Below are 219,386 nucleotides of genomic sequence, written 5' to 3'. Positions count from 1 at the left end.
ACTTCAGCGGTGTCGAGACTCACTGTCCCGTGGTTTATGTGAGGTTGTCACCTCACACGAGCCCTGCGCCAAATCAGCGGCAGCTTCACTGTTCCCGCCTTCGGACGTATTGAACATCATCAGGAAGCCGGGGCCGCGGCTGCTCTCTGACTGCCTCATGATGCTCGATTTGTCCGAAAGTAGGGACAGTGACGCCAGCGCTGATTGGGCACAAGGCTCACAAGACGTAACAACCTCAAAAAGCCCTAAGAATGCAAATGCCGACACTGCTGAAATGGCGCCAGCATGGGAGGTTTATATAAGTACTTTTATTTTAACAGGACTAAACATGAGGAATGAGAAGGGATTGCCCAAGTAGTCGACAACCTTTTTTAAACATCAAAAATCCCACACAAAGAAAACTCATTATCATTAGAGTTGAGCGACTTTTGGTTTTTTAGGGTCGCGTTTCGTTTCGTGAAACCCGACTTTTCCAAAAGTCGGGTCGAGCAAGATCGTCCGATTATAGGGAAAAGTCGGGGTCGTCCCGAAACACGAAACCCAATGTAAGTCAATGGGGAATAAAAGTCGGCAGTGAGAGGAGGACAGGAAACACACCTACAGTGCCCATTTGAATGCCAAAAGCATCAATTCTTCTTACTTAAGCTTGTCAACCTTAATTAACTTCATAATACAAGTTACGCACTGAAAAATGGGGGTTATTTGGCTAAAGATGTGGGGGGGGGGGAGGGCTGGCTGCAGGTTTTCAGGTGCCATGGGAGAAAGAGCGCCCCTTTAAAACATACCACAACTCATCATGCTCCGATACGGCAGATAAATAGCGGTATAGTACAATGAAAAATACCTCACTTTTTACATCTCATGACGAGGCCCATCTATTTCTCCATACAGAATCATTGGTCCCATATAATGTTTGAAACAGTATATGATGAGCTCCACATTATGCTACAGTATATGTTGGTCCCCATGGATGAAGCTCCACTGTCTTATGGGCCCAAATAATGCGCCAAACATAATGGGCCCCATTTCTAATGCTCTAGTGTATAATGGGCCCTGTAAATGCTGCTCCAGTGTCTGATGTCCACCTTTGGAATGTTCCAGTGTATGGTGGGCCCCATCTATCATTCTCCAGAGTATAGTGCTCCCCAAAAATTGCTGTCCCAACATTGAAAACAATCAAATAAGTCTCCTCGCTAGGGAATCCCTGTACTTGTCTGGACAAGTGCTGTAGCTTGCTTAACAGCTCGCCAGCCGTTCTCACGCCCAGTATGGATTGCACGTGATTGCACAAAGGTTAGAAAGGGTACCATATCCCTGGATAACATGTATGGATAGCGTACACATTCAAAATATATGTCTCAGGAGGCAGGCTCAGACGGTGTTAGGCCCAGTATGGATTGCACGTGATTGCACAAAGGTTAGAAAGGGTACCGTATCCCTGGATAACATGTATGGATAGCGTACACATTCAAAATATATGTCTATACAGCATGAGGCAGGCTCAGACGGTGTTAGGCCCAGTATGGATTGCACGTGATTGCACAAAGGTTAGAAAGGGTACCGTATCCCTGGATAACATGTATGGATAGCGTACACATTCAAAATATATGTCTATAAAGCATGAGGCAGGCTCAGACGGTGTTAGGCCCAGTATGGATTGCACGTGATTGCACAAAGGTTAGAAAGGGTACCGTATCCCTGGATAACATGTATGGATAGCGTACACATTCAAAATATATGTCTATACAGCATGAGGCAGGCTCAGACGGTGTTAGGCCCAGTATGGATTGCACGTGATTGCACAAAGGTTAGAAAGGGTACCGTATCCCTGGATAACATGTATGGATAGCGTACACATTCAAAATATATGTCTCAGGAGGCAGGCTCAGGCGGTGTTAGGCCCAGTATGGATTTGACGGCCCAGATTACACAGCGGAGGAGCAGGGAGAGGTAAAGATTGCAAATGCTGGGGCCCTGCCCAAGCAAGGGGGGCCCACTCGTGGGTGTCGGTACTGGCACTGGGCCCCTCATAGTACAGCGGTGTGTCTGACGGCGGGTGTCCACCACCACCGTCAGAGACACTTGATTGCACTATGAGGGACCCTGTGCCAGTGCCCGCGCCCAAGAGTCGGCCTACCCACCTGTCCAGGGCAACGGCACTCGCACGGTGTCGTGCGCTAGGTGTTGACCCCGGCCATGGGGGGGGAGGCAGCACAGTTAGGGAGTTTTAGAAAGTGGCATATGTTGATGTTGGACATTCAGCTGATGCAAAAGGCGAAATAAGTGAAGTACCAGGAAGAGGTGGACCAAAGCAAGCCATTTTTCTGTCACCCTATGTGTCATCAGGGGATGGTGGGACAAAATCCTTGGAAACCCATGCGTGGTTCATTTTAATGAAGGTTAGATCATCCACATCTTGGGTTGACAGACGGGTCCTTTTTTCTGTCAGAATTGATCCAGCTGCACTGAAGACTCTTTCCGATAGCACACTTGCAGCTGGGCAAGCGAGCTCCTGTAAGGCATATTGGGCCAATTCAGGCCAGGTGTCCAGTTTAGCGGCCCAATAGTCAAAGGGGAATGACCTGTGTGGGAGAACATCGATATGGGAGGAAAAGTAGTTTGTAACCATAGTTGACAACTGCTGTCTCCTGTCACTTTCCATCGATGCAGTATTACCAGTTGTGTGAGCGGTATTTGAAAAATCAGTCCACAACATTGTCATGAAACCCCTGTCTCCAACACCACTTCTGCTGTGTGCACCACGAACACCTCTGCCAAGCTGCCCCCGGCCCGTATGGCTCGTGTGAGAACCATCACCGCTGCTGTGTGCTGGGAATGTCTCAAGCAACCGATTTACCAGAGTTGCTTGTTTATTAGCCAATATTAGGTCAAGGTTCTCCTGTGGCATGATGTTTTGTAATTTGCCTTTATAGCGTGGATCCAGGATGCTGGCCAACCAGTAGTCGTCATCGTTCATGATTTTGGCAATGCGGGGGTCCCTTTTTAGCATCCGCAAGGCATAATCTGACATGTGGGCCAATGTTCCCGGTGTCAATGATGCACTGCGAGTGCTGGGTGGAGGAGCACTTTCTGGCAAATCCACATCCCTCCAGTCACGCACAAACCCTGTACCAGACCTTGCCACGCCAACATTTTCACTTGCCCCACGAGATGCATCCTCCTCCCCTAAGTAATCATCCCCATCATCCTCCTCCTCCTCCTCTTCTTCCTCCACCTCGTCCAGGAGAGGTCCCTGAGCAGACAATGGCTGAATGTCATCAAGGATTCCCTCCTCCTCTTCCTCCTCATCAACATTGGCTGCAGACGCCTGCTCCTTAAGGTGCGTCAAAGTTTGCATGAGCAGACGCATAAGTGGGATGCTCATGCTTAGGATGGCGTCGTCTGCGCTTACCAGCCGTGTGCATTCCTCAAAACACTGAAGGACTTTACAAAGGTCTTTCAGCTTCGACCACTGCACGCCTGTCAACTCCATGTCTGCTCTCAAAGTGCCTGGCCGTGTATCCTCCCACAAATGCATTATGGCCTGCCACTGCTCGCACAGCCGCTCCACCATGTGCAGGGTGGAGTTCCACCTTGTTGCAATGTCGATAATGAGGCGGTGGTTGGGAAGGTGGAGCAATCGCTGCAGGTTCTGCATACGAACGGAGTGTACAGGCGACCGGCGGATGTGCGCGCACAGTCTTCGCACCTTCTGGAGCAGGGCTGTTAACTCCGGATAATTTTTGAGGAAGCACTGCACCACCAGGTTCAAGGTGTGAGCCAAGCAAGGTATGTGGCTGAGTTTTGAAAGGGCTATGGCTGCCACAAAATTACGGCCGTTATCACTAACTACCTTGCCTGCCTCAAGATGTACACTGCCCAGCCATGACTCAGTTTGTCGCTTCAAGTACTCGGCCAGCACCTCGGCGGTGTGTCTGTCGCCCAAACACATCATCTGCAACACAGCCTGCTGACGCTTTCCACTAGCTGCTCGATAGGGGGACACATCGTGTGCAACAGTGGCAGCTGCAGATGGAGTGCTCGTACGACTGCGCTCTGTGGACGAGCTTTCGCTTCTGGAGGAGAAGGAGGAGGAGGAGGGTCGAACGCCTACAGCCAACTGTTTCCTATACCGTGGGCTAGGCAGCACTGTCCCACCACCGCTGTCCCCTGTGGACCCTGCATCCACCACATTAACCCAGTGCGCAGTGATGGACACGTAACGGCCGACTGGACCATGCATCAGTTGTGAGGTGCACCTTTCCGCTCACTGCTTGAGTGCATGGACAATGCGGTCTTTCACATGATGGTGGAGGGCTGGGATGGCTTTACGAGAGAAGAAGTGGTGACTGGGTAGGTCATAGCGTGGTACTGCATAGGCCATGAGTTCGCGGAAAGCTGTGCTTTCCACCAACCGAAAGGGCATCATCTCAAACGAGATTAGTTTGGCAATGTGGGCGTTCAAACCCAGTGTACGCGGATGAGAGACTGAGTACTTTCTTGACCTACTCATAGTGTCTGGGAGGGTGAGCTGGACTTGAGAGCTGCATATGGTGGAAGTAGCAGTGGACAGGGCGGACTGAGAGAGGGATGATGATGGTGATGGAGTTGGTGTTCTTTCTGATGGCCTAGAATCAGTCTTTCGTTGATATAACAGTGGGATTCCCTGACTGCTGTGGTCTTGCAACGACACCTCAACATTTGCTGCTGTGCTAACCGGTGGGCTTACAGTGGGGGAAACAATGTAGCATTGCTGACTACCTTCGTTGTGATCAGTTGCACATGTGGCACTTGAGGTTTGGTGTTGTGTCCACGCTTGCAAGTGCATGCTGGTTAAATGTCTGAGCATGCAACTGGTAGTCAAATTTTTCAGATTTTTCCCTCGGCTAAAGGTCTTTGCGCACTTCTTACAGATAACCTTGGCCTGATCATGAGGATTTTGTTCAAAAAAGTGCCACACTGCACTCTTCCTACTTTGGCAGACATTTTGCGGCCTAGCACGCTGTGATCTTTTGACCCTCTGGACAAGCTGTCCAGCAACTCTTTTGATGTTTGGAACCTGTCTTTGGAGTGCTCCGGGCCTGCCAGATAACAGCTGTTGCGATGTCGTTGTCTGCTGTGGATGCTCCTCATCTGAGCTATTGGAAGCAGCACCCTCTTCCCCCAATAGATGCCAATCTGGGTCAACAACTGGGTCATCCATCACCTCCTCTTCTATGTCATGTGCACCTTCCTCTGTGTCACCGTGTATGGTGGTATAGTGTGCGGGAAGGGGCACCTGAGTCTCATCAGGGTCAGAATCTGGCTCTGTACACTGCGAGGACAATGTAGTGCTCTGAGTGAATGTACCAGCAGAATCATCCATCAGCGGCTGTGCATCAGTGCACTCCATGTCAGATTCATCTTGGCCTGGGTAATTCACCATTTCACTTGATAATCCAGGCATGGTATGTGAAAACAGCTCCATGGAGTAATCAGTAGTATGGCCTGCGTCATCCTTCAATCTTGGTTGGGGTGAAGGACACAAGGAAAGGTGTGGTTCATGAACATGAGCCTCCAATGACGACTCAGTGCTTTTACTTTTTACAACTGAAGAAGAGGAGGCGATAGAGCTGGAGGCTGAGTCAGCAATGTAAGACAAAACTTTTTCCTGATGCTCTGGCTTTAAAAGCGGTTTGCCAACTCCTAGAAAACTAAGCGTTCGAGGCCTTATGTAGCCAGACGATGACGCAGGGTCAGCACCTCCTGCATTCGGTCCTATTTTGCTCTTGCCACAACCATCAGATCCACCACCAACACCATCATTACCAGCTGCCAACCCCCGCCCAATTCCACGGCCTCTTCCACCAGCCTTCCTCATTTTTGGTAGAAATGTAGACAAAATCCAACAAACTATATAGTAATGTAAAACAAGGTACAAGGTGTCTATAGGACAGGGGAGATTTAGAATTTCTGCACACACTTGTGGACAGTGGACACTTTTGGATTGTGTGAGGCCCACTGATATCTGAGCGCTATGTGACAGGCTCGATGGCACAGCTGTGACCAAAGTGACGAGAGGATAAGGGAGATTTTGAATCTCTGCGCACACTTTTGGACACTGGACACTTGTGGATTGTGTGAGGCCCACTGATATCTGAGCGCTATGTGACAGGCTCGATGGCACAGCTGCCTGTGACAAAAGTGACGAGAGGATAATGGAGATTTTGAATCTCTGCGCACACTTTTGGACACTGGACACTTGTGGATTGTGTGAGGCCCACTGATATCTGAGCGCTATGTGACAGGCTCGATGGCACAGCTGCCTGTGACAAAAGTGACGAGAGGATAATGGAGATTTTGAATCTCTGCGCACACTTTTGGACACTGGACACTTGTGGATTGTGTGAGGCCCACTGATATCTGAGCGCTATGTGGCAGGCTCGATGGCACAGCTGCCTGTGACAAAAGTGACGAGAGGATAATGGAGATTTTGAATCTCTGCGCACACTTTTGGACACTGGACACTTGTGGATTGTGTGAGGCCCACTGATATCTGAGCTCTATGTGACAGGCTCGATGGCACAGCTGCCTGTGACAAAAGTGACGAGAGGATAATGGAGATTTTGAATCTCTGCGCACACTTTTCGACACTGGACACTTGTGGATTGTGTGAGGCCCACTGATATCTGAGCGCTATGTGACAGGCTCGATGGCACAGCTGCCTGTGACAAAAGTGACGAGAGGATAATGGAGATTTTGAATCTCTGCGCACACTTTTGGACACTTGTGGATTGTGTGAGGCCCACTGATATCTGAGCGCTATGTGACAGGCTCGATGGCACAGCTGCCTGTGACAAAAGTGATGAGAGGATAATGGAGATTTTGAATCTCTGCGCACACTTTTGGACACTGGACACTTGTGGATTGTGTGAGGCCCACTGATACAGTGGGGAAAAAAAGTATTTAGTCAGTCAGCAATAGTGCAAGTTCCACCACTTAAAAAGATGAGAGGCGTCTGTAATTTACATCATAGGTAGACCTCAACTATGGGAGACAAACTGAGAAAAAAAAATCCAGAAAATCACATTGTCTGTTTTTTTTTCATTTTATTTGCATATTATGGTGGAAAATAAGTATTTGGTCAGAAACAAGCAATCAAGATTTCTGGCTCTCACAGACCTGTAACTTCTTCTTTAAGAGTCTCCTCTTTCCTCCACTCATTACCTGTAGTAATGGCACCTGTTTAAACTTGTTATCAGTATAAAAAGACACCTGTGCACACCCTCAAACAGTCTGACTCCAAACTCCACTATGGTGAAGACCAAAGAGCTGTCAAAGGACACCAGAAACAAAATTGTAGCCCTGCACCAGGCTGGGAAGACTGAATCTGCAATAGCCAACCAGCTTGGAGTGAAGAAATCAACTGTGGGAGCAATAATTAGAAAATGGAAGACATACAAGACCACTGATAATCTCCCTCGATCTGGTGCTCCACGCAAAATCCCACCCCGTGGGGTCAGAATGATCACAAGAACGGTGAGCAAAAATCCCAGAACCACGCGGGGGGACCTAGTGAATGAACTGCAGAGAGCTGGGACCAATGTAACAAGGCCTACCATAAGTAACACACTACGCCACCATGGACTCAGATCCTGCAGTGCCAGACGTGTCCCACTGCTTAAGTCTGTACATGTCCGGGCCCATCTGAAGTTTGCTAGAGAGCATTTGGATGATCCAGAGGAGTTTTGGGAGAATGTCCTATGGTCTGATGAAACCAAACTGGAACTGTTTGGTAGAAACACAACTTGTCGTGTTTGGAGGAAAAAGAATACTGAGTTGCATCCATCAAACACCATACCTACTGTAAAGCATGGTGGTGGAAACATCATGCTTTGGGGCTGTTTCTCTGCAAAGGGGCCAGGACGACTGATCCGGGTACATGAAAGAATGAATGGGGCCATGTATCGTGAGATTTTGAGTGCAAACCTCCTTCCATCAGCAAGGGCATTGAAGATGAAACGTGGCTGGGTCTTTCAACATGACAATGATCCAAAGCACACCGCCAGGGCAACGAAGGAGTGGCTTCGTAAGAAGCATTTCAAGGTCCTGGAGTGGCCTAGCCAGTCTCCAGATCTCAACCCTATAGAAAACCTTTGGAGGGAGTTGAAAGTCCGTGTTGCCAAGCGAAAAGCCAAAAACATCACTGCTCTAGAGGAGATCTGCATGGAGGAATGGGCTAACATACCAACAACAGTGTGTGGCAACCTTGTGAAGACTTACAGAAAATGTTTGACCTCTGTCACTTGCCAACAAAGGATATATCACAAAGTATTGAGATGAAATTTTGTTTCTGACCAAATACTTATTTTCCACCATAATATGCAAATAAAATGAAAAAAAAAACAGACAATGTGATTTTCTGGATTTTTTTTTCTCAGTTTGTCTCCCATAGTTGAGGTCTACCTATGATGTAAATTACAGACGCCTCTCATCTTTTTAAGTGTTGGAACTTGCACTATTGCTGACTGACTAAATACTTTTTTTCCCCACTGTATCTGAGCGCTATGTGACAGGCTCGATGGCACAGCTGCCTGTGACAAAAGTGACGAGAGGATAATGGAGATTTTGAATCTCTGCGCACACTTTTGGACACTGGACACTTGTGGATTGTGTGAGGCCCACTGATATCTGAGAGCTATGTGACAGGCTCGATGGCACAGCTGCCTGTGACAAAAGTGACGAGAGGATAATGGAGATTTTGAATCTCTGCGCACACTTTTGGACACTGGACACTTGTGGATTGTGTGAGGCCCACTGATATCTGAGCGCTATGTGACAGGCTCGATGGCACAGCTGCCTGTGACAAAAGTGACGAGAGGATAATGGAGATTTTGAATCTCTGCGCACACTTTTGGACACTGGACACTTGTGGATTGTGTGAGGCCCACTGATATCTGAGCGCTATGTGACAGGCTCGATGGCACAGCTGTGACAAAAGTGACTAGAGGATAAGGGAGATTGGACTGCTTTTAAAAAAGCAGTTTGCGGAGCATTGGGTAAACAGCAATGCCAGCCTGTCAGGAAGCCTTAAAAGGCAGCCCAACAACCAACACCACTGATACACCACTATATAGCCTCCCCTTGCACTGCACACACAGTGACTGGTGTGTTGTGCAGGCCAAATCGCTAGCAGCAGAAGCAGTTTTTTTGTATTCTTCCCTGCCTAATGCTCTCCCTACAGAATCAGCAGCAACCTCTCCCTATACTAAGATCGGCAGAAGTAAGATGGCGGTCGGCGTGCACGCCCTTTTATACCCCCTGTGACGCCCACCAAAGCAAGCCAATCACTTGCATGCCCTTCTGAAAGATGGTGGTGACCCGTGCCTAGGTCATCACGTTGCCCACAGTGTCCGTGGATCCTGATTGGCTGAAAAAGAGCGCAAAACAAACTTTTGAAACGCGACTTTGGCGCGTAAGTCGCCGACCTCGTGGCCGACCTCATCCTAGGGTCGGGTTTCGTTTCATGAACCTCGCGCTGGTTCCGCCTCCTCCTCCTCTCTCCCGTCCTCCTGGCGCCGACGGGCCATGTGCACTCGCTCTAGGGCGTGGGCGTACGCCCTGAGGGTTCCTTAACCCTGCAGCGCCCGCCCAGAGCTGTGAGGCCACCAATGAGAGCTGTGCACAGGCTATATCAGGCGTCTCCAAGATGGTGGAGACGCCTGATTATCGTGTGCCTTTCCTGCGGTGCTCTGGCCGGGTTGCAGGAGCCTTCCTGTAACCTTCCTCCTATTCCTGCCTTGTTCCCGTCTGGTACTCTGTATCTCCGTCCTGTACCTCAGTGCCCAGTTCTGTGTTTCATATCCCCGTCCTGTACTCCAGTGCCCCGTCCTGTACTCGGTGTCCTGTCCTGTACTCTGTTTCTCCGTCCTGAACCCCAGTGCCCAGTTCTGTGCTCCGTATCCCCGTCCTGTACTCCAGTGCTCTGTCCTGTACTCAGTGTCTTCACTCGGTACTCCAGTGCCCAGTCCTGTACTCCGTATCTCTGTTCAGTACTCCAGCACCCAGTCCTGTACTCCGTGTCTCCGTTCTATACCTTGACCTGCAATTCCTACCCCGTTCTGCATTCTATCCTCAGTCCTGTACCTTTCACTCATCCGTACCTCCTGTGAGCCGTCCCTCTTGGTACCGGCTGTCGCGGTTCTGACCTCTGCGGTCCTGCCCCTAACGATCCCTGTATAGGGGTCGGCTATCACCTGGCGTGCTCGGCCCAGGGGCTCCAGATCCGCGACCCAGAGGGTCAACTCTTGGACGTTGTCTGCTCCTGAATGTCACAGTATAATCAGGCCATGGACCCTGCTAGTGCCTCGGCGGCCACACAAAAAGAGTTGCTCTTTTTACGTGAGAACCAGACTAGAATAATGTCCTTCATGAAATCCATGGATACTCGTCTCTCCGCCTTACAAACTGCTGACCCAGGGAACGCCCCGTTGCTAGTTGGGCTCCAGCAGGAGCTCGCGCAGCAGCGTGACGCCCAGTCCCATATTCTGAGCTATATGGCATCCGTGGATGATCGCCTTCTGTCCCTGCAGTCTGCTGCAGCCGCTTCAGCTCAACCACAGGATCCAGTATCTCACCAGCCACCCCGCTTGGGAAAACCTCCCAGATTCAGAGGAGACCCCAAGTTGTGTCGGGGGTTCTTGAATCAGTGTCGGTTGCACTTTGAGCTCCTGCCTCAGCAATACCCCTCTGATCGAGCCAAAGTGGCATTTATTGTGTCCCATCTTGAAGGGGAGGCCTTGGCTTGGGTCAATCCCTTATGGGAGAGAGATGAGACACCTTCTGCAAGGTATTTGATGAGCCTGGACGCGTGACCACCACCACCGAGGCTCTTTTCAATCTCCGTCAGGGTCCTCTCACCGTAGGACAGTATGCCATTCGCTTCCGCATGCTGTCCTCGGAGCTGGGGTGGAATATTGAGGCTTTGGTTGGGGCCTTTTGGAGGGGACTCTCAGGCAAAATAAAAGATGAGCTTGCCGTGCGAGATACTCCTACCACCCTGGAGGATCTCATATCTCTAGCCACCCGTATTGACTTACGGTTTCAAGAACGCTCTCGGGAGTCAGTTAGGGAGAGGAGACCCTTTAGGCTATACCAAGCGCCTATTCCCTACTCTCCGGCCTCTCCTAGTAGCTCCGTCCCGGAGCCCATGCAGGTGGACCGTGTAAGGTTGACCGAGCAGCAACGCCGGGAGAGAAGGACGCAAGGGTTGTGCCTTTACTGTGGCGGGGCCAATCATTTTGTGCGTACTTGCCCAGTGAAGCCGGGAAACGCTTCCACCTAGGCCAGGTAGGAGAGGCCTCCCTAGGTGATACCGATTCCTCTCTGCCCCTTACCATTTCTGTTCTAATTGTTGCAGGTCGGGAGCGTAGATCTGTGGAGGCGTATGTGGACTCGGGTGCGGCAGGTAATTTCATCCGGCTTAGGGAAGTGGACCAGTTCCGAATTCCGGTGGTGACTCTGGAAAATCCTCCGTGGATGGCAAACCGCTACCAGAACCCATCACCATGGCCACTGTCGAAGTGAAACTACAAGTTGGAGCTCTTCACCGGGAAAAGATCGCTTTTTATGTCCTGCCTAATCTGTCCCATGTCGTGCTTCTCAGCCTACCATGGTTACGTTCTCATGAGCCTGTTCTGGACTGGCGTTCCGGGGAGATTCTACGCTGGGGACACTCCTGTCAGGAGAATTGTTTACTATCGGTACCTCGTCCTGGACCTCGGCATGCTCCTCTCGACCTCCCGGGGCTTCCCTCGGCTTACCATTCTTTCGCCGATGTCTTCAGTAAGAAGGAGGCAGAGACCCTACCGCCGCACCGATCCTTTGATTGCCCAATTGAGCTGATTTCAGGAGCTAATCCCCCCAGGGGGAGAACTTATCCATTATCTCCAGCAGAGACCACGGCCATGTCAGACTACATTCGGGAGAACTTGGCTCGAGGGTTCATTCGGAAGTCATCATCCCCTGCCGGAGCAGGGTTCTTTTTTGTCCGGAAGAAAGACGGATCCCTTCGACCATGTATTGATTACCGAGGTCTTAACAGCATTATGGTCAAAAATAGGTATCCTCTTCCACTGATCCCTGAGCTCTTTGACCGTCTGAGAGGAGCCCGGGTCTTCACCAAGTTGGATCTGCGAGGAGCCTATAACTTGATCCGAATCCGTGCCGGGGACGAGTGGAAGACGGCGTTCAATACTCAGGACGGCCATTACGAGTATTTGGTTATGCCTTTCGGTCTCTGCAATGCCCCGGCGGTTTTCCAGGAGTTCGTTAACGAAATCTTCCGAGACCTACTATACTCCTGTGTCGTCGTGTATCTTGATGACATCCTCGTTTTCTCACCTGATTTATCCACCCACCGGAGGAGTGTTCGACTGGTTCTGCAACGCCTACGGGAGAACCAACTCTATGCTAAATTGGAGAAGTGCTGGTTCGAGCAAACCTCATTACCCTTCTTAGGGTACATTATTTCGGACTCCGGGGTAAAGATGGACCCTGAGAAACTATCGGCAGTACTCAAATGGTCACGTCCGGTCGGAGTAAAAGCTATCCAACGGTTCTTGGGTTTTGCAAATTATTACAGGCAGTTCATTCCCCACTTTTCTTCTGTGACCAAGCCCATCTCTGCCCTGACCCGAAAAGGGTCCAAAGCAAATGCCTGGCCACCAGAGGCCGAAGAGGCCTTCCTTGCCTTGAAGCGATCCTTTGCCTCCGCCCCGATTTTACATCGGCCGACAGCTAATAGGCCCTTCACCTTGGAGGTGGATGCATCCTCCGTTGGAGCCGGGGCGGTCCTCTCTCAGCGGTCATCTTCTGGTCACTTGGTGCCTTGCGGTTTCTTTTCTAAATCCTTTTCCCCCACAGAATGCAACTATTCTATCGGAGATTGGGAATTACTGGTCATTAAGATGGCATTGGAAGAGTGGCGATATCTTCTGGAAGGGGCAGTCCATCCATTCACAATCTTCACGGACCACAAGAATTTGGCGTACCTTCAGTCCGCACAAAGACTCAACTCCAGGCAAGCCAGGTGGTCGCTGTATTTTTCCCGCTTTGACTTCGAACTCCGTTTTCGGTCTGGGGATAGGAATACCAAGGCGGACGCCCTATCCAGGTCCTTACAATCAACAGAGTCTGAGGAGGCTCCTTCATATATCATTGAGCCTGCCAAAGTGATCACCGTGGCACCCGTGACGCTCTCCCACGCTCCACCAGGCAAGACCTTCGTTCCATTGAGTAAGAGGTCGGAAATCCTAGACTGGGGGCACTCCTCCAAGATTGCGGGCCACGTTGGGGTCAAGAAATCTCTCTGCCTTCTCTCTCGCTACTACTGGTGGCCTTCTCTTCATCAGGATGTGACAGATTTCGTAGCCTCCTGCACGACTTGTGCCCAGAACAAAGTACCAAGAGGTCTGCCATCCGGCCTGCTTCATCCTCTGCCTCCTCCTGACGCCCCCTGGCAACAGATTGGTATGGACTTCATTACCGATTTACCTCGCTCCTCTGGATGTACCACTATCTTGGTGGTGGTCGACCGCTTCTCCAAGATGGCCCATTTTATCCCGTTGGCTGGTTTACCCACGGCATCCGAGTTAGCCAAGGTCTTTATCCACCAGATCTTCAGGCTGCATGGACTCCCTCGACGTATTGTCTCCGATCGAGGGGTCCAATTTACCTCCCGGTTCTGGAGGGCACTCAGCAAGCTCATGGGGATATCTCTGGACTTCTCTTCTGCCTATCATCCTCAGTCCAACGGGCAAGTGGAGCGGATCAATCAGGTACTAGCAGCTTACCTGCGCCATTTTTCCAACGCCCATCAGGACAACTGGGTGTCCCTTCTGCCATGGGCAGAGTTCGCCCATAACAACCACCCCAACGAGTCTACCACCAAAACACCGTTCTTCGTAGTTTCTGGCCAGAACCCTGGTGTTTCGCTACCGCTTTCCTCGCCTTCTGGTGTTCCCGCTGCGGATGCCCTTTTTTCTGAGTTTTCTCAAGTCTGGAGGGAGACCAGAGAAGCACTGGAAAAATCCAGCATCCGGATTAAAAAACATGCAGACAAGAGACGCAGGGACCTTCCGCCATATCAACCTGGTGACAAAGTCTGGTTGTCAACTAAGCATATCCGCCTGAGGATGCCTTCTTACAAACTGGGTCCCCGGTACATTGGTCCATTCGAGGTTCTTGGACGCATTAACAACGTGTCTTACAAATTGAGGTTGCCGGCTTCACTCCGGGTTCCTAACGCCTTCCATGTCTCGCTCCTTAAGCCTGTTGTTCTTAATCGGTATCGCCCGTTCCACCTCCTGTTCCTCAACCTGTAGGGGCCGATGATATCTTTGAAGTAAAAGATATTTTGGCCATGAAAAGAGTTCGGGGGCGAACCTTCTTCCTTGTCGATTGGAAGGGTTTTGGTCCTGAGGAGAGGTCTTGGGAACCCAAAGAGAATGTTAATGCTCCTCTTCTTTTAAAGAAGTTTTTGTCCAACCTCAGGAGGGGGAGACGTAAAGGGGGGGGTACTGTCATGGCTGCGGTGGTAGCCGCTGCCGCTCCAGCAGCGGCGGGGCCCGCCGCTGCCAGCACTCACCCGTCCTCCCCTCGCGCTGGTTCCGCCTCCTCTTCTCTCCCATCCTCCTGGCGCCGACGGGCCATGTGCACTCGCTCTAGGGCGCGGGCGCGCGCCCTGAGGGTTCCTTAACCCTGCAGCGCCCGCCCAGAGCTGTGAGGCCATCAATGAGAGCTGTGCACAGGCTATATCAGGCGTCTCCAAGATGGTGGAGACGCCTGATTATCGTGTGCCTTTCCTGCGGTGCTCTGGCCGGGTTGCAGGAGCCTTCCTGTAACCTTCCTCCTATTCCTGCCTTGTTCCCGTCTGGTACTCTGTATCTCCGTCCTGTACCTCAGTGCCCAGTTCTGTGTTTCATATCCCCGTCCTGTACTCCAGTGCCCCGTCCTGTACTCGGTGTCCTGTCCTGTACTCTGTTTCTCCGTCCTGAACCCCAGTGCCCAGTTCTGTGCTCCGTATCCCCGTCCTGTACTCCAGTGCTCTGTCCTGTACTCAGTGTCTTCACTCGGTACTCCAGTGCCCAGTCCTGTACTCCGTATCTCTGTTCAGTACTCCAGCACCCAGTCCTGTACTCCGTGTCTCCGTTCTATACCTTGACCTGCATTTCCTACCCCGTTCTGCATTCTATCCTCAGTCCTGTACCTTTCACTCATCCGTACCTCCTGTGAGCCGTCCCTCTTGGTACCGGCTGTCGCGGTTCTGACCTCTGCGGTCCTGCCCATAACGATCCCTGTATAGGGGTCGGCTATCACCTGGCGTGCTCGGCCCAGGGGCTCCAGATCCGCGACCCAGAGGGTCCACTCTTGGACGTTGTCTGCTCCTGAACGTCACAAACAGAAAATAAAGGACCCAAAACAAACATCGGTAAAAATAAGTCCTCTTTATTAGGTATTGTATAAAAGAACACACAATTAAAACCAGAGTTTAACCTCTTAACGACCAGAGGTATTTTTAGTTTTGCATTTTAATTTTTTGCTCCCTTTCTTCCCAGAGCAATAACTTTTTTTATTTTTTGGTGAAAATGGCCATGTGAGGGCTTTTTTTTTTTTTTTTTGTGGGACCTGTTGTATTTTTGAACCACACCATTGGTTTTAACGTGTCGTGTACTGGAAAACGGGGAAAAAAATTCCAAGTGCCGTGAAAATGCAAAATAAAAGTGCAACCCCACAATTATTCTTTGAGGTTTTTTTTTTACCATGTTCACTAAATGCTAAAACTGCCCTGCCATTATGATTCTCCAGGTCATTACGAGTTCATAGACACCAAACATGTGTAGGTTCTTTTTTACTGAAGTGGTGAAAAAAATTCCAAAGTTTATTAAAAAAAATGAGCCATTTTCTGATACCCGTAGCGTCTCCATTTTTCATGATCTCAGGTTGGGTGAGGGCTTATTGTATGCATGTCGAGCTGATGTTTTTAATGATACCATTCTGGTGCAGATACGATCTTTTGATCGGCCTTTATTGCATTTTAATACAATGTTGTGGCGAACAAAAAACGTAATTCTGGCGTTTTCACTTTTTGTCTCATTATGTCGTTTAGTGATCGGGTTGTTCATTTTTTTATATTGATAGATTGGGCGATTATGATCACGGCAATACCAAATATGTGTACGTTTGATTTTTATTTTTAATTGTTTTATTTTGAATGGGGTTAAAGGGGGGTGATTTGAACTTTTTATATTTAAATTTTTTTTTAAAAACTTTTTTTTTTACTTATTGTGAAGGAATATAGCATTGTATCTTAATTAACCAGACGACTATTTTTAGCAAATATAGAGTAATAAAATATGTAAAAATATTTTTGGCATTCAGTGGTCAAGGGAGTTTTTTTTATTATTGTGCATCCAGACAAAAATAGACTTATGTCATATGAACTTTTTCAGTCCTACACTGGACCTTCATCAGAAATGTCTTGGGGGGGGGGCTGGCTGAGCTTAAGACAAGACGTGTCTACCAGGTGCTCCTGCTGAAGCTAGAGGATTATAAAGAGGGAAGTGACCCCTTGGCTATAAATTGAATGCCAATAGTGTCCAGAACCCATCCTGCTCCTCCAGAAGCTTAAAATTGTACAAGAGGGAAAGGCGGCTGCCTGGATTTGAGAGCTGGCCAAGTCCCAGGTGCCATTGAAAAGAGGACAGACGCCATCTTCATACAGTGAGCTGCTGTGGAGGAAAGACATCCAGCGTCACAGAGGTACCGTTTGAGGAGACAGTTGGACACTGTCCATCCCATCCCCATCCCCGTTGAGCGGCCGCACTTCTCCCTCACTAGTTGTCTGAGAGGCCCGGGCACCAGAGACTCCACAGCCTGACTCTGTCACCTCGCACTCCTCCCCCGCCTCCTCACATTTGCTGACAGCTGCTGGCCGGCAGCGCTCATTACATACCTCTGCTGGGGAGCGTGGTGAATTCTCCTGCTCCTGACTTCCCTGGCTGCAGGCCTGCCTGTCACCGGGATCTGAAATTTTTAAATGTGTTTTGTGCACTTTTTATTCAGGGTGCAGTTGGGCCCATTTGGTCTTGTAAACTGCGGTGTCTGTTCACTTGGCATGCATTTTGATAGCGCTGGGCAGCCCGCCTGAGCTAATAGAAGGGTGTCACTACTAGGCTGGCCTGGATGCTGTGCATGGCCATAGTGTGAACAGCGCCGCATACAAGTTTTTCTTTGTGCATTAACATACCAGACAACCGCCCCCTCCATGTACTGGTAGGCTGCGAGCGGTTGTTTCATCGGTATTCTTGCACCTATGTTGCCATCTTAATTATATGGGTCCACTGCGTCCTGATAGTGCATTTGTCTGGAGGCCTGGACGGGTAAACCTTTTTGCTCTTTTGCTGTTTTCCATCTTAAAGCCCAGCAAGCAAAATGAATTCAATTTCATCTGACAGAACCCCAGGGGAGAATGAAGTTTGTGATCTCACAGAAGTTAGGGGGAAAAAAGCCCTGTCCGGCATTAATAGATTCCTTTAAAATTAAGAAGGGGAATGATCTCAGAATAGAGGAAGACAAATGGGTTGCAGCTTGGTATGGTGTGTTTGATAAGACCTTAGATATTATGGACCAGGGTGACAAATTTGCTATGATGGAACAATTTGTGAAAAAGGTGCCCTGGGAAGGAGTTTTTAAATCGGGAGTTTTGCAAAATGCTGAATCTATTGAAGATGTTGTGGAGGCTATGTTAACCAATGTTAGGACAATGCAGTCCGAGGTGAAGGGTGATGAGTCCAATGTTTTTGTGTACCATTCATCTCGGGGTGTATCTGCTGATTCAGGGAGGCCAGGAATTCTGGGGGGTATGCGCAGCTGCCGAGAATGGGCAGGTCCCATTCGGCAGATCCCCCACAGGATCCCATGAGAGGTCCTCCCCTGTGTTTCTTTTGAGGACAGCTGGGACATGTTAGACAGTTTTGTCCCAACCTTGTGCCAGGGACTGTACCCCGAGAACCCCGGGCGCCTTTTAGCTCCCAACAGCCCCGGTAGTTCTCTAGACCACCTTTCGGAGTTAGACCTCCGTATCCAGCAGTGAATGACCCTAGGCAGTATCAGCAGTATAACTGTCTCCAAATGGTTAACCCAGTCTCTCAGGAGCCTTCTGCTCCTTCCCCAATAGCTCCCACTCATCCACGCCCAGAGTTCCATGCTATTCAGGGAGGGGTCACTCCTCCTCGTCCCTATTCTCCTCTGATCAGGGAGCTACTGGAACATGAGGACCGGACCCTGACTAAGGATCTCTTTGGGGCGGAGGTGGCAGCTGTTGGGCAGAAGCAATGTCCAGATGAGGATGATGTATTTTTCGGGCTTCCCGCCGCAGGTAACACTGATGGGATGCTCCCCCTGTTTCCCTTGCCCTCCTTGCCCCCCTTTCGTGGGCAAGGAAGGAAGACCTTATGTCAGAGGGAGAATAGAGGGGCTGCCGTGGGAAGACATCCTCATCGATACTGCAGCCTCCGTTTCAGTAACAAGACACAAATTGCAGTCACCCCCTGGACTGCCTGAGACCACCACATTGGTGGGATTCGAGGGTTCCTGTATTCAAGCCGTAAAAAGTCGTCCAGTAAACCTGAGATTTCAGGACACGGGGGATTGAAGCAAAGGGGTCTTCAATGCGTTTTCTGGGTAAACCCACAGTTACGGTCCACTATTTTGGGTACTGATGTTTTGGGAGCAATGGGAATTGCTGTTGACTTATGTAGTAAAGTCCTGTGGTGGAACAAAGAAGCCACTATCTGTTCTGTAATTGTACCTGTGGAGGAAGATGGAGGGGAGTCACAAATTACCCATTGCTAGCTTCGGATTAGGTGCTGATGAAAATGTTGAAAATACTGACAATGATGCTCTGAAAAATGAATTGAAGCAAAGGTTCCCTGAATTGTGGATCTCAACGAAAACTGATTGTGGGTTAATGCAAACTTAGGTTAAAATTGATGGTGAAAAACTGCCTCCTTTCCAGCGTCAGTATCGCATTCCCGAGGACGCAATCCCTTACACAAGGGTTGCGCTCAGTGAATTGGAAAAACAAGGTGTTGTTGTGAAAGGTAATTCTCCATGTAACAGTCCCATTTTACCGGTAAAAAAGGAAGATGGCAGCTTTAGAATGGTGGTAGACCTGAGACTTGCAAATAAGTACACTCCCTCAGCAGCCCACCTTGTTGGATCTGTCTCTGAAGTTATGTCACAGCTGAGGAGTGATTGTAATGTGTTTTCTTGTTTGGACATTGCAAATGGCTTTTTCTCAGAACCCCTAACACCTGAATCTGCCCTCCGCCTCGCATTCACTTTTGAGAATGTGCCATACTAGTTCACGTGGTTGCCCATGGGATTTCACAGTTCTCCTGTGTATTTCCATCAGGCATTGGCTCAAGTGTTAGAACCCCTCGGCTACGGAGACAAAGTCTTACAGTATGTGGATGATTTATTGAATCAAACTGTCGATGAATGTGTGTGACATCGGCGGCCGTGCCCGCCGATGCCCCTTCAGCGGCGGTGCCCGCCGCAGCGTTTCCTCACCTGCGCGGTCCTGTCCTCGCGCACTTCCGCTCTGCCCTCCGCCCTGCTGCGGGTACCCGCGCCGGCCTTAGGTCGCGGGCGCGCGTTCCCCCGCTCTCTTCCGCTAGTGGGGGGTGTCTCTGAGGGGCGGGGCTGCAGGACGTACTTCCTGGCTCAGGATATATCAGGCGTCCTCCCTATATGGAGGGCGCCTGGTGAATGTGTGGCTACCCTGCACACTCCGGCCGCATATCTTCTCTATAGTAACCCAGCCTGCCCTTTTGTCTAGTGCTACTTTCCTCTGCCTGCCTTCTGTCCTGCCCTGTTTCCCTCGGCCAGCCTTGTGTCCTGCTCCGCTCCCTTCTGCCTGTCTCTGCCTTGTCCCTTCCGCTCCGATTCTCCCTCCTGTGGTCTTCTGCCTATTGCCCTCCGTTATTCCCTCCTGGTACTCTGGTTCCGTCCTGCCTTGTCCTTCGAGCCGTCCCTCTTGGTACCGGCTGTCGCAGTTCTGCCCCCTGCGGTCCTGCCCCTAACGATCCCTGTATAGGGGTCGGTCTCCACCTGGTGTGCTCGGCCCAGGGGCTCCAGATCCACGGCCCAGAGGGTCCACTCTTGGACGTATTTAACCTGAAACGTCACAGTATCACCAGGCCATGGATCCCGCCGGTGCCGCGGCCGCTACACAGAAGGAACTGCTTTTCCTACGAGAAAATCAGACCCGGATAATGTCCTTCATGAAGTCAATGGACACCCGGCTATCCGCCCTGCAGACCTCAGACCCCAGTCACGCTCCCCTCCTGGCCAGCCTCCAGCAGGAGCTCGCGCAGCAGCGCGACGCTCAATCCCACATCTTAGGTTACATGGCGTCCGTGGATGATCGATTGCTTGCCCTGCAATCCTCTGCGGCCGCTCCAACTCCTTTCCGGGATGTAGTTTCAGCCCCGTCTCCCCGTCTGGGTAAACCCCCCAGGTACAGCGGAGACCCTAAGTTATGTCGGGGTTTTCTAAATCAGTGCAGACTGCACTTTGAGCTGGCACCCCTGCAGTATCCTACTGACCGCGCCAAGGTGGCGTTCATTGTGTCCCATCTCGAGGGTGAGGCCCTGTCCTGGGTGAATCTGTTGTGGGAGAGGGATGACCCCGTAGTGTCCAGCATCCAGAATTTCTTGGAAACCTTTCGCAAGGTATTCGATGAACCGGGTCGTTTAGCGTCCACTACGGAGGCTCTTTTTAACCTCCGCCAGGGTTCCCTTACCGTGGGGCAGTACGCCATCCGCTTTCGGACCCTGTCTTCTGAGCTGGGATGGAACAATGAGGCTCTTGTGGGTGCCTTTTGGAGAGGCCTCTCCAGTAAGATCAAGGATGAGCTTGCCGGGCGAGACACTCCCACCACCCTGGAGGATCTCATTTCTCTGGCCACTCGTATTGATCTGCGGTTTCAAGAACGCGCTCGAGAGGCGGCCAGGGAGAGAAGGCCCTTTAGGCTGTACCAGGCTCCTGTCCCTCGTTTCCCTGCATCTCCTGTTAGCACCGCTCCTGAGCCCATGCAGATTGATCGTGTCAGACTGTCCGAGCAGTGGCGCAGGGAGAGGATGACCAATGGACTCTGCCTGTACTGCGGAGGGGCCAACCATTTTGTGCGCACTTGTCCAGAGAGGCCAGAGAGACCGGGAAATGCCTCCACCTAGGTCAGGTAAGAGAGGACTCCCTAGGTGATCATGATTCCTCTCTCCCCCTTACCCTTTCAGCTTTGATAATTGCAGGTCGGGAGCGTGGATCTGTGGAGGCGTATGTGGACTCGGGTGCAGCTGGTAATTTCATCCGCCAGGAGGAGGTTGATAAACTCCGGATCCCGGTAAATGTACTGAGGAACCCTCATGTAATTTCCTCCGTCGATGGTAAACCTCTACCCGGACTCATCACCACAGTTACCGTCGAAGTAGTTCTTCAAATCAGAGCACTCCACCTCGAGAGAATAGCCTTTTATGTCCTGCCGCAATTAGCCCACGCTGTTCTTCTTGGGTTACCCTGGCTCAGACTGCACGAGCCGGTGATCGACTGGCGCTCTGGGGAAGTTCTCCATTGGGGGCACTCCTGCCAGGAGCACTGTCTGCGGGCTCTCATTCGTCCCCGTCCGTGGTCGAAGCCAGCCGATCTTCCGGGCCTTCCCGCACCGTATCACGCGTACGCCGATGTATTCAGCAAAAGGGAGGCGGACTCTTCGCCACCACATCGCTCCTATGACTGCCCTATCGACCTGATCCCCGGAGCCACCCCTCCCAGAGGGAGAACGTATCCTCTATCCCCAGCAGAGACCACGGCTATGACGGAATACATACAGGAGAATCTGGCCAAGGGGTTCATCCGGAAATCCTCGTCCCCTGCGGGCGCGGGTTTCTTCTTCGTTCGGAAGAAAGATGGATCCCTGCGACCCTGTATTGACTACCGGGGCCTGAACAACATCACTGTTAAAAACCGGTACCCACTTCCACTGATTCCAGAGCTCTTCGATCGGCTGAGGGGGGCCAGGATCTTCACGAAGTTGGATCTGCGGGGAGCTTACAACTTAATCCGAATCCGCGCAGGGGACGAGTGGAAGACGGCCTTCAATACCCGGGATGGCCATTATGAATACTTAGTCATGCCGTTCGGTCTCTGCAATGCTCCGGCGGTGTTTCAGGAATTCGTAAACGAGGTATTCCGGGACCTACTCTATTCCAGCGTGGTGGTATACTTAGATGATATTCTCATTTTCTCGGCCGATCTGTCCTCCCATCGGAGAAGTGTACGCATGGTCCTGCAGCGCCTTCGAGAGAATCATCTTTACGCCAAGATTGAGAAATGCCTCTTCGAGCAAACAGCGTTATCTTTCTTGGGATATATCATCACAGATTCCAGCCTAAAGATGGATCCGGAGAAGCTTTCCGCGGTACTCCAGTGGCCCCGTTCAGTTGGCATAAAGGCCATCCAGCGTTTCCTCGGTTTCTCTAACTATTACCGACAGTTCGTACCCCACTTTTCTACAGTTACCAAGCCCATCACGCTCCTGACCCATAAAGGGACGAAGTCTAACAGCTGGTCTTCCGAAGCCGAGGACGCCTTTCTTGCCCTGAAACGCTCTTTTGCCTCTGCTCCGATCCTACACCGTCCAGTGGCCAGTAGGCCCTTCATCCTAGAAGTAGATGCCTCCTCCACTGGAGCTGGGGCAGTCCTCTCCCAACAGGCTCCATCCGGACATCTAGTTCCCTGCAGGTTCTTCTCCAAATCTTTTTCCCCTGCGGAGTGCAACTACTCCATTGGGGACCGGGAGTTGTTAGCCATTAAGATGGCGCTGGAAGAATGGCGATACCTGCTCGAAGGGGCAGTGCATCCCTTTACTATCTTCACGGACCATAAAAATTTGGCATACCTGCAATCCGCCCAGAGACTCAACTCCAGACAAGCCAGGTGGGCCCTGTATTTTTCCCGTTTTGAGTTTAAGCTCCACTTTCGGCCCGGCAGTAAGAACATCAAGGCTGATGCACTTTCCAGGTCCTTGCAGTCTCCTGAGAAGGAGGAGGATCCATCATATATTATCGAGCCGGCTAAAGTTATCTCCGTGGCTCCTGTAAGATTCTCTACTCCTCCGCCAGGCAAGACCTTCATCCCTCAGAACAAGCGTCTGGAGGTGCTGCGCTGGGGGCATTCCTCCAAGGTTGCTGGGCACGTTGGAATTAAGAAGACCCTTTTGCTTCTCTCCCGGTATTATTGGTGGCCCTCCCTCCACCAAGACATAAGGGAACAAGGAACAAGGTTCCGAGGACTCTGCCCTCCGGTCTCCTTCACCCGTTGCCTGTGCCAGAGGCTCCTTGGCAGCAAATCGCAATGGATTTCGTGACTGATCTGCCTCAATCTGCTGGATGTACTACCATCTTAGTCGTAGCAGACCGCTTCTCCAAGATGGCCCACTTCATTCCCTTGTCCGGACTGCCATCAGCTCCGAAGTTGGCCGAGATCTTTATCCACCAGATCTTCAGACTGCATGGTCTTCCTCAACGAGTTGTGTCTGATCGGGGGGTCCAGTTTACCTCCCGATTCTGGAGGGCTCTCTGTTGGCTTCTGGTCACGTCTCTCGACTTCTCCTCGGCGTACCATCCGCAAACCAATGGCCAAGTGGAACGAATTAATCAAATCTTGACTACCTACTTACGCCACTTTTCCAACGCCCATCAGGATAATTGGGTCTCTCTCCTACCTTGGGCAGAATTCACTCATAATAATTATCCCAGCGAATCAACCGCCAAGTCGCCGTTCTTTGTAGTAACTGGGCAAAATCCTGGTGTTCCGCTGCCCTTTTCCGCATCGTCTGGAGTTCCTGCAGCAGATACTCTCACCAAGGAATTTTCGCAGATCTGGAGGGAGACCAGGGAGGCGCTCAAGGAGGCCAGCATCCGAATTAAGAGACACGCAGACAAGAGACGAAGGGATCTACCCCCGTACCATCCCGGGGACAAAGTCTGGCTTTCGACCAAACATATCCGCCTAAAAGTCCCTGCTTACAAGCTAAGTCCTCGATACATCAGGCCTTTTGAAGTACTTGGGCGCATTAATGAGGTAGCCTACAAATTGAGGTTGCCGGCATCACTCCGAGTCCCTAACGCCTTCCATGTCTCGCTCCTTAAACCTGTGGTTCTGAATCAGTTCCAACCAACTTCCATTTCCCCTCCTTCTCCAATTGGTTCAGACGATGTCTTCGAAGTAAAGGACAGTTTGGCCAAAAAAGGGTCAAGGGAAAGACTCTTTTTCTTATCGACTGGAAGGGTTTTGGTCCTGAAGAGAGGTCCTGGGAGCCTCGAGAGAATGTAGATGCCCCCCTTATCATGAAAAGATTTCTGGCCAACCTCAGAAGGGGAGGACATAAGGGGGGGGTACTGTGACATCGGCGGCCGTGCCCGCCGATGCCCCTTCAGCGGCGGTGCCCGCCGCAGCGTTTCCTCACCTGCACGCTCCTGTCCTCGCGCACTTCCGCTCTGCCCTCCGCCCTGCTGCGGGTACCCGCGCCGGCCTTAGGTCGCGGGCGCGCGTTCCCCCGCTCTCTTCCGCTAGTGGGGGGTGTCGCTGAGGGGCGGGGCTGCAGGACGTACTTCCTGGCTCAGGATATATCAGGCGTCCTCCCTATATGGAGGGCGCCTGGTGATTGTGTGGCTACCCTGCACACTCCGGCCGCATATCTTCTCTATAGTAACCCAGCCTGCCCTTTTGTCTAGTGCTACTTTCCTCTGCCTTCTGTCCTGCCCTGTTTCCCTCGGCCAGCCTTGTGTCCTGCTCCGCTCCCTTCTGCCTGTCTCTGCCTTGTCCCTTCCGCTCCGATTCTCCCTCCTGTGGTCTTCTGCCTAGTGCCCTCCGTTATTCCCTCCTGGTACTCTGGTTCCGTCCTGCCTTGTCCTTCGAGCTGTCCCTCTTGGTACCGGCTGTCGCGGTTCTGCCCCCTGCGGTCCTGCCCCTAACGATCCCTGTATAGGGGTCGGTCTCCACCTGGTGTGCACGGCCCAGGGGCTCCAGATCCATGGCCCAGAGGGTCCACTCTTGGACGTATTTAGCCTGAAACGTCACAATGTGAACACAAAGAGACCCTTGAAAATGTTTGTCAGGCTTGATAAGATGCGGGACTCAAAATGAGTTTAGACAAAGTACAATTGATGAAATCAGAGGTTAAATTTCTGGGTGTGTCTGTCTCAGCAGAAGGAAAGAAACCCAGGCATGATAGGGTTAAAGCTATTCAAGCTGTCCCCATACCAACTATTATTACTGAGCTCAGAAAATTTTATCAATTTTTCCAGAGAATTTATTGAAGATTTTGCTCCTTTGGCTAAACCACTGTATAATTTACTAAAAGATGTTGATAATGATTTTGGCCCTGTCAATGTAGAGGGAGCCGCCTTACAGGCTTTTGAAGGTTTGTAGCGTGCCCTTACGGCGGCTACTGCATTGGTTAGCCCTGATACTTCCCAGCCTTTTTACATTCAGGCTCACACCGATGAGGTCTCTATTTCTTCGGTGCTGTTACAAAAATGGCCCAAAGAAAGCCCCAAAGTGTTTAGTCAGCTGTATGCCCTAGGTTACTACTCTAGGTTGCTCACCCCCGTGGAGAAAGGATTCACTTTGTGCATGAAGCACCTACTGGGCGTGCACTGCAATCAAGTTAAATATATAGTGGGATTTGATTCCTTAATTTTCCGGAACCCACTGGCAAGTCTACATTTGTTAAAGAAGCTTAGGTTAGTGATAAAAGTTTCAGAAAAATAGGACCCTGGGAAGCTAATTGAAAAGGTACCTTTGTTATTACTCATAAGAATTTGCCCCACAGTTTTAGGAGTGCACAGGGTTAACAAATCAAGCTACCAAGGTGTTAAAATTGTTCGTATCGATCAGTGTAGACTTCTTAATTATCTTACTGAGATTTCTGGTAAGGACTGATACTCCACTTTTTTTTTCTATTTTCTCCAGGTCAGCCGAAGATTTTCATATTTGACTCCTGGGACCATGAACCTATTGGATGATCAGGAGAAGATGTTCCACGCTATACAGTGGGACTCTGATAGTGTGAGAGGGGGAGAAGATCAGGAAAATCCAGAAGCCAAAGAATGAGAAGAAAAAGACCAAAAGACTTAACTATTGTGCAACTTATTTTTTTGGGGGGAACTAATATTTGAATTCTCTTTTTTTATAATGTGTTTGTGCTATTTATAGGGACTCTTGCCCTTACACACACACACACACACACACACACACACACACACACACACGTGCATAAAGCGCTGAATTACCTCAATATTCTTATTTTCAATAATTCACCCATGAATATTACAGCACTGTATGTTGTACTCTGGATAGGGTACAAGAGGGGGACTTGTAAGAGAATGGTCAGCCATAATATATACCAGAGAGCCATGTTGGCTCTAGCAGCCATCTTGGACAAACTCTAGTCAACTAAGTTTGCTAAAATAGCTGATGCTCTCCCCAGAATAAAGGTATAAAATGACCTCAGTGCCATTAGTAAGTATGGATGGAGCCCAGGGAGACTAATTGGAACAGCTGTAGGGCACTGATAGGAAATAAGTGGTATTATATGGTAGTGAATAGTATATATATTGAGTTAAGATAGAAACCAGAATCAAGAGCTGAAGAGTTATAGCAGCACACTAAAAGCATGATGTGAATAATGGGGTTAGCTAAGAGGGACATTGAGATTTATTATTTTTAATGTAGTTTGGGGAAACATTAATTAATGTCATATTATGTCATTATATTCTTCGTTCTAAAACACATGTTTCTCTCTGCAATATGATGTAACCATATACGCCCTTTTGCTATAATATGTATACAGCTTTCTTTGTCCGCAATACAGTATGTATAAAAAGCCCCTTTTACTGTTGCTCGGGGCCATTCCATCGCCTTTATGCCGCCATGCCTTTTCATCGCCAGACTTCCCAGCGACTCTTTGCCCATTGGACCCGTTTTGTGCCCGCATGCTTCAGCTCCACTGACTCTCTGTACCTGTTCTGCCGTGTATCTCTCAATAAACTTCAACCTCAGCTTGATAACAGGATTCTCTACATCTTTTTCCCGGCTCTTCCAGCTCTCTGTAAGGACTTTTCCTTACAGTGGCAACATCATGCCATGGGGGTGTTTTTCAGCTGCAGGGACAGGATGACTAGTTGCCATTGAAGGAAACATGAATACGGCCAAGTACAGAGATATCCTGGATGAAAACCTCTTCCAGAGTGCTTTGGATGTCAGATTTGGCTGAAGGTTCACCTTCCAACAAGACAATGACCCTAAGCACACAGCTAAAATAACAAAGGAGTGGCTTCAGAACAACTCTCTGACCAGTCTTGACTGGCCCAGCCAGAACCCTGACCTAAACCCAATTAAGCATCTCTGGAGAGACCAGAAAATGGCTCTCCACCAAAGTTCACCATCCAACCTGATGGAACTGGAGGATCTGCAAGGAAGAATAGTAGAGGATCCCACCCAAAAAAACTTGTGGCATCATTCTCAAGAAGATTCATGGCTGTACTAGCTCAAAGGGATGCTTATACTCAATACTGAGCAAAGGGTCTGAATACTTATGACTATGTGATAATTCAGTTTTTCTTTTTTAATAAATTTCAAAAAATTTCTAAATTTCTGTTTTTTTCAGTCAAGATGGGGTGCACAGTGAACATTAACCCCTTAACCCCCAAGGGTGGTTTGCACGTTCATGACCGGGCCAATTTATACAATTCTGACCACTGTCCCTTTATGAGGTAATAACTCTGAAACGCTTCCATGGATCCCAGTGATTCTGACATGGTTTTCTCATGACATATTGTACTTCATGTTAGTGGTAAAATTTCATTCAAATAACTTGCGTTTATTTGTGAAAAAAACGGAAATGTGGCAAAAATTTTGAAAATTTCGCAATTTTCCAACTTTGAATTTTTATGCCCTTAAATCACAGAGATACGGCACACAAAAACTTAATAAGTAACATTTCCCACATGATTGCTTTACATCAGCACAATTTTGGAACCAGAATTTTTGTTTGTTAGGAAGTTATAAGGGTTAAAAGTTGACCAGCGATTTCTCATTTTTACAACACCATTTTATTTTTATGAACCACATCACATTTGAAGCCACTTTGAGGGGTCTATATGATAGAAAATACCCAAAAGTGACACCATTCTAAAAACTGCACCCCTCAAGGTGCTCAAAACCACACACAAGAAGTTTATTAACCCTTCAGGTGCTTCACAGGAATTTTTTGAATATTTAAAAAAAAATGAACATTTCACTTTTTTTCACAAAAAAAATACTTCAGGTTCAATTTTTTTATTTTACCAAGGGTAACAGAGAAATTGGACTGCAAAAATTATTGTGCAACTTGTCCTGAGTACGCTGATACCTGATATGTGGGGGGGAGCCACTGTTTCGGCGCATGGCAGAGCTCAGAAGGGAAGGAGCGCCGTTTGACTTTTTCAATGCAAAATTTGCTGGAATTCAGATCGAACGCCATGTCACGTTTGGAGAACCCCTGATGTACCAAAACAGTGGAAACCCCCACAAATGGCCCCATTTTGGAAACTAGACCCCCCCAAGGAACTTATCTAGATGTGTGGTGAGAACTTTGAACCCCCAAGGGCTTCACAGAAGTTTATAACGTACAGCCGTACAATTAAAAAATCATATTTTTTCCACAAAAATGATCTTTTCACCCTCAATTCTTATTTTTCCAAGGGTAACAGGACCCTAAAAGTTATTGTGCAATTTGTCCTGAGTACGCTGATACCCCATATGTGGGTGTAAACGACTATTTGGGCGCATGGCAGAGCTCGGAAGGGAAGCAGCACCATTTGACGTTTTTGGCTGGAATTGAGATCGGACACCATGTCGAGTTTGGAAAGCCCCTGATGTACCAAAACAGTGGAAACCCCCACAAATTACACCATTTTGGAAACTAGACCCCCAAGGAACTTATCTAGATGTGTGGTGAGCACTTTGAATCTCCCAATGCTTCACAGAAGTTTATAATGCCCGGGCGTGAAAATATAAAAATCATATTTTTTCCACAAAAATGATCTTTTAGTCCCCAATTTTTTTATTTTCCCAAGGGTACCAGGAGAAATTGGACCCCAAAAGTTGTTGTCCAATTTGTCCTGAGTACGCTGATACCTCATATGTGGGAGAAAACTACTGTATGGGCACACGTCAGGGTTCAGAAGGGAAGTAGTGATGTTTTGGAATGCAGACTTTGATGGAATGGTCTGCGGGTGTCATGTGCGTTTGGAGAGCCCCTGATGTACCTAACTATTTAAACTCCCCACAAGTGACCACATTTTGGAAACTAGACCCCCCACGGAACTTATCTAGATATGTGGTGAGCACTTTGAACCCCCAAGTGCTTCACAGAAGTTTGTAACGCCCAGGCGTGAAAATAAAAAAATCATATTTTTTTCCACAAAAATGATATTTTTGCCCCCAATTTTTTATTTTCCTAAGGGTAACAGTGAAATTGGACCCCAAAAGTTGTTTTGCAATTTGTCCTGAGTAGGCTGATACCCCATATGTGGGGGTAAAACACTGTTTGGGGGCATGGCAGAGCTTGGAAGGGAAGGCGCACCGTTTAACTTTTTCATCGCAGAATTGGCTGGAATTGAGATCAGACGCCATGTTGCGTTTGGAGAGCACCTGATTTGCCCAAACAGTGGAAACCCCCAATTCTAACTCCAACCCTAACACCAACACACCCCTCACCCTAATCTCAGCCCTAACCCTAGCCCTAACCCTAGTCCTAGCCCTAACCCTAATGGGAAATAAATACATTTTTTTAATTTTATTTTTTCTCCCTAACTAAGGGGGTGATAACGGGGGTTTGATTTACTATTTATGGCGGTTTTTATGTTTGGCAGCTGTCGCACGCTAAAAGACGCTTTTTATTGTAAAAATAGTTTTTGCATCACCACATTTTGAGAGCTATAATTTTTCGTATTTTGACCCACCGAGTCATGTGAGGTCTTATTTTTTGCGGGACGAGTTGACGTTTTTATTGGTATCATTTTCGGGCATGTGACATCTTTTGATCGCTTTTTATTCCAATTTTTGGGACTCAGAATGAACAAAAACCAGCGTTTCATTAATTTCTTTTGGGGGGTGCGTTTACACCGTTCCGCGTGCGGTAAAATTGATAAAGCTGTTTTATTCTTTGGGTCAGTACGGTTACAGCGATACCTCATTTAGGTCGTTTTTTTATGTTTTGACACTTTTATGCAATGAAAACAATTTTATATAAAAAATAATTATTTTTGCATCGCTTTATTCTGCGAGCTATAACTTTTTTATTTTTTCACTGATGATGCTGTGTGGCGGCTCGTTTTTTGCGGGACAAGCTGGCGTTTTCAGCGGTACCATGGATATTTATATGCGTCTTTTTGATTGCGCGTTATTGCACTTTTTGTTCGGCGGTATGATAAAGCATTTTTTGCTTCGTTTTTAATTTTTATTTTTTAAGGGGTTTGCTAAAGGGTAATAACGTACTCATAATTATGAACAGACCAAAAAAGTCCAGTTAGATGAAGACTTAAAAATATTTTTATTTAATTGCACAATAAAAGGGAAACCAAACAAATGGACATAGTACAATACCATAATTAATAATAGTAAGGAGATAATAACATAATTAGCACATGGGCCATAAGTAATTGTGATCATAAAAAATCCATGAACAATATAAAGTGCATATAGTGGACAGACTTAAAGTCTGTATACCCAAATAAAGTGCATAGAAAATGTAATAGGATCAGAAATACCCGTGATAAGTGGCTCAGTGTGTCTCCAGCTCCCTCCTAAAAGGGTTAACTAATGGAAAATTTTTATAGGGCGGGTCGTTACGGATGCGGCGATACCAAATATGTGTACTTTTATTGTTATTTTTCTTTTATTTCCAAAAAATGAATTTATTAGGGAGTATTTTTCTTTGTTTAATTTATTTAGCGATTTTTTAAAAAAAAATTATTTTTACACTTTTTTTTTACTTTATTATAATGTCCCAGGGGGGACATCACCGTCCTGTGACAGATCGCTGATCTGTCACCTCACAGATCGCTGTGACAGATCAGCGATCTGTCACAGGCATTGAAGCAGACTTCCTCATGCCTGCGCTTTGCAGGCACTGAGGAAGCCAGCTCCCTGCAGGCCCCCGAAGGTCCCTGTCGCCATACTGGATCCGGGAACCTGCAGGGAGGGAGGCCCCCGCAGCAGCGCTGCACATTGCGCTGCTGTGGGGGGCTCAGGGAAGCACGGAGGGAGCCCCCTCCCTGCCTATGCTTCCCTTTAACCCCCGGTACACCGCGATCGTGTTTGATCGCGGTGTGCCTGGGGTTAACGTGTCAGGGGCGGGCCGTGACCGCCCCTGACACATAGTGCCGGGTGTCAGCTGTGATAATCCGCTGACACCCGGCCGCAATCAGCAGCACTGACTCTGTGAGCGCCACTGATCACTGTGACGTACTATCCCGTCCCTGGGAATTAAGTCCCAGGGCACATGGACGGGATAGTACGTCACATGACAGAAAGGGGTTAATGGCAAAAAAATGAACTTTTTTGAATTTACCAAATGGCTGCAATAAAACAAAGAGTGAAAAATTTAAAGGGGTCTGAATACTTTCCGTATCCACTGTATGTATAGAGATAAACATGAAAAAGGAAGCATTATACATATAGAGGGTGGAGTGGTGAAGAGAGTGTTTCCTTTATGAGCAACCTATTAATGTGTGTGAATATTAGCGGTGAGCTGTAAAATGTTAAAGTGTGGATAAACACTTAAGAAAAATGAAAATAAAGGACTAGTGCATGCAATATTACTGTGTAAAAATGGAAATATAAAAGTGTGGATGTGCTGCTAAGTACGAAACTGAAAATGATCCCAATTGTAAAAGATGTTTTTTGCTGTTAATGTGAACAGTTAAGCAAGTTAAAGATTAAGAGATGTCTAAAAGGCCTAAAGTTACAGATGACACATTTCCTTTGTATTTTAGGCAAATAAAGTATATACACAGTGTAGTGGCATTTTTTTATTTTAAAAAGTACAAAAAGGAAAAGGGGGTGATGAAAAAGTTTGGGCACGCTTGTAGATTTGTGTGCCCAGATAACTGAGGCTAGTTTCACACTTGCTTTTTTTTGCAGCGCGTTTTTCCCGCAAAAAAACGCATTAAAAAAACGCATACAACTGCTGCGTTTTTTTCAAGCATTTTTATGAGCATGCATGAAAAAAACGCAGCGTTTTTATGCGTTTGTATGCGTTTTTAGTGCGTTTTTACCGCGTTTGCGTTTTTTTCCAACATTAGGTGGCCCCTCACACTAACCCAAACCATGACTTTACTAACCCTAACCCTGACCCTAACCCTAACTAACCCTAACCCTGACCCTAACCCTAACCCTAACCCTAACCCTAACCAAGTTAAAGATTAAGAGATGTCTAAAAGGCCTAAAGTTACAGATGACACATTTCCTTTGTATTTTAGGCAAATAAAGTATATACACAGTGTAGTGGCATTTTTTTATTTTAAAAAGTACAAAAAGGAAAAGGGGGTGATGAAAAAGTTTGGGCACGCTTGTAGATTTGTGTGCCCAGATAACTGAGGCTAGTTTCACACTTGCTTTTTTTTGCAGCGCGTTTTTCCCGCAAAAAACGCATTAAAAAAACGCATACAAAAGCATACAACTGCTGCGTTTTTTTCAAGCATTTTTATGAGCATGCATGAAAAAAACGCAGCGTTTTTATGCGTTTGTATGCGTTTTTAGTGCGTTTTTACCGCGTTTGCGTTTTTTTCCAACATTAGGTGGCCCCTCACACTAACCCAAACCATGACTTTACTAACCCTAACCCTGACCCTAACCCTAACTAACCCTAACCCTAACCCTGACCCTAACCCTTAACCAAACCATACTTAACCCTAACCCAAACCCTAAACCCTAACTAACCCTAACCCTAACCCTGACCCTAACCCTAACCCTAACTAACCCTAACCCTAACCCTAACCCTGACCCTAACTAACCCTAACCCTAACCCTGACCCTAACCCTTAACCAAACCATACTTAAGCCTAACCCAAACCCTAAACCCTAACTAACCCTAACCCTAACCCTGACCCTAACCCTTAACCAAACCATACTTAACCCTAACCCTGACCCTAACCCTAACCCTGACCCTAACCCTTAACCAAACCATACTTAACCCTAACCCTGACCCTAACCCCAACCCTAACCCTGACCCTGACCCTAACCCTAAACCCCTTTAACTAACCCTAACTCTAACCCAAACCCCTAAATTCCATGGTTAAAAAAAAAAAGCATGTGCAAAAAAACGCATACATAAGCATGCCAATGCGCACATATGCGCACCCATAGGCTATAATGGCCATTTTTAGCGCAAAACGTGCGCATACGTGCGCATGCGCTTTTTTGCAGGGCCAAAAAATGCAACATGCTGCGTCTGGAAAATACCAACGCACACCCCAAAAAAACGCAGCGCATGAAAATCGCATACGTGCGCATGCCAGCGCGCAGGTATGCGCACCCATGTTAAATATAGGGGAAAAAACGCATGCGCACGTATGTGTTTTTTTCCAGCGCAAAAAAACGCAAATGTGAAACCAGCCTCAGACCCAGGTTTCACACCTTAATTAGCCTGTTAGAGTTATGGCTTGTTCACTATCATTGTTATTCAGGTGATGCAAATTTCCCAGCTTTGTAAAAAACCCAGCCTCCTCTAGCCTTGTGCCAAAAAATAGCAGCCATGGGTTCTAAGCAGCTACCTAGCACTCTGAAAATGGTGGAGGCCCACAAAGCAGGAGAAGGATATAAGAAGATAGCAAAGAGTTTTCTTCCAAGTTGCCCTTTCCTCAGTTCTAAATGTAATTAAGACATGGCAGTTATCAGGAACAGTAGAGGTCAAGATAAGGTCTGGAAGATCAAGCAATATTTTTCTAAGAATAATGCGCCAGTAATGGAGAATCTCCACATACCTTCACCCACAGAGCCGCATACATTTATGGCTGTTCTGTACACACAGGACCTGTGATGAGGTCACACGAGAGGAAGAGCCAGGGGTCACTTGATCAGGGGCCTCAATATATGCAGGACTCTTCTGTGCTGGTTGTCATGGTGCTGGATGAGAAGTTTATGTGCGGGGTCAGGAGGGATTTACAGTGTGAATATAGCAGAGCCGCGTGTGTATACGAGGTGTACGGAGAGGAGCCGCATGTGTACAAGGTTTACGGAGCAGAGCTGTGTGTGTGTATGAGGTGTATGGAGCAGAACCGTGTGTGTACGAGGTGTACAGATCAGAGCCACGTGTGTACGGAGCGGAGTCATAGTAACATACATAGTTTTGAAGGCTGAAGGAAGACCTTATGTCCATCTAGTTCAGCCTATTTTTAGTGCAGCTGTTCTGCATTGTTGATCCTGGGGAAGGCAAAAAACCCAGAGTAGAAGCCAATTTTCTCCATAGGGAAAAATTTCCTTCCCCTAAGCTGGGTCAACCATCTACCTATAATATTCTGTTATCCGTAACCTTCTATACTGTTACTCACAAGAAAAGCATCCATTCCTTTCTTAAATTCATTCAGTGAGTTGGCCATCACCACTTCCTCAGGAAGAGAATTCCAGAGCCTCACTGCTCTTACCGTGATGAACCCTCTTCTATGCTGGTGCAGAAATTGTCTTTCCTCCAAGCGAAGAGAATGCCCCCTTTTTCTTGTCACAGTCCTTGGTACAAACAGTTCATTGGAGAGATCTCTGTATTGCCCTCTGATATACTTGTACATATATATTAAGTCTCCCCTAAGTCTTCTCTTTTCTAGAGTAAATAGACCTAATTTTGATAACCTTTCTGGGTATTGTAGTGAACCAACTCCATTTATCATTTTAGTAGCCCGCCTTTGAACCCTTTCAAGTTCAGTAATGTCTTTCTTGAGCACCGGCATCCAAAATTGCACACAATTCTCCAAGTGTGGTCTGACGAGTGATTTGTACAGAGGGAGAATTATGTTTTCATCTCGTGTCCCCAGACCTCTTCTAATGCATCCCATGACCCTATTTGCTTTGGTGGCAGCTGACTGACACTGGGCACTCCAATTTAGCTTCTTATTGACTAAGATGCCTAAGTCTTTTTCCATGTCTGATTTCCCCAGCAGTTTCCCATTTAGTAAGTAATTGTAGCATCTGTTTCTCCTTCCCATGTGCATAACCTTACACTTATCTGTGTTAAACCTCATTTGCCATTTTTCAGCCCAATTCTCCAATTTACTCAAATCTGTCTGTAGTTGCAAACTGTCCTCCTTTGTGTTAACTACCTTACATAGTTTTGTATCATCTGCAAATACTGATATTTTACTGTGTAAGCCATCCACTAGATCATTAATAAATATATTAAACAGTAGGGGACCCAATACAGAACCCTGTGGTACCCCACTAGTAACCCTGGCCCAATCTGAGTATGCCCCATTAATAACCACTCTCCGTTTTCTATCACTAAGCCAGCTACCTACCCATCTACACACATTTTCCCCTAGCCCAAGCTTTCTCATCTTACTTACCAATCTTTTATGTGGGACAGTGTCAAATGCTTTAGAGAAGTCGAGATAAATGACATCCAAAGATTCTCCTTGGTCCATTTGAGAGCTTACATCCTCATAGAAGCTGATCAGGTTAGTGTGACAGGAGCGATCCTTCATAAATCCATGTTGATATGGAGTTAAACATTTATTAACATTTAGATATTCCATAATGGTATCCCTTAGAAACCCTTCAAAAATTTTACCCACAACAGATGTTACGCTTACCGGCCTATAGTTTCCAGATTCCCTTTTACGCCCCTTTTTGAATATTGGTGCCACATTTGCTTGCCGCCAATCAAAAGGAGCAGACCCTGTTTCTATAGAGTCTTTAAATATAAGGAATAGAGGCCTGTCTATCACATTACTTAACTCCCTTAATACCCGAGGGTGAATGCCATCCGGGTCCTGGTGACTTGTCAATTTTAATCTTACTAAGGCTGTTCTGCACTTCTTCCTGGGTTAGGCAGGTAATACTTAATGGGGAGTTTACATTATCACTATGCATTTCTCCTGGCAAATCCTTTTCCTGTGTGAACACTGTTGAGAAGAAAGTATTTAAAACATTTGCTTTTCCCACATCGCTCTCAATGATTTCACACTCATTGTTCTTTAAAGGGCCGACACCATCAATTTTAATCATTTTACTGTTTATATAATTAAAGAATAGTTTGGGTCATGTATAGTTTGAGTTGTGTATGTATGGGGTGTACAGAGCGGAGCTGCGTGTGTACGAGATCTATGGAGTGAAGCCGCCTGTGTACAGGATGTATGGAGTGGAGCTGCGTATGCACGGGATCAATGGAGTGAAGCTGCCTGTGTACAGGGTGTATGGAGTATAGCTGCGTGTGTACGGAGTGTACAGTGCTGAGCTGTGCATGTACAATATGTATGGAGCAGAGTTGCTTGTGTAAGGATAGGAGCCATGTGTACATGACATGTGGAGCGCCCGCCAGGGCAAGTGGGGTACTCGGTACCGGTACGCTTCTTAAAGGGGCAGTGTCACAGCGGCGGTGACCCGGTCCATGGACCTAGGCGTCCAATAAAAGGGGTGTTTTTACAAGGGATTGAAAAATAAAGAGTTTTTGTAATGAGTTTGTGACGCCACCCGTGGTATCTGATCTATAGTGACCAACGCTGCAGTGCAGATCCTCTGGGACAGATGGTGTGATGCAGCAGAGTTGGTAGTGCTCCCCACAGGTAGAGCTTTGTCCCAGGGCAGATGAAAGATGTTGAGGAATAGATGGTGATGTACTGTGGAGCAAGGGATGTAGCAGTGCTGAGAAGGTGACGCAGGAAGAATTCAAGGGACACAACAGAGTGCAGTTTCCTTTACCTTTTTTGGAGCATTGTAGGTACAGTCCAGGTTTCAAGTTGCAGTTGGTACAGTTTTTGGAATCTCTCTATACAGAGCGGTTGTGATGTCTCCTTTCTAGTGCTATTCTGAAGTACTTGCGGTTGTGAACGCCACTCAAGTTCCTCTTTATGTCTGTTACTTAGAACTCCACTCATATGACAGGCAGCTGTAGCCTACTTTCTGGCTCACACACGTGCTGCTGTGTTGTCGAGTCTCAGTTGGGAACAGGGGATTTGCAGCCTCTATTCCTCCGGTTTCTGCTGTGGGATCTTAAGCATCTACACAGCCTCGGATTCCGGCACCCGGTTTCTGGCGTTTAAGCTTGGAAATGAGCTCTGCTATAGCTCCAATATCCAGCTTCTCTCTCCCACATCCTCTCTCTTCCCTGTCCGCACTTCAACTGCTCTATCTTCCTATTCCTGACCACAGAGAGCAGCTCCTCTGCAGTTAGGTTCAGAGCTCCCTCTGCTGGCCTGGAATAGGAACTGTGTTGTGTGCTGGAACTACCTGATAAAGAGATCCTTTCACTGCTTCCAGGCATGACATCACTCTCCCTTAGAGGGAGGTAAGGTCACTGTGGCAGCCATACTCCTGGGGGTGCCACATTCCCCCCTAGTGCAATTCAGTACTCCCGGACTGAGGAAACATAAACAAACATATTAACACATGAACACTTATACTATTACAAGATTTCAAACAATGAAAAATTACAAAAACCATAGCTCAAAATTAGTCCTTGTGACGAATAGTCCATGTGTCATTGTCCATGGTCCACTCCTGAGCAAGTTGATAACTATATACAAGTAAAGTCTTGAAATGGGGTGTCCTTTTTCACCCTATCAAAGCACAATATGAGGTAACCCATCTCAAACCCTCAACGTAGGCCTTGGGCGGGCAACAAGGCATGGCTGGTCTCTGTTTTGGACCACATCTTCAGCCACGGCAAATGATTTTTGTTCTGTGGTCGTTAGTGCCAACTATTTACATGCATTGTCCTGGTCACTATGAGTCCAGTGACCCAGTCGTTCATCAAAATAAAATAAGATTGCTTAAAAGTTCTTACATAGTCTCTGCACGCACATAATCTTGAAAGTTACCGTATTTTTTGCTTTATAAGACTCTCCGGATTATAAGACGCACCCCAAATTTTGAGGAGAAAAATAGGAAAAAACGTTTTTTTAATAAAATGGTTGTGCTTCTTATAATCCAGTCGTCTTATTGCTTACCGCTGTGTCCCCGGGGTGCTGTCGCCCACTCTGTCCCCGGGGTGCTGTCGCCCACTCTGTCCCCAGGGTGCTGTCGCCCACTCTTTACCTGGTGCTGCAGCCCGCTCTATCCCTCGGTGCTGCCGGGTGCTGCCGCCGCACTGGGTCCCCCGGGTGCTGCCGCTGTTGCGCTGGGTCCACCGGTGCTTGCTGCCGCCAGGCTCTGCCCCGTGCTGCGTCGAGGGCTCTGCCGTTCCATCCATGCCTGGGCGGTGGATTGCTTCCTGGAAAATGGCCGCCGCGCAAGCGCAGATGGAGATCTCGGCACTGAAATCACGGGAGATGAGATTTCAGATCTGAAATCTCATCTCCCGAGATTTCAATGCCGAGATCTCCATCTGCGCTTGTGCGGCGGCCATTTTCCAGGAAGCGATCCACCGCCCAGGCATGGATGGAATGGCAGATCCCCCGACGCAGCACGAGACAGAGCCCGACGGCGGCGGCAAGCACCGGGGGACCCAGTGCGGTGGCGGCAGCACCCGGGGGACCCAGCGCGGTGGCGGCAATTAACGGACACCCGCAGCGACAGCACAAAAAAAGGTATGTTCGCATTGTAAGACGCACCCCTATTTTCCCCCCAAATTTGGGGGAAAAAAGTGCGTCTTACAAAGCAAAAAATACAGTACGTATTTACATTACATATTTACATTTACCATTTACATAGCTTACTTATATACGGAACCTCATGGGTGGTTTGCCTTGTGTACTACGGGAAGACTTTCGTAGCACTGGCATTGCTGGTGACTAGAGTTGAGCGATACCAGCCGATACTTGAAAATATCGGATCGGAATGGATCGGCCGATCTTAAAAAAAAGTATCGGTATCGCCGATTCCAATACCGGGAACCAATGCAAGTCAATGGGGCCAAAATATCGGAATTAAAAAAAAACCTTTCTTTCCTTGTAGGTTAATTCTACATGAAGAAAAACAACTAAGAATAATGTAGAATGTATTGTGGGAGGTGGAGGAGACATTAAAGCCATAGAGGTTTAGCCCAATCAAATGGAATAGCAGGAATTAAACTTTTTTTTTAAAGATGTTAGGAGTTACAAAGATATTGACTATGTTAGCCTCATTTATATTTTGCCAGACATGTATGTCTTCTTCTTCTTTCTTCTTTCTTCTTCTTCTTCTTCTTCTTCTACTTCCTTTTTTTACATTCTTCTTCTTCTTCTTCTACTTCCTTTTTTTACATTCTTCTTCTTCTTCTTCTACTTCCTTTTTTTACATTCTTCTTCTTCTTCTTCTACTTCCTTTTTTTACATTCTTCTTCTTATTCCTTTTTTTACATTCTTCTTCTTCTTCTACTTCCTTTTTTTACATTCTTCTTCTTCTTCTTCTTCTTCTTCTTCTTCTTCTTCTTCTTCTTCTTCTTCTTCCTTTTCTTACATTCTTCATATTCTTCTTATTCAATAATTATTATTCTACATATTCAGCTTCTTCATCTTCTTCCTATTCTTCTTCATCATATTCTTGTTTGTGTCAGGCATTCCTGTAGTTGTTATCTAGAAAAGTTAGAAGTTTACACCTTCCGTTCTGCCTGTCACAAAAGATTTACAACAGGATTTGTCCGCGTTCAGTTTGGCCTGCAGCAGCAGGCCTTTTCCAGGGGCACCACGAGGAGGAACGGACTCACCCCCATACACTGCTTAGTCTTCTTCTGCTTATAAATAAGATAATATCATTTGCTCAGAGTATTAGTCTTATGCTTAATGTTCTTCTGCTTTGTTTTTTTTATGCTTCTTTGTCTTCTCTCTCTTGTTGTTCTGCATCTTGGTGGTTGTCTTCCTGTTCTTTGTCCTCTTGAACCAGCTGACGGTACTGGCACCCGGAGGGGCAGCAGAAGGAACAAGAGCCAATGGCACTACCGAGGACCAGCTGACGGTGCTGGAACCCGGTTACTAAGCAGGAGGTACCTGTGCTACAAAGCACTACCAAGGACCAGCAGACGTTGCCAGAACTCGGATACCGAGATGGAGGCACCTAGGCCAAAGGCTCTGACGAGAACCAGCTGACGGTGCTGGAACCCGGAGGGGTAGCATAAGCTGCAAGAGCAAATGGAAATAGCGAGGACCAGCTGACAGTGCTGGCACCCGGAGGGGCAGCAGAAGGAATAAGAGCCAATGGCACAACCGAGGACCAGCTGACGGTGCTGGAACCCGGTTACTAAGCAGGAGGTACCTGTGCTACAAAGCACTACCAAGGACCAGCAGACGTTGCCGGAACTCGGATACCGAGATGGAGGCACCTAGGCCAAAGGCTCTGACGAGAACCAGCTGACGGTGCTGGAACCCGGAGGGGTAGCATAAGCTGCAAGAGCAAATGGAAATAGCGAGGACCAGCTGACAGTGCTGGCACCCGGAGGGGCAGCAGAAGGAATAAGAGCCAATGGCACAACCGAGGACCAGCTGACGGTGCTGGAACCCGGTTACTAAGCAGGAGGTACCTGTGCTACAAAGCACTACCAAGGACCAGCAGACGTTGCCGGAACTCGGATACCGAGATGGAGGCACCTAGGCCAAAGGCTCTGATGAGAACCAGCTGACGGTGCTGGAACCCGGAGGGGTATCAGAAGTTACCCCTGAAAAGCAAAGTTGGCATGCCGCAAGCTGGCCGCAGTTACCGAATCACACAGTCCTACAGGGGGTGCTTGTCCTACTGGCACTATGGAACAAACCTTTCTTACCAGAACCCGCAGTCCACATAGGAAGCACCTAAACTGCTGGCACCCTAGCCTCGGCTAACCCAACCGCAACACGACATGGCAACTTGGGGTGGCAAACTGACATTGACACTTCCCGGAAACAGCAGGCAGGGCTGGAACCAAGGTGGGCAGGAGGGAGTACCCGTGCCAAAGTCAGTTATGAGCAGCAACTGGCGATGTTGGAGCCCAGGACAAGCACTTAGCAGGCTGAGGCCTGATGTGCTGTCAATTGGGAGGCAGCAGGACAGATTGCCATCAAAACAGCAGGGGAACAGCTGACGTTACTGAACCCCACAAACACAGGAGCTAGTGTTTTACTCTGTGAAGACGGCACTTCCGAGCAACAACTGGCTGTGTTGAAGCCCAGGGACAAGCACGGAGCAGGCTGAGGCTGCATTGAAAAAATTTTAAGATCGGTTGTAGACTACTAATTTGAACCAAGCTCCACTTAGGCCTGTGGCTTCACTGATTTTCGTATTTCCCCTGTCCTCCAACCCCGCCAGTTACAGCTCCGAAGTGGCGTCTGCACAATCCACACTTGTTCCTGTGTTACAGGTGTTCAGTCCGGTCAGTTAATCCCCTGATGTGTGTCCGGCAATGTCGCCTGCTCTGTCCACATTCCCATAATGGGAATGTGGACAGAGCAGGCGACATTGCCGGACACACATCAGGGGATTAACTGACCGGACTGAACACCTGTAACACAGGAACAAGTGTGGATTGTGCAGACGCCACTTCGGAGCTGTAACTGGCAGGGTTGGAGGACAGGGGAAATACGAGAGACAGTGGAGCCACAGGCCTAATTGGAGCACGGTTAAAAATCAGTAGTGGTACGACTGTGTAGGCAGCAGGAGACTTTGCCATCCACACAGCAGGGGATCAGCTGACATTACTGAACCCCACTGAGACACGGGAGCAAGTATCTCTTTCCGTGTGGACGGCACTTCCGAACTACAACTGGCTGTGTTGAAGCCCAGGAAATAGGAGGGTGTAGGCAGAGGCCTACTGTATTTTGAATGAGGTGACAGCAGGAGAGACTGCCATCCACACAGCAGGGGATCAGCTGACATTACTGAACCCCACTGAGACACGGGAGCAAGTATCTCTTTCCGTGTGGACGGCACTTCCGAACTACAACTGGCTGTGTTGAAGCCCAGGAAATAGGAGGGTGTAGGCAGAGGCCTACTGTATTTTGAATGAGGTGACAGCAGGAGAGACTGCCATCCACACAGCAGGGGATCAGCTGACATTACTGAACCCCACTGAGACACGGGAGCAAGTATCTCTTTCCGTGTGGACGGCACTTCCGAACTACAACTGGCTGTGTTGAAGCCCAGGAAATAGGAGGGTGTAGGCAGAGGCCTACTGTATTTTGAATGAGGTGACAGCAGGAGAGACTGCCATCCACACAGCAGGGGATCAGCTGACATTACTGAACCCCACTGAGACACGGGAGCAAGTATCTCTTTCCGTGTGGACGGCACTTCCGAACTACAACTGGCTGTGTTGAAGCCCAGGAAATAGGAGGGTGTAGGCAGAGGCCTACTGTATTTTGAATGAGTTTACAGCAGGAGAGACTGCCATCCACACAGCAGGGGATCAGCTGACGTTACTGAACCCCACTGAGACACGGGAGCAAGTATCTCTTTCCGTGTGGACGGCACTTCCGAACTACAACTGGCTGTGTTGAAGCCCAAGAAATAGGAGGGTGTAGGCAGAGGCCTACTGTATTTTGAATGAGGTGACAGCAGGAGAGACTGCCATCCACACAGCAGGGGATCAGCTGACATTACTGAACCCCACTGAGACACGGGAGCAAGTATCTCTTTCCGTGTGGACGGCACTTCCGAACTACAACTGGCTGTGTTGAAGCCCAGGAAATAGGAGGGTGTAGGCAGAGGCCTACTGTATTTTGAATGAGGTGACAGCAGGAGAGACTGCCATCCACACAGCAGGGGATCAGCTGACGTTACTGAACCCCACTGAGACACGGGAGCAAGTATCTCTTTCCGTGTGGACGGCAGTTCCGAACTACAACTGGCTGTGTTGAAGCCCAGGAAATAGGAGGGTGTAGGCAGAGGCCTACTGTATTTTGAATGAGGTGACAGCAGGAGAGACTGCCATCCACACAGCAGGGGATCAGCTGACGTTACTGAACCCCACTGAGACACGGGAGCAAGTATCTCTTTCCGTGTGGACGGCACTTCCGAACTACAACTGGCTGTGTTGAAGCCCAGGAAATAGGAGGGTGTAGGCAGAGGCCTACTGTATTTTGAATGAGGTGACAGCAGGAGAGACTGCCATCCACACAGCAGGGGATCAGCTGACGTTACTGAACCCCACTGAGACAGGGGAGCAAGTATCTCTTTCCGTGTGGACGGCACTTCCGAACTACAACTGGCTGTGTTGAAGCCCAGGAAATAGGAGGGTGTAGGCAGAGGCCTACTGTATTTTGAATGAGTTTACAGCAGGAGAGACTGCCATCCACACAGCAGGGGATCAGCTGACGTTACTGAACCCCACTGAGACACGGGAGCAAGTATCTCTTTCCGTGTGGACGGCACTTCCGAACTACAACTGGCTGTGTTGAAGCCCAGGAAATAGGAGGGTGTAGGCAGAGGCCTACTGTATTTTGAATGAGTTTACAGCAGGAGAGACTGCCATCCACACAGCAGGGGATCAGCTGAAGTTACTGAACCCCACTGAGACACGGGAGCAAGTATCTCTTTCCGTGTGGACGGCACTTCCGAACTACAACTGGCTGTGTTGAAGCCCAGGAAATAGGAGGGTGTAGGCAGAGGCCTACTGTCTTTGTAATGCGGAGACAGCAGGAGAGACTGCCATCTCCACAGCAGGGGATCAGCTGGCAATGATGAACCCCACTAACACTTGAACGAATGTGTTTGACTCTGTGGAGACGACACTTCTGAACACCAACTGACGCTGTTGGAGCCCAGGATTAGGCGAGGAGCAGGCTGGGGCCTACTGGATTTTGTCAGGTGAAGGCAGCAGGAGACTTGCCATCTCCACAGCAGGGGAACAGCTGGCAGTGCTGAACCCCACTAACACTCTAACGAAGGTGTTTGGCTCTGTGGAGACGACACTTCTGAACACCAACTGACGCTGTTGGAGCCCAGGAATAGGCGAGGAGCAGGCTGTGGCCTACTGGATTTTGGCAGGTGAAGGCAGCAGGAGACTTGCCATCTCCACAGCAGGGGAACAGCTGGCAGTGCTGAACCCCACTAACACTCTAACGAAGGTGTTTGGCTCTGTGGAGACGACACTTCTGAACACCAACTGACGCTGTTGGAGCCCAGGAATAGGCGAGGAGCAGGCTGTGGCCTACTGGATTTTGGCAGGTGAAGGCAGCAGGAGACTTGCCATCTCCACAGCAGGGGAACAGCTGGCAGTGCTGAACCCCACTAACACTCTAACGAAGGTGTTTGGCTCTGTGGAGACGACACTTCTGAACACCAACTGACGCTGTTGGAGCCCAGGATTAGGCGAGGAGCAGGCTGGGGCCTACTGGATTTTGGCAGGTGAAGGCAGCAGGAGACTTGCCATCTCCACAGCAGGGGAACAGCTGGCAGTGCTGAACCCCACTAACACTCTAACGAATGTGTTTGGCTCTGTGGAGACGACACTTCTGAACACCAACTGACGCTGTTGGAGCCCAGGATTAGGCGAGGAGCAGGCTGTGGCCTACTGGATTTTGGCAGGTGAAGGCAGCAGGAGACTTGCCATCTCCACAGCAGGGGAACAGCTGGCAGTGCTGAACCCCACTAACACTCTGACGAAGGTGTTTGGCTCTGTGGAGACGACACTTCTGAACACCAACTGACGCTGTTGGAGCCCAGGAATAGGCGAGGAGCAGGCTGTGGCCTACTGGATTTTGGCAGGTGAAGGCAGCAGGAGACTTGCCATCTCCACAGCAGGGGAACAGCTGGCAGTGCTGAACCCCACTAACACTCTAACGAAGGTGTTTGGCTCTGTGGAGACGACACTTCTGAACACCAACTGACGCTGTTGGAGCCCAGGATTAGGCGAGGAGCAGGCTGTGGCCTACTGGATTTTGGCAGGTGAAGGCAGCAGGAGACTTGCCATCTCCACAGCAGGGGAACAGCTGGCAGTGCTGAACCCCACTAACACTCTAACGAAGGTGTTTGGCTCTGTGGAGACGACACTTCTGAACACCAACTGACGCTGTTGGAGCCCAGGATTAGGCGAGGAGCAGGCTGGGGCCTACTGGATTTTGGCAGGTGAAGGCAGCAGGAGACTTCCCATCTCCACAGCAGGGGAACAGCTGGCAGTGCTGAACCCCACTAACACTCTAACGAATGTGTTTGGCTCTGTGGAGACGACACTTCTGAACACCAACTGACGCTGTTGGAGCCCAGGATTAGGCGAGGAGCAGGCTGGGGCCTACTGGATTTTGGCAGGTGAAGGCAGCAGGAGACTTGCCATCTCCACAGCAGGGGAACAGCTGTCAGTGCTGAACCCCACTAACACTCTAACGAAGGTGTTTGGCTCTGTGGAGACGACACTTCTGAACACCAAATGACGCTGTTGGAGCCCAGGATTAGGCGAGGAGCAGGCTGGGGCCTACTGGATTTTGGCAGGTGAAGGCAGCAGGAGACTTGCCATCTCCACAGCAGGGGAACAGCTGGCAGTGCTGAACCCCACTAACACTCTAACGAAGGTGTTTGGCTCTGTGGAGACGACACTTCTGAACACCAACTGAAGCTGTTGGAGCCCAGGATTACGCATGCCGCATGCAGAGGCCAATGGGCAGCGGTTTTTATGGAGGTTGTGGACTACTACTGATTCTAACCATGCTCCACTTAGGCCTCTGGCTCCACTGTCTCTACTATTTACCCTGGCCTCCAACCCCGCCAGCTACATCTCTGAAGTGGCGTCAGCACAATCTACACTTGTTCCTGTGTTACTGGTGCTCAGTCCCGTCAGTTGATCCCCTGATGTTTGTCCGGCAAGTTCGCCAGCTCTGTCCTCATTCCCACTACTGGTTATGGGAATGTGGACAGAGGAGGAGACCTTGCCGGACACACATCAGGGGATAAACTGATGGGACTGAGCCACAGGAACACAGGAACAAGTGTAGATTGTGCTGACGCCACTTCAGAGATGTAGATGGCGGGGTTGGAGGTCAGGGGAAATAGTAGAGACAGTGGAGCCAGAGACCTAAGTTGGGCACGGTTAAAAATCAGTAGTGGTTTGAATGTTGATGGAGCTGGTGACTTTGCCATCCACACAGCAGGGGATCAGCTGGCATTACTGAACCCCACTAACACAGGAGCTAGTGTGTTTCTCTGTGCAGACGACACATCTGAGCGACAACTGGCTGTGTTGAAGCAAAGGGATTATAGTTCAGGTGGTAGAAAAATGAACACACCAGCAGACCTGGATACAGTTGCCAACCACTAATTTAGTCTGTAAGAGGAATGGCAAAGTCTTTGGAGATCCAGGCCTTGTTCATTTTCAGAAAAGTCAGCCGGTCAACATTATCGGAAGATAGTCGCGTGCGACGGTCTGTTAGTACACCACCTGCGGCACTAAAGACACGTTCCGATAATACACTGGCAGCAGGGCAAGCCAGCACCTCCAATGCATACTGGCTAAGCTCTGGCCATGTATCCAGCTTAGAGACCCAAAACTTGAAGGGGGAAGAGCCATCTGGGAGTACAGCGACAGGGCAAGACATGTAGTCTGACACCATCTGACGGAAGCGTTGCCTCCTGCTGACTCGAGGCGTCGCTGATGGTGTAGACAATTGTGGTGGACACACAAAACTTTGCCACATTTGGGCCATAGTGGTCTTGCCTTGTGCTGCGGCGCTGCCTCTGCTCCCTCTTTGTGCAGAGTTTCCTCCACTGCCTCGACGCACAGAGCTGCTTTGTAAAGCACTAGCAACAATGCTGTCGGGTGGAATGGAAAACATTATGGACTGCACCAGTGACTCTTCGTACTCCCGCATTTTACGCTCCCGGTTCAACGTTGGTATGAGCCTTTGTACGCTGTCCCGGTAGCGAGGATCTAGGAGGGTGTACACCCAATAATCAGCCGAGACGAGAATGTGGGCGATGCGGCGGTCGTTTCTCAGGCACTGCAGCATGAAATCAACCATGTGCTGCAGACTCCCAACTGCCAAAGAACCGCTGTCCCCTGTTTGAGGCGTGACCTCGGCCTGCTCTGCATCACCCCACCCTCGCTGTACATACTGAGTAGAGGTTTGTGTACCTCCCTCCTCTGGAGAGATGTCTTCCTCCTCCATCGACTCCTCCTCATCCTCCTCACAAAGTGTCCCCTGCCTAGGCCTTTGTGAGGAAACACGTAGCGCAGACTGTCCAGAAGCAGATGGCATTTGGGACTCCTCATCCTCCACCTCTTCTGAAACCTCATCCCTTAGTGCTTGCAGTGTTTGTTGAAGCAGGCAGATAAGGGGGACAGTCATGCTGACTAGTGCATCATCTGCACTCGCCATCCGCGTGGATTCATCGAAGGCACGCAAAACGAGGCAGATGTCCTTCAAAGAGGCCCACTCAATGGTGCTGAAGTGTGAACGGCGCACAGTGCGACTTGTTTGCGCCTGATGCAGCTGGTACTCCATGACTGCTGCCTGCTGCTCACACAACCGCTCCAACATATGTAACGTTGAATTCCACCGGGTGGGTAGGTCACATATGATGCGATGTTCCGGAAGGCCAAATCGTCGCTGCAGAGCAGCGAGGCGCGATCTTGCCGTGCTGGAACGTCGCAAGTGAGCGCACTCTATGCGGACCTTGTGCAACAGTGCAGCAAGATCCGGATAGTCCCTCAGAAAGCTCTGCACGACCAAGTTAAGAACATGTGCCAGACATGGGATGTGTGTGAGGTTGCCTAGGCCAAGAGCTGCCACCAGATTTCGGCCATTGTCACACACTACCAAGCCCGGCTGGAGATTCGCTGGCCCAAACCACACATCGCTCTCCAGCTTGATAGCATTCCAGAGCTCCTGCGCTGTGTGGCTTCGATTCCCCAAAGAAATTAATTTGAGTACAGCCTGTTGACGTTTGGCCACGGCTGTGCTCATATCGGTCGTAACAGGCTCCTGCTCTGCTGTTTCTGAGGAACTTGAGTAGGAGGAGGAGTCTATGTGTACAGACTGGAGTCCTGCAATCCGTGGCGTTGGAAGAACACGTACAGCGCCACTCTCCAGATCCGTACCCGGCTCCACAACATTGACCCAGTGGGCAGTGAGGGAAAGGTATCGTCCCTGTCCATGGTTACTGGTCCACGCATCGGTGGTCAGGTGGACCTTGCTACTAACGGCGTTTAGTAGCGCATGTTTTATTTTGCCCTCAACATGTTTCTGCAGGGCAGGGACGGCTCGCCTGCTGAAATAAAAGCGGCTGGGCACGTTGTATTGGGGGACTGCCAATGCCATTAAGTCCCGGAAGGTGTCAGTGTCCACCAGCCTGAATGACAGCATTTCAACTGCCAGAAGTTTGGCAATGCCAGCATTCAGAGACTGTGCTCGGGGATGGTTTGCCGAGTAAGGGCGCCTTTTATCCCATGCCTGTGCTACCGATGGCTGTGATGGATGGGAACGTGCTGCTATGGGTGTAATCTGACAGGGTCTCCGGACAACAGTGGCAGAGGTTCTTCCTTGGCGATCCTGTGAGGAAGCCGAACCAGCAGTGTGTGAGCTGGAGGAAGAGGGCCCAACACGAACTGAAGAGGTGGTAGGTGGTGCTGTACGTTGGCCTACGTCTTCAGGGTGTCTCTGCAACTCCAACTCGTGCTTGGTGCGCACATGTTTCCACATATTTGTGGTATTGAGGTTGCTGACATTTCTCCCTCTTTTGACTCTCTGATGACACAGCTTGCATTTGACAAAGCAAATGTCATCTGCAACTGTGTCAAAAAAGGACCACGCACTGCAACTCTTGTGAGCGCCCGGTTTGCCTTTGGAAGGAGGAATGCTCCTAACGGGTGCCGAAGTGGAGGGTACAGGCAACCAAGTCTTCCCCCTCCCTCTGCCTCCTGTTTTGGCCGGTAGGGGAATCTCTTCCTCCGAGCTGCTCCCACCACCTTCCTGCTGCTCACGCCATGATGGGTCAAGGACCTCATCATCTTCCCTCCCCTCTTCAAACAGCTGCTTCTCCGGGGTTGTCTCGCCAGCACCGTACGCACCAGAAAGTGGCAACTGAGTCTCGTCATCATCTGATGCGTACTGAGGTGTGCTGACCATAGGCACTGGCCCACTCGCCTCTTCAGATTCAGAGGGACAAAGAAGTTGCGCATCACTGCATACTCCCTCTTCTTCACATTCAGGAATGCTGCTTGGCTGGCCCCGTCTTTCCAAGCCAACAGATTCCGAGAACAGAAGTAGAGACTGTGATGGCTCCTGTCCATGTCTCTCTGACTGCCTGGGCACTTTGGCAGGTGGTGAAGAGACAGATGGTTGCTCTTCGGTGCTCTGACCCTGAGAGGATGCGGAAGTAATTGAAGTCGATGCGTTAGCTGCCATCCATCCGACAACGGCTTCAATTTGTTCCTCCCGCAGCAGTGGGGTACGTTGAGGTCCTACAAAGCTGCGCATAAAGGACTGTTGCCTGCTAAAACTGGGGGATGCTGATCCACTGGTGCCCGCAGCAGGCCCAGAATCCCCACGTCCTCTACCTGTAGAATCCCCACGTCCTCTCCCTGCAGAATCCCCACGTCCTCTCCCTGCTGAAACTCCACGCCCACGCCCACGCCCACGCGCCTTACTCCCTGCCTTCTTCATCTTGCAAGACTGCTTAAGATAGGCAAAAAAGTACAAAGGGGGGCCTTAGTGTGCTTATTCCTGAACAGCTGGTTACAGGTACAAGAAACACTAATTTTATGAAGTGTGTGTGTGTGTGGACTAGACTTTAATAGGAGCTGATGTGGCCTACACAAGTTCAAAATGTAGTGTTTGGTGAACTTTTTTTGTGGTTTCTTTGTTGGAAACAAACTCAAAGTATGTGAACAAAGAATTGAAACTGATAGTATCACCAACTTTTTGGAGCTATTACAATGCAGGCAGGTAACCTACAATGCAAAAGATGAGGCTCCAAAAAAATTGGGTAATACTAATCTGGCTGCGCCGGCAGGGCACAAGCCAGAAAAAAAGGCTCCTCTATCTACTCCTATATAGTGTTTGCAACCAACCAATGTTGATGGATACGGATGGATGCACACTAATAGGAGAAGAAAAAATGAGCTGCACTCAAAGACAAATATGTGTGAGGCAGTGACGCACGTTGAGCGTCCTACAACCAGACGTAGCTGCAGGACACTCTACTCAGCGTGAGCTGCACTCACACACAGTCAGAGGCCTCTCAGACAGCCGTCAACAGTGCAGCTAAGTGGGCACTGGCACTGACAGGCTGCAGAAAGGCTCCGCTGTGTACTCCTTTATAGTGTTTGCAACCACCGTAGATGGAGACGGATGGATGCACACTAATAGAAGAAAAAATGAGCTGCACTCAAATAAAAATATGTGTGAGGCACTGACGCACGCTGAGCGTCCTACAGCCAGACGTAGCTGCAGGACACACTACTCAGCGTGAGCTGCACTCACACACAGTCAGAGACCTCTCAGACAGCCGTGAACAGTGCAGCAAAGTGGACACTAGCACTGAAAGGCTGCAGAAAGGCTCCGCTGTCTACTACTAGTGTTTGCAACCAACGTATATGGATACGGATGGAAGCACACTAGATTGAAATTATGTAAAAAATGCAGCTCAAAAAATAAAAGATGTATGAGGCAGCAGTGATCACACTGGGTGGCCTACAGCCTGACGTGGCTGCAGGACCCACTCCACAGCGTGAGCTGCACTCACACAGCCCTTGCAGACAGCTGTGAACACTGCTGCTAGGGCAAAGAAGGCTACAGTGGTGGTTTATGTAGCCTGGGTAAAGCACTAGATGTTTGGTGGAATCGCTATTTCTAACTGTCCCTCACAGTCTTCTACAGCAGCCTGTCCCTAACTGAATTCACAGCAGAGTGACCAGAAATGGCGGCTGCGGTGGCTTTTATAGTGCATCATGACATCATTTCGGCAGCCAATCACAGCCATGCCAATAGTTAACATGCCTACATGCCTAACAGGATGTGCCCACACTTCGGAGGATTCCCATTGGCTTAATCAAAGCAAGCAGGCTCATAGCATGATGGGAACTTCCTATTCCGATTCCGAATCCGGAATCCGATATGACAAAAGTATCGGAACTAAGTATCGGAATTCCGATACCGCTAATATCGGCCGATACCCGATACTTGCGGTATCGGAATGCTCAACACTACTGGTGACCTTACTGAATTCACTATGCTAACTACCACTGGTGTAGTGCACTCTTTACTGGCTACGCTACGGGTTAATCTACGTAGCACGGGGATATCTGATTTCCTAGGACCACTTCTACTCACTGTGGGCACGGCAGATTCACCACTGGCAGGTCGATGATTCTCTTGCTCTATTGCTGGTGCAGCATCTGCTGCCTGTACTTGCTGATTTTCAGGGTCATCTTGAGTCACATCTTCTTCTGGCACTACCAGTTGGGGAAAGGTCAAAACGGGCACTACTATAGCCTGATGTCATTATCTCCAATCTTTTCCTTCAGTTGGCATGATTTTAGGTGATCCCTTGACACTGCTGCTGAGGTTTCTCCTCCATCCTTGCTGATAAGGCACACCTTGGTATTGTCAAAGTTTCAAGGCATGATGGTATATGGTTCAGCTTCCCACTGATCATCAAGTTTATGTACTCATCTCTTCCTTTTGAGTACCTGTTCTCCAGGCGACAAGGGAACTGCAGGTGCGTGCTGATTGTACTTCCTTTCCTGCTTCAGTCTTGCTTGAGCTAGACTCTTCTCTACGCATTCTTGCACTTTGCGATACTGCTGTGTTGTGAGTTCATTTTCCCCTTCATCAATGGGGTCTGGTGAACTCCCTATTCTGGTAAAGGAAGGTAATGAGCCTGATTATCAGGCACCTGAGTCTAATGAGGATGACTGGCTGAGTGGAGTCACGGACTGGATATAAGGCTGCCGGCGCCCTTCTGCCCTGCGGGTGATTTCTCTGTGGACTTCTAGGACACCAGTCTGATTCCTGCTCCTCTAAAGCTAAGTTTCTGTTTTGCCTGTTAGCTTTTTGTTTTGTTTTTTGTTTTCCTTGCTTTTCAGTATTCTGCCATTCCCTGCTGGGGTGAGCTGAATCTCCTTTTGCCTGTAGCTCTGTCTTCAGTATATTCCTGAGTACTGACATAGCTTTTTTGAAGCCTAGCGTCTTCAGGGCCTTTTTCACTGTCAGTCTGTTGGCTCTGATTTTCATAGGGTTTTTCACGGATTGCAGACAGCAGCCTTCCTGTCCTTTTCTATTTAGTTAGCTTGGGCCCCACTTTGCTCAGTCTATCTTTCTGTCTGTGTTTGTATTTTCATCTTGCTTCACCGTCATTATATGTTGGGGGCTGCCTATTGCTTTGGGGTCTGCTCTGGGGCAGTTTAGATTTCCCCTTTCTTTCTTTAGGCCTATTTAATTCTCCGGCTGTGATCGAGGGGTCTAGGGCATCGTAGGAACCCCCCACGGCTACTGCTAGTTGTGTTGATAGGTTCAGGGGTCTGCAATCTGATAGCTGCCAACTTCTCTGGTTTTCTGGACTTAGCTAGCATTTCTGTTTTTGCCTCCTATGGTGACTCAATCATAACAGAATCACCCGCCCTACCGCAGATCCTAGGGTACTCAATAGCAGGAAAGAATTGTGTTTAAAAGAAAAAAAAAAAAAGGTGTGTGTATATTCTTTCCTCTATATCTCTGAGGCCATAGGGGGAATTTTTTTTTCTCTCTCAATGGAGATAAAGCAATTGTCTGATCGTGTGGAGCAGCTCGCTGCGGAAGTGCGGGGAATTTCCACCTACCTTGCTCGTTCGCATGCTGTTGAACCAAAGATCCCTACACCTGATGTATTTTTGGGGATTGATCTAAATTTTTGAGTTTCAAAAATAATTGTAAATTATTTTTTGCCTTGAAGCCTAACTTGTCAGGGAGCTCCGCGCAGCAGGTTAAAATTGTCATCTCTTTGCTGCGTGGCGATCCCCAGGATTGGGTGTTTTCTTTGAAACCAGATGATCCTATTCTGACTAATGTGAACGCATTCTTTCAAGCTTTGGGGTTGTTGTATGACGAACCTAATGCTATTGATCAGGCTGAAAAGACCCTGTTGGCATTGAACCAGGGTCGAGATTCTGCAGAGTTGTACTGTCAAAAGTTCCGAAAGTGGGCGGTCCTTACTACCTGGAATGATAATGCCTTGGCTGCTCTCTTTCAGAAGGGTTTGTCAGAAGCCGTAAAAGATACTATGGTGGGATTTCCTGTTTCCTCTGGTCTGGACGATTCTATGTCATTAGCCATTCAGGTTGATCGGTGTTTACGTGAACGCAGGATTGCACGAGAGGTGTTGCCACCGGTTGAACAGACGTCTGAACCTATGCAATGTGATAGAGTTTTGTCTAAGGCGCAACGTCAGGAGTTCAGAAGGCGTAATAAGCTGTGTTTTTTCTGTGGAGATGCCTCGCATATTATTTCTGTTTGTCCTAAACGAGAGAAACGCTTTGCACACACGTTTTCTGTTGGTGGTGTTCAACCTAAGTTTCTTCTGGCAATTACTCTGATCTGCTCCCTGTCCACATTTTCCGCCAAGGCTTTTGTGGATTCGGGAGCAGCGCTAAACCTAATGGACTTGGATTTTGCTAAACATTGTGGATTTCCGATGACACCTCTGCAGACGCCTATCCCTTTGAGGGGGATTGATGCTACTCCTTTGGCTAAAAATAAACCTCAGTTTTGGACCCAGGTGGTCATGCGGGTCACCCCAGACCATCAAGAAAATTGCAGATTTTTGGTATTGCATGGTCTGCATGATGCCGTTGTTCTGGGGTTTCCCTGGTTGCAAATTCATAATCCAGTTTTGGATTGGAAATCTGTGTCTGTGGTGAGTTGGGGTTGTCGGTGTGCCTTTAGTGAGGCTCCGGTTTTTTCCACCTCTCCTCAGTCGCATGATGTTCCTGACTATTTGGCGGACTTTTATGATGTATTTAGTGAGAATGAGTCTGCGTCCTTGCCTCCTCATAGGAGTTATGACTGTGCAATTGAACTAAGCTCGGGGTGTAAATTTCCAAAGGGTCGGCTCTTCAATTTATCTGTACCCAAGCACGAGGCTATGTGGTCCAATATTAAGGAGGCGTTGGAGAAGGGTCATATTAGACCATCCTCTTCACCCTTAGGTGCCGGTTTTTTTTTTTGTGGCCAAAAAGGATGGTTCTTTAAGGCCTTGTATTGATTATCGTGCCCTCAATAAAATTACTATTAAATATCAGTATCTGTTACCCCTGATTTCGGATCTATTCTCTAGAGTTAGAGGTGCTTGCTGGTTTACCAAGCTTGACCTCAGGGGGGCGTATAATCTTATCCGCATTAAGCAGGGGGAAGAATGGAAGACGGCGTTTAATACTCCGGAGGGACATTTTGAGTACCTGGTGATGTCTTTTGGGCTCACTAATGCCCCTTCTGTCTTCCAGTGCTTCATGAACGATATTTTCCGAGACTTTGTCGATACATTTTTGATTATCTTTCTGGATGATATTTTGATCTTCTCCAAGGATTGGGATTCTCATGTGGAACATATTCGGACTGTGTTCCGGATCTTGAGGGAGAATTCCCTGTATGTCAAAGGATCGAAATGCCTTTTTGGAGTACAGAGGAATTAATTTTTGGGATTTATTTTGTCTCCGTCAACTATTGAAATGGACCCGGCCAAGGTACAGGCCATTTATGATTGGGTTCAGCCCACTTCTTTGAAGGCCCTCCAGAAGTTTTTGGGTTTTGCTAATTTTTATCGGAAATTTATAGCAAAATTTTCTAGTATTGCCAAGCCATTGACTGATCTGACTAAGAAGGGTGCTGATGTGTTGAATTGGTCTCCTGAGGCTGTTGCTTCCTTTCAGGAGCTGAAGCGAAGATTTACCTCCGCCTCGGTTTTACAGCAACCTGATGTCTCACTCCCGTTCCAGGTAGAGGTGGATGCTTCTGAGATTGGTGCAGGAGCTGTTTTGTCCCAAAAGGATCCTGTAACATCTAAAATGAATCCCTGTGCTTTCTTTTCCCCGAAGTTCTCTCCATCTGAACGTAACTATGATGTGGGGAATCGGGAACTGTTGGCCATGAAATGGGCATTTGAGGAGTGGAGACATTGGTTGGAGGGAGCTAAACATCAAGTTGTGGTCCTCACTGACCACAAGAATTTGATTTACCTAGAGTCGGCTAAATGCTTGAACCCTAGACAGGCTAGGTGGGCCTTGTTTTTTACACGTTTTGATTTTGTGGTCACTTTTCTTCCTGGAACTAAGAATGTCAAGGCAGACGCCCTCTCTAGGAGTTTCTTTGCTGATTCTCCTGTGGTGACCAAGCCTGCTACCATCTTAGGCGAAGGGGTAGTTCTTTCTGCCATCTCGCCCGATTTGAGACTTGCTCTGCAAGAGTTCCAGGAGGACAAACCTGAGCATTGTCCCAGTGGAAAGTTGTATGTTCCTGACCAGTGGAAGAAGAGAGTGATGTCTGAAGTTCATTGCTCTGCATTGGCTGGTCATCCAGGTATTTTTGGTACTAGAGGTCTGGTGAGTCGCTCCTTTTGGTGGCCCACCTTGTCTCATGATGTCAGGAATTTTGTGCAGTCCTGTGGGACTTGCTCCCGGTCTAAATCTTGTTCTCGTTCTAGTGGGTTGTTGATGCCTTTGCCGGTCCCCAGGAGGCCATGGACCCATATTTCAATGGATTTCATCTCTAATATGCCGGTCTCTCAAAGAATGACTGTTATTTGGGTGATTTGTGATAGGTTCTCTACGATGGTTCATCTTGTACCACTCCCTAAGTTGCCATCTTCCTCTGAGTTGGTGCCCCTGTTTTTGCAACAGGTGGTTCGCTTACACGGGATTCCTGAGAACATTGTGTCTGACAGAGGAGTTCAGTTTGTGTCTAGATTTTGGAGGACTTTCTGTTCCAAGCTGGGAATTCAGTTGTCCTTCTCCTCTGCTTTTCACCCTCAGACCAATGGGCAGACAGAGAGAACAAACCAGATCTTGGAGTTGTATTTGAGATGTTTTATTTCCACTGATCAGGATGATTGGGTTTCGTTTTTGCCCTTGGCCGAATTTGCTTTAAATAATAGAGCTAGTTCTGCCACTTTGATGTCACCTTTTTTTTTGTAACTTTGGGTTTCATCCTCGATTTTCTTCAGGGCAGGTGGAGCCTTCTGCCTGCCCAGGTGTTGACACTGTGGTGGAGAGAATGCACCAGATCTGAGACCAAGTGGTGGATAAGTTATCTCTCTCCCAGGAAAAGGCCCAGCGGTTTTCCAATCGACATAGGACCATTGGTCCCCAGTTTAAGATTGGTAATATGGTGTGGTTATCATCAAAAAATATTGCTATGAAGGTGGCTTCTCCTAAGTTTAAGCCTAGATTTATTGGACCTTACAAGATTTTGGAGATTATTAATCCGGTCTCTTTTCGTTTGGCTCTTCCTGTCACATTTAAAATCCATAATGTGTTCCATAAGTCCTTGTTGAAGAGGTTTGTTGAACCAGTTGTTCCTGGGGTGGCACCTCCAGACCCTGTATTGGTTGAAGGTAACATGGAATATGAGGTAGAGAAAATACTGGATTCCCGTCTGGCTAGATGGAGACTCCAGTATTTGGTTAAGTGGAAGGGTTATCGTCAGGAGGATAATTCCTGGGTCTCTGCCTCTGACATTCATGCCAAAAGATTGGTGCGTGCATTTCATCGGGCTCACCCTGATCGCCCTGGTGGCGTGGTTGAGGGTTCGGTGACCCCTCCTCAAGGGGGAGGTACTGTTGTGAGTTCATTTTCCCCTTCGTCACTGGGGTCTGGTGAACTCCCTATTCTGGTAAAGGAAGGTAATGAGCCTGATTATCAGGCACCTGAGTCTAATGAGGATGACTGGCTGAGTGGAGTCACGGACTGGATATAAGGCTGCCGACGCCCTTCTGCCCTGCGGGTGATTTCTCTGTGGACTTCTAGGACACCAGTCTGATTCCTGCTCCTCTAAAGCTAAGTTTCTGTTTTTGCCTGTTAGCTTTTTGTTTTGTTTTCCTTGCTTTTCAGTATTCTGCCATTCCCTGCTGGGGTGAGCTGAATCTCCTTTTGCCTGTAGCTCTGTCTTCAGTATATTCCTGAGTACTGACATAGCTTTTTTGAAGCCTAGCGTCTTCAGGGCCTTTTTCACTGTCAGTCTGTTGGCTCTGATTTTCATAGGGTTTTTCACGGATTGCAGACAGCAGCCTTCCTGTCCTTTTCTATTTAGTTAGCTTGGGCCCCTCTTTGCTCAGTCTATCTTTCTGTCTGTGTTTGTATTTTCATCTTGCTTCACCGTCATTATATGTTAGGGGCTGCCTATTGCTTTGGGGTCTGCTCTGGGGCAGTTTAGATTTCCCCTTTCTTTCTTTAGGCCTATTTAATTCTCCGGCTGTGATCGAGGGGTCTAGGGCATTGTAGGAACCCCCCACGGCTACTGCTAGTTGTGTTGATAGGTTCAAGGGTCTGCAATCCGATAGCTGCCAACTTCTCTGGTTTTCTGGACTTAGCTAGCATTTCTGTTTTTGCCTCCTACGGTGACTCAATCATAACACTGCTGCTGCCGCTCTATATCCCAGTCTGCATCTGGAGATGTTACCTCAGGCGTCAGGACTCCCATATCCAAGTCAATGGGTAACTTGCCAGGCCTTGCTCTCATCAGGTAGCCTGGAGTACAGTTGGTGGAATTTACAGGAATGTGATTGTAGAGATCTACCAGATCTAGCAACTTCTCTGGCCACAGATTTCTCTCTTCCAAGGGCAAGGTCTTCAATAGGTCAATTACTACTTGGTTCATTTTCTCACACTTGCCATTGGTCTGTGGATGATACGGTGTTGTCCTGATTTTCTTGCAGCCATACAAGTTACAGAACTCCTGGAACACTTCTGCTTCAAAGGCTGGGCCTTGGTCAGTAAGTGCTCATTCAGGGTAAGGCTGGGGTCACACTGCACTTTTGGCAGTCCATTGACGCGGTGTAACATAGTCCGTAAATGCTTCCATTCAGCCCCATTATGTGGCGCATCGTGACGTATGCCATAAAGTGGCACACGTTCGCGATGTGCCGTCAAGCACTGACGGAGCCTCGGACGCGGCTTGCAGCATCTGAGGCTCCGTCACCGCTAGCGCTGATGAATCATCAGCACTAGCGGTATAGCATAATGCATATCGCATTATGCTATAGCATTAATGTATCCCATCAATGGCTATGCGTTGAACGGGCTGTGTTAACGCTATGTGAACTTGGCCTAGCTGTGTGGTCGACAAAAGTGTTGTTGAAATGTGTTGGCCGCTGTCTTTGCCGTTTGATCCTTGACAGGCACGACTACCAGGAACCTTGAGTAGTGGTCAACGATGGTGAGGGCGTAGACATAGCCTGAACGGCTTGGGACCAGCTTCACATGGTCTAGGGCTACCAACTCAAGCGGCTGCTTGCTGATTATTGGCTGTAATTGGGGCTCGCTGGCTGTTACGGTCCTTACTTCACAGGTTACGTGGTCCACACCCTCGGCACCAATTTTCAATGGCCTTCCTCATACCAACCCAGTAAAATCTCTCTCGGAGTAGGGTCTCCAACTTCTTCCAAGACCATTGACGCATCCCGCTTTGGGACTACCACCTGCCAGACCAGTTCGTGTGTTCAGGCGTTGACACTCCTCCGACAAAGCTTTCCCTCGTAGATGAACAGCCTGTCCCTTTCCTTCCACAACCGTTGAGTCTCTTCAGGAGCATCTGGACCAGGGCGCGAGTCAGCTTGTGTCAGTAGCTCCTTTACCAGGTGGATTGCTGGGTCACTATCCTGCGTCTCTGCCCACTCATGGTGAGGCAATGTGTTACGGAGTGTGTTATGGATGGCAACACGGAGTGGACCCTCTGGGTCGCGGCTCCAGAGCCCCTGCGGACGAGCTGGACCAGGTGGAGCCACCCCCTATACAGGGAGTGTTAGGGGCAGGCCCACAAGGGATGGAACCGCGACAGCCGGAGCCAAAGGGACAACTGGGTGAGCACCAGGGAACTATGGGGGAGAGTCAGCGGAGCAGCGGAACGGGAGTACAGTGATAGGAGCCTGGAGGGGTACGAAGCAGGTAGTGGCTGGAGACTGTAAAAGAGAAAGAGGGTAAGAGAAGGCACGGACGAGGAGTACACAGGGAGGTAGCACAACTGGGAAGAAGGCAGGGAAAACAGGACAGCCAGAGGAGCGCACCCAGGAAGAGAGCAGCAGAAGAACCTAAAGTAAGCGGAGCTAGGAGATGCAGCGCAGAGGGGCCTGAGAACGAACAGAGTGCTGGCCAGAAGGACAGCAGCCCGGGAACGATACACAGGCGTCTTACCTGGGGAGACGCCTGGCAGAAATAGGCGATGGGCGCCGCCATGTTGGGGGCGGGGCCACCGCGTCACATGATGCCGTCAGAGCTCCGGCAAGAGGAGTGTGTGAGCGACGTCGGGGAGGCCGGAGGTCAGCAGCGGGGACGCGCCGGGGAGCGGGTGCGCGCCGGGAGGTGCGCACAGGACCCTGCGGGTAAGTCTCAGCGGCGGCTGTGACAGTACCCCTCCCTCTACTCCCTCCTCTCCTAAGGTTGTCGAGAAATCGTTTCATGATCCGAGGAGCATTAATGTTTTCCCGAGGTTCCCAGGATCTCTCCTCAGGGCCGAATCCCTTCCAATCGACCAAAAACAAAGTTCGACCTCTAACCGTCTTAGTGGCGAGTATATCCTTAACCTCAAAGATATTATCAGAACTGCTGGGTTGGAAATTTTGCGAAGCGGTTGAGTGGTAGTGATTAAATACCGCAGGCTTGTGGAGGGATACATGAAAAACATTGGGAATTCTTAGTGAGGCAGGCAACTTTAGTTTGTAGGCCACGTCATTGTCGCGCCTTAGAATCTCAAAAGGACCGATGAAACGTGGACCCAACTTATAAGAAGGAACCTTTAATCTGATATGCCGTGAGGAAAGCCAGACCCTCTCCCCAGGGGAGTACGGGGGAGCATCTAAGCGTCTCTTATCGGCGTAATCCTTCATTTTGCGACCGGCCTTCTCAAGGGCCTCCCTGGTGTCCCTCCAAATCTGGGAGAAATCTAGCGACACAGCATCCGCTGCCGGTACACCCGAGGTGGGGGAAACGGGAAGGGGAATGCCGGGATGTTGACCAAAAACCACAAAAAAAGGGGACTTGGTAGAGGCTTCACTGGGGTGATTATTGTATGCGAATTCGGCCCAAGGAAGAAGAGAAACCCAGTCATCTTGGTGCGCGTTAGAAAAATGCCAGAGGTACGAAGTTAGGACTTGATTGACCCGTTCCACTTGTCCGTTGGACTGGGGATGATAGGCCGAAGAAAAATCCAGAGTAATCCCCATCAATCCGCAGAGAGCTCGCCAGAATCGAGAGGTGAATTGGACACCTCTGTCCGAGACAATGTGCTGGGGAAAGCCATGGAGACGGAAGACGTGGAGCAAGAAAATCTTCGCCAACTCGGGGGCAGAAGGCAGACCAGATAAGGGAACAAAGTGAGCCATTTTTGAAAACCGATCCACGACCACTAAGATAACCGAACACCTCGAGGACTCTGGCAGATCAGTGATGAAGTCCATAGCTATGTGGGTCCAAGGAGTCGTGGGTATGGCTAATGGGTGTAGGAGCCCATAAGGTCGGGATCGAGGAACCTTGTTCCTGGCACACGAAGGACAGGAGGCGATGAAGTCCAGGACGTCTTGGCGAAGCGATGGCCACCAATAATGTCGAGAGACGAGATAGAGAGTCTTCTTTATTCCAGCGTGTCCGGAAAATTTAGATGAGTGCCCCCAGTGTAAGACCCTAGCCTTGTCCCTACCCGGAACGAAAGTCTTACCGGGTGGTGGAGAAAGTACGCTTAGGGGAGCCACAGCGATAATCTTAGCTGGATTGATGATGTGTGCTGGGTCATCTTCACTGTCCACAGGCGAAAAGGATCGAGACAGGGCGTCAGCCTTGACGTTCCTATTTCCTGGCCGGAAGTGGAGCTGGAAATCAAAGCACCCGAAGAACAAGGACCATCTAGCTTGACGCGGGTTGAGCCTTTGGGCGGTCTGAACATAAGCCAAGTTCTTATGATCCGTGAATATGGTAAACGGGTGGACAGCTCCTTCCAGAAGGTGGCGCCACTCCTCAAGGGCGAGTTTAATGGCCAGTAGTTCTCTGTCTCCGATAGCGCAATTACGTTCTGGAGGGGAGAAAACCTTGGAGAAGAACCCACAAGTGACCATGTGTCCAGAGGAGGTTTTTTGTAGAATAACGGCTCCTGCACCCACAGACGAGGCATCAACCTCCAGAAGAAATGGCCGACTGGCGTCTGGACGGTGGAGTACTGGGGCTTTAGTGAATTCTCGCTTTAACTCTTTAAAAGCGGCTTCAGCCTCCAGCGGCCAGGAGTGGGGATTTACCCCTTTGCGAGTGAGAGCAGAGATAGGCTTGACTAGGGAGGAAAAGTGTGGAACGAATTGCCTGTAAAAATTGGCGAAGCCCAAAAAACGCTGGATTGCCTTCACTCCTTGGGGACGTGGCCACTTGAGAACGGCCGAGACCTTTTCAGGATCCATCTCCATGCCAGTGCTCGAAACGATGTAGCCAAGGAACGGTAGCGAGGACTGCTCAAAAAGGCACTTCTCCAACTTAGCGAACAGGTAATTCTCCCTGAGAAGATGTAGAACCTGACGGACATCTCGGCGGTGGGTAGACAAGTCGGGAGAGAAGATCAAGATGTCGTCCAAATAGACTACTACACAGACGTAGAGGAGATCTCGAAAGATGTCGTTGACGAGTTCTTGGAAAACTGCCGGAGCGTTGCAGAGTCCAAATGGCATCACTAAGTATTCGTAATGTCCGTCCCGCGTGTTGAATGCGGTCTTCCATTCATCCCCGGACCGTATACGAACCAGATTGTAGGCTCCTCGCAGATCCAGCTTGGTGAAGACTCGTGCTCCTCTCAAGCGATCGAAGAGCTCAGGAATCAATGGAAGTGGGTACTTGTTTTTCACCGTGATGCGGTTAAGGCCTCGATAATCAATACACGGACAAGAGTCCCGTCTTTCTTCTTCACAAAAAAGAAGCCGGCACCAGCAGGCGAGGACGATTTTCGAATGAAGCCTTTGGCTAAGTTCTCTTGGATGTACTCTGACATAGCCTGCGTCTCGGCTAAAGAAAGAGGAAAAATTCTGCCGCGGGGAGGAGTGGCACCAGGAATGAGCTCGATAGGGCAGTCATACGGTCGGTGAGGTGAAAGAACTTCAGCCTCTTTCTTGTCGAAGACATCCACGTAGGCCCGATATGCGGGCGGCAAACTAGAGGGACCAGGGGGAAGACGGGGAACACCTACGGGATGCACCGGCTGCAGACACCGAGACCGACAAGAGTCCCCCCAGCACAAAACATTACCATTATGCCAATCCAAAGTGGGTTCATGGAGTCGCAACCAGGGAAGACCAAGGAGAATAGGATGAGAGATACCGGCTAAAACAAAAAACGAGATTCTCTCCTTGTGCAAGGCGCCAATCTGAAGCTCGACCTCGTGTGTAACTAACTTGACGGTCTCTTGCAAGGGATTACCGTCTACGGATGCAAGGACTTGGGGGTTCTCGAGAGCCTTTACAGGAACCGAAAATTTGGAGACTACATCAAGTCTAATAAAATTCCCAGCGGCGCCAGAATCCACGTAGGCCGCCAAGGAGACCCGCTTGCCACCCACATGCAATAGGACAGATAGAGAAAGGGGTTGAGAGGAATCATGCACACCTAGGGAGGCCTCTCTTACCTGACCTAGGCGGAGAAGTTTTCCGGACGATCCGGGCAGGCACGGAGCAAATGAGACCCGCTACCGCAGTAGAAACATAAGCCCTGAGAACTTCTCTCCTTTCGCCGTTGCTTGGAGAGTCTCAAGTGATCTACTTGCATAGGCTTGGGTCCAGACACGGAGGGAAAAGCCCTAGACCGAGGACTGTGTGGTCTGCGAGGAGATGGCAACGGGCGCGTGAGTCTTCTCTCCCTAGCTCGTTCCTGGAACCGCAGATCAATTCGGGTAGCCAACGAGATTAGATCCTCAAGAGCCGTGGGAGTGTCGCGGCCTGCCAACTCGTCCTTTATCCGACCCGAAAGTCCCCTCCAGAAGGCTCCTACCAAAGCCTCATTGTTCCAACCCAAATCGGACGATAGTGTCCGGAATTGGATGGCATACTGCCCCACGGTTAGGGACCCCTGACATAAACTGAACAGAGATTCGGTGGTGGAGGCGAGACGACCTGGCTCGTCGAATACGCGGCGAAACGTGTCCAAAAAATTTGACAAATGGGCAACCAGGGGGTCATCACGCTCCCAGAGGGGATTTACCCACGCCAAGGCGTCCCCCTCGAGGTGGGAGATTATGAAGGCCACTCTAGAGCGATCCGTGGGGTATGCTTGAGGCTGCAACTCGAAGTGGAGGCGACACTGATTCAGGAAGCCTCGGCATAGTTTAGCGGGGTGGTTTGGCCAACCGTGGAAGGGGATGGGGACCAGCAACGGGAGGAGGAGCGGCTGCGGCAGCCTGGAGCGCAAGTAAGCGGCCATCAACTGAAGCCATGTAGCTGAGGATGTGACTTTGTGCGTCCCGCTGCTGCGCTAACTCTTGCTGTAAGCCAGCCAGCTGGGCTGCATTACCAGGATCGGCAGTTTGGAGAGCGGAGAGACGCGCGTCCATCGATTTCATGAAGGACATTATGCGCGTTTGATTTTCGCGTAAGAAAAGTAACTCCTTCTGAGTAGCCGTGACTCCAGCGGGGTCCATGGCCTGTGTATCTGTTACGGAGTGTGTTACGGATGGCAACAAGGAGTGGACCCTCTGGGTCGCGGCTCCAGAGCCCCTGCGGACGAGCTGGACCAGGTGGAGCCACCCCCTATACAGGGAGTGTTAGGGGCAGGCCCACAAGGGATGGAACCGCGACAGCCGGAGCCAAAGGGACGACTGGGTGAGCACCAGGGAACTATGGGGGAGAGTCAGCGGAGCAGCGGAACGGGAGTACAGTGATAGGAGCCTGGAGGGGTACGAAGCAGGTAGTGGCTGGAGGCTGTAAAAGAGAAAGAGGGTAAGAGAAGGCACGGACGAGGAGTACACAGGGAGGTAGCACAACTGGGAAGAAGGCAGGGAAAACAGGACAGCCAGAGGAGCGCACCCAGGAAGAGAGCAGCAGAAGAACCTAAAGTAAGCGGAGCTAGGAGATGCAGCGCAGAGGGGCCTGAGAACGAACAGAGTGCTGGCCAGAAGGACAGCAGCCCGGGAACGATACACAGGCGTCTTACCTGGGGAGACGCCTGGCAGAAATAGGCGAAGGGCGCCGCCATGTTGGGGGCGGGGCCACCGTGTCACATGACACCGTCAGAGCTCCGGCCAGAGGAGTGTGTGAGCGACGTCGGGGAGGCCGGAGGTCAGCAGCGGGGACACGCCGGGGAGCGGGTGCGCACCGGGAGGTGCGCACAGGACCCTGCGGGTAAGTCTCAGCGGTGGCTGTGACACAATGGGTTTAGCGTGGCCTCTTCCATGATGCAGCGCTTGTTTTTCACTCCTTAGGCGCATTGGGCTGCAATTGGTCAGTGAAAGGCAGGTAAATTGATTTCTTCGAGTGCTTCAGGATCTTCTCCCCCATCTGGCAGATTGGGCATTCTGGACAGTGCATCAGCATTGGCATTCTTGTGCCTGGCTCGGTACTTGATGGTAAACTCATAGTTGGACAGCCAGGCCATCCATCGCAGCTCCAGTGTACCTAGCTTTGAGGTTTCCAAGTGAGTCAGCGGGTTGTTGTCCGTCAAGATGGTAAACTTGGCCGTAGCTAGGTAGTGTTTGAATCGTTCAGTCACAGCACAGACTATAGCGAAGAACTCCAGTTTAAAGGAACTGTAGTTGTCAGGGTTCCTTTCCGTGGGACGAAGCTTCCTGCTAGCATAGGAGATCACTTGTTCTTTGCCGTTCTGTATCTGTGATAGTACTGTTCCCAGTCCCACGTTGCTGGCATCAGTAAAAAGGACAAATGGTTGGTCATAGTCTGGGTAGGCCAGAACTTCATCTCCCGTGAGAGCCAACTTCAAGCAAGGGAAGGACTTTTCCAGTTCCTCATTCTAGTCAAATGTAGGACTCTACTTCCTGGCTTTCTTGGGCTGGTCCACGAGAAGATTTTGCATGGGTGCTGCTAGTTCAGGGAAGCCCTTGATGAACCTTCGGTAGTAGCCTACCAACCCGAGGGATTGGCGTATTTCATGGATGTTGCTAGGCCTCTGCCAATCCCAGATAACAGTGACTTTGTTGGGGTCCGGTGCCACGCCTTCTGCGCTCGCTACGTGGCCCAGGTACTGCATTTGGACAGCTTCACTTTCAGGTTTCAAGTTGGACAGGACTTTGAACACCTCAGCCAGGTGCTCCAAATGGTCTTCATAAGTCTTGGAGAAGACAATGATGTCATCAAGGCACAACAGAACTGTTTCGAAGTTCTTGTGTCCAAGACAGCACTCCATTAGCCTTTGAAACGTCCCTGGGGCTGTGCTGAGCCCGAACGGATGTAGTTAAACTCACAGAGACCCATTGGGGTAGTAAACGCTGTTTTCTCTTTGTCTGCCTCTGCCACGGGAACCTGCCAATACCCACTAGTGAGATCTAAGGTAGAAATATAATTAGCAGTTTACAGTGCAGCTTATGACTCTTCAATTCTGGGTAATAGGTAGATATCCTTATGTGTAATGCTGTTAATTTTCCTGTAATCAACAAACATTCTCATGGTACCATCTTTCTTTTTCAAAGACTATTAGAGCTGTCCAGGGGCTACAACTATTTCTGATTACCCCAGCTTCCTTCATCTCCTGCAACATACTCTTGGCACATTGATATTGTGTTGGGGGTATAGGCTGGTACCTCTCTTTAATGGGTGGATGATCTCCAGTGGGGATATGGTGTTGGATCCCTTTTGCCTTCCCAAAGTCTAAAGGGTGTTTGCTGAATACCCGTTCAAACTCTTGAGCCACTCAGTAAGCCCCATTCTTTTGGTGTGAATGGGTGGAGTCAGTGCCCACATGTAGCTGCTGACACCACTCCTCCAGCTGTTTTGCAGAACCATTGTCTTCTGCCTTGTCGGATGAGACCAAGGGTTCTGCTGTCTGAATTGTGTTGCTATTGACAGTGAACAGCTTAGCAATTGTGGCGTACTGAGGTATTGTGGCCTCCTCCTCCCCACAATTTAAGATGCGTACAGGTACCCTGCCCTTGCGGACATTAACTACCGCACTGGCTGTCAGGACAGTGTGCCTATCAGAGTACACTGGTTCTACCAAGGCTTGGTAATCTCTTCCTCTGAGGCCTATGGCTGCCCGACACCAAATCAACATTTCACTTTTTGGGGGTATTGCAATGGGGAATTAATCCCTCATTCTGACGCTGCCAACTTCTCCGCCAGATAGCTCTACCTTCTGTCTTTGCATCAGGGCCTTGATCTCCTTTTGCCTGACCCATTGCTCACTGGAACCAGCAGTCTCAGCTACCTGTTGCAACAAAACAAGAACCTCGGCAAGACAATTTTCCATCACATTAGTACCTAAGGTCATCATTGGATTACATTCTCGTTGATCAAACTCTACAACTATCAGACCTTGAGATTTTAATTCTACTCTCCCCACTTTAAAGGTCATCTCTTTACACTCCACTTGTGTACTGTCAGCTCATCACGTGGGCCGCAAGTAAGTTCAGAGTCAGCCCAATACCGTTTGTAAAGAATATATGGCATAGCTGTCACCTGAGAGCCGGTGTCCAGTAAAGCGTTCATGGGGATGCCGTCAATCACCACTGGGAGGATCGGTCGTCCTCCAACGTACTTGGCTCGCCAGTTCTTTGGGCCTGGCTGTCCTACCCCTGGGGGCTGGCCCTCTGCTCCAGGGGTCGCTCATTTAAATAACAGAATCTTGCAATGTGGCCTGCTTTGCTGCAGCGGCGGCAGATGGGACGTCCGTTCTGGTCATAACGATCGTTGTCTCTCCCTCTGATCGGTGGGATCCTCTTCTTCCGTAGCCATGGGACATCCTCTGGAATGGAGGCCAGCTGGACCTTCTCCTTTGGAGGCACTTGCATGGACTGCACGGTTTTGGCAAGTGCAGGCATATTTTTGGTCAGCTCTTGGATCTGAAGGCGCAGTTCTGCCAATGGCTCATTATCCAGAGATTGTGCGTCAGCCTCAATAGGGATTTGAGGGAAAGGATGCTGCCTCTTGGTGGTTATTAATTGTTGGGCACCTAAGGGGCACTGGGCGGCTGATATTTGGTTCATGCAGCACCCGGATAGCCCTGTCTTTAAAGTCTGCAAAGTCTAGATCAGGGTTCTGTAGGGCTATGATGCACAGCTGTGCACTGTGGGTGCTGGATAGGAGTACCTCAATAAATTGCTCCTCTAACAATTTGTCTCCTTGCCTCATGCTGTCTGGGTCAATCTGCTTGATGGCCCAGAGCGCCTCCTGAAGGTTAAGAGCATAATCCCGTACACTGTCCTGCACTCTTTGCTTGCACCCAAAGAACCTCATTTTTATTTCTGCTGCAGTGCGGGTGTCAAAGGTGCTCCTCAGCTTAGCCAGAACTTGTTTGACAGTCTCTTTATCAGTGTCCTGCCAGGACTTAACTGGTGCAGCTCAAAGATAAGTAAACTGTCCAATGAGAATGTTTACTTTTTGTCTTTCAGACAGAGGATACACCTCAAATAAACTGCACAGTCTCTCCTTGAAATCGCTCAGGGTATGTGAATCCCCTGAGTATTGCAATAGCCAGGCCGCTCCCAGTATATATGGCATTGATAGCGGCATTATGGGGACTGCAGCGGTGGTTGCCAGATCTTGCTGCGCTCTGGGAGCTGTGCCGGCTGCTGGATTCTGCTGTGCTTTCGTGGCTGCAGCTGCACCTGTCCCTGCATCTTGCGGCGCTATGGGGGCTACAGCGGCGTCCACCGCTAAATCTTCTTCCGCATTAGACATTCTCTTCCCCCCTAGTTAACCTTAGCCAGGCTCTGAATTTCCACTGGCTTACCAGGCTGGATTAACGGTGTGCACCAGGATTGCTGCTCCCTGCCAGCTGATGTCTTCACGCCCAGCCCTTCTCTTTTCGCGCTCTCTCAGGCTCCGCCTACGATGGCACGCCCCTTTTGCTTCCCGCGCACCATGTGGCGTTATAATGGCAGCAATTGCACAATTCAATACAGTCTATGGCACACAGTACAGTCTCTGCCACACAGGACCCGATGATACCGGGCTTCGATATCCTGTGTGACACACCAAGTTGGAGCGCCCGCCAGGTCAAGTGGGGTACAGGTACCAGTCCGCTTCTTAAAGGGGCAGTGTCACAGTAGCAGTGACCTAGTGCGTTGCCCTGGGCATCCAATAAAAGTGGTGTATTTATAAGGGATTGAAAAATAAAGAGTTTTTGTAATGAGTTTGTGATGCCACCCGTGGTATCTGATCAATAGTGACCAGCGCTGTAGTGCAGATCCTCTGTGACAGATGATGTGATGCAGCAGAGCTGGTAGAGTTCCCCACAGGGAGAGCTTTGTCCCAGTGTAGATGAAAGATGTTGATGAATAGATGGTGATGTACTGTGGAGCAAGGGATGTAGAAGTGCTGAGAAGGTGACACAAGAAGAATTCAATGGACAAAATAGAGTGCAGTTTCCTTTATCTTTTAGGGTGTGTGCACATGATGCGGATTCTGCTGCGGTTCCACAGCAGATTTGGCCGCTGCGGGTCCGCAGCAGTTTTTGCTGCGCTGTACAGTACCATTATTCCCTATGGGAATAAAAAACCGCTGTGCAGACGGTGCGGATTTTTCCGCGGTTTTGAAATCATTGACATTTACAAAATCCACGTGGCCAAATCCGCACCCCAATCCGCAGAAACAATTGACATTTACAAAATCCACGGCGGCAAATCCGCACCCCAATCTGCAGCGTCTGCACGTACCCTTATGGAGCTTTGTAGGTACAGTCCAGGTTTCAAGTTGCAGATGGTACAGTTTTTGGTCAGCCTGGAAGCAATTTGGGAATCTCTCTATATAGAGCGGTTGTGAGGTCTCCTTTCTAGCGCTATTCTGAAGTACTTGCGGTTGTGAACACCACTCAAGTTCCTCTGTCTGTCTGTTACTTAGAACACCACTCACATGACAGGCAGCTTTAGCCTCCTTTCTCTGGCTCACACATGTGCTGCTGTGTTGTCGAGTCTCAGTTGGGAACAGGGTATTTGCAGCCGGGACTTTTAGCATCCACACAGCCTCGGATTCCGTCACCCAGTTTCTGGCGCTTAAGTTTGGAGATGAGCTCTGCTATAGCTCCAATCTCCAGCTCCTCTCTCCCACGTCCTCTCTCTTCCCTGTCCACACTTCAACTACTCTAACTTCCTATTCCTGACCACAGAGAGCAGATCCTCTGTGGTTAGGTTCAGAGCTCCCCCTGTTGGCCTGGAATAGGAATTGTGTTGTGTGCTGGAACTACCTGATAAAGAGATCCTTTCTCTGCTTAAAGGCATGACATCACTCTCCCTTACAGGGATTACAGGGAGGTAAGGTCACTGTGGCAACCATGCTCCTGGGGCTGCCACACATGTACTGATCAGACCCGTGTGTGTACGATGTGTACGGAGCGGAGCCATGTGTGTACGGAGTGGAGCTTTGTTCCATCATGTTTTGGTTCATTTGATAAGTAGATTCTTTTAATAAAACAATGATTGGATCCATATGAATATTACATGTATTGTTCTCCAATATTTCCTCTCTATTATTCTCATCTGTGTATTATCGTCTTGTGTATTTTTCCTTCTTTCTAATAGTATTCTGTGCTCCGCAGCTGCAGGAGAGCATGGCGAAAGTAATGCCTATCATAAAGGAGAATCTTCTCCAGGCACAGGAGGCACAGACAAGGGTCTATAACCAACCAGCGAGGCTGAGGCAGTTCCAGCACGGGAACCCCATGCTAGTGCTTATCTCCTCAAAACATGTAAGGATCTTTACTGTAACGAACTTAAAGATTAATTTCTTACATTTGCATCTAAGCTTCTTCCCACAAAACTGCGGAGCAGTGAGCAACGAGAACGGTGAGAGATTTCACCAAGATATTGCTGCTATGGAGAAAAGATATCAAGGAAAATGGATTCCATCAATGTTTGCAGATTACTATTGGACAATTCTAAGGGTATGTGCACACGTTGAGGATTGAGGGCCAAATCTGCTGCAGATCCCTCCACGAATCCGCATCATGTGCACATATCTTAAGAGATGATCTGATACAGGAGTACAAGAGACAAATAAAGAATGGTCACTGAATGAGGAACAAATGTTGTAGTGCAATTTCTTTAACTGTTTTTAATTCACAATAGTGTTTAGACAAATTTAAGTTATTTGAATTGTTGCTAAAATTCCTCTAAATAAATGTTAAAAATTGGCATAACAAAATACTCTGCATCTTTATATTTGCAAAAATAATAATGTTTCAAAGTACTGAAACTTTTATGCATTTATTATATGTAGCAGTAAAAGTAAAACTCTTTCATATCAAAGAAACAAGAGTGTTCTGTCTCCGACATTTAATTCATAATCCCTGATTGTTCTGCTTGATAATGTTTATAGTGTTTTCTGGCTCCATCTAGTGACCAGAGTCATAACCGCAGTATTATTGTGTATTTTACTTTTACTTTGCTATTTCCCTCCATTTGCAGTGCATTCTGGTAAGATTGCAATGCATTCTAGTAGACTTTTGCAAAGGATTATGGTTAGTTCAGCCCCATTTTCCCTCCAGTCCACCATTTTCTTTCTGATTGCAGTCAGGAAGCATCTCATTTCCTTTCTCCCCTCGTGACAGCATCGCTGGTATGTACTTATGCTTCCTGTATCCAATTCCTGTCTCATACCAGCCTGCTTAGTTAGTTCTCCCCTGGTTAGCTACTAGTGCAGATGTTGATTTACATTGTATTATGTATATTTGAATCCCTGATAAACCCACTACTTATTGTATGCGTATATGTTTTTGTTTGTAGTTTCACTGCGCCAATATACCACCACGTTCAATAAAGCACAGATTCAACCTACAGTCTCCTTGTTGGACCCCGGTTTAGCCGTGTAGCTGCCTGTATAGCTACCTGAATTCTGCTACATTTAGTGAGGACAGATCAAAGAGACAACTAAACATTTTCATTGTTAGATTTGAATTCAGGAGGTCTAAATAATTAAGAAATGGCTCATTTCATAACTGAACCTGTCAACTTTTGAAAATATGTAAAACAGTGTTATATGATCTGAAAGGTCCAGATCCTTGAGCAAGTCAGGTATAAGGTTCTTCTGCTGCTCACTCAGGATGTGGAATTCCCTCAACCTTCCTCTCCTATTCTGCACCAGTTAGATAAGTGTGGGGCTGGAGGAGAGAAGTTCTCTCAGTGATCAGGATGGATATTGTCTTATTGTTCTCCTGTGTCACAGGAAGCTGTCTCCAGTCTATTAGACACTTATTAGCAAGATTTTTTTCTTGCTAAAGGTGTGTCTTTCAAAGTAAAACATTTCTCACATTAGGAATATAAAAAAGGCTTCGCCCCTGTGTGAATTCTCTGATGTCTATCAAAATACGCTTTCTGGTTAAAATATTTCCCACATTTTGAACAGGGAAAAGGCCTCTCCCCTGTGTGAATTTGCTGGCGCTTAGCAAAATGTAATTTCGGGTTAAAACTGTCCCACAATGAACAGGAAAAAGGCTTTTACCTTGTGTGAGTTCTCTGATGATGAAAAAGAGATGATTTCTTCACTTAACATTTTCCACATTCTGTATATGAAAATGGCTTCACCCCTATGTGAGTTCCCTGATGTGTAACAAGTGTTGATTTCTCTGTAAAACGTTTTCCACATTCTGAACATGAAAAAGGCTTCTCCCCTGTGTGAGTTCTCAGGTGCTTAACAACATTGGGAATTTATATACTCTATGGATGAGAGGAATGTGAAACATTCTTTGTGACTCCGACATGTAAAGTTTACATGTTATATACAGCATTTTCCCCCATTGCTCCTCAGATAAAGGACCCACATCCTCCTCCCATTTTGTCTTAACTATCAAAAGTAGGGCCAGTAACTGCCTATAAATAAGGGATATTAGACCTTTTGTATCCACCGCTTTAGGAATGGTATCTATTGTGAGATATCTATAAATTAGTATGGCATTTATGCTAGATAGTGTATTATACACATGACGTATTTGCAGATACTGATCAACTACCCTATTTGGAAGGTTAAAAATTGGCCTTTATCTGTTCAAAGCTCTTGAATAACCGATCCCTCAAGATTTGTGATACCAAACAAATACGCCTATCCTCCACTCACCAACATATTTTGGTTTCTGTAGCTCTGGTAAGTTATAATTGTGCCATATTATATGGAAAAAAGGGGGGCGGGGGAAGGAAAAAAGGATAGAAAGATTAAGAGCAAGGAAGAAGTTCACCGACTGGACATAAGAATACCGCTCTGTTGACTCAACACATTCTTTCAGCAGCGAAACTTTTGATACCTATGAACTAGAAGACAACTACTACTCCATCTATATCCCAATTGCAAGAGAAGGTAGATATGCTATATCAAGTAGCCAAACTGGCTGCCTTGGTGAATGGCTCACTTTCAGCTTTTGAAAGAGTATGGCACCCATGGACCCGATTCAGATCCATTAGTAAAAATTAATAAGGCTATAGTGGCCTCCTTGTTCGGCTTTATCAGAGTAGACAAAACCCTTGTTGCCTAGTGTTCCCCTCTCCCCCCCTCCCCTTACTTCCCCTATATTCCACCCCTATCTTCCAACTTCCTCCTTTCACTACTTGACCTTCTGTCCCTTTATTCCCTATACTGTTTTTTTTCTTTTTTGTTCTTTTTCATCTTTGTTTGAAATCATGGCATATGTGATGTAGCAAGGATGTGTGGATGGAAAGAACCCAGATTTGAACCCAGATAATCTTGCTACTGGAAGTTCCTTTAAGGCTGTTGTTGTCCTTAAACCTCTGTATATCAATAGTTTTTGCCATGTATTGATATTTGAAACCATATGTTTAACTCCCGAAAAGTGGAATTTGTAGGTTATATAATAATTTCGTAAGCTACTTTGTTGATTGCTTTCTTTCTGATGTAACTTGCAGATTTCAATAAATAAAACATTAAAACAAAACAAGAGCAAGGAAGAAGTTTAGAAGTTAGATAGTAATGTCTACCTCTCTACGTCCAAGGCATATAGATTATGGATATATTGAACACAAAGAAACTGCGGAACAAGCAGACCCCAATGCAAGTCCGTAACTGGTGGTTGTCTTTACAAGTGTAAGTCTAACTTTCAGTCCTAGGGATCCTATTAAGAGAAACCATGGAATACATAGCAAGTAAATTAATACAGCCAGATATTACAGTAATATAATGTGAGCTCAACTTATATGCAGTTCTAAGATCTTATATGAACTGATACAGGAAAGATGTATATCTTTGTACCGTGTTAGCCAGTAGATAGAAAAATATTCAGGATTGAGAGTCCTCAGTAGTTGATACCTTTTAATGGCTAACTGAAAAGATGGTAACACATTGCAAGCTTTCCAGACTACTCAGGTCTCTTCATCAGTCGAGCCTGATGAAGAGACCTGAGTAGTCTCGAAAGCTTGCGATGTGTTACCATCTTTTCAGTTAGCCATTAAAAGGTATCAACTACTGAGGACTCTCAATCCTGAATATTTTTATATGAACTGAGGCATTCTATATAGTGGGAGACAACATAAAACTCTATTAAGCTATTTGTAATTATATTCTTAAAGAAACAACCAAACATCTGCAAACTGTCTCTCTCATCAGGGGAGACAAGTTTCATTTCAGCTCATATGATTGGCAAGTTCCTTTCCCATCTGGGTGCATCACCATCAAGTTCTTAATCCATTGAAAGTCTTCTGCAACGTGCTGGAACTCTCTGTGGCAATGGTGGAGCAGGTGTTCAGTCAGATATATGGATTCTGGGACTGTCCAGTGCATCACAGAATGGTCTCATGCCGCTTGGATCTTTGAAAATATTTGTGGCTCCCCTGAAGGTCCAGTCACCACAGTGGTACTGCACCTCAACCAGAGGAGTAGTATCCCACCTTTCAGGTAAGATGGAGACACCTGACCTGGCTCTTACACAACACTGCATCCACCATACACAACAGCAGCAGGTGATGTGCTTCACCCTCCCTGCTGGCTAGGAAAGGGTGTTAGAAGGTGGGTGGAGCTGGAAGGTTGGAGCGGGAGAATAGAAGGGAAGTTAGAATCAGTCTTCCCGTAGGGGAAGAAGGGGAAAGACGTGCATAGGCAACCTCCTGTAGGGGAAGGTGGAAAGAGATAGAATTGTACAGCAGACCCCTGCTCTGAGGGGCTGCTGGTACGGACTGAGGACTGAAAGAAGCTTCCAGAAGGGGAAAGGGATTTCCCAGAGGCAAGGGTGGAGAGTGCTCCCCGTGGGGCTCGTTACACGCCGACGGACGTCAGGTGGGGGAAATCCAGGTCGCAGAAGGGTCTTGACCCCTAGCCTAGTGGAGTGGACAACAGGACTCAGCTAGGAAGCCCTGTGGCAAATTTAGGGGCCACAGCCAACTACCACAGTTATCTTCTCTGGAAAGGCAGTCAGAAAGGATCAAGGAAACGTTTTGGGTCACGCTATTCAGCAGGGTTTGCGACAGATGGCCTGGGACACTGACTGAGGTGCTGGAAAGGAAGGAAAGTGGAAAGCAGCACTGTGAGATGGCCACGGAAGGCACATACTGACAGGGAATTCTGGAAAGGTGTCCTCTATCTTTCTGGAGGTTGGCTGGATCCCTCACCTGGAGGACGTGGCACCAAGTGGGCATCTGTACTGCAGACAGAACTGTGAGTAAAGCTTTGGAACTGCACCCAGCTGTGTCTTCTGCATTCTTCCTGCGTCACATTCTCAGCAATGCTACATTCCTTGCCTAACACTATATCATCACTGTCTTCCACAACATCTTCTACAACTGCCCTGGGACTAAGCTCTGCTTGTGGAGAGCGATTCCAACTCTGCTGCATCACACCATCAGTCCCAGAGGATCTGCACAGCAACGCTGGTCCCTTCTGATCAGATACCACAGGTGACGTCACAAACACTTTATACAAAAACTCTTTATTTTCAATTCCCTGTAAATATACCCCTTTTATTGGATGCCCAGGGCCACGGACTGGGTCACCACCGCTGTGACACTGTCTCTTTAAGAAGCGTCCCGATACAGAGTACACCACGGCCCTGGTGTGTGCTCCAACTTGGCGTCACAAACAGCATATCAAAGCCTGGTGTCACCGGGTCCTGTGTGCCAGAAATTTGACTGTACTGAGAAATAACAAACCACATTGGGCAAAGGAACAGATTTATTGGACTATGTTTTTTACTGCAAAGATGGCTGCTATGGCGGTCCCACGAGGTGTGTGGTGAGGCGTGCCGTCGTCGGCGGTACCCAAGAAAGTGTGCAAATCAGCATGAACCTCCCCTGCCTGAACTTCTATGCAACTGCATCATGGCCGACAGTCAGAGTGGTCCGGATCCTGGCCTTGTATAGCGGCAAAGGAAAAAGACACCACCCCGAGGGGGTGGAGAGAGGCCCCACGGTGGGAAAGAGAGCACAGGAGAAGCCAATACACCAGGAGGCCATGATGGAGAGCAGAAGGAGGCCTGTGTAGTGTGGTGGAAAAATGCAACCTTCTCCCGACTCTGTGGAATCAGGCTCGCTCTGGCCTCTCGGAGGATGTCAACCTGGAGCAGGAAATTGAGGAGCTGAACAGGAGTCTGCGTCAGTGCCAGGCTCTCCTTGCGCAGAAAAGACAGGATGCCCAGGAGGAAACCGCCAGAACACTGGTACCAATGCCCCCGGTACCCACTGCCAGTCCCCAGGTACCACCACCACTGGTACCCACCGCCAGTTCCCAGGTACCATCTTTGCCGGTGCCTGCCGCACCAATCTCCCTGTCACTGGAGCCTGTAAAAGATGACTGCGGTACTGGAGGAACAGGTATGGTCACTACCCCTTGGAAAAGGGATGCCCTGCTAGGCCCCATCGGGTTGCCACCGACCCCAAAGTCCGGCCAGGTTGTCATGGACGTCTCCTGGGACCGGAGAGTTGCGCCCAGGGGAGGGATTCTGGAACCTGTCCCCTTACCGCAGTCACCTCCCGCAGCATGCAGCAGGCTGAAGATCCCCAGGTGGGAGGAAGAGGGAGCTGATGTCATGAGGTTCCCCATTACCACAGAAGAGTTCTGCCGTAGGCAGATACTTAAATTTGAGCAGTAAGAGAGGAAGCGACAAATGCAGAAACTGGCCTTGGCGGAGCGTGATCTAAGGGGCAAGGTCCAGGCCCGGGGTGAGTGTTTGGAGAACTGTAATCCCATGGGTTGGGGCAGAGTCCCCTGCTTAGACCTCGGCAGAGGATTCGGGTTTATCCAGGACTCCAGAAAAGCTCCCGACCTGTTTGTGAACAGGCGGGATGTCGAAGCTCACCTCATCCGGCGACATACGGAGCACGATCTGTTCCCTGGCGAGTACGTCTCCTATACCTGCCATCTTGGAGACAGGGGATGGTACGCGCTTCATGTCCGCAGGATTCCTGCCAAGCTGATAGCCCCACAGGAGCAACAGGGGGCGACAACAACTGCGGCTCCGTCAGTAACCCCAGCCGTGGCAATGCCACCAGTGCCACGTACAGCAGCAGTGACACCATCTGCAGTAAGGCAGATCGTTCCTCAGGCTGCAATTGTACCTCAACCAGCAGGCATTCCATCATCATTGCCAACAATAGGACAGCAGGAGACGTTACTAGATGAAGCTCCGCAAGCAGTATATACCCAGGCTGCTACAGCAATCATTATCCATCCAAGACGCAGTAGTCCTGAAGTTCTTCCCTGGAAGCAAGGGAACCAAACATCTTCAATGTAACCAGGAGGTTGTATCATTCAGCCCCATTAAAATGAACAGAGACTTGGGCAAGTCCATTGTAAATAGTTAGACCCGGGGGGGCTTTGGCAACATGTTATACCTGATTATGTTTTATAGTCATAAGAAGAAAAAGAAGTAGAGAAAATGGGATCATGAACAGTGAGTGATCAAAACTTAGTGAGCAGTGTCTGCATAATCACTTGTGTATTGATGCTTTCAGGTATGCCCCTTATCCAGATATTATTGTGATTTTCTTGGTCATCAACCACATTATACAGACCGTTTATTTGCTGGCTGTGAAGATACAGTGTTAGTTTATGAGCATTTTGATGGTCGAAAACTTGTACAACATTATCCTGTAATCTCAGTACCTTGACAGTAAGCTGTAACAGGCTATAAGTGAGGGAACATATTTCAGTTTTGTATGTTGTCTCCATCCTTTGTATATATTGCTACATGTCTTGTTTAGTAGGCATAGACGAAATATGATATACAAATCAATTATGGCATTCCCCATATCAGAATCCCCTGTGGCTTGGGAGGAGGGGAGGTAAATTCCCCTGTGAAGCAAACATTGCTCAGTATGTGGGCTTCGGTGAGAACACAAGAAGATTTGTGGAGCTGTTTTCTTGTGAGACCGACACTAAGAAAGGAGAAATTGCAAGACTTTCATAATGCAAGACAGCTCAAGCCTGTGAGTTAAGTGCTTCTTTTTCCAAGCTGAGGCAGTAATGGCACTGGAGTGGGAAGATGTGCCCTTTGGTAAGAAATGCGGGAACATCAATCGCGACATCAAGTAATCCGCACAGGCATGGAAGGAGAGTATGAGTGTTTATATTTTAAAGAGACCAAACATGAGAAAATTTAAGTTACACTTTTCGATTAAAACAACATTCTGAAGATGAAAAAGGCTTCTCCCCTGTGTGACTAATCTGAAGTTTATTAAGAGTTAAATTTTCAAGTAAAACTTTTCCTGCATTAGGAACATGAAGAAAGCTTCTCCCCAGTGTGACTGCTCTGATGGCTAAAAAGAGATGATTTCTTCTCAAAACATTTTCCACATTCTGAACATGAAAAAGGTTTCTTCCTTGTGTGAGTTCTTTGATGTGTGATAAGACTTGATCTACGGTTAAAACATTTCCCACATTCTGAACATGAAAAAGGCTTCTCCCCTGTGTGAGTTCTCTGATGTGTGATAAGATTTGGTTTATTTGTAAAACATTTTCCGCATTCTAAACATGAAAAAGGCTTCTCCCCTGTGTGGATTATCTGGTGTGTGATAAGAATTGATTTCTGGTTAAAACATTTCCCACATTCTGAACATGTAAAAGGGTTCTTCCCTGTGTGAGTCCTTTGATGTCTGATAAGACTTGATTTATCTGTAAAACATTTTCCACATTCTGAACATGAAAAAGGCTTCTCCCCTGTGTGAGTTCTCTGATGTGTGATAAGATTTGATTTATTTGTAAAACATTTTCCGCATTCTGAACATGAAAAAGGCTTCTCCCATGTGTGAGTTCTCTGATGTGTGATAAGAATTGATTTCTGGATAAAACATTTCCCACATTCTGAACATGAAAAAGGCTTCTCCCCGGTGTGAGTTTTTTGGTGCCTATCAAGATGTTCTTTCCTGTTGAAACATCTCCCACATTCTGAACATGAAAAAGGCTTCTTCCCCGTGTGAGTTCTCTGATGTGTGATAAAATTTGATATATGGTTAAAACATTTCCCACATTCTGAACATGAAAAAGGCTTCTCCCCTGTGTGGATTCTCTGGTGTGTGATAAGAATTGATTTCTGGTTAAAACATTTCCCACATTCTGAACATGAAAAAGGGTTCTTCCCTGTGTGAGTCCTCTGATGTCTGATAAGACTTGATTTATCTGTAAAACATTTTCCACATTCTGAACACGAAAACGGCTTCTCCCCTAAGTGGATTCTCTGGTGCTTAACACAATTTGATTTATGGTTAAAACATTTCCCACATTCTGAACATGAAAAAGGCTTCTCCCCTGTGTGAGTTCTCTGATGTGTAACTAGATGTGATTTCTTGTTAAAACTTTTCCCACACTTGGAACAAGAAAATCTATTCTCCGCTGTGTGACTTTTTTGATATTTAAGTAAAGACTTTTCGAGGGGAAAACTATTTAGATATTCAGAACGTGAAAATGGTTTCTTTGCTTTATCAGTTTGTTTTTTAATGCTTATTTTGTGACTTTGATTTTCCTTAGTAGTTGGTAATGAATCAGAAGACAGGACCTGTTTCAAAGGATCAGATGGTCGATCTTTGCTGTGAAGGGATGATGGAATATCTGGAGTAATGGCATTCACTTCAATTGTATCCTGTGTAATCTCAAGATCATCTGATTTAAAAATTGAAGATGTCAGCTGTCCCCCTGATCTCCTGGTACAGTCATCTGCCAAGAATAAAGCCAATTATTATTTTTGAATAAAATCCTTGAAATTTATATTTATTAACATTTCTACTTAATCTCTTTAAATATGCAAGTTATGATAAAAAGTTTAATTAATCACCAAGACAATGACATTTCAGTCTGATAGAAAACCTCATAGCACGAATCAGTACAGCGCGGTGTTCGACTGTTTGTTCATTCTGCCTCCCAAATGTAGGTCAACATAATAACAATAAAAACTTGTACTCATCTCACAAAAAAAACAAGCCCACTCAGGTACATCATCTGCCAGAGGACAAACAGAGGTTTCTACATTATTAGTGGCTCAAAGGCTCTTGAAAAGCAACATGACTTCCATAAACCATTCCAGAAATATCCACTCTCCCAAAGTCACATCTTTCTCTCACTTCTGAGCCTTGTAGTGCGCCCAAACCACATTCAACATCCATGGATTTGGCATTACTATAGCGAGAAGAACGCACTTCATTTACGGTGTGTGTCTCCTGGAGCACAATCTGGGCATTATGTGATGGGTAGTAAGATGGCAAATGTGCAATTTTCTCTCTCCAACATCCACGCAGTGCTAATTTTCAGAAAGTGGCTGTGAAGTCAAAATAGTCACTTCCCCTATAGATTAATTCTTTGAGGGTTCTAATTTCCAAAATTTTGCCACTTTAATGGGTTTTCTACGCTCTAGTTTTCTATTTTTTCATATTAGGACTTCTGAAAATGGTGTGTCACAAACTTTCTGGGATCTGCTCCTGCAACATCTGTGTCTGCCACCAGGTGCCGCCTTATTCATTCTGCAGGGGGCGCTGGTGATGCAGGAGACATAGCAACCAGAAACTTTGGATGGCACAGGCTCTGTCTTTCCAATAAGATTAGGTTGCCTGGCACCTGTAGTACCATCCAGTCTAGCAGTATGGGATTGTGTGGTGTCCAACTGAAGTACCATATTTCTTGGATTATAAGACGCTCCGGATTATAATATGCACCCCAAATTTTGAGGCGAAGAATAGGAAAAAAAAATATTTTTAATAAAATGGTGGTGCTTTTTATAATCCATGCGTCTTATTGCTTACCGGAGGTGGTGGCTGTGGTGAAGTGGGGTCCCAGGGTCACTGCTGGAGGAGGCAAGAGTGGAGCATTGTTGCATGCCACAGGCTGGGATGAGGGGGCGTTTTTTATGAATGGGTCACCGAGGAGGAGAGCAGGCCCCGGCTAAGCCACAGAAAACCAGAGAGGTTGGTAACTAAGCGGATTGCAGACCCCTGATCCTATCCACACAACTAGCAGTAGCCGTGGAGCGTACTTACGATGATCCTAGACGCCTTGACACAGCCGGAGAGCTAACTAAGCCTAAAGCAAGAAAATGGAAATCTAAACTGCCCCAGAGCAGACCCCAAAGGAATAGATAGCCCCCAAACATATATTGTTGGTGAGAAGATGAAAACACAAACGCAGGCAGGAAAATAGACTGAGCAAATGATGGGGCCCACACTGACTAGACAGGACAGGAAAGGAAAGACACTGTCTGCAATCACGCAAAAAACCCTGCAAAAAGTCCAACACTTCTGATGTACAAAAACACTGAAGTCGCATGACTTCGCCGCCACTATATCAGCACTCTGGTATATTCTGAAAGCAGAGTAAAAAGAGACCAATCTAAAAGGGGAGAAAACAAACTGACACAAGCAGTAACATATGGGCTGTGAATCAGCACAGCCCCAGATGGAGCTGGCTGACCTGCACAAAGCAGAGATAGACAAAACCAGAACAAATGCAAACAGAATAGCAAATGAACCACTTAGCTGAACATGCAGGGACAGAGCTGGATTCATCAGACCTCAGGAGGCACAGGAAGAAAATCACTAACAGGGATAGAGGGAGTCGGGTGTCTTAAATCCCTATCTGAAACCCCAGATCTCCAATCTTCGTTTAGTTTACATATCTGGGCAGGTAACGGTCAGCGTCTTCTCATTCTAGTTCGTCAGTGCATCCTCCAGGTTGTAAATTCTATAGTAAAGGGTTTTCAATGACCAACGTCATTTGAAATGGTTTGAGTGGAGGAAAATGTGGTAAAGCGGCAAAATGGTGATCATACGATTGTGATACGGCCGGACTACACCACCGATAAAGCCGCCATAGCCGGTGACTAAGAAGAATCTCTGACTTGTCTATATTTAGTGGTCAGTACTCACCCGACCGATTATAAGCAGTAATCTCCTCTTTACATCGCTCATCACCCCTCACATACATCTCTGTAGTATTAATATGGATCAGATCTTCACCCTAAAATAAATATTGTAAAAGTCACAGATGGAGAAGTCACATCTATGATCAGCTCTAATTCTGCCATATCCACCGTACTCATTACAGAAGCATAAAATATAATACTGGTGGATAAAATAAGACTGAGCATAAGACCGTCACAAGTGTCTACACAACATAAGGGAGATCTCATGACACCTTCTCTCCATCTACCTGATGATCCTGAGGAACATTGGTTTCTTCTTGTTTACAGTCCTGTGGAAGAAGAGGATGGGGACATCCCACTGGTATTGTCCTCTCACTGGACAGATCTGGAAGAAACACATACAGGGACTGAATTCAATCTTTACACACAGATAATTATAGGCCGTGTGTATTTTGTCCTGTCTATTACCTGGTGATGTAAGGGGCTGGGGAACCTCCATCATGAAGTCCTTGTGCAGATGTTTGTGTCCTTCTAAATACTCCCACTCCTCCATGGAGAAATAGACAGCAACATCCTGACACCTTATAGGAACCTGACACATACAATGATACCGTCATCCCCCCGATACCTTCAGAGCCTTACTGTATAATGTCCCAGCATTCCCAGCTGTGTCACCTCTCCAGTCAGAAGCTCAATCATCTTGTAGGTGAGTTCTAGGATCTTCTGGTCATTTATGTCACCATGGATCAGTGGAAGAGGTGGAGGCTCCATGATTGGGTTCAGGGGTCTTCCCCATCCCTCAGACACAGGGTCCTGACAGCGCTCACTAGAGGTCTTCTTCACTACTGTGTAATCCTGGTTATGGAGAGACACAATAATAAATCTCACTACAGACTTTTCCAGAGTCCTCACCTCTCCAGTTCTGTCCATCTGTTATTCCCATAGATAAGAATGATGTAATGTGACGTCATCAGGATCTCTCACCTCTCCAGTAATCCGGAAGAGGATCTCTAGGGTGAGGTGTAATATCCTCTCTGCCATCTTTTCTCTGTCCATATCCATCTTTGATGGGTAAATCAGGAAAATTCTCTTATGTAGAAGATCTTCACTGAGATGATCCGATATTGTAGAGACCTGAATGAGAGGAAGATGAGTCGATGTAACATCATAAAAATCCTGTGTAATTATACAATTACTGGACAAAATAGAGGAAACATATGAGGAGACAGAATGTGTAGATGGTGTATTCTCTAATCTTTCAAGGACTGGAACATAAGTTGTAATACGTGGTAATAAAGGGCAACCTTTGTGTAAGGTCGCTAAGGCCACATGAAAACCTCCTCAATGAGTTTGTACATGATATTAACACTGCAGTCCCTAATCTTACATTTTCTGTACACATCAGTACGATGAGCATCAGTTTTTTGGACACTCTTATCACGATAGAGAATAATGGGGATTTTGATATACATTTGTACACAAAACCCTCCGATAAAAATAGCCTCCTACATTACACTAGTTGCCATCCCTTACATGTGAAGAAATCTCTGCCGAAATCACATCACCGGGTTGCACGGATTGTATCCAATGTTACCAAAAGACAAATTAGACATGATGAAATGTCCCTTAAATTTATGCAAAGGGGTTACCCTTCTAAAATCTCGGGCCCTGTCCATACTGTTTGTTCGAGTAAAGGAAAAACACCTTATGCACAACTTTAGAAGGTGCTCATGTAGGGACCCACATCATACATGAATAATAAAGATGGATACTGGGTCGCTGATGTCTGCACGCCTGCACCCCCACCCACACAGGTACTATTTGATACAGTCTCCATGCCCAGTGCCTAGTGCATGACCAGGCAAATTTAAAGTGACTATGGTGTCACTTCCTTAATTAGGTAAGATTACATAAGTGGTGTGAAAGTTTTATGGACCTCATATGCATGTTAGATCAAAGAACCTTTCATCTCACATGCATATGAGGCCAATAAAACTTTCACACCACTTATCTAAACTTACCTAATTAAGGATTCTCTCTTTACGCTCAGTGTTTGTTTATTGAAATGTCCATGTATCACACCATGCCTGTGCTCTTTACTGTATATAATTAGGTTTCTTGAAATATTTTATTATATAAGCCTGATGAAGAGACGTAAGCAGTCTCGAAATCTTGCTTTGTAATATTATTCACAATATTGTGTTAGCCATTAAATTGTACCACACCCACAAGATTCCTATTTTGTTTCTCTCACTGAGAGCACATCTTTTTTCTACTGGCTAACACGGTACCAAACCACTTTTTTTCATTTGACCTTGATTACGCATTACCTCTGCTCAGACACTCATATTTAAGTCACATGCTGTCCATTTCCTTGTGATCCTCCTTGAGATGCTTCTACTCCTTCACTGGAGTCCAGCTGTATTTAATTTAACTGATAGTACTTGATTTGGAAAGGCGCACACCTGTCTATATAAGACCTCACAGCTCACAGTGCATGTCAGACCAAATGAGAATCATGCCTTCAAAGGAACTGGCCAAGGAGCTCAGTGACCATTCTTGACTGGCCCAGACAGAGCCCTGACCTAAATCCAATTGAGCATCTCTGGAAAGACCTGAAAATGGCTGTCCACCAACGTTCACCATCCAACCTCACAGAACAGGAGGATCTGCAAGGAAGAATGGCTAAGGATCTCCAGATCCAGGTGTGAAAAACTTGTTGCATCATTCCCAGGAATACTCATGGCTGTACTAGTTCAAAAGGGTGCTTCTACTCAATACTACTTAGCAAATGGTCTGAATTCTTATGTGAAATTTTAGCTTTTCTTTTTTAATAAATTTGCAAAAATTTCTAAATTTCTGTTTTTTTAGTCAAGATGGGGTGCAGAGTCTACATTAATGAGGAAAAAAATGATTTTTTTTAAATTTACCAAATGGCTGCAATGAAACAAAGAGTGAAAAATGTAATGGGGTCTGAATACTTTCCGTACCCACTGTATGTATGGAGATAAACATGAAAAAGGAAGCATTATACATATAGAGGGTGGAGTGGTGAAGAAAGTGTTTCCTTTATGAGCAACCTATTAATGTGTGTGAATATTAGCGGTGAGCTGTAAAGTGTTAAAGTGTGGATAAACACTTAAGAAAAATGAAAATAAGGGACTAGTGCATGCAATATTACTGTGCAAAAATGGAAATAATACAAGTGAGAATGCGCTGCTAAGTACGAAACTGAAAATTATCCCAATTGTAATGTTAGGAACGGCGGAACGCACTGTGGTGTAGTGACCACTATGTCCGCTAGGGGGCGCTGTGTGGGTGTCCCAGGATGGGCCTACAGGCATATCCATTGTGGTAATGGGTATAGGATGCTGAATGACTTCTATGTATCTCAAGGGTGGCCTTGAGATGAAGACTTTTGTGTTGTTCAGCAATGATATTGCTGAAGTGTTGTTCCAATGTGTCAGGGAGAAGTCTCCAGGTAACTAGAGAGATGGGCAGCCTGGTTACCTACAAACCCACCCAGGGGGTATGTTTAAAGCACTGTTGTAAAGAGTGTGTAAATGCTTGAAGGACCTGTGATGAGGTCAGAGTCATGTGACCCGGTGGGCGTGGCTATGATCCATATAAAGTAACCAGAGTAGGTCACAAGGGAGAGAGCGCATGGATCTGATTGGGCCATGTGGAAGGTCCCGGCAGGCCTATGTGGAGGAAGGTGTGCTACCTTCCTGAAGACCACGTGCTGAGGCTGCTGACCCGGTGAGGCCTGTGGATGTTGGCTGTATGTGAGGATGGATAAGCCTCCTGTGTTTGCTGAGGCTCCAGGACTGAGCCTTAAACAATGGACATTCATACTTGCTTTCGCCTGAGCTAAAGGCTATTCCTTGTGTTATGTGTTGCTTTATGGGTTATGAATCAATAAACCCTGTGAACTTTTAAAAGGAACGTGCCTCCTGATTGACTCCCGTGGCTCCTGAGCGAGTTGAATCCCTACAGCACAAAATAAAATAAATAATAAAGTGCGTTCGCTGCTCGGGATCCACCGTGCAGAAGATGTTATAACTGCTGCTAAGTACTGACAGACAAGCAATATGGCGGAAATACGCACGGGGTTAAACGTCACCCAGGTGTGCAGAGCAATCACTGTTTAATCACAGAGATGCCAGCAGAGGTAAACACAAAAGGCTGAGCCTGTTAGCGTCACAGGTCTCAGGTAAATGCACACACGGTATCAGGTCACAGGTGCAGGACCCAAGGCAGGAGGAACTGCGTCCGTCTAGACCTACCATGCATGCGGCAACGCTACTGCGGACGCCAAAGAGAGCTGCAACTGTAGCGCGGCATAGGACACTGCCACAAGACGATAGTGCCATGTGGAGTAGCAAAATTAGACGCTAGTGTAGAGGCGCGGTGTGCACAGTGGCCTGAGGCTTGCCACTGACTGGCGCTGACTGCTGAACTAATTCCCTATCCACATGCATAATATCAGAGGGAAGGGGTTTCAAATGAGTCAGTCACCAGAATCATACATCCGTCACCATTCACATATCTAGCAAGTAAAATCTATACTAGCGCATGGCCGAACGACCATGCGGTCCTTTTATAGCCGTGCGCTGCTGGGACCTTCCAGATCTCTGAGATGGACCAATCCAATCAGGAGAAGGACCTGAGCACGTGACTCCTGAGCTCCAATGGGAGATCGTCTCATGAGCATGCTCTGTGGGACGGCAGCGGGACTTAGCCTCAGGAATGACTTGCTGCAAAGTAGTATGTGAGGCTCTGGACTCCTGTTGTGTAGCTACAGGAATCCGACGCCTAACATTACCCCCATTCCTAGGGCCCCCCTCCTGAGCCCTACCATCCACCATCTTGTGCCCATCAGAGGCATAGGCCTCAGACTCGTCCGAAGGCAAGTCTGATGTCCCGGCAGGTGACATAGAAACCTTGGACACGTGGAGGGCATCAGAGGCGGCAAAATCTCCAGGTTTGAGAAGGGACACCTGAGAGACAACGGGAGTGGCACAAAGGCCAGAAACCGAAGTTGGAGTGGAACGCTGCAGAGTATCGGCAGGTGTCTTCACTCTCTGTGTAGGGGAGGCATTTCAAGCACAAGAGGCGCATGCCCGAATATATTTTTTAGTGTCCCGAGCCCTGTGCGGCCACCAATAAGACCTTGCCAGGAGTTTTGTGGTCTGCATGTAGCCACAGTGACCACCCACCCTGGATGCATGTGCCCACGCGAGAACCTTCGGCCGAAGGCGAGGGGGAACAAAGGTCTTGCCCGGCGGTGCAGAAGTTGACCACTGCGGGACCCTGTTATTGTGGGGAACAGGGTGTTGACAGTGGCAACCACAAATGGAGCTTAGTGCCAGACGCACCTCGAGACTGGCACGAGACACCTCCATGGGCTCTGGAAGTGAACACTGCGTCGGGTGACTCCAGAGGTTCAAAGAGCCTCCATCTGGATTGAGCACGCTCCAGCCCGCGCTCCAAAAAACGGAGATCAATGCGGGTGGAAATGGCAATCAGCTCCTCCAGACTTGCAGGAACCTTTCTGATAGATAGAGCATCATTAACATGCTCCGTTAAACCTCTCCAAAACACAGGGATGAGAGCTCTATCAGACCACTCCAGCTCGGAAGCCAGAGTCCAAAAACGTACAGCATACTGACTGACTGACAGCGATCCCTGAGTTAATGCCAATAGCTGAAGAGAGGTGACGTGCGTGACTCGTGGTCCCAGGAAGACCTGCTTGATAGCTGTTAAGAACTGAGCAGCGGTCCGAACCTCTGGGTCGCCACGCTCCCAAAGCGGTGTGCCCCACTCCAATGCCCTGCCCGACAGAAGGGAAACAATAAAACCCACCTTAGCCCGTTCCATAGGGAATTGCGCAGCCAGTAACTCCAGCTGGATAGAGCACTGGCTCACGAAACCCCTACAGGAGGAGCTATGGCCAGAAAATTTCTCGGGCAACAGGAGGCAGGAAACTGTCAGCGCAGGGGAGGACGTGGACACACGAGAAACCGCCTCTGTGATCGCCTGAACAGCAGCCTCAGTAGACTTTGCAGCTGAGATAGCACTCTCAAGAGTAGCCAACCGGCCCTCCAGCTGCCGAATGTACTGTAGTAGTTGCTGCTGTTCTGCCATTACCAGCCAGACCCTGGCGCTAGTATAATGTTAGGAACGGCGGAACACACTAAATAAAATAAATAATAAAGTGTGGTCACCGCTCGGGGTCCACCGTGCAGAAGATGTTATAACTGCTGCTAAGTACTGACAGACGAGCAATATGGTGGAAATGCGCACGTGGTTAAACGTCACCCAGGTGCGCAGAGCAATCACTGTTTAATCAAAGAGATGCCAGCAGAGGTAAACACAAAAAGCTGAGCCTGTTAGCATCACAGGTCTCAGGTAAATGCACATACGGTATCAGGTCACAGGTGCAGGACCCAAGGCAGGAGAAATTGCATCCATCTAGACCTACCGTGCGTGCGGCATCGCTACTGCGGACGCCAAAGAGAGCTGCAACTGCAGCACGGTGTTGGACACTGCCGCAAGACGATAGTGTCGTGTGGAGTAGCAACATTGGACGCTAGTGTAGAGGCGTGGTGTGCACAGTGGCCTAAGGATTGCCACTGACTGGCGCTAACTGCTGAACTAATTCCCTATCCACATGCGTAATATCAGAGGGAAGGGGCTTCAAATGAGTCAGTCACCAGAATCATACATCCGTCACCATTCACACATCTAGCAAGTAAAGTCTATACTAGCGCATGGCCGAATGTCCATGCGGTCCTTTTATAGCCGTGCGCTGCCGGAACCTTCCAGATCTCTGAGATGGACCAATCTGATCAGGGAAAGGACCTGAGCACGTGACTCCCGAGCTCCAATGGGAGATCGTCTCATGAGCATGCTCTGTGGGACGGCAGCGGGACTTAGCCTCAGGAATGACTTGCTGCAAAGTAGTATGTGAGGCTCTGTACTCCTGTTGTGTAGCTACAGGAATCCGATGCCTAACATTACCCCCATTCCTAGGGCCCCCCTCCTGAGCCCTACCATCCACCATCTTGTGCCCATCAGAGGCATAGGCCTCAGACTCGTCCGAAGGCAAGTCTGATGTCCCGGCAGGTGACATAGAAACCTTGGACACGTGGAGGGCATCAGAGGCGGCAAAATCTCCAGGTTTGAGAAGGGACACCTGAGAGACAACGGGAGTGGCACAAAGGCCAGAAACCGAAGTTGGAGTGGAACGCTGCAGAGTATCGGCAGGCGTCTTCACTCTCTGTGTAGGGGAGGCATTTCAAGCACAAGAGGCGCATGCCCGAATATATTTTTTAGTGTCCCGAGCCCTGTGCGGCCACCAATAAGACCTTGCCAGGAGTTTTGTGGTCTGCATGTAGCCACAGTGACCACCCACACTGGATGCATGTGCCCACGCGAGAACCTTCGGCCGAAGGCGAGGGGGAACAAAGGTCTTGCCCGGCGGTGCAGAAGTTGACCACTGCGGGACCCTGTTATTGTGGGGAACAGGGTGTTGACAGTGGCAACCACAAATGGAGCTTAGTGCCAGACGCACCTCGAGACTGGCACGAGACACCTCCATGGGCTCTGGAAGTGAACACTGCGTCGGGTGACTCCAGAGGTTCAAAGAGCCTCCATCTGGATTGAGCACGCTCCAGCCCGCGCTCCAAAAAACGGAGATCAATGCGGGTGGAAATGGCAATCAGCTCCTCCAGACTTGCAGGAACCTTTCTGATAGATAGAGCATCATTAACATGCTCCGTTAAACCTCTCCAAAACACAGGGATGAGAGCTCTATCAGACCACTCCAGCTCGGAAGCCAGAGTCCAAAAACGTACAGCATACTGACTGACTGACAGCGATCCCTGAGTTAATGCCAATAGCTGAAGAGAGGTGACGTGCGTGACTCGTGGTCCCAGGAAGACCTGCTTGATAGCTGTTAAGAACTGAGCAGCGGTCCGAACCTCTGGGTCGCCACGCTCCCAAAGCGGTGTGCCCCACTCCAATGCCCTGCCCGACAGAAGGGAAACAATAAAACCCACCTTAGCCCGTTCCATAGGGAATTGCGCAGCCAGTAACTCCAGCTGGATAGAGCACTGGCTCACGAAACCCCTACAGGAGGAGCTATGGCCAGAAAATTTATCGGGCAACGGGAGGCAGGAAACTGTCAGCGCAGGGGAGGACGTGGACACACGAGAAACCGCCTCTGTGATCGCCTGAACAGCAGCCTCAGTAGACTTCGCAGCTGAGATAGCACTCTCAAGAGTAGCCAACCGGCCCTCCAGCTGCCGAATGTACTGTAGTAGTTGCTGCTGATCTGCCATTACCAGCCAGACCCTGGCGCTAGTATAATGTTAGGAACGGCGGAACACACTAAATAAAATAAATAATAAAGTGTGGTCACCGCTCGGGGTCCACCGTGCAGAAGATGTTATAACTGCTGCTAAGTACTGACAGACGAGCAATATGGTGGAAATGCGCACGTGGTTAAACGTCACCCAGGTGCGCAGAGCAATCACTGTTTAATCAAAGAGATGCCAGCAGAGGTAAACACAAAAAGCTGAGCCTGTTAGCATCACAGGTCTCAGGTAAATGCACACACGGTATCAGGTCACAGGTGCAGGACCCAAGGCAGGAGAAATTGCGTCCATCTAGACCTACCGTGCGTGCGGCATCGCTACTGCGGACGCCAAAGAGAGCTGCAACTGCAGCACGGTGTTGGACACTGCCGCAAGACGATAGTGTCGTGTGGAGTAGCAAAATTGGACGCTAGTGTAGAGGCGTGGTGTGCACAGTGGCCTAAGGCTTGCCACTGACTGGCGCTGACTGCTGAACTAATTCCCTATCCACATGCGTAATATCAGAGGGAAGGGGTTTCAAATGAGTCAGTCACCAGAATCATACATCCGTCACCATTCACACATCTAGCAAGTAAAGTCTATACTAGCGCATGGCCGAACGACCATGCGGTCCTTTTATAGCCGTGCGCTGCCGGAACCTTCCAGATCTCTGAGATGGACCAATCTGATCAGGGAAAGGACCTGAGCACGTGACTCCCGAGCTCCAATGGGAGATCGTCTCATGAGCATGCTCTGTGGGACGGCAGCGGGACTTAGCCTCAGGAATGACTTGCTGCAAAGCAGTATGTGAAGCTCAGGACTCCTGTTGTGTAGCTACAGGAATCCGACGCCTAACATGTAAAAGATGTTTTTTGCTGTTAATGTAAACAGTTAAGCAAGTTAAAGATTAAACGATGTCTAAAAGGCCTAGAGTTAAAGATGACACAGGTCCTGTGTCTCCAAGCTGTGCCCGCCGGTCCTGTGTCTCCAAGCCGTGCCCGCCTGTCCTGTGTCTCCAAGTCGTGCCCGCCTGTCCTGTGTCTCCAAGGCGCAAGCGTGACACATGTGAACTTGCTAAAACCTTGGCGAGACCGAGAATCGCCTAGAGTTAAAGATGACACATTTCCTTTGTATTTTAGAAAAATATATACACATTGCTCAAAAAAATGAAGGGAACACTTAAACAACAGAATGTAACTCCAAGTGGATCAAACTTCTGTGAAATCTAACTGTCCACTTAGGAAGCAACACTGAATGACAATCAATTTCACATGCTGTTGTGCAATGGAATAGTCAACAAATGGAAGTTATTGGCAATTATCAAGACACCCTCAATAAAGGAGTGGTTCTGCAGGTGGGGACCACAGACCACATCTCTGTACCAGGAGACAGGCCAGTACACCAGGAGATGTGGAGGGGGCCATAGGAGGGCAAAAACCCAGCAGCAGGACCGCTACCTCCACTTTTGTGCAGGGAGGAACTGGAGGAGCACTGCCAGAGCCCTGCAAAATGTGCATGTGTCTGCACAGACATTTAGAAACCGACTCCATGAGAATGATCAGTGTGCTTGACGTCCACAGATGGGTGCTGTGCTCACAGCCCAACACCGTGCAGGACACTTGGCATTTGCCACAAAACACCAGGATTGGCAAACTCACCGCTGGCACCCTGTGCTGTTCACAGATGAAAGCAGGTTCACACTGAGCACATGTGACAGACATGACAGAGTCTGGAGATGTCGTGGAGAGCGATGTTGTTAGCAGCGGATTAATCAGCGTAACATCCAGAGTCAGCAACACAGAATGTAGATTTATTCATATCCAGGTTGAACAGCTTACAGCATGAAATGTGATCAGTCTGGTATCTGCTGTGGCTTGCAGCATAGGAGCATTACAACAACAAGAAGGGAAGAGAAGGAGGGAGGCATCCTGTCTGCTTTTTTGTTTTTTTTGTCACTGAACTTTGTTAACAATCTCACAATATGCACAATATATAAAACAGTACAGTAGTAGTTGTTGCAATACATACAGATCAATATGCATTATTCCAACACCCCCACTCAACAACTACTTATCCTCTTAGTCCCAGTGTGGTCCTCAATTCTTGGAACCTGGCTCGTGGCAATGGCTTTGTCATAATGTCAGCTGCCATCTTATCAGTTTCACAATAGACGAACTGAATTATGCCACGATCTATTCTATCAAATCAGGTAAATGATGATGTCTGACGTCAATGTGCTTGTTTCTAGCACTGATCTTTTCACTGTATGCAAGTTTAATGCATCCTTGGTTGTCCTCATAAATCACCGTCGGCTGAGTTGACGGTGTGCCAAGATCATCCATCAATTGTCTTAGCCAAATGACCTCCTGGCTTGCATAGGCTGCGGACACATACTCTGCTTCTCTAGATGACAAGGCAACAGACACTTGTTCTTGTTTCCTACTAGACCAGGAGATTAAACTTTTTCCAACTTTAAACAAGTATCCGCTTGTGGATTTACGATCATGCGAATCACCGGCCCAATCTGCATCTATTGTACATAGCCGGTGAGTTCTAGATCTCCCGTTGCAGACAGCTTTAAATTTCCATCTTGCGTTTCTTTTAAATATTGGAGAAGTCTCTTAACAGCATTCCAGTCTCTTTGGCGTGGTTTTTCCACATATCTGCAAAGGATTCCAACTGTTGTTGTGATATCCGGTCGAGTCATAGTTGATATGTATAGAAGTGCCCCCACTGCCTGACGATATTTCTCATTGTTTGGCAACAGGTCATCTTCTCCTTCCAGCTTCAGGTAGGATGGTTCCATTGGGGTTGATATACCTTTGGCTTCTGACATTCCAAACTGATTCAGAATTGAATTACTTTTTGTACTTTGGTTTAGAAGAAAACTTCCATCTTCCTCTCTCTGGATTTGGATTCCTAGATAATATGTCACATTTCCAAGGTCTTTCGTTTCAAAATGCTGGTTCAGAATTTCAGCCATTTTTCCAATTTCTGCGTCTTTCTGATGAACTACAATCACATCGTCCACATATAAGAGAATATACATCCACTTTCCATCTGTATATTTTGTGTATAAGCATGGATCCGCTTGACCTCTTTTAAAACCTTCTTCCAACAAGACCTTATTCATCTTGGTAGTCCATGCTCTTGCTGATTGCTTAAGACCATAAAGGGATTTTTGTAGTTTGCAAACAAGATTCTCTTCACCCCCTTTTACATAACCTTCAGGTTGAGTCATGTATAAGTCCTCCTCAATGTCACCATTTAAAAAGGCAGTTTTTATATCCAAATGTCTGACATTCATCTTTTGTACAGCAGCTACAGCTAACAAAGCTCTGAACGTGGTCTGTTTAGCGACTGGAGCAAACGTAGCATCGTAATCTTCGCCATACTTTTGAGAATATCCTTTTGCCACCAACCTTACTTTAAATCTGTGGACTTTACCTTCAGAGTCAAATTTGGTTTTGAAGACCCACTTGCACTTGATTGCCTTTTTGCCCTGTGGCAGCTTGGTGAGTTTCCAAGTTTGAAGTTGATGAAGCGATTTGATTTCCTCATTAGCAGCATTGATCCACTTTGTTCTTTCATGGACAGGTAGTTCTTGCATTTCATCCCATGACTGCGGCTCTGATTCAGGTAGTGTCTTGACTATGTAGGATAGACGTTTAGCTGGTACGCCTCTGTTTGATCTTGAAGATCTCCTGATTTCAGATTCACCTGATTTTTCTGTTGTTCCTTCAGTGGTTGAAGAATCCAGCCAGACCTCTACATCCTCCTTGTTATTGTCTTGTAATTGTGACTTCAGCTGGACTACTGGCGTGATGTCACAAAACTTGGGGGACACAAAGTTCTCATCAATCACTACATCTCTACTTATTGTGACCTTGTTTGTTTCTGGGTGTAGAATCCTATAACCTTTCTGGGTTTCACTGTAGCCTACCAGGATCCCTTCCTTAGCGTGAGATTCCCACTTAGTTCGCCTTTCTTTGGGAACATGTACAAGCGCTTTACTTCCGAATATTCTTATATGATGTAGTTTTGGCTCTCTGCTGTTCCATTGCTCAAACGGAGTTTTCTCTGTAGCTTTACCTGGTAGTCTGTTCTGAAGATAGCAAGCTGTCATGATTGCTTCACCCCAATATGCTGTGGGCAGATTTGCATCAAACAACATACTTCTTCCACTTTCACAGAGTGTTCGGTTCCTTCTTTCCGCGACACCATTTTGCTCAGGATTGTACGGTACAGTGGTCTGAAATAGGATTCCATTTTTTTTTTTAAATGCTGTGTGTCTCATTACTTGTGTATTCAGTCCCATTATCTGCACGTAGAATCTTTGGCATTCTCCCAAATTTATTATATACCTCAGCTAGATATACTTCAAGTTTCTCTGGAACTTCTTTCTTGCTGTGAAGCAGATGGACAACTGTATATCTTGAATGATCATCAATAAATGTGAGAAAATATCTCTTCTTCCCAGGAGTCTGAGTGCTCATTGGACCACAGACATCTGTATGTATTAAATCTAGTGTCTGTTCTGTTCTTGTAGTACTTCTCTTAGGAAAAGCTTTTCTAGACATTTTCCCTTTGATGCAGCTAGTACATTTCATTATCTGGTTACATAGATCAATTGTAATGTCCTCAGCTACTTGCTTTTGAACTAACTTCCTTATTGCTTCTGGGTCTCTGTGTGCTAGGCGCCTATGCCATACATGAATGCAGTTATTGTGCCTTTCTTCCTGAGCAGTATACACACACTCTTTGCATTTAAGCTGGTAAAGTTCATTTGTGATTTTTCCTTCTGCTAGTGTGTGGCCCTCTTTTGAGATGATGCAGCTATCATTCTTAAATGTAACTTCATTTCCTTGTTTTGTGAGTTTCTTCACAGATAGTAAATTACTCTCAAGGCTAGGCACATAGAGCACATCTTTTACTGGGATCTTCTTGCTTTGTGTTGGTGAGATTTGACAATCAATATAACCATCTCCTATACCTTGTGAAGTCATGTACTGACCATTAGCCATAATCTCTTCCTCTGACTTACTTTGGTTAAGCTTAGAAAAGAAGTCCCTGTTATTAGTCATGTGACTAGTTGCTCCTGAGTCTATACACCATGCATGCTTTGATGTATTTACACTGACAGTAAATGCAATTTCAGTATTCACAGAATCATTTTCTGCAGACACAGCACTTTTAACCCTTTGAAGACTGCTTTGCTTTTTCAGCTGATTTATTCTAGCTTTCCAGACTCTGCAGTCGGCTTTCAAATGTCCTGATTTCTTGCAAACAAAATATTCACGTGTTTCTTTTAGGTGCTTTCTGTCATCATTTAGATTTTGTGTCTGTAAAGCAGATTCTGCATTGCATGTCCTGCTGTTTACACCTTCCGCTTTCCGCTTATATTCATCTATGAGCTTCCCTCTGACATACTCCAATGTAAGCTCATCATCTGGGCGCGCATCTAGTGCGGTTACAAATGTGTCATAATTTTCTGGAAGACCACTAAGCAGTAATGCGGCTACATGAAAGTTCTTCAAATCTTTCCCAATGCCTCTCAGGCGTTCTACAATCTCTAGAATGCTTGTTATGTAGTCCTGCATATCCTGGCCATTCTGTAGTTTAGACTGGTACAATTTTCTCATGAGATAAAGATTATTGCTTAAATTTATCCTCTCATGCACCTTTTGCAGCTGCTCCCACATTTCTCTTGCAGTTTCACTTTTACACACATGCACAATCTGATCATCATCTATACTGAGTGATATGGTACTTTGTGCTTTCTGATCCATCTCTATCCACTCCTGTGATACTGGGTCAGGTTTAGGCTCCTGTGTGTATTTCCACATACCTTCTCTTATCAGCAGCATTTTCACTTTGAATTTCCAGGATTGATAATTCTGGTTAGTGAGACTTTGTACTGTAAACTTCATGGAGTTGCTGCTGCTGGTGGCCATCTTTGCTGTCTTCCATTCTTTTCTTTTCTCTGTGCTCTGGGGATCTGGGACTCTAGGACTCTGGGCCCATAACCTGTTAGCAGCGGATTAATCAGCGTAACATCCAGAGTCAGTAACACAGAATGTAGATTTATTCATTTCCAGGTTGATCAGCTTACAGCATGAAATGTGATCAGTCTGGTATCTGCTCTGGCTTGCTGCATGGGAGCATTACAACAACAAGAAGGGAAGAGAAGGAGGGGGCATCCTGTCTGGTTTTTTTTGTCACTGAACTTTGTTAACAATCTTACATTACGCACAATATATAAAACAGTACAGTAGTAGTTGTTGCAATACATACAGATCAATATGCATTATTCCAACAGATCTGCTGCCTGCAACATCCTTCAGCATGACTGATTTGGCAGTGGGTCAGTAATGGTGTGGGATGACATTTCTTTGGAGGGCTGCACAGCCCTCTATGTGCTCGCCAGAGGTAGCCTGACTGCCATTAGGTACCGAGATGAGATCCTCAGACCCCTTATGAGACAATATGCTGGTGTGGTTGGCCCTGGGTTCCTCCTAATGCAGGACAATGCCAGACCTCATGTGGCTGGAGTGTGTCAGCAGTTAATGCATGATGAGGGCATTGATGCTATGTACTAGCCTGCCAGTTCCCCAGACCTGAATTCAATCGAGCACATCTGGGACATCATGTCTCGCTCCATCCACCAACGCCACACTGCACCACAGACTGTCCAGGAGTTGACTGAAGCTTTAATCCAGGTCTGGGAGGAGATCCCTCAGGAGAACATCCACCACCTTTTCAGTAGCATGCCCAGGCGTTGTACAGTAGTGAGGTCATACAGGCATGTGGATAGGCCACACACACTACTGAGCTTCATTTCCTTGTCTTCAAGCATTTCTACTGAAATTGGATCAGCCTGTAATTTGATTTTCCACTTTGATTTTAAGTATCCTTCCAAATCCAGACCTCCATGGGAAATTAATTTTAATTTACATTGATCATTTCTATGTCTTATTGTTCTCAATGTATGCCACTATATAATGAATAAAGATTTGCAACTTAAATATATATTTCATTCAGTGATATCTAGGATGTGGTATTTTAGTGTTCCCTTTATTTTTTGAGCAGTATATATAGGTATTTTTAACATTTTAAAAAGTACAAAAAGGAAAAGGGGGTGATGAAAAATTAAGGGCATGCTTGGAGATTTGTGTGCCCAGATAACTTAGACCTAGGTTTCACACCTTAATTAGCCTGTTAGGGTTATGGCTTGTTCACTATCATTGCTATCCAGTTAATGCAAATTTCCCAGCTTTGTAAAAAACCCAGCCTCCTCTAGCCTTGTGCCAAAAAATAGCAGCCATGGGTTCAATGCAGCTACTTAGCACTCTGAAAATGAAAATGATGGAGGCCCACAAAGCAGGAGAAGGCTGTAAGAAGATAGAAAAGCATTTTCTTCAAGTTGCCCTTTCCCCAGTTCAAAATGTAATTAAGACATGGCAGTTATCAGGAACAGTAGAGGTCAAGATAAGGTCTGGAAGACCAAGCAATATATTTCTAATATTAATGCGCCAGTAATGGAGAAACTCCACATACCTTGTCCTGCAGAGTCACACACATGTATGGCTGTTCTGTGCACACAGGACCTGTGATGAGGTCACAGGAGGGGAGGAGTCAGGAGTCACATGATCAGGGGCCTCAGTGTATGCAGGACTCTGCTGTGCTGGTTGTCATGGTGCTGGATGAGGGGAAGTTTATGTGTGGGGTCAGGAAGCGCTTACAGTGTGGATGTAGCCGAGCAGTGTGTGTATGAGGTGTACGGAGCGGAGCCGTGTGTACGAGGTGTACAGATCAGGGCCATGTGTGTACGAGGTGTATAGAGCAGAGTCGTGTGTGTACAGGGTGTACAGAGTGAAGCTGCATGTGTACGGGATATATGGAGCGAAGCCGCCTGTGTACAGGGTGTATGAAGTGGAGCTACGTGTCTACGGGGTGTACAGTGCTGAGTTGTACATGTACAATATGTACGAAGCAGAGTTGCTTGTGTACAGATAGGAGCCATGTGTCTACGACATGTACTGAGCAGAGCCATGTGTGTATGATGTGTACGGAGCGGAGCCATGTGTGTACAGAGCGGAGCTTTGTTCCATCATGTTTTGGTTCATTCAATAAGTAGATTTTTTTTTAAATAAAACAAATGATTGTATCCATCTGAATATTGCATGTATTGTTCTCCAATATTTCCTCTCTATTATTCCAATCTGTGTATCATCGTCTTGTGTCTTTATCCTTTTTTCTAATACTATTCTGTGCTCCACAACTGCAGGAGAGCATGACGAAAGTAATGCCTATCATAAAGGAGAATCTTCTCCAGGCACAGGAGGCACAGGCAAGGGTCTATAACCAATCAGCGAGGCTGAGGCAGTTCCAGTCCGGGAACCCCATGCTAATGTAGGGTCGGTGGCCGAGCTGGGGGGTGGTCCCTCTTCTTACCACGCAGAGATGAAACAGAGACAAGATGGAGACAGTTTCTGGGTGCAACAGGTCCAAGCTTTATTCACTTGCTGTCCGGCTGACAGCCCCACAGCACTCCGCAGTTTTTCCTCAAGGCTCCCTGGTTTCAATACGCCACAGAACACCGCACTTTCGTCAGGGACGTATATATACGTACCGTCCCTTTACTCTTGTTGACGCATTTGACAGGTCCGTCACTGTGGCCGCCTTAGGCCCGTAAACCAACAGTATTTTCACTGGTCACAACGTCTTTCTTAACACGGTATCCGTAACCTCTGTGCCTCGTCGGTATAACCTCTGTGTCTCGTCTGTTTTGCGGTATTCCTGTCAGGACCACCCCCCTGACGTTCTCTTTCCTCAGTCTCCCTGGTTCGGATTCTCTTCACAGCGCAGACTGTCACAGTCCACCTGTCACTGGAGTTCCCCCTGAGGACTGGAACCTTCTGGAACCCTCCCTCAGTATTTATAGCACTCCCAGTCCCCTGTCGCTGTAACTCCACCCCCATGACCAACGGTTTCTAAAGCCCTAAGCTGATGTCAAGTCCTTTGCTCACACTCCTCCCTGCCATCTAATGGTCAACCCAAGGTACTGCACGTCCACTACACTTTCCTAGCTGTTTCCCCACTGTAGTAACCGACACCTGTCTAAACTGTGTAAACCTATCTTTCTCTATACTGACACGTCCGTCCGTCCGTCAGGTCACCTTCCCTACACTCTCCCTTCCATTGTCCATTGTCGTCCTCGACAATCGTCATCCCTGCCTTCGTCATTCTGAAGCTTCACCTACACTCTGTTGTCGGACCAGCTGTTGGGCCAAACCCACTACCTGCGGGGGGCCGAACCATACGGGGAGCACTATGCTCTGAGCGGCCTACTGCTACTCACCAGCATGCACGCCACATGACAATATCTTTCAAATTGGGCTAGGTACACCCATATTCTCTCTATGGCGTGTACCTTCCCCTACTCTCCCCTACTGTTACCTTCCACTATTCGGTACGCCATGATCGAAGTATCACACTTACCAGATCATTACCAGCTCCTGTCTTCCTCTTTCAGGGGTGTCCGTGGTGTTGGGGACCTGACCTAGGACGGCTGTCTTTCTCACGTCTTCCATCTTTTACCTTTCTATCAGTTACATGTCATGGTCGGCGTCTCGGTCTCCCTGACCCTCTTCACACATAGACCCCTCTTCGGATCTCACACTTCCCATTGGTCCCTCAGACCTTCTCTTGCCCGGACCTGTTGCCTTTACTTGTGCATCTTATAAAACAAAATAACTTTACAATATCACAAGTACCCCATTAATGTAGGGTCGGTGGCCGAGCTGGGGGGGTGGTCCCTCTTCTTACCACGCAGAGACGAAACAGAGACAAGATGGAGACAGTTTCTGGGTGCAACAGGTCCAAGCTTTATTCACTTGCTGTCCGGCTGACAGCCCCACAGCACTCCGCAATTTTTCCTCAAGTCTCCCTGGTTACAATACGCCACAGAATACTGCACTTTCGTCAGGGATGTATATACATACCGTCCCTTTACTCTTGTTGACGCTTTTGACAGGTCCATCACTGTGGCCGCCTTAGGCCCGTAAACCAACAGTAATTCCACTGGTCACAACGTCTTTCTTAACACGGTATCCGTAACCTCTGTGCCTCGTCGGTATAACCTCTGTGTCTCGTCTGTTTTGCGGTATTCCTGTCAGGACCACCCCCCTGACGTTCTCTCTCCTCAGTTTCCCTGGTTCGGATTCTCTTCACAGCGCAGACTGTCACAGTCCTCCTGTCACTGGAGCTCCCCCTGGGGACAGGAACCTTCTGGAACCCTCCCTCAGTATTTATAGCACTTCCGGTCCCCTGTCGCTGTAACTCCGCCCCCCATGACCAACGGTTTCTAAAGCCCTAAGCTGATGTCAAGTCCTTTGCTCACACTCCTCCCTGCCATCTAATGGTCATACCCAAGGTACTGCACGTCCACTACACTTTCCTAGCTGTTGTGAGTTCATTTTTCCCTTCACCATTGAGGTCTGATGAACTCCCTCCTCTGGTGAAGGAAGTTAGTGAGGCTGATTACCAAACACCTGGGCAGCTAGATGATGACTGGGTGGCTGGAATTGAGGACTGGATATAAGGCTGCCGACGCCCTTCTTCCTGGCTGGTGATTTTCCTGCTGGATTCTTGGAGACCAGTCTGATTCCTGCATCTCAAAGTTAAGTTTTTCTGCTCTGCTTTGTACACTTCAGTTTTGTTTTTGTTTTGCCTTGTTTTATTGGGAGTTCTGCCATCTCCGGCCGGGGGTGAGCTGAATTCCATTTTTGTCTCTGATCTGTTGATCTTTTGCTCTGTCTTCAGAATATACCTGAGTGCTGATATAGTCTTTTGAAGCCTAGCGACTTCAGGGCCTGTTTTTCCTATCAGTCGGTTGGCTCATTTTGAATAGGGTTTTTGCGGATGGCAGACAGCAGCTTTCCTATCCTGTCCTATGTAGTTAGCTTGGGCCCCATCATTTGCTCAACCTATCTTTCTATCTGTGTTAGTGTTTTCATCTTGCTTCACCGTCATTATATGTTGGGGGCTGCCTATTGCTTTGGGGTCTGCTCTGGGGCAGTTTAGTTTTTCCCCTTGCTGTCTTTAGGCTATTTAGTTCTCCGGCTGTGATCTAGGGGTCTAGGGCAACGTAGGAACCCCCCACGGCTACTGCTAGTTGTTGTGGATAGGTTCAGGGGTCTGCAATCCGATAGCTGCCAACCCCTCTGGTTTTTCTGGACTTAGCTAGTATTTTGTCTTTTCCTCCTTCGGTGACTCATCATAACAGAATCACCAGCCATACCGCAGATCCTAGGGTACTCAATAGCAGGAGAGAATTGTAAAAAGAAAAAAAAAAAAAAAAGGAAAAAAAAAGTGTCAGAATTTTTTTTTTTGTGTGTGCATATATTTTCCTCTATATCTCTGAGGCCTTAGGGGGAATTTTTCTCTCAATGGAGATGAAGCAATTGTCTGATCGTGTGGAGCAGCTCGCTGCTGAAGTGCGGGGAATTTCCGCCTATCTTGCTCATTCACATGCTGCTGAACCAAAGATTCCTACTCCTGATGTGTTTTTTGGGGATCGTTCTAAATTCTTGAATTTCAAGAATAATTGTAAATTATTTTTTGCCTTGAAGCCTAACTCGTCGGGGAACTCCGCGCAGCATGTTAAAATTGTCATCTCTTTGCTGCGTGGCGATCCCCAGGATTGGGCGTTTTCTTTGAAACCTGAAGATCCTATTCTGAATAATGTGAACGCATTTTTTCAAGCCTTGGGGTTGTTGTATGATGAACCTAATGCTATTGATCAGGCTCAAAAGACCCTGTTGGCATTAAGCCAGGGTCGGGATTCGGCAGAGTTGTACTGTCAAAAATTCCGAAAGTGGGCGGTCCTTACTACCTGGAATGATGGTGCCTTGGCAGCCCTCTTTCGGAAGGGGTTGTCAGAAACTGTAAAAGATACTATGGTGGGATTTCCTGTTCCCTCTGGTCTTGACGATTCTATGTCATTAGCCATTCAGGTGGATCGGCGTTTACGTGAACGCAAAACTACAGGAGAGATGTCGCCACCTGTTGAACAAATGTTTGAACCTATGCAATGTGACAGAGTTTTGTCTAGGGCGCAGCGTCAGGAGTTCAGAAGGTGTAATAAGCTGTGTTTTTTTTGTGGAGATGCCTCGCATATTATTTCTGTCTGCCCTAAACGAGAGAAACGTTGTGCACACACGTTTTCTGTGGGTGGTGTTCAACCTAAGTTTCTTCTGGCAATTACTCTGATCTGCTCCCTGTCCACATTTTCCGCCAAGGCTTTTGTTGATTCAGGAGCAGCTCTGAACCTGATGGACTTGGATTTTGCTAAACGTTGTGGATTTCCTATGACACCTCTGCGGACGCCTATCCCTTTGAGGGGTATTGGTGCTACTCCTAGGACGAAGAATAAACCTCAGTTTTGGACCCAGGTGGTAATGCGGGTCGCCCCAGACCATCAAGAAAATTGCAGATTTTTGGTGTTGCATAATTTGCATGATACCATTGTTCTGGGGTTTCCCTGGTTGCAAATCCATAATCCAGTTCTGGATTGGAAATCTTTGTCTGTGGTGAGTTGGGGTTGTCGGTGTGCCCTTAGTGATGCTCCTGTTTTCTCCACCTCTCCCCAGTCACATGATGTTCCTGACTATTTGGCTGACTTCTATGATGTATTTAGTGAGAATGAGTCTGCGTCTTTGCCTCCTCATAGGAGTTATGACTGTGCAATTGAGCTGAACCCGGGGTGTAAATTCCCCAAGGGTCGGCTTTTCAATTTATCTGTACCCGAGCACGAGGCTATGCGATCCTATATTAAGGAGGCATTGGAGAAGGGTCATATTAGACCATCCTCTTCACCCTTAGGTGCTGGGTTTTTTTTTGTGGCTAAAAAGGATGGTTCATTAAGGCCTTGTATTGACTATCGTGCCCTCAACAAAATTACTGTTAAATATCAGTATCCGTTACCCCTGATTTCTGATCTATTCTCCAGAGTTAAAGGTGCTTGCTGGTTTACCAAGCTTGACCTCAGGGGGGCGTATAATCTTATTCGCATTAAGCATGGGGATGAATGGAAGACGGCGTTTAATACTACGGAGGGACATTTTGAGTGCCTGGTGATGCCTTTTGGGCTCACTAATGCCCCTTCTGTCTTCCAGTGCTTCATGAACGATATATTCCGAGACTTTGTGGATAAATTTTTGATTATCTATCTGGATGATATTTTGATCTTCTCCAAGAATTGGGACTCTCACGTGGAACATGTTCGGACTGTGTTCCGGATTTTGAGGGAGAATTCCCTGTATGTCAAGGGATCGAAATGCCTTTTTGGGGTACAGAGGATTTCATTTTTGGGATTTATTTTGTCTCCGTCAACTATTGAAATGGACCTGGCCAAGGTACAGGCCATTTATGATTGGGTTCAGCCCACTTCTTTGAAGGCCCTCCAGAAGTTTTTGGGTTTTGCTAATTTTTTCGGAAATTTATAGCTAATTTTTCTGGTATTGCCAAGCCATTGACGGATTTGACTAGGAAGGGTGCTGTGTGCTGAATTGGTCCCCGGAGGCTGTTTCTTCCTTTCAGGAGCTGAAGCGAAGATTCACGTCTGCTCTGGTTTTGCGGCAACCTGATGTCTCACTCCCATTTCAGGTGGAGGTGGACGCTTCTGAGATTGGTGCAGGAGCTGTGTTGTCCCAAAAAGATCCTGTGACATCTAAAATGAATCCTTGTGCTTTCGGTTCCCGAAAGTTCTCCCCATCCGAACGTAACTATGATGTGGGGAATCGGGAACTGTTGGCCATGAAATGGGCATTTGAGGAGTGGAGACATTGGTTGGAGGGAGCCAAACACCAAGTTGTGGTCCTTACTGACCACAAGAATTTGATTTATCTGGAGTCGGCCAAGTGCCTGAATCCTAGACAGGCTAGGTGGGCCTTGTTTTTCACACGTTTTGATTTTGTGGTCTCTTTTCTTCCGGGCACTAAGAATGTCAAGGCAGACGCCCTCTCTAGGAGTTTCCTTGCTGATTCTCCTGTTGTGACTAAGCCTGCTACCATGTTAGGCGAGGGGGTAGTTCTTTCTGCCATCTCGCCCGATTTGAGACGTGCTCTGGAAGAGTTTCAGGAGGACAAAGTGGAAAGTTGTATGTTCCTGACCAGTGGAGGAAGAGAGTGATGTCTGAAGTTCATTGCTCTGCATTGGCTGGTCATCCAGGTATTTTTGGTATTAGAGATCTGGTGAGTCTGTCTTTTTGGTGGCCCGCCTTGTCTCATGATGTCAGGAATTTTGTGCAGTCCTGTGGGACTTGCTCCCGGTCTAAACCTTGTTCTCGCTCTTGTGGCTTGTTGATGCCTTTGCCGGTGCCCAGGAGGCCATGGACCCATATTTCAATGGATTTTATCTCTGATATGCCTGTCTCTCAGAGAATGACTGTTATTTGGGTGATTTGTGATAGATTCTCTAAGATGGTCCATCTTGTACCACTCCCTAAGTTGCCATCTTCCTCTGAGTTGGTGCCCTTGTTTTTGCAACAGGTGGTTCGCTTGCACGGGATTCCTGAGAACATTGTATCTGACAGAGGAGTTCAGTTTGTGTCTAGATTTTAGAGGACTTTCTGTTCCAAGCTGGGAATTCAGTTGTCCTTCTCCTCTGCGTTTCACCCTCAGACCAATGGGCAGACGGAGAGAACAAACCAGACTTTGGAGTCGTATTTGAGATGTTTTATTTCTGCCGATCAGGATGATTGGGTTTCATTTTTGCCCTTGGCCGAATTTGCTTTAAATAATAGAGCTAGTTCTGCCACTTTGATGTCACCTTTTTTTGTAACTTTGGTTTTCACCCTCGATTTTCTTCAGGGCAGGTGGAGCCTTCTGCCTGCCCAGGTGTTGACACTGTGGTGGAGAGAATGCACCAGATCTGGGACCAAGTAGTGGATAAGTTGTCTCTCTCCCAGGAAAAGGCCCAGCGGTTTTCCAACCGGCGTAGGACCGTTGGTGCCCAGTTTAAGGTGGGTGATATGGTTTGGTTGTCATCAAAAAATATCGCTATGAAGGTGGCTTCTCCTAAGTTTAAGCCTAGATTTATTGGACCTTACAAGATTTTGGAGATTATTAATCCGGTCTCTTTTCGGTTGGCTCTGCCTGTCACATTTAAAATTCATAACGTGCATAAGTCCTTGTTGAAGAGGTTTGTTGAACCAGTAGTTCCTGTGGTGGCACCTCCTGACCCTATATTGGTTGAAGGTAACATGGAATATGAGGTAGAGAAGATACTGGATTCCTGTCTGGCTAGACGGAGACTCCAGTATTTGGTTAAGTGGAAGGGTTATGGTCAGGAGGATAATTCCTGGGTCTCTGCGTCTGATATTCATGCCGAAATATTGGTGCATGCCTTTCATCGGGCTCACCCGGATCGCCCTGGTGGCATGGATGAGGGTTCGGTGACCCCTCCTCAAGGGGGAGGTACTGTTGTGAGTTCATTTTTCCCTTCACCATTGAGGTCTGATGAACTCCCTCCTCTGGTGAAGGAAGTTAGTGAGGCTGATTACCAAACACCTGGGCAGCTAGATGATGACTGGGTGGCTGGAATTGAGGACTGGATATAAGGCTGCCGACACCCTTCTTCCTGGCTGGTGATTTTCCTGCTGGATTTTTGGAGACCAGTCTAGATTCCTGCATCTCAAAGCTAAGTTTTTCTGCTCTGCTTTGTACTCTTCAGTTTTGTTTTTGTTTTACCTTGTTTTATTGGGAGTTCTGCCATCCCCGGCCGGGGGTCAGCTGAATTCCATTTTTGTCTCTGATCTGTTGATCTTTTGCTCTGTCTTCAGAATATACCTGAGTGCTGATATAGTCTAATGAAGCCTAGCGACTTCAGGGCCTGTTTTTCCTATCAGTCGGTTGGCTCATTTTGAATAGGGTTTTTGCGGATGGCAGACAGCAGCTTTCCTATCCTGTCCTATGTAGTTAGCTTGGGCCCCATCATTTGCTCAACCTATCTTTCTATCTGTGTTAGTGTTTTCATCTTGCTTCACCGTCATTATATGTTGGGGGCTGCCTATTGCTTTGGGGTCTGCTCTGGGGCAGTTTAGTTTTTCTCCTTTCTGTCTTTAGGCTATTTAGTTCTCCGGCTGTGATGGAGGGGTCTAGGGCACAGTAGGAACCCCCCACGGCTACTGCTAGTTGTTGTGGATAGGTTCAGGGGTCTGCAATCCGATAGCTGCCAACCCCTCTGGTTTTTCTGGACTTAGCTAGTATTTTGTCTTTTCCTCCTTCGGTGACTCATCATAACACCTAGATGTTTCCCCACTGTAGTAACTGACACCTGTCTAAACTGTGTAAACCTTTCTTTCTCTATACTGCCACGTCCGTCCGTCCGTCAGGTCACCTTCCCTACACTCTCCCTTCCTTTGTCCATTGTCGTCCTCGACAATCGTCATCCCTGCCTTCGTCATTCTGAAGCTTCACCTACACTCTGTTGTCGGACCAGCTGTTGGGCCAAACCCACTACCTACGGGGGGCCGAATCATACTGGGAGCACTATGCTCTGAGCAGCCTACTGCTACTCACCAGCGCGCACGCCACATGACAACATCTTTCAAATTGGGCTAGGTACACCCATATTCTCTCTATGGCGTGTACCTTCCCCTACTCTCCCCTACCGTTACCTTCCACTATTCGGTACGCCATGATCGAGGTATCACACTTACCAGATCATTACCAGCGTCCACCTTCCTCCTTCAGGGGTGTCCGTGGTGTTGGGGACCTGACCTAGGATGGCTGTCTTTCTCACGTCTTCCATCTTTTACCTTTCTTTCAGTTACATGTCATGGTCGGCGTCTCGGTCTCCCAGACCCTCTTCACACATAGACCCCTCTTCAGATCTCACACTTCCCGTTGGTCCCTCAGACCTTCTCTTGCCTGGACCTGTTGCCTTTACTTGTGCATCTTATACAACAAAATAACTTTACAATATCACAAGTACCCCATTTTTATATATTTTTTTTCATTTTCCTTTGCTTTTAAAACCAACATATAACAACATAACATTGCAGATCCCCTTTCGTCCTCCCCCCTTCCTTGGACCTGGACACTCCTCCGCTTTTCCGTATCCCCGTTCTGTCAGGCAAACATATTTCCGTATACTTTCCATACAAGGAACATAGAAAGAAGAAAGAGAGAAAAAATAGTTGCATTAGATAAACAGCAACAAAAACATTTTTTTTTTCACTCTAAATGAAACTGTCCTTATAACCTGCACAACGCTGCTACGAACTCCTGACAGTTCAATCCGCCTTCTAGCGGTCAGTAGTGAGGGACCCCACAGTCATGGAGTTCCGGGAATACTGAGGTTGTCCATTCAAGTCCTCTTTATGGGGGTTCGCTTCCTTCGGGCTCCGCTTCATTGCCACCGCATAATACCCGCGGGGGCAGTACTCCTTATAGTAGGACACTAAGTCCCCTTCATGTAGAGCCCGACCATGGCGAATTGAGGCCACATTTATGTAAACCTTCTGGCCTGTTTCATCACGGATAAACCCGTATCCCCGGTCCAGATTGGTATAGACCAGCCGTCCCCTAGATCTCTCCTTTTCCATGCCGGCCTCTCCTTGAGTGTGGAGCAGGTTCCACACTTCCTGCTCCCGGGCCTTCTTCTTCTTGATCACCTCTGCTACCCACACAGAGGGTACAGCATGGGCCCTGGAGTCCGGTGGGCGGGACTCCGCTGAAAAAGACCGTGAGACAGAAACTGCTGATGATCTCTGTGGCCCAGCAACCACTGGGGTCAGATGGCAAATGGGGACAACCGGGTCCTCGGGGATTGGAATCACAGGATACGCTAAGCCGGCCGCAACCGACTCCAGCACCGGCATTACCGCGGCCTCAGGACAGGCCGCATCCATTACTTCCAACGGAGCCGGAGTAATGGTCGGTTCCAACAAGGCAGCTACTCTTGGCAAGGGGAGCGAAGCAGCGTCTTCTTCGGATGAGCGCCGCACTGGTAGCTCCGGGCAGGGTAGCTCAGGGACTTGAGCGGGGGCCTCGCTCAGCTCCGCAAACACCACGGGGCCCGTGGTAACTAGGCCTTCCGGTGAGCAGGGGGCCGCGTGCTGCAGCAGAATGGTGGGGGCCGCTTGCAGAGGCACTGGTAGGGCCGGGGGTACTCTCACCTTCCCCGGCGCTGCGGCCTCCGTCCCATCATCACGCGGTTTCCCCTGCAGCCTCCGTTCCTTGCTCCTCTGTCCTGCGGGCCTTCCCTCCGGACTCGGGGGCTCTGCTGAGGAGTCCTCTGCCGGTATTGGTGGCGGCCGCTCTCGATGACTCCGCTCAGGCTCCGCTCCCCAGCTCAGTATCCCGCTGCTCACCCGTGGCTCTGAGGGCGACTTCTAGCACAGCTCCATCTCCCGCCGCCATTGCCACTCTAGGCGGCCGATGCCCCGACACCCGCAGCGTCTCATACCGTCCTTTGGGCAGCAATCGAATGGCGCCAGACAGCTGCAGCCCAGCTTTTCTTCTGTGCCACTCCTCCTGCTGGGTGGGGCGTTGGCAGACCTTTCCACCCATCTGCCAGGGTCCAGTACATGGGAGCGTCGGCCTCCGGGCACATACCGCTGTCCACGGGGGTACGTTGGAGGGGGCCCCAGTCCATTCAACACGACTGCAAACACTCGGACCTCTCCCCTGCGTTGTAGCAATGCCGCCATCTTGCGCAGCACCTGGTACCGCCCCGGATCTTCAGTCAGCGCCACCGAGTCACCACAGCGCTCCCAATTTGTAATCCACAGGTAAGCCAGTTGTAATCCACAGGTGTTTTCACTCCACGCAGCATAGTCCAAATCTCTTCCCAACACTCGAGGCAGGCCTGCCGCAGAAGATGGGGTAATAGCGGCGGCGATCCTGCCGACTACGCCAAATGTAGGGTCGGTGCCCGAGCTGGGGGGGTGGTCCCTCTTCTTACCACGCAGAGACGAAATAGAGACAAGATGGAGACAGTTTCTGGGTGCAACAGGTCCAAGCTTTATTCACTTGCTGTCCGGCTGACAGCCCCACAGCAATCCGCAATTTTTCCTCAAGGCTCCCTGGTTACAATACGCCACAGAACACCGCACTTTCGTCAGGGACGTATATATACGCACCGTCCCTTTACTCTTGTTGACGCTTTTGACAGGTCCGTCACTGTGGCAGCCTTAGGCCCGTAAACCAACAGTAATTTCACTGGTTACAACGTCTTTCTTAACACGGTATCCGTAACCTCTGTGCCTCGTCGGTATAACCTCTGTGTCTCGTCTGTTTTGCGGTATTCCTGTCAGGACCACCCCCCTGACGTTCTCTCTCCTCAGTCCCCCTGGTTCGAATTCTCTTCACAGCGCACAGACTGTCACAGTCCTCCTGTCACTGGAGCTCCCCCTGGGGCCGGAACCTTCTGGAACCCTCCCTCAGTATTTATAGCACTCCCGATCTCCTGTCGCTGTAACTCCTCCCCCCATGACTAACGGTTTCTAAAGCCCTAAGCTGATGTCAAGTCCTTTGCTCACACTCCTCCCTGCCATCTAATGGTCAACCCAAGGTACTGCACGTCCACTACACTTTCCTAGCTGTTTCCCCATTGTAGTAACTGACACCTGTCTAAACTGTGCAAACCTATCTTTCTCTATACTGACACGTCCGTCCGTCCGTCAGGTCACCTTCCCTACACTAGTGTTTATCCATACGGTGGAGAGCTAAGTGGCAAGTCCCAAACGAGGTGGTGGAAAAACTGGGTGAAGTTAATTACAAGGTACACAGCCGGGTCGAAGGAAACCGCACCAAGTCTATCATGTGAACTTGCTAAAACCTTGGCGAGACCGAGAATCGCCTAGAGTTAAAGATGACACATTTCCTTTGCATTTTAGACAAATATATACACATTGCTCAAAAAAATGAAGGGAACACTTAAACAACAGAATGTAATTCCAAGTGGATCAAACTTCTGTGAAATCTAACTGTCCGCTTAGGAAGCAACACTGAATGACAATCAATTTCACATGCTGTTGTGCAAATGGAATAGACAACAGATGGAAATTATTGGTAATTATCAAGACACCCTCAATAAAGGAGTGGTTCTGCAGGTGGGGACCACAGACCACATCTCTGTACCAGGAGACAGGCCAGTACACCAGAAGATGTGGAGGGGGCCATAGGAGGGCAAAAACCCAGCAGCAGGACCGCTACCTCCACTTTTGTGCAGGAGGAACTGGAGGAGCACTGCCAGAGCCCTGCAAAATGACCTCCAGCAGGCCACAAATGTGCATGTGTCTGCACAAACGGTTAGAAACCGACTCCATGAGAATGATCAGTGTGCTTGACGTCCACAGATGGATGCTGTGCTCACAGTCCAACACCGTGCAGGACACTTGGCATTTGCCACAGAACACCAGGATTAGCAAACTCGCCGCTGGCACCCTGTGCTGTTCACAGATGAAAGCAGGTTCACACTGAGCACATGTGACAGACATGACAGAGTCTGGAGACACCGTGGAGAGCGATCTGCTGCCTGCAACATCCTTCAGCATGACTGGTTTGGCAGTGGGTCAGTATTGGTGTGGGATGACATTTCTTTGGAGGGCCGCACAGCCCTCCATGTGCTCGCCAGAGGTAGCCTGACTGCCATTAGGTACCGAGATTAAATCCTCAGACCCCTTATGAGACAATATGCTGGTGCGGTTGACCCTGGGTTCCTCCTAATGCAGGACAATGCCAGACCTCATGTGGCTGGAGTGTGTCAGCAGTTAATGCATGATGAAGGCATTGATGCTATGTACTAGCCTGCCAGTTCCCCAGACCTGAATTCAATCGAGCACATCTGGGACATCATGTCTCGCTCCATCCACCAACGCCACACTGCACCACAGACTGTCCAGGAGTTGACTGAAGCTTTAATCCAGGTCTGGGAGGAGATCCCTCAGGAGAACACTCATCACCTCTTCAGTAGCATGCCCAGGCGTTGTACAGTAGAGAGGTCATACAGGCACGTGGATAGGCCACACACACACTACTGAGCTTCATTTCCTTGTCTGCAAGCATTTCTACTGAAATTGGATCAGCCTGTAATTTGATTTTCCACTTTGATTTTAAGTATCCTTCCAAATCCAGACCTCTATGGGAAATTAATTTTGATTTACATTGAACATTTCTATGTTTTATTGTACTCAATGTATGCCACTATATAATGAATAAAGATTTGCAACTTGAATATGTATTTCATTCAGTGATATCTAGGATGTGGTATTTTAGTGTTCCCTTTATTTTTTGAGCAGTGTATATAGGTATTGTTCACATTTTAAAAAGTACAAAAAGGAAAAGGGGGTGATGAAAAAGCCAGGGCACGCTTGGAGATTTGTGTGCCCAGATAACTTAGACCTAGGTTTCACACCTTAATTAGCCTGTGGGTTATGGCTTGTTCACCATCATTGCTTTCCAGCTAATGCAAATTTCCCAGCTTTGTAAAAAACCCAGCCTCCTCTAGCCTTGTGCCAAAAAATAGCAGCCATGGGTTCCAAGCAGCTACCTAGCACTCTGAAAATGAAAATGGTGGAGGCCCACAAAGCAGGAGAAGGATATAAGAAGATAGAAAAGCATTTTCTTCAAGTTGCCCTTTCCTCAGTTCAAAATGTAATTAAGAAATGGCAGTTATCAGGAACAGTAGAGGTCAAGATAAGGTCTGTTAGACCAAGCAATATATTTCTAATATTAATGCGCCAGTAATGGAGAATCTCCACATACCTTCACCTGCAGAGTCGCACACATGTATGGCTGTTCTGTGCACACAGGACCTGTGATGAGGTCACAGGAGGGGAGGAGTCAGGAGTCACATGATCAGGGGCCTCAGTGTGTGCAGGACTCTGCTGCGCTGGTTGTCATGGTGCTGGATGAGGGGAAGTTTATTTGTGAGGTCAGGAAGCGCTTACAGTGTGGATGTAGCCGAGCCGTGTGTGTATGAGGTGTACAGCTCAGGGCCATGTGTGTACGAGGTGTATAGAGCAGAGTCGTGTGTGTACAGGGTGTACAGAGTGAAGCTGCATGTGTACGGGATATATGGAGCGAAGCCGCCTGTGTACAGGGTGTATGAAGTGGAGCTATGTGTCTACGGGGTGTACAGTGCTGAGTTGTACATATACAATATGTACGAAGCAGAGTTGCTTGTGTACAGATAGGAGCCATGAGTCAACGACATGTACTGAGCAGAGCCATGTGTGTACGATGTGTACGGAGCGGAGCCATGTGTGTACAGAGCGGAGCTTTGTTCCATCATGTTTTGCTTTATTTAATAAGTAGATTTTTTTTAATAAAACAAATGATTGGATCCATCTGAATATTACATGCATTGTTCTCCAATATTTCCTCTCTATTATTCCAATCTGTGTATTATCGTCTTGTGTCTTTTTGCCTTTTCTCTAATACTATTCTGTGTTCCGCAACTGCAGGAGAGCATGGCGAAAGTAATGCCTATCATAAAGGAGAATCTTCACCAGGCACAGGAGGCACAGGCAAGGGTCTATAACCAATCAGCGAGGCTGAGGCAGTTCCAGCACGGGAACCCCATGCTAGTGCTTATCCATACGGTGGAGAGCTAAGTGGCAAGCCCCAAACGAGGTGTTGGAAAAACTGGGTGAAGTTAATTACAAGGTACAAAGCCGGGTTGAAGGAACCTGCACCAAGTCTATCATGTTGTAACAACCCTGCTGGCGTCACTGCATGGCCTCCCATGCCCCGCACATCAACTTACACACTGCTCCGGTTCATGCTGTGAATTCTGTCTGTTGCCAGTCCTGTGCTCTGTGCCTCTGCTCTCCTGTATGTTTCCTGGCTATGTGTGTATAGGGGGCGGCGCCAGAACTCTCTGGTTCTTATGCAGTCAGGGTGCACCGGTCTAATCTGTCCCTGACCAATCACCTAGAGCCCTTGACTATTTAGTTCCGCCACACCCACTGAAACATTGCCTGTGCAATGTCTATACTCAGTTAGCAACTTGCTGCTGAGGAAGCCAGGCCCTGTTCTGTTTATCTCCTTCTCTGGAGGATTACCCCTAGTCTTGCTTTGTACCTTGTCTGCCTGCCAGGAGGCTGAATATCCTGGCCCTTGAGTCTTTGTCCCAGTGCCTTGTCTGTACTCGGTCCTACCTTAGTCTCCCTTTCTCCTTGTCCGTGGCTTCCTTCCCTGCTGTGTCTTTCCTTGTGTCCTCCCTGTCTGTGCATCGGCACCCTTGCAGCTCTGTCTGTGAACCTGCTCCCTTGCAGCTCTATCTGTGCATCTGCACCCTTGCAGCTCTGCCTGCACGGCTCCCTAGCCGCTCTGCCTGCACGGCTCCCTAGCCGCTCTGCCTGCACGGCTCTCTAGCCGCTCTGCCTGCACGGCTCTCTAGCCACTCTGCCTGCACGGCTCTCTAGCCGCTCTGCCTGCACGGCCCCCTTGCCGCTCTGCCTGCCCGACTCCCTTGCCGCCCAGCCTACTCCGCACTCCTGCGGCTCTGCCTACTCCACACTCCTGCCTATATCCATACCTGCACCTCCTATGTGAAAAGGTCCAAATCCTGTTTCAACATACACCACTCCCTCCTGCCTGCACCTGCAGTGTGAACAGGTCCCAAACTGTCCCTTCTCATACCACGCCAGTCTGTCCTGTGTCTCCAAACCGTGCCTGCCTGTCCTGTGTCTCCAAGCCATGCCCGCCGGTCCTGTGTCTCCAAGCCGTGCTCGCCGGTCCTGTGTCTCCAAGCCGTGCCCGCCGGTCCTGTGTCTCCAAGCTGTGCCCTCCGGTCCTGTGTCTCCAAGCCGTGCCCGCCTGTCCTGTGTCTCCAAGCCGTGCCCGCCTGTCCTGTGTCTCCAAGCCGTGCCCGCCTGTCCTGTGTCGTCAAGCCGTGCCCGCCTGTCCTGTGTCTCCAAGGCGCAAGCGTGACACATGTGAACTTGCTAAAACCTTGGCGAGACCGAGAATCGCCTAGAGTTAAAGATGACACATTTCCTTTGTATTTTAGAAAAATATATACACATTGCTCAAAAAAATGAAGGGAACACTTAAACAACAGAATGTAACTCCAAGTGGATCAAACTTCTGTGAAATCTAACTGTCCACTTAGGAAGCAACACTGAATGACAATCAATTTCACATGCTGTTGTGCAAATGGAATAGTCAACAAATGGAAGTTATTGGCAATAATCAAGACACCCTCAATAAAGGAGTGGTTCTGCAGGTGGGGACCACAGACCACATCTCTGTACCAGGAGACAGGCCAGTACACCAGGAGATGTGGAGGGGGCCATAGGAGGGCAAAAACCCAGCAGCAGGACCGCTACCTCCACTTTTGTGCAGAGAGGAGCTGGAGGAGAACTGCCAGAGCCCTGCAAAATGACCTCCAGCAGGCCACAAATGTGCATGTGTCTGCACAAACGGTTAGAAACCAACTCCATGAGAATGATCAGTGTGCTTGACGTCCACAGATGGATGCTGTGCTCACAGTCCAACACCGTGCAGGACACTTGGCATTTGCCACAGAACACCAGGATTGGCAAACTCGCTGCTGGCACCCTGTGCTGTTCATAGATGAAAGCAGGTTCACACTGAGCACATGTGACAGACATGACAGAGTCTGGAGACGCCGTGGAGAGCGATCTGCTGCCTGGAACATCCTTCAGCATGACTGGTTTGGCAGTGGGTCAGTATTGGTGTGGGATGACATTTCTTTGGTGGGCCGCACAGCCCTCCATGTGCTCGCCAGAGGTAGCCTGACTGCCATTAGGTACCGAGATTAAATCCTCAGACCCCTTATGAGACAATATGCTGGTGCGGTTGACCCTGGGTTCCTCCTAATGCAGGACAATGCCAGACCTCATGTGGCTGGAGTGTGTCAGCAGTTAATGCATGATGAGGGCATTGATGCTATGTACTAGCCTGCCAGTTCCCCAGACCTGAATTCAATCGAGCACATCTGGGACATCATGTCTCGCTCCAACCACCAACGCCACACTGCACCACAGACTGTCCAGGAGTTGACTGAAGCTTTAATCCAGGTCTGGGAGGAGATCCCTCAGGAGAACATCCACCACCTCTTCAGTAGCATGCCCAGGCGTTGTACAGTAGAGAGGTCATACAGGCACGTGGATAGGCCACCCACTACTGAGCTTCATTTCCTTGTCTTCAAGCATTTCTACTGAAATTGGATCAGCCTGTAATTTGATTTTCCACTTTGATTTTAAGTATCCTTCCAAATCCAGACCTCTATGGGAAATTAATTTTGATTTACATTGATCATTTCTATGTTTTATTGTTCTCAATGTATGCCACTGTATAATGAATAAAGATTTGCAACTTGAATATATATTTCATTCAGTGATATCAAGGATGTGGTATTTTAGTGTTCCCTTTATTTTTTGAGCAGTGTATATAGGTATTTTTTACATTTTAAAAAGTACAAGGAAAAGGGGGGTGATGAAAAAGCTAGGGTGTGCTTGGAGATTTGTGTGCCCAGATAGCTTAGACCTAGGTTTCACACCTTAATTAGCCTGTTAGGGTTATGGCTTGTTCACTATCATTGCTATCCAGTTAATGCAAATTTCCCAGCTTTGTAAAAAACCCAGCCTCCTCTAGCCTTGTGCCAAAAAATAGCAGCCATGGGTTCTAAGCAGCTACCTAGCACTCTGAAAATGAAAATGGTGGAGGCCCACAAAGCAGGAGAAGGCTGTAAGAAGATAGAAAAGCATTTTCTTCAAGTTGCCCTTTCCTCAGTTCAAAATGTAATTAAGAAATGGCAGTTATCAGGAACAGTAGAGGTCAAGATAAGGTCTGGAAGACCAAGCAATATATTTCTAATATTAATGCGCCAGTAATGGAGAATCTTCACATACCTTCACCTGCAGAGTCGCACACATGTATGGCTGTTCTGTGCACACAGGACCTGTGATGAGGTCACAGGAGGGGAGGAGTCAGGAGTCACATGATCAGGGGCCTCAGTGTATGCAGGACTCTGCTGCGCTGGTTGTCATGGTGCTGGATGAGGGGAAGTTTATGTGTGAGGTCAGGAAGCGTTTACAGTGTGGATGTAGCCGAGCCGTGTGTGTATGAGGTGTACGGAGCGGAGCCGTGTATACGAGGTGTACAGATCAGGGCCATGTGTGTACGAGGTATATAGAGTAGAGTCGTGTGTGTACAGGGTGTACAGAGTGAAGCTGCATGTGTACGGGATATATGGAGCGAAGCCGCCTATGTACAAGGTGTATGAAGTGGAGCTACGTGTCTACGGGGTGTACAGTGCTGAGTTGTACATGAACAATATGTACGAAGCAGAGTTGCTTGTGTACAGATAGGAGCCATGTGTCTACGACATGTACTGAGCAGAGCCATGTGTGTACGATGTGTACGGAGCGGAGCCATGTGTGTACAGAGCGGAGCTTTGTTCCATCATGTTTTGGTTAATTTAATAAGTAGATTTTTCTAATAAAACAATGATTGGATCCATCTGAATATTACATGTATTGTTCTCCAATATTTCCTCTCTATTATTCCAATCTGTGTAATATCGTCTTGTGTCTTTTTTCTTCTTTCTAATACTATTCTGTGTTCCGCAACTGCAGGAGAGCATGGCGAAAGTAATGCCTATCATAAAGGAGAATCTTCTCCAGGCACAGGAGGCACAGACAAGGGTCTATAACTAACCAGCGAGGCTGAGGCAGTTCCAGCCCGGGAACCCCATGCTAGTGCTTATCTCCTCAAAACATGTAAGGATCTTTACTGTAACGAACTTAAAGATTAATTTCTTACATTCGCATCTAAGCTCCTTCCCACCAAACTGCGGAGCAGTGAGCAACGAGAACGGTGAGAGATTTCACCAAGATATTGCGGCTATGGAGAAAAGATATCAAGGAAAATGGATTCCATCAATGTTTGCAGATTACTGTTGGACAATTGTAAGGGTATGTGCACACACTGAGGATTCGTGTGCAGATTTTTTCGTGCGGAATCTGCAGAATCCGCAGGTCAAAATGCCTGCATTTTACCTGCGGATTTCGCCTGCATTTGTACACCTGTGGATTCCTATAATGGCATAGGTGTAAAAATGCTGTGGAATCTGCACAAAGAATTGACATGCTTCCAAAAATAAACCGCTGCGTTTCCGCGCTGAATTTTCCACAGCATGCGCACAGCGGTTTTTGTTTTGCATCGGATAACATGGTACTGCAGGGCCAAATCCGCCCACGAATCCGCATCGTGTGCACATACCTTAAGAGATGATCTGATGCAGGAGTACAAGAGACAAATAAAGAGTGGTCACTGAATGAGGAACAAATGTTGTAGTGCAATTTCTTTAACTGTTTTTAATTCACAAAAGTGTTTAGACAAATTTAAGTTATTTGAATTGTTGCTAAAATTCCTCTAAATAAATGTTAAAAATTGGCATAACAAAATACTCTGCATCTTTATATTTGCAAAAATAATAATGTTTCAAAGTACTGAAACTTTTATGCATTTATTATATGTAGCAGTAAAAGTAAAACTCTTTCATATCAAAGAAACAAGAGTGTTCTGTCTCCGACATTTAATTCATAATCCCTGATTGTTCTGCTTGATAATGTTTAAAGTATTTTCTGGCTCCATCTAGTGACCAGAGTCATAACCGCAGTATTATTGTGTATTTTACTTTTACTTTGCTATTTCCCTCCATTTGCAGTGCATTCTGGTAAGATTGCAATGCATTCTAGTAGACTTTTGCAAAGGATTATGGTTAGTTCAGCCCCATTTTCCCTCCAGTCCACCATTTTCTTTCTGCTTGCAGTCAGGAAGCATCTCATTTCCTTTCTCCCCTCGTGACAGCATCGCTGGTATGTACTTATGCTTCCTGTATCCAATTCCTGTCTCATACCATCCTGCTTAGTTAGTTCTCCCCTGGTTAGCTACTAGTGCAGATGTTGATTTACATTGTATTATGTGTATTTGAATCCCTGATAAACCCACTACTTATTGTATGCATATATGTTTTTGTTTGTAGTTTCACTGCGCCAATATACCACCACATTCAATAAAGCACAGATTCAACCTACAGTCTCCTTGTTGGACCCCAGTTTAGCCGTGTAGCTGCCTGTATAGCTACCTGAATTCTGCTTCATTTAGTGAGGACAGATCAAAGAGACAACTAAACATTTTCATTGTTAGATTTGAATTCAGGAGGTCTAAATAATTAAGAAATGGCTCATTTCATAACTGAACCTGTCAACTTTTGAAAATATGTAAAACAGTGTTATATGATCTGAAAGGTCCAGATCCTTGAGCAAGTCAGGTATAAGGTTCTTCTGCTGCTCACTCAGGATGTGGAATTCCCTCAACCTTCCTCTCCTATTCTGCACCAGTTAGATAAGTGTGGGGCTGGAGGAGAGAAGTTCTCTCAGTGATCAGGATGGATATTGTCTTATTGTTCTCCTGTGTCACAGGAAGCTGTCTCCAGTCTATTAGACACTTATTAGCAAGATTTTTTTCTTGCTAAAGATGTGTCTTTCAAAGTAAAACATTTCTCACATTAGGAATATAAAAAAGGCTTCTCCCCTGTGTGATTTCTCTGATGTCTATCAAAATACGCTTTCTGGTTAAAATATTTCCCACATTTTGAACAGGGAAAAGGCTTCTCCCCTGTGTGAATTTGCTGGCGCTTAACAAAATGTAATTTCGGGTTAAATCTGTCCCACAATGAACAGGAAAAAGGCTTTTACCTTGTGTGAGTTCTCTGATGATGAAAAAGAGATGATTTCTTCACTTAACATTTTCCACATTCTGTATATGAAAATGGCTTCACCCCTATGTGAGTTCCCTGATGTGTAACAAGTGTTGATTTCTCTGTAAAACGTTTTCCACATTCTAAACAGGAAAAAGCTTCTCCCCTGTGCGGGTTCTTTGATGTATAACAACATCTGATCTCTGGTTAAAACATTTTCCACATTCTGAACATGAAAAAGGCTTCTCCCCGTGTGAGTTCTCAGGTGCTTAACAACATTGGGAATTTATATACTCTATGGATGAGAGGAATGTGAAACATTCTTTGTGACTCCGACATGCAAAGTTTACATGTTATATACAGCATTTTCCCCCATTGCTCCTCAGATAAAGGACCCACATCCTCCTCCCATTTTGTCTTAACTATCAAAAGTAGGGCCAGTAACTGCCTATAAATAAGGGATATTAGACCTTTTGTATCCACCGCTTTAGGAATGGTATCTATTGTGAGATATCTATAAATTAGTATGGCATTTATGCTAGATAGTGTATTATACACATGACGTATTTGCAGATACTGATCAACTACCCTATTTGGAAGGTTAAAAATTGGCCTTTATCTGTTCAAAGCTCTTGAATAACCGATCCCTCAAGATTTGTGATACCAAACAAATACGCCTATCCTCCACTCACCAACATATTTTGGTTTCTGTAGCTCTGGTAAGTTATAATTGTGCCATATTATATGGAAAAAAGGGGGGCGGGGGAAGGAAAAAAGGATAGAAAGATTAAGAGCAAGGAAGAAGTTCACCGACTGGACATAAGAATACCGCTCTGTTGACTCAACACATTCTTTCAGCAGCGAAACTTTTGATACCTATGAACTGGAAGACAACTACTACTCCATCTATATCCCAATTGCAAGAGAAGGTAGATATGCTATATCAAGTAGCCAAACTGGCTGCCTTGGTGAATGGCTCACTTTCAGCTTTTGAAAGAGTATGGCACCCATGGACCCGATTCAGATCCATTAGTAAAAATTAATAAGGCTATAGTGGCCTCCTTGTTCGGCTTTATCAGAGTAGACAAAACCCTTGTTGCCTAGTGTTCCCCTCTCCCCCCCCCTCCCCTTACTTCCCCTATATTCCACCCCTATCTTCCAACTTCCTCTTTTCACTACTTGACCTTCTGTCCCTTTATTCCCTATACTGTTTTTTTTCTTTTTTGTTCTTTTTCATCTTTGTTTGAAATCATGGCATATGTGATGTAGCAAGGACGTGTGGATGGAAAGAACCCAGATTTGAACCCAGATAATCTTGCTACTGGAAGTTCCTTTAAGGCTGTTGTTGTCCTTAAACCTCTGTATATCAATAGTTTTTGCCATGTATTGATATTTCAAACCATATGTTTAACTCCCGAAAAGTGGAATTTGTAGGTTATATAATAATTTCGTAAGCTACTTTGTTGATTGCTTTCTTTCTGATGTAACTTGCAGATTTCAATAAATAAAACATTAAAACAAAACAAGAGCAAGGAAGAAGTTTAGAAGTTAGATAGTAATGTCTACCTCTCTACGTCCAAGGCATATAGATTATGGATATATTGAACACAAAGAAACTGCGGAACAAGCAGACCCCAATGCAAGTCCGTAACTGGTGGTTGTCTTTACAAGTGTAAGTCTAACTTTCAGTCCTAGGGATCCTATTAAGAGAAACCATGGAATACATAGCAAGTAAATTAATACAGCCAGATATTACAGTAATATAATGTGAGCTCAACTTATATGCAGTTCTAAGATCTTATATGAACTGATACAGGAAAGATGTATATCTTTGTACCGTGTTAGCCAGTAGATAGAAAAATATTCAGGATTGAGAGTCCTCAGTAGTTGATACCTTTTAATGGCTAACTGAAAAGATGGTAACACATTGCAAGCTTTCCAGACTACTCAGGTCTCTTCATCAGTCGAGCCTGATGAAGAGACCTGAGTAGTCTCGAAAGCTTGCGATGTGTTACCATCTTTTCAGTTAGCCATTAAAAGGTATCAACTACTGAGGACTCTCAATCCTGAATATTTTTACATGAATTGAGGCATTCTATATAGTGGGAGACAACATAAAACTCTATTAAGCTATTTGTAATTATATTCAGTGGCGGATTATAATGAGGTCAATTTGGGCAGTTGCCCCGGGCCCAGTGGGGTTAAGGGGCCCACAGCCCAGGCCAGTAAATTGCCCCATTATAATCCGCCACAGTGCAGGGCCGGATTATAGGCAGGGCAGGCGGGGCTTCAGCCCCGGGGCCCCCACCACAAAAGCTTCTAAGGGGGCCCCCACCACATTCCTGCTGGCTGCTGCAATGGCACTCCATCTTCTCCCCACCTAAAAGTGAGTGACCGTGGGGGCAGCATTATGTGCTCTGCTACCAGCAGCATCTACAAGTAGCCTGAACGCTGGTGCTGCTGGTAGCGTGCAAAGGCTTGTGATGAGATCACAGGAGGGAAGGTGTCAGGGCCCCCGATCATGTGACCCCTGTCTCCTCCCCTCCTGTGACCTCATCACAGGTCCTGTGCGCACAGCACTGAGAGCAGCCATGTATATGGAGTGCGGCTCTGCGGGTGGAGGTCGGTGCTGGAGGCCCCATTATTCTCTATGTGGAGTGCGGCTCTGCGGGTGGAGGTCGGTGCTGGAGGCTCCATTATTCTCTATGTGGAGTGCGGCTCTGTGGGTGGAGGTCAGTGCTGGAGGCTCCATTATTCTCTATGTGGAGTGTGGCTCTGCGGGTGGAGGTCGGTGCTGGAGGCTCCATTATTCTCTATGTGGAGTGCGGCTCTGCGGGTGGAGGTCGGTGCTGGAGGCTCCATTATTCTCTATGTGGAGTGCGGCTCTGTGGGTGGAGGTCGGTGCTGGAGGCTCCATTATTCTCTATGTGGAGTGTGGCTCTGCGGGTGGAGGTCGGTGCTGGAGGCTCCATTATTCTCTATGTGGAGTGTGGCTCTGCGGGTGGAGGTCGGTGCTGGAGGCTCCATTATTCTCTATGTGGAGTGCGGCTCTGCGGGTGGAGGTCGGTGCTGGAGGCTCCATTATTCTCTATGTGGAGTGCGGCTCTGCGGGTGGAGGTCGGTGCTGGAGGCTCCATTATTCTCTATGTGGAGTGCGGCTCTGCGGGTGGAGGTCGGTGCTGGAGGCTCCATTATTCTCTATGTGGAGTGCGGCTCTGCGGGTGGAGGTCGGTGCTGGAGGCTCCATTATTCTCTATGTGGAGTGCGGCTCTGCGGGTGGAGGTCGGTGCTGGAGGCTCCATTATTCTCTATGTGGAGTGCGGCTCTGCGGGTGGAGGTCGGTGCTGGAGGCTCCATTATTCTCTATGTGGAGTGCGGCTCTGCGGGTGGAGGTCGGTGCTGGAGGCTCCATTATTCTCTATGTGGAGTGCGGCTCTGCGGGTGGAGGTCGGTGCTGGAGGCTCCATTATTCTCTATGTGGAGTGCGGCTCTGCGGGTGGAGGTCGGTGCTGGAGGCCCCATTATTCTCTATGTGGAGTGCGGCTCTGCGGGTGGAGGTCGGTGCTGGAGGCCCCATTATTCTCTATGTGGAGTGCGGCTCTGCGGGTGGAGGTCGGTGCTGGAGGCTCCATTATTCTCTATGTGGAGTGCGGCTCTGCGGGTGGAGGTCGGTGCTGGAGGCCCCATTATTCTCTATGTGGAGTGCGGCTCTGCGGCTGGAGGTCGGTGCTGGAGGCTCCATTATTCTCTATGTGGAGTGCGGCTCTGCGGGTGGAGGTCGGTGCTGGAGGCTCCATTATTCTCTATGTGGAGTGCGGCTCTGCGGGTGGAGGTCGGTGCTGGAGGCTCCATTATTCTCTATGTGGAGTGCGGCTCTGCGGGTGGAGGTCGGTGCTGGAGGCCCCATTATTCTCTATGTGGAGTGCGGCTCTGCGGGTGGAGGTCGGTGCTGGAGGCCCCATTATTCTCTATGTGGAGTGCGGCTCTGCGGGTGGAGGTCGGTGCTGGAGGCCCCATTATTCTCTATGTGGAGTGCGGCTCTGCGGGTGGTGGTCGGTGCTGGAGGCTCCATTATACTCTATGTGGAGTGCGGCTCTGCGGGTGGAGGTCGGTGCTGGAGGCCCCATTATTCTCTATGTGGAGTGTGGCTCTGCGGGTGGAGGTCGGTGCTGGAGGCTCCATTATTCTCTATGTGGAGTGCGGCTCTGCGGGTGGAGGTCGGTGCTGGAGGCCCCATTATTCTCTATGTGGAGTGTGGCTCTGCAGGTGGAGGTCGGTGCTGGAGGCTCCATTATTCTCTATGTGGACTGCGGTTGGAGGTCGGTGCTGGAGGCTCCATTATTCTCTATGTGGAGTGCGGCTCTGCGGGTGGAGGTCAGTGCTGGAGGCTCCATTATTCTCTATGTGGCGTGCGGGTGGAGGTCGGTGCTGGAGGCTCCATTATTCTCTATGTGGAGTGCGGCTCTGCGGGTGGAGGTCGGTGCTGGAGGCTCCATTATTCTCTATGTGGAGTGAGGCTCTGCGGGTGGAGGTCAGTGCTGGAGGCTCCATTATTCTCTATGTGGAGTGCGGCTCTGCGGGTGGAGGTCGGTGCCGGAGGCTCCATTATTCTCTATGTGGAGTGCGGCTCTGCGGGTGGAGGTCGGTGCTGGAGGCTCCATTATTCTCTATGTGGAGTGCGGCTCTGCGGGTGGAGGTCGGTGCTGGAGGCTCCATTATTCTCTATGTGGAGTGTGGCTCTGCGGGTGGAGGTCGGTGCTGGAGGCTCCATTATTCTCTATGTGGAGTGCGGCTCTGCGGGTGGAGGTCGGTGCTGGAGGCTCCATTATTCTCTATGTGGAGTGCGGCTCTGCGGGTGGAGGTCGGTGCTGGAGGCTCCATTATTCTCTATGTGGAGTGGGGCTCTGCAGGTGGAGGTTGGTGCTGGAGGCTCCATTATTCTCTATGTGGAGTGCGGCTCTGCGGGTGGAGGTCGGTGCTGGAGGCTCCATTATTCTCTATGTGGAGTGCGGCTCTGCGGGTGGAGGTCGGTGCTGGAGGCTCCATTATTCTCTATGTGGAGTGGGGCTCTGCAGGTGGAGGTCGGTGCTGGAGGCTCCATTATTCTCTATGTGGAGTGCGGCTCTGCGGGTTGAGGTCGGTGCTGGAGGCTCCATTATTCTCTATGTGGAGTGCGGCTCTGCGGGTGGAGGTCGGTGCTGGAGGCTCCATTATTCTCTATGTGGAGTGGGGCTCTGCAGGTGGAGGTCGGTGCTGGAGGCTCCATTATTCTCTATGTGGAGTGCGGCTCTGCGGGTGGAGGTCGGTGCTGGAGGCTCCATTATTCTCTATGTGGAGTGCGGCTCTGCAGGTGGAGGTCGGTGCTGGAGGCTCCATTATTCTCTATGTGGAGTGCGGCTCTGCGGGTGGAGGTCGGTGCTGGAGGCTCCATTATTCTCTATGTGGAGTGTGGCTCTACGATTCGTGACCCCCATCACGTGACGAGGGGGGCCCACAGAGTCTGAACTGCCCCGGGCCCTGGCTACCCTTAATCCACCCCTGATTATATTCTTAAAGAAACAACCAAACATCTGCAAACTGTCTCTCTCATCAGGGGAGGCAAGTTTCATTTCAGCTCATATGATTGGCAAGTTCCTTTCCCATCTGGGTGCATCACCATCAAGTTCTTAATCCATTGAAAGTCTTCTGCAACGTGCTGGAACTCTCTCTGGCAATGGTGGAGCAGGTGTCCAGTCAGATATATGGATTCTGGGACTGTCCAGTGCATCACAGAATGGTCTCATGCCGCTTGGATCTTTGAAAATATTTGTGGCTCCCCTGAAGGTCCAGTCACCACAGTGGTACTGCACCTCAACCAGAGGAGTAGTATCCCACCTTTCAGGTAAGATGGAGACACCTGACCTGGCTCTTACACAACACTGCATCCACCATACACAACAGCAGCAGGTGATGTGCTTCACCCTCCCTGCTGGCTAGGAAAGGGTGTTAGAAGGTGGGTGGAGCTGGAAGGTTGGAGCGGGAGAATAGAAGGGAAGTTAGAATCAGTCTTCCCGTAGGGGAAGAAGGGGAAAGACGTGCATAGGCAACCTCCTGTAGGGGAAGGTGGAAAGAGATAGAATTGTACAGCAGACCCCTGCTCTGAGGGGCTGCTGGTACGGACTGAGGACTGAAAGAAGCTCCCAGAAGGGGAAAGGGATTTCCCAGAGGCAAGGGTGGAGAGTGCTCCCCGTGGGGCTCGTTACACGCCGACGGACGTCAGGTGGGGGAAATCCAGGTCGCAGAAGGGTCTTGACCCCTAGCCTAGTGGAGTGGACAACAGGACTCAGCTAGGAAGCCCTGTGGCAAATTTAGGGGCCACAGCCAACTACCACAGTTATCTTCTCCGGAAAGGCAGTCAGAAAGGATCAAGGAAACGTTTTGGGTCACGTTATTCAGCAGGGTTTGCGACAGATGGCCTGGGACACTGACTGAGGTGCTGGAAAGGAAGGAAAGTGGAAAGCAGCACTGTGAGATGGCCACGGAAGGCACATACTGACAGGGAATTCTGGAAAGGTGTCCTCTATCTTTCTGGAGGTTGGCTGGATCCCTCACCTGGAGGACGTGGCACCAAGTGGGCATCTGTACTGCAGACAGAACTGTGAGTAAAGTTTTGGAACTGCACCCAGCTGTGTCTTCTGCATTCTTCCTGCGTCACATTCTCAGCAATGCTACATTCCTTGCCTAACACTATATCATCACTGTCTTCCACAACATCTTCTACAACTGCCCTGGGACTAAGCTCTGCTTCTGGAGAGCGATTCCAACTCTGCTGCATCACACCATCAGTCCCAGAGGATCTGCACAGCAGCGCTGGTCCCTTCTGATCAGATACCACAGGTGACGTCACAAACACTTTATACAAAAACTCTTTATTTTCAATTCCCTGTAAATATACCCCTTTTATTGGATGCCCAGGGCCACGGACTGGGTCACCACCGCTGTGACACTGTCTCTTTAAGAAGCGTCCCGATACAGAGTACACCACGGCCCTGGTGTGTGCTCCAACTTGGCGTCACAAACAGCATATCAAAGCCTGGGTCACCGGGTCCTGTGTGCCAGAAATTTGACTGTACTGAGAAATAACAAACCACATTGGGCAAAGGAACAGATTTATTGGACTATGTTTTTTACTGCAAAGATGGCTGCTATGGCGGTCCCACGAGGTGTGTGGTGAGGCGTGCCGTCGTCGGCGGTACCCAAGAAAGTGTGCAAATCAGCATGAACCTCCCCTGCCTGTACTTCTATGCAACTGCATCATGGCCGACAGTCAGAGTGGTCCGGATCCTGGCCTGGTATAGCGGCAAAGGAAAAAGACACCACCCCGAGGGGGTGGAGAGAGGCCCCACGGTGGGAAAGAGAGCACAGGAGAAGCCAATACACCAGGAGGCCATGCATGATGGAGAGCAGAAGGAGGCCTGTGTAGTGTGGTGGAAAAATGCAACCTTCTCCCGACTCTGTGGAATCAGGCTCGCTCTGGCCTCTCGGAGGATGTCAACCTGGAGCAGGAAATTGAGGAGCTGAACAGGAGTCTGCATCAGTGCCAGGCTCTCCTTGCGCAGAAAAGACAGTATGCCCAGGAGGAAACCGCCAGAACACTGGTACCAATGCCCCCGGTACCCACTGCCAGTCCCCAGGTACCACCACCACTGGTACCCACCGCCAGTTCCCAGGTACCATCTTTGCCGGTGCCTGCCGCACCAATCTCCCTGTCACTGGAGCCTGTAAAAGATGACTGCGGTACTGGAGGAACAGGTATGGTCACTACCCCTTGGAAAATGGATGCCCTGCTAGGCCCCATCGGGTTGCCACCGACCCCAAAGTCCGGCCAGGTTGTCATGGACGTCTCCTGGGACCGGAGAGTTGCGCCCAGGGGAGGGATTCTGGAACCTGTCCCCTTACCGCAGTCACCTCCCGCAGCATGCAGCAGGCTGAAGATCCCCAGGTGGGAGGAAGAGGGAGCTGATGTCATGAGGTTCCCCATTACCACAGAAGAGTTCTGCCGTAGGCAGATACTTAAATTTGAGCAGTAAGAGAGGAAGCGACAAATGCAGAAACTGGCCTTGGCGGAGCGTGATCTAAGGGGCAAGGTCCAGGCCCGGGGTGAGTGTTTGGAGAACTGTAATCCCATGGGTTGGGGCAGAGTCCCCTGCTTAGACCTCGGCAGAGGATTCGGGTTTATCCAGGACTCCAGAAAAGCTCCCGACCTGTTTGTGAACAGGCGGGATGTCGAAGCTCACCTCATCCGGGGACATACGGAGCACGATCTGTTCCCTGGCGAGTACGTCTCCTATACCTGCCATCTTGGAGACAGGGGATGGTACGCGCTTCATGTCCGCAGGATTCCTGCCAAGCTGATAGCCCCACAGGAGCAACAGGGGGCGACAACAACTGCGGCTCCGTCAGTAACCCCAGCCATGGCAATGCCACCAGTGCCACGTACAGCAGCAGTGACACCATCTGCAGTAAGGCAGATCGTTCCTCAGGCTGCAATTGTACCTCAACCAGCAGGCATTCCATCATCATTGCCAACAATAGGACAACAGGAGACGTTACTAGATGAAGCTCCGCAAGCAGTATATACCCAGGCTGCTACAGCAATCATTATCCATCCAAGACGCAGTAGTCCTGAAGTTCTTCCCTGGAAGCAAGGGAACCAAACATCTTCAATGTAACCAGGAGGTTGTATCATTCAGCCCCATTAAAATGAACAGAGACTTGGGCAAGTCCATTGTAAATAGTTAGACCCGGGGGGGCTTTGGCAACATGTTATACCTGATTATGTTTTATAGTCATAAGAAGAAAAAGAAGTAGAGACAATGGGATAATGAACAGTGAGTGATCAAAACTTAGTGAGCAGTGTCTGCATAATCACTTGTGTATTGATGCTTTCAGGTATGCCCCTTATCCAGATATTATTGTGATTTTCTTGGTCATCAACCACATTATACAGACCGTTTATTTGCTGGCTGTGAAGATACAGTGTTAGTTTATGAGCATTTTGATGGTCAAAAACTTGTACAACATTATCCTGTAATCTCAGTACCTTGACAGTAAGCTGTAACAGGCTATAAGTGAGGGAACATATTTCAGTTTTGTATGTTGTCTCCATCCTTTGTATATATTGCTACATGTCTTGTTTAGTAGGCATAGACGAAATATGATATACAAATCAATTATGGCATTCCCCATATCAGAATCCCCTGTGGCTTGGGAGGAGGGGAGGTAAATTCCCCTGTGAAGCAAACATTGCTCAGTATGTGGGCTTCGGTGAGAACACAAGAAGATTTGTGGAGCTGTTTTCTTGTGAGACCGACACTAAGAAAGGAGAAATTGCAAGACTTTCATAATGCAAGACAGCTCAAGCCTGTGAGTTAAGTGCTTCGTTTTCCAAGCTGAGGCAGTAATGGCACTGGAGTGGGAAGATGTGCCCTTTGATAAGAAATGCGGGAACATCAATCGCGACATCAAGTAATCCGCACAGGCATGGAAGGAGAGTATGAGTGTTTATATTTTAAAGAGACCAAACATGAGAAAATTTAAGTTACACTTTTCGATTAAAACAACATTCTGAAGATGAAAAAGGCTTCTCCCCTGTGTGACTAATCTGAAGTTTATTAAGAGTTAAATTTTCAAGTAAAACTTTTCCTGCATTAGGAACATGAAGAAAGCTTCTCCCCAGTGTGACTGCTCTGATGGCTAAAAAGAGATGATTTCTTCTCAAAACATTTTCCACATTCTGAACATGAAAAAGGTTTCTTCCCTGTGTGAGTTCTGTGATGTGTGATAAGACTTGATCTACGGTTAAAACATTTCCCACATTCTGAACATGAAAAAGGCTTCTCCCCTGTGTGAGTTCTCTGATGTGTGATAAGATTTGGTTTATTTGTAAAACATTTTCCGCATTCTAAACATGAAAAAGGCTTCTCCCCTGTGTGGATTCTCTGGTGTGTGATAAGAATTGATTTCTGGTTAAAACATTTCCCACATTCTGAACATGTAAAAGGGTTCTTCCCTGTGTGAGTCCTTTGATGTCTGATAAGACTTGATTTATCTGTAAAACGTTTTCCACATTCTGAACATGAAAAAGGCTTCTCCCCTGTGTGAGTTCTCTGATGTGTGATAAGATTTGATTTATTTGTAAAACATTTTCCGCATGCTGAACATGAAAAAGGCTTCTCCCCTGTGTGAGTTCTCTGGTGTGTGATAAGAATTGATTTCTGGATAAAACATTTCCCACATTCTGAACATGTAAAAGGCTTCTCCCCGGTGTGAGTTGTTTGGTGCCTATCAAGATGTTCTTTCCTGTTGAAACATCTCCCACATTCTGAACATGAAAAAGGCTTCTTCCCCGTGTGAGTTCTCTGATGTGTGATAAAATTTGATATATGGTTAAAACATTTCCCACATTCTGAACATGAAAAAGGCTTCTCCCCTGTGTGAGTTCTTTGATGTGTAACTAGATGTGATTTCTTGTTAAAACATTTCCCACATTCTGAACATGAAAAAGGCTTCTTCCCTGTGTGAGTTCTCTGATGTGTGATAAGAATTGATTTCTGGATAAAACATTTCCCACATTCTGAACATGAAAAACGCTTCTCCCCGGTGTGAGTTTTTTGGTGCCTATCAAGATGTTCTTTCCTGTTAAAACATCTCCTGCATTCTGAACATGAAAAAGGCTTCTCCCCTGTGTGGATTCTCTGGTGTGTGATAAGAATTGATTTCTGGTTAAAACATTTCCCACATTCTGAACATGAAAAAGGGTTCTTCCCTGTGTGAGTCCTCTGATGTCTGATAAGACTTGATTTATCTGTAAAACATTTTCCACATTCTGAACACGAAAACGGCTTCTCCCCTGAGTGGATTCTCTGGTGCTTAACACAATCTGATTTATGGTTAAAACATTTCCCACATTCTGAACATGAAAAAGGCTTCTCCCCTGTGTGAGTTCTCTGATGTGTAACTAGATGTGATTTCTTGTTAAAACTTTTCCCACACTTGGAACAAGAAAATCTATTCTCCGCTGTGTGAATTTTTTGATATTTAAGTAAAGACTTTTCGAGGGGAAAACTATTTAGATATTCAGAACGTGAAAATAGTTTCTTTGCTTTATCAGTTTGTTTTTTAATGCTTATTTTGTGACTTTGATTTTCCTTAGTAGTTGGTAATGAATCAGAAGACAGGACCTGTTTCAAAGGATCAGATGGTCGATCTTTGCTGTGAAGGGATGATGGAATATCTGGAGTAATGGCATTCACTTCAATTGTATCCTGTGTAATCTCAAGATCATCTGATTTAAAAATTGAAGATGTCAGCTGTCCCCCTGATCTCCTGGTACAGTCATCTGCCAAGAATAAAACCAATTATTATTTTTGAATAAAATCCTTGAAATTTATATTTATTAACATTTCTACTTAATCTCTTTAAATATGCAAGTTATGATAAAAAGTTTAATTAATCACCAAGACAATGACATTTCAGTCTGATAGAAAACCTCATAGCACGAATCAGTACAGCGCGGTGTTCGACTGTTTGTTCATTCTGCCTCCCAAATGTAGGTCAAAATAATAACAATAAAAACTTGTACTCATCTCACAAAAAAAACAAGCCCACTCAGGTACATCATCTGCCAGAGGACAAACAGAGGTTTCTACATTATTAGTCGCTCAAAGGCTCTTGAAAAGCAACATGACTTCCATAAACCATTCCAGAAATATCCACTCTCCCAAAGTCACATCTTTCTCTCACTTCTGAGCCTTGTAGTGCGCCCAAACCACATTCAACATCCATGGATTTGGCATTACTATAGCGAGAAGAACGCACTTCATTTACGGTGTGTGTCTCCTGGAGCACAATCTGGGCATTATGTGATGGGTAGTAAGATGGCAAATGTGCAATTTTCTCTCTCCAACATCCACGCAGTGCTAATTTTCAGAAAGTGGCTGTGAAGTCAAAATAGTCACTTCTCCTATAGATTAATTCTTTGAGGGTTCTAATTTCCAAAATTTAGCCACTTTAATGGGTTTTCTACTGCTCTAGTTTTCTATTTTTTCATATTAGGACTTCTGAAAATGGTGTGTCACAAACTTTCTGGGATCTGCTCCTGCAACATCTGTGTCTGCCACCAGGTGCCGCCTTATTCATTCTGCAGGGGGCGCTGGTGATGCAGGAGACATAGCGACCAGAAACTCTGGATGGCACAGGCTCTGTCCTTCCAATAAGATTAGGTTGCCTGGCACCTGTAGTACCATCCAGTCTAGCAGTATGGGATTGTGTGGTGTCCAACTGAAGTACCGTATTTCTTGGATTATAAGACGCTCCGGATTATAATATGCACCTCAAATTTTGAGGAGAAAAATAGGAAAAAAAAATATTTTTAATAAAATGGTGGTGCTTTTTATAATCCATGCGTCTTATTGCTTACCGGGGGTGGTGGCTGTGGTGAAGTGGGGTCCCAGGGTCACTGCTGGAGGAGGCAAGAGTGGAGCATTGTTGCATGCCACAGGCTGGGATGAGGGGGCGTTTTTTATGAATGGGTCACCGAGGAGGAGAGCAGGCCCCGGCTAAGCCACAGAAAACCAGAGAGGTTGGTAACTAAGCGGATTGCAGACCCCTGATCCTATCCACACAACTAGCAGTAGCCGTGGAGCGTACTTACGATGATCCTATACGCCTCAGCACAGCCAGAGAGCTAACTAAGCCTAAAGCAAGAAAATGGAAATCTAAACTGCCCCAGAGCAGACCCCAAAGGAATAGATAGCCCCCAAACATATATTGTTGGTGAGAAGATGAAAACACAAACGCAGGCAGGAAAATAGACTGAGCAAATGATGGGGCCCACACTGACTAGACAGGACAGGAAAGGAAAGACACTGTCTGCAATCACGCAAAAAACCCTGCAAAAAGTCCAACACTTCTGATGTACAAAAACACTGAAGTCGCATGACTTCGCCGCCACTATATCAGCACTCTGGTATATTCTGAAAGCAGAGTAAAAAGAGACCAATCTAAAAGGGGAGAAAACAAACTGACACAAGCAGTAACATATGGGCTGTGAATCAGCACAGCCCCAGCTGGAGCTGGCTGACCTGCACAAAGCAGAGATAGACAAAACCAGAACAAATGCAAACAGAATAGCAAATGAACCACTTAGCTGAACATGCAGGGACAGAGCTGGATTCATCAGACCTCAGGAGGCACAGGAAGAAAATCACTAACAGGGATAGAGGGAGTCGGCTGTCTTAAATCCCTATCTGAAACCCCAGATCTCCAATCTTCGTTTAGTTTACATATCTGGGCAGGTAACGGTCAGCGTCTTCTCATTCTAGTTCGTCAGTGCATCCTCCAGGTTGTAAATTCTATAGTAAAGGGTTTTCAATGACCAACGTCATTTGAAATGGTTTGAGTGGAGGAAAATGTGGTAAAGCGGCAAAATGGTGATCATACGATTGTGATACGGCCGGACTACACCACCGTTAAAGCCGCCATAGCCGGTGACTAAGAAGAATTGACTTGTCTATATTTAGTGGTCAGTACTCACCCGACCGATTATAAACAGTAATCTCCTCTTTACATCGCTCATCACCCCTCACATACATCTCTGTAGTATTAATATGGATCAGATCTTCACCCTAAAATAAATATTGTAAAAGTCACAGATGGAGAAGTCACATCTATGATCAGCTCTAATTCTGCCATATCCACCGTACTCATTACAGAAGCATAAAATATAATACTGGTGGATAAAATAAGACTGAGCATAAGACCGCCACAAGTGTCTACACAACATAAGGGAGATCTCATGACACCTTCTCTCCATCTACCTGATGATCCTGAGGAACATTGGTTTCTTCTTGTTTACAGTCCTGTGGAAGAAAAGGATGGGGACATCTCTCTGGTGTTGTCCTCTTACTGGACAGATCTGGAAGAAACACATAAAAGGGACTGAATTCAATCTTTACACACAGATAATTATAGGCCGTGTGTATTTTGTCCTGTCTATTACCTGGTGATGTAAGGGGCTGGGGAACCTCCATCATGAAGTCCTTGTGCAGATGTTTGTGTCCTTCTAAATACTCCCACTCCTCCATGGAGAAATAGACAGCGACATCCTGACACCTTATAGGAACCTGACACATACAATGATACCGTCATCCCCCCGATACCTTCATAGCGTTACTGTATAATGTCCCAGCAATCCCAGCAGTGTCACCTCTCCAGTCAGCAGCTCAATCATCTTGTAGGTGAGTTCTAGGATCTTCTGGTCATTGATGTCCTCATGTATCAGGGGGTGAGGTGGAGGCCCCGTGATTGGGCTCAGGGTTCTTCCGCATCCCTCAGACACAGGGTCCTGGCAGCGCTCACTAGAGGTCTTCTTCACTACTGTGTAATCCTGGTTATGGAGAGACACAATAATAAATCTCACTACAGACTTTACCAGAGTCCTTACCTCTCCAGTTCTGTCCATCTGTTATTCCCAGAGATAAGAATGATGTAATGTGACGTCATCAGGATCTCTCACCTCTCCAGTAATCCGGAAGAGGATCTCTAGGGTGAGGTGTAATATCCTCTCTGCCATCTTTTCTCTGTCCATATCCATCTTTGATAGGTAATTCAGGAAAATTCTCTTATGCAGAAGATCTTCACTGAGAGGATCCAATATTGTAGAGACCTGAATGAGAGGAAGATGAGTCGATGTAACATCATAAAAATCCTGTGTAATTATACAATTACTGGACAAAATAGAGGAAACATATGAGGAGACAGAATGTGTAGATGGTGTATTCTCTAATCTTTCAAGGACTGGAACATAAGTTGTAATACGTGGTAATAAAGGGCAACCTTTGTGTAAGGTCGCTAAGGCCACATGAAAACCTCCTCAATGAGTTTGTACATGATATTAACACTGCAGTCCCTAATCTTACATTTTCTGTACACATCAGTACGATGAGCATCAGTTTTTTGGACACTCTTATCACGATAGAGAATAATGGGGATTTTGATATACATTTGTACACAAAACCCTCCGATAAAAATAGCCTCCTACATTACACTAGTTGCCATCCCTTACATGTGAAGAAATCTCTGCCGAAATCACATCACCGGGTTGCACGGATTGTATCCAATGTTACCAAAAGACAAATTAGACATGATGAAATGTCCCTTAAATTTATGCAAAGGGGTTACCTTTCTAAAATCTCGGGCCCTGTCCATACTGTTCGTTCGAGTAAAGGAAAAACACCTTATGCACAACTTTAGAAGGTGCTCATGTAGGGACCCACATCATACATGAATAATAAAGATGGATACTGGGTCGCTGATGTCTGCACGCCTGCACCCCCACCCACACAGGTACTATTTGATACAGTCTCCATGCCCAGTGCCTAGTGCATGACCAGGCAAATTTAAAGTGACTATGGTGTCACTTCCTTAATTAGGTAAGATTACCTAAGTGGTGTGAAAGTTTTATGGACCTCATATGCATGTTAGATCAAAGAACCTTTCATCTCACATGCATATGAGGCCAATAAAACTTTCACACCACTTATCTAAACTTACCTAATTAAGGATTCTCTCTTTACGCTCAGTGTTTGTTTATTGAAATGTCCATGTATCATACCATGCCTGTGCTCTTTACTGTATATAATTAGGTTTCTTGAAATATTTTATTATATAAGCCTGATGAAGAGACGTAAGCAGTCTCGAAATCTTGCTTTGTAATATTATTCACAATATTGTGTTAGCCATTAAATTGTACCACACCCACAAGATTCCTATTTTGTTTCTCTCACTGAGAGCACATCTTTTTACTACTGGCTAACACGGTACCAAACCACTTTTTTTCATTTGACCTTGATTACGCATTACCTCTGCTCAGACACTCATATTTAAGTCACATGCTGTCCATTTCCTTGTGATCCTCCTTGAGATGCTTCTACTCCTTCACTGGAGTCCAGCTGTATTTAATTTAACTGATAGGACTTGATTTGGAAAGGCGCACACCTGTCTATATAAGACCTCACAGCTCACAGTGCATGTCAGACCAAATGAGAATCATGCCTTCAAAGGAACTGGCCAAGGAGCTCAGTGACCATTCTTGACAGGCCCAGACAGAGCCCTGACCTAAATCCAATTGAGCATCTCTGGAAAGACCTGAAATGGCTGTCCACCAACGTTCACCATCCAACCTCACAGAACAGGAGGATCTGCAAGGAAGAATGGCAAAGGATCTCCAGATCCAGGTGTGAAAAACTTGTTGCATCATTCCCAGGAATACTCATGGCTGTACTAGTTCAAAAGGGTGCTTCTACTCAATACTACTTAGCAAATGGTCTGAATTCTTATGTGAAATTTTAGCTTTTCTTTTTTAATAAATTTGCAAAAATTTCTAAATTTCTGTTTTTTTAGTCAAGATGGGGTGCAGAGTCTACATTAATGAGGAAAAAAATGATTTTTTTTAAATTTACCAAATGGCTGCAATGAAACAAAGAGTGAAAAATGTAATGGGGTCTGAATACTTTCCGTACCCACTGTATGTATGGAGATAAACATGAAAAAGGAAGCATTATACATATAGAGGGTGGAGTGGTGAAGAAAGTGTTTCCTTTATGAGCAACCTATTAATGTGTGTGAATATTAGCGGTGAGCTGTAAAGTGTTAAAGTGTGGATAAACACTTAAGAAAAATGAAAATAAGGGACTAGTGCATGCAATATTACTGTGCAAAAATGGAAATAATACAAGTGAGGATGCGCTGCTAAGTACGAAACTGAAAATTATCCCAATTGTAATGTTAGGAACGGCGGAACGCACTGTGGTGTAGTGACCACTATGTCCGCTAGGGGGCGCTGTGTGGGTGTCCCAGGATGGGCCTACAGGCATATCCATTGTGGTAATGGGTATAGGATGCTGAATGACTTCAATGTATCTCAAGGGTGGCCTTGAGATGAAGACTTTTGTGTTGTTCAGCAATGATATTGCTGAAGTGTTGTTCCAATGTGTCAGGGAGAAGTCTCCAGGTAACTAGAGAGATGGGCAGGCCTGGTTACCTACAAACCCACCCAGGGGGTGTGTTTAAAGCACTGTTGTAAAGAGTGTGTAAATGCTTGAAGGACCTGTGATGAGGTCAGAGTCATGTGACCCGGTGGGCGTGGCTATGATCCATATAAGGTAACCAGAGTAGGTCACAAGGGAGAGAGCGCATGGATCTGATTGGGCCATGTGGAAGGTCCCGGCAGGCCTATATGGAGGAAGGTGTGCTACCTTCCTGAAGACCACGTGCTGAGGCTGCTGACCCGGTGAGGCCTGTGGATGTTGGCTGTATGTGAGGATGGATAAGCCTCCTGTGTTTGCTGAGGCTCCAGGACTGAGCCTGAAACAATGGACATTCATACTTGCTTTCGCCTGAGCTAAAGGCTATTCCTTGTGTTATGTGTTGCTTTATGGGTTATGAATCAATAAACCCTGTGAACTTTTAAAAGGAACGTGCCTCCTGATTGACTCCCGTGGCTCCTGAGCGAGTTGAATCCCTACAGCACAAAATAAAATAAGTACTAAAGTGCGTTCGCTGCTCGGGATCCACCATGCAGAAGATGTTATAACTGCTGCTAAGTACTGACAGACAAGCAATATGGCGGAAATACGCACGGGGTTTAACGTCACCCAGGTGTGCAGATCAATCACTGTTTAATCACAGAGATGCCAGCAGAGGTAAACACAAAAGGCTGAGCCTGTTAGCGTCACAGGTCTCAGGTAAATGCACACACGGTATCAGGTCACAGGTGCAGGACCCAAGGCAGGAGGAACTGCGTCCGTCTAGACCTACCATGCATGCGGCGACGCTACTGCGGACGCCAAAGAGAGCTGCAACTGTAGCGCGGCATAGGACACTGCCACAAGACGATAGTGCCGTGTGGAGTAGCAAAATCAGACGCTAGTGTAGAGGCGCGGTGTGCACAGTGGCCTGAGGCTTGCCACTGACTGGCGCTGACTGCTGAACTAATTCCCTATCCACATGCATAATATCAGAGGGAAGGGGTTTCAAATGAGTCAGTCACCAGAATCATACATCCGTCACCATTCACATATCTAGCAAGTAAAGTCTATACTAGCGCATGGCCGAACGACCATGCAGTCCTTTTATAGCCGTGCGCTGCTGGGACCTTCCAGATCTCTGAGATGGACCAATCCAATCAGGAGAAGGACCTGAGCACGTGACTCCTGAGCTCCAATGGGAGATCGTCTCATGAGCATGCTCTGTGGGACGGCAGCGGGACTTAGCCTCAGGAATGACTTGCTGCAAAGTAGTATGTGAGGCTCTGGACTCCTGTTGTGTAGCTACAGGAATCCGACGCCTAACATTACCCCCATTCCTAGGGCCCCCCTCCTGAGCCCTACCATCCACCATCTTGTGCCCATCAGAGGCATAGACCTCAGACTCGTCCGAAGGCAAGTCTGATGTCCCGGCAGGCGACATAGAAACCTTGGACACGTGGAGGGCATCAGAGGCGGCAAAATCTCCAGGTTTGAGAAGGGACACCTGAGAGACAACGGGAGTGGCACAAAGGCCAGAAACCGAAGTTGGAGTGGAACGCTGCAGAGTATCGGCAGGCGTCTTCACTCTCTGTGTAGGGGAGGCATTGCAAGCACAAGAGGCGCATGCCCGAATATATTTTTTAGTGTCCCGAGCCCTGTGCGGCCACCAATAAGACCTTGCCAGGAGTTTTGTGGTCTGCATGTAGCTACAGTGACCACCCACCCTGGATGCATGTGCCCACGCGAGAACCTTCGGCCGAAGGCGAGGGGGAACAAAGGTCTTGCCCGGCGGTGCAGAAGTTGACCACTGCGGGACCCTGTTATTGTGGGGAACAGGGTGTTGACAGTGGCAACCACAAATGGAGCTTAGTGCCAGACGCACCTCGAGACTGGCACGAGACACCTCCATGGGCTCTGGAAGCGAACACTGCGTCGGGTGACTCCAGAGGTTCAAAGAGCCTCCATCTGGATTGAGCACGCTCCAGCCCGCGTTCCAAAAAACGGAGATCAATGTGGGTGGAAATGGCAATCAGCTCCTCCAGACTTGCAGGAACCTTTCTGATAGATAGAGCATCATTAACTTGCTCCGTTAAACCTCTCCAAAACATAGGGATGAGAGCTCTATCAGACCACTCCAGCTCGGAAGCCAGAGTCCAAAAACGTACAGCATACTGACTGACTGACAGCGATCCCTGAGTTAATGCCAATAGCTGAAGAGAGGTGACGTGCTTGACTCGTGGTCCCAGGAAGACCTGCTTGATAGCTGTTAAGAACTGAGCAGTGGTCCGAACCTCTGGGTCGCCACGCTCCCAAAGCGGTGTGCCCCACTCCAATGCCCTGCCCGACAGAAGGGAAACAATAAAACCCACCTTAGCCCGTTCCATAGGGAATTGCGCAGCCAGTAACTCCAGCTGGATAGAGCACTGGCTCACGAAACCCCTACAGGAGGAGCTATGGCCAGAAAATTTATCGGGTAACGGGAGGCAGGAAACTGTCAGCGCAGGGGAGGACGTGGACACACGAGAAACCGCCTTTGTGATCGCCTGAACAGCAGCCTCAGTAGACTTTGCAGCTGAGATAGCACTCTCAAGAGTAGCCAACCGGCCCTCCAGCTGCCGAATGTACTGTAGTAGTTGCTGCTGTTCTGCCACTACCAGACAGACCCTGGCGCTAGTATAATGTTAGGAACGGCGGAACACACTAAATAAAATAAATAATAAAGTGTGGTCACCGCTCGGGGTCCACCGTGCAGAAGATGTTATAACTGCTGCTAAGTACTGACAGACGAGCAATATGGTGGAAATGCGCACGTGGTTAAACGTCACCCAGGTGCGCAGAGCAATCACTGTATAATCAAAGAGATGCCAGCAGAGGTAAACACAAAAAGCTGAGCCTGTTAGCATCACAGGTCTCAGGTAAATGCACACACGGTATCAGGTTACAGGTGCAGGACCCAAGGCAGGAGAAATTGCGTCCATCTAGACCTACCGTGCGTGCGGCATCGCTACTGCGGACGCCAAAGAGAGCTGCAACTGCAGCACGGTGTTGGACACTGCCGCAAGACGATAGTGTCATGTGGAATAGCAAAATTGGACGCTAGTGTAGAGGCGTGGTGTGCACAGTGGCCTAAGGCTTGCCACTGACTGGCGCTGACTGCTGAACTAATTCCCTATCCACATGCGTAATATCAGAGGGAAGGGGTTTCAAATGAGTCAGTCACCAGAATCATACATCCGTCACCATTCACACATCTAGCAAGTAAAGTCTATACTAGCGCATGGCCGAATGTCCATGCGGTCCTTTTATAGCCGTGCGCTGCCGGAACCTTCCAGATCTCTGAGATAGACCAATCTGATCAGGGAAAGGACCTGAGCACGTGACTCCCGAACTCCAATGGGAGATCGTCTCATGAGCATGCTCTGTGGGACGGCAGCGGGACTTAGCCTCAGGAATGACTTGCTGCAAAGCAGTATGTGAAGCTCAGGACTCCTGTTGTGTAGCTACAGGAATCCGACGCCTAACATGTAAAAGATGTTTTTTGCTGTTAATGTGAAAAGTTAAGCAAGTTAAAGATTAAACGAGGTCTAAAAGGCCTAGAGTTAAAGATGACACAGGTCCTGTGTCTCCAAGCTGTGCCCGCCGGTCCTGTGTCTCCAAGCCGTGCCCGCCTGTCCTGTGTCTCCAACGCGCAAGCGTGACACATGTGAACTTGCTAAAACCTTGGCGAGACCGAGAATCGCCTAGAGTTAAAGATGACACATTTCCTTTGTATTTTAGAAAAATATATACACATTGCTCAAAAAAATGAAGGGAACACTTAAACAACAGAATGTAACTCCAAGTGGATCAAACTTCTGTGAAATCTAACTGTCCACTTAGGAAGCAACACTGAATGACAATCAATTTCACATGCTGTTGTGCAATGGAATAGTTAACAAATGGAAGTTATTGGCAATTATCAAGACACCCTCAATAAAGGAGTGGTTCTGCAGGTGGGGACCACAGACCACATCTCTGTACCAGGAGACAGGCCAGTACACCAGGAGATGTGGAGGGGGCCATAGGAGGGCAAAAACCCAGCAGCAGGACCGCTACCTCCACTTTTGTGCAGGGAGGAACTGGAGGAGCACTGCCAGAGCCCTGCAAAATGACCTCCAGCAGGCCACAAATGTGCATGTGTTTGCACAGACATTTAGAAACCGACTCCATGAGAATGATCAGTGTGCTTGACGTCCACAAATGGGTGCTGTGCTCACAGCCCAACACCGTGCAGGACACTTGGCATTTGCCACAAAACACCAGGATTGGCAAACTCGCCGCTGGCACCGTGTGCTGTTCACAGATGAAAGCAGGTTCACACTGAGCACATGTGACAGACATGACAGAGTCTGGAGATGTCGTGGAGAGCGATGTTGTTAGCAGCGGATTAATCAGCGTAACATCCAGAGTCAGCAACACAGAATGGAGATTTATTCATATCCAGGTTGAACAGCTTACAGCATGAAATGTGATCAGTCTGGTATCTGCTGTGGCTTGCAGCATAGGAGCATTACAACAACAAGAAGGGAAGAGAAGGAGGGAGGCATCCTGTCTGTTTTTTTGTTTTTTTTGTCACTGAACTTTGTTAACAATCTCACAATATGCACAATATATAAAACAGTACTGTAGTAGTTGTTGCAATACATACAGATCAATATGCATTATTCCAACACCCCCACTCAACAACTACTTATCCTCTTAGTCCCAGTGTGGTCCTCAATTCTTGGAACCTGGCTCGTGGCAATGGCTTTGACATAATGTCAGCTGCCATCTTATCAGTTTCACAATAGACGAACTGAATTATTCCACGATCTATTCTATCAAATCAGGTAAATGATGATGTCTGACTTCAATGTGCTTGTTTCTAGCACTGATCTTTTCACTGCATGCAAGTTTAATGCATCCTTGGTTGTCCTCATAAATCACCGTCGGCTGAGTTGACGGTGTGCCAAGATCATCCATCAATTGTCTTAGTCAAATGACCTCCTGGCTTGCATAGGCTGCGGACACATACTCCGCTTCTCTAGATGACAAGGCAACAGACACTTGTTCTTGTTTCCTACTAGACCAGGAGATTAAACTTTTTCCAACTTTAAACAAGTATCCGCTTGTGGATTTACTATCATGCGAATCACCGGCCCAATCTGCATCTATTGTACATAGCCGGTGAGTTCTAGATCTCCCGTTGCAGACAGCTTTAAATTTCCATCTTGCGTTTCTTTTAAATATTGGAGAAGTCTCTTAACAGCATTCCAGTCTCTTTGGCGTGGTTTTTCCACATATCTGCAAAGGATTCCAACTGTTGTTGTGATATCCGGTCGAGTCATAGTTGATATGTATAGAAGTGCCCCCACTGCCTGACGATATTTCTCATTGTTTGGCAACAGGTCATCTTCTCCTTCCAGCTTCAGGTAGGATGGTTCCATTGGGGTTGATATACCTTTGGCTTCTGACATTCCAAACTGATTCAGAATTGAATTACTTTTTGTACTTTGGTTTAGAAGAAAACTTCCATCTTCCTCTCTCTGGATTTGGATTCCTAGATAATATGTCACATTTCCAAGGTCTTTCGTTTCAAAATGCTGGTTCAGAATTTCAGCCATTTTTCCAATTTCTGCGTCTTTCTGATGAACTACAATCACATCGTCCACATATAAGAGAATATACATCCACTTTCCATCTGTATATTTTGTGTATAAGCATGGATCCGCTTGACCTCTTTTAAAACCTTCTTCCAACAAGACCTTATTCATCTTGGTATTCCATGCTCTTGCTGATTGCTTAAGACCATAAAGGGATTTTTGTAGTTTGCAAACAAGATTCTCTTCACCCCTTTTACATAACCTTCAGGTTGAGTCATGTATAAGTCCTCCTCAATGTCACCATTTAAAAAGGCAGTTTTTATATCCAAATGTCTGACATTCATCTTTTGTACAGCAGCTACAGCTAACAAAGCTCTGAACGTGGTCTGTTTAGCAACTGGAGCAAACGTAGCATCGTAATCTTCGCCATACTTTTGAGAATATCCTTTTGCCACCAACCTTGCTTTAAATCTGTGGACTTTACCTTCAGAGTCATATTTGGTTTTGAAGACCCACTTGCACTTGATTGCCTTTTTGCCCTGTGGCAGCTTGGTGAGTTTCCAAGTTTGAAGTTGATGAAGCGATTTGATTTCCTCATTAGCAGCATTGATCCACTTTGTTCTTTCATGGACAGGTAGTTCTTGCATTTCATCCCATGACTGCGGCTCTGATTCAGGTAGTGTCTTGACTAGGTAGAATAGACTTTTAGCTGGTACGCCTCTGTTTGATCTTGAAGATCTCCTGATTTCAGATTCACCTGATTTTTCTGCTGTTCCTTCAGTGGTTGAAGAATCCAGCCAGACCTCTACATCCTCCTTGTTATTGTCTTGTAATTGTGACTTCAGCTGGACTACTGGCGTGATGTCACAAAACTTGGGGGACACAAAGTTCTCATCAATCACTACATCTCTACTTATTGTGACCTTGTTTGTTTCTGGGTGTAGAATCCTATAACCTTTCTGGGTTTCACTGTAGCCTACCAGGATCCCTTCCTTAGCGTGAGATTCCCACTTAGTTCGCCTTTCTTTGGGAACATGTACAAGCGCTTTACTTCCGAATATTCTTATATGATGTAGTTTTGGCTCTCTGCTGTTCCATTGCTCAAACGGAGTTTTCTCTGTAGCTTTACCTGGTAGTCTGTTCTGAAGATAGCAAGCTGTCATGATTGCTTCACCCCAATATGCTGTGGGCAGATTTGCATCAAACAACATACTTCTTCCACTTTCACAGAGTGTTCGGTTCCTTCTTTCCGCGACACCATTTTGCTCAGGATTGTACGGTACAGTGGTCTGAAATAGGATTCCATTTTTTTTTTTTAAATGCTCTGTGTCTCATTACTTGTGTATTCAGTCCCATTATCTGCACGTAGAATCTTTGGCATTCTCCCAAATTTATTATATACCTCAGCTAGATATACTTCAAGTTTCTCTGGAACTTCTTTCTTGCTGTGAAGCAGATGGACAACTGTATATCTTGAATGATCATCAATAAATGTGAGAAAATATCTCTTCTTCCCAGGAGTCTGAGTGCTCATTGGACCACAGACATCTGTATGTATTAAATCTAGTGTCTGTTCTGTTCTTGTAGTACTTCTCTTAGGAAAAGCTTTTCTAGACATTTTCCCTTTGATGCAGCTAGTACATTTCATTATCTGGTTACATAGATCAATTGTAATGTCCTCAGCTACTTGCTTTTGAACTAACTTCCTTATTGCTTCTGGGTCTCTGTGTGCTAGGCGCCTATGCCATACATGAATGCAGTTATTGTGCCTTTCTTCCTGAGCAGTATACACACACTCTTTGCATTTAAGCTGGTAAAGTTCATTTGTGATTTTTCCTTCTGCTAGTGTGTGGCCCTCTTTTGAGATGATGCAGCTATCATTCTTAAATGTAACTTCATTTCCTTGTTTTGTGAGTTTCTTCACAGACAGTAAATTACTCTCAAGGCTAGGCACATAGAGCACATCTTTTACTGGGATCTTCTTGCTTTGTGTTGGTGAGATTTGACAATCAATATAACCATCTCCTATACCTTGTGAAGTCATGTACTGACCATTAGCCATAATCACTTTCTCTGACTTACTTTGGTTAAGCTTAGAAAAGAAGTCCCTGTTATTAGTCATGTGACTAGTTGCTCCAGAGTCTATACACCATGCATGCTTTGATGTATTTACACTGACAGTAAATGCAATTTCAGTATTCACAGAATCATTTTCTGCAGACACAGCACTTTTAACCCTTTGAAGACTGCTTTGCTTTTTCAGCTGATTTATTCTAGCTTTCCAGACTCTGCAGTCGGCTTTCAAATGTCCTGATTTCTTGCAAACAAAATATTCACGTGTTTCTTTTAGGTGCTTTCTGTCATCATTTAGATTTTGTGTCTGTAAAGCAGATTCTGCATTGCATGTCCTGCTGTTTACACCTTCCGCTTTCCGCTTATATTCATCTATGAGCTTCCCTCTGACATACTCCAATGTAAGCTCATCATCTGGGCGCGCATCTAGTGCGGTTACAAATGTGTCATAATTTTCTGGAAGACCACTAAGCAGTAATGCGGCTACATGAAAGTTCTTCAAATCTTTCCCAATGCCTCTCAGGCGTTCTACAATCTCTAGAATGCTTGTTATGTAGTCCTGCATATCCTGGCCATTCTGTAGTTTAGACTGGTACAATTTTCTCATGAGATAAAGATTATTGCTTAAATTTATCCTCTCATGCACCTTTTGCAGCTGCTCCCACATTTCTCTTGCAGTTTCACTTTTACACACATGCACAATCTGATCATCATCTATACTGAGTGATATGGTACTTTGTGCTTTCTGATCCATCTCTATCCACTCCTGTGATACTGGGTCAGGTTTAGGCTCCTGTGTGTATTTCCACATACCTTCTCTTATCAGCAGCATTTTCACTTTGAATTTCCAGGATTGATAATTCTGGTTAGTGAGACTTGGTACTGTAAACTTCATGGAGTTGCTGCTGCTGGTGGCCATCTTTGCTGTCTTCCATTCTTTTCTTTTCTCTGTGCTCTGGGGATCTGGGACTCTAGGACTCTGGGCCCATAACCTGTTAGCAGCGGATTAATCAGCGTAACATCCAGAGTCAGTAACACAGAATGTAGATTTATTCATATCCAGGTTGATCAGCTTACAGCATGAAATGTGATCAGTCTGGTATCTGCTCTGGCTTGCTGCATGGGAGCATTACAACAACAAGAAGGGAAGAGAAGGAGGGGGCATCCTGTCTGTTTTTTTTTGTCACTGAACTTTGTTAACAATCTTACATTACGCACAATATATAAAACAGTACAGTAGTAGTTGTTGCAATACATATAGATCAATATGCATTATTCCAACAGATCTGCTGCCTGCAACATCCTTCAGCATGACTGATTTGGCAGTGGGTCAGTAATGGTGTGGGATGACATTTCTTTGGAGGGCTGCACAGCCCTCTATGTGCTCGCCAGAGGTAGCCTGACTGCCATTAGGTACCGAGATGAGATCCTCAGACCCCTTATGAGACAATATGCTGGTGTGGTTGGCCCTGGGTTCCTCCTAATGCAGGACAATGCCAGACCTCATGTGGCTGGAGTGTGTCAGCAGTTAATGCATGATGAGGGCATTGATGCTATGTACTAGCCTGCCAGTTCCCCAGACCTGAATTCAATCGAGCACATCTGGGACATCATGTCTCGCTCCATCCACCAACGCCACACTGCACCACAGACTGTCCAGGAGTTGACTGAAGCTTTAATCCAGGTCTGGGAGGAGATCCCTCAGGAGAACATCCACCACCTTTTCAGTAGCATGCCCAGGCGTTGTACAGTAGTGAGGTCATACAGGCTTGTGGATAGGCCACACACACTACTGAGCTTAATTTCCTTGTCTTCAAGCATTTCTACTGAAATTGGATCAGCCTGTAATTTGATTTTCCACTTTGATTTTAAGTATCCTTCCAAATCCAGACCTCCATGGGAAATTAATTTTAATTTACATTGATCATTTCTATGTCTTATTGTTCTCAATGTATGCCACTATATAATGAATAAAGATTTGCAACTTAAATATATATTTCATTCAGTGATATCTAGGATGTGGTATTTTAGTGTTCCCTTTATTTTTTGAGCAGTATATATAGGTATTTTTAACATTTTAAAAAGTACAAAAAGGAAAAGGGGGTGATGAAAAAGCCAGGGCACGCTTGGAGATTTGTGTGCCCAGATAACTTAGACCTAGGTTTCACACCTTAATTAGCCTGTTAGGGTTATGGCTTGTTCACTATCATTGCTATCCAGTTAATGCAAATTTCCCAGCTTTGTAAAAAACCCAGCCTCCTCTAGCCTTGTGCCAAAAAATAGCAGCCATGGGTTCAATGCAGCTACTTAGCACTCTGAAAATGAAAATGATGGAGGCCCACAAAGCAGGAGAAGGCTGTAAGAAGATAGAAAAGCATTTTCTTCAAGTTGCCCTTTCCCCAGTTCAAAATGTAATTAAGACATGGCAGTTATCAGGAACAGTAGAGGTCAAGATAAGGTCTGGAAGACCAAGCAATATATTTCTAATATTAATGCGCCAGTAATGGAGAAACTCCACATACCTTGTCCTGCAGAGTCACACACATGTATGGCTGTTCTGTGCACACAGGACCTGTGATGAGGTCACAGGAGGGGAGGAGTCAGGAGTCACATGATCAGGGGCCTCAGTGTATGCAGGACTCTGCTGTGCTGGTTGTCATGGTGCTGGATGAGGGGAAGTTTATGTGTGGGGTCAGGAAGTGCTTACAGTGTGGATGGTAGCCGAGCCGTGTGTGTATGAGGTGTACGGAGTGGAGCCGTGTGTACGAGGTGTACAGATCAGGGCCATGTGTGTACGAGGTGTATAGAGCAGAGTCGTGTGTGTACAGGGTGTACAGAGTGAAGCTGCATGTGTACGGGATATATGGAGCGAAGCCGCCTGTGTACAGGGTGTATGAAGTGGAGCTACGTGTCTACGGGGTGTACAGTGCTGAGTTGTACATGTACAATATGTACGAAGCAGAGTTGCTTGTGTACAGATAGAAGCCATGTGTCTACGACATGTACTGAGCAGAGCCATGTGTGTATGATGTGTACGGAGCGGAGCCATGTGTGTACAGAGCGGAGCTTTGTTCCATCATGTTTTGGTTCATTCAATAAGTAGATTTTTTTTTAAATAAAACAAATGATTGTATCCATCTGAATATTGCATGTATTGTTCTCCAATATTTCCTCTCTATTATTCCAATCTGTGTATCATCGTCTTGTGTCTTTATCCTTTTTTCTAATACTATTCTGTGTTCCGCAACTGCAGGAGAGCATGACGAAAGTAATGCCTATCATAAAGGAGAATCTTCTCCAGGCACAGGAGGCACAGGCAAGGGTCTATAACCAATCAGCGAGGCTGAGGCAGTTCCAGTCCGGGAACCCCATGCTAATGTAGGGTCGGTGGCCGAGCTGGGGGGTGGTCCCTCTTCTTACCACGCAGAGACGAAATAGAGACAAGATGGAGACAGTTTCTGGGTGCAACAGGTCCAAGCTTTATTCACTTGCTGTCCGGCTGACAGCCCCACAGCACTCCGCAATTTTTCCTCAAGGCTCCCTGGTTTCAATACGCCACAGAACACCGCACTTTCGTCAGGGACGTATATATACGTACCGTCCCTTTACTCTTGTTGACGCATTTGACAGGTCCGTCACTGTGGCCGCCTTAGGCCTGTAAACCAACAGTAATTTCACTGGTCACAACGTCTTTCTTAACACGGTATCCGTAACCTCTGTGCCTCGTCGGTATAACCTCTGTGTCTCGTCTGTTTTGCGGTATTCCTGTCAGGACCACCCCCCTGACGTTCTCTTTCCTCAGTCTCCCTGGTTCGGATTCTCTTCACAGCGCAGACTGTCACAGTCCACCTGTCACTGGAGTTCCCCCTGGGGACTGGAACCTTCTGGAACCCTCCCTCAGTATTTATAGCACTCCCGGTCCCCTGTCGCTGTAACTCCACCCCCCATGACCAACGGTTTCTAAAGCCCTAAGCTGATGTCAAGTCCTTTGCTCACACTCCTCCCTGCCATCTAATGGTCATACCCAAGGTACTGCACGTCCACTACACTTTCCTAGCTGTTTCCCCATTGTAGTAACTGACACCTGTCTAAACTGTGTAAACCTATCTTTCTCTATACTGACACGTCCGTCCGTCCGTCAGGTCACCTTCCCTACACTCTCCCTTCCATTGTCCATTGTTGTCCTCGACAATCGTCATCCCTGCCTTCGTCATTCTGAAGCTTCACCTACACTCTGTTGTCGGACCAGCTGTTGGGCCAAACCCACTACCTGCGGGGGGCCGAACCATACGGGGAGCACTATGCTCTGAGCAGCCTACTGCTACTCACCAGCGCGCACGCCACATGGCAATATCTTTCAAATTGGGCTAGGTACACCCATATTCTCTCTATGGCGTGTACCTTCCCCTACTCTCCCCTACTGTTACCTTCCACTATTCGGTACGCCATGATCGAAGTATCACACTTACCAGATCATTACCAGCGCCTGTCTTCCTCTTTCAGGGGTGTCCGTGGTGTTGGGGACCTGACCTAGGACGGCTGTCTTTCTCACGTCTTCCATCTTTTACCTTTCTATCAGTTACATGTCATGGTCGACGTCTCGGTCTCCCTGACCCTCTTCACACATAGACCCCTCTTCGGATCTCACACTTCCCGTTGGTCCCTCAGACCTTCTCTTGCCCGGACCTGTTGCCTTTACTTGTGCATCTTATAAAACAAAATAACTTTACAATATCACAAGTACCCCATTAATGTAGGGTCGGTGGCCGAGCTGGGGGGGTGGTCCCTCTTCTTACCACGCAGAGACGAAACAGAGACAAGATGGAGACAGTTTCTGGGTGCAACAGGTCCAAGCTTTATTCACTTGCTGTCCGGCTGACAGCCCCACAGCACTCCGCAATTTTTCCTCAAGGCTCCCTGGTTACAATACGCCACAGAATACCGCACTTTCGTCAGGGACGTATATATACATACCGTCCCTTTACTCTTGTTGACGCTTTTGACAGGTCCATCACTGTGGCCGCCTTAGGCCCGTAAACCAACAGTAATTCCACTGGTCACAACGTCTTTCTTAACACGGTATCCGTAACCTCTGTGCCTCGTCGGTATAACCTCTGTGTCTCGTCTGTTTTGCGGTATTCCTGTCAGGACCACCCCCCTGACGTTCTCTCTCCTCAGTTTCCCTGGTTCGGATTCTCTTCACAGCGCAGACTGTCACAGTCCTCCTGTCACTGGAGCTCCCCCTGGGGACAGGAACCTTCTGGAACCCTCCCTCAGTATTTATAGCACTTCCGGTCCCCTGTCGCTGTAACTCCGCCCCCCATGACCAACGGTTTCTAAAGCCCTAAGCTGATGTCAAGTCCTTTGCTCACACTCCTCCCTGCCATCTAATGGTCATACCCAAGGTACTGCACGTCCACTACACTTTCCTAGCTGTTGTGAGTTCATTTTTCCCTTCACCATTGAGGTCTGATGAACTCCCTCCTCTGGTGAAGGAAGTTAGTGAGGCTGATTACCAAACACCTGGGCAGCTAGATGATGACTGGGTGGCTGGAATTGAGGACTGGATATAAGGCTGCCAACGCCCTTCTTCCTGGCTGGTGATTTTCCTGCTGGATTCTTGGAGACCAGTCTGATTCCTGCATCTCAAAGTTAAGTTTTTCTGCTCTGCTTTGTACTCTTCAGTTTTGTTTTTGTTTTGCCTTGTTTTATTGGGAGTTCTGCCATCCCCGGCCGGGGGTGAGCTGAATTCCATTTTTGTCTCTGATCTGTTGATCTTTTGCTCTGTCTTCAGAATATACCTGAGTGCTGATATAGTCTTTTGAAGCCTAGCGACTTCAGGGCCTGTTTTTCCTATCAGTCGGTTGGCTCATTTTGAATAGGGTTTTTGCGGATGGCAGACAGCAGCTTTCCTATCCTGTCCTATGTAGTTAGCTTGGGCCCCATCATTTGCTCAACCTATCTTTCTATCTGTGTTAGTGTTTTCATCTTGCTTCACCGTCATTATATGTTGGGGGCTGCCTATTGCTTTGGGGTCTGCTCTGGGGCAGTTTAGTTTTTCCCCTTTCTGTCTTTAGGCTATTTAGTTCTCCGGCTGTGATCTAGGGGTCTAGGGCACCGTAGGAACCCCCCACGGCTACTGCTAGTTGTTGTGGATAGGTTCAGGGGTCTGCAATCCGATAGCTGCCAACCCCTCTGGTTTTTCTGGACTTAGCTAGTATTTTGTCTTTTCCTCCTTCGGTGACTCATCATAACAGAATCACCAGCCATACCGCAGATCCTAGGGTACTCAATAGCAGGAGAGAATTGTAAAAAGAAAAAAAAAAAAAAAAAGGAAAAAAAAGTGTCAGAATTTTTTTTTTGTGTGTGCATATATTTTCCTCTATATCTCTGAGGCCTTAGGGGGAATTTTTCTCTCAATGGAGATGAAGCAATTGTCTGATCGTGTGGAGCAGCTCGCTGCTGAAGTGCGGGGAATTTCCACCTATCTTGCTCATTCACATGCTGCTGAACCAAAGATTCCTACTCCTGATGTGTTTTTTGGGGATCGTTCTAAATTCTTGAATTTCAAGAATAATTGTAAATTATTTTTTGCCTTGAAGCCTAACTCGTCGGGGAACTCCGCGCAGCATGTTAAAATTGTCATCTCTTTGCTGCGTGGCGATCCCCAGGATTGGGCGTTTTCTTTGAAACCTGAAGATCCTATTCTGAATAATGTGAACGCATTTTTTCAAGCCTTGGGGTTGTTGTATGATGAACCTAATGCTATTGATCAGGCTCAAAAGACCCTGTTGGCATTAAGCCAGGGTCGGGATTCGGCAGAGTTGTACTGTCAAAAATTCCGAAAGTGGGCGGTCCTTACTACCTGGAATGAAGGTGCCTTGGCAGCCCTCTTTCGGAAGGGGTTGTCAGAAACTGTAAAAGATACTATAGTGGGATTTCCTGTTCCCTCTGGTCTTGACGATTCTATGTCATTAGCCATTCAGGTGGATCGGCGTTTACGTGAACGCAAAACTACAGGAGAGATGTCGCCACCTGTTGAACAAATGTTTGAACCTATGCAATGTGACAGAGTTTTGTCTAGGGCGCAGCGTCAGGAGTTCAGAAGGTGTAATAAGCTGTGTTTTTTTTGTGGAGATGCCTCGCATATTATTTCTGTCTGCCCTAAACGAGAGAAACGTTGTGCACACACGTTTTCTGTGGGTGGTGTTCAACCTAAGTTTCTTCTGGCAATTACTCTGATCTGCTCCCTGTCCACATTTTCCGCCAAGGCTTTTGTTGATTCAGGAGCAGCTCTGAACCTGATGGACTTGGATTTTGCTAAACGTTGTGGATTTCCTATGACACCTCTGTGGACGCCTATCCCTTTGAGGGGTATTGGTGCTACTCCTAGGACGAAGAATAAACCTCAGTTTTGGACCCAGGTGGTAATGCGGGTCACCCCAGACCATCAAGAAAATTGCAGATTTTTGGTGTTGCATAATTTGCATGATACCATTGTTCTGGGGTTTCCCTGGTTGCAAATCCATAATCCAGTTCTGGATTGGAAATCTTTGTCTGTGGTGAGTTGGGGTTGTCGGTGTGCCCTTAGTGATGCTCCTGTTTTCTCCACCTCTCCCCAGTCACATGATGTTCCTGACTATTTGGCTGACTTCTATGATGTATTTAGTGAGAATGAGTCTGCGTCTTTGCCTCCTCATAGGAGTTATGACTGTGCAATTGAGCTGAACCCGGGGTGTAAATTCCCCAAGGGTCGGCTTTTCAATTTATCTGTACCCGAGCACGAGGCTATGCGATCCTATATTAAGGAGGCATTGGAGAAGGGTCATATTAGACCATCCTCTTCACCCTTAGGTGCTGGTTTTTTTTTTGTGGCTAAAAAGGATGGTTCATTAAGGCCTTGTATTGACTATCGTGCCCTCAACAAAATTACTGTTAAATATCAGTATCCGTTACCCCTGATTTCTGATCTATTCTCCAGAGTTAAAGGTGCTTGCTGGTTTACCAAGCTTGACCTCAGGGGGGCGTATAATCTTATTCGCATTAAGCATGGGGATGAATGGAAGACGGCGTTTAATACTCCGGAGGGACATTTTGAGTACCTGGTGATGCCTTTTGGGCTCACTAATGCCCCTTCTGTCTTCCAGTGCTTCATGAACGATATATTCCGAGACTTTGTGGATAAATTTTTGATTATCTATCTGGATGATATTTTGATCTTCTCCAAGAATTGGGACTCTCATGTGGAACATGTTCGGACTGTGTTCCGGATTTTGAGGGAGAATTCCCTGTATGTCAAGGGATCGAAATGCCTTTTTGGGTACAGAGGATTTCATTTTTGGGATTTATTTTGTCTCCGTCAACTATTGAAATGGACCTGGCCAAGGTACAGGCCATTTATGATTGGGTTCAGCCCACTTCTTTGAAGGCCCTCCAGAAGTTTTTGGGTTTTGCTAATTTTTTCGGAAATTTATAGCTAATTTTTCTGGTATTGCCAAGCCATTGACGGATTTGACTAGGAAGGGTGCTGTGTGCTGAATTGGTCCCCGGAGGCTGTTTCTTCCTTTCAGGAGCTGAAGCGAAGATTCACGTCTGCTCCGGTTTTGCGGCAACCTGATGTCTCACTCCCATTTCAGGTGGAGGTGGACGCTTCTGAGATTGGTGCAGGAGCTGTGTTGTCCCAAAAAGATCCTGTGACATCTAAAATGAATCCTTGTGCTTTCGGTTCCCGAAAGTTCTCCCCATCCGAACGTAACTATGATGTGGGGAATCGGGAACTGTTGGCCATGAAATGGGCATTTGAGGAGTGGAGACATTGGTTGGAGGGAGCCAAACACCAAGTTGTGGTCCTTACTGACCACAAGAATTTGATTTATCTGGAGTCGGCCAAGTGCCTGAATCCTAGACAGGCTAGGTGGGCCTTGTTTTTCACACGTTTTGATTTTGTGGTCTCTTTTCTTCCGGGCACTAAGAATGTCAAGGCAGACGCCCTCTCTAGGAGTTTCCTTGCTGATTCTCCTGTTGTGACTAAGCCTGCTACCATCTTAGGCGAGGGGGTAGTTCTTTCTGCCATCTCGCCCGATTTGAGACGTGCTCTGGAAGAGTTTCAGGAGGACAAACCTGGGCGTTGTCCCAGTGGAAAGTTGTATGTTCCTGACCAGTGGAGGAAGAGAGTGATGTCTGAAGTTCATTGCTCTGCATTGGCTGGTCATCCAGGTATTTTTGGTACTAGAGATCTGGTGAGTCGGTCTTTTTGGTGGCCCGCCTTGTCTCATGATGTCAGGAATTTTGTGCAGTCCTGTGGGACTTGCTCCCGGTCTAAACCTTGTTCTCGCTCTTGTGGCTTGTTGATGCCTTTGCCGGTGCCCAGGAGGCCATGGACCCATATTTCAATGGATTTTATCTCTGATATGCCTGTCTCTCAGAGAATGACTGTTATTTGGGTGATTTGTGATAGATTCTCTAAGATGGTCCATCTTGTACCACTCCCTAAGTTGCCATCTTCCTCTGAGTTGGTGCCCTTGTTTTTGCAACAGGTGGTTCGCTTGCACGGGATTCCTGAGAACATTGTATCTGACAGAGGAGTTCAGTTTGTGTCTAGATTTTAGAGGACTTTCTGTTCCAAGCTGGGAATTCAGTTGTCCTTCTCCTCTGCGTTTCACCCTCAGACCAATGGGCAGACGGAGAGAACAAACCAGACTTTGGAGTCGTATTTGAGATGTTTTATTTCTGCCGATCAGGATGATTGGGTTTCATTTTTGCCCTTGGCCGAATTTGCTTTAAATAATAGAGCTAGTTCTGCCACTTTGATGTCACCTTTTTTTGTAACTTTGGTTTTCACCCTCGATTTTCTTCAGGGCAGGTGGAGCCTTCTGCCTGCCCAGGTGTTGACACTAAGGTGGAGAGAATGCACCAGATCTGGGACCAAGTAGTGGATAAGTTGTCTCTCTCCCAGGAAAAGGCCCAGCGGTTTTCCAACCGGCGTAGGACCGTTGGTCCCCAGTTTAAGGTGGGTGATATGGTTTGGTTGTCATCAAAAAATATCGCTATGAAGGTGGCTTCTCCTAAGTTTAAGCCTAGATTTATTGGACCTTACAAGATTTTGGAGATTATTAATCCGGTCTCTTTTCGGTTGGCTCTGCCTGTCACATTTAAAATTCATAACGTGAATAAGTCCTTGTTGAAGAGGTTTGTTGAACCAGTAGTTCCTGTGGTGGCACCTCCTGACCCTATATTGGTTGAAGGTAACATGGAATATGAGGTAGAGAAGATACTGGATTCCTGTCTGGCTAGACGGAGACTCCAGTATTTGGTTAAGTGGAAGGGTTATGGTCAGGAGGATAATTCCTGGGTCTCTGCGTCTGATATTCATGCCAAAATATTGGTGCATGCCTTTCATCGGTCTCACCCGAATCGCCCTGGTGGCATGGATGAGGGTTCGGTGACCCCTCCTCAAGGGGAAGGTACTGTTGTGAGTTCATTTTTCCCTTCACCATTGAGGTCTGATGAACTCCCTCCTCTGGTGAAGGAAGTTAGTGAGGCTGATTACCAAACACCTGGGCAGCTAGATGATGACTGGGTGGCTGGAATTGAGGACTGGATATAAGGCTGCCGACACCCTTCTTCCTGGCTGGTGATTTTCCTGCTGGATTCTTGGAGACCAGTCTGATTCCTGCATCTCAAAGCTAAGTTTTTCTGCTCTGCTTTGTACTCTTCAGTTTTGTTTTTGTTTTACCTTGTTTTATTGGGAGTTCTGCCATCCCCGGCCGGGGGTCAGCTGAATTCCATTTTTGTCTCTGATCTGTTGATCTTTTGCTCTGTCTTCAGAATATACCTGAGTGCTGATATAGTCTAATGAAGCCTAGCGACTTCAGGGCCTGTTTTTCCTATCAGTCGGTTGGCTCATTTTGAATAGGGTTTTTGCGGATGGCAGACCGCAGCTTTCCTATCCTGTCCTATGTAGTTAGCTTGGGCCCCATCATTTGCTCAACCTATCTTTCTATCTGTGTTAGTGTTTTCATCTTGCTTCACCGTCATATGTTGGGGGCTGCCTATTGCTTTGGGGTCTGCTCTGGGGCAGTTTAGTTTTTCTCCTTTCTGTCTTTAGGCTATTTAGTTCTCCGGCTGTGTTCGAGGGGTCTAGGGCACCGTAGGAACCCCCCACGGCTACTGCTAGTTGTTGTGGATAGGTTCAGGGGTCTGCAATCCGATAGCTGCCAACCCCTCTGGTTTTTCTGGACTTAGCTAGTATTTTGTCTTTTCCTCCTTCGGTGACTCATCATAACACCTAGATGTTTCCCCACTGTAGTAACTGACACCTGTCTAAACTGTGTAAACCTTTCTTTCTCTATACTGCCACGTCCGTCCGTCCGTCAGGTCACCTTCCCTACACTCTCCCTTCCTTTGTCCATTGTCGTCCTCGACAATCGTCATCCCTGCCTTCGTCATTCTGAAGCTTCACCTACACTCTGTTGTCGGACCAGCTGTTGGGCCAAACCCACTACCTACGGGGGGCCGAATCATACTGGGAGCACTATGCTCTGAGCAGCCTAATGCTACTCACCAGCGCGCACGCCACATGACAACATCTTTCAAATTGGGCTAGGTACACCCATATTCTCTCTATGGCGTGTACCTTCCCCTACTCTCCCCTACCGTTACCTTCCACTATTCGGTACGCCATGATCGAGGTATCACACTTACCAGATCATTACCAGCGTCCACCTTCCTCCTTCAGGGGTGTCCGTGGTGTTGGGGACCTGACCTAGGATGGCTGTCTTTCTCACGTCTTCCATCTTTTACCTTTCTTTCAGTTACATGTCATGGTCGGCGTCTCGGTCTCCCAGACCCTCTTCACACATAGACCCCTCTTCAGATCTCACACTTCCCGTTGGTCCCTCAGACCTTCTCTTGCCCGGACCTGTTGCCTTTACTTGTGCATCTTATACAACAAAATAACTTTACAATATCACAAGTACCCCATTTTTATATATTTTTTTTCATTTTCCTTTGCTTTTAAAACCAACATATAACAACATAACATTGCAGATCCCCTTTCGTCCTCCCCCCTTCCTTGGACCTGGACACTCCTCCGCTTTTCCGTATCCCCGTTCTGTCAGGCAAACATATTTACGTATACTTTCCATACAAGGAACATAGAAAGAAGAAAGAGAGAAAAAATAGTTGCTTTAGATAAACAGCAACAAAAACATTTTTTTTTCACTCTAAACGAAACTGTCCTTATAACCTGCACAACGCTGTTACGAATTCCTGACAGTTCAATCCGCCTTCTAGCGGTCAGTAGTGAGGGACCCCACAGTCATGGAGTTCCGGGAATACTGAGGTTGTCCATTCAAGTCCTCTTTATGGGGGTTCGCTTCCTTCGGGCTCCGCTTCATTGCCACCGCATAATACCCGCGGGGGCAGTACTCCTTATAGTAGGACACTTAGTCCCCTTCATGTAGAGCCCGACCATGGCGAATTGAGGCCACATTTATGTAAACCTTCTGGCCTGTTTCGTCATGGATAAACCCGTATCCCCGGTCCAGATTGGTATAGACCAGCCGTCCCCTAGATCTCTCCTTTTCCATGCCGGCCTCTCCTTGAGTGTGGAGCAGGTTCCACACTTCCTGCTCCCGGGCCTTCTTCTTCTTGATCACCTCTGCTACCCACACAGAGGGTACAGCATGGGCCCTGGAGTCCGGTGGGCGGGACTCCGCTGAAAAAGACCGTGAGACAGAAACTGCTGATGATCTCTGCGGCCCAGCAGCCACTGGGGTCAGATGGCAAATGGGGACAACCGGGTCCTCGGGGATTGGAATCACAGGATACGCTAAGCCGGCCGCAACCGACTCCAGCACCGGCATTACCGCGGCCTCAGGACAGGCCGCATCCATTACTTCCAACGGAGCCGGAGTAACGGTCGGTTCCAACAAGGCAGCTACTCTTGGCAAGGGGAGCGCAGCAGCGTCTTCTTCGGCTGAGCGCCGCACTGGTAGCTCCGGGCAGGGTAGCTCAGGGACTTGAGCGGGGGCCTCGCTCAGCTCCGCAAACACCACGGGGCCCGTGGTAACTAGGCCTTCCGGTGAGCAGGGGGCCGCGTGCTGCAGAAGAATGGTGGGGGCCGCTTGCAGAGGCACTGGTAGGGCCGGGGGTACTCTCACCTTCCCCGGCGCTACGGCCTCCGTCCCATCATCACGCGGTTTCCCCTGCAGCCTCCGTTCCTTGCTCCACTGTCCTGCGGGCCTTCCCTCCGGACTCGGGGGCTCTGCTGAGGAGTCCTCTGCCGGTATTGGTGGCGGCCGCTCTCGATGACTCCGCTCAGGCTCCGCTCCCCAGCTCAGTATCCCGCTGCTCACCCGTGGCTCTGAGGGCGACTTCTAGCACAGCTCCATCTCCCGCCGCCATTGCCACTCTAGGCGGCCGATGCCCCGACACCCGCAGCATCTCATACCGTCCTTTGGGCAGCAATCGAATGGCGCCAGACAGCTGCAGCCCAGCTTTTCTTCTGTGCCACTCCTCCTGCTGGGTGGGGCGTTGGCAGACCTTTCCACCCATCTGCCAGGGTCCAGTACATGGGAGCGTCGGCCTCCGGGCACATACCGCTGTCCACGGGGGTACGTTGGAGGGGGCCCCAGTCCATTCAACACGACTGCAAACACTCGGACCTCTCCCCTGCGTTGTAGCAATGCCGCCATCTTGCGCAGCACCTGGTACCGCCCCGGATCTTCAGTCAGCGCCACCGAGTCACCACAGCGCTCCCAATTTGTAATCCACAGGTAAGCCAGTTGTAATCCACAGGTGTTTTCACTCCACGCAGCATAGTCCAAATCTCTTCCCAATACTCGAGGCAGGCCTGCCGCAGAAGATGGGGTAATAGCGGCTGCGATCCTGCCGACTACGCCAAATGTAGGGTCGGTGCCCGAGCTGGGGGGGTGGTCCCTCTTCTTACCACGCAGAGACGAAATAGAGACAAGATGGAGACAGTTTCTGGGTGCAACAGGTCCAAGCTTTATTCACTTGCTGTCCGGCTGACAGCCCCACAGCAATCCACAATTTTTCCTCACGGCTCCCTGGTTACAATACGCCACAGAACACCGCACTTTCGTCAGGGACGTATATATACGTACCGTCCCTTTACTCTTGTTGACGCTTTTGACAGGTCCGTCACTGTGGCCGCCTTAGGCCCGTAAACCAACAGTAATTTCACTGGTTACAACGTCTTTCTTAACACGGTATCCGTAACCTCTGTGCCTCGTCGGTATAACCTCTGTGTCTCGTCTGTTTTGCGGTATTCCTGTCAGGACCACCCCCCTGACGTTCTCTCTCCTCAGTCCCCCTGGTTCGAATTCTCTTCACAGCGCACAGACTGTCACAGTCCTCCTGTCACTGGAGCTCCCCCTGGGGACTGGAACCTTCTGGAACCCTCCCTCAGTATTTATAGCACTCCCGATCTCCTGTCGCTGTAACTCCTCCCCCCATGACTAACGGTTTCTAAAGCCCTAAGCTGATGTCAAGTCCTTTGCTCACACTCCTCCCTGCCATCTAATGGTCAACCCAAGGTACTGCACGTCCACTACACTTTCCTAGCTGTTTCCCCATTGTAGTAACTGACACCTGTCTAAACTGTGCAAACCTATCTTTCTCTATACTGACACGTCCGTCCGTCCGTCAGGTCACCTTCCCTACACTAGTGTTTATCCATACGGTGGAGAGCTAAGTGGCAAGTCCCAAACGAGGTGGTGGAAAAACTGGGTGAAGTTAATTACAAGGTACAAAGCCGGGTTGAAGGAACCTGCACCAAGTCTATCATGTTGTAACAACCCTGCTGGCGTCACTGCATGGCCTCCCATGCCCCGCACATCAACTTACACACTGCTCCGGTTCATGCTGTGAATTCTGTCTGTTGCCAGTCCTGTGCTCTGTGCCTCTGCTCTCCTGTATGTTTCCTGGCTATGTGTGTATAGGGGGGCGGCGCCAGAACTCTCTGGTTCTTATGCAGTCAGGGTGCACCGGTCTAATCTGTCCCTGACCAATCACCTAGAGCCCTTGACTATTTAGTTCCGCCACACCCACTGAAACATTGCCTGTGCAATGTCTATACTCAGTTAGCAACTTGCTGCTGAGGAAGCCAGGCCCTGTTCTGTTTATCTCCTTCTCTGGAGGATTACCCCTAGTCTTGCTTTGTACCTTGTCTGCCTGCCAGGAGGCTGAATATCCTGGCCCTTGAGTCTTTGTCCCAGTGCCTTGTCTGTACTCGGTCCTACCTTAGTCTCCCTTTCTCCTTGTCCGTGGCTTCCTTCCCTGCTGTGTCTTTCCTTGTGTCCTCCCTGTCTGTGCATCGGCACCCTTGCAGCTCTGTCTGTGAACCTGCTCCCTTGCAGCTCTATCTGTGCATCTGCACCCTTGCAGCTCTGCCTGCACGGCTCCCTAGCCGCTCTGCCTGCACGGCTCCCTAGCCGCTCTGCCTGCATGGCTCTCTAGCCACTCTGCCTGCACGGCTCTCTAGCCGCTCTGCCTGCACGGCTCTCTAGCCGCTCTGCCTGCACGGCCCCCTTGCCGCTCTGCCTGCCCGACTCCCTTGCCGCCCAGCCTACTCCGCACTCCTGCGGCTCTGCCTACTCCACACTCCTGCCTATATCCATACCTGCACCTCCTATGTGAAAAGGTCCAAATCCTGTTTCAACATACACCACTCCCTCCTGCCTGCACCTGCAGTGTGAACAGGTCCCAAACTGTCCCTTCTCATACCACGCCAGTCTGTCCTGTGTCTCCAAACCATGCCTGCCTGTCCTGTGTCTCCAAGCCATGCCCGCCGGTCCTGTGTCTCCAAGCCGTGCCCGCCGGTCCTGTGTCTCCAAGCCGTGCCCGCCGGTCCTGTGTCTCCAAGCTGTGCCCTCCGGTCCTGTGTCTCCAAGCCGTGCCCGCCTGTCCTGTGTCTCCAAGCCGTGCCCGCCTGTCCTGTGTCTCCAAGCCGTGCCCGCCTGTCCTGTGTCTCCAAGGCGCAAGCGTGACACATGTGAACTTGCTAAAACCTTGGCGAGACCGAGAATCGCCTAGAGTTAAAGATGACACATTTCCTTTGTATTTTAGAAAAATATATACACATTGCTCAAAAAAATGAAGGGAACACTTAAACAACAGAATGTAACTCCAAGTGGATCAAACTTCTGTGAAATCTAACTGTCCACTTAGGAAGCAACACTGAATGACAATCAATTTCACATGCTGTTGTGCAAATGGAATAGTCAACAAATGGAAGTTATTGGCAATTATCAAGACACCCTCAATAAAGGAGTGGTTCTGCAGGTGGGGACCACAGACCACATCTCTGTACCAGGAGACAGGCCAGTACACCAGGAGATGTGGAGGGGGCCATAGGAGGGCAAAAACCCAGCAGCAGGACCGCTATCTCCACTTTTGTGCAGAGAGGAACTGGAGGAGAACTGCCAGAGCCCTGCAAAATGACCTCCAGCAGGCCACAAATGTGCATGTGTCTGCACAAACGGTTAGAAACCAACTCCATGAGAATGATCAGTGTGCTTGACGTCCACAGATGGATGCTGTGCTCACAGTCCAACACCGTGCAGGACACTTGGCATTTGCCACAGAACACCAGGATTGGCAAACTCGCCGCTGGCACCCTGTGCTGTTCACAGATGAAAGCAGGTTCACACTGAGCACATGTGACAGACATGACAGAGTCTGGAGACGCCGTGGAGAGCGATCTGCTGCCTGGAACATCCTTCAGCATGACTGGTTTGGCAGTGGGTCAGTATTGGTGTGGGATGACATTTCTTTGGTGGGCCGCACAGCCCTCCATGTGCTCGCCAGAGGTAGCCTGACTGCCATTAGGTACCGAGATTAAATCCTCAGACCCCTTATGAGACAATATGCTGGTGCGGTTGACCCTGGGTTCCTCCTAATGCAGGACAATGCCAGACCTCATGTGGCTGGAGTGTGTCAGCAGTTAATGCATGATGAGGGCATTTATGCTATGTACTAGCCTGCCAGTTCCCTAGACCTGAATTCAATCGAGCACATCTGAGACATCATGTCTCGCTCCATCCACCAACGCCACACTGCACCACAGACTGTCCAGGAGTTGACTGAAGCTTTAATCCAGGTCTGGGAGGAGATCCCTCAGGAGAACATCCACCACCTCTTCAGTAGCATGCCCAGGCGTTGTACAGTAGAGAGGTCATACAGGCACATGGATAGGCCACCCACTACTGAGCTTCATTTCCTTGTCTTCAAGCATTTCTACTGAAATTGGATCAGCCTGTAATTTGATTTTCCACTTTGATTTTAAGTATCCTTTCAAATCCAGACCTCTATGGGAAATTAATTTTGATTTACATTGATCATTTCTATGTTTTATTGTTCTCAATGTATGCCACTGTATAATGAATAAAGATTTGCAACTTGAATATATATTTCATTCAGTGATATCAAGGATGTGGTATTTTAGTGTTCCCTTTATTTTTTGAGCAGTGTATATAGTTATTTTTTACATTTTAAAAAGTACAAGGAAAAGGGGGGTGATGAAAAAGCTAGGGCGTGCTTGGAGATTTGTGTGCCCAGATAGCTTAGACCTAGGTTTCACACCTTAATTAGCCTGTTAGGGTTATGGCTTGTTCACTATCATTGCTATCCAGTTAATGCAAATTTCCCAGCTTTGTAAAAAACCCAGCCTCCTCTAGCCTTGTGCCAAAAAATAGCAGCCATGGGTTCTAAGCAGCTACCTAGCACTCTGAAAATGAAAATGTTGGAGGCCCACAAAGCAGGAGAAGGCTGTAAGAAGATAGAAAAGCATTTTCTTCAAGTTGCCCTTTCCTCAGTTCAAAATGTAATTAAGAAATGGCAGTTATCAGGAACAGTAGAGGTCAAGATAAGGTCTGGAAGACCAAGCAATATATTTCTAATATTAATGCGCCAGTAATGGAGAATCTTCACATACCTTCACCTGCAGAGTCGCACACATGTATGGCTGTTCTGTGCACACAGGACCTGTGATGAGGTCACAGGAGGGGAGGAGTCAGGAGTCACATGATCAGGGGCCTCAGTGTATGCAGGACTCTGCTGCGCTGGTTGTCATGGTGCTGGATGAGGGGAAGTTTATGTGTGAGGTCAGGAAGCGTTTACAGTGTGGATGTAGCCGAGCCGTGTGTGTATGAGGTGTACGGAGCGGAGCCGTGTATACGAGGTGTACAGATCAGGGCCATGTGTGTACGAGGTATATAGAGTAGAGTCGTGTGTGTACAGGGTGTACAGAGTGAAGCTGCATGTGTACGGGATATATGGAGCGAAGCCGCCTATGTACAAGGTGTATGAAGTGGAGCTACGTGTCTACGGGGTGTACAGTGCTGAGTTGTACATGAACAATATGTACGAAGCAGAGTTGCTTGTGTACAGATAGGAGCCATGTGTCTACGACATGTACTGAGCAGAGCCATGTGTGTACGATGTGTACGGAGCGGAGCCATGTGTGTACAGAGCGGAGCTTTGTTCCATCATGTTTTGGTTAATTTAATAAGTAGATTTTTTTAATAAAACAAATGATTGGATCCATCTGAATATTACATGCATTGTTCTCCAATATTTCCTCTCTATTATTCCAATCTGTGTATTATCGTCTTGTGTCTTTTTGCCTTTTCTCTAATACTATTCTGTGTTCCGCAACTGCAGGAGAGCATGGCGAAAGTGATGCCTATCATAAAGGAGAATCTTCTCCAGGCACAGGAGGCACAGGCAAGGGTCTATAACCAACCAGCGAGGCTGAGGCAGTTCCAGCACGGGAACCCCATGCTAGTGCTTATCTCCTCAAAACATGTAAGGATCTTTACTGTAACGAACTTAAAGATTAATTTCTTACATTCGCATCTAAGCTCCTTCCCACCAAACTGCGGAGCAGTGAGCAACGAGAACGGTGAGAGATTTCACCAAGATATTGCGGCTATGGAGAAAAGATATCAAGGAAAATGGATTCCATCAATGTTTGCAGATTACTGTTGGAAAATTGTAAGGGTATGTGCACACACTGAGGATTCGTGTGCAGATTTTTTCGTGCGGAATCTGCAGAATCCGCAGGTCAAAATGCCTGCATTTTACCTGCGGATTTCGCCTGCATTTGTACACCTGCGGATTCCTATAATGGCATAGGTGTAAAAATGCTGTGGAATCTGCACAAAGAATTGACATGCTGCCAAAAATAAACCGCTGCGTTTCCGCGCTGAATTTTCCGCAGCATGCGCACAGCGGTTTTTGTTTTGCATCGGATAACATGGTACTGCAGGGCCAAATCCGCTGCGGATCCGCCCACGAATCCGCATCGTGTGCACATACCTTAAGAGATGATCTGATGCAGGAGTACAAGAGACAAATAAAGAGTGGTCACTGAATGAGGAGCAAATGTTGTAGTGCAATTTCTTTAACTGTTTTTAATTCACAATAGTGTTTAGACAAATTTAAGTTATTTGAATTGTTGCTAAAATTCCTCTAAATAAATGTTAAAAATTGGCATAACAAAATACTCTGCATCTTTATATTTGAAAAATAATAATGTTTCAAAGTACTGAAACATTTATGCATTTATTATATGTAGCAGTAAAAGTAAAACTCTTTCATATCAAAGAAACAAGAGTGTTCTGTCTCCGACATTTAATTCATAATCCCTGATTGTTCTGCTTGATAATGTTTGCAGTGTTTTCTGGCTCCATCTAGTGACCAGAGTCATAACCGCAGTGTTATTGTGTATTTTACTTTTACTTTGCTATTTCCCTCCATTTGCAGTGCATTCTGGTAAGATTGCAATGCATCCTAGTAGACTTTTGCAAAGGATTATGGTTAGTTCAGCCCCATTTTCCCTCCAGTCCACCATTTTCTTTCTGCCTGCATTCAGGAAGCATCTCATTTCCTTCCTCCCCTCGTGACAGCATCGCTGGTATGTACTTATATTTCCTGTATCCAATTCCTGTCTCATACCAGCCTGCTTAGTTAGTTCTCCCCTGGTGAGCTACTAGTGCAGATGTTGATTTACTTTGTATTATGTATATTTGAATCCCTGATGAACCCAGTACTTATTGTATGCATATATGTTTTTGTTTGTAGTTTCACCGCGCCAATATACCACCACGTTCAATAAAGCACAGATTCAACCTACAGTCTCCTTGTTGGACCTCGGTATAGCGGTTTAGCTGCCTGTATAGCTACCTGAAGTCCGCTTCATTTAGTGAGGACAGAACAGTGAAACAGCGGCCATCCAGCTAGTCGTAATTCAGAGTGAAGAGTCTTCCATCCTGCAGGGGCCAGTGAAACAGCGGCTATCCAGCTAGTGGGAACTCAGAGAAAGAAGAGTCTTCCATCCTGCAGAGGCCAGTAAACAGCGGCCATCCAGCTAGTGGAATTCAGGGAAAAGATAGCCCTTCTTCCAGCAACTAGTGAAACTGCAGTCACCCACCTAGTGAGATTCAAGTCACCGACTACACAGAGACTAATACAGCTACATCAATCTCTGTACAGCCAAGCATTCCCCAAAGACACCATGTCCCACAAATCACACAGGACAAAATCTGTTACATCTGTCTCCTCAAAGACTTTATCCATCAGCAGCATGGTCGCCATTGCACGCATAAATGCTGAAGCCGCCAAAATGCGAGCAAGCTATGCTGAAGAGGAGATGCAATTTAAATTACAGAAAGCATGCCTAGAAGATCAAGAGAGAAAGTCACGCATAGACAGAGAGGTCAAGCTTAGAAAGAGATGAGCAAGAGAGAAAGATGCAGTTAAAGAAGGCACGTGTGGATGCCGCCTTGGAGAGCCTAGCAGTAAAAAGAGAAGCTGCCGCAGCACTAGCTGAAGCAGAATTGCTAGAAGCTGCACACAACCTTGAGCTGCATAGCTGAAGCCGTGTGTCAAGTCTGAAGTTGCCACTGCAAGATTCGCCACAATGCACATCTCAATATGTTAGTGAACTTCCTGGTCCAAACTATAACCAAGAACATGACACATCCAGTGAAGCGAGTGAGAGTCATCATGAGGCTCAGTTCCAGGAAAACGTGGAGCAAAACAATTCTGCTAATGACTACCTTGCCCCTCAGCAGGTAACCAATGTGAATCACCTTGCTGACATACCACACATCAGACCGAAGCAATATGACACCGGCTGGTGCCACCCTGAGGATACTAACAGGTATGAACGCACCTCACATCACTATCAGGGTGACCCATCACCAGTATACTCTGCTGACAACCGTTTCACAACAGAATTTACTAAGTTCTTCACACGACGTGATCTGGTTGCCAAGGGACTCATGAAATTCACTGACCAAGCTGAAGGTTACAGAGCTTGGAAAGCTTCCTTCCAAAATGTCACTAGAGACTTGGGGCTACAACACAGGGAAGAGATAAACCTCTTAGTCAAATACCTAGGAGAAGAGTCAGTCAAACACTCAGTAAGGATCAGAGACATTAAGATAAACCACCCTCAAATTGGCCTCAAAGAGATCTGGAAGGGCTGGATGAGTATTATGGCTTAGCAGAGGTAATAGAGAGAGCCTTGTTCAAAAGAATCGATGACTTTCCTTAAATATCTAACAAAGGTCTCCAGAAACCTTGAGAACTAAGTGAACTGCTAAAGGAAGTCCTAGTTATCAAATGTGAAGGTGACCTACAAGGACTTGCATTCCTTGACACAGTCAAAGGTGTTAACCCTATAGTCCTAGAGTTGCTCTACAATCTACAGGAGAGGTGGCTCACACGTGGTTCCACGTACAAATACAAACACAGTGTTCCATTCCCTCCCTTCTCCATTTTTGTAGACTTTATACACGAACAAGCGACAATCAGAAATGATCCCAGCTTTGATTTTGCAATGTAATATGCCACGCCATCACCAGCTGCAAATCCACGCATAACATCTGTGGCAGTGCACTAGACTTATGTTTCTTCTCCAAGTTCCAATTACAGGTCTGCTGGCCACTCTCAATCAGAGATAAAGGTACAAGAAGCTGACAAGCAGTGCCCGCTCCATCAGAAGCCTCATCCTCTCCTGAAATGCAGAGCCTTCAGGGAAAAATCTATGCCAGATCGCAGAAGCTTCCTGAAAGAGAATGGTATCTGCTACAGGTGCTGCTCATCCACAACTCATCTCGCTAAGGATTGCAAGGTCACTGTAAAATGCACAGAATGTGGCACCATAGATCATAACACTGCTCTACACCCTGGCCCAGCTCCATGGAGTGCACAAACACGCCAGCTGACAGTGAGCATGGCGGGGAGGAAAGGAACACTGATGAAGCTATGCCAGAGATCACTTCACAATGTACTGAAGTCTGTAAAGGGACAATAGACAGTAGGTCCTATTCAATAATATGCCTTGTCAGAGTGTACCCAAAGGGTCATAGAGACAAAGCTGTAAGACTGTATGCTATCTTGGATGATCAAAGTAATCGATCCATGGCTAGATCAACATTCTTTGACCTATTCAACATCAAAGGGCCAAGCACTCCCTACTCATTAAAGTCATGTGCAGGTACTGTGACAATAGCAGGTAGGAAAGCCACTGACTACCAACTTGAGTCCATAGACTTACAATTCTGCATACCACTACCTACAATCATCAAGTGTAATCAGATCCCAGACAACAGATCTGAAACACCTACGCCGGATGTGGCAATCCATCATGCTCACTTAAAACACATAGCACACCTTATACTGGGACTCGACCATCAGGCAAAGATAATACTGCTGTAGGGAAGATATATCCTACAGGTTCATAGCGTGAGAAGTCATATCAATTGACTCCACAATGCTCCCTATGCCCAAAAGCTAGACCTAGGATGGGTCATAATAGGAAATGTATGCTTGGGATGTCATGATACCAGTGCTGGGTGACCAGCACTTCTGGGGTTAATGTTTTGATCTCAGTGCAGACTCTTACCTGCACACCTGGGACCTATTATGGTGGCCTCTTATTGGTTCTGGGAAGGCTTCTTATAGCCTCAGGAAGCTTCCATCCCCCGTCAGTTATACTCTTGCCCTTGGCATTGTGTGGTGACCCCTGAGTGTGTTTGTGCTGTGTTCTGGTTGCTTGATAATCTGTGTATGACTCGGTCTGTTCTCTGGATATTGCTTTGGATTCTGCTTGGTACCTTATATGTCTGTTTGGTTTTGACTTCTGCTCGGCCCTGACTATCCGCTCTGTCTCATCCTTGGTACATTACTGCTATCGCTGTGTATGAACCCTGTTTTTGCCTGACTCTGAGTAATTTTGTATAGTGTCTTTCCATCTCACTAAGTAGGATGCTAAGCCACGCCCCCTTGCAGTCACATGACCGTAGGTCACGTGTCTGCTTGCTAAACTTCAGCATCCACAGGTCCTGTGCATCAGTACTTTCTGGCTGTACCTGACCCCGGTACCCCTACAGTGCGGGTGAGTCCCTGCTCAGCGGAGGCTGCACACCGGCACTGACAGGATCCTGACACTCAGGACACGCGCACTGGCTCAGTGAGCAAGTACAGTGCGGTATTCCTGACATTATAACTGACCATTAAGTTTTTTGGGGGTTTTTTTTGTGCAGAGAGTTATGGATCCCATACAGTCTCTGGCTGACCAGATAAAAAGTCTGAGTCAGATGTTTCAGGGTTTATCTCTGGCTCGTTCTCAGCAGCAGCAGGTCTCTGAGACAGTTCGGGGGGCTTTATCTGCTGGGTCTCCGGGGACTGAGGCGAGGGATGTTGTTCTGGTGTCCCTGGAACCACCTGTTAAACTGCCTGACTTTTTTTCTGGGAACAGAAAGGAGTTCAGGGTCTTCATGGAGGGATGCAAACTTTTTTTTAGTTTGAGACCACGTTCCTCTGGGGACGAAAACCAGAAGGTAGGGGTCATTATGTCTTTATTAAGAGGGTCCCCACAAGCTTGGGTTTTCTCCCTTCCTCCCACTGCCCCTGAGAGAATGTCGGTGAATGCATTCTTTGAGGCCCTTGGGCACATTTATGAGGAGCCTGACCGAGTGCGATTGGCAGAGGACATGGTGATGAGCGTCTGTCAGGGGAAACACTCGGTGGAGTGGTTTTGTACTGAATTCCGCTGCTGGGCCGCAGAGGTCTCTTGGAACGACGCCGCACTCCAAGGACTCTTTCGCAGAGGCTTGTTCCAGCGGCTGCAGGATGCCTTGGTGTTACATCCTCCACCTAACTCTCTCAAGGATGCCATGACCCAGGCCGTCCGGATGGACCGCAGGCTGCGGGCCAGAGGGGTGATGCAGGTGGAGACTCCATTGTTCCCCAGTGGAAAAGAGACTGCCCCTGAGCTCATGGATGTAGGCGCCCTCTCCCTGAAGGATACGGAGAGGAAACGCCGGAAGGACAAGCAGTTATGCTTTTACTGCGGTAAAACGGGACATTGGAAAAGGAGTGCCCTGATTGCCCGTCTTCGACCCGGTCGGCGGGAATCGACTAGGTCTGGGTAGTCAACGGGGAGACTACTCAGACCCTCAGGTACCCTTTTCCTCGTTTTCTAAAGTGTTACTGCATGTGGAACTGTTTGTGGACGGTAGTTCTTTTCCCTCTACAGCCTTCGTGGACTGCGGATCATCAATTAATCTCATTGACTCCCAATTGGTCACACATTGCAAGATAGGGACAGTTAGGCTCAAGGTTCCAATCAAGGTGATGGCCATTGTCTCCTCTCCCCTCACTAAGGAGGGAATTCTCTTTATGTCTGACTTATTTTCGCTCAGAGTGGGTGCTACTCATGTGGAAAACCTAAGTTGTTTTGTTCTGGACAATCTACCTGCAGGGTTGGTGTTGGGCATGCCCTGGTTACAATGCCATAACCCAGTTATTAACTGGAAAACGGGGGAGATTGTTCAATGGGGGTTACCGCCACATAGACCCTTTGACTGCGCTATTGAGCTGGTCCCGGGGGCTAAATTACCTAAAGCCCGTCTGTTTAATTTGTCCAGCCCTGAGCGCTTGGCTATGAAGGAGTACATTGCTGAAAGTCTGCGCAAGGGACACATACGTCCTTCAGTCTCACCTGTGGCGGCAGGTTTCTTTTTTGTAAAGATAAAGATGGCGGGTTACGTCCCTGTCTCGATTTTTGGGAGCTTAATCAGATTACTGTACGGAATACGTACCCCCTTCCGTTGATTTCCGATTTGTGTAACCAACTATCAGGGGCAAAGTGGTTTTCTAAACTGGATCTTCGGGGGGCATATAATTTGATAAGGGTTCGGGACGGGGATGAATGGAAAATGGCGTTCCTCACGTCCGAGGGACTGTTTGAAAATTTAGTCATGCCGATTGGTCTTACCAATGCCCCCGCCATATTTCATAATTTCATCAACGTGATATTCTCGGATCTCATTGGTCGTTTTGTCGTTATCTACTTAGATGATATTTTGATATACTCCTCCGACAGGCATTCTCATCTGGAACATGTACGAACTGTTCTCCAAAGACTGAGAGAAAATCATCTGTATGCCAAATTGGAGAAATATGTATTCTGTGTGCAAGAATTGTCTTTTTTGGGATTAATTGTATCCGGTGAGGGTTTTCGCATGGACCCCAAGAAGGTGCAGGACATTGCTGATTGGGTGCAACCCCGAGATCTTAAGGATCTTCAGCGCTTCTTGGGGTTTGCCAATTATTACCGCAAGTTTATCCGGGGGTTTTTGCAGGTGGTCAAACCTCTCACGGATCTAACATGCAAAGGTGCGGATGTGAGAAATTGGTCCTTGCTCGCAAAAGAGGCCTTTGCGACGCTGAAAAAATGTTTTATGTCTGCTCTTGTGTTGGTACAGCCAGATCCTTCCAAACCATTTGTGGTGGAGGTGGATGCCTCCGAGGTGGGGGTGGGGGCAGTGTTGTCCCAAGGGCCTGCCACTCTAACCAACCTCAGGCCATGTGCTTTCTTTTCCAGGAAGTTCTCTGCTGCTGAAAGAAATTATGATGTAGGCAATAGAGAGCTTCTTGCTGTCAAGTTGGCGTTTGAGGAGTGGAGGCACTTTTTGGAGGGGGCCAGTCACCCGATTACTGTGATCACTGATCACAAAAATTTGTCATACATTGTGTGTTGTGAGTTCATTTTCCCCTTCACCGTCGATGTCTGATGAACTCCCTCTTCTGGTGAAGGAAGGTAGTGCGGCTGATTACCAAACACCTGATCTGGTAGATGATGACTGGGTAACAGGAAATTCTGACTGGATATAAGGCAGCCGACGCCCTTCTGAGTCACTGGTGATTTCTCTGCTGGATTCTTGGAGACCAGTCTGCTTCCTGCTTCCCAAAGATAAGTTTTTGCTCTGCTATTGAACTTATTAGTTTAGTTTTGTTAACCTTGTTTTTGGAGTTCAGCCATCCGAGGTCGGGGGTGTGCTGAGTTCCATTTTTGTCTCTGATCAGTTTGTCTCTTTGCTCTGTCTTCAGAATTTACCTGAGTGCTGATATAGTCTTTTTGAAGTCCTAGCGACTTCAGGGCCTGTTTTTCCTATCAGACGGTTGGGAAATTTTTTGGTAGGGTTTTTTACGGATTGCAGACAGCAGCTTTTCTATCCTGTCCTTTTTAGTTAGCTTGGGCCCCATCATTTGCTCAACCTATCTTTCTATCTGTGTTAGTGTTTTCATCTTGCTTCACCGTCATTATATGTTGGGGGCTGCCTATTGCTTTGGGGTCTGCTCTGGGGCAGTTTAGATTTCCCCTTTCTTTCTTTAGGCCTATTTAGTTCTCCGGCTGTGTTCGAGGGGTCTAGGGCATCGTAGGAACCCCCCACGGCTACTGTTAGTTGTTGTGGATAGGATCAGGGGTCTGCAATCCGATAGCTACCAACCTCTCCGGTTTTCTGGACTTAGCTTGTATTTTTGTTTATTCCTCCTTCGGTGACTCAATCATAACATTGTGTCTGCTAAAAGATTAACACCCAGACAGGCCCGTTGGTCACTTTTTTTTTCTCGTTTCCTGTTTACTATTAAATTCCGTCCAGGTTCAAAGAATGTCAAGGCTGACACCTTATCTCGTAGTTTTCACCCTGTGTCTGCCCCTGAGCCACCCTCCTCCATTCTGCACCCTGGGGTGGTGTTAGCAGGGATCTCATCTGAATTGGAATGGGAAATTGAGGGGGCCCAGTCGCTGGCTCCTGTGGCCAAGCCAGGGGACAAGTTGTTTGTCCCAGAGCAACTTCGCCTTAAACTCTTGCAAGAGTTCCACGAATCCAAGTTGTGTGCTCACCCTGGTATATCAGCCACGCGACTGGCGGTGGCTTGGATGTTCTGGTGGCCTACCCTGGGTTCTGACAAAGAAATTCATTTCTGGTTGTGGGGTCTGTGCTCGTTCTAAAAGCTCCCATAGCTGGCCGGCGGGGGAGCTGATTCCCTTGGAAGTTCCCAAAAGACCATGGACCCATCTGTCCATGGATTTTATTACCAATCTTCCCTCTTCCAGGGGTAATACGGTGGTATGGGTAGTGGTGGACAGATTTTCAAAGCAGGCTCATTTTGTACCCCTGTCCGCACTACCGTCAGCTGAGACCTTATCCAGATTGTTTGTGCAGCATGTGGTCCGCTTGCATGGGGTACCCCTGAATGTGGTGTCTGATCGTGGTGTGGTTTGTGGATAAGTTTTGGCGGGCTTTCTGTAAAAAATTAGGGATATCTCTGTCCTTTTCGTCTGCAAACCATCCTGAGAGTAATGGTCAGACGGAACGCACTAATCACTCTCTGGAACAGATCCTCGATGTTTGACTTCTGATAGACAGAATGACTGGTGTGATATACTGCCGTTGGCTGAATTTGCCTTCAATAGTCGGGTGAGTCAGTCCACTGGTATGTCCCCTTTCTTGATCAACTATGGGTTCAGTCCTCATTTCGGTGAGTTTTCTCGTCTGATTCGGGATGTCTCGGGGCTGAGGACTCTGTTCAGCGGTTAAAAAATACATGGGCAGAAGTCCTGCGGCGTATATCAAGGTCTCAAGGCAGGTATAAGTTTTTCGCGGACAGGAAACGAACACCTGGTCCCATGTTTCAGGTTGGAGAGAAAGTTTGGCTCTCCACGCGAAACATTAAGTTAAAGATTCTGCCAGCCAAGTTGGGCCCCAAATTCATTGGCCCGTACAAGATTGTGGAAAAAATCAACCCAGTAGCGTACAGGCTGTGCCTTCCACCCTCTTTCAAGATCCCTAATGTCTTCCATAGATCTCTACTGAAGCCTTTTGAAGCAGTCCGGGGAGAATCCGAGTCCGCTGCTCCTCCGGTTTCGGTTGAGGGACATGAGGAATATGAGATTGGTCACATCGTAGATTCTAGGTTGATACGGCGGTCAGTACAGTACCTAGTTCATTGGAAGGGGTATGGGCCGGAGGACAGGTCCTGGGTGCCAGCCCGATTTATGCATGCAGATCGCCTGGTTCGGGCTTTCCATGCTAGGTACCCGGGCAAGCCTGGGGGTCCAGAGGCCCCCCGTTGAGAGGGGGGTACTGTCATGATACCAGTGCTGGGTGACCGGCACTTCTGGGGTTAATGTTTTGATCTCAGTGCAGACTCTTACCTGCACACCTGGGACCTATTATGGTGGCCTCTCATTGGTTCTGGGAAGGCTCCTTATAGCCTCAGGAAGCTCCCATCCCTCGTCAGTTATACTCTTGCCCTTGGCATTGTGTGGTGACCCCTGAGTGTGCTTGTGCTGTATTCTGGTTGCTTGATAATCTGTGTATGACTCGGTCTGTTCTCTGGATATTGCTTTGGATTCTGCTTGGTACCTTCTATGTCTGTGTTATGATTGAGTCACCGTAGGAGGCAAAAACAGAAATGCTAGCTAAGTCCAGAAAACCAGAGAAGTTGGCAACTATCAGATTGCAGACCCCTGAACCTATCAACACAACTAGCAGTAGCCGTGGGGGGTTCCTACGATGACCTAGACCCCTCGATCACAGCCGGAGAGATACATAGGCCTAAAGAAGGAAAGGGGAAATCTAACTGCCCCAGAGCAGACCCCAAAGCAATAGGCAGCCCCCCACATATAATGACGGTGAAGCAAGATGAAAACACACAGACAGAAAGACAGGCTGAGCAAAGACGGGGCCCAAAAACTACCTAGATAGGAACGGATAGGAAGGCTGCTGTCTGCAATCTGCCAAAACCCTATCAGAGACAAAAGCCAACAAGCTGATATAAAAATGGCCCTGAAGCAACTAAGCTTCAAAAACTAAATCAGCACTCAGGTACTTTCAGAAGACAGAGCTAACGGAACACTGCACACTCCAGCAGGGAGTGGCAGAATCCAAAAAGCAAGAAAAACAAAAACAAATCTTAAATGCAAAAAGGCAAAACAGAAAACTTAGCTTTAGGAGAGCAGGAATCAGACTGGTGTCCAAGAGTCCACAGAGAAATCACCTGCAGGGCAGAAAGGGCGTAGGCTGCCTTAAATCCAGTCAATGACTCCACTCAGCCAATCGTCTTCATTAGTCCCAGGTGCCTGATAATCAGGCTCACTACCTTCCTTCACTAGAATAGGGAGTTCACCAGGCCTCAGTGACGGAGGGGAAAATGAACTCACAACAGTACCCCCCCCTTGAGGAGGGGTCACCGAACCCTCAACAACGCTACCAGGGCGATCAGGGTGAGCCCGATGAAAGGCGCGCACCAATCTTTTGGCATGAATATCAGAGGCAGAGACCCAGGAATTATTCTCCTGACCATAACCCTTCCACTTAACCAAATACTGGAGTCTCCGTCTAGCCAGACGGGAATCCAGAATTTTCTCTACCTCATATTCCAAGTTACCTTCAACCAATACAGGGTCCGGAGGTGCCACCTCAGGCACAACTGGCTCAACAAACCTCTTCAACAAGGACTTATGGAACACATTATGGATCTTAAATGTGACAGGAAGAGCCAAACGAAAAGAGACCGGATTAATAATCTCCAAAATCTTGTAAGGTCCAATAAATCTAGGCTTAAACTTAGGAGAAGCCACCTTCATAGCAATATTTTTTGATGATAACCACACCATATCACCAATCTTAAACTGGGGACCAATGGTCCAATGTCGATTGGAAAACCGCTGGGCCTTTTCCTGGGAGAGAGATAACTTATCCACCACTTGGTCCCAGATCTGGTGCATTCTCTCCACCACAGTGTCAACACCTGGGCAGGCAGAGGGCTCCACCTGCCCTGAAGAAAATCGAGGATGAAACCCAAAGTTACAAAAAAAAGGTGACATCAAAGTGGCAGAACTAGCTCTATTATTTAAAGCAAATTCGGCCAAGGGCAAAAATGAAACCCAATCATCCTGATCAGCGGAAATAAAACATCTCAAATACGACTCCAAGGTCTGGTTTGTTCTCTCTGTCTGCCCATTGGTCTGAGGGTGAAAAGCAGAGGAGAAGGACAACTGAATTCCCAACTTGGAACAGAACGTCCTCCAAAATTTAGACACAAATTGAACTCCTCTGTCAGATACAATGTTCTCAGGAATCCCGTGCAAGCGAACCACCTGTTGCAAAAACAGGGGCACCAACTCAGAGGAAGATGGCAATTTAGGGAGTGGTACAAGATGAACCTTCTTAGAGAACCTATCACAAATCACCCAAATAACAGTCATTCTTTGAGAGACCGGCATATCAGAGATGAAATCCATTGAAATATGGGTCCATGGCCTCCTGGGGACCGGCAAAGGCATCAACAACCCACTAGAGCGAGAACAAGATTTAGACAGGGAGCAAGTCCCACAGGACTGCACAAAATTCCTGACATCATGAGACAAGGTGGGCCACCAAAAAGAGCGACTCACCAGATCTCTAGTACCAAAAATACCCGGATGACCAGCCAATGCAGAGCAATGAACTTCAGACATCACTCTCTTCTTCCACTGGTCAGGAACATACAACTTTCCACTGGGGCAATGCTCAGGTTTGTCCTCCTGGAACTCTTGCAGAGCAAGTCTCAAATCGGGCGAGATGGCAGAAAGAACTACCCCTTCGCCTAAGATGGCAGCAGGCTTGGTCACCACAGGAGAATCAGCAAAGAAACTCCTAGAGAGGGCGTCTGCCTTGACATTCTTAGTTCCAGGAAGGAAAGAGACCACAAAATCAAAACGTGTAAACAACAAGGCCCACCTAGCCTGTCTAGGGTTCAAGCGTTTAGCCGACTCTAGGTAAATCAAATTTTTGTGGTCAGTGAGGACCACAACTTGATGTTTGGCTCCCTCCAACCAATGTATCCACTCCTCAAATGCCCATTTCATGGCCAACAGTTCCCGATTCCCCACATCATAGTTACGTTCAGATGAAGAGAACTTTCGGGAAAAGAAAGCACAGGGATTCATTTTAGATGTTACCGGATCCTTTTGGGACAACACTGCTCCTGCACCAATCTCAGAAGCATCCACCTCTACCTGAAACGGGAGTGAGACATCAGGTTGCCGCAGAACCGGGGCGGAGGTAAATCTACGCTTCAGCTCCTGAAAGGAAGCAACCGCCTCCGGAGACCAATTCAACACATCCGCACCCTTCCTGGTCAGGTCAGTCAATGGTTTGGCAATACTAGAAAATTTTGCTATAAATTTCCGATAAAAATTAGCAAAACCCAAAAACTTCTGGAGGGCCTTCAAAGAAGTGGGCTGAACCCAATCATAAATGGCCTGTACCTTGGCCGGGTCCATTTCAATAGTTGACGGAGACAAAATAAATCCCAAAAAAGAAATCCTCTGTACTCCAAAAAGGCATTTTGATCCTTTGACATACAGAGAATTCTCTCTCAAGGTCCGGAACACAGTCCGAATATGTTCCACATGAGCATCCCAATCCTTGGAGAAGATCAAAATATCGTCCAGATAGATAATCAAAAATTTATCGACAAAGTCTCGGAAAATATCGTTCATGAAGTACTGGAAGACAGAAGGGGCATTAGTGAGCCCAAAAGGCATCACCAGGTACTCAAAATGTCCCTCCGGAGTATTAAACGCCGTATTCCATTCATCCCCCTGCTTAATGCGGATAAGATTATACACCCCCCTGAGGTCAAGCTTGGTAAACCAGCAAGCACCTCTGACTCTAGAGAATAGATCTGAAATCAGGGGTAACGGATACTGATATTTAATAGTAATTTTATTGAGGGCACGATAATCAATACAAGGCCTTAAAGAACCATCCTTCTTGGCCACAAAAAAAAAACCGGCACCTAAGGGTGAAGAGGATGGTCTAATATGACCCTTCTCCAACGCCTCCTTAATATAGGACCGCATAGCCTCGTGCTCGGGAACAGATAAATTGAAGAGCCGACCCTTAGGAAATTTACACCCCGGGCTTAGTTCAATTGCACAGTCATAACTCCTATGAGGAGGCAAGGACGCAGACTCATTCTCACTAAATACATCATAGAAGTCTGCCAAATAGTCAGGAACCTCATGCGACTGAGGAGAGGTGGAAAAAACCGGAGCCTCACTAAAGGTACACCGGCAACCCCAACTCACCACAGACACAGACTTCCAATCCAAAACTGGATTATGAATCTGCAACCAGGGAAACCCCAGAACAACGGCATCATGCAGACCATGCAACACCAAAAATCTGCAATTTTCTTGATGGTCTGGGGCGACCCGCATGACCAACTGGGTCCAAAACTGAGGTTTATTTTTAGCCAGAGGGGTAGCATCAATCCCCCTCAAAGGGATAGGCGTCTGCAGAGGTGTCAACGGAAATCCACAACGTTTAGCAAAATCCAAGTCCATTAGGTTTAGCGCTGCTCCCGAATCCACAAAAGCCTTGGCGGAAAATGTGGACAGGGAACAGATCAGAGTAATCGCCAAAAGAAACTTAGGCTGAACCCCACCAACAGAAACCGTGTGTGCAAAGCGTTTCTCACGTTTAGGACAAACAGAAATAATATGTGAGGCATCTCCACAGAAAAAACACAGCTTATTGCGCCTTCTGAATTCCTGACGTTGCGCCTTAGACAAAACTCTATCACATTGCATAGGTTCAGACGTCTGTTCAACCGGTGGCAACACCTCTCGTGTAATCCTGCGTTCACGTAAATGCCGATCAACCTGAATGGCTAAAGACATAGAGTCGTCCAGAACAGAGGGAACAGGAAATCCCACCATTGTATCTTTTACGGCTTCTGACAAACCCTTCCGAAAGAGAGCAGCCAAGGCACTATCATTCCAGGTAGTAAGGACCGCCCACTTTCGGAACTTTTGACAGTACAACTCTGCAGATTCTCGACCCTGGTTCAATGCTAGCAGGGTCTTTTCAGCCTGATCAATAGCATTAGGTTCGTCGTACAGCAACTCCAAGGCTTGAAAAAATGCATTCACTTTAGTCAGAATAGGGTCATCTGGTTTCAAAGAAAACGCCCAATCCTGGGGATCGCCGCGCAGCAAAGAGATGACAATTTTAACCTGCTGCGCGGGGCTCCCTGACGAGTTAGGCTTCAAAGCAAAAAATAATTTACAATTATTTTTGAAACTCCAAAATTTAGATCGATCCCCAAAAAATACATCAGGTGTGGGGACCTTTGGTTTAACAGCCTGTGAACGAGCAAGATAGGCGGAAATTCCTCGCACTTCAGCAGCGAGATTCTCCACACGATCAGACACTTGCTTTATCTCCATTGAGAGAAAAAAAAAAAATTCCCCCTACGGCCTCAGAGATATAGAGGAAAGAATATACAAACTCCTCTTTTTTTTTTTTTTTTAAATACAATTCTTTCCTGCTATTGAGTACCCCAGGATCTGCGGTTTGGCGGGTGATTCTGTTATGATTGAGTCACCGTAGGAGGCAAAAACAGAAATGCTAGCTAAGTCCAGAAAACCAGAGAAGTTGGCAACTATCAGATTGCAGACCCCTGAACCTATCAACACAACTAGCAGTAGCCGTGGGGGGTTCCTACGATGACCTAGACCCCTCGATCACAGCCGGAGAGATACATAGTCCTAAAGAAGGAAAGGGGAAATCTAACTGCCCCAGAGCAGACCCCAAAGCAATAGGCAGCCCCCCACATATAATGACGGTGAAGCAAGATGAAAACACACAGACAGAAAGACAGGCTGAGCAAAGACGGGGCCCAAAAACTACCTAGATAGGAACGGATAGGAAGGCTGCTGTCTGCAATCTGCCAAAACCCTATCAGAGACAAAAGCCAACAAGCTGATATAAAAATGGCCCTGAAGCAACTAAGCTTCAAAAACTAAATCAGCACTCAGGTACATTCAGAAGACAGAGCTAACGGAACACTGCACACTCCAGCAGGGAGTGGCAGAATCCAAAAAGCAATAAAAACAAAAACAAATCTTAAATGCAAAAAGGCAAAACAGAAAACTTAGCTTTAGGAGAGCAGGAATCAGACTGGAGTCCAAGAGTCCACAGAGAAATCACCCGCAGGGCAGAAAGGGCGTAGGCTGCCTTAAATCCAGTCAGTGACTCCACTCAGCCAATCGTCTTCATTAGTCCCAGGTGCCTGATAATCAGGCTCACTACCTTCCTTCACTAGAATAGGAAGTTCACCAGGCCTCAGTGACGGAGGGGAAAATGAACTCACAACAGTCTGTTTGGTTTTGACTTCTGCTCGGCCCTGACTATCCGCTCTGTCTCATCCTTGGTACGTTACTGCTATCTCTGTGTATGAACCCCGTTTTGCCTGACTCTGAGTAATTCTGTATAGTGTCTTTCCATCTCACTAAGCAGGACACTAAGCCCCGCCCCCTTGCAGTCACGTGACCGTAGGTCCCGTGTCTGCTTGCTAAACTTCAGCATCCACAGGTCCTGTGCATCGGTACTTTCTGGCTGTACCTGACCCCGGTACCCCTACAGTGCGGGTGAGTCCCTGCTCAGCGGAGGCTGCACGCCGGCGCTGACAGGATCCTGACACACTCAGGACACGCGCACTGGCTCAGTGAGCAAGTACAGTGCGGTGTTCCTGACATGGGACATAATGCATGCCCCATCTTCTGTGACAAGTATGCTAACAAATACATTGGAGAAAGGACACCCATCTCTGTTTCAACCTTGCAACAACAAGTTCCATGTCAAGGAACTACCACACAGCATCCAACTGCCCAAACATTTAATAGACTTGACACTTGACAGCAGTATGGTGTCAGGAAGCTATGAGGATCAATTGGGGTGCACAGTCTTCCAGAGAACTAAGCAAGACAACCAAGTAGCAATGTCGGTAGAGGACAAGTTGTTCTTAGAGGTAATGGACAAGGGACTTGTAAAAGATGAGACCAACAGCTGGGTCACACCTCTTCCCTTCAGAACCCACAAACCATGTCTACCAAACAACAGAAATCAGGCATTAAAATGTTTCTCATCTCTCAAACATAATCTGCAAAAGAAACCAGAGATGAAAGATCACTTTTTCTCCTTCATGTCAAAGATTTTTGAGAACTGTCATGCAGAACTAGCTCCCACTCTCAAGACTCTGAAGAATGCTGGTTCCTACCCATGTTTGGAGTATACTACCCTAAGAAACTGGGCCAAATTAGAGTGGTGTTTGACTCCAGTGCTACGTTTGGTGATATCTCCCTGAATGATGTTCTACTGACAGGACTGGACCTTAATTACAAAATGCTGGGAGTCCTTACGCGCTTCCATAAGGATTCCAATGCTGACATCCAGCAAATGTTCCATTGCTTCCTTGTGAGAGAGAGAGAGAGAGACAGGAAACTCCTAAGATTCTTCTGGTACAGAGACACTGATCCTACTAAAGAGGTCACAGAATATCACATGAGAGTGCACATCTTTGGCAATAGTCCTCCTGCAGTCGCCATTTATGGACTCAAAAAGTCAGCTCAAGAAGGAGAAACAGAAAATGAATCAGATTTCAGACAATTCATAGAAAAAGACTTTTATGTTGACGACTGTCTGAAAGCCATGCCTTCAAATGAAACTGCCATTAGTCTCCTCAGGAGAGCCCAAGAGATGCTTGCTTGCTCTAACCTCAGGCATCACAAAATAGCCTCAAACAGCCAAGAACTCATGAAAGCATTCCCTTCACAAGACTTGTGTAACGGTCTCAGAGACCTGGACCTGGGGTCAGAGCCCACACCAATGCAACGCAGCCTCGGGCTTCTCTGGAATCTACAGTCAGACACTTTCACCTTTCAGGTCAGCCAGGAAGAAAAGCCTTTCACATGCAGAAGTGTCCTGTCTACCATCAACAGTCTGTATGATCCCCTGGGGTTTGCAGCTCCTGTTACTATACAAGGCAAAGCCTTACTAAGAGACTTAACTAAGGAAATATCTGACTGGGATGCACCTCTGCCACCTGATAAGAGAATCCAGTGTGAAGTATGGAGGAACCCTTTAGCAGCCCTCTCCAGCCTTAGCGTGTCAAGACCATGCACTCCTGTGCTGTCTACAGAGATACAAAGCCAAAAACTGTACGTATTTGCAGATGCTTCTGTCAAAGCAATTGCTGCTGTAGCCTATCTCAAAACTGAGGACTCAAAATTTCAGAGCTGCATTCGATTCATTATGGGGAAGGCCAAACTTGCTCCACAGCCAGAGCACACTATACCAAGGTTAGAGCTTTGTGCTGCAGTCTTAACCATGGAGTTAGCAGAGTTCATCACATCTGAGATAGAAATCGACCTGACACAAACCAAGTTCTACTCAGAAAGCAAAGTAGTCCTGGGATACATCCACAATGAAACTAGATGATTCTACGTTTATGTCATCAACAGAGTGCTACGAATTAGGAGATCAGTTCATCCAAAACAGTGGCATTATATTCCCACGGATCAAAATCCTGAAGATCACGCAACTAGAGCAGTTGACACAAGTCGACTAGGAAGCACAACATGGCTCTCAGGACCAAAATTATTGTACACTGAGGAACGTTTTCCAGACACCTTTGAACTAGTGAGAGAGGACTCAGATGCTGAAATCCACCCTCAGTTGTCTACACTTCATGCATTGACTCCTGATACTCTCCTCATCCAGAAAAAAGGACTATCCAGTGCCCCTCCAGGAGGATTCGATGCCAAGGACCTCTACAAGCACCAATGGAGACAGGTACAAAGTCTTGCCAATACATTCTGGGACAGGTGGCGCAAACAATATTTGTCTAACAGGCAGCCACGGACGTAGTGGCAATCTACCAGGCCTAATCTGAGGATTGGAGACCTCGTCCTTGTGAAAGACTGTCAAGCCCATTGGAACCAGTAGCCACTTGGTCTAGTGACCGCGACATTCCCGAGTAAGGATGGCAACATCCGCAAGTCAAACTGAGGATGGCCAAAGGGAATGAGCTTAAGACATTCTCCAGACTAGTAACTGAGCTGGTCCTATTGTTGTCTTCAGAGAAAAAGAATAATGACATCCGTTTGATACCAGACGGGAAGTATTCTGTCTCTGACATTTAATTCATAACCCTAATTCTTCTGCTTGTTAATGTTTACAGTGTTTTCTGGCTCCATCTAGTGACCAGAGTCATAACCGCAGGGTTATTGTGTATTTTACTTTCACTTTGCTCTTTCGCCCCATTTGCAGTGCATTCTGGTAAGGTTGCAATGCATCCAGGTAGCCTTTTGCAAAGGACTATGGTTAGTTCAGCCCCATTTTCCCTCCAGTCCACCATTTTCTTTCTGCCTGCTTTCAGGAAGCATCTAATTTCTCTTCTCCCCTTGTGACAGCATCGCTGGTATGTACTTATGTTTCCTGTATCCAAATCCTGTCTCATACTAGCCTGCTTAGATAGTTCTCCCCTGGTTAGCTACTAGTGCAGATGTTTATTTACATTGTATTATGTATATTTGAATCCCTGATAAACCCTCTACTTATTGTATGCATATATGTTTTTGTTTGTAGTTTAACTGCGCCAATATACCACCACGTTCAATAAAGCACAGATTCAACCTACAGTCTCCTTGTTGGACCCCGGTTTAGCCGTGTGGCTGCCTGTATAGCTACCTGAAGTCTGCTTCATTTAGTGAGGACAGATCAAAGAGACAACTAAACATTTTCATTGTTAGCTTTGAATTCAGGAGGTCTAAATAGTTAAGAAATGGCTCATTTCATAACTGAACCTGTCAACTTTTGAAAATATGTAAAACAGTGTTATATGATCTGAAAGGTCCAGATCCTTGAGCAAGACAGGTATAAGGTTCTTCTGCTGCTCACTCAGGATGTGCAGTTCCCGGAACCTTCCTCTCCTATTCTGCACCAGTTAGATAAGTGTGGGCTGGAGGAGAGAAGTTCTCTCAGTGATCAGGATGGATATTGTGTTATTGTTCTCCTGTGTCACAGGAAGCTGTCTCCAGTCTATTAGACACTTATTAGCAAGATTTTTCTCTTGCTAAAGGTGTGTCTTTCAAAGTAAAACATTTCTCACATTAGGAATATAAAAAAGGCTTCTCCCCTGTGTGATTTCTCTGATGTCTATCAAAATACGCTTTCTGGTTAAAACATTTCCCACATTTTGAACAGGGAAAAGGCTTCTCCCCTGTGTGAATTTGCTGGTGCTTAACAAAATGTAATTTCGGGTTAAAACTGTCCCACAATGAACAGGAAAAAGGCTTTTACCTTGTGTGAGTTCTCTGATGATGAAAAAGAGATGATTTCTTCACATACCATTTTCCACATTCTGTATATGAAAATGGCTTCACCCCTATGTGAGTTCCCTGATGTGTAACAAGTGTTGATTTCTCTGTAAAACATTTTCCACATTCTAAACAGGAAAAAGCTTCTCCCCTGGGCGGGTTCTTTGATGTATAACAACATCTGATCTCTGGTTAAAACATTTTCCACATTCTGAACATGAAAAAGGCTTCTCCCCTGTGTGAGTTCTCAGGTGCTTAACAACATTGGGAATTTATATACTCTATGGATGAGAGGAATGTGAAACATTCTTTGTGACTCCCACATGTAAAGTTTACATGTTATATACAGCATTTTCCCCCATTGCTCCTCAGATAAAGGACCCACATCCTCCTCCCATTTTGTCTTAATTATCAAAAGTAGGGCCAGTAACTGCCTATAAATAAGGGATATTAGACCTTTTGTATCCACCGCTTTAGGAATGGTATCTATTGTGAGATATCTATAAATTAGTATGGCATTTATGCTAGATAGTGTACTATACACATGACGTATTTGCAGATACTGATCAACTACCCTATTTGGAAGGTTAAAAATTGGCCTTTATCTGTTCAAAGCTCTTGAATAACCGATCCCTCAAGATTTGAGATACCAAACAAATACGCCTATCCTCCACTCACCAACATATTTTGGTTTCTGTAGCTCTGGTAAGTTATAATTGTGCCATATTATATGGAAAAAAGGGGGGCGGGGGAAGGAAAAAAGGATAGAAAGATTAAGAGCAAGGAGGAAGTTTAGAAGTTAGATAGTAATGTCTACCTCTCTACGTCCAAGGCATATAGATTATGGATATATTGAACACAAAGAAACTGCGGAACAAGCAGACCCCAATGCAAGTCCGTAACTGGTGGTTGTCTTTACAAGTGTAAGTCTAACTTTCAGTCCTAGGGATCCTATTAAGAGAAACCATGGAATACATAGCAAGTAAATTAATACAGCCAGATATTACAGTAATATAATGTGAGCTCAACTTATATGCAGTTCTAAGATCTTATATGAACTGATACAGGAAAGATATATATCTTTGTACCGTGTTAGCCAGTAGATAGAAAAATATTCAGGATTGAGAGTCCTCAGTAGTTGATACCTTTTAATGGCTAACTGAAAAGATGGTAAGACATTGCAAGCTTTCGAGACTACTCAGGTCTCTTCATCAGTAAGCCTGATGAAGAGACCTGAGTAGTCTCGAAAACTTGCAATGTGTTACCATCTTTTCAGTTAGCCATTAAAAGGTATCAACTACTGAGGACTCTCAATCCTGAATATTTTTATATGAACTGAGGCATTCTATATAGTGGGAGAGAGGAACATAAAACTCTATTAAGCTATATGTAATTATATTCTTAAAGAAACAACCAAACATCTGCAAACTGTCTCTCTCATCAGGGGAGACAAGTTTCATTTCAGCTCATATGATTGGCAAGTTCCTTTCCCATCTGGGTGCATCACCATCAAGTTCTTAATCCATTGAAAGTCTTCTGCAACGTGCTGGAACTCTCTGTGGCAATGGTGGAGCAGGTGTCCAGTCAGATATATGGATTCTGGGACTGTCCAGTGCATCACAGAATGGTCTCATGCCGCTTGGATCTTTGAAAATATTTGTGGCTCCCCTGAAGGTCCAGTCACCACAGTGGTACTGCACCTCAACCAGAGGAGTAGTATCCCACCTTTCAGGTAAGATGGAGACACCTGACCTGGCTCTTACACAACACTGCATCCACCATACACAACAGCAGCAGGTGAAGTGCTTCACCCTCCCTGCTGGCTAGGAAAGGGTGCTAGAAGGTGGGTGGAGCTGGAAGGTTGGAGCGGGAGAATAGAAGGGAAGTTAGAATCAGTCTTCCCGTAGGGGAAGAAGGGGAAAGATGTGCATAGGCAACCTCCTGTAGGGGAAGGTGGGAAGAGATAGAATTGTACAGCAGACACCTGCTCTGAGGGGCTGCTGGTACAGACTGAAGGACTGATGAAGCTCCCTGAAGGGGAAAGGGATTTCCCAGAGGCAAGGGTGGAGAGTGCTCCCCGTGGGGCTCGTTACACACCGACGGACGTTAGGTGGGGGAAATCCAGGTTGCAGAAGGGTCTTGACCCCTAGCTTAGTGGAGTGGACAACAGGACTCAGCTAGGAAGCCCTGTGGCAAATTTAGGGGCCACAGCCAACTACCACAGTTATCTTCTCCGGAAAGGCAGTCAGAAAGGATCAAGGAAATGTTTTGGGTCACGTTATTCAGCAGGGTTTGCGACAGATGGCCTGGGACACTGACTGTGATGTGCTGGAAAGGAAGGAAAGTGGAAAGCAGCACTGTGAGATGGCCACGGAAGGCACATACTGACAGGGAATTCTGGAAAGGTGTCCTCTATCTTTCTGGAGGTTGGAACTGCACCCAGCTGTGTCTTCTGCATTCTTCCTGCGTCACATTCTCAGCACTGCTACATTCCTTGCCTAACACTATATCATCACTGTCTTCCACAACATCTTCTACAACTGCCCTGGGACTAAGCTCTGCTTGTGGAGAGCGATTCCAACTCTGCTGCATCACACCATCAGTCCCAGAGGATCTGCACAGCAGCGCTGGTCCCTTCTGATCAGATACCACAGGTGACGTCACAAACACTTTATACAAAAACTCTTTATTTTCAATTCCCTGTAAATATACCCCTTTTATTGGATGCCCAGGGCCACGGACCGGGTCACCACCGCTGTGACACTGTCTCTTTAAGAAGCGTCCCGATACAGAGTACACCACGGCCCTGGTGTGTGCTCCAACTTGGCGTCACAAACAGCATATCAAAGCCTGGTGTCACCAGGTCCTGTGTGCCAGAAATTTGACTGTACTGAGAAATAACAAACCACATTGGGCAAAGGAACAGATTTATTGGACTATGTTTTTTACTGCAAAGATGGCTGCTATGGCGGTCCCACGAGGTGTGTGGTGAGGCGTGCCGTCGGCGGCGGTACCCAAGAAAGTGTGCAAATCAGCATGAACCTCCCCTGCCTGTACTTCTATGCAACTGCATCATGGCCGACAGTGTGGTCCGGATCCTGGCCTGGTATGGTGGCAAAGGAAAAAGACACCACCCCGAGGGGGTGGAGAGAGGCCCCACGGTGGGAAGGAGAGCACAGGAGAAGCCAGTACACCAGGAGGCCATGATGGAGAGCAGAAGGAGGCCTGTGTAGTGTGGTGGAAAAATGCAACCTTCTCCCGACTCTGTGGAATCAGGCTCGCTCTGGCCTCTCGGAGGATGTCAACCTGGAGCAGGAAATTGAGGAGCTGAACAGGAGTCTGCATCAGTGGCAGGCTCTCCTTGCGCAGAAAAGACAGGATGCCCAGGAGGAAACCGCCAGAACACTGGTACCAATGCCCCCGGTACCCACTGCCAGTCCCCAGGTACCACCACCACTGGTACCCACCGCCAGTTCCCAGGTACCATCTTTGCCGGTGCCTGCCGCACCAATCTCCCTGTCACTGGAGCCTGTAAAAGATGACTGCGGTACTGGAGGAACAGGTATGGTCACTGCCCCTGGGACAAGGGATGCCCTGCTAGGCCCCATCGGGTTGCCACCGACCCCAAAGTCCGGCCAGGTTGTCATGGACGTCGCCTGGGACCTGAGAGTTGCGCCCAGGGGAGGGATTCTGGAACCTGTCCCCTTACCGCAGTCACCTCCCGCAGCATGCAGCAGGCTGAAGATCCCCAGGTGGGAGGAAGAGGGAGCTGATGTCATGGGGTTCCCCATCACCACAGAAGAGTTCTTCCATAGGCAGATACTTAAATTTGAGCAGAAAGAGAGGAAGCGACAAATGCAGAAACTGGCCTTGGCGGAGCGTGATCTAAGGGGCAAAGTCCAGGTCCGGGGTGAGTGTTTGGAGAACTGTAATCCCATGGGTTGGGGCAGAGTCCCCTGCTTAGACCTCGGCAGAGGATTCGGGTTTATCCAGGACTCCAGAAAAGCTCCCGACCTGTTTGTGAACAGGCGGGATGTCGAAGCTCATCTCATCCGGGGACATACGGAGCACGATCTGTTCCCTGGCTAGTACGTCTCCTATACCTGCCATCTTGGAGACAGGGGATGGTACGCGCTTCATGTCCGCAGGATTCCTGCCAAGCTGATAGCCCCACAGGAGCAACAGGGGGCGACAACAACTGCGGCTCCGTCAGTAACCCCAGCCATGGCAATGCCACCAGTGCCACGTACAGCAGCAGTGACACCATCTGCAGTAAGGCAGATCGTTCCTCAGGCTGCAATTGTACCTCAACCAGCAGCCATTCCATCATCATTGCCAACAATAGGACAGCAGGAGACTTTACCAGATGAAGCTCCGCAAGCAGTATATACCCAGGCTGCTACAGCAATCATAATCCATCCAAGACGCAGTAGTCCTGAAGTTCTTCCCTGGAAGCAAGGGAACCAAACATCTTCAATGTAACCAGGAGGTTGTATCATTCAGCCCCATTAAAATGAACAGAGACTTGGGCAAGTCCATTGTAAATAGTTAGACCCGGGAGGCTTTGGCAACATGTTATACCTGATTATGTTTTATAGTCATAAGAAGAAAAAGAAGTAGAGACAATGGGATCATGAACAGTGAGTGATCAAAACTTAGTGAGCAGTGTCTGCATAATCACTTGTGTATTGATGCTTTCAGGTATACCCCTTATCCAGATATTATTGTGATTTTCTTGGTCATCAACCATATTATACAGACTGTTTATTTGCTGGCTGTGAAGATACAGTGTTAGTTTATGAGCATTTTGATGGTCGAAAACTTGTACAACATTATCCTGTAATCTCAGTACCTTGACAGTAAGCTGTGACAGGCTATAAGTGAGGGAACATATTTCAGTTTTGTATGTTGTCTCCATCCTTTGTATATATTGCTCCATGTCTTGTTTAGTAGGCATAGACGAAATATGATATACAAATCAATTATGGTGTTCCCCATATCAGAATCCCCTGTGGCTTGGGAGGAGGGGAGGTAAATTCCCCTGTGAAGCAAACATTGCTCAGTATGTGGGCTTCGGTGAGAACACAAGAAGATTTGTGGAGCTGTTTTCTTGTGAGACCGACATTAAGAAAGGAGAAATTGCAAGACTTTCATAATGCAAGACAGCTCAAGCCTGTGAGTTAAGTGCTTCTTTTTCCAAGCTGAGGCAGTAATGGCACTGGAGTGGGAAGATGTGCCCTTTGATAAGAAATGCGGGAACGTGAATCGCGACACCAAGTAATCCGCACAGGCATGGAAGGAGAGTATGAGTGTTTATATTTTAAAGAGACCAAACATGAGAAAATATAAGTTACACTTTTCGATTAAAACAACATTCTGAAGATGAAAAAGGCTTCTCCCCTGTGTGACTAATCTGAAGTTTATTAAGAGTTAAATTTTCAAGTAAAACTTTTCCTGCATTAGGAACATGAAGAAAACTTCTCCCCAGTGTGACTGCTCTGATGGCTAAAAAGAGATGATTTCTTCTCAAAACATTTTCCACATTCTGAACATGAAAAAGGTTTCTTCCTTGTGTGAGTTCTCTGATGTGTGATAAGACTTGATCTACGGTTAAAACATTTCCCACATTCTGAACATGAAAAAGGCTTCTCCCCTGTGTGAGTTCTCTGATGTGTGATAAGATTTGGTTTATTTGTAAAACATTTTCCGCATTCTAAACATGAAAAAGGCTTCTCCCCTGTGTGGATTCTCTGGTGTGTGATAAGAATTGATTTCTGGTTAAAACATTTCCCACATTCTGAACATGAAAAAGGGTTCTTCCCTGTGTGAGTCCTCTGATGTCTGATAAGACTTGATTTATCTGTAAAACATTTTCCACATTCTGAACACGAAAACGGCTTCTCCCCTGTGTGGATTCTCTGGTGCTTAACACAATCTGATTTATAGTTAAAACATTTCCCACATTCTGAACAGGAAAAAGGCTTCTCCTCTGTGTGAGTTCTCTGATGTGTGATAAGAATTGATTTCTGGATAAAACATTTCCCACATTCTGAACATGAAAAAGGCTTCTCCCTTGTGTGAGTTCTCTGATGTGTGATAAGAATTGATTTCTGGATAAAACATTTCCCACATTCTGAACATGAAAAAGGCTTCTCCCCGGTGTGAGTTTTTTGGTGCCTATCAAGATGTTCTTTCCTGTTGAAACATCTCCCACATTCTGAACATGAAAAAGGCTTCTTCCCTGTGTGAGTTCTCTGATGTGTGATAAAATTTGATATATGGTTAAAACATTTCCCACATTCTGAACATGAAAAAGGCTTCTCCCCTGTGTGAGTTCTCTGATGTGTAACTAGATGTGATTTCTTGTTAAAGCATTTCCCACATTCTGAACATGAAAAAGGCTTCTTCCCTGTGTGAGTTCTCTGATGTGTGATAAGAATTGATTTCTGGATAAAACATTTCCCACATTCTGAACATGAAAAAGGCTTCTCCCCGGTGTGAGTTTTTTGGTGCCTATCAAGATGTTCTTTCCTGTTAAAACATCTCCCACATTCTGAACATGAAAAAGGCTTCTTCCCTGTGTGAGTTCTCTGATGTGTGATAAGATTTGATTTATTTGTAAAACATTTTCCACATTCTGAACATGAAAAAGGCTTCTCCCCTGTGTGGATTCTCTGGTGTGTGATAAGAATTGATTTCTGGTTAAAACATTTCCCACATTCTGGACATGAAAAAGGGTTCTTCCCTGTGTGAGTCCTCTGATGTCTGATAAGACTTGATTTATCTGTAAAACATTTTCCACATTCTGAACACAAAAACGGCTTCTCCCCTGTGTGGATTCTCTGGTGCTTAACACAATCTGATTTATGGTTAAAACATTTCCCACATTCTGAACATGAAAAAGGCTTCTCCCCTGTGTGAGTTCTCTGATGTGTAACTAGATGTGATTTCTTGTTAAAACTTTTCCCACACTTGGAACAAGAAAATCTATTCTCCGCTGTGTGAATTTTTTGATATTTAAGTAAAGACTTTTCGAGGGGAAAACTATTTAGATATTCAGAACGTGAAAATGGTTTATTTGCTTTATCAGTTTGTTTTTTAATGCTTATTTTGTGACTTTGATTTTCCTTAGTAGTTGGTAATGAATCAGAAGACAGGACCTGTTTCAAAGGATCAGATGGTCGATCTTTGCTGTGAAGGGATGACGGAATATCTGGAGTAATGGCATTCACTTCAATTGTATCCTGTGTAATCTCAAGATCATCTGATTTAAAAATTGAAGATGTCAGCTGTCCCCCTGATCTCCTGGTACAGTCATCTGCCAAGAATAAAACCAATTATTATTTTTGAATAAAATCCTTGAAATTTATATTTATTAACATTTCTACTTAATCTCTTTAAATATGCAAGTTATGATAAAAAGTTTAATTAATCACCAAGACAATGACATTTCAGTCTGATAGAAAACCTCATAGCATGAATCAGTACAGCGTGGTGTTCGACTGTTTGTTCATTCTGCCTCCCAAATGTAGGTCAAAAGAATAACAATAAAAACTTGTACTCATCTCACAAAAAAAACAAGCCCACTTTGTCGCGTCCGTCTGCAAGTCTGGGCTGCAGACAGACAGCGCCCCGAGTAGCACCGACACCCTTTACCCCTATACAGGGATCTGGATTTACTGCAGAGCCCAGGAAGCGCTGTCTGAACAGGAGCAGAGTGCCAGAGCAGAACGGTCGCAATAGAAAAGCAGGAAGGGAGCCAAAAATGGAGTCGGAAACCAGGCGAGCAGTGGAGGTACAGAAACGGCAGGCAGAGGCAGAGTCGAGAGTCCAGGCAGAGGTCATAAACCAGGAGAGTAGCGGAGGTACAAAATCGTCAGGCAGTAGAGGGGGTCAGGAATCCAGGCCAAGGTCAGTGTCAGTAATCGGGAGAAATGCAAGGTACAAAAACGGCAGGCAACAGAGTAGTCAGAAGTTCAGGCTGAGGTCGGAGTTAACGATAGGCAATCACAAGTAACACGTAGGGGAACCAAGAATATATCCGGCGGCTTGCAAGCCCAGTCCCAAGGTATTTGAGGGATCAGGTCGTCCCTCACAGGCTCCCGGGCTGGTGATGTCATCAGGACCTCCCCCAGGACCAGACCTAATGATGATGCACCAGCCCCTTCATGACTGACAGAGGAGCGGAGTCTGCACCCAGTAGACGCCTGCGCAGAAGCCCTTTCATTGTTGCCGCCCTCACTCGGGCGCGAGCCACGGCGCCTCCTAGTAGTTGAGGGCGGAACAGCAGGCCCCGAGATCGACGACGACATGTCAGTCCTGCGTCTCCTGGTGGCCGAGGCCTGGACAGCAGGCCCCGAGCCTGAGGGCGGCGTGACAGTCCGTCACCTCCTAGTGGCTGAGGGCGGAACAGCCGGCCCCGAGTCTGACGGCGACGTGACACACTCAGGTACATCATCTGCCAGAGGACAAACAGAGGTTTCTACATTATTAGTGGCTCAAAGGCTCTTGAAAAGCAACATGACTTCCATAAACCATTCCAGAAATATCCACTCTCCCAAAGTCACATCTTTATCTCACTTCTGAGCCTTGTAGTGCGCCCAAACCACATTCAACATCCATGGATTTGGCATTAGGAGAGGGAGGACTGGGAGCTTGCATCGCATCCAAATGAAAACCACTTTGGGTGACAGTACCCCCCTCTCCAGGAGGGGCCTCCGGACTCTCAAAACCCGGTTTGTCAGGGTGAAGGAGATGAAATCTCCTAATTATTGCCTTGGCATGGATGTTCCTTGCGGGGACCCAGGACCTCTCCTCCGGGCCGTAGCCCTTCCAGTGTACAAGATACTGTATGGAGTCTCTCACAAGGCGGGAGTCAAGGATACCCTGGACTTCATACTCCAAGGACCCTCCGACCGAAACAGGAGGAGGAGGGACTGGGCAGGGTGAATTGGGGAGCGATACAGTTTGAGGAGAGACTTGTGGAACACGTTAGGTAATTTAAATGACTGCGGAAGTTTCAAACGGGAGGCTACCGGGTTAACCACTTCTATAATTTCATATGGGCCGATATATCTGGGACCCAGTTTGGCAGACGGTACTTTCAGTTTGATGTTTTTAGTAGAAAGCCAAACCTTGTCCCCAACCCCCAAGTGTGGCCCCTTGGACCGTCCTTTGTTTGCAGCTGAAGCCTGTCTAACCTGAGCCCCTTTCAAATTCGTATTTACTTCAGACCATATTGTTTTCAAGCGATGTATGTTTTTCTCTACCCCAGGGAGCTCCGACATCCTAGCCGAGAACGACCCAAAGCGCGGATGCAATCCAAGGTTGCAAAAAAAAAGGGTAGTTTTAATGGAGTCCTGGTAGCGATTATTTAAGGCAAACTCAGCCAATGGCAGATGTTCTACCCAATCGGACTGGTGTCCTGACACGTAACAACGGAGGTATTGCTACAGAGCTTGATTAGCACGTTCGGTTTGCCCATTGGTTTCGGGGTAGTAGGCCGAGGAGAAGGATAACTCAACAACGATGCGTTTACAGAACGCCCTCCAGAATTTTGAGACGAACTGGGTACCTCTGTCGGACACAATATTTGACGGAACACCATGAAGACGTACAATGTGCACAAGGAACAATTTGCTCAAGGTTTCGGAATTAGGTAAGCCAGACAGGAGAATAAAATGGCACTGTTTGCTGATCCTGTCTACCACCACCCAGATACATGTTTTCCCATCTGAGGTCGGCAGGTCTGTAATGAAGTCCATGGAGATGTGGGTCCATGGACTCTCAGGGGTGGGCAAGGACTGAAGCCAGCCAGCAGGGCAATTATGGGGGGATTTGGCACTGGCACAGACTTCACATGCTGAAACATAGCTCTTACGGTCCTTGACCTCCGTCGGCCACCAAAAGTTCCTAGTTACCAACCTGGTGGTATTATTGAGCCCAGGATGGCCTGCCAGAAAAGAGTCATGTGACTCTTTAAGAACTTGAAGGCGAAAGGTATTCGGAACGAACAATTTTTTTGGGGGGTGTAGTGTCAGGAGCTCATTCCGGAGACCAACGGATCTCCTCCAGAAGGTCCAAGGAAACTGCCAACATGACGATCCCATTGGCTAATATCGGAACGGGTTCACAGTCTTTGGCTTGTGTGGGGCAAAAACTGCGAGAGAGGGCATCGGCCCTCACATTTTTCGTACCAGGATGAAAGGTGATTAAAAAAATCAAACCTTGAAAAGAACAAGGCCCACCTGGCCTGCCTGGAATTCAGTCTTTTAGCTGACTCCAGGTAGGTCAGGTTTTTGTGGTCTGTAATGACGGTGACCTTGTGTTTGGCGCCTTCGAGAAAGTGACGCCATTCCTCGAAGGCCCATTTGATTTCTAGTAATTCCCGATTACCAATATCATAGTTCTTCTCTGTGGCAGAGAACTTTCGGGAAAAAAAAGCACATGGGCGCAGCTCAGTGAGGGCTGCAGTGCCTTGCGATAGCACTGCTCCCACTCCGACTTTGGAGGCATCCACCTCCACAATAAATGGGCGGTCTAAGTCCGGTTGTACTAAAACCGGGTTGGCCACAAAGCACTCTTTTAACGTAGAAAATGCTTGAATGGCCTCGGGATTCCAGTTGGCCACGTCCGCCCCCTTCCGGGTTAGATCCGTGAGTGGCTTGGCAATCTCAGAGAAACTCCTGATAAACTTACGGTAGTAATTGGCAAATCCCAAAAATCGCTGCAGTGCTTTCAGCGATTTGGGTTGCACCCATGCCTTAATAGGTTGGATCTTGGCAGGATCCATGCGGAACCCCCTGCCTGAGACCATGTACCCCAAAAATTATACCTCCTCAGCGAAAAAGACACATTTCTCCAACTTAGCAAACAAGGAGTTCTCCCGCAGTCTCTGCAGTACTGAACGGACGTGTTGAGCATGTGTCACAGGGTCAGTGGAGTAAATCAAAATGTCATCCAAGTACACAACGACATACACACCACAGATGTCCCTGAAAATATCGTTAACAAAGTGCTGAAACACTGCAGGAGCATTACTGAGTCCGAAAGGCATTACTAGGTACTCAAAGTGACCAAGAGGTGTATTAAACGCTGTCTTCCACTCATCGCCGTCTCTTATGCGGATTAGATTGTATGCCCCCCCGGAGGTCAAGTTTAGTAAACCAGCGGGCTCCAATTAGCTGATTAAAAAGATCAGGGATGAGTGGAAGCGGGTACTGGTTCTTTATAGTGATTGCGTTTAATTCCCGGTAGTCAATGCAGGGTCTGAGACCACCATCTTTCTTCTTATTAAAGAATGACAGGGTTATGTTGACGTAGCCACGGCATCCCCAAAATGACTGCAGAAGATAGATTGTCCAACACAAAAAAGGAAATAAGCTCAGTATGTAGAGCTCCTACTGACATAGTTATCTTAGCAGTAACAAATTTAACCCCCTCCTGAATAATGGATGTGCCATTCATAGCCGTGGTTTTAATTGGAATATTAAGTTTCAGTAGTGGGACACCAAGTTTTTTAGCAGCAAAAGAGTCCATAAAATTCCCTTCAGACCCGCTATCGACATAGGCTTTTAAACACAGAGAATCCTGACCAAAATACAAGGAAATAGGTAGTAAAACTTTGGCCGCATCTGCGGGCAATACCTGAGCCTCTGCGCAACCATAGCCAGAGCTGCTCAGAGGCTGATGTTCCCGGGGTACGGATCTCTGACGTTCAGCTTTGTCCCTGGAGTCTCCTAACTGCAGCATGCTCGAGCAGGAAGGTGAGACTGATCCTCCAGGCTGTGCACTGAGGCTTAGTAACAGGTGTTTTAGGCCAACAATCAGCTCAGGCAAGAGAGGAAAGGAAAAAAAAATTCAGAGAAACTGTCTTTATATAGGTGTGATATATATATACACACACAAGAGACAGTTTTATTTGGGCCGGATATAATGTCGCGTCCGTCTGCAAGTCTGGGCTGCAGACAGACAGCGCCCCGAGTAGCACCGACACCCTTTACCCCTATACAGGGATCTGGATTTACTGCAGAGCCCAGGAAGCGCTGTCTGAACAGGAGCAGAGTGCCAGAGCAGAACGGTCGCAATAGAAAAGCAGGAAGGGAGCCAAAAATGGAGTCGGAAACCAGGCGAGCAGTGGAGGTACAGAAACGGCAGGCAGAGGCAGAGTCGAGAGTCCAGGCAGAGGTCAAAAACCGGGAGAGTAGCGGAGGTACAAAATCGTCAGGCAGTAGAGGGGGTCAGGAATCCAGGCCAAGGTCAGCGTCAGTAATCAGGAGAAATGCAAGGTACAAAAACGGCAGGCAACAGAGTAGTCAGAAGTTCAGGCTGAGGTTGGAGTTAACGATAGGCAATCACAAGTAACACATAGGGGAACCAAGAATATATCCGGCGGCTTGCAAGCCCAGTCCCAAGGTATTTGAGGGATCAGGTCGTCCCTCACAGGCTCCCGGGCTGGTGATGTCATCAGGACCGCCCCCAGGACCAGACCTAATGATGATGCACCAGCCCCTTCATGACTGACAGAGGAGCGGAGTCTGCATCCAGTAGACGCCTGCGCAGAAGCCCTTTCATTGTTGCCGCCCTCACTCGGGCGCGAGCCACGGCGCCTCCTAGTGGTTGAGGGCGGAACAGCAGGCCCCGAGATCGACGACGACATGTCAGTCCGGCGTCTCCTGGTGGCCGAGGCCTGGACAGCAGGCCCCGAGCCTGAGGGCAGCGTGACAGTCCGTCACCTCCTAGTGGCTGAGGGCGGAACAGCCGGCCCCGAGTCTGACAGCGACGTGACACACTCAGGTACATCATCTGCCAGAGGACAAACAGAGGTTTCTACATTATTAGTGGTTCAAAGGCTCTTGAAAAGCAACATGACTTCCATAAACCATTCCAGAAATATCCACTCTCCCAAAGTCACATCTTTCTCTCACTTCTGAGCCTTGTAGTGCGCCCAAACCACATTCAACATCCATGGATTTGGCATTAGGAGAGGGAGGACTGGGAGCTTGCATCGCATCCAAATGAAAACCACTTTGGGCTGAGTTCATTGATCCACAGGTGGGTGCATGAATACGCTGGTGAGCACAGCAGATGTCCACAAGAAGAAAAAGTTCGTTCAGCACACCGGCATAAATGAAAAAAACTTTATTAGGCTAATATGCCATATTAAAATGAAAAAACATTTTTTGCATTTTAATATGGCATATTAGCCTAATAAAGTTTTTTTCATTTATGCCGGTGTGCTGAACGAACTTTTTCTTCTTGTGGATTTGGCATTACTATAGCGAGAAGAACGCACTTAATTTACGGTGTGTGTCTCCTGGAGCACAATCTGGGCATTATGTGATGGGTAGTAAGATGGCAAATGTGCGATTTTCTCTCTCCAACATCCACGCAGTGCTAATTTTCAGAAAGTGGCTGTGAAGTCAAAATAGTCACTTCCCCTATAGATTAATTCTTTGAGGGTTCTAATTTCCAAAATTTAGCCACTTTAATGGGTTTTCTACTGCTCTGGTTTTCTATTTTTTCATATCAGGTCTTCTGAAAATGGTGTGTCACAAACTTTCTGGGATCTGCTCCTGCAACATCTGTGTCTGCCACCAGGCGCCGCCTTATTCATTCTGCAGGGGGCGCTGGTGATGCAGGAGACATAACAACCAGAAACTCTGGATGGCACAGGCTCTGTCCTTCCAATAAGATTAGGTTGCCTGGCACCTTTAGTACCATCCAGTCTAGCAGTATGGGATTGTGTGGTGTCCAACTGAAGTACCGTATTTCTTGGATTATAAGACGCTCCGGATTATAATATGCACCCCAAATTTTGAGGAGAAAAATAGGAAAAAAAACTATTTTTAATAAAATGGTGGTGCTTTTTATAATCCATGCGTCTTATTGCTTACCGGGGGTGGTGGCTGTGGTGAAGTGGGGTCCCAGGGTCACTGCTGGAGGAGGCAAGAGTGGAGAATTGTTGCATGCCGCAGGCTGGGATGAGGGGGCGTTTGTTATGAATGGGTCACCGAGGAGGAGAGCAGGCCCCGGCTAAGCCACAGAAAACCAGAGAGGTTGGTAACTAAGCGGATTGCAGACCCTGATCCTATCCACACAACTAGCAGTAGCCGTGGAGCGTACTTACGATGATCCTAGACGCCTCAGCACAGCCGGAGAGCTAACTAAGCCTAAAGCAAGAAAAGGGAAATCTAAACTGCCCCAGAGCAGACCCCAAAGGAATAGATAGCCCCCAAACATATATTGTTGGTGAGAAGATGAAAACACAAACGCAGGCAGGAAAATAGACTGAGCAAATGATGGGGCCCACACAGACTAGACAGGACAGGAAAGGAAAGACACTGTCTGCAATCACGCAAAAAACCCTGCAAAAAGTCCAACACTTCTGATGTACAAAAACACTGAAGTCGCACGACTTCGCCGCCACTATATCAGCACTCAGGTATATTCTGAAAGCAGAGCAAAAAGAGACCAATCTAAAAGGGGAGAAAACAAACTGACACAAGCAGTAACATATGGGCTGTGAATCAGCACAGCCCCAGCTTGTGCTGGCTGACCTGCACAAAGCAGATATAGACAAAACCAGATCAAATGCAAACAGAATAGCAAATGAACCACTTAGCTGAACATGCAGGGACAGAGCTGGATTCATCAGACCTCAGGAGGCACAGGAAGAAAATCACTAACAGGGATAGAGGGAGTCGGCTGTCTTAAATCCCTATCTGAAACCCCAGATCTCCAATCGTCGTTTAGTTTACATATCTGGGCAGGTACCGGTCAGCATCTTCTCATTCTAGTTCGTCAGTGCATCCTCCAGGTTGTAAATTCTATAGTAAAGGGTTTTCAATGACCAACGTCATTTGAAATGGTTTGAGTGGAGGAAAATGTGGTCTAGCGGCAAAATGGTGATCATACAATTGTGATACGGCCGAACTACACCACCGATAAAGCCGCCATAGCCGGTGACTAAGAAGAATCTCTGACTTGTCTATATTTAGTGGTCAGTACTCACCCGACCGGTTATAAGCAGTAATCTCCTCTTTACATCGCTCATCACCCCTCACATACATCTCTGTAGTATTAATATGGATCAGATCTTCACCCTAAAAAAAATATTGTAAAAGTCACAGATGGAGAAGTCACATCTATGATCAGCTCTAATTCTGCCATATCCACCGTACTCATTACAGAAGCATAAAATATAATACTGGTGGATAAAATAAGACTGAGCACAAGACCTTCACAGCCGTCTACACATCATAGGGGAGATCTCATGACACCTTCTCTCCATCTACCTGATGATCCTGAGGAACATTGGGATCTTCTTCTTTACAGTCCTGTGGAAGAAGAGGATGGGGACATCCCTCTGGTATTGTCCTCTTACTGGACAGATCTGGAAGAAACACATACAGGGACTGAATTCATTCTTTACATACAGATAATTATAGGCCGTGTGTATTTTGTCCTGTTATTACCTGGTGATGTAAGGGGCTGGGGAACCTCCATCATGACGTCCTTGTGCAGATGTTTGTGTCCTTCTAAATACTCCACCTCCTCCATGGAGAAATAGACAGCAACATCCTGACACCTTATAGGAACCTGACACATACAATGACACCGTCATCCCCCCGATACCTTCAGAGCCTTACTGTATAATGTCCCAGCATTCCCAGCAGTGTCACCTCTCCAGTCAGCAGCTCAATCATCTTGTAGGTGAGTTCTAGGATCTTCTGGTCATTTATGTCACCATGGATCAGTGGAAGAGGTGGAGGCTCCGTGATTGGGTTCAGGGGTCCTCCCCATCCCTCAGACACAGGGTCCTGACAGCGCTCACTAGAAGTCTTCTTCACTACTGTGTAATCCTGGTTATGGAGACACAATAATAAATCTCACTACAGACTTTTCCAGAGTCCTCACCTCTCCAGTTCTGTCCATCTGTTATTCCCATAGATAAGAATGATGTAATGTGACGTCATCAGAATCTCTCACCTCTCCAGTAATCCGGAAGAGGATCTCTAGGGTGAGGTGTAATATTCTCTCCGCCATCTTGTCTCTGTCCATATCCATCTTTGATAGGTAATTCAGGAAAATTCTCTTATGTAGAAGATCTTCACTGAGAGGATCCAATATTGTAGAGACCTGAATGAGAGGAAGATGAGTCGATGTAACATCATAAAAATCCTATGTAATTATACAATTACTGGACAAAATAGAGGAAACATATGAGGAGACAGAATGTGTAGATGGTATATTCTCTAATCTTTTAAGGACTGGAACATAAGTTGTAATATGTGGTAATAAAGGGCAACCTTTGTGTAAGGTCACTAAGGCCACATGAAAACCTCCTCAATGAGTTTGTACATGATATTAACACTGCAGTCCCTAATCTTACATTTTCTGTACACATGAGTACGACGAGCATCAGTTTTTTGGACACTCTTATCACGATAGAGAATAATGGGGATTTTGATATACATTTGTACACAAAACCCTCCGATAAAAATAGCCTCCTACATTATACTAGTTGCCATCCCTTACATATGAAGAAATCTCTGCCGAAATCACAACATCACCGGGTTGCACGGATTGTATCCAATGTTGCCAAAAGACAAATTAGACATGATGATGAAATGTCCCTTAAATTTATGCAAAGGGGTTACCCTTCTAAAGTCTCGGGCCCTGTCCATACAGTTAGTTCGAGTAAAGTAAAAAAAAACACCTTATGCACAACTTTAGAAGGTGCTCATGTAGGGACTGTGACGGGAGTATTCTCCAGAGCAAGGAGGGACAACAGGCCTGGGAATAATCCAACAGATTTATTGACCAAAAAACAGGAACAACACGAAGGTAATTTGCAGAGTCCCAAAATAAGTCCACAGGAAACTGTTTCGGGGGCACCTCCCGACAATCCTTGTGCCAGATCACAAAACCATAGTCCTTTAAGAGTCCCAGAAATCCACCACAATCACACAGAGGCCGAAGCTTCCTCAGACAGCCTCGTCCTTCTCTTTTAGCATCCAACTCACATCTGATCTTAAAGCAAGAATGTATTGTCAGGGCTCCTGGGATCAGTCCATCTGAAGGGGGGTAGGGGTCACACCTACTATTCAATGGTTTGGTCCATCAGAAGATTCTAGAAATGTAAGGGCTCCACTTAGTCTACAGGATGTGTATTGTAGGTTATCTTCTGCTTAGGAAAACAATAGCCAAAGTTCCACTAGCTGTTGACACAAGCCTAAATTAGATTATGGTCCAGGTACATCACAAGACATTGCAAAGTATTGGGGGAAGGAGACATGGTTAATTTACAGCAAATGAACCAGAGAAAAGTTAAATGACATATTATACAAAATACAGGACAGGGCAAAACTACAAATCATGACAGGGACCCACACCATACATGAATAATAAAGATGGATACTGGGTCGCTGATGTCTGCACGCCTGCACCCCCACCCACACAGGTACTATTTGATACAGTCTCCATGCCTAGTGCATGACCAGGCAAATTTAAAGTGACTATGGTATCACTTCCTTAATTAGGTAAGATTAGATAAGTGGTGTGAAAGTGTAGGGTCGGGCAGGTTCACAGGATGCAGTGACGAGACACTAGACGACTGATGGTTTGCAAAATAACTCTTATCTAGCGTTAGCCACTGGGCTTGTTTGAACAGACATACAAGTAAGAACCAAAACAAACAGTCCACGCAGGGATTCAACAATCTTATTCAACTTCTAATGCCACTTAGCCTTTCAGGGACTGCTGCTTTCGTGAGCGTGGCCGCGTTGAGGTCGCTGAGGCGGCTGTAAAGGGCATGTCACACTAAGCGATATCGCTAGCAATATCGCTATAACTAGTGACGTTATAGCGATATTGCTAGCGACATCGCTGTGTCTGATACTTACCTACAACCCGCTCCCCCGCTGGTTATCGCTGATCGCGCGAGAACAGGCTGGACTGTTTCTCGTCGTCAGCTTCCTGCGGCGCTTCCTGCTGTGACGACGAGCGACACGTGGACGCGGGCAGGAGACGCAGGATCGCCTGGTGTGACAGGTAAGTAGCGACCCCCGTTCCCAGCGATGTCGCTAGTGAGATCTGCCTATGTGGCAGCTCACTAGCGACCACTTAGCGATGTACCAGCGATCCTGACCGCGTCATATCGCTGGTCGGGATCGCTGGTACATTGCTAAGTGTGACAGTACCTTTAGTCTCGCTTCCCCGGGAAGGAATGGGGCTCAACAGGCCCTGAAGAAAGTGATGACGTTGGGGCGCAACAGGCCCTGAAGAAAGCAATACCGTTGGGGCGCAACAGGCCCTGAAGAAAGCGATGCCATTGGGGCGCAACAAGCCCTGAAGAAAGCGAGGCCGTTGGGGCGCAACAGGCCCTGAAGGAAACGCTGCCGCTGGGGCGCAACAGGCCCTGAAGAAAACGCTGCCGCTGGGGCGCAACAGGCCCTGAAGAAAGCGCTGCTGCTGGGGCGCAACAGGCCCTGAAGAAAACGCTGCCGCTGGGGTGCAACAGGCCCTGAAGAAAGCGATGCCGTTGGGGTGCAACAGGCCCTGAAGAAAATGATGGAGGTGGCACGCGGTGATGACGCAGTTCCCCAGATGACCTGTAGCCGTCCTTTATCAAGGAGTCTCTCCCAAAGCCGGGGTAGCGAGCCTTTTATCTCGCCTGTGACAAGGTGGCGTATCTACAGGCCGGTGACGGCCGGGTCGGCATGATGGGGGAAGGCTGGGGGGAAGTGCCCAGGCCTCTGTGGCCTGGTTACCGGTACTCATGGCCACAACCTGAGGTAAAGTTCCTCTCTCACCAAGGCGGGGGGTAGCGGGGATGATTCTCTCAGAACGGGAGCGGGGAGCAGTCTCTGGGAACAGTCTCTCACATCTCTCTTGTCGGTAAATGTCCAGCTTTCTCCTCGCAGGCTCCTCTCGGTGCCCCTGCCAGTCACCCTGCGTCCTGCCTTCACTCCCTCTTCCCCAACTGCCACTTCAGCGTGTCCCCTGCTCCTTTTAACCTAGCCCCGCCCCCTGTCACCCTGACAACTTCAGTCGCATGTCTCCCTTTGTAATCCTCCTCATGTGATTCCTTCAATAACTCTGATGGCGGTCCCCTTGGTTCCGGCCCAATCACTATATGGGGGTCCTCCTCCCCACATTCCGCCACCCTGTAAGCTCGCCAGTCCTCGGGTGAGGGAGTTAGTCTATTGAGATTGGCCTGTAAAGGTGTCAATATTCGTTGCCATACGAACTGGTCTTGTTCATACCGTTCGGGGGGTTTGCCGGCTGTTGACCGCTCAGAGCGTCTAAGTTCGACTGGGGTGGAATTTTCTGGGGTGGTGGATGTCGGTGGGCTGCATGATGCCGGTGGGTTAATTGTGTCAACTGGCTCATTATTGGGTGGAGGGCCCTTGGGAACTGGAGGGAAATCCTCGTCGTCCGAGTCCCAGCATATGGACTCCGGTTCGGATGTCTTCGGGATGGGTTCCAGTTGCTTCGGGTCAGTGGAAATACACGGGCGTAACATATTACGATGCACAATGCGGGTGGGCAGTGTTTCATACTGCTCGGGCCGTATTTCGTACACAGGTCCTTCTGGATGGATACGGCGTAGTACCCGATAAGGACTCTCTTCCCAACGTGACTGCAGTTTATTCTGGGGGCGTTGATCTAGTACAAGCACACGGTCCCCGCTTTGGAGATGGGGAGGGGAGGTTGTATTCTTCCCTGGGTGTTCCCAGTCTTGAAGTTAGGTATGTACAATTCGGTGAAGAGTTTGCAGCCTGTGGCGATGATTTCGGACCCAAGACGACACTCCGGTCCAGGGCCGAGGCTCTTCGGGGTCCACCTCTACCTCCGTGATACCTTTACCCTCTCGTCCGAACAGCAGGAAATAAGGAGTATAGCCCGTAACTTGATGTACCCGATTATTATAAACCCATACTAATTCAGAAACATATTCAGGCCAACGAGCTTTCTTGTCACTCTCCAGAGTACGTAGCATTTGAATCAATGTCCGATTAAATCGCTCACAAGCCCCATTCCCTTGCGGGTGATATGGTGTGGTCCGGGATTTATCAATCCCATAAAGATGATGTAGTTCCTCCATAACTTTCCCCAAAAGACATGCTCCCTGGTCGGAATGTATACGTTGTGGACAGCCGTACACTTGTATAAAGTTTCTGCAAATTGCGGAGGCGGCTGACTCCGCGGTCTGGTCTCGAGTAGGGGTGACCACAGCGAACTTGGTGAAATGATCCACCATGATGAGGCAGTGTTCGTATCCCTGGAATGCGGGACCAATGTGCAGATAATCCACCGTCAGGAGCTCAAAGGGTGCTGAAGTCACAATCGTCTGTGTTGCGGCCCTCTGAGCAGGCGGTTTGGCCAATTCACATAAGTGGCAGGTACGGCAAACTTCGTCCACAACAGCCGACAAGCATGGATGATAAACTTTCTGTTGTAACCATTGCAAAGTCTTTTTGACCCCAAAGTGGGCCCCTTTTTCGTGAGCCTCTCGAGCCGGTTCGTGTATCATAGAATCATAGAATCATAGAATCGTAGAGTTGGAAGGGACCTCCTGGGCCATCTGGTCCAACCCCCTGCTCAAAGCAGGATTCGCTAAATCATCCCAGTCAGATGTCTGTCCAGCCTCTGTTTGAAGACTTCCATTGAAGGAGAACTCACCACTTCTCGTGGCAGCCTGTTCCACTCATTGATCACTCTAACTGTCAAAAAGTTTTTTCTAATATCTAATCTGTGTCTCTTCCCATTCAGTTTCATCCCATTGCTTCTAGTCTTTCCTTGTGCAAATGAGAATAAAGTTGATCCTTCTACAATGTGACAGCCCTTTAGATATTTGTAGACAGCTATTAAGTCTCCTCTCAGTCTTCTCTTTTGCAAACTAAACATTCCCAAATCCTGCAACCTTTCCTCATAAGACAGGGTTTGCAGACCGGTCACCATTCTGGTCGCTCTTTTCTGAACTTGCTCCAGTTTGTTGATGTCTTTTTTAAAATGTGGTGCCCAAAACTGGACACAATATTCCAGATGAGGTCTGACCAAAGAGGAGTAGAGGGAAATAATGACTTCACGTAGTTGAGCTCCGGGTGTAACCACCTGCCAAACAGTCGTTGAGGTTGTTTGCGAAGTGATTTTATGGTACAGTAGTCCCTTTCTGATAATCAGTCTCTCCCATTGTCGCAGCATCAGCGACAGGTCTTGGGTCAAAGTTTGTCATTGAGTATCAGTGGGTAATTGACCAGCGGCGACCCATGTCCGGAGAAGTCCAACTTCTTCATCTTCTTGTTGCTGTTGTACCCACTTATCCCGAGATTGTTCCAGGATGCCCTTGTGGGCCTGTGGGGAAGATACTTTTGCATCAACATTGGTGAGCATGGCAGCGGTAAGAGCGAACGGTATTTCCTCTCCTTCTAATTCTTTGTCTCGATTCTGTCCAGGAGTTGTATGTCGAATCCTGGAGAGAGCATCTGCATGAACATTCTCGGCCCCTCTTTTGTGAATAATCTTGTAATTGTACTTCGCCATTCGGGCCACCCATCGCTGCTCCAAAGCCCCCAACTTGGCGTTTTCCAAATGAGCCAGTGGGTTGTTGTCAGTTCGCAATACCACCTCGGAGCCCGCTAGGTGCTCTGCGAATCTCTCCATCATAGCCCACACCACTGCGAGGAGCTCGAGCTTAAAAGAGCTGAAATTGTCAGGGTTACGCTCGGAGTCATGGAGTGAACGGCTTCCATATGCGATCACCCTCTCCCGGCCATCCTGAACCTGTGACAACACAGCCCCTAGCCCGTGAAGACTCCCGTCAGTGTGCAGGATGAATGGCTGAGAGAAATCCGCATAAGCCAACACTGGGGCATCCGAGAGTGCAGCCTTGAGATCTCGGAAGACCTCTTCCTGAGGGTGTTGCCACTGGATTTTTCGCCCATTGGCCCCAGCGGGAGCCCCCTTCAGCAGGTCATGCAGGGCTCAAGCTAGACATGCAAAATTCTTTACGAAACGACGGTAATATCCAGCTAACCCCAGAAAAGCCCGCACGTCTTTCACCGTCTCGGGGGTAGGCCATTCCTGGATAGCAGCAATCTTCTCCCGGGATGGCCTCACACCCTCTGCCGAAATGACATGACCCAGATACTCAATCTGGGAGCGAAATAGGTGGCATTTCTGAGGCTTCAGCTTCAACCCGTACTTTTGCAGCCGGCTGAGTACCTGTCCCAACCGCTTCAGGTGGTCCTCGAAGGAGGCGGCATAGACAATGATGTCGTCCAGGTAGATCAACGTGGCCTCAAAATTGAGATCCCCTAGACATCGCTCCATCAATCGCTGAAAGGTCCCGGGGGCGTTGGCCAGCCCGAATGGCATTCGATTAAACTCAAACAGTCCCATGGGCATTATGAACGTCGTCTTAGCTCTGTCATCTTCTGACATGGGCACCTGCCAGTACCCACTGGCCAAGTCCAGGGTCGAAAAATATGTTGCTTTGCCCAATGCAGACAGAGATTCTTCTATGCGGGGCAGTGGGTATGAGTCTTTAATAGTGCAAGCATTCAATTTACGATAATCCACACAGAATCGTAGTGTACCATCTTTCTTCCGGACCAACACGATGGGGGCCGCCCAAGGGCTTTGACTTTCCCGTATCACCCCTTTTTGCAGCATCTGAGCCAGTAAAGTTTTCACCTCTTGATAGAGTTGTGGCAGGATCTGTCGATATCGTTCTCGGATAGGGGCCGCTCCTGCTGTGGGGATCTCATGAGTGATGGCGGTGGTACACCCAAAGTCGTCCTCATGGCTAGCAAATACTTCATGGTACTGTCCCAGCAATGCCTTTACTTGTGAGAGTTGGGCCGCAGTTAGTCCAGAAAGCTCGGCCCTCATCTGTTCCAAAATATTTCGGCCCTTCTCTTGTGTCGAGACTTCGTGGGCCTGTAAGGTTCGTATTGTTACCTCCCAAGGATCCTCGGGGTGTACTCGTAATTGAACCGCAGGAGCGGGCAGCACTTCTTCTAAAGGCTTTACTAGTTTGGCCAGTACAGTCCATGCTTTCAGAATGGTATCTCAGTCTTCAAGGTTAACGCAGCGGACCAGGACGGTTCCTTTTCGCACCGTAGCGAGGGAACGGGCCACCAGTATGCCAGGAGGTAAGTGCTCTGAGTGACATGGCTCCACCTGCACCTCTACGCCCTCCAAAGGTATCGGGGCCCAAATTGGCAGGGCCACCACTGTCTGTCCAGGAGACAGCACAAGCAGGGGTGCCGCTGACGCGATGACCTTGCCCAGAGCCTCACCCTCCTGGCAGTTCCGATGGACCCGCGCACCTCGCACCAGCTGCTGGAATACCTGTCCCTGAGCTGTGCGAGAACCCCACTGCTTCAGTGTCCTTTGTGTGGGATCATTAAGCAACAGGTTACCAAACTCTTTTAAAATATTCATGCCTAGGGTGACGGGGTGTCATTGATCAGCTTCTCCTTGAGTCAGCACCACCCCTCTGCGGCCGAGGGGTTTACTGCACAACGTCACCTGCACCCACACTACCCCGGCAACCGGGATCGGCAGTTGGTTGGCGGCTACTAGTCTAATCATGGGCCCCCACTGAGGCCTTGCTGCCTCCGGAAAATTTCGTTGAAAGTACGCTGCGGGCATAGTGGTTACTTGTGACCCCGTGTCCACCAGACACCGGACGGCCCGGCCCTCTACTTCTGCTCAAACTACCGGACACTTTGCTACCAAATCTTCGGGACTTCCACCACCCCTAGTTGTGGTTTTCAGCTCCGAGCGGCGTCCCCCCAGCCCGGAGCCCTTTAGTTTAATGGCCGCCGGGGTGGGTATCTCCCACGCCGCGGACACTCTCGGGCGAAGTGGCCTGGTTCTCCACACTCATAACACAGGGCCGGTATAGATTGACCACCCCGTGGAGAGCGTGACCCCCAGGGACCGGGATTAACACTGGATCGTCCAGTCTCTGGTTCGGTTCTTCTCTTTACTTCAGCCAACTCGCTCTTAATATTTTTCAATTCTCGCTTCATCTCCTCCACCCACTGAGGTTCCTCAACTGTATTCGAGGAGGCCTCCACACCTCGGACCTTCCCCACGGGGACCGCCATCCCCTGCTCTTGCTCCCGAACCCTGCCTGACTTCCCACTTCTGAAAAGTCTATTTGGGGATTCATTCTGATCTGTTCCCGTAATGCCTGCTTTATCAGTGGATCTCACAGTCCAGTCACCAGTAGGTCACGTAGGGTAATGTCAACAGGTCCTACCCCTACCCCGTCTTTTCTTTCAATAGCCGTATGCAATTCTTGGAGTACATTCATATACTGAGTAATCGTCTCCCCCTCGGCCTGCATCCGGCTAAGCAGACGGGTCCTTAACTCTCCCACATTAGTGGGATCCCCGTGGGTCTGTTCCACTATCTGCAACACCTTTTCAAAAGTGTTGCGGTGCCCTGGAGGTTTGAACATCACTGACCTCCGCATCTCCCCGTCTAGGGCCATAAGTGCCACTTCAGCTTCCATGTCAGGGGTCATTGGGTGCATCCGAAAGAGCCCCCGCATTCGCTCTGTCCAGCTCCATAGCATAGTATTGGAGCCGGAGAATCTAGGCAGGTTGTTCAGCATGGCCCCCAATGAAATGCTAGTACGGGGGTCCTCATTATTTACAGAGTCTACAGCTTCCCCCTGACCTGCGCCACCACCGTCTACGCTCGGAGACTGCATCCTGCCGACTACGCCAAGTGTAGGGTCGGGCAGGTTCACAGGATGCAGTGACGAGACACTAGACGACAGATGGTTTGCAAAATAACTTTTATCTAGCGTTAGCCACTGGGCTTGTTTGAACAGACATACAAGTAAGAACCAAAACAAACAGTCCACGCAGGGACTCAACAATCTCATTCAACTTCTAATGCCACTTAGCCTTTCAGGGACTGCTGCTTTCGTGAACGTGGCTGCGTTGAGGTCGCTGGGGCGGCTGTAAGTCTCGCTTACCCGGGAAGGAATGGGGCTCAACAGGCCCTGAAGAAAGCAATACCGTTGGGGCACAACAGGCCCTGAAGAAAGCAATGCCGTTGGGGCGCAACAAGCCCTGAAGAAAGCGAGGCCGTTGGGGCGCAACAGGCCCTGAAGGAAACGCTGCCGCTGGGGCGCAACAGGCCCTGAAGAAAACGCTGCCGCTGGGGCGCAACAGGCCCTGAAGAAAGCGCTGTCGCTGGGGCGCAACAGACCCTGAAGAAAACGTTGCTGCTGGGTCGCAACAGGCCCTGAAGAAAGCGATGCCGTTGGGGCGCAACAGGCCCTGAAGAAAATGATGGAGGTGGCGCGCGGTGATGACGCATTTCCCCAGATGACCTGTAGCCATCCTTTATCAAGGAGTCTCTCCCAAAGCCGGGGTAGCGAGCCTTTTATCTCGCCTGTGACAAGATGGCGTATCTACAGGCCGGTGACGGCCGGGTCGGCGTGATGGGGGAAGGCTGGGGGGAAGGGCCCAGGCCTTTGTGGCCTGGCTACCGGTACTCACGGCCACAAGCTGAGGTAAAGTTCCTCTCTCACCAAGGCGGGGGGTAGCGGGGATGATTCTCTCAGAACGGGAGCGGGGAGCAGTCTCTGGGAACAGTCTCTCACATCTCTCTTGTCAGTAAATGTCCAGCATTCTCCTCGCAGGCTCCTCTCGGTGCCCCTGCCAGTCACCCTGCGTCCTGCCTTCACTCCCTCTCTTCCCCAACTGCCACTTCAGCGCGTTCCCTGCTCCTTTTACCCTAGCCCCGCCCCCTGTCGCCCTGACAACTTCAGTCGCATGTCTCCCTTTGTAATCCTCCTGATGTGATTCCTTCAATAACTCTGATGGCTGTCCCCTTGGTTCCGGCCCAATCACTATGTGGGGGTCCTCCTCCCCACAAAAGTTTTATGGACCTGATCTCACATGCATATGAGGTCCATAAAACTTTCACACCACTTATCTAATCTTACCTAAATAAGGAAATGTCCATGTATCACACCATGCTTGTGCTCTTTACTGTATATAATTAGGTTTCTTGAAATATTTTATTATATAAGCCTGATGAAGAGACGTAAACAGTCTCGAAATCTTGCTTTGTAATATTATTCACAATATTGTGTTAGCCATTAAATTGTACCACACCCACAAGATTCCTATTTTGTTTCTCTCACAGAGAGCACATCTTTTTTCTACTGGCTAACACGGTACCAAACCACTTTTTTTCATTTGACCTTGATTACGCATTACCTCTGCTCAGACACTCATATTTAAGTCACATGCTGTCCATTTCCTTGTGATCCTCCTTGAGATGCTTCTACTCCTTCACTGGAGTCCAGCTGTATTTAATTTAACTGATAGGACTTGATTTGGAAAGGCGCACACCTGTCTATATAAGACCTCACAGCTCACAGTGCATGTCAGACCAAATGAGAATCAGGCGTTCAAAGGAACTGGCCAAGGAGCTCAGAGACCATTCTTGACTGGCCCAGACAGAGCCCTGACCTAAATCCAATTGAGCATCTCAGGAAAGACCTGAAAATGGCTGTCCACCAACGTTCACCATCCAACCTCACAGAACAGGAGGATCTGCAAGGAAGAATGGCAAAGGATCTCCAGATCCAGGTGTGAAAAACTTGTTGCATCATTCCCAGGAATACTCATGGCTGTACTAGTTCAAAAGGGTGCTTCTACTCAATACTACTTAGCAAATGGTGTGAATTCTTATGTGAAATTTTAGCTTTTCTTTTTTAATAAATTTGCAAAAATTTCTAAATTTCTGTTTTTTAGTCAAGATGTGGTGCAGAGCGTACATTAATGAGAAAAAAAAATGATTTTTTTTAAATTTACCAAATGGCTGCAATGAAACAAAGAGTGAAAAATTAAATGGGGTCTGAATACTTTCCGTACCCACTGTATGTATGGAGATAAACATGAAAAAGGAAGCATTATACATATAGAGGGTGGAGTGGTGAAGAAAGTGTTTCCTTTATGAGCAACCTATTAATGTGTGTGAATATTAGCGGTGAGCTGTAAAGTGTTAAAGTGTGGATAAACACTTAAGAAAAATGAAAATAAGGGACTAGTGCATGCAATATTACTGTGTAAAAATGGAAATAATAAAAGTGAGGATGCGCTGCTAAGTACAAAACTGATAATTATCCCAATTGTAATGTTAGGAACGGCGGAATGCACTGTGGTGTAGTGACCACTATGTCCGCTAGGGGGCACTGTGTGGGTGTCCCAGGACGGGTCTACAGGCATATACATTGTGGTAATGGGTATAGGATGCTGAATGACGGTTATGTATCTCAAGGTGGGTGGCCTTGAGATGGAGACTTATGTGTTGTTCAGCAATGATATTGCTGAAGTGTTGCTCCAATGTGTCAGGGAGAAGTCTCCAGGTAACTAGAGAGATGGGCGGACCTGGTTACCTACAAACCCACCCAGGGGGTGTGTTTAAAGCACTGCTGTAAAGAGTGTGTAAATGCTTGAAGGACCTGTGATGAGGTCAGAGTCATGTGACCCGGTGGGCGTGGCTATGATCCATATAAGGTAACCAGAGTAAGTCACAAGAGAGAAAGCGCATGGATCTGAATGGGCCATGTGGAAGGTCCCGGCAGGCCTATGTGGAGGAAGGTGTGCTACCTTCCTGAAGACCACGTACTGAAGCTGCTGACCCAGTGAAGCCTGTGGATATTGGCTGTATGTGAGGAGAGGATGGATAAGCCTCCTGTGTTTGCTGAGGCTCCAGGACTGAGCCTGAAACAATGGACATTCATACTTGCTTTCGCCTGAGCTAAAGGCTATTCCTTGTGTTATGTGCTGCTTTATGGGTTATGAAGCAATAAACCCTGTGAACTTTTAAAAGGAACGTGCCTCCTGATTGACTCCCGTGGCTCCTGAGCGAGTTGAATCCCTACAGCACAAAATAAAGTGCGTTCGCCGCTCGGGATCCACCGTGCAGAAGATGTTATAACTGCTGCTAAGTAATGACAGACAAGCAATATGGCGGAAATGCGCACGGGGTTAAACGTCACCCAGGAGCGCAGAGCAATCACTGTTTAATCACAGAGATGCCAGCAGAGGTAAACACAAAAGGCTGAGCCTGTTAGCGTCACAGGTCTCAGGTAAATGCACACACGGTATCAGGTCACAGGTGCAGGACCCAAGGCAGGAGGAACTGCGTTCGTCTCGACCTACCATGCATGCGGCGACGCTACTGCGGACGCCAAAGAGAGCTGCAACTGCAGCGCGGTGTAGAACACTGCCGCAAGACGATAGTGTCGTGTGGAGTAGCAAAATCAGACGCTAGTGCAGAGGCGCGGTGTACACAGTGGCCTGAGGCTTGCCACTGACTGGCGCTGACTGCTGAACAAATTCCCTATCCACATGCATAATATCATAGGGAAGGGGTTTCAAATGAGTCAGTCACCAGAATCATACATCCGTCACCATTCACACATCTAGCAAGTAAAATCTATACTAGCGCATGGCCGGACGGCCATGCGGTCCTTTTATAGCCGTGCGCTGCCGGGACCTTCCAGATCTCTGAGATGGACCAATCCGATCAGGGGAAGGACCTGAGCACGTGACTCCCGAGCTACAATGGGAGATCGTCTCATGAGCATGCTCAGTGGGATGGCAGCGGGACTTAGCCTCAGGAATGACTTGCTGCAAAGTAGTATGTGAGGCTCTGGGTTCCTGTTGTGTAGCTACAGGAATCCGACGCCTAACATTACCCCCCCTCCTAGGGCCCCCCTCCTGAGTCCTCCCATCCACCATCTTGTGCCCATCAGAGGCATAGGCCTCAGACTCGTCTGAAGGCAAGTCTGATGTCCCGGCAGGTGACACAGAAACCCGGGATACGTGGAGGGCATCAGAGGCGGCAAAATCTCCAGGTTTGAGAAGGGACACCTGAGAGACAATGGGAGCGACACAAAAGCCACAAACCGAAGTTGGAGTGGAACACCGCAGAGGATCGGCAGGCATCTTCACTCTCTGTGTAGGGGAGGCATTCCAAGCACAAGAGGCGCATGCCCGAATATATTTTTTAGTGTCCCGAGCCCTGTGCAGCCACCAATAAGACCTTGCCAGGAGTTTTGTGGTCTGCATATAGCCACAGTGACCACCCACCCTGGATGCATGTGCCCACGCGAGAACCTTCGGCCGAAGGCGAGGGGGAACAAAGGTCTTGCCCGGCGGCGCAGAAGTTGACCACTGCGGGACCCTGTTATCGTGGGGAACAGGGTGTTGACAGTGGCAACCACAAATGGAGCTTAGTGCCAGACGCGCCTCGAGACTGGCGCGAGACACCACCATGGGCTCAGGAAGTGAACACTCTGGCTCGGGTGACTCCAGAGGTTCAAAGAGGTTTGGAGCTGGAGTAACCTTCCGTCTGGATTGAGCACGCTCCAGCCCGTGCTCCGAAAAATAAAGATCAATGCGGGTGTAAATGGCAATCAGCTCCTCCAGACTTGCAGGAACCTCTCTGATAGATAGAGTATCCTTAACATGCTCCGTTAAACATCTCCAAAACACAGGGATGAGAGCTCTATCAGACCACTCCAGCTCAGAAGCCAGAGTCCAAAAACGTACAGCATACTGACTGACTGAGAGCGATCCCTGAGTTAATGCCAATAGCTGAAGAGAGGTGTCGTGCATGACTCGTGGTCCCAGGAAGACCTGCTTGATAGCTGTTAGGAACTGAGCAGCGGTCCGAACCTCTGGGTCGCCACGCTCACAAAGCGGTGTGGCCCACTCCAATGCCCTGCCCGACAGAAGGGAAACAATAAAACCCCACCATAGCCCGTTCCGTAGGGAATTGCACAGCCAGTAACTCCAGCTGGATAGAGCACTGGCTCACGAAACCCCTATAGGAGGCGCTATCGCCAGAAAATTTATCGGGCAATGGCGGCGCAGGGGAGGACGTGGACACATGAGAAACCGCCTCTGCGATCGCCTGAACAGCAGCCTCAGTAGTAGTGTTGAGCATTCCGATACCGCAAGTATCGGGTATCGGCCGATACTTGCTGTATCGGAATTCCGATACCGACTTCCGATATTTTTTCAATATCGGAATTCGGCATCGGAATCGGAAGTTCAGTTGATTGACGGCCTGACGTCATCATGATGCGCGGTGTGTGCGCATCATGATGCGCCGTCATTTCGGGCCTTCCGGGGGTCTCTGCCGGCCTGCCGGGGGGCTGTGCCGGCCTGCCGGGGGGCTGTGTGGACTGCCCGGGGTCTGTACCGGACTGCCGGGGGGCTGTGCCGGCCTGCCGGTGGTCTGTGCACCCTGTGGGGGTCTGTACCGGCCTGCCAGGGGGCTGTGCCGGCCTGCCGGGGGGCTGTGCTGATGTCCGGGGGTCTGTGCAAGCATCGTCCGATGGGACTACAAGTCCCATCGGGCGATGCCTGCTACCATGACAGTGATTGACACATTAGCCAATGATGGGACAGTAGTAGTCCCATCATCCGGCTAATGTGTTAAATGTTAAAAAAAAAAAAAAAAAAAAAAATACTACATACATACTACATGCATGCTACATACATACTACATGCATGCTACATACATACTACATATATACTACATACATACTACATACATGCTACATACATACTGCATGCTACATACATACTACATACATACTACATGCATGCTACATACATACTACATATATACTACATACATACTACATACATGCTACATACATACTGCATGCTACATACATACATACTACATACATACTACATGCATGCTACATACATACTACATATATACTACATACATGCTGCATGCTACATACATACTACATACATACTACATACATGCTACATGCATGCTACATACATACTACATATATACTACATGCATGCTACATACATACTACATGCTACATACATACTACATATATACTACATACATACTACATACATGCTACATACATACTGCATGCTACATACATGCTACATACATACTACATACATACTACATACATACTACATGCATGCTACATACATACTACATGCATGCTACATACATACTACATGCATGCTACATACATACCACATACATACTACATGCTACATACATACCACATATATACTACATACATACAATACATTCATACAATACATACATAGACATACAGTACATATAACATAGAGTAACATACTTACCAATACTTGTCACATTGTTCCCCGAAGCCATTGTCTATTCCGGGATAAATATTAACATAACAAACCACAAAAATACTCACCCACGATCCGAAGCAGTCCACGAGTGTGTCCCACGACGATCTTGGGTAGAGAACTGCAGCATCAGATGATGCTGCCGTTCTCTACGGGCTGCAGGAATCCAATGACGGAAGGTAGGTATCCTTCCGCACTGTATTCCTCCGCCACTTAAAAAAAAAAAGTCCCTAGTCTCACTTTATGCCATTGCTGTGTGGGAATTTCCGCAAGACGATAGTGTCGTATGGAGTAGCAAAATCGGACGCTAGTGTAGAGGCGTGGTGTGCACAGTGGCCTAAGGCTTGCCACTGACTGGCGCTGACTGCTGAACTAATTCCTTATCCACATGCATAATATCAGAGGGAAGGGGTTTCAAATGAGTCAGTCACCAGAATCATACATCCGTCACCATTCACACATCTAGCAAGTAAAGTCTATACTAGCGCATGGCCGAACGGCCATGAGGTCCTTTTATAGCCGTGTGCTGCCGGGACCTTCCAGATCTCTGAGATGGACCAATCCGATCAGGGAAAGGACCTGAGCACGTGACTGCCAAGCTCCAATGGGAGATCATCTCATGAGCATGCTCAGTGGGACGGCAGCGGGACTTAGCCTCAGGAATGACTTGCTGCAAAGTAGTATGTGAGGCTCTGGACTTCTGTTGTGTAGCTACAGGAATCCAACGCCTAACATGTAAAAGATGTTTTTTACTGTTAATATGAACAGTTAAGCAAGTTAAAGATTAAAAGATGTCTAAAAGGCCTAGAGTTAAAGATGACACATTTCCTTTGTATTTTAGACAAATATATACACATTGCTCAAAAAAATGAAGGGAACACTTAAACAACAGAATGTAACTCCAAGTAAATCAAACTTCTGTGAAATCAAACTGTCCACTTAGGAAGCAACACTGATTGACATTCAATTTCACGTGCTGTTGTGCAAATGGAATAGTCAACAGATGGAAGTTATTGGCAATTATCAAGACACCCTCAATAAAGGAGTGGTTCTGCAGGTGGGGACCACAGACCACATCTCTGTATCAGGAGACAGGCCAGTACACCAGGAGACGTGGAGGGGGCCATAGGAGGGCAAAAACCCAGCAGCAGGACCGCTACCTCCACTTTTGTGCAGAGAAGAACTGGAGGAGCACTGCCAGAGCCCTGCAAAATGACCTCCAGCAGGCCACAAATATGCATGTGTCTGCACAAACGGTTAGAAACCGACTCCATGAGAATGATCAGTGTGCTTGACGTCCACAGATGGGTGCTGTGCTCACAGCCCAACACCGTGCAGGACACTTGGCATTTGCCACAGAACACCAGGATTGGCAAACTCGCCGCTGGCACCCTGTGCTGTTCACAGATGAAAGCAGGTTCACACTGAGCAAATGTAACAGACGTGACAGAGTCTGGAGACGCCGTGGAGAGCGATCTGCTGCCTGTAACATCCTTCAGCATGACTGGTTTGGCAGTGGGTCAGTAGTGGTGTGGGATGACATTTCTTTGGAGGGCCGCACAGCCCTCCATATGTTCGCCAGAGGTAGCCTGACTGCCATTAGGTACCGAGATGAGATCCTCAGACCCCTTATGAGACAATATGCTGGTGCGGTTGACCCTGGGTTCCTCCTAATGAAGGACAATGCCAGACCTCATGTGGCTGGAGTGTGTCAGCAGTTAATTCATGATGAGGGCATTGATGCTATGGACTAGCCTGCCAGTACCCCAGACCTGAATTCAGTAGAGCACATCTGGGACATCATGTCTCGCTCCATCCACCAACGCCACACTGCACCACAGACTGTCCAGGAGTTGACTGAAGCTTTAATCCAGGTCTGGGAGGAGATCCCTCAGGAGAACATCCACCACCTCTTCAGTAGCATGCCCAGGCGTTGTACAGTAGTGAGGTCATACAGGCACGTGGATAGGCCACACACACTACTGAGCATCATTTCCTTGTCTTCAAGCATTTCTACTGAAATTGGATCAGCCTGTAATTTGATTTTCCACTTTGATTTTAAGTATCCTTCCAAATCCAGATCTCTATGGGAAATTAATTTTGATTTACATTGATCATTTCTTTGTTTTATTGTTCTCAATGTATGCCACTATATAATGAATAAAGATTTGCAACTTGAATATATATTTCATTCAGTGATATCTAGGATGTGGTATTTTAGTGTTCCCTTTATTTTTTTGAGCAGTGTATATAGGTATTTTTTACATTTTAAAAAGTACAAAAAGGAAAAGGGGGTGATGAAAAAGCTAGGGAACGCTTGGAGGTTTGTGTGCCCAGATAACTTAGACCTAGGTTTCACACCTTAATTAGCCTGTTAGGGTTATGGCTTGTTCACTATCATTGCTATCCAGGTAATGCAAATTTCCCAGCTTTGTAAAAAACCCAGCCTCCTCTAGCCTTGTGCCAAAAAATAGCAGCCATGGGTTCTAAGCAGCTACCTAGCACTCTGAAAATGAAAATGGTGGAGGCCCACAAAGCAGGAGAAGGATATAAGAAGATAGAAAAGCATTTTTTTCAAGTTGCCCTTTCCTCAATTCAAAATGTAATTAAGAAATGGCAGTTATCAGGAACAGAAGAGGTCAAGATAAGGTCTGGAAGACCAAGCAATATATTTCTAATATTAATGCGCCAGTAATGAAGAATCTCCACATACCTTCACCTGCAGAGTCACACTTATGTATGGCTGTTCTGTGCACACAGGACCTGTGATGAGGTCACAGGAGGGGAGGAGTCAGGAGTCACATGATCAGGGGCCTCAGTGTGTGCATGACTCTGCTGTGCTGGTTGTCATGGTGCTGGATGAGGGGAAGTTTATTTGTGAGGTCAGGAAACATTTACAGTGTGGATGTAGCCGAGCCGTATGTGTATGAGGTGTGCGGAGCGGAGCCGTGTGTGTATGAGGTGTATAGAGCAGAGTCGTGTGTGTACACGGTGTACAGAGTGTAGCTGCATGTGTACGGGATATATGGAGTGAAGCCGCCTGTGTACAAGGTGTATGAAGTGGAGCTACGTGTCTACGGGGTGTACAGTGCTGAGTTGTACATGTACAATATGTGCGAAGCAGAGTTGCTTGTGTACAGATAGGAGCCATGAGTCAACGACATGTACCGAGCAGAGCCATGTGTGTATGATGTGTACGGAGCGGAGCCATGTGTGTACAGAGCGGAGCTTTGTTCCATCATGTTTTGGTTCATTTAATAAGTAGATTTTTTTTAAATAAAACAAATTATTGGATCCATCTGAATATTACATGTATTGTTCTTCAATATTTCCTCTCTATTATTCCAATCTGTGTATTATCGTCTTGTGTCTTTTTCCTTTTTTCTAATACTATTCTGTGTTCCGCAGCTGCAGGAGAGCATGACGAAAGTAATGCCTATCATAAAGGAGAATCTTCTCCAGGCACAGGAGGCACAGGCAAGGGTCTATAACCAATCAGCGAGGCTGAGGCAGTTCCAGCCCGGGAACCCCATGCTAGTGCTTATCCATACGGTGGAGAGCTAAGTGGCAAGCCCCAAACGAGGTTGGGGAAAAACTGGGTGAAGTTAATTACAAGGTACACAGCTGGGTCGAAGGAAACCGCACCAAGTCTATCATGTGAACCTTGGCGAGACCGAGAATCGCCTAGAGTTAAAGATGACACATTTCCTTTGTATTTTAGACAAATATATACACATTGCTCAAAAAAATTAAGGGAACACTTAAACAACAGAATGTAACTCCAAGTGGATCAAACTTCTGTGAAATCTAACTGTCCACTTAGGAAGCAATACTGACTGACAATCAATTTCACGTGCTGTTGTGCAAATGGAATAGTCAACAGATGGAAGTTATTGGCAATTATCAAGACACCCTCAATAAAGGAGTGGTTCTGCAGGTGGGGACCACAGACCACATCTCTGTACCAGGAGACAGGCCAGTACACCAGGAGATGTGGAGGGGGCCATAGGAGGGCAAAAACCCAGCAGCAGGACTGCTACCTCCACTTTTGTGCAAGGAGGAACTGGAGGAGAACTGCCAGAGCCCTGCAAAATGACCTCCAGCAGGCCACAAATGTGCATGCGTCTGCAGAAACGGTTAGAAACCGACTCCATGAGAATGATCAGTGTGCTTGACGTCCACAGATGGGTGCTGTGCTCACAGCCCAACACCGTGCAGGACACTTGGCATTTGCCACAAAACACCAGGATTGGCAAACTCGCCGCTGGCACCCTGTACTGTTCGCAGATGAAAGCAGGTTCACACTGAGCACATGTGACAGGCATGACAGAGTCTGGAGACGCCGTGGAGAGCGATCTGCTGCCTGCAACATCCTTCAGCATGACTGGTTTGGCAGTGGGTCAGTAATGGTGTGGGATGACATTTCTTTGGAGGGCCGCACAGCCCTCCATGTGCTCGCCAGAGGTAGCCTGACTGCCATTAGGTACCGAGATGAGATCCTCAGACCCCTTATGAGACAATATGCTGGTGCGGTTGACCCTGGGTTCCTCCTAATGCAGGACAATGCCAGACCTCATGTGGCTGGAGTGTGCCAGCAGTTAATGCATGATGAGAGCATTGATGCTATGGACTAGCCTGCCAGTTCCCCAGACCTGAATTCAATCGAGCACATCTGGGACATCATGTCTCGCTCCATCCACCAATGCCACACTGCACCACAGACTGTCCAGGAGTTGACTGAAGCTTTAGTCCAGGTCTGGGAGGAGATCCCTCAGGAGAACATCCACCACCTCTTCAGTAGCATGCCCAGGCGTTGTACAGTAGTGAGGTCATACAGGCATGTGGATAGGCCACACACACTACTGAGCTTCATTTCCTTGTCTTCAAGCATTTCTACTGAAATTGGATCAGCCTGTAATTTGATTTTCCACTTTGATTTTAAGTATCCTTCCAAATCCAGACCTCTATGGGAAATTAATTTTGATTTACATTGATCATTTCTTTGTTTTATTGTTCTCAATGTATGCCACTATATAATAAATAAAGATTTGCAACTTGAATATATATTTAATTCAGTGATATCTAGGATGTGGTATTTTAGTGTTCCCTTTATTTTTTGAGCAGTATATATAGGTATTTTTTACATTTTAAAAAGTACAAAAAGGAAAAGGGGGTGATAAAAAAGCCAGGGCACGCTTGGAGATTTGTGTGCCCAGATAAATTAGACCCAGGTTTCACACCTTAATTAGCCTGTGGGTTATGGCTTGTTCATTATCATTGCTATCCAGTTAATGCAAATTTCCCAGCTTTGTAAAAAACCCAGCCTCCTCTAGCCTTGTGCCAAAAAATAGCAGCCATGGGTTCTAAGCAGCTACCTAGCACTCTGAAAATGATAATGGTGGAGGCCCACAAAGCAGGAGAAGGAAATTACTAAAACCCTATGTCTATACCTATGCCTATGGTAGATTACCTATGCCTATGGTAGATTTGGTAGATGTTTTAGTCTATAGGTTCTAGGGAGGGGGATTTCTGTGTTCCTGAACAGAGAGAGGGAGGGGGATGTTTTGAGAGTGAGATAAGGCTAGAAGCTAATGTTAATATTGTCTACCTTGAGACAGTTTATAAACCCTCCTCTCACACATCCAGAGACATGCTAGCTGAGGCATATCTTACAGAAGTCAAGCTGCAACACCAGGCTCTCCCATCATCACTTTGGCAAGTATTACGAATAACGGTTTTAACCTCCGGTTTTTTTATTGGAATAAGTTCATATTAGTACAACAAGGTTATCTTCCCAGTTTCATTAAGATCTTTGTAGGGATTCAGTCTTTATGCGCCGCCACATTCTGCCATACCTATGCCTAGTGTGTTATCATGGTTGGAAGCAGAATAATGTGTTGTGAGTTCATTTTCCCCTCCGTCACTGAGGCCTGGTGAACTCCCTATTCTAGTGA

The 219,386-nt window shown here is 47.6% G+C and overlaps 1 protein-coding gene and 1 pseudogene across 2 annotated transcripts; both read right to left on the bottom strand.

Moving 5' to 3' along the window:
• Positions 1–70,361: 70,361 nt before the first annotated feature.
• On the bottom strand, positions 70,362–72,181 carry LOC141093954 (zinc finger protein 131-like; annotated as a pseudogene).
• Positions 72,182–78,014: 5,833 nt separating this feature from the next.
• LOC141094199 (uncharacterized) lies at positions 78,015–198,363 on the bottom strand. 2 transcript variants are annotated; one of them, XM_073579967.1, is made up of 12 exons: positions 198,218–198,363; positions 197,911–198,090; positions 197,704–197,827; positions 197,524–197,621; positions 197,241–197,331; positions 189,388–189,545; positions 133,480–133,629; positions 133,171–133,350; positions 132,964–133,087; positions 132,782–132,879; positions 132,499–132,589; positions 128,446–130,302 (listed from the first exon to the last, which is right to left on the bottom strand). In XM_073579967.1, the coding sequence occupies exons 1-12, from the start codon at positions 198,293–198,295 to the stop codon at positions 128,612–128,614; spliced, it is 3,063 nt and encodes a 1,020-aa protein (XP_073436068.1). In that variant the 5' UTR covers positions 198,296–198,363; the 3' UTR covers positions 128,446–128,611. The 2 variants fall into 2 exon arrangements, with proteins under 2 accessions (XP_073436069.1, XP_073436068.1); XM_073579968.1 differs by lacking the exons at positions 189,388–189,545; positions 197,241–197,331 and adding an exon at positions 78,015–79,232 and having other exon boundaries at positions 128,656–130,302.
• Between the last annotated feature and the right edge of the window lie 21,023 nt (positions 198,364–219,386).

The sequence above is a fragment of the Dendrobates tinctorius genome, unplaced genomic scaffold (assembly GCF_039654945.1).
Source record: "Dendrobates tinctorius isolate UK_male_01 unplaced genomic scaffold, ASM3965494v1 ptg000063l, whole genome shotgun sequence".
NCBI lineage: Eukaryota > Metazoa > Chordata > Amphibia > Anura > Dendrobatidae > Dendrobates > Dendrobates tinctorius.
The sequence above is the reverse complement of the archived record's forward strand: the minus strand, read 5'-3'. Positions and strand labels throughout refer to the sequence as shown.

Coding starts and splice junctions, on each gene's coding strand:
- LOC141094199 (XM_073579968.1), bottom strand. CDS start 198,295: ATGGATATGGACAGAGACAAGATGGCGGAGAGAATATTACACCTCACC. Junction 132,590..132,781: donor ATGTTCCTCAGGATCATCAG/GTAGATGGAGAG, acceptor TATTTATTTTAG/GGTGAAGATCTGATCCATAT. Junction 79,233..128,655: donor GAAATCATCTCTTTTTAGCC/ATCAGAGCAGTC, acceptor ATCTAGTTACAC/ATCAGAGAACTCACACAGGG.